Source organism: Lonchura striata, chromosome 1 (assembly GCF_046129695.1).
Source record: "Lonchura striata isolate bLonStr1 chromosome 1, bLonStr1.mat, whole genome shotgun sequence".
In the NCBI taxonomy this organism is placed as follows: domain Eukaryota; kingdom Metazoa; phylum Chordata; class Aves; order Passeriformes; family Estrildidae; genus Lonchura; species Lonchura striata.
This window is the reverse complement of record NC_134603.1, coordinates 140,399,206-140,638,291: the sequence shown is the minus strand read 5'-3', so window position 1 is coordinate 140,638,291 and position 239,086 is coordinate 140,399,206. Positions and strand designations below refer to the sequence as shown.

General features: G+C 39.8%; 4 protein-coding genes across 12 annotated transcripts; 2 read left to right on the top strand and 2 right to left on the bottom strand.

The window, feature by feature from the left end:
- Positions 1–17,784: 17,784 nt before the first annotated feature.
- ABI1 (abl interactor 1) lies at positions 17,785–93,937 on the top strand. 8 transcript variants are annotated; one of them, XM_021543053.3, is made up of 12 exons: positions 17,785–18,017; positions 40,901–41,068; positions 65,855–66,031; positions 75,664–75,678; positions 76,405–76,505; positions 79,494–79,634; positions 81,334–81,434; positions 82,371–82,445; positions 84,045–84,221; positions 87,062–87,148; positions 91,227–91,412; positions 93,051–93,937. In XM_021543053.3, the coding sequence occupies exons 1-12, from the start codon at positions 17,901–17,903 to the stop codon at positions 93,224–93,226; spliced, it is 1,521 nt and encodes a 506-aa protein (XP_021398728.1). In that variant the 5' UTR covers positions 17,785–17,900; the 3' UTR covers positions 93,227–93,937. The 8 variants fall into 8 exon arrangements, with proteins under 8 accessions (XP_021398728.1, XP_021398722.1, XP_021398723.1 ...); XM_021543047.2 differs by lacking the exon at positions 75,664–75,678; XM_021543048.2 differs by lacking the exon at positions 82,371–82,445.
- A 927-nt stretch (positions 93,938–94,864) lies between these two features.
- PDSS1 (decaprenyl diphosphate synthase subunit 1) lies at positions 94,865–117,155 on the bottom strand. Of its 2 annotated transcripts, XM_021533107.2 has the most exons (11): positions 117,051–117,155; positions 115,276–115,340; positions 114,308–114,431; positions 113,814–113,944; positions 107,003–107,144; positions 105,802–105,913; positions 105,604–105,713; positions 99,580–99,660; positions 99,268–99,381; positions 96,066–96,146; positions 94,865–95,327 (listed from the first exon to the last, which is right to left on the bottom strand). In XM_021533107.2, the coding sequence occupies exons 1-11, from the start codon at positions 117,153–117,155 to the stop codon at positions 95,187–95,189; spliced, it is 1,206 nt and encodes a 401-aa protein (XP_021388782.1). In that variant the 3' UTR covers positions 94,865–95,186. The 2 variants fall into 2 exon arrangements, with proteins under 2 accessions (XP_021388782.1, XP_021388783.1); XM_021533108.2 differs by lacking the exons at positions 113,814–113,944; positions 114,308–114,431; positions 115,276–115,340; positions 117,051–117,155 and adding an exon at positions 108,650–109,477.
- Positions 117,156–117,241: 86 nt separating this feature from the next.
- Positions 117,242–141,697, top strand: LOC110471993 (protein nucleotidyltransferase YdiU). Its single transcript, XM_021533145.3, has 19 exons — positions 117,242–117,513; positions 119,388–119,506; positions 119,742–119,870; positions 120,597–120,661; positions 120,765–120,821; positions 120,921–121,019; positions 125,213–125,280; positions 125,956–126,043; positions 126,888–126,957; positions 127,560–127,632; positions 128,177–128,260; positions 130,362–130,491; positions 131,021–131,065; positions 131,154–131,235; positions 131,324–131,416; positions 134,840–134,919; positions 135,786–135,829; positions 139,637–139,716; positions 140,040–141,697. Exons 1-19 carry the CDS (start codon positions 117,339–117,341, stop codon positions 140,160–140,162), a joined length of 1,704 nt encoding a protein of 567 aa, XP_021388820.2. The 5' UTR covers positions 117,242–117,338; the 3' UTR covers positions 140,163–141,697.
- Positions 141,698–145,289: 3,592 nt separating this feature from the next.
- On the bottom strand, positions 145,290–208,276 carry APBB1IP (amyloid beta precursor protein binding family B member 1 interacting protein). The gene is made up of 14 exons (XM_021533110.2): positions 208,192–208,276; positions 193,765–193,836; positions 191,685–191,772; positions 189,594–189,892; positions 184,062–184,139; positions 180,536–180,695; positions 177,824–177,945; positions 170,950–171,024; positions 169,679–169,822; positions 166,127–166,237; positions 153,816–153,914; positions 152,141–152,258; positions 148,283–148,380; positions 145,290–146,317 (listed from the first exon to the last, which is right to left on the bottom strand). Exons 2-14 carry the CDS (start codon positions 193,834–193,836, stop codon positions 145,784–145,786), a joined length of 1,998 nt encoding a protein of 665 aa, XP_021388785.2. The 5' UTR covers positions 208,192–208,276; the 3' UTR covers positions 145,290–145,783.
- Between the last annotated feature and the right edge of the window lie 30,810 nt (positions 208,277–239,086).

Here is a 239,086-nt window from a genome sequence, read left to right as displayed (position 1 = left end):
GTAAGTTCTAAAGCATAATGCAGTGCCATATTGTGTCTTAAGCCTCTCTCTTTTTTTTTTTTTCTCCAAGGCTACTATTCATCTCTTTGATGAAATTTTTAATAAAGTTTTATTTTCCTTACTGCCTGAAGGTATTATTCTTGTAGAACCAGCAGATAGTTATAAGAGAATTGTTCAGATTTTGCATATTCTAGAAAGAACATTCTAAAAATCCCGTTCTCTTACAGAGCTGTAAACTGAGCTTTGAAAAGTATGTAGTTTCATCTTGCAGCAATGACAAACTGTGTCTTATTATAAACATCAGAAGACAGCTTATAATAAATACTTAATCCTTTCCCCTCAGGAAAATACAGAATTTTTGGAGGTCAAATTGTGCTGTCATTTACAGTGATATAAATTTGGAATTACTTGATTTATTTGGGAATATTTATGGTGTTACACATTTTCACAATGTAAATGAGTAAGAATTTGACCCTGAAAAATCAAACTGTGTCTGGTATATTTTTCCTGTTTTGACATGTGTGCTTCTTGTCTTCTCAGCTACTGCTGCTAAGGTTTTAGCAGCCTATCCCTCTGTAATTTGCCTCTTGGGAATAGCAAACAAAATACTGTGACTGTATCATATTAATGTGCTTATGCAATGGCATATTTATAGCCAGACAGCTCTTGTGATATTTTCTTTCTAGTATCTGGAAAGGGGAAAAAAATGAAACACCTATGTTCTTTTAAAATTCTAGCAAAATAATGTTATTATTCTTTCTAGCAAGTCTGAAAAATGACTTCGTGAAAATTTTATGATTTTAATGACATTTTTCATGAAATAAATTTACCAGTATGCAGAGCCTGGAGTATAACTGGCAAACATCTCAAGTACTTTCAGGCCTGTGTTTATCATTGTGGATATTTATCCAGGCAGAAAATATACCACTGTGGTTTTTGTCAATGGCTTTCAACAACCTAATTCAACAGATAGGTGAATTACTGGAGTGAGTCCTCCAACAAGCTCTCAAAAGGATTTAAGACTGAGTTTAATTGTGTGCCTCAACAGAGAACCCTCACTTCATTGCAAGCCCCATAAGTACCCAGCTCTTTTGCTGTACCAGTCATAGTAAAGATCAAACTTTTATAGAAATCAGTGCCAGCTAGTCCCAGTTATGAACCCATAGATTTTTCACTTTCCTATTCAGATCACATTTGCAGAAAGACATTTCTAACAAAATTTATCTGGGAAGCTTTATTGAGAATAAAGTTTGACATTCAGGATCTATTTCAGTTTATACTGTTAGATCATTTCTGCTCAACTGAAATAAATGCATTGTTTTTGCTTCACAGTTTTGGGATGATAAGGCCTGTCCAGTTCACTTAGATGGGGAAAAGTGAGGAAATCAAGTGTCTTTAATGTTTTTTACTTTGCTTTGCACTAAAGTATTCCGATCAGTATAAAATATATTCAGCATGAGAAACTTAATATCAAATCTTCTGTAAATTATAGGTTAATGAGGAAAGATAGTTGTCAGTTTTTTGTTTCCAAAAAACTAGGAAAAAAAATCAAAGAACTTGCTGAATAGATTTCTAAGTAAATTACTGTTGGTTTTTTAAAATAACCCAAGAAATAGAGACAATTTAGCTATACAAAATTAAAATTACGTTTGAATCCACAGAAGTCTTTGAACACACCTAAAGAGAGGTGTTTAAAGGCCTGTTGCAGATAAAGACACAAATGCAGCCATAAAGTATGAGGGGACCTGGGTGACCACATCACTGTGACAACACTTACCTTGGAACCTGTCACACTGAGTTATCTAACAGGGGGCAGAGGGCAGTTTTTGCAGGCATTATAAGTCACCAACCAAAGATGTACCTGTTAAGAGCCCAAGTCTTCAGTGTCATAGAGATTACTTTAACACATCCTAAAATCAAATATTAATACTACATTTTGCCATGCAAAGGAAACAGAACAGTAAAATATGTCCTGCATGGTATTAAAATGCCATACAAAATATTAAAAATATCAGTTTTAAATCCTTATGCAGCCTTGTCTACTAGATTACTAAGATCCCTATTATTCTCCTGAAGGGTTGACAAACAATCCTACAAACCTGTATAAATAGAAATCAAGCAGCTCCTGGATTTATTTTATTTAGAATTGAATTCAACAATGTTTTCACTCCAGTGAATTAATTCTTCTACTGCTATGTCTTTCCAATATTTTAACATCTTTTGTGAATCATTTATAGTACTACTAGGTACTTGTATTAATGTCAGAGGCAATAGAAGACTGAAGTATTGCCTTCTCCAAACTTGGTATTCTCACTCTAACGTCCAGAATTCATTGGTCCTTTTGGATACAGAGGTGGGTGAAGGCCTAAAAGCAGATCTAGATATAAGTTGCAGGGAATAAAATGCATATTGAGGTGAATAACTGACTAATAACTCAATATCTAAAGTGAATGGCTTGAAATCTTTATGAAGGTAGATTCCCGTAAAGAATTCTCACCATACTATCTTGGTACCTCCATAAGGCCCTGAAATTTGCCTTTATGTTGACTTGTGAGCTCTGCGATTTGCAACCTCAGTTTCTAGAAACTGCCTTTCTCTTCAGTTGCTGAGTCACTGCCATGACTCAAGAACGAAGATGGTTACTTGTTAAATTAGAGGTCAATTAACCCCACCAGTAGATGATGCCTATTGTAGGCGAGGACCCCCATTATAAACGTGTACTCTGAAAGCTTTTGTTCGGAGTGGTGGGAACAAGATTGGGTTGCAATCACTTTTGCTGTTTGTGAAGCTAGCTTATCAGATTGTTCTGTCATGACAGTCTGTTCTTTTAATTATTTGTCTCTGTGGGAATTTTATCATCAATGATTTTATTGTTTTCTTAGAGGCTAATCAAAATAAGTTAACCAAAATAAGTTAAGTGCAACAAGGGAAACAAGATCAATATACCTTTTATGACCACTTTTGAAGTCTATCACCCTTCTTTTATTTAATATGCACCATAATGATTTTCTATTAAAATAATTATTAATTTTTTTTAAATTGTAGTTTCTCAAAGTCTTATTAAGTTAGATGTTTTACAGAACATAAATACCTTTCTACAACACATTTATCTATACAGTTTTATTCTCACATCAAAGGATATTGAGTTATCCTGAAAACAGGTATACTTCTCCACACATTCCTATTGATTTGCATTAATTAAATTGTCCTTCTTTAATTTTTTCTTAGTGGAATCTCCTGTTAGTTCTTCTGCCATACGCTTGGGATCAATATTAAGTTGATAGGACTATAATACCTATATGTCTCTTTTCAATATTGGTGGAACCTTTGCTTTCTTTCAGTGCTCTGGAACTTTTCCAGTGTTTGAAAACTGTCTGAGAATGAAAATTAACAGTCCATAACGCTCTTTGCTGGCTCATTTAAAATTCTTGGATGTGATTAAACTGTATGTGTTTATTTAAGAAGATCTAATTTTAGAAGATGCAGATAACTAGATATCTCTTGTTTTTCCCTTTAATGTAAATAAAAATATGGGGTTTAAGCACTGTGATTAAAGCTTTTGATTAGTCATGCTCTCTATTCCAGAGTCTATGTCACGAAAAATGTACTGCAGACACAATTTACTCACTTCCTTTTTCAAAGAGATTTAAAATAGCTAAATATTTGGAGCATATATTTACAGTTTATAATAGAGGGAATGCAATGATGAACTATATATATGTGTATATTTGTACATACATGATGGAGTATAAAGTAGTGATGTTCTATATGAAATGGATGAGTACATTATGAATAATTAGTAAAAGCATAGAATCATAGAATAGTTTGGGTTTTAAGAGACTTTAAATGTCATCTTGTCCAAACCCACTACAATGAGCTGGCACACCTGCAACTAGATCAGGTCGCTCAGAGTCCCTTCCAACCTGATCTTCAATGTTTTCAGGGTTGAGCAGCTACGAGCTCTCAGGGCAACTTGTTCCCATGTTTCACCATTCTCATTGTAAAAAATGTCTTCCAAATCTACCACCTTTTTGTTTAAAAACTACCCCTTGTCCTATTGCAACAGGCCCTGATAAAATGTTTGTCCCTTTTCAGTACTGAAAGGCCACAAGGTCTCCCCAGAGCCTTCTCTTCTCCAGGCTGAACAACCCCAACTCTCTCAGCCTTTCCTCATAGGAGAGTTATTCCCTCTCTCTGATCATCTTCGTGGCCTCCTCCAGACCTGCTCTAATAGGTCCATGTCTTTCCTGTATCAGGACCCCAGAGGATGCAGTACTGCCCCCAGGGTCCCCCCTGAGTTAGGTGACTTGTGATGTAGCTCACACACGGCTGCACAAACCTTCTGACCCCACTCCCACCGCAGCTCCCCCTTCATTCTGCATAAATAAATTCAAAATTGTGAATGAGACAGAGGAAGGAACAAAAGACATTCACAAATCAAAGACTAAACCACTGTAAGCACAGCCCAAATACGTGTCTTTTGAAGATAAAATAGCAGGTGTGTCAACTTATGCACACATTCAAGCTCAATATCCTGAGCTTCCCACTGATTTTGTAATAATAAAATTAAGTCCTATGTACAGCCCTTGGCTGTCAGGAATTCTGGCCCTGTGGTTTATTCTCCTGCCACCTGCCATTCCCCTTATTTCTTGACTCAGAAATTGAGTCTTGATCCTTATTTATTTTCATTCACAGTAGAACTCACAGATGGATATTTTCTAAATGACTGTGAAAGAGCTTCATGGTTGCTGGATGCTGTCATCTGCATGACCAAAGCATCACTGTAATATATTTTATTAAAGGATGTGTGGCCTAACTGGTATAGGAAATCAATGATAACAGAATAAATATTCACAAAAAATATAAAATTATTATATTTTTGACCACAGATATTGAAAATACTAAGCTATCTTACATGTCTTGAAATGGAAAATTTGAGGGTACAAAGAAACAAGTTAAGCCCCCAAATCAATGGTTCTGGGTATTTTACATTATTGAAAAGAGGTGTTGAAAAGTCATTGTGTTACCCTGATTTTTAAAAGTGTTAAGTTTTCTTTAATAGCTATTTCGAAAGTTTTAAAGTTCTCATAAAACTTCTTTAACCTTCTGATCTGTTTACATATTTCTACTGGAGTTCTCATGCACTTTTCATGTAAATAATAACTGTTTTACGTTCTTCTTTGTGGGAAGAGAAAATTGATAGACTGTTAGTTTAACCAGTGTAGTTGGAGAGGTGGTAATTCCATCCTCCAATCCACAGTCACCTCTAGAATTCTATAAATATGAAATGCTCAAATAAAACACTCTCTTCTTTTAGCCTTTGAACTTACCAAGTGTTTGTATACTTCCTTTGTGTCCAATAGCGAAGTGATTGGGAATGACTTGAGAAAACAGATTTTAAATATTTGTAGTAAAAGCAAGTGAAAGCTCATGCTCATCCTAGAAAGCAGCTCTGTGGTGGTGCTTCAGTCATTCCAAATTAACCTTCTTTACTTCCTCAGGTCTGCATCTCTTCCTCATATCCCTCAAATTATGTGCTTTCTGGTGGGGCCCACCATATTCAGAGCAGTTTGTTAACACACTGCAGCTCTTTAGAATGCATACCGCATGTGCACAAAATGTCTTCATTTATCATATTAGCTCACAGATCAGGCACTATTCAAAAGAGAAGGATGGTGCCAGAACAAGGGTGTCAAGTCACCCTGCAGGATAACTGAATTCCCCCTTCAATCCATGGCTGGGAATAAAAACAAATAGAACAAATTACTAATTTTCAAGCTTTACCCCATTTCAACTGACAGAGGCAAATTACATTTTAATAAAGTTTGTAATTTTTAAAACCTCTTTCCACAAATTCAGGGTGCATTCACACATTCCTTGCTAGCTACTTCCAAGAGGCTGAGGTGACCATCTCCTGCACCTACAGCTGCTGATTGCTGCCCCTCTGATCTGCCTCTGAAACTGCTCTCTGTAATGCTCCTCTCCTTCCAGACAGAGTAAAGGAGGTTCAGTCAAACAGTTTAAAGGTGCTGACCAAGGCCCTGTTAAAGATTTGTCCTGGTGGGGTAGTGTAAGGATGGCCAAAATTGGCCACAAAACCATTCCAGCACAAGCCTCTTGAGCAGATACAGATGTCTGAGCAAACCTCCATGGTCACAGCACAGTTGGGATTGTGCCTGGGGTTAGTTGCACTGCCCTGAAGAACCAGGCTCCCACAGCTGAGCTGAAGCACTGGCAATACAGTAACAGGAATTTCTATCCTGGTGGAGCAGGATATTTATGAGGTAGACACATTTATCCATTCACTCCTGCACAAAAGTCAGGTGTGTCCTAAACATCTGTATTAAGTAGATAGACAGGATTAATTCTTTCATCATGTAACATGACCCTCCCTGTATAACAGATGTGGCAGTATGTTTTATAGTATTCAAATTTCTGTCCTTTCTTTTCTACAAGCATGATATTGAGAAATGGTTGAGCAAAACCAAACAGGAGATGTGCTAAATTATTGTGGATTAATTATTGAGTAATATAATCAAATATCAAACCAGAAAATCAAAATGTCAGGAATAGTGAGAAGGAAGAAATTCACAGCTGAAATCAGAGACTTATTGCTTCTGCATCCTGATTTTAGCTTTAAGATTACTGATCCATATGAAAATAAACCCTCTTGTGACTAAGTCTCTTCCTGCTAACCAACAGAAGCATGAGAAATATGAGATATATCAAACAGTGGTATATTGCTTTAATATATAACAATATAAACAGCTGAGGGCAAAACACATCCTATCATTACTTTGACGTTTCTTACTCAAATTCAGGAAACAAATGATAGGAGAAATCTGATTGGCAAGGAGAGGAGTGGGAGGAACCCACAAAATCCAGCCTGCTATTGTGAGATTTCCCACATAAATTAAGGCATTAATTTCAAATTTATATAATAGTTTTGGTATTACTCTGCATATGAATAAAAATTGCTTCAAATCCTAGAATTGTCAAGGTTGCAAAAGACTTCTAATATCATCAAGTCCAACCATTAACCCAGCACTCTTATGTTTCCCACTGAAGTGCCCCATCCACACGTTTTTCCAACACTTCTAATAAGTGATTCCACCAGTTCTCTGGGCAGCCTTTTTCAATGCTTAACCACTTTTTCAGTGAAGACATTTTTTCCTAATATGCAATCTAAACAGCTCTTGGTGCAACTTGAGGCCATTTTTTTCTCATCCTGTCACTTGTGACCTGGGAGAAGAGACCAATCCTCACTTGACTACAATCTCCTTTCAGGTAGTTGTAGAGAGTTGTAAGGTCTCCCCTGAGCCTCCTTTTCTCCAGGCTAAACAACCCAGCTCCCTCAGCCACTCCTTGTAAGACTTGTTCTCCAGCCCTTTCACCAGTTTCATTGACCTCTGGACATTTCCTTTTATTTGATTAAAACCTTTTATACAAAAATGGTTATGCATTAGATAGCATAATTTATACAGTAAATTTTGTGAATAAGCACTAGCAGTGGATTATACATAAATTGTTAGATTGTTGCTGTGACCCTTATTCCTAGGCTTATAAATAAATATATTCTCCTGTGGCTTCACTAAACCTTTGAAAAGTACATTTCTATGCAAATCTGTGAAAAGTTATATGGCAGTGTCACCCTTAGCATTGCACAAGTTGCATAGTGGACTGTGGAACAGCTTCACAGCTGATGGATTGGAAGCTCCAGGCCATTTTCAGTAGGTACATTTACAATTAGAGGGTATAAAAAGCTGGATAAAAAGAATAGAGGACATTTTTGCCATATTCAACAAATGTACTGGATAGCCTCCTCTTAGTATCTTAGTTATACACTGATAACACACAATATTCACATTGTCCTTTGTTAACTCTTACTAACATGGCTTAAGTGGAAAAACAAGTGATCCTCGGATCCAGAAAATGCAGCTGTCTGCCATGCACCAAGGGCATGCCTGGCAGCTGCCAGCCTCCAGCCTGACCCTGCTGTGTGATGGCCAGCACTGGCCCTGCTGGAAGGTGCCAGGGTTGGGACGGGCTCGCTGCTGCTTGAGCCAACACCTCCCGGCTTTCAGCTGAACCGCGGCGACGGAACAGCAGCAGCGACAGGCTTGGGTTACAGGTTCATGAAGTTCATATCCACCACAGAACTGTAATGGGAAATCACTTTAGAGCAATTTTATTGTTCTAATAGACTATTATAGCAGGAGGCTATTGTAAATAATACTTAAAGAGGTAACTGAAATGAGGCTTTTTCAGTTATGAAGACACAATATCTATGAATGAGGCACTGTATGTCAGATTTGCTGCTCTTTTCCTAAAGCAGAACAAGAAAGTATTTGAATACTGAATTCTCTTCCTTGGAATGAGATAAGGAACCTTTAGGCCACACAATAAAAATAATTTAAAATTAGATGTATTAGCCATTTGAGAAAAGATATTCAGCCCAACTATTTTTTATGAAACATTTTTTTTCTTTCACTGGAAACCAAAGGAATTTTCAAAAGAGAACCTGTTTCAACAGGTTTTTTAGGATAAAAAGGACCCTCCCCCTTTATTAGCTTATATGATAATACCCAGCCAAGTATGACATCCATAAGATCCTAAGAGATGATGGCACTCCTTAGGTGATTAACTGGCTGATACGTTGTTTAAACTTGTTAACAGTTTGGTGTGTGGCCAACATAAGTACCGACATCAAGATTTGATTTTTCAGATCTACAGCAAATGAAAGGAGTAATTGGCAATGATTGTAGACTGTAGCCCATAGATCCCTGTGAATTTTTTGGCTATTGTGAGAAAACAAGAGAAAATAGAAAAAGTCCTGAGTCCAAGTCTATATCCCATGTGGGAAGTGTTTGTAGTTTTTTAGTGCTTTCCTCAGCCCACCTGCTCTCTGCTATGCTCAGACACCACATATCTAAACAATCTTCAATCTCATCATAGTTCTTCTTTACCCTTTCTTCCTCTTCTCCCCTTCCACACCTATACATGCCCCTTCTATCTGGCCCTTGCAAGTACCTCCACTATTTCTTCTCCCAGAATTCATCATACTGTTACATTCCAGATGCCAGGGAATACAATCCCTCTATGCCATTATCCATCACAGTGATACTGTATGAAAAACAAAAAAAAGTGCAGAGAAAATCCCTTGGCCCTTGCAGTGCACAGTGGAACACTATCAGCACAGCCCAGTTCCTTAGTGGATAAATCCTAACTCTTACAAATTCTATTGAAAGTATGCAAATATATTAGTTCTAAAATTTAGGGATTCACCAAATGTTGTCTGTTTTTTCAGGAAGAGCAGGAGGTAGGGCCCTGAAACTACCTTCTGCTAACTACCTTCCTCATTCAAAACAGAGAGCTCCTGGGGGTGCAACCTCTTGGCTGAAATACTTGTAATGATGCTACAGAAAGCATTTCTTCTTTTTCCTGTCTCACACATTGCTTGGTGGGGAAAAATATATTCTCAAATATAAATATGTGCTACCTGGGCTAATTTAAGACTGAGAAATGTGCAAGTAAGTAAAAGAAAAGCATTACAAGGAGAAACAACTGCAAATTTCACACACAGTATAGTGAGGGCTCTATAATACATCTTCTATGTAAAACAACATCTTGATCCCTTTTTCAGTGAGAACAGCATGAAGTTTTTTTTCTTAGCATATAAGAAAAGATATCTAGTTGTGAGACATCTTTCAATTGATGTAAAAACCTAGATAGGCTCTACCTTACATATTGAAGAAATTTTGAGAAGTACAAACATGTCAAAATACAGAATGAAGAGTCAGAAATTTAAAGGGAAGTGATGGCACACATAATTATCCATCTCACATTCAGAATTATTTTAAAGAATGTTAGAAATATTTTTAATACTAAGTATGTATTTATTAAATGACACTGTTTAAAAAGTCCCCAACCCTTTAGGAAACACACCGGCCAGAAAGATACTATGGAATTATTATGGTTATGACCAAATAAATTAAAACATTCATAGCTAATGGTGACAGCAAATAGTTGAGCACAGCAGGAAGCTGTCATCAGTATTTTATATATTCACTTCTAATTGTGCCTATGCATCATTAAGTTTGTTCGTATTTGCATTCAGTGTCCTCTGAACCAAGTCATTTTCCAGTGGCATATATTCACTTTCACTGCAGGTAACTTTCATTACTGGTAATTAAAGGACAATTTTTACCGCATTATGCTACAGGAAACAAGAAGTGGTTGCTGAGATTGATTAATATCTAAACTAAGTTTGAGATGTAATCAGTCTCAGAGGCACAAGAGCTTATTCCTGTTATGTAATGAAAAGTAACAGGAACCCCCCTTTTGTTTTGAACATCCAAAGCTTACCCTTTAAATTCTGTTGGAATGCACTAGGTGGCCTGATTTATTTTTAAATGTTCCCAACACAGAATAGCTTCAGTCTATGTGTAATGACTTTTTACCCTCATTTCTGCACAGTCCATGTTTGAGCTCTGACTGGGACAATGCCAAGGAAGATGTCAATGTTATCTTAGCGTGGAAGTGATTTTCTAGTATACAACCACATCTGCAGGTTGCTGTGCATCCAGTGAAATCCCTTTTGCCTTCAGTGCTATTGAAGATGGTCCTTTTCAAACACTGCTCAACCCTACAGACTCAGCATTGCTTTCAGCTGAAGCTTTACTGTTTCACTGGGAGCTGGAACAGACCCAAGAACCGTAATGTGTTTTCACTTGCTGAAAAAAACCTATTATGTTGTCCCTTATTTTGCCATCCAAATACTGTGCTTGGTAATACTATCACTGCAAAATTGCTGTCAAATATTTATTTTTATTGGGGAAATAGTGCTCCTTCTGCAGTAGCATGATGTTATCATTTAATTATTTTTTCTTTTCTGCTTTGTGATGGAAAACTGCAATTCAATGAAGTATATATTTAAATGCAAAAGAGGCACACCAATTAATCAGTACAGAATACGAATGCTTTTAATCTGCATCAAAAAAACAGTGGTGCTTAGAAAAACACCAATCTTTTAAATAGAAAGAATATAAAAGTAATTCCTATCCATGCTCAGATTTCCTCAAATGTAATGAAAAATTGCAATTGTGCAATTAGATTATCTTCACAATAATATATTCTTTTAAAGCTTTGCATTATGCTAAGCACATCTTGATAAGCCTTTAATTTCTTTTTTTTTTAAGAATAAAAATGGACTTAAATAATTTTAATTGTTAAGAAAAAATCCACAGAGATAGCTCAAATGTTGGCTCTGAAACACAGATGTTTACTGTTATCTGGTTTTTGTTCATCCACTGTACCAAACACAGAAACTATGTACTGAGGATAAGAAATAAATTAGTCTGGGTATATATAGGGTAGGTTAGGTATAGCCATGAGTGTGAAGCAATCGATTCTGAGATGTGGATTAGACTAGGCTACAGCATAGTACAATCAGTTCAATTATCTGGGATCATAGGAGACTGGGAACTGATGGAGAAGAGAAAAACACAGGTAGTGGAGCTGCTCCAAGGACCACCAGAGGCACTTCAGTGAAAATGTACTTCAGCAGGAAATGTAGTCCAAAAGAGCTTATTAACTCTGTGTTCAGCACTAGGCAGTGCTCTCAAGGCATTGTTTGGTAGTGTTGCATGAATTTGCAAAGCCATCTTAGGCTCTGCTTCTCAAGGAAGCAGTTACAGTTCTACAAACCATGTCTGAGCCACTGAGTTTCCCAGGAACATTCTTGGTTGTGCTATTCTCATTGCCTTTATCAAACAGTGCAAAACAGAACAGAAATGGTGCTAAGGGTGTTTTCAGACTTCAAAACATTTTCCAAGACCTTAAGCAATGTTTTTCTTCCTGTTAGGGATGCTCACTCCAAAGAGCTGAGCAAGCATGACAATGCTGATATGGGCCATCTACCCTTTTAGTGCCTGCTTTCAATTTAGCGTCACAGGAGATTTGTCTTTGGGTCTGTGATATTCCCTTTCACTGCTAATTATGCAAATATTACTTTTTCCTGGACAAGGTGTCTATTTGCTTTTGACCAGAAACTCCACGTAGGGTGAAAAACCTTTTCCAGGAAAATTTTTATTTTGTATATACATATCAAAGAAATTCTTCCATTTTGAAGGCTTGCAATCCTCCAGCAAACAGCTATTAACTCAGGAAATCCCAACCTACCCTCTAATGAGTATGCCAAAATTGCATGGGTCTATTCAAAAAGCTGACTTTCACTCCATGCCTACCCCTTGCAATAAGATGGCTCTTTTCATATTTAAATTACCTTTCCAAAGCCATAAAATAAAAGAATGAAAAAAAATGCTAATAAAAAGGATTACTGCCAGAAGCCCACCTCCTGCTTTAAGTGGCTGCTCTAAAGTCAGCCCTTCCTCAAAATGTTCTTACAACAAAACAGTTTAGCTCCATTTGTTAGTGGTGTAAGAAGCAAGTCATCTTAGCATTTGTCACACAACAGCCATCTTCTCAGGTAGGTCTAGGAAAAGGAAATGGGCTCTCTGAGGTGGCTGCACCACCAGGGTCTAGATCCCCCATTTTTCCTATGTTTTTAGGGCAGTGGATGCCTTGACAGTATTTTGAGGTGTTAAGAAGATAAGCCTACCTTGTGATGGGCAGTTGGAAGTGACAGCAGCAGAAGGGACCTAGATTGGGAGCTGGGAATGGAAAATGGGAGAGGAATTCCTTGATTCAGTAAAAGTGGAAAGGAAACATCAGGAGACAACCGGATGGCCAAAGGCTGAGCTGAGAAATATGCAAGAATGAAAAGCAAAATTAAAGAGGCCAAAAGAACAAGGGATCCAGTGGAACACAGGAGGAGAACAACTGAGAGGACAGATGGAGAAAAGAGTAGTGGAGGTGACGGAAAAGGAAGATTGCTGACACCAGAGTACTGCTGAGGAATGAAGATAAGCATGCAGGAGGGATGAAGAGGAGAGAGTTTTATGAAAAATGAGGTTGAGACAGAAGGCAAATCCTGCAAGTGAAAATATATTAGAGGAGAAAGGTCATGTCAAAATACAGTGAAACTATTTATTTTTTGCCACTCTTATCTTGTGCATTCTTGAAGCTGCAATTTTCAGTCTTATTACTTCTGTGCTCCCCAGCAGCTCAGGCTGCCTAGCAATGCCTGGCTGTGCTGGCTGTGCTGCACAGAGCTCGTGGCTGCCTAGCAACTGCCAGGGGTCTGTGTTGGGGTCTCTGACCAGCTCAGGGATGCAGTCCTGCCCCAAACACCCCTGCTTCCCTGGCAAGCCAGGAAGCAGCATCTGCAGCTGTTAACAGCTGTGATGAAAACCTTAAAAATATTAATTGGGAAAAAGGGCACACGGAGGTGACCACAAAAGCGCAGAGTGCATGACAAATTGTCTCCAAAATGCAGAAACAACCCCATTCATCTCTGCAATACTCAGACAACCTGTGATGATAACTGAAATATCAATATGGGTAATTATTCTGGTTCTTAAATAAGGCTCTGTGCTAAAGCAAAGGAAAACAACCCAATGCAGCTAAGCACCTTCTTGGGCAGTTATTAAACAGGCGAAGGAAATATCAAAACAGCAAATTTTGGTACCAAGAAAAGAAAACATTGAAGAATATTAAGTATTCATAAAAGCTTGTCCTAGTACAGCCATACTTGTGTAACTATCATTGCAATCAACAAAAATTTTATTACAAGAAAATGAGACTTGGCATTTGGCAGCAGAGCTGATGTGGCTGATCTGAACAGCCCTGTGTCTTCTGTGCCTCCAGCTGCCCTCTCAGATCCCTCATCTCCCTTTCCATTGCACTGTCAGAAGTGCTTGTGCAGCTAAACCACCGAATCAGGAATTAATCCAGCAGAGAAATGGTCCAACAAAAAATAAAGGGTTATTTTCCAATCAACACTACTGAAGCAAGTACTGTTCGTTCCCAAGGGAAAAACAAAGACACATGCCAATCTATGGCCAAGGAAAGGGAACAGACAGTTACAGAGCTACACAAATTACAGTGCAGGAGAAGTTGCTGTGATACTGCTACTTTGCTGCTGTTCTAAACAGCACTTAGAATATAGTCACATTTTTCTTTCCAAGCCAAAAATGGCCTATTGTCCCAGAAAGATAGGATTGCCCCTGGAGATCTCATGCCCCACTGAGGAGGAGAAAATCTCAACGTAAAGTTGAGACATTGAGAGATATATAAGCACATTTTACTCTAGATAGGATCTCATTTGGGTGATTGTTTAGGTGGAGATTGATGGACATAATTACATGTTTTCCTCTGCCAGTCCAGCAGCCCAAGCCAGGAAAATTTTAATTCCCAGCTCTTTTGTACACTTGAAGTATCTTGTAAGTTAGGTAATTTATTTTTCTTATCAGCAGTTTATACCTGGTGCAATGAGAAAATGTCACAGAGTAAAAAAGCCCAAACTCAACAAAATAAACCAAAATGAAAAGAACAACAAAATAAAATATTTTCTGAAAAGAAACCCCAGTGAATGCAGTTTAGATGCACATTACTATCTTCAGCAAATGTCAGCTCAAGCCCAAACTTTATTGATTGTGGCTCAGCACTGGTTCTGCTAGATTTGCACTCTTTTAGGTGCTTTAGAATCACTTGGTGCACACCATGCAGACTCATGGAACCAGCTTCAATCTACTGCACCTGAGTCAATGCACCAACCAAGAGCCTCAGACATGAGGAACACCCTGCAAAGACACTCAAGGGATCCTGCAGAGAGTTATTTAGAAAGAAGGAGGACTAGCATGGGACAAAAGCTAATAAGGCCTGCTGATCTTATCAGTTGGGCATATCCACACCAAAATTCCCAGTGCATCTTACACAGTGTGGCCCTCACAGCAGCACTGCCATGCTTGTATGGCACCCAGATGACAGGTCCTGCAGGAGTGGACCTGGTTTGGTTGTTTATCTACCCAAAGTCTAACCCGCAGGCATGGGGACAATGCCTGGCCGCGCCATGGCAGCTGCAGAAGAGCCTCATAGCTGTCACAAGGTGGCAACATTCGATGTGCTCCTCCGAGGTCTTCTTGAGTTGTGAGAACATTTTGCATTTTTGCTCTGCTGGAGCCGCTGCTCTGCTGTGCCAGGTGGATGCATCCCCGGAGAGCCCGCAGTGCCTGCTCAGTGCCTGTCCTGCCAGGACAAGCTTGCTCACGGGAGTGAAGCACAATACATTTAGCAAAACACGTGCCACTCATTTTGCTCATACTGAAAAAAGTTGATGGGCAAGGCCCCACACATCTGTCATTTCTTTTAGAGGGGCAGCTGTAACATTTTATGAAGAGCCAACAACAATTGTGCTACATTTGAGGATGTTAACAGCTTCCATGAAGTCAGTCTGTGATCTGTAGGCAATTAAAGATTCATTCAAGCCAATGGGTGTTAAGCAATTTGCAGCTAAAGTGAATAGAGAAATTGAATTAGTCTTTATTAATATATACAATAAGTCAATACTGGAAACAAGGAGAAGCCAGTGCCCAAGAGTAGTGATGCCTTGTGAAGGTTCACCTAGAACAGAGACTAACTAGATGGAGTTAAAGAATAAAGTAGGTATTTATTAGAAGACCTCAATGGATACATCTAGGGCAGTACAAGAGCCCAGCAACAGCTACACCCAAGGTGAACCCAAAATGGTCACAAAATGACAGGTCACAGGGTCTCAAACTTTTTTAAGTTCTGGTCCATTAGCATATTGAAGTTAATTGTCCAGTTACAGCTTTAGCTTATGAAGTCCCATCCTTCTTGTTTTTCTCTCTTCAGTCCACATTATTTATGCTCTTGGGCCTGAAGTTTGGATCATTTGTCCTTGGTCCCCAGCTAGAGAAGAAATTGTTTTGTCAACCTACACTGTGAAGAGAGCTTACTATCCCCTAATATGAAGCTCAGAAATGCACACTAAAGCAGCACATAATCTGAAAAATATAAAAGCTAAAACCTGAGGCATCAGGGGTTCTGGTCACACTTGCCCCAGGACACATTTAAAGCTTGCCAATATCTCAATACAAACAAACTGAATTAGCTTACATTAAAAGGAATCCAAAATAAAGTGTTTTATTGGACATACATGCTGCCCAAAAGAGAGCTATTAAAACCCCTTTGGAAACAATTTTGCTAAGCTGCCAAGTAAATTAACCATCAGAAGAGAGCAATGTAGATGCATTTCTATCCCACAGCAAGTGCTGCAAGTGTACCAGCTCCTTCTGCTCCTCAAAGAGCTCTCAAATACTTTTCTTGGTACCTGCCTGTCTGTTCCCAGACAGGAGTGTATTTTGTAACTCCAGTTGCAAAGAGTTTCCCAGTCCTGATGGTCCTTTCCAGGGTCCTTACCTTTCATCCTTGCTTCTACAGTTCTGGGCTGAGATACTGGACTTTGCTGACCACAGAGGTGAAGGGAGAGCTATTTTTTACCCTTGATTTAGAGAGAGCAATAAATACACCAAAGTATCCTGACCAGAACAGTGATTCACACAGGAGACAGACTACAGAGAACATGTAGAATGTCACATGATTTTGCAGAAATGAGGCAGTCTCCTCTTACTATAATGTGAGCTTGAGACTGCATTTTTCTGAAACATGCTGACTTTTTACCACTGTGTGCATTTCTCTAGGACAACCATTAAAAAACACAAGGACTAACTGTGTTTGTGTTTGTGACTGCGGACACACAACACATGGCAAGAACAGTGGAACCTTGGAAATGGCTTTTTCTGGGCCTGTTACTCATTGCAAGAGCAGGCATGGACATCTCAGCAGAGCAGTCACCTGCTGCTACTGGCTTCTCTCCTGGCACGATTGCAGAATCAGGATTTGGCTTACAAAAAAGACATGCAAAAAAGATTGTACTAAGTTATCACTGGACTTTTGTCTTCCATACTTTTGCTGACAGCCAGATGAGGCCTTGAACAATGATTAACAACTGAGGTAAATGAGTGGCAGGAATACTGTATTTATCTCAGCCAAATATTTAAGCTCTTCTTAAGAACCTAAATTCAGGAAATCACTGTTAGTAGTTATACTGGGCAGGCCCTGACTAAAATCTGCGTAACTTGGATTCAGTATTTCTCCCTCCCCCTCAGGGGGTAACTCCCTTGAAAGGACTAGTTGCCCCAAACCATGATCATTCTAACATCTTACCAGTCTTCTGTTATCTTTGGAATGGCCTGTCCAGGGAGGTAGTGGAGTCACTGTCCCTGGAGGTATTTAAGGAAACCCTGGACATTACATTTCGGGCTGTGGTCTAGTTGACATGGTGGTGCTCAGTCATGGGTTGGACTCGATGAACTCAGAGACCTTTTCCAACCTAATTGATTCTGCGATCTTCCATATTTTTAGCCTGCCAGATGGCCAGATAACCAGAGCAGTGCTTCCCTCCCAGACCCTTTCAGCCTCTCCTGCAGAACCGCTGCCTCTGGGCAGCACTGTGGGGCTGGGGCTTTTCTGAGCGAGGCGGGGGATGTACATCACTGTCTCCCCTCGTCTCTGGGGGAGACAGGACAGGAGCCGGGGGAGCAGGGCAGCCCAGCAGCCGGGGGAGCAGGCCAGCCCAGCAGCCAGCCAGGCCGGAGCACTCCGGGCCCCACCATGTCCCTCCGGCCCGCGGGCGGTGCCCACGAGCGGCGGCCGCCCCGCGCATGCGACCGGCCCTGCCTACAACTCCCGGCTGCCTTCGCACAGCGAGGGCGGGCTTTTCCTCTTTTTTCTTGGTTTGGTTTTTTTTTTTTTTTTTCTTTTTTTTTCCCCTCCCCTCGGAGGGGGAAGGATGGGTGGGGAAAGCGAGCGTTCACGAAAGCGAGGCGAGGAGGAATCCCACAATACCAGGCGGGTTGCGAGCCCGGCGCTGTCGCTGTCTCTTTAATGCAAGAGGAAGCGATGCGGAGGGGTGGAAAATGGCAGAGTTGCAGATGTTGCTAGAGGAGGAAATCCCTTCTGGCAAGCGGGCTCTGCTCGAGAGCTACCAGAACCTCACTCGAGTCGCCGACTACTGCGAAAACAACTACATCCAGGTAAGGGCGGCGGGGCAGCGCACCGGGGGCCGGCGGCGGGGCTCGGCTCTCCGTGCGGCGGCGGGGCCGGAGCCGCCCGAGGGGCAGCGGCGCCTGGCTGCCCTCGCCGCGGCTCCCGCCCCGCGGCCGGTCCCTCGGCTTTGCCTTTTCTTTCAACTTTCCCAGCTGAACGGCCAGGCTTCCCTTCCCCCGCTCCAGAGGGGAAGGGAGGGGGTTATTATGTCAGTCCGGCTCCGAGGGTGTGTCTTTTTTTTTTTTTTTCCTTTTTTTTTCCTTCCCCCCCTGTATTTATTTATCATGAGTCACATCCCGGAGACCTCCCAGGGGTGGGGGTGACCGAGGCGCGAGGGCCCCCGAGCCCTTCCGTGCGGCCGGCTCCGACCCGGTATCCCGGGTTTCCCCCCGGCTTCCCGGCGGCGGGGCTCCCTGCGGGGCCCGCGGACGGGCCTCGGGGCGGCGGCGGTGGCCGGGGCGGGTGCGCCGCACGTGGGGCGCGGGTGCCGGGCGGCCCCGCGCCGCGCTCCGCGGGGAGCGGAGGGCCCCGCGCGGGTGACATCACGGGCTCGGGGGTCCGCGCCGGCTCCTCCTGGGCGTGCGGGTCCCGGCGGGGCCGAGGCGGGCGCGGTGCTGCGGGGCCGCAGCGCTGCCGTGAGCGGCGTGCGGGGGCAGGCGGCTGCCCGTGGGCTGGCAGCGCCGTGCGGGCGTGAGGCGGTGTTTCAAAATGGCAATCTGTGCCTCTCGCAGCCCGCCCGGCTCTAGCACCTACAACAGGGATTGCAGACCGAGTCTCTCGTGCGGGAAGAGGCTCCTTTGGTTCCAGCGTTTCTCCACCGGCGGTGGGTTTTTTTTTTCCATCCCATAGATTGCCAATGCTTCTTGGACTTCTTTTAAGTCTGATTTTTCTGAAGCTACTTTAAGCACAATTTCCTATTATTATTTTTTTCAGGATTTACATCACGTGACTCTAAGTCTCAGTCTTTAGTCATACTGATCTGGATGCAGAACCATCCAGAGATGCTGAAACTCAGCTTTTTTTTTCTGTAAAAAATTTGAAGGGGAAAGGCAAATAAACTTTATTAACTAGACAGCTTGTAGAGTGAACTTGTTGAATGTAATACTAGATTACCTGTGATAAGTATTTAATATAGGTTACCAACATCTTTGGTATCCATTATTGCTGGTAAGCTGTCTTACTGTTTTTAGTTACGGAGCAGCAAATATGGAAGCACATCTTTAATAATACAAAGTGATTTTTTAATGAGATCTTTTAATTAAAACTGCTCTAACAAGCCATATTTTCAAGTTTTTTTTTTTTTTGTTTGGGTTTGTGTTTTTTGGTTTTTTTTTTTTTTTGGTATATGAGGTAGTATGAGTTAATGTCTATTTATGCTTCCGAGTTGTTTGCTCCACCCAGAGAAAGCTGCTGATATAAATGCTTCTAAGAGGCGAGGTTCATTTGGTTTTACTCATGGGAAATATGACAAATACATGAGTATGGTAATTGCAGCACAAGTTTTGACGTGTCTCTTGCTCCTGACTTTTCCCTATGTCAGAAAGGTGCAGAGAATCTTCAGCTACATCGTTTTCTTCACAGTCATAAAATTTGTCTTTTCTTACTTTCATCAAGCAAACCAAATAAACACAACACTTGAGCAAATTCCCATCCAGTCATTTGGGGTGGCTTTTCCTTTTCCTCTTTTTTTCTTTTTTTAATTTTTTTTTTTTTAATTTGGTAGCTCATTTTCACCTCAGGTATCAAGGTCAGCTAGATGTGGGATTGATGGGGTCTCTTTTATCTTTGTACAGCTGTGTACAAAGATAAAAGAAGGAAGGAAGCCGGAATTCTAAAAGTCTAACGCAGTCTTGTACAGTAGCTTTGGAAAATGTATATACCCCACTTGTATTTTACATGTATTGTACATTTGCTTAGTAAAAATGTATTGATAAAATTATGTATTTTTTTGTGTTTGATGGAGGTGGGTTTTTTAATCAGCACTTGCTGCAAAACCATCTGCTGTCCAGTTGGACTACTGAACAGATTATACTGCCAGTGCATGTGGTGGATACTGCTGGATTAGGCAGTATGACACAGGGCACTGGGTTATGAGATTTGGGTGTAGGAGTATGGTGGGATGGGAAGGGAGAAAAGGAAAGGAAGAGGCTTAACAAACATATAATACAAAATCTATGTGTTTGTTTAATGTGATTGAGCATTTTATAAAAAAGACAGACCAGAATAAAGAACCTGGCCATGAAGTGAATGTTGAAATACTTCACTAGTAGCTCCATTTCTTATCTGGTTGTATGTAGCTGGTTCAGTTCAGCCACTTTGAATTTGGAGTGGTTTATTTTTTTCTGTGGAAAAAGTGAAGTGCTTCATAGTGGTAAACATTACTGTGTGCTGTTACCCACTCTGAGTTGTGCCACTGAGGTGAAACAGGTTTGTCAGACTGTTCTGAGTGCTGGCACTAACAATTTATTGTGATTGAAATAGGACAATGAATTATGTTCTCTGTGTTATGGTTTATATTCTTTGCTGACTTAAGCAGGAAAGTAATTTCTTGCCACTGATATTGCTATATTCAAGCTATATATATGTATTTATTTGAAAATACAGAAATTTTGTTTTGTCTTTCTTAAGCTGAGAATAATTCTGGTAAAATTTCAGCCGTGCTGATTTCTTAAGGAAAACTTGTATTCAATGTCTCTTGAGATTCCTTAGGGTGGAAAAAAAAAAAAAAAAAAGAGCGACAAATGGGGGAAACACTCACCTGTCTGGAACTTACCTCCCTGATGGTGAATGTAGCTGTGTGGAGAGCAAGTATCCTTTTACTGGAGCATTTAGGAAAGATGACAGCATTTGGGAATCTCAAGTTGAAAATTGCTGTGCTCAGAAAAGCAGGAAGCAGTTTCTTGCTGAGGCACACTGTGACTATATCAGAATGCTGTCTGGTAAAGCAGTTTGCCCTCCAGATCATGTGTATTCTAGTTATCTAGGAAGTTTATTTGTTAGAAAGAGGAAAGAATTCAGGAGAAGCAGAGCAAATAAGCTTCTAAGGAAGACCTGCAGTGCTAAAAAGAAAATACAGTATAGTGGCAGTCTTAAGGGGGATGGGAGAAAAAGGGAGACAGAAAAAATAAAACCAAATATAGAAATAGTAACTGATGAACATTGTGATGTTTTGGTGGTGGTTTTGGCTTTGAATAGAAGGAAAAGGGCATTATAAGTACGTTAGTGTGTTTAATCTCTGACAGTATTTAAAATTTGTGATATTTCTGGCTGGAAGCTTCAATAACAAGCAGGTAGAAATTGAAATTCCTGTTTTAGGTCGGAGGCTTAAACTCCAAAGAGTTTTAAGAGCAGGTTTTGAACCTTAAATTTTTAAGGCATATTTTTGCCTTCTGGAATATTTTTATATATATATAGATCTATTAATTTAGAAAACTATTTTCAAAATAGAAGTTTTCATAGCTGGTGTCTTCCCCAAATCCTTTTGCCTTCAGGTATGTTCTGGACTAGCTCTTTTGGTGTGCTTGTAACCAAAAGGCTATCTGAAAACCTGTAGTACACAGCTGATGATGCTAGTGAGGAGTTTCATCAGTGTCCTAGACAGTATTAACTTGATCAGTACTACTTAATACAGAAATAACTAGGAGTTGAAGCATTTGCAGTTCTAGTTATGATTCTTCAGCTGAAAAATATGAACTTCCATAGAGAGCCACTAGTCATTTTTCTAGCTGTATTGAGTTATTTTGATGTTTTAAGGAACTTATTTACAGTAACTAGCTTGTGAAGCATTAGAATGACACAGGAAATCAGCTTGTGCAGTGTTACTGCACTGATGACTTCCTTTTGAAGAATTTCAGTTGACTGGTGTATCCCAGAGAGGCCTCTCTGTGCTACAAAACACTACTTACAACTCTCCTGTCTAAATCAAGTGTTCCTTATAACCTTGTTTATGCATATGCAGATATAAGTAGTTTTTGTCAGTCTCAAGCTTCTAGACCACTTGTGAAGATCCATTTTTAATTTTTGTTTTTAAGCTCAAATATAATTTTAAAATGACTATGAGAATCTCTAAACAAACAGCTTGCACTCCTTGTATAAATTCTCATCTTGATAGTCTCAAGTGGGTAGATTTAGCAGCTTTAGAAAAATAAATTGAGAGACCTTTTAAGGAAGTAAATGCTGTGTTGCCTAAATGTGTGTTTTTCTGTCATGTTACTTCCTTCTGTAGCTTCTGACTGGTATGTGGAAACTGAACGGTGAATTAAACAAGCTATTTTGGGTAAAACAGACAAAAGCACGGACAGATTTCGGTTTTAACTGCTATTGCAAAAAAATTAAAGTATCTTTCCAGTTGGTGGAAAAGTGAATGTGTGGCATTAAGCAGAAGTGTTGCATACAGAAAGTTTCATAAATATTTGTGTTATCTTCCAAGATGCATAGAGGAGCTATTTTTACTTGATAAGTTGGATGTTCTACACTTCTCTACTGTAGATATTTAATTTCCAACACTAATGAACCTTTTTTTGTGGATTTTCTTTAAACATTGGTAGCTGGTCAGACACTTGATTTCATTGCCTGGCACATGGAAAGTGGCTTAACTTAGTTCAGTACAAAGAAGTTCACTCAGAATGTCTAATTCAGGAAATGAGCTGCTCTAAAAGGATAAACTTCTTAAATTGTCACTAATACAAATCCTTTATGTGCTGTTAGAACTTGTATGCTTTTATGTTCCTAGGTTAATTAGTTTGTATTAAAAGTAAATATAGTAATTTTTTTCTTTTGCGAGTTTTATTGCTAGATTTTGAACATATAACAAAAAAGCAATTAAGTTCACTTTCTGTAACACCAGATATAGTACAAAATTATAGAACAATGAGATAAAATACAAATGTGTAATCTATTATGCTTTGTAGGTTTAAATAATATTATTTAAAAAAAGGTGTTGCATTATACTTTGAAATAATGTTCTTTTTAAGATTGTTTAAGCAGATGTTTGCCAGCAGTGTAAAAGGCACTGGCTATTTTGTGTGTGGTTTGAGGGTTTTTTTAAGAATAATAATATAGGTCCATGCTGGTGGGTTAGGATTATAGCTCTTCTGTGCCCTGTGTAGTTCTTCTATGCCTATGCAAGTGTCTTTGTGTTTTGGAAAATAAAGCTTTAACTTATAGACAGCAATAAGACTGTAGCCCAACTTCACTGAATCAGCAAGTGATTCCACGGAATTTAAAGAAAATGAAACCTAGGGTGTTGTATGTCTAATTTGTGTCCAGAGGGGGTAGATGATAAGAGATGAGCTTTTCCAAATTTGAAATGTTTCAATGAATTTTTGTATATTTGCCTTAAGAAGCCAGCAAGATGTTGTCTCCTATTCCTGCTCCATTCTTCATAAGTGCTACCTTAATCAGGGGCAGTAAAGTGGATTGGGATAAGCTTTTACAGGTGCATATTGTTTCTTCCACAAGGGAAGTGCTCTCCACCCCCTTCTGTTTGTGCATTGTTGGAAGGAAGAAGCTTGCAGGATGTCTGGGGTCAGTGTGTGCTGAGTGTGATCCTTGCTCCCCGTGCTGCTCTTGCTGTGCACAGTCCTCTGGAATTGTTGGAAAGAAGAAAGAAGTATGATTAAATGGGGCAACAATCTAATACTTCCCCATGGTTCTCTGGGAGGTTGTTGCAGTAAGTAGTGCTCCCGGTAGAGAGAAAATAGATGTTGGGAAAGTCTCATAAAGTGGAGGATGAAGGTAAGAGTACAGGAGCAGGCTAAATATGAGTAGGAAGTGTTGTACTTCTGAGGGCAAAGTTCCTGTTGGTATCTAATCTAAGTTTAACAGAAAAAAAAAAACCTGAACTCTGAAACAAAATAACTGATGCAACTTCCTTGATGCAAAGTATATTTGTCTAGCATTTTGAAGTGTCTTCATTTTATAAAAGCGTAAGTGGAGGCATGAAATTTGTAACTTGCTCATGGAAGGTCATATAGGGACATATTGTCAGATTTGGGAACAGAACCTGATTGTGTGGATTTCCAGTGCTGTTCCCCCTGCCACCCCACCCCTTTCCAGACTGCCTCTGTTAAACTGCAACACAGCCAAAAGTGGGTATGCACAGAAACACAGAGGCAGTGTAATGACTCTTTCGGGAAAATATGCACCTGAAACCATCATTGAACTCATTAGCAGAAACTACTTTTTAAGAATTTAACATATTACCTCTCATAAGAACCTTGAGATTCTAATTTTTTACTTTGCCAACCTCAGGAGTTACATAAGGCTCACAGTACTGTTTGTCTGCGTGTTGGTGGGTCTTGGCAGAGGCACGAGAAGATGCCGCTCTATTTCTCATTAGTGAAAGCAGTCTGTGTTTGACATTTTGGGTGACTGAAATCTTGCTTAGTTACAGAATGGTGGGGTGGCAGCTGTGTGGACAAAGTGTCAGTCCTGGCATAGTAAGACAGCCTTGAGGGATAAGGGGATATCTTGCTCTCTCTGCCTGTGTTCAGTCCTTATTTAGTGGCTTTCAGTCTAAAGAAGCGTGTGGTTTTTATTGTTACACAGTAGGAAATTGCTTGTGGGACACCGCTTACTCAGTGTCCAGGCTTGTTCATAATTACCTGAACATTCTTGCTCTCTTTAGCATCTGTGTTCCTTAGAGTGGTCTTCCTTTGATGCTGTTCCTTCCACCCCAATCCCAAATCTAAGCACTGGTGACAGAGGTGGGTGGGCTTGGTCAGAGGGATCCTCACCTCCCTCCACCCCTATGTGAAGGGAAGTGACTGTGGAATTTGAAATGGTAGATACCATGCCTCAGTCTGGTTCCTCCATTTTCCTAACCTTGCTGGTGAGGCAGTGGCCACAGACACGTGATGTCTGCTGTGGTTGCAGAAATATCCCTTTGCACTTCAAAACTTGCAGAGAGCCCTTGAGAGCCAAGACCAGGGTGCTGTGGAGAATAGGTCTCGGTGTACTCCAGAACACAGCTCTGAGCAAGATGGTACTGCATGTGCCTTTCCTCCTGCACCCCCAGCCTGTCAGTGTGTCCTGATGGTGCTGGAGGTAGGCTCGGTCAAGGGTTTCATCAGCTTAGTGCCAGGTATTGAAATAGAAGATGCAGCACTTCTAACAGGTAGGCTCTTTAAAGAATCAGTTTTTTATGCAGCAGAGGAAAACATTCCTCCTGATTTTAGAGGGAGTGTGTTACTTTCCTTAGGTTAATTAATAAGAGTGTAGATGCCACCTTTTCTTGAGACTGTACAAATAGTGTTGCTCATTACTTATGCAAGCCCTTAATGCTGCTAACAGGAGCCATGCATGCTTCCTTTGCAGAACATATATTTGTTACTATGATGCTGATAGGTGAGAAGAAAATGAGGGGTGGGGAATCCTGCGTGAGAATTTCAACTTGGAGTGAAACATGAGTATAGCATTTTCTGGTGCAACTTGTAAAATTCAGCAGTTTTTATTAACGTGAGTTGGAATTGGTAGGTAACCTGCTGACTGAGCAGGTCAGTTTAGCATTGAAAAAGACTGCTTAAAAGGAGACTTTATTTTTAATAATATTCTTGTCAATGGCTCCAGATCAAATATGTTTAGTGTGTGCTGGGGTTGGGCAAACTGAAAAATTATCTGAAAATCAAAACTTCCCTTAGTTTGAGCCTCCCCTATGATAAAGTCTCTTCATAACCTCCACAGATGATGTGTACCATGATGTATCTTCTGACGTTGTGGAATCTTCTGAAAGAACAGTAAAAGGTTGTATCTTCTGCAATGAGATTGCACCTTTCTTGTGTTTCTTATGTTAAGATAGCAGATAAATTTGTGATAGTGTTATCCCTCCATCTCTGAGCCCAAAATAATCAGTTCTGTATAGTCTTTATACAGCAGAAGTTAAAGTGCAAGTACACTGCTGCATGTACAAGAAAGCTGTGATACTGTAGTGATGTGCAGTTAAAGAACTCTGCATCTGTGTCGTAACTTTATTGTAACCTCAAAGACAAATACGAGTAAAATGTGGTACTGTTCCTTCTTTTGTTAAGAGTAGGAAAACCTCTCAGAACTCACACAGAGGAGTCTTACTAAAACAAATGTTGGTTTGGCATCCTTAGAGTTGAAAGTAATGTTCCTACTGGGTGGTCTTAAAGTTATAAATAGTTCCAAGAAAAAAAAAAAGTTTGTTTACCACTCAAAGCATAACAATTCCTGGAAAAGAATTAAAGTGTAGACTCTACTGGCTACTTTCACACAGGTGTTTCACATGATAATACTTTTTATAAGTGATGCCTTATCAGGCAAGTGTGGGGATTTTTGTGGCTTTTTTTTTTTGCCTTGAATAATCTTTTACCAGATGCGTATCTTCACTTTCATTTTCTGATCTTCTTGCACTTTGGGGTCAGCAAATCTGCCAAGTAGTATTTGTCCTTCAGCAATCATTGTCAGCTGTGCATCTTATTTAACTTTGTTGTAGCAGGTGTGCTACAAGTTAATACTTGAGCTGTGGTCCTCATGCAATAGTTCTGCGTTTTCTGGAGCTTATGATAAGAAAACATCAGCATAAAACAAATAGGCAAGAGAAGAACAAGGTATCCAGGCAGGTGCATCAGATTACTGCATGAACATCTAAGTAGCTGCAGAATGCCATGCCATGGCTTGTCTTTTCATGTACCTTGTAATGCTAATTGCTCTTATGTCACTAAATATTACTAGTGATGTTTCTCTCTTTCCATGTGCTTCTCCTAGGCTGCGATCTGAATGTCAATTTGCTGATTTCTCTCTCCCTGCTCAAGTCTTCTGCTTGCTGCAGATTACTTATTAGACCTTTTGTCTCACTTTCATGTTGCTGACTTTGTCTCATTTCAGATCAGAAAACCTATTCTCCCTTGTCTATTTCTTTTAATTAATCTCTAATATTTAACTGCATATTTTATTCCTTTGCAATTTACATTATGCAGGTATTTTTCATTACGCCTTTCCGGCAAACAGTTTCTACTAGCTTAGGTTTGCTAGTAATTTGAAACCTGCAGCTACTGAAGACATACATAGACATTTCTTTTTAAAATTATCTTTGTTGGCACAGAGTTGAGACTAAAGCCTTATCTTTGCAGTAGTCTCTAACTACGTGAGGAAGCCATGAAGACCAGGGTACAGAGGAAATGGAAAGCAGCTGGGAAGACAGTGTGAAATGGGACTGACATGATTCTCAGTATTAATAAAATTCTTATATTTATATGCAGCCAGGCCTTTCCTTTATGAGAAACCTGTCTTCTCCAGGAAACTGGTTCTTTTGTTCCTCTTTTGAGACTAAGGAGTAAAATGGGTATAATAAACCTCCTCTGCTTGGAGGGCTTTGGTTCTCGTAGCAGTGAAGGAAAGTGAAAGTGTCGGGAGGAATGGCGTTCTCTTAACATGCATGTGTCCACAAAGCAGAGCTGGACCTAATCCTTAAAGGGTTTTATAAAATATGGTTATAACCTCCAGGGTTTCCACTGGGAAGCCTCATGGCAGGTGGCTTGGATGGTGCTTCAGTCAAGGTCCAGAGCATATCAGACTAACAAGTAGAGATATGGTAACAAGATACAGGATCAATGCACTTATGTTGGCAAGATCTCTGACACCTGGCTGGGGATTGTTCAGCTTTTGCTTTGCTGTCTGACTTGCAGGATTTTTAAATCTCTGGGAGGAGCTGTTGTTTCCATGATGCAAACTCCGGGCTTTAGCTGTGTTAGATAAAATATGTGTCTGGTTTGGAAGTGCTTGGCTCTACAAGGGCTCTCTTCAAATACCGTGGGTGTGTTTCCTGCTGCAGCACCATATGTTCTTCCAGCACTGAAATGATGTGGTTGCTGCAGTAGTCCTGGGATTTGTCTTAAATGGCAAGAGATTTTTAATCTAATTTCTAAGGTGTCTTTAACTTTGAACGTTAAAGAAATTTTTGCCATAGATGTATTTGAAACTTCGGCTCGTACAATGCAGCTTATTTTTTAAGAAATCTTGCATCTCTTCAGTAGTGGCTGTCATTTCTAAATGTGTGTTTCATTCTTCTTTCTCGGTCTGTCCTTTAACCACTGGAGAATGATAACAGCCAGTGGAAAGCTTTTTAGCACACATTCCCTCTTTGAAAACCTACTGTCCATGAACACAAGCTGTAAAATCAGCTCTTCTCAGTTCTCTGCTGTGAATGAATATTGACTGTTCAGAGACCGAGGGAGGTGTTTTGTAGGGTATTTTGAGGGAGGTATTATGTAATTATGAGAGAAGCTTGTTTACTGGGGATAGAAGCCAAGTATGCAGGGGTATGGTACCTGTTGATTTTTGCTTCTCTGCTGGAGAGAGAAGTTGCTGGTTTTGGTCCTGAATGTCATATGTGTAGAGTATTTAAATGTGTACCTTGGGCATGGAAGGAACTTTAGGAGTAAATAATCTATGTTGAATAACTTTCTGCCTTGCTGATAGAAAACTGGAATGGTTTGAAGGATTACTGAAAAGCAGTTTGAGGGTCTTGAGAAACTGCCAAATTTCTGATGGGAATGAGAGCACAGGAAGAATGGGGAAGAGAGTGTGTAGCTGCCTTCAATGTGTTTAGCCACTCTCTCTTGCTAACTGTGGTGCTGAGAAGGACAATATGAAAAGCAAATATTGTTACTATTTGTTTCCTGCCTGCAGCAGAGAAATAGCTTTACTTTTCCCCCAGATAGCTGTAAGAGCTTACTGCAGCAGCAGTAGGTGTGGGGGAGTATGAACTGGAACAGGTACTTTTGCTGGCTGCATAACATCCCACGAGGCCTGGGGGAATGAATGTGGGGAATACTGTGAGTCATACTTGTCAGTCTCATAAAGCAGGAGGCTTTTTAAAATTGGCCTTGGAGGGGAAGAGGTGTTTAATGGAGCAGTTGTGCAGGAGTTAGGCAAATAGAGAACATAAATAATGAGCAAAGCTCATTTAAGCTTCTTGCCTCTTCAGAAAATGATTAAATGCAAGGAACCATTGTGAAAGTTAAGAAAAATGCATCATCATTTAAGTATAATAGGTGCAAAAATGTGGCCATCCATGATGATAAGAAAATTATTTTTGTGAATAGCAAAATCAATTTATGTAGTTGTTGAACAGAAAACATGCTTATTGTCGGTCTGTTTGGTTTTTTGTTCTATCCAGTTTCCTTTGAAAAATAACAAGGCAGGAAGCCGAAAAGCAGTCCCCTAACCCAAGAGCTGGTGGGGAGGTGGTAAAAAGATCAGTCTCCAGTTCTGCTTTGGACATATTTTTAGTGTTTAGGCTGGTTTTGTATAAAAAGTTTTTTCTTCTCTGTCCCCCTATTCATGCAGGATTTCATTTACATGTAAATACTGTGTATTCTTCAGCAAAACCAAGAGCATGTTTTTAGAGTACAGCTGCTTTTTTTTTTTCATTACTGACACAGACACTTCTTGCTTTTTTAAAATAGAGTTTTGAGCAGAGCTTATGAAATGTAATTGTTTCAGTCCTGGGCTTACTTGCAGATGCTCACATCATAGTGAGAATCTTATCTCTGATAGTAAGTGGACTTAATGGGCATAAAATTTTCTTGGATACTACTTCTGCCTCTTGCAGTGTAGAGAGGCCATCCCAAGCTTTGAAGCATTAGGAAATGACAGCTCCACCATCCCACATGCTGCTCCACTGCTGTTCATGTCCTCCCGTGGCCTCCGCTGTGTTTTAGCCCAGCTTCCTCCAGGGTGTACAGATGCAGAGGTAGTGGCAGTGTGGGTATGGGTGGATACACAACTGTGGTGATGTGTTCCTGTTGTTGGGGGACTGTTTCTCTGAGCACAGCTCCTCTGCAGCTGTAATAAAGCCACTCAAGCTGATTACAGAGGAGATAGCAAGGTGTCCTGATGGCCCAAGTGCTGAAATAGAATAGTTCAGGTTTTGTTTTTGCTGCGGGGGGAGACAGAGAATGATGTGGATATGACTGTTCTTATGCAGCTGGTTGCATGGAAATGCAGCTCTGCTGTCATCTGTATGATGAGAGCACAACTGCTCCATCTGCACCTCCTGCATATGCTTAAATCTGCCCTTTACATTGTACACGAAGAGGAAGCAGTCTTTAAAATAATGTGAAGGTGCATCTTAAAAACATCAGTGCAACTTCAACACTGATTAGAAAACTTCCCTGTAATTGTGTCTGCAAAAGGCATTGCAGCTGTATTTCTAGGGAAAGCTACTCACTTGAGCTACTGCTGTACTAGCCAACAGCACAGCAACTGTCTCACCAAGGACTTTATTTAGAAAAGCCAAGCCATTCCCTCACTTCTGAACTTGATGCTGTATTTCCTATTAAAGATTTTGCTTGCTTTGTTCTGTTGGTTTCTGTAAGTTAATTTTTACCTATTGCTGGATGTGGAGATTACCATATTTATTTAGTTCTGGTTATTTATTCTGTTCACTTTTTGGTGGGGAAAGAAATTACTTGCCAAATTGACTTGCCATTCCTACTCCCTCTCCTCTGTTCTTCTGAGCCATCTGTTTTGCTCTGTTATGTGTGGTTTTTAGAGGAGATAAATTTCTACTTGTTGCAATTTAAATAACCCTGTATGTAAGTGAGCTTCTGTGTGTAAGGCTTTGGAATGTTGTTGCTAACCATAGGATACAATTTTAACATAATATAAATAATTATGCAAACAGAAGCTGGATGTAGTGTGCTTGCAGCCACTATCAAATAAAAATCATACAGTCAGGTGCAGGAGAACATCAAAGTCTGAGCAGTATTTGCTGTTCATGTGATCAGATAGAAACAGAAACTAGGTTGATTTTTATCAATTACATGCAAGTTCTTATGAAAACAATCATTCCTTGTATTGCAGTCCATTACTTTATTGCCATGAGATCACTATATAGCCTGTATGCTCTGTGAGAGTATGCCTTGTGCTGAGAAATAAGCTACTACAAAATTGTGGTAATCCACTAGTTTGTGGTCTAAGTACGCTGCTAAGTATAGTGAGATATATGATGATTTTCTGCTGGACTGAGTATATTCATTTTCAAGACACTAAATAGCAGTGTAGTGATACAAAGCATGAGTAGAGAATTTGATCCTATAATGGCCATTGTTCTCTTTGTTTTAAAAATAATGTGATGTTTGGGAACTGGCTGAACTGTAAAATCTGGGCAGCAGCTGTGTGTCTAAAGTGACTCTCTTAAACATGAGAACTGTTCCTGAATTAGGAACACGTGCAATCCAGAAATTTGTTGATTGTCTGAAGGCCGGTGTAACTCTTGGCTCTACATTTTGTTGCCTTGAGATTCTCCCTGGAGCTGGACAGGCCTGCTAATGACTTTCTGTGCTCTATTTTTCCCATTTCCCTCACTGCTTTGCTGTCCTGCAGCATCTCTGACATGGGAAAGAACCTGTTGCAGTGCAGAGCCTCCTTTGAGCCTCCTTGTTTCTGGACCAATCCATTAGTGGATACTGCTGCTCAGTGTGTTTGTTTTGCACACAGATGTTGAGGTTATGCTGTTGTATGGGTTCAGAGCACTGTTGACATAAAATAGAATACCAGGTTAGAAGGAGACCTTAATAATCATCTGGTCCAACTTTTCTTGGGCAAAAGAAAGCATCATCTAGACAGGATGGCCCAGCACCCTGTCCAGTTGAATAGTAAAGATGTCCAGTGTTGAGGATTCCACCACTTCCCTGACAAGATCATTTCAGTGACTGACTGGTTGTTCTCATTGTGAAAACTTTTCCTGTTGTGTCTAATTGGAATCTCCCCAGGAGTGACTTGTAAAAAGGGAGATTCCATCTTTTTCATAGCCACCCTTAGAATACTGGAACATCTTTTATAATAATCTGTGATACTAGGACATGCTTAGATGAGACTGTAATTTGATCATTTATGCTGAATTTCATTGTTTTAACCTTGCTTGCTCAATGCTATCTAGTATAATTCCAGGCCTGCTTAGAGAGTAAGCATTGGGGAAAAAATAAGGTAGTCTTTGAAGCTTACCTCTGAAGTAATCAAATTTTACCATGTTCCTTGTCTTCAGATAAAGATTTGCTGTATTCCGGGTTTAGACACTCAGTTTGATTTGTCAAAACAGAAATAAAAAACTTCATGTCAGCAGTCACCAGTCCTTGAGAGTAAACTGAAGAGGTAAACAAAATCCATAGGAGGAAATGTTGTTATGAATGTAATTAAACTTTTTCACATGGAGTGAACTGAGAAGCTTTGCCCCAAAGCAGGTCACTCTGAGCTGTCTGGTTTCAAAGGCTTGCATGACATAAAAGTCTATCAAAGTTCTGATTTTCCTCTCCATTTGGAGAAACTTGAGTTGGGTTCTATGTTGCTGCCACTATATCAGAGAGAGGATATTGAAGTAACTAGTAAACACTAAAGTGTTTCCTTCTTATTCTCAGCAACAACAACAAAAAAAAAGAATGTAAAATAAGTCTCTGACTTATCAAGGAGCATGTCTTACTAGATGACTTAATATTTGAGGATGGATGCCATCAGAGAAAGTAAACAGACATTTTAATTTCAAGTTCTATTATAAAATCTATATTTGAGAGACATTCTGTTTTTCTGTAAGTTCTCTAATTCGCTATTCGTCTGCTGTCTGGTGTACCAAAATAATCTCACACTCCAAAGCCTTGTGTAGCTTTGTTAGTGTTGAAGGAAGAAGACTGCTATGGAAGGATTTCTTTCTGCCAAGGATTTCTTTTTCTGACAGTCCAAGGGTGGCATTAGAATCACAGAATCAGAGTTATTTAGATTGGAGAAGGCCTTTAGGGCCATCAAGTCCAGTCATTAACCCAGCATTGCCGAGTCCATTAGTAAACCACATCTGCACATCATTTAAATACTTCTAGAGATGATGAATCAAACACTCTGGAGCTCTGGCTGATATCTCTGATGTCAGAGCCTGCTTTATGTCAGCTCTGAAGAAAATTGTGTTTGATGTCATAAAACAAATCAGACACTGCAAGAAAGTTCAAGGTGTAGTTTTGAAGCAACTGTATGTGCTAATTGGGCAGTGCTTTACAGGAATGAAATATGTGATTTCTGTACTGAAGCTTATACTGTCTAAATCATGTAAAACAGAGAATGTGAGACTTGGACCAAATTTCTTACCCTTGATGTGTGTGCAGCTTTGAAGCCTTACTAATTGAGTGTACAAGGGTTGTGTGAAAATGACACATGGGCATGTCTGCTTCTGTCACTTGAGTTCAGTGTGGCATGCCCTTATGGTTGTATAGACAGACTGTGACAACTGACAGTAACAATGTATTGTGCCAGCATATTTACTGAGGCATCTCTTTGATTTGATTTGGCAGAAGAACTGAAAATTACATTTTCAACAGTATTTTAATATATTGTATATAAATTATATATATATAAGTTTTTAATAAGGGGAGTAGCTTAGCCCAGAGCCAACATGAACCTTGTTTGTTGCATTGGGCAGAAAATGCTTCTAACAGAGCAGCTGGCATGTACCTTCCCAAGCTCCATCTGTCAGAGTCTGCATTGCTTTATAAATCACATTCCTACTGGAGAGATTTATTTATTGCTATAATGTTTGCAGCCTGGATTAAAATGGAATTCCTCTGTTGTTGTTTTTAAAATTTACTTATTGTTTAAGTGTGTATGTGTGTATATATATATATATATGATATATGTATGTCCTTTAAACTTTACATAAGAATTAACTTTTCCCCTTAATAAAGAAGCTTCTCTCTCTCTACCTTCCACAAAAAAGAGGATCATTTTAAAAACTGAGTCTTTTCTATTTACGGTTAATCAACAGAATGCAAACCAACTTTCTTTTCAGGTAAAAGAAAATCAGCAAAGACACAGTGAGATTGACTAAATTTGGTTTCAGCCCATAGAAATGCTAATTTGCTATCAAGGCTATTCAGAACTGGTCAGGGGAATATTATTGATGGAAATGAAGGATTTGCTTCTAGCTGATTGTCTCGTGCATACAGGATTTGGGGGAAGGGCTTGTCTGAAACAGAGTTTGGGAATTACAGGCACTGCTGGTTATGCTGCTGTATGTGTTTGTAAAACAATAATTTGGTGTGTGTCTTGACCCTTGAGATAAAGAAGCTGACTAGTCAACGTTTTTTGTCAAGATAGGGCTTCTAAAAAGAAACAGACTGAAATCTTGTTTGTGGATTGTGGTGTAGTGGTGGTGATGATCATCTCATCTTCTGGCCTTGAATGAATGCCAGCTTTATTGTGCAATGTCTTTACCTGGGGAGAAGAGATATCAAGTTCTTCCAGTTTCTCTGTGTTTTGTTTAGCTGAGTTACTGCATCTTATCTGGAGAAATTCAACAGACATGGTATTATTTCATACCAGTGGGGGTTTTTTTTGTCTTAGACGCTGGAAGGAAATTCCCTGGAGTTGTGGTAGATGCTAGCTTTGTTGTGTTTATTGAGGATTTCTGCCTTAGTAGATGCAAAGAATTACTGTTTACTGAATGAACTTGGAAGAATTTTAACCATGCTGGTTTTAGTTTTGGGGTTTCCATAGTGAGAGGTGTCTTGGGTGTCTTGCTCTTAATGGTTAGGCATCCTTCTGTACCTCTACCTAGATTTCAGATTTTTCCATACTCCTGGAACAATTAGTTACTTAAGGGGTCGAGAGCTTTGATATTTTCATTTGACACTGTATCTCACTAAGAGAGAAGTGTGCTGAATAGTCTGTTCCGTTTCTTGTTGTTCCCACTGTCAGTGAAGGATTGACTGCCAGCCCCCTGGAGAGGCCTTGGACAGGAGGTGGGCATGTTCAGTGACTGCAATATGTTGCTATTAATAGCTTGCAGGCTATGGGGTAATGAAAATCTTGAGCTTTTATTGCACAAATTACACAGATTCAAGAATGGTAGAAAACTACAACAAAATGACAAGTTATGATAAAAATCACTTCAGTAAAACCTTGAACATTTTTGTAATGGATGAACTTTAGTACTGATCTTTGTGATACAGAATTTTAGTTGAGATTTGCCAGTGGTCTGGAATGTCTGTAGCTTTTTGGCTTTAGTACTGCTTCGTATAGAGGCTGGGTTGGTCCTGTCATTTTAACAGGCTGTACTTGGACTAAGTCCCTTCCTGTTCTTTGTCCCCACATAAATGCTTGCTTTTTAAATTTCCCGGAGTTGTTTTTACTGATGATAATAACAATATGAATGGCAGAGCAAGTGATTCCAGTAACAAGAATATGGATAGTGATCTGTTTAAGTTGAAGAAAGGCAGTAGATGAAGTGTACTGGTAACTCTGTACAGCCTTGTCTGTGGTGCTGTGGGAGGGTTCTCCTGTCCTAGTACGTTGGACAAGGGTTGAGTTTGAGCTTCTGAGCTAACTCTTCTGATGGCTTGTTTCACTTTCCTGTGGGGGAATTGGGGTGCTGATCAGTGAAGAACAGTCCAACTTGTAGACAGATGAATTACAGGCCAGATACAACTCTGTGGGTATTTGGATGCACTCAGCACATCCCCTTGAAGTATTGCCTAGTCTAATGTATTGCAGAGAGAATTTCTTCAGTGGAATTACTGAATGGCACAAGTACTGTAAACCTGTTGCAGGAGACAGTTGACACACCTGATTGATACTCTTATTTTTACTTGCATGGCATATGTCATGTAAGCAACCTCTTTCATAAATTTTGAAACCTTAGTTTCCCATGCCACTTTGGAATGTAATATCATATATCCCTTAAGGCTGTATCTGTGGTGATAAAAACCCTGAATGCTCCCTGCTGAGTATCTGCTACTAATAACCACAGTCTGTGTAGATCTTCTTGGATGGCTTCCAGATAGGTAGTTGGCTCCTGAAAGTTCTTTGGAATATAGAAACTTATGGCACTTGCTGCTGTGACTTCCCAGTGTGTCTCTCTTCTTTAATTTATAACCTATACTCTTGATGTAATAGCCATCAGTAACAGCCAAAAAGTCTACCATGATGCAGTGTGTTTGCAAATCAGTCTGACAAGCTCTATGAAAAACAGATAAGGGAGAACCTGTATCTGTGGGGTACCTACTTATTTCAGTATGTAGCTTCTCAGTCTTTTTACAGTGATCTAGGGACATGATATTCAATATAAATGACACTTAGCTCCTGAGCCAAAATCTAATGTAGTGTATATGGCGTATTTATATTTAATATCGCGTATTTGGATGTGAAATACTTGGTCTAAGAACATATATTGGGAGTAGTTTAGAGATGTCCAAGCTTTTTGCAATTAGAAGTAACAAACCCTCAAGACCAGCTATGATTTGTTAAAACCTTACTAGATCAGTGAAGCAGTAACTTCAGACTCATATCTCTGAAGTTCCACATAATGTAACAAGCCCTTGCTTTAGGGAGGTGTGCTCCTGTTTTCTGAGTGTGGAAACCACACTCAGAAATCAATTCCTCTCACTTTGAAGTGTTCCCAGGTATTTCTCAGGCAGGTTAAAGTACTGATGTTTAGGAGTCTTCAAGCCACTTCCAGAATGTACATCTTCACCATTCTGTATTTCCTATTGACTTGAAAAATTAGGTGCTGTAGGTTGTAGTTAACATAAGCCCATAAGATAAAAATTTTGACTGGGTGATTTGATATGAATCTCTGAGCTAAAATGGCAAGACCTTAGTGAAGAAAGCAGGACTTGGAAACATCCTCTGTAGTACTTGTTATCTTTATCAGAAAGCATTCTGTAAATATCAAGACAGATACATGATGAGATGAACAAAAGAGAATACTAATGGATGTATTGATTACTTTGCATAGTTGCATGCTGTGATGCATGATACCGATTGCTGAATTCCTGTGGCAGCTGATTGTGTAATCCTAATTTTATCTTCAATTAACTGATTATAGGTGGAATTCTTTCTCAAAAAGGCCAAAGGGTAAAACTAAACAATTTTCTTGTATTTGCTTGTGAAGCAAATGAAAATGTACTGCAGTGTTGCATTTTAAAGGTGCATAAGTAGTGACAGCAAAGGCAAATAGAACTGAGTGTAAAGCTGTTCCTGTAGTTTGATTGCTGAGAGTGATCAAGCCCAGCAACAGAACTTCAAGCATCTAAACAGCTATTGAGCACTTAATATTTTAGAGCTCTGTTTAACTTACTGATTATTGGGCTGCTTTAGGACAGTTCTCTGTTAGTAGTTTATACTGGATGAGGTTTTCTGTGCTTGAATTTGCACATATTCCAACAGCTTGAAGATGAAAAATGTGGAGCAACCCATGCCACATACTAAGGAGGCATTTTGATTTGCTTTTGCTAGGCCAGCCAGCTTTGGTGTGATCTGATAAGCTGCTTTCTGACCTTTGTCAAATGGAACCAGTTGTTCTCATGGGGAATTTACCTTACAGGGAGTATCAAGTACAGTGAATGTAACTGAAATTAAAAGAGGGAGAAGAGAGATTGGACAGCAGGGGTATGGACTTGTGTGTTTGCAGGGGAAAGTTTGACTTCTGAAGATGATTTGCAGTGTGAGCTGATGAGATTTGTAGAGGGAGCCTGTACATGCAGTTGTGTGCTGTATGAACTGGCACATGGTGGGAATTAGCTGAGAGAGAGAGATGGGAGGGCAGATGGTTTGAACAATGCACACACAGTGTTGTGGGGGTGTGCCTGTGTGGGTGGCAGTTTGGAGAGGGGAAGATGTGACTTGTAAAGATGAGCTGTAGGGTGAATGGACAGGTTCCTCATCATTTGACCTTGACATGTCAAAGAACTGAAGACTCAGTAATTAAGCTTCTACTCTGTTTTTATTGTGTCAATTCCTTGGCTGCAGAACCAGTTTTGACTTTACAATAGTATTTATATAAACTCTTCAAGGAAGCTTTATAATACAAGTTGCATTTGACAGAAATACATGGTATGCATTGTGGAGTGCCATGCAGTTTTAACTCTCTCTTTATGTACACCATTAAATTACATGAAAGGCTTTATTTTAAATTTTTTTTAGTATTAAATCTAGTTATGTGAAAGCAGTTTCAAACAACAATTTTGTCATGGTCACATGGCTGGTAATGGTGAACTGGGGATACAGGTGGGAGCTTACAGGAGGGGAACTTCAAAAGCTATGATGTTCTGTAAAGAATACCCATTTTGCTACTACAGGGGATCAGATTTTTGTTTATATCAAGGACTGCTGGTGAAAAAACAATTTCTTTGAAGCTTTTAATACTAGATTGCAAAGTAATTCTGAACCATTAGAAATAAGTTAGGTGACAATCTTTGTGTTGTGTTGTCTCAAAATTGAGTAGTTAACTAGTGCTTATGTATTACATTGAATGTAAACACGTGTGCTGTGCTGTCTTCTAGTCTGCTTTTAGTTTTTGTCTAAAAAGAGATGTGAAAGTAACAGTTGAAGCACATTGGAACTCTATGCTCCCTCCTGTTTCTGTCACAGTTCTTGCCTTCTCCCTCCTGCCTTTGCTGTCTGTGAAGCTTTTAGTTTATATCTTGTGGATGCCAGCAGTTCACATTAAAATAATGCAAAAGACAGTGAAGGTAGTTCTAATCTAAACTGTTAATCTGCAAACTGAAATTGCCTGAATTATCTGCAAGTCTTGAAAATAAAAATGTTCCTAATCTAGTTCTTACAGGACATGAAATGCATTCCACATCTCAACTATGTTCATTTAATCCTACTGCCAAAGTATTAATTTGAGCAAATAACTAAAACGTTTGGTGCTTAGGCAAACGAGTGCAACACATTTAATCAACAAATCTTTACAGATGAAAAGAAACTTGTTATACACTGAAGTTTTGTTCTTTGACACAACTCAGCAATGGAGTAGTGTGATTTTATCACCTCTTAGTGTTTAGCCTAATAGTATTTAATTGAAACTTTGTAATTAGAAAACTGCTTGAGTAAAGGCTGCAGGTCTCCACTTGAGTTTATATGAAGTTACACTAATGTTGACTGCTGCTTTATTGGTTGTGTCTGGTTCATTAAATCTTTTTTTCAGACACTGCTGATCTGCTACCTGCATTTTTCCCATTTTCCACAGTGGCAGAAGTTCAAGTATGAATTACCAGTTGTTTTCTTTAGGCTATAGTTCAGTAGGACAATATTTTTAAAGTTACTACTAGTTGTGAATTGAAGTTTAAAATGCCTCTTTGTAAAGCCAGCTTTCAGAAGTTTGTTTCTTGAACCTTTAGTAGTTGTTTTGCAGGTTATATTTTCTGAAGAAGCAAAGTGACTTTTATTATTTTTTCCTGACAGCTAGAAGTGTCAATACTTTTTTTAGATGAAAGGGAAATACTAAAATATGGTGTTTTATGTAGTCTGGATTTAGTACATGCAGTATCTGTTATGCCTTTTGGCAGCAGATTACATTGAACCATTCCTGCTGCTTCACATTTTAGAAGACATCTGTATATGAATTCCATTTGAAAGATGGCATTAACCAAGTGTCAGGTGTCACTTAGAAGTGTCAAACATTGCTAGGAATGTTAGTCATGAATATGAACAAAATTCCTGGATTGGGGGGGGGTCTCACGGGTGTTTAAAAAATATATGAGCAAAATGTAACATAGTATAACATGTTGCAGTATTTAGGTAATGATGTAACTTTTATAATGTATATGAACAGCTTGCCTTCTGGTTTTCTTCTTAAAAATAAGAGACAGGATTTAAAAAACAAACTGGAAAACAGGGCTCAGTTGAATGCTAACGGAGTGTCTTTGTTTCTTTGCTTTGTGCTTAATATTGTAACTCTTGCATACAATGCGTGTAGAGTGTTATTCAAAGAAATCAGCAATAAAATTAGAAGGGGCTATTAGTATGGAGTTTTTCTATTGGTTGCTGAGGTCTACTGTTTGTTCCACAAATCCATGAAATTGGGAAGAAACTACCACTGAGTCGCTGTGTACCACAAACTCTTCCTTATGCAGTGCACCTCTCTTGCAAGTGGAAGGAAATTCTGGATAGCTGCAGTTTGCAAGTTGGGTAACAGATAAAATACATGGCCTTCACTGCCATCTCCTAAGGTGTGATACAGGGAGTACTTCAAAAGGGGTTCTGTCTGTGTGTTTTCATGGTAGAGGTGGTGTTGGTATCTCCCATCCTGTCAGAGAGGAGGGACTTCTTGGGCCATGCAAGTCAAGTCATGTAAGCAGTTCCGTATCTTGGGCAGTAACCTGCCTTCTGGCTTGGGAGCCATCCCTAAGGACAGATTGAGGTCTTTACCTTAAGAAGTGTGATTTCAGTGGGAAGGTTACCCTTTCCCTATATTTTTGCCCTTCAGGGGAAAGTGTATATTCCCTTCTAATATCTCAATATGTGTGTCTTCTCAGTCAGTGATGAACTTTCTCAGCTGTCAAGGAAAATTTATTTAGCTTTTGTGTGAGGAGGGATAATTTCACAAGTACTCCTGTACGCAGGAGGCCTCTGTGCCATCCTGATGCTCTACTCACCCTTCTCCTGGTCTGTTGGAGTAGTAGCCAGCATAGCTAGAAGGTGGGCTTTGTAGATGGCATCTGGAATAGGGGGCACTCAACTGTGGGAAAATATTTTTCTGTCTTAATTAGCCCAGGCTGCATGACCTCATAAGAAATGGCAGAAGGAGCATTTCAGTGTTCATTCAGGGGATTTGGAAGCTTTTTGAGAAATGAGGGATTGTACAGGCTTTAGAAAATAAATCATGGTAGTGCTGTTTTTCCTACTGAATGAATTGTTTCTCAGCATCTAAATTTATTATTGTTAAATATTTTTCAAATACTTTCTCGCCTCTGTATGATTGAGATTTTTTTAAAATCTCATGCAGTTCAAGTACTTTGGCTGCTCAGCAGATCTTCTTGATTACAGATTCTTCCAAATACAGGTTGTATTTTTTATTCCTGTTCTTTTTCCCCATCCTCTTCCTGGCCTAAAGCAGATGTCTTGTTGTTTTGCTTTACAGGCTCCAGATAAAAGGAAAGCATTAGAAGAGACCAAAGCCTACACAACTCAGTCTCTAGCCAGTGTTGCTTATCAGATCAATGCACTGGCCAACAATGTATTACAACTGCTGGACATCCAAGCATCCCAGCTACGAAGGATGGAGTCCTCCATCAACCATATCTCCCAGGTAATCTCTTTTCTTTTTTGATAGAGGACTGGCAGTGTTGGAGGAGGCATTATTGTGTCTCTTTATTATTGAGTTGGATAGTTTATGTTGACTTCTTTGTGATAGAAAATGGTAAGGCTTTTTTCTTTCTAATATTTATGAAACATGTTTTGTGATTAAGGTCATGACTAAAATAAAATAGTTCCTGTATCACGAATGCTGGAATTATATTTGATTTACGGTAGGAATTAATTACCAAGATTTCAAGATCTGAAGCTGTGCTTGAGGGAGGGGTAGAGAGAAGGATTCTGTTTCTGAAGGAAATCCAGTTAGAAGTGCCATATGGTATTGAGATGGTATTTTATTTAACACATGCAGTGAGTTCATTTGTTTTCATAGCCTTACAGGATACAATTTCATGTGCTGTGTGGAAGGGGAGAGGGGTTCACATGCTGCCACTACCTGCTCAAGCCAAGCTCCTTCCCAGCCAAGGCAGTTGAATGAGTGAGCTGACCTGACTTGAACTGTGACTGCAGTTGGAGTTTCTGCAGTGAGGACATGGCAATAGATGACAGAAAGTATAGGTCTGTCCGTCTCTGTGGCAGCCTGTATTTCCCTGGCTGAAGCTTCACCTTGGCTGCCTGCTTCTGTGTGGGGGGAAGCATTGCTGCTGCTGCCTGCCTTGTACCTGATCATTGGCCTGATTGTATGCTAACTCAGCCAAAAATGTCTGCTGTCTTTAATCTGGAAGTGGCTTGCTGCATAACCAGGTGTGTGCCATGTTAGTGCCAATGGAGGCAGGGACAGGACTCAGTTATTTCACCCTTACATTGCTGTTCTGACATGGGCTTGAGGGAGTTGTCCAAAGCCCAGTGTCTCTCATACTCTTACTGAAATTCAGTTGGATCTTCACTGGACTTTGTCCTATGTCTCTTTGAGATGTTTTGTAAACAAATAGCTCAAGATGCAACCTAAAAGGTTCTTCAGTGCAGCCAGTTGAATTAAAAACAGTAGTTGGTCAACCAGCATCCTGTTGGTGGTACACCTTAGACCAAATACATGAAAGAAGATGCTTTTTATGGTCTCTGCTGTCTCCCTTCCCAGCCCTGATAACTTTTTTTAGAGTTGTGGTTTCTAAACATCTTTGTGAAATGGCAGCAGAGTGGTTTTATAGAAAGCATGTCAGCAGGGAGAAGATTCCACTGCGTGTGGAAAGGCCCTCCTAGTAACAAACCTGTCAAAAAGGCATGTGAGGTTAAAATGTGCTGAGAACTAAACAATGCTAAAAGCTGTGTGAAGTATTTAAAAAGTACCTGCCACTGAAACAGGAAAGTAGGAGGAAATTAAATTGCTGTAGATAAGCTTTTTCTTCTGGTAAGTATTCAGAGATGCTGGGATTATGACTACCTTTTAAGAAATGGCTGTAAAAAGAACTGATTCTACAGATTTTCTGAAGCATTGGATGCCCTCTTATACTGAGCACATCTTTTTTTAAGTGGTTGAGAGCTGCAGTGTGTGTGAAGCGATTATTGTTAAATTCTCATTGGCCCACTAGTATGGCTAACCATGGAAAAAACCAAAATGTTTGATACTACCATAAAAGGTGTTAACCCACTGTATTATTTGCTGCTTGGATTGAAGGCACTATGCTGAAAGCTATTGAGTCACCTGATACATGAACTGTTTGCTAAAGGCTGTGAACAATCAGTGCTTTATAAAGCTTTTGAGGAGTGTTTAGCAAGGTCACTTGCTTCTAGTTTCTGTCCTGGTTGGTCTTGCCTGAAACTAATCCTTGCTTATAAATGAACCTCTGCACACTAATTTTGTAGAATTAAACTGGATATAGATAATGCACACGTACCAGATGAACTATTTGCTTTGAAGTGTTTCTGCTCAAATGCTTCAACTGCTTCAAATGCTTTAGGATCTCCAGAGTCTCCTTCCCTGTGCCTGTATCAATTGTGAATATTTCCATGTTACTAAAGCATGAGGATGAAGAAATTCTCAAAATAGCATTCTTTTTCATGAAAGAAGTATTGTCTAGAAAACAGAACTGAGGCATTGCCAGGTTTGCAAAAAAGAGCAGCTATCTATGAAATAAGGTACAATTTGATAGTTCTTCTAAGGAAGAAAGTCCTGTGGCTCTTCTGTGCCCAGACAGTTTCTGTTTCCATACTGTTTTTCAGTTCACTATGCATGTTTTCCAGAATGACTCTAAGCTAAATCCTTGGATAGCTAAGCCTGATTAGTAGCCACCCTGTATTTTTCCTAGCTTTGTATCCTCTTCACTGGCAAAAGCACTCATGAGAAGTTAGGTGATGGACTAGTGTGTTATATTGTTACTGGAGCCTAATTTTACGAATGGAAATTGTGCTTGGTTTTATAGGAAAAACTTTATTTGGCTTTGGTTTCTGGTAGTGCACAAACACAGAGGCTTTGCATGAGTAATAGCAGTGTGGTGAGAGAGCACTTTCCTGAGGTGGAGACAGTGAACAGCTCTGGGAATGGCTTTCTCATAGCAGCCAGAGCAAAAACCTGCCCAGCTGCATCTGTGTTTTCTGTAGCTAGAGTTGTCTTTCAAGCTGTAAAGCCTGGGTCTGGAGTGACCTGCCATGTGATTGATTGCTACACCCAGTATAGGGGGCTGTACACATAGAGCTCAGCTCTTTGGTTTAAATCCTTCATGTTGACCTGGAGCGTTGGCAAGCTGACTTCAGCTTTCCAAGCTGCTCTAATATGGCAGAGCAGAGACTTGGTCACTCTTCTGGAGAAGCTTGAAAACCCCTCTGGTACAAGGGATCCTACTTAGCTTGTTAGGCAGGATTTGCAGGGGAAAAAGATAATAAGTGTATACTTTGCACCAACACGAGCATCAAGACTTCACTGATGGAATTAACTTAGCAAATGTGCTAGATACCATCCTGCAAGGGCCGAATCAGGACCCAGGGAACTACAAGCCTGTCAGCCTGACTTCTGTGCCAGGGAAGGTCTTGGAACACATCATCTTGTGTGCTAGCATGTGACACATGAAACCAGGGAATCAGGCCCAGCCAGGCTGCGTTTGTGAAGGCAAGTCCTGCTTGACCAACCTGATCCCCTTCCATGACAAAGGATACCCACTTAGTGGATGAGCGAGAAGCTGTGGGTATGTCTACCTGGACATGAGTAAAGCCTTTGACTCCATCTCCCACAGCATTTCGTGGAGAAACTGGCTGTCCATGGTTTGGATGGGTGGGCTCTTTGCTGGGTAAAAAACAGTTCAGGTGGCCTGGCCCAGTGAGTGTTGGTGAATGGAGCTACATCCAGCTGGTCAGTGGTCACCAGTGGTGCTCCCCAGGGCTTGGTATTGGGGCTGGTCCTGTTTAATCAATGTTCTGGATGAGGGGATTGAGAGCACCCTCTGTCAGTTTGCAGACACAGCAAGAGAGATGGAAGTGTTGATCTGCTGGAGGGCAGGGAGGCTCTGAACAGGGATCTGGACAGGCTGGAAGAGGCTAACGGTCTGAAGTGCAGCAAGACAAAGTGCCAGGCGCTGCAGTTGGACTACAACAGCTCCATGCAGCATTCCAGGCTTGGAGAAGTATCTGGGAAGCTGCCCAGCAGAAAAGGGCTGGGGGGTATTGGTCAACAGAAGCTGAACCTGCTGCAGCATGTGCCCAGGTGGCCAAGACCCCAGTGCCATCCTGGCCTGTGTCAGAAGTAGTGTGGTCAGTAGGACTAGGGAAGTGATCTCTGTACTCAGCACTGTTTCTTGGTTGTCTTGAGAGCTCTTCCTCTTCTCTTCTCAGAAATGAAAGTTGACTTAAAACATGTACTTTAAGATAAATTTTTTGCTGCTTAATTTCCATAAAGTTCAAGAGAAGGAAGATGGGACAGCCAGATTTCTCAGAGGAGAGATGTTGACAGGGGCATCTTTGTTTACTGTGTCAAAACTGAAAAATGTAACAGATCAGCACTCATGTTTATGTCAGAGCTGCAGCACTGGGTATAGCAACTATTCCTTTTTTTTTCCCCTCTACATAAACAATTTTTAAATAGCTCAGTATTTAAATCCAAGCATGAAGGAAGCAATAGTCTCCTTTTAAAGAAATTACAATTTTCACCAGGAAACACTTAAACATTCAGTGTGAAGATTTTCTTTTGCATCTGAAGCTCTCCTGTAATGTGAAATAGGGACTATTGCAAAAAAATGCATTCTGAAAACATCACTCTCAGCAAAAATAATGCACACACATCCTTTGTTACCATTTAAAGTTACAAGCTTTTAGAACTAAAAAAATAATTTAAAAACTTCCCTGAATTAGTTCAGAAGACTCTTGCCTGTTACTGTCCATGTCTAATTAATTGCATGTGTAATTAAAATGCTGTATGCAAGCAGAAAGCCAAGTGCCTTATGTTGCTATGGCATGGTTGTATAGGTAAAGTCAGGGCAACAGTGCAGATACACAGAGGCTGCCTTGTAGGATTTCTGAATCCTACGGCTACAGCTGTGTTGAATCACACATAGACAATCACAAATATTAAGGCCTTTCCATTGGGTTAGCTACCAGTCAGGACTGATGTGGATTAGGTTTCAGAGAAGTCCTGCTGACCATGTTCTGAGGCTGTCAGGGGTGAGCTCCAAAGTAGTAGCAAGTTGGTGTTTGACAGGGAAAAGGAGCACAAGAGCTGTTGCTTTCTCAGCCTGTCTGGTGTTCGAAGAGGCAAAAGGCGGTGCAGGTATAGTGGTGACTCTTTATGATGGAGTGTTTGTGTGAAAGAGCTTTCAGAGTGCGTGTATACTTTGGATTAATGTGATACTGCATTTAGGGATTGTGGTGTATGATCACAACACAGTTTAATTCATGTTTGAAAGCCAAGAAGTAGGAACGGGGTAGAAAATGTGACAAGTCTGCTGATGAATGTGGATGGTCATGCCTAGAAACCAGCAATTACGTGAAGTATTTTAGTACACTTATGGATGGGAGCAAAAGATCTTTCCAGGTCCCCTTAATGGTGACTGTGCTTCCAAAGTACAGCTGTCCAGGTACTTCTATGCTGAAGTTGCCTCATTAAAAATAAGTAAATGCTTAGAGCCCTGACGAACATATGGGCTAGATGGAAGGACTGTTAATTGGAGAGATTAGCCAGAACTAGCAAACGGTTGGCTGCTGCTCACAAGTAGGGTCAGTACTGGAGCCCACAGTGTTCAGAACATTCTTTGGAGACCATTCAGAACATAAAACATATCCTCAACAAATCTGGAACTAACTCTAAGTTAGGAAGGGTGATTCATACACTGAATAGCACAGCTTCAGTACACAGTACTCTTATTGAACCAGCAAAAACCTTGGCAAACTGGGTAAAGTCCAAGGTCCTACACCCTAGGGTAGGGCCCAACGTGCATTTGTATGCGCTGGGAGGTGACTATGTGAGTAGTAATGGGTTGGAAAAGAGCTGGTGTGCTGAAGGGGTGCTGTGCTGGGCATAAGCCAACACCACAAGGCTATCTGAATAAGTGAAGCAGTGTGGTTCAGTGGGGCTGCCTTGGGAAGATTGTGGCTGAAAGGCAGTGATGCAATTTCATCTGGAGTGCTGGGTCTTTTTTTTGGAGGTGTTTTTTTGTTTTTTTTTTTTTTTTTGTCACCTCTGCATTGTTCAAGAATGATTTAGGGAAACCAGAGACAGTCCAGCAGACAGGGATGCAGAGATGGTCAGGGTCGTGGAGCATGCAGCCTGCAAGGAGAGGTTGAAGGAGTTGTGTTAGTTTAGTCAGATAAAGAAAAAGTAAAGCAGTGATGTTATGGTAGCCTAGTAGTACTTAAGTGTGTTTCTGTCTCTGCAGTTAAGTCTTTTACCTGATAGTGACAGTGTAATGTTAAACAGCTAGCCATAAGCTGAAGCTTGGCAGATTAGTACATGGAGCTGGGAAAAGCCTTTTTGTTTTGGAGTGTGATGCAGCACTGGATCTCTGCCATGACTCTTTTTGGTATTACACTACAGCAGCTGGATGTATCAAAAAAGCTGACTTGTATCCTTGAAAGGCATATGATAAGTTATGGGAACTAATCGGTGATGGGGGGGAGATACTGACAAAGTCAGGGGAGAAGCTGCCATCACATATCTACAAGTGTTGTAAGCTCCACTTCCAGCCAGTCTTTCCACACATCCAAAATTGTGTGGAGAGACCAAAAGAATCAACAGGAACTAGTGCATCATCCAATGTTATATATATTAGAAAGATAATGTCTTCTGTCTGGTTCTCTTGGACTGCCTGTGCATGTCAGCAGCCACAAGTACTCTAAATATGGCAAGAAACTTGCACCTTCTGTTTAGATTAAGCTTGCCTTGGGTGACGTTCTCTCTCCTAATAAAGTGCTGACAGTTATCTCTGGCCTTTGCTTCACATCCTGTTCTTCCTGTTTGCTCCCTGATAGAGGCCAAGGCTCCGAGAAGTTGTGCTGTGCTTGCTGTGTTTATCTCTCTGCTTATGAAAATTGTTGTCAGCTTTGTGCATATCAGCTTCTACATGGTATATATGAATTGCTCAGAAAAAGTATAATGTGCAAGAGTTGCCTTGTCAGCCATTCAGATGAGAAATTCCCTTCATGTCCACAAATGAATGCACATAGGATGTCCATAATCCCTGTGCAGTTCAGCTGATGCAGTCAAAAAGAAAACCCCAGCACATTACCAACAAACAAATCAAAGCAGTCCTCCCAAGATACTTAGTTATGAACACCTATGAGAGAGCAACCACAATGTCAGCCTTTCTGTGATGGGGAAGAGCAGTTGCTTTGATGAAGAAGAAACTGAACGAGAAACTTTGGTTGTACGCTTTTTTTTCCCCCTGTGGAATGCAGGGTTTTGAACATATTTTTGGGGAATGAGCAAAGTTGCTTACTTTAATAGCCATTGACTGTCATGAATTCCTTCATATGCTTATTTCCATTTCACTGTTTGTTAGAAGGACAGTAGGAATGCATAGTTTTCAATGTGTTTCAGACCATTAAAACTTTCTTTCTGCTCAGTGGTTATTTTATTGTAAGCTCTAGATGCCTCATTAAATAGTAAATTAAGAAGCCTGATGCAGCCTCTTGTTTTCTGAAATCAAAGCCAAAAATCCAGGATTATGAGCATGACTCTGAAAGGCCTTTTTGACAATTTTGTGTAACAAAGGAGTCATCAGTGTTTGTGCAGTCTTTTTAATGAAAACCTCTCATATCTGGGAGATACACCACACAGATGAAATGTGTCACTAACCTGATATGAAGTCACATATTGGACTTTCCAAGGAGTCTTGTTGTTTTTTTATTTCATATGCATCTGATTAGCTTGCTGCCTGAAACTGATTTTCCTTCTGTTTCAAGTCTTAGTAAACCACCAGTCTTCACATATGAATAGTTCCTGGTTGACATCAAATTAAAGTTTCATCTCTGTCAATGTTTTAATTGCATAAATGCAGTGTATGAGATGATACGAACATTGTGCCTAATAAAAGAGCAGGCTACCAAAGCATTTACTCAGTTGTTGTACCTATGCCATTCAGTGCAGCTATTTGGAATGTTGGTTTTTGTGGTATCTGGGTAGTGGTGTGCTTTACCTGACTCTTTTTGGGGAAATGGAGGGGAAAAGCAAGTACAAGAAGCTTACTGTGAAGAAGATGAGCAGCAGCATTCATTGTACAGCATTGCTGAAGCTGCCAGTCAAGCACAAGAACAAATCCTGCTGGGTGCTTGTGGCTGGAATTCTTGTGCCACTCAGATAGGAATTGCTTAGTGTTTTCTACTGGCTCGTTATAAGTGCTTAGTTAACTTTGATCTGCAGGTGGAAAACCGAGTAATGATTCACATGAGTGTTTATCAGCCAATAATAATAGTGCCATTTTTTATGCTGCTGCTGGTTTGATTTTATTCTCTCTATTAGCAGCCTTTTGGGACCCATTGATATATGTTATGCATGTCTTGTAAAAGCCCCCTTACAGGTCTCATATATATATATATATACACATATATATATAAACAGATACATACATACACACACACACAAATATATATGTGTATATATATATATATATATATACACACACAGAGAACACTTTATTAGTTCATGTGAGTCTTTGAAATTACTTGGTAGCTTCTAAAGCTGGAACAACTTCTATTCGTTTTTTGTAACTTTGAAAAAGTGTGTATGAAGTGTGAAAATCTGTCCAACTATATTAATCTTACAAAACACTTGTTGTATGGCTCTGGAGCCCAAGTGGGAATCCCTTCCCTTCCCCAGCATCATTTCTGCATCTCTGGGGCAGTCACAGACCACAAAGGGAAATTTCCCTTTACAACAAAAAATGTGAAATGGTGTTGGGTGATAGAATTTATGGCTAAAGACCTAAATAGGTTACCCTGAACATTGTTTGGGACAGCTTATTTTGCTGGAGAATATTGTTAATTCTTCCCTGACCCTGCTGCAAGTGCCATCACAGAGAGGGCATTGTGGCCATAATGGAAATATAACTGTAAATTTGTTTATTTAAAAGCTGTACTCTATATAGGGTTTTTTTCTTGACAAACCACAGGATGTGTTTTGAATGAGCACATTTAGAGTGACAATTAGCTAAGGCCATCATTTGCTATTTCAGTCATTCCCATTTGGAATATTTACTATGCACGTAGATGTAACCAGCGTGAAAGTATGAGTGCCTCTTCCTCAATTCCAAAATGTAGATTGCTAAAGCTGTCATTTTGCTCTCTAATATTAAGTTCTGGTACCAAACAATAGTTACATTATTTAATAATTTTGTCTAATATTGTACCTAATTTTATCTTATGGTCATAAAAATGTTGCCACAGAATCACATATTGATTGCAATGGTTTTGTATATTGTTTGCTTTCTCTTTGAAAATCTGCTGAGTACCTGTGACTTCTTAATTATTGTATCCTTGTATAAGTGCTAATGTTTAATACAGCTTTACCTGTTCATGCCTAAAAGCATTTGCTTCTTCTCCTCACATGTTGTCCTAGGATGATTATTTACAATGGATCCAATGATACAGTTCAGCATGGTCTCACCCCAGGACTGAAGCACAGCTTGCTATTTCTTTACTGGCTTCTTTCTCCTTTCTTGCAAGAGAAAAATAATAATCAAACTGATCTTGTCATGCTATCTCAAATTCCTCCATGTGGCAAGACCAGGAGCAGCAAGTGTATGATTAAAAATGCTTCTAAATATAAAGTAAGAACAAGTAGGATGGGGACCATAGAGTTGAGAGGGGTCATGATGAAAATAATAAAGCATATAATTGCTTCAGGAAAAGTCAGTTGGGCCATCATTTGAAAATGTAAAAACAAGGGAATTGAATAATGACTGAAAGACTTGATTTGAATATAGGAATTTCTGCTTGCATGTTGAACTCTGTTTTACAGGATTATTTTTTCCATTTAAAGTTATTTTTGAATGGTATTCAAAACTAGGCTTTATAACATTGCAAGATAAGCCTTCAAACCACAAATCAACCTTTATCAGACTGGAAAGAAGATAAAGGTTGTCTTTGGGAAGCTGATCCTTCTTTGTCCATTTATAGGATTTTCTTACGTGTGTTGTTAAGTCAAGTATTGAGCAAGATGTAGTAATGGCCAGATGCCATTCTACTCCTGCAGTACAGAGTAGAAGAGATGAATTCTACTGTGGAAAAGACTTGTCACCTAAGCTAGGCTGAAAACAGTGCTAAATGAAGTTTTTGAGCAGGGTACACAATTTTTTGCTCTTTAATAGCTCATAGGTAATGTATGATAAGCTAGTAAGGTGCTTGCTGTTGTAGATTAGCAATTTTTGTATTCCTCTGAATAGTTATTGCATTTCTTTTAGTTAAAACTTCAATTAAAAATAAGAAAGAAACTTAACTTGAAATTATGCAGATGACCTGCATATGTATCTTGGCAGATTATGGCTTCTGAGAGTGGAAGAATGGTAGAAATAGTTATTTCAGTACTCCATCTCATGGCACTTTTTGCCTCCTGTGGTGATGAGCGAGATGCTGAAGTAATTGAGGACAATCTCAATTTGTAAAATGGAAGAAGCTCCAAATCATACCAGAAATGTTCTAACCTCACGTAATTGAGTCATTAAAGTTGAGAGAGAAGTCCAGTCAAAAGACCTGAAGCAAATTAACCTTTCTCAGCTATCTAGTCTCTTACCTGTGTCACTGTATTTTGATTTAGTTTCCTCGTGCATTCTAAATCTCATGTTAACAGCCAGCACCGATAGGGTTAACTCACCTATAAGTTGATAGGAGCCAGGTCATCCTTTATTTTATTTGTTCCACTCTTCACACTGAGGATGGCCATCACACCACTTCCATATCCCTGCTTTAGCCTCATCATAACCTGATGTGTAATTAAGCATATCTGGTTTTGTGTTATGGATGATATTCAGACCTGTAGATATGTCTACTAGTGCCTTATTTTGATGGTAGCATGACAGCTGGCCTCAGAAGTGCTGCATCTATTACAGTTTCAAAGCACTCATGATGTAGTGGTTGTGTTTGATGTTACTCTGGAATCTGAATGCTAAAATTGGAGGAGAGAATTTCTGGGGGTGTTCATGGTGCTTTGGTTAAAATAACAAGTTTTTCCCTTTTCTGAGCTCAGGCTGTAGCACATGAATAAATAACAAAAAGCTCAGGAAGTGGGGGATGGTTTCCATAAGCTCTCACTGAGCAAAATTCAAGTTCAATCACTGGGGATTTTGCTGCTTTAAGCAGCAAATTCCTCCTGCAGTGCAGTGTGCCCCTGGGCTGGCAGCAAGAATATCAACCTTCATTCCCAGTTAGCTTGCTTCATGCTTCTAGACCTCCAGACATGGAAGCAAAGGGAGAGTGAGGGGACCACAACTTGAAGTTACTGGCATCTTATTTTCAACTCAGTAACTTTAAGTCGGTATTTCCTTGAGCTGCATTAATGTGTAGTCCTTCAGTCAATGCAAACATTTCTTCAAAGGTGCTCTCTAATAGAGGTGGCTTAAATACTTGGACTAAATATATCTGACATTTAAAAAAATTATTTGGAAAATGTTTAAAATACTGATTTTCATGTGAAACGTTTGCCTAGAATATGTTTAAGAGAATTTTGCTGGATAATGACTTTGAGAATATGAAAAGCATCATCTAATCAGTAGAAACTGATTTAAGAAAATGTGGAATGAATTTTTCCAAATGCATTTTTAGAAAGCAGAGGTTCTGCAAACAATTATGTGACTTAAGCAAACATCCTGGGAAAAGAGATTGTGAGCAGTCTGCAGATCTTATTTGGATGATTTTCCTGTGTACTTTTCCCCTCCTTCCCATTTGCCGAGATTCCTTAGTTGTGGTAGCTCTTAAAACAAATGTGTAGTTGTTGTTTATATTAGCTGTATACTTCTGGGAGTAAATACACTCTGCATTGCTGAATGGATATACACAGTTTAAATCCAAAAAGTACATTGACCTCCCCAGACCCTACCAAAACAGTGGGGGAAGGCAGGCCACAGAAGTTTGCCCAGCTGTCTTTTTTGTAGCCCATTAAAGAGTGTTGTGATGTGCTCCTTCATCTCTTGGGGAGCTCAGCAGCACCTCCCTCCCTGACTCGGAGGTAGTGGTCTATTGATCCCACCACTCTCCTGTGCACTCAGGTTTCTCGCAGGCTTTCAGTGACTCTTCAGTGCGTGTTTAGCTGTCCAGCACTGCCCAGGTCAGTGTCCAGTTGTGTGCATGTCTGTGGTGGTTGTTACTGTGGTGTGGAAGAGCTGCCTCCTAAAACTCTGTGGTGCCTTTCGGAGGCTTACAACCCACCGTGGTGTTTGGAGCATCCTCACCAGGGCACTTCTCTGCCTCTCTCAGTTAGCTGTAAATATTTCAATGGTCAATATTTGTGTAGCATATGTATAACTTCTGCCTAAAGTGACAGCAGGAGATGGCCAGTCTTCTTTTTCCTACCATTCTCTTGTGACAAACAGTGTTTTGTTCCCTGCCCCCTATTTCCTGAACTGTGGGCTCAATTATCCTGAAGACAAGGTCTTGAAAACTGCAGACTTCCAGCTGCTTCTTTGACTGGCTTCAGTCTCTGTCTTCTCCCCAAGTGTTTGCAATCATATTTAATCAATATGCTAATAACTGCACAGTGGAAATTGCTGATTTCTGAGCACATTATCAGTCTAATGAATTGACTGTAGCAATAGTAGGATGATACATTCAGCAGCAGAGACACAGTGGTGTGCCTGCATCCCTGAACCTATACATAAGACTTCTCTTCAAGACTTCTACTGTCTCTTAACCTGCCATCAGGCTGCAGTGTTTGTTTTAGATGCTCTTGCACAGGATGAAGTCAAGATCTCAGTTTTGGGTGTGTACATCTACAAGCCTGAGATATGATCCTGGTGGAGGGGTTGAATTATGGCACAGCTTCTTTGTGGGCCAGGCTCCCTCTGCCAGTAGGCCCTGCCCTCTAAAGTTTTAGTTAGAAAAAGTTTAGGGTGGATAAGGCTGTGTCTCAGTATGGGGTAAGGGCTGCTGGGACTTCTGAAGCTATCTGGATGTTACCAGAGACAGAACTGTAGTATTTCATATCAGTCATGGCCAAGAGTTGGGAGGCTAAGGGAAATCCATTTACAGAAACAATGTGCAACTTCCTGTTTGAGTTGTGTGTGGAAATAAAAATGGCAATGGAGAATTAGAGCAGCTTTAGCAATTCCATCTCTGCCTTCGCCCTTCCTTCCCACCCTGTTAGACTGGTAAACGTCATAGATGCCTGTGATTTGCTTGTCTGTCTTCTGCTTTTACTTAATATATCCCAAATTGCAAGAAGTCTGTATGACTCAGTCCAAAACTCTAGCGCAGTCCTAGGAAACATATGAGGGAATTTTTGCAAACTCTCCTTTTTTGCTTGAGTGTCTTAAGTTTCAGCTGATGGAAGTTCATAATGCTTCTAATCTTGTCCTTTGTTGATGTACCTTCTTGCTGAAGGGGGTTTGAGAAAGGACAGGCAGCATAAGGAAGTTGATATGTTTTGTGCTATATTTGTCTTTGAAAATGAAAGCAAGAAACTTGTTTTGGTATTCAAGGGACATGGAAGAGCTCTTTGCTACAGTAATATGCAGAAGATAGTGGTATGGATAGTAAGTGAACTGTAAAGTAAATTATGTGTACTGAAAACTTTTAGATTGGAATCTATAATGGCTGAGGATTGTTCCTGCCACCTATTTTACTGATGGGCAGGGGGACAAGAGGAAACAAATCTTTGTTGTTGATTTTCACTCCATTGGAGTAGCACTTCGTAGTGCTACAACCAAGTTGTTTGCTGTAGCATCTTGCCTACTTTTTATTAAAAATATCTTTTAAAAGTCCAGAAATTTAGTAGTTATTTTCTGGACAAAGTAGAATATTCAACCCTTGAACATTTAGGAAATGAGAAGTAGACATTTCATGTAGGGTAAACTGTGTTTGTGGCACTAATCCAAGAGGGTTTGTGGTGTAGATAGTGTGGCCTTTAGCCACATGCTGGCTGTTGAATTAATACTCATGAGTTACTCCTGGTGCAGTGTTGAGCCAGCTGAAAACCAGCACATGTTCCACTAGCTTGTATCACTGCCATCAGATGGCATATGATCAAAGAGGGATAGAAGGAACATTGTGGCTTGGGTGATTTGTAATCAAACTATGTCTGCAGGTAGCTAAAGGATACCCATCATCATTCCAACATGTGTTGTCCTTTTTTTATGTGTGGGGGAAACAGCCTCTCTTAGAATTGTCAGTCTTAGACATCTCATAGGCCCTGAATTCATGTAGAGAAGGGAGGTGCTTGGGAGAGGTGTTTTTGTGCATGTGTTTGTGTAGGTCTGTGGTTTTGGTTTTTTTTTTTGGTTTTTTTTTTTTTTTTTTTTTTTTTTTTTTTTTTTTTTTTTTGGTTGGGATCTTCTTGTTTTCAGAAAAGTATGTGTCTAAAAATTAATCCAGACCACTTTGAAGTAAATACATGTGATAAATGAGAATAGATTTTATGTGTGAGTTTTGTTATTTTTTAGCATAATAATTATTTTGAAATATACAATAAATCCACTATCTCATCCACGTAACCTTTATTATTGGAAAATACTTTATTTTTGCTTTTAGAGCTGATTAAGTAAAGCACTGAAGAGGTGATACATTAAGGCTAAGGCAATATTAGCTCACTTTCTCTTGGCGTGTGTTCTTTTCCATGCTCTTTGCAATTTGTCTTGCCAACTTAAAACTAAATGTGAGGTATTGGGCTTTGGGCCTTTTTTTATTTGTTGTTCAGGCATGAACATTCTGACTCATCATTGTTACAGCTTTATCAGCCTCTTACCTCAGACAAACTTTCAGAAAATTCAGACTTGTTATTTTTCATAGGCTTTTTTTAGTTGGTTTCCTTTTCAGCCACCTGCAGTGCTCTTTGCAATTGCACATGTTCATCTCCTATGAAGTTGCTTTTTTTGGCACACAAAATGCTTTTCGTTTGACATACAGTTTTGTTCTACTCCCATGGTGGTTCTTTAGTGAGTCCAAACTACTGAAGAAGCTGTTTAAATTTTCCTTTCTGTTGTGCTTTCCTACAGTCAAAACTATATTTAGGTTTGTATGTTTTGTTTAATTCTAGGCAAGTGCATTGCTTCCAGTAAGGAAAAGAGGGACTTAATCAGCTACTTTAAAATGCTGGAGCTCTTATGTGGAAGCTTGCATAAGCATATTCCTTTTTCTTCTTTTTTTCTTTTGAATTGACTTAGCCTTCAGGAATACCCAGAAAAAAATAATTTGAAGTTACTGATATCTAATTTCACAGACTGAAATACACTTACACATACAACTGGAATTTTGACTTTGCATAATCAAAAGCATTTATCTGCTTTTTTGTGCTTTTTAGGGCTGAATACAAATGTAATGTGACTATACATCCCAAATGTTGTTCTGTCAAAAATCCATCAGATTGTACTGTTGAAGCACTTCTCTTTTGAAGTATCTTCCAATTTAAAGACTGGTTTTAATCAGCAACTGGTGTTAGTTAAGCATTGAAATGTCTGTTCAGTTGACTGTGTAGAGCACTAGAGGAGAGGGGGTGTACCTTGAGAGTTCTCTTATTGGAATCCTGTCTTGGTGAAGGGGACGTGGTGGGCCAGAGGAAGGGCTGAGTAAAAGAACTGACATTCAGAAATATGTTTGTGGCAGTGTAAAACTCAAGTGAATGGTTACCAGTTGTTAATTTGCTATGTGCTGTAGTTTTGATCTAAGGCAGAGCTGGGTCTGTACTTCCTGTTATGCAGCTTCTGAAGTGGTGGGGTGTGGGGTGCAGCCACAGCTGCATCTCCTGCAAATACTGGAAACCATATTCTAGAGGGATCAGGGATTTTGTGTTAGAACAGGGAATATATTACACTGTGGAAGCTATTTCTTTTTCTTCCCCCACTCCTGACATTGCTGAAAAGCCATAGACTTCAGGAGGCAAGTGGAGATAAATGCCTCATCTCCACTTCTGTCTTCCCACAGAGACCTACACTTTAATGATGCATTTTTTTTATCTGTTTATTATACTCAAGCTCTTGAAGAACATATTGAAATAGCAGTTGCATTTGAAAGAAAAGAAAGTTATCTAGAACACAAAAAATTTCTTGTACTCCATATAAACATGTATCACAGGCATTGGAGGGCTAGTATTTTTTAAAATGAATAACGTTCATAATGCATGTATGTACATTTAGTCGCTCAAATGGTTAAAATTGACAGTAGGTTTTGCCAAAGCACAGGAAGTGTTATCTGTAACTCATTTGTGTGCTTTCATTAGCAATTAAAACATCAGTGGAAAGTGTTTAACAGAGAAATCTGGGCTGTCACTGTGTGTCACTGTGGCCAGAGCAGGCAGCTGTGGCAGTGCTGCCTGTACCTGTGCCCTGTCTATTCCTGGTGCAGGTGCACAGCTCCAAACCCAAGCAGCAAAGCTCCTTGCTTGGCATAACACAGGAAGTCTGGCAGAGCCAGGAATAGCATTTCAATCTGCTGTTTTCCAGGCTTTTGCTTTTAGCCACAGACCCATCCCACCTCTTCACTCACTGACATCCTGGCAGACAGCCACCTCCTGCATGCGGGGCCAGCTGCTTCTGCAGCGCTGTCTGACCTCCATACTCCAGATGTTTGAAGTTCCATTTCCCCCATGCTTATGTGAACTTTAGCAAAGTGCTTCTGGCATTTCACCAATGCAGCGGAGAGAAGGGAGGGCTGTTGTCTTAACTGTTTTCTTTCCATAATAAGGGCCTCTCTAGAGCTGCTAAAAATCTCTTCCTCTGTAGGACTTAAACTCTATTTGCCTTCAGTTGCCATCTGCCAGTCTTGCTTCCCGCATCCCTCTCCCTGTTCCCAGAGATACTCTGTGGACCTCCCCTCCTTGTGCTCTGTGTTGACATCATCTTCCTTTCATCTGGGGAAAGTGGGGAGCTGGGGGTGAGGGTGTGATGGGACTTCTTGTGTCTTTCCAAACATGTTTCTCATTCATAGACCCTAATTCTGTGAGGTGGCATTTCACAGGTGGGACCTACTGGCTTCTGTCACATGCCCCATTTTATCTGATCAGCCTCTTGCATGAACATGCCTGAAATAACCATTAAGAAGAGAATAACGTGAGAAGCTTCTTTACTTCAGTGCTGTCTGAGGGTTGAATATGTATCCTCCATAGCAGTCCTTCCATTTGCACTTGGCAACAGGAAAGAAAAACCAGGCATGAACTCAAGTCCCACTCTTGGATGAGTGGGCTGATTTCTTTGCTCTGAATCTTGTCATAGAATGCTGTGTACCCACTCCCAGCCCCTCTGGTTTGTCCTTGTCCTGTGTCCCCTTCCTGCTCAGCCTCTCCAGCGGAATGCATGACTAGATTTGCCAATAGGGTACTCTGAAAAGCATCTATAGAAATAATCCTTCAGCTGAACAGGTCTCTCTCTCACTCTCTCTCTCTCTCTCTCTCTCTCTATCTCTCTAACTATGTATATATATATATATATTTATATTTTATGTATAGAAATGTATTTTGAACATGTACCTTTATGAATGAGTTACTTCTGGAAATGGGACTTTGTATTTCTCTCATTAATTTTCCTTTGATCTCTCTAGTGCCTTTCCCCCTCTGCTGGTGACAAACATTTTATATGGACTGTAAAAGTTGCTGTATATATCTGTGTTGATGGCCTTAGTTCGTTGTGTCAATCTGTAAAAGCTCTTGAATTTGAGCCCTCTGTGCAGGAAAAGGAAGGTGGCATATCAGATTACATGAGATATGGCTTATCTGGCTCCTCTAGCCTTTTACCTTAAGAGGCCTGGATTTACCAGGACTTCAGGAGATAAAGCTTTCTGGAGATCCTGTCCTACTGTTGTCACTTGTCTGTATGCTGAAGAGAATGTGTGAGAAACTTCTGTCTGTAAACTTACCAGAAACATTGCTGCACTTTCAGCTCTGGAAATACAGCTCTTAAATCTGTTTCAGTTGTCTCCTATGTTGCCATCATCTCATACAAAGCAAACACACAAGGTGAAAATCAGATGTCCAAATGCTTCAGAGTGATAGGAAGCATTAATTTCATGGTGCAGGTTCGAAAGGCAGGGCAGGGTATTCTGAGGATTCCTAAATGAATTTAGGTAGTGGTGTTCAGGCAACTATTAGGCTTGGTGAAAGTTGGATTGGAGGATTGTTTATGTGAAATAAAAAGGTCTTGAAACCCTTATATTTTTAAAGGAATTTGGGGAACTGGAAAAAACATCTTCCTTTTTCTTTTCCTCTAGTAACTGTTGCATGTTGCTAGCACTGGGTTTCTTCTGTGGATTGATTGATAAATTGATAAGGCAGTGCTTTAGCAGATTTAATTCTGGTTACTGTCCAAGAGGCTGTTAAAAATGTCTTGAAATAGTCTCTTGAAGAGGGAATGGTAAGAAAGGCCACTCCCCTTTTTATTACGAAAGTGAAAGATAACCAATATAAAGCTTTTAGTATGGTGCCTTCAAATGAAATATGTTCAAGGCTAACTAGGGACTTGAATTTCACATAATTGATAGCTAACTGGGCATGATAGAAGATTGCATCAGTCTTCCACCTTAAGAGACAGGATTGACTCCACCAGTCCCTCATAACAGAGCAGTACTTGAGTCAAAGTTTCTTTCAGTTTTTTTATATGCTTCTCAGTTGTTGGTTAACTTAACCAGGTGTCTGTGCTGAAGATCTGGGACGATGCAAATGCTCACCAAACTAACCAGTTTTGGTCTGTAACTGAGTTGGTATGGTCACAGCTGGGGTATTCAAACAATTTCCAGTCACTGGAATTGAGGGTGACAGTTCCCAATGCCAGTACAGCCTCATACTTTGGGGGAGATGCCCATGGAATAAATGTGTGTGCACAGTGATGAACAGGGGTGACTGATGCAGTTGTGCCCACTCTGCTCTCCATGTCTCCCTTGAGGCCAGGCCTGCTTAGTGCTTGGACTCTCCTGGACAAGAGAGGGAAGTAAACTATTTTATTTCTGTACGTAAATTTCTTGAGTTTCTTGAGCAGTATCTTGGTAGGGATCAGACAATATGTAAGCAATAGTTTCAAGTCAAATACTTGAGTTACTAGCACTTAGATCAAGAGTTAGTGAAATATGTAATTTTTAACTCCCTAAACTGCTCACTTGACCTTTTTCATATCTGATGTGCCTTGAGCCCATATTGTTCTTCTCTATAGAATATTTATTTGCAGTTTAAATATGTTCACATTTATCTGTGTTGAATTTTCTTTACAAAATAATGGCATAAAATGGTGCTCTCAGTGAAGAAGTCAGCTGACTGAGCTCATTAAAGCTGGGGATTTCATTGTTCTTTTGTAGGTCAGACTGACTTCCTTGTAGGTGGCCTGTGCAACGTGCATTGTCCAGGTCTCCTCAGCACCTTTACTCTACCATAATTCATTTATTTAAAAGTCTTACTAAATATGCTTTCTTTCTAGAAGCAGCAGTGGAATAAATTTATATTTCTAAAACAGAGTAAGCTGATGTTCTTATTCTCACCAGTTTATTTTCCTTTCAGGGAAGCTTATTGTATAAACTATATAGGAAGATGATGAAATTGGTACTTTTGAAGAATGATAGTAAGACTTATATTAAAGCTGGGTTTAGGAGCAGATTGCAAAGAGTGAGGGCTTGAATTGTTTTATTTATTAGGTATACTGAAAGCACCTTAGTGTGTTTCTTAAATTGTTTCCTTTGATTAATACACTGTATAGTCTGTGTGTGTGAACTTGTAGTAAAAAATATTTGTTTGTGTTATGAAGTTTTTTACTGTGTATTTTACTGCTATGTATGACCAATTAAATCTGAAGCTGTTACTGATTTTTTGTGGGCAGTAGAATGGATGCTACCTTTCATATTGAAATGTAAAGAAGTAAGCTTGGAGTCCAGACCAGTTGTACCAGAGACTGAGGAAGGAAACTAAACTTTCTCTGCACCACTCACTGTCCCATGCATTGCATAGCTCTGTTGACAAGGTTCAGTCTGAAACCTGTGCCTTTGCAGTATTTTGTGTCACATCAGGCAGAGTTTCTGCTGAAAGATACTGTATTTAATGGATTGCTGTGATGTGATATGTCAAGTCTAGTGTTCCAATTGGCTTGTCTTTGACTAGAGGTCTTTGAAGGTTTTTTTTTCTTACACAATTCTTTTCTCTCATACTGCCAGCAATGCCCTTTGGTTAAGAGAATCTCACTCTTCAGGTATAGAATGGATGAAACACTGTACTCTCCATTAACTTGGAATTCAATGATGCAGTGTTTAGCATACAGTCATTTAAAGTTAGAAGGGACCAATAAGGGTTGTCGAGTCCAAGTCCCTAAAGCTCAACCATATGACTTAGTGTCATCTAGGTGCTCCTTGAACTCTGACAGGCTTGAGACCCTGACCACTTCCCTGGGAAGCCTGTTCCAGTGACCAGCCACCCTCTCAGTGAAGAATATTTTCCTAATGTCCAGTCTGAAATTCCCCTGACATGGCTTCATTCCATTTCCTTACATCCTGTTGCTGCTCACCAGAGCAGATGAGCACCTTCCCTTGAGGCACTGCCCCCCTTGAGGGAGTTGTCAGCTGTGATGAGGGCACCCCTCAGCCTTCCCTTCTCAAGGCTGAAGAAACAGTGACCTCAGCCACCTGTATGGCTTTCCCTTGACACCTTTCACCATCTTGGTCTCCTCTGGACACACTCTGATAGTTTGTCCTTCTTGCATTGAGCTGCTCCAGAGTGCACACAGGACTTCAGGTGTGGAGCAGCTTCCTTTGGGGAAATGCAGCTCCAAGTTTGCTGAGCCTCGGACGTGATTTCAGCGAGTGCAGTAGGAAGATGGGGATGCCAAGTGGTAGCAGGTCATGCTGCTTGCATGGCTGATATGTCTTAGTTTTGTTTGGATAAAGTAATTGTAATCTATTCTGCTGACATATAGGTATATATAGCACTTATGCCCTGTAATCAGGGCTCTACTTGCCTGAAATAAAGTGTTACTAAGAGACCCAACCCTATATTTAACCGAGAGCTGAAAAAGCAATATGGAGAAACAATGTCAAAATTACAGAAAATGTTGCCAATAACAAGTTGCTTAGTCTTCCTTGTCTCCTTGCTTTAGAGAAATTGGCATCTTAAGGAAGTCTGTGGATTGTGATCCTACATTCCTTCTTCTCTGAGTGAGTTTAGGGACAAATTGGAAAGTTACTGGCCTGCAGCTCTCTGTGACACAGGGCAATTTTTGTATGATGTGAAAGTTCTTAAAAGCATTGCATAAAATGGCCTGAAAAGCTGCCATTAAAAGTGGTGGTGTAATCTTAGATTTTTTTTTTTTGGTATTATGTGTTTGAATGTTAGCTTTTTTTATGACCAAGGAAATGTCCTTGAAGTGACTTTTTAGTCTTCTTTAAACTCACAAATTTGAGTTGCAGTGATTCAGGAGTAAAATGACTGTTGAAGTTTCAATTGATTTTCTTTTTTTATTTTTATAACTCCATATGTGTGAGCTTTATTAAAATGTTTAGATACCCTTATATTAGCTTGGTCAGAGACACTTCAGTCTCTATTTACTGTAAATTGTTCTGGGCTACCATGCTCTAGCACCTGGGTAGAGTGGTATCTACAGCATAGGATAATAAAAGAACAGCTCTTTGCTGTATCATTGCTGTGCTTCACTTAGCCTTGAGGCTACTTCTGAGGAATCAAACGGTTAAAATTTAACTCTACATCCTGCTGTTAAACTGTTTTTTGGTTTTGTAAATTTTATATGATTTAAAGAAATAGTGGAGGCAGTTAATAATTAACAGTTAATTTAACCTCCAAGCTTCTGGATTAATTTGACTAGTCCCTGGCACTCAGTTCTCATGGCAGAGGGGTTTGTGTGATGAGTTAATTTAAATTTGCTTCCCAAAGGAAACACATTGTGCTTCTGGAATGACTGTCTTTTCCCTCTTCTCCAAATCAGTATAAAGCTTGCCTTTGTCTCACTGGATTATGTTGTCTAGGAGTGAAAATCCCTGCCCTTTACCCCAAATTTTAAGTTGTGCTATGTATTTGTTTCGGCATAGGTCAAAGGCACCTGAAGCTGGTCTGACTGCTTGCAGGTGCTTGTTAGCCTGTGCTAACCCATGCCAGTTAGCCATACTTTCCTCCTCTCCATCTTTGTTATCTGAAACTAGGTTTTGTGCATAAAATCACAAACCAACTACAGTTTAGCTGTCTTCTTACCATACCAGAACAAACACTCATAGCTGCAGATGTCAAGTGTGACCAGAGCTTTGATAATGGTCTGTTTTAACTGTGGCCTGGTATATGTGGCTTGTCTTACTTGGAAATTTAACTGTTGACTGGCTGGAAAGCTTTGCTGTCCTACTAAAAATTGCTTGTGTGTTGAGTTTTTCCTCTTTTGAAAGTGAAAAATATTGCCTATGACTAAACAATAAACTTCCACATGAACATCAAGCAGATATAAATGAAAATAGAAGAATGACCAATTGTTGTGTGGTTTGCATAGTGTTCACATAAGACTTAATAATATGCAGATCTAAAAAAGCCCAATAATTTCTTTAAGTAAGATGCTGTCTGGTAGCTCTGACGGGCAGCCTATTGCTGTGGGCAGAGCATATGCTGTGAGCCTTTGCTTTGCATAGGGGTAAAATCCTGCCTTGCTTTTCCAGTGCACCAGATGTGGCAGGAGTTGAAATCTCGTTTGCTTTGAGCAGCAGATTAGTCTCTTGCACAGGCATATCTGAATGCCTTTCAGGATTTACATATGTGCCCTGTTGCTGGCCCTGCACTGTGGTACAGATACTCTACTTTTTCTCCCTGAAGTTCATGCCAAGACTTTACAAATCACTGCTCCATACTTAATTTTGCATAAGCTGTCTGATAAAATTAATATATAGTATTTTCCTGTTCCATGAGGTATTTTCATTAACAGCAATTTATTGCAATATTATTTAAGTCAGTTTCTAATGCATGTATGGTACATCTCTTCCTGGAATTTCTTATCCTCTGTTCCAGTAACTTATGGAATTTTCATTGTCCATTGCAGGGAGGAAAAGTCAGTTTCACAGACTACCTGCTAGAAAAAGATGGGGTTTTTTTGTACTGTGAAGGACTTTGTTTTGCCTTTTTTATTTTGCGGTCAGTGTTAAGAGAACTCTTAGTATAAAGATGCATCTTTGTCCATCCACTGAACAAAAAATGAGTTTCTTAGTAACAACAGATTTGGTTTGTGAAGATGAAGTAGAAACATGGATTTATTTCTAGGGACTTAGCTGTATTTTAGAGAAGCCTACTTTGAAACATTGTTGTATGTTTTTAAAATTTATGTTCTCAGCCTCCTAAATTGGTACATTGTTCAGGGGACTTTAAAATTGGTTCTTTTTCTCTCATGTATTACAAAATATGGAAAGTTGCTTATTATTTAAGAGTTTTGTAAGATAGTTTGTGATGTGCTGTTATTGAACAGAAAGGTGCAGGTTGTGCAGAAAAATTGGAAGAGAGATGAACATGTAGCACAGCCCTCTTAATTCTTTCAGCAAGATCAAGAAAACAATGAAAAGGCAGAACTAATATGTATGTTTCAGGCTCTAAAAAGAAAAGAACAAATAATAGCTGCATTGGAAAAAGACCAATCTCATTCTTTAGTCTTCATTCTATCATCTGTAAAATCAGCTGCCAGAGGAAACATGGGTGCAGTGGGTGATATCTGATACTGATGGAGGTAAATACTTGATGAATAGGATTGTCTCATTTGGAAAGGCATTTTTATTCCAAATAAGCTAATGAAGACATGCACACTTAATGTCTTGCATTGCTCTGGAAAATTACACATCTTATTTCTATTAAGATTCTGTGTGCTTTAAAAGTAAAAGATCCTTTTGTAGTGTTTCAAGTAGTCTGTTATTTAGCTTCAAACTGTGAAAACAAGATTGCTTGGTATCACTGTTTTTAGGTGCTCCTCTACCTGTATTCCTGCTTGTAGTCTGCAGTGCTGCCTATCTGAATTGTTAAGGAAGGGTCTTACATGTTTGTGTAGTCAGGAGAATTTAAGATTATTTGAGCATGTGCACCAGTTAATGAAAACAACAGTTCAGCTGAAGACATTTCGCAGTGACCGCTGAATGCTGGCTTTCCTAGAAATGTTAATTTCCTGAATACTAATCTTGCTTTTTTAATCTTGGCTCACATAGGAGTAGAAATAGCAACTAATTTTCTGCTTCATCTTTGACTTTGCTTCACTAAACTAAACCATGTGCTTCACAACAGTAATTTTAGATTAAACCATTTTTAGGTATCTACCTAAATAAGGTCGGATTTAGGATGACAAGGATTTTTCTTTCTTTTTGAACCTTCACTGTTTTTTTCTGTGATAGCCTTTCTAGTAGGAATTGATGCTTATAGACTAAGATTTATTTTCCTCAGTGGATAAGTGGCTTGAGAGGTTTTGCTCAAAGGGGCATTTTTTTGTCAGATACCATCTCCTTCAATGTGAACCTAAGGTTCTAGTAGGTACTTAAGCCAGTACATTCAATCCCTGAATCTTGAAATAGGCTTCCTAGAAATGGGACTTTTATGGCATCCAATCGAGGGTTTAAGCTGTGATTATATTCCATGTAGAAGAATGTGTCTGTTATGTGAAGCTTTGTTTTTTCAAAGACTGCTGGACTGATCTTTGTCTCTCTTTTTTTTTTTTTTTTCTCTGAATAAATGCAGCATATTTTGTATTCCTTTACTTGCAAAGCTTTGTTTTATTCTTTCAGTAAAGCTGCTATAAACAGTATGACTGAAACTAGTCCCAGTGCTGAAATTAGTCCCTACCTGTGCAGTCTCTCACTCTGATATGCTCTGATGGCTTTGCTGAAAGAAATTACTGCACAGACTTCCCAAGCTTAGTCCCCTCTGGGGCTCTGAGCAAATTGCTTAGCTTGTCTGTCCTGGTTTCCCAGCTGTGGAGCTGGAGTAATTTATTTCCAGTGTCAGTCATAAGAACACTGAGGGTTAATCTGCGAGGACTGTATCTGCATAGTGTCTTTAGGATGTTGAAGCAGTAACATATAATCGTAATTTTATTATTAATATTGGTTATTTCATTAAGGTGTAATTTTCTACCAACATTTGTTTAGATTAAACGCATTTCATCAATAAACTGGCATCCTTCCAGCAGCATTAACTTCATTCAGACTCTTTGTCTAACAGTGAAACCTAAACATGCAGCTAGCTCTGTAAAGAAAACAGCAAATGCTTAAAGAAACCCATACTTTCTTGTTTTTAATCTAGACTGTGGACATCCATAAAGAAAAGGTCGCTCGCAGAGAGATAGGCATTTTGACGACCAATAAGAACACATCAAGAACTCACAAAATTATAGCACCAGCGAACATGGAACGTCCTGTAAGGTATATTCGAAAACCTATAGACTACACGGTGCTGGATGATGTTGGCCATGGCGTGAAGGTAAGAACTCCTGGACACTTGAGGACTCCAAGTAACACAGACAGGAGACAGGGTCGGGGCAGGATGTTACTGATACTCAAATGTTTAGTTCTTTGTGATAGGAAGGATTATGGGTGTGATATGCTCCCACATACAAACATTTCAATAACAAAATGGATTGTTTTACAGTGAGGGTTTTTTGACCAATGTTTTCCATACCCTTGTGACTGTCAGTGATAGTCACAGTGTCAGGAAGTAATGGCTCATGATCTTAGGCTAATGACTTGTCAAAAAAGCCATGACTGACTTTTAAAATTGTCACTACTTCCTCCTCTGCATTAAGCTGTCACTGCCACTCAGTTTTTCTCAATAACTAAAGAAATAAAGGAAGTAATTTCTTATGGGGAAGTTGGCTGGTGGGCTGGGGCTTTTTGGTGGGTGAACACAAGAAAGGGGGTCAGCTAGTTTGCATTTAAATCTCATTGGCATTTGATGTCTTACTCCTATTGGACAGCCTAACTTTCCTTTTCTCTAAGTAAAAACTTTAATAAGATAATGTCTACCTCTCTTGAAGTGGTTGTAGTTGGAATGAATTAATATAACACCATTTGCTCCCTGGTCATCTTTTTATAAAAAATGCTTCTGTATCCCTCTAGACCAGGTGTTCAAGGTATATTCAGTTGCAACAATCTTCTCTTGGAAGGCATTTATTCAAAACCTGTGTATCCTCTAAAGGATTGCACATCCTCTTGATGTGCTCTGGTCAGTGAGTGGTGCAGCTGTATCAGCCCATCACATGCCCTTTGAATCGCTGAGCTTGAGAAACAGATCTTTAGAATGACTTGGCACAACAGAGACCAGGCTACCTCCTGCTTTGTAGTAACCCTCCAAATGTCCACAGGAGTCTAATTCCAGCACAAGTTAGAGAGCAGTTCTATACCATGACAGCTGTAGAACTATGAATTAATGTAGAGACTTTAGACTACTTGATTTTTATTTTTTTTAATATAGGTAAACCTGTAACTCAGGATTGTTTTTCAGTAATAAATTAAGCCAGTCTTGATGAATAAGTCTCGTGTAGAAGCCTGACAGACAGACATCTACTGAATTGCTATAAAATAGAAACACTGAAGTCAGAGAAACTGATGATTTTTCAGTATAGCCTGCATTTTAAGAGAATGTTGTACAAATAGAGAGTACAGAAATTCAGTGTCAGGTTATTGGTTTCTGCATTTAACTGCTCCAGGGATCAAGTGCTGTAGAAGACTTTCAAAGTCAAATAATTACTATTCGTCTCTGAAATTGATGCTTTGCTGAACTACTTGTGTTATGCAGACTCAAAACAGGTTGCTTGATCCATAAAGGCTGAGGTTATTAAGGGTTAGCTGTTGCATCTTCCGATATCAGTATTTCCTTTTGGGAGTACTAGTGTCTTCATTCATGTGACCCTCTTTTTTAGTGAGTGCTGTTTACTCATTTCTAAGCAGTTCTTATGGAATGGTTTTGGTGAAGGCTTTTTTTAATGTTAGTGGTTTATTCTATACTAAAAGCTTGGTCTTTTCAGAGGTAGAAAAGCCTCTGGTAATAACCAAATTGCCAACTCAATTACAAGACTGCTGCAAATTATGTCTTGATACTGTTTCATTGAGTGACTTGCCTAAGTCTGTTTTACAGCTGTCAAAGGCATAAAACAGTTGGTATTTTCTATGTAGACTTGTTAAACAATTGAATAAACTGCCAGCCAGACCTCAGGTATGTAGTTCAAGGTGGCTGCCACGTGTTAGAGACACTGTTGAAAAGAGTTTGTGAGTTAATGACACAATTAAATGTTTTAGCCATCTTACTACTTGAGTTCCAAGAGTGTGCCACAGATCAAGGCTCTGATGGAAGTAGCTTATTTAGTCACCTAGATGTAGGTAGTGATGTTACAAGAAAATCAAACCAAAACAACTTAAGAAGCTGGATCAAGTCCTGTTGGAAGTCAGCACAAATGAAAGATAATGCTGAGAATCTGAGTTGCCTCTTGAATCTACAGTTAGGGGAGAGCGTGCAATAAACTGAATTATAAACTTGTGTTTTCCAGAGTAGTTTTAAAAGATACTTCAGTCTCTATTGAGTCTTATTTTCTTGAGCAAAGTTTTCACCTCAAGCTGGACAGCAACATGTCTAACAAGGCCTTAGAAACCCTTTTTTTCCTAGAGAAAAAAGTTTGAAGTCTGGTTAGAACCATTGTCGGTTTGACTAACTTACAGATCCTTGAATATTTTCTGCTGTAGCAACTGTCAGTAAGATACAATGTAACACATATATTGGCATTTACATATTAAGTAAGAGTTATAAAAAACACTTTAAAATCTGTAAATGACAATTTATTGCTCTTAGTGGGACTCTGTCCTGGTGTAGGATTAGATAAAGAAACATAAAGGAAAAACACGAGGAGGAGAAATCAAAGATACAGACTGGATTATACCCTTTTTCTGCTTTTATGTATTTAAATATTCATCCTAGGGAAAATGTTATTTAAATACGCAATATATTTTATGAGGTGACCCTGAATTGTTTATATGAGAGGCATAGATAAAAATAATGTCTCACAGAGTTAAATAATGAAATTAGGGAGGTGTGTAGTCCTCAGGGTAAATGCTGTCTTCACCATACATCTTCCATCTGAGCAAATGCAAAACCACCTTATGTGTATACTCTCAGTTAATTTTCTTTGTCTCTGCTTGTTGTGGCTGTGTAGAAAGGATGCAAAAGCAGATGCATGTGCTTGGGGCATGGAGAAGGGCTCTGCATCCCCCTGTGTCTCACACATAGGCAGCAATTTTTGTGGGGGCAGGTGAGGACAGAGGTGGCAGTGATGGGTAAGCAGCTGCTCTCCATTGCAGGTTTCCTCACTGATGGGAGACACTTTCTTTGGAAAGCAGTGCTATCTCCTCCTCCAGCACAATCTTGGTTGAAAAGATTTTTGTAGAGGATCCTAGGATCACAGAGGTGCTTTCTCTTTTAGCCTGAAACCTCCATGGCAGCCCCAGAGTGCCCCAGCTGTTGCACTCCCTGCCCCTTCCCTTTGCAGGGACAGATACAGACAATGTCTCCAAAAGTTGCTTTTTTTAATATATGTTCTGTGAAGCCAAGGCTGGCATCAGTCCAAATCAGGAGGGCTTTTTAAGTTGGTTTGCTAGCCAGGAGGCTTTCCTTTGCAATACAAATGTGTTGATGGCTCCAAGAAACACAGAGGGAAGCATTTTTGCTGGTCTGTGAAATGGTTGCTCAGCTGTCACCCTCTGGGCATAGGGGAATGTAGCTGAAGTAATTCTTTGTAAACAAGAGTAAGTGTCATTATCTACGTTCCTGTGTAGAGCTTGGTTTAAAATTATTAGACAGAGGCTACTTTAACATTTCCTTCCTCCTCCTTTTTTTTTTTTTTTTTTTTTTTTTTTGTGAAAGGAAAGAAAAAAATACTGTGCCAGCAAATAAATAGGTCAAACACAATTACTCATACAGAAAATCCTTAGTTTAAGAGTGGGGAGAAGGAGGAAGCTTGGAAGCTGCCTTAAAAACCTTAAATTTGCCCTTAAAAGCCAAATTCAAATTGGCCTTTGAATTTATAATAATCTTCTTTTTGAACAGAAAGCAGGTGGAATTGCAGCAATTTGTAAAATGGCAGCTAAGTAGGAAATTGAAGTGATGATGCCTTATGGTTAAGGCAGATAAAATGTTGAATGCATGCCTAATTGAAATGCCTAATAGCTGTAACTGGATCAAGTTTATTTTATGGAACTAATAGTTCTTCAAAACCAAACTTGAATTGTATATGAAGATTGATCGCTTTTCAGTTTTATTTTTAAGGAAAAAAAATTGTACTTTTGTCACCATAAAGAAATCTGCATTTTAGCACATAAAAGCTGTAAGAAGCTTTTGAGCCCTGAAAGTTAAACAGGAGTTAAGCATTCAGAAATCTTTCTAAGCAAATAGAAGTTGGAAGGGCTCTCTTAAAGAAGGGATTGGGCCAGAACTTGACAAACACTAAGTTCAGAGAAGGGAGTCTTGCTCTTACCCTTGTGCTTCTCAGCATGTCCTACATGCAGTCCATATGCTTATATCTGTGTCAGTGCAAAACAAAAATGCAGATAAAATGCTGATGTGAGGGTGAAAGGCTACCTAATTAAGCTCCCTTACCCTTTAGGATAAGGCTTTTTATGTGTAGCTGCTGGAATATTAAATTTTAAATAATTCACCTTAATAAAACCCAAATGAGATAGAGATCCTGAACTGGAGCTGCTGCTGCCTTTGTCCCCTTACCAGCCTCTGTCAGACATTCATGCCTCAAAGGATGTCATGTTGCCAATTTCATTAATGTCACATCATCCCTCTGGGGTCACAGCCAAACAGTAAATATTGCTGTAGGGTAAAGAATGCTTCTCTGGGGGAAAAGGAACTTCCTGTTGCCAGCTCCAATGACTCTGTTGTGTTAACACTGTGTGCTTTCCACAGGGCACCTGATACTGAAAAGTCAGAAGTGTGCCTAGTGTCATCTGACATAATGTAGGTTTCAAGCCTTCCAGCTTGCAAATGAAACTCAAAAGTTTGGGGTCTCTTTATTTTCTAATGTTTTTTCTATGTTAGTCTTACTTTATTGTAGTTAAATTCAATGTCACCAACTCAACTGAAAAATCTTGAACTATTTAAAAGTAGGAATCTAGGTATCTTTCTCTGAACAAGATTAGTGAGTTCTGAGAGAGCAGTGTTAAGTTTGTCTATCATCCAAAACAGGTTTTTGTATGCTAATGCTTTTTAATTGGAAAGTTAAAAAAAATTAAAGGAGAGAAGCAATACTGGCTAATTACATCTGATTACCATTAACAGAACACTAATGACTAGGTTGCAAATATTAGTAGGAGAGGTTAAATTTCCCTGAAGAGATACTTATCTACATATGTTCAATTTTTAAAGAAATACTGATTTGAAGCCTACCTTTCCTGAAAATAGTCTGCTTTACTATAGACTATAAGGAAATCTAGACATTCTGATAAGAAAATTGAGATACAGGCATAATTTCTTTAATACTGCACAAAACTAGTGTGGCAGAAATGTTTTACCCCGAGTGTCTGACAGCCTTATACCATGCCTGCTGAACAACATCTTTGATTACATATTCTACCAAACTCTGTATCTTGATTTCTGGAAGGAAACCATGTTCTAGGCTTGGTGCTTTATCATTTCCTCAGGCAAGCCCTACCTTCACATACAAGCACCTCTCCAGCTTCTGGTTTTTTTGCTCTGTCTCACCACGTCATATTTCAGAACTGCCCCACCAATACAAGAAGAGGCAATCTTGTGCAAAATTGCCTAGGTGCACACACAAAATATCATTTCAAAAGATCTTTTGGCCAGCTACCTTTCTGTAGGGGCATTCTCCCATGACTAATAAAGGAAGTACCTTTTTAAGTAAAAGGGAAGTTGACTAAAGAGTAAAGAGCGACCATGTGGGGTTTTTTTCTGTTGTGGCTGACAACTGTGATTATTGGTCAAAGATAACCTATCTTAGGCTGAATATTGCTTTTACAGACCCCATGAATAAAAGTTTCAAGTTTGCCAGATACTTACTGTTAATGGAGATCAGACTGGCACACTTTAAAAACCCTTGTTTCCATTGAAGAGCATATATATTGGGTGGTCTTTAGTGACTTCTTTCAGTCATCCTAGATATGGCAGGATATAGAGTGAAATTGGCTCTTTAAATTCAGAAGTCAAAGAAATAATAAGTGAATACAGCAGAGGAAGTACAACCTGCCTAGAGATTTGAAATTTTCTGCGCTCCGAAATTGGAGAGTTCATAGCTGAAATGTGGAGGAGAAACTTGCTGAATATCAGTGTGATAAGGATTTTGCTTCTGTGTGCAGGTTGTCTTTTGTGTGCTTACAGATACATTCGCTCACAGAAATGAGTTATTTGCAATAACCCCTACCCCTAGTTTTCTAAGCACAGTTCATAGCTCAAATGATAGATTTATAGTTCCCTGAATCATGACTAATGTTCCCCCATGACTTCTTACGTGGCATGAAAACTATTAAAAACAGCCAGTTGGCTGCCTCCTGAGGCCAGCCAGTGGAGTCCCTTGATGTCTTGACTACTAGTGGGTATTTTGATTTCCTCACACCCTTCCTTTTCATGCCATTCTTGGTTTTGTCCCTTTGACCTCAAGTACAGCAACCTGCAGTACTGCCTTTGGCAGCAGGTGTTTTTGTACTCTTCAGACTACCAGAACTGAGTATGGCTGGAATTGCCAAAAGGATTGCCTTAAGCAAATAAGTCTCTTGGTATTAGCAGTCATTGCTTGTCCTTCCAAACCCACAGCTGAAGTTCTAAAGTCCAGGTGCTTTGAATTTCTGGCATGAGTTACAGGAGCAGCCTGAATTTTGGCTTTGATAAATGCCTTGCATGGCTGTTGCAGACACCTGTTCTACCTGTTGCCTTAATTGCTTTGCTCCTTTGCAGCCCATTGCTGGCTCTCAGTCCTAGGCCAGCCTGCTCTCCCGTGCTGGCCAAACCCTATGGATGTGTCACTGCCCTAGCTGTAACATTTTGGAAATGCAGCAGCACTGACTCTTATTTCTCAAACCTGATAATGTGGTTTCTTTCTTCTAGTTTTGTGACAGCCCTTAAAGCTTTATGCAAGACAGCCACATGATTGCTGGGTTTTCCCTGGAAAGGCAAGATTGTTCTGCTTCTTTAAAACATGATCTGCTATATCATTGCAAGAGACCCCAACCAATGCTGCTGCCTACCATATTTCCTTCCTGGGAACATCCTGGTCTGTCTAGTTCTCACCCTCAGCATCACAAGCATCCCCAGCAAGCCTACAGACTGTTTTTGTTCTGATGTGTGCCATCCAGGATGCTAGTACTGGGTTGAGAACCGTCTCCTGTGTGTGCAGTAATACAAATAGCAGGAGGAGAAGGGAATCATGCTCCTCACAGCTTCTGCTGGAGTTCTCAGAGATGCTCTTCATTTGACTAAGCTTTTTTCATTTTACACCTCCTGTCTCTTATTTTATACCCTCTCAGAACAGTCTCTTCCCTCTTCAAGCTGTGAACCGTATGCATGTTACCACTTCTCCTCCTCATGCCCTGTGTTTCCCTCCTTTCTGGCTCTGACCTTCCTGGTACTGATCAGGCACTTGGTGATGGTCATGTTCTCCCAGCAGGCTGGCTGGCTTAGAGGCTTTTGTAGAGAGATACTTGCATATTCATTAAGCACATGCCTGCCACTCCTTTAGGTTTTCTGCTGCCTTTTCTCACCACCTTCTTCAAATTACAATGAGTCTAGACCCTGCTGCATAAACTGTTCTCGATTCCAGGCAGATTTTTTTTTTTATTGCTTAGAAAGCATCACATTTGGTTTTTAGACCAAGAAATGCAGCAATGTTGACCTCATAAGCTCAGTCAATAAGTAAAAAAAAAAAGTCTCCCCCTAATTAATTAGCTTGTTAACCATGATTAAATAGCCATATGGTTCATCTTGTTTTGGTTTATTTGCTTTCCTCCCTTGCTTAGGTGTTTTGGATCAGGAGTTGCTTTCCCATTTGAATCCCAGTTCCTTTTGTGTTCTGGCCTTCTGTTTTCCTGCCTGTATGACTCTTGTTTATATTGACAACAACATCTACAGACCTTTTTACATATAGAAAGGAGTATGGCAGTAGTTTCTAATTATTCTGAGCAAACAAGTGTGTATCTGTCTGTATATTGTTTAACTAGTAGCAAAAGAGATGAAGCTCACCTGATGTAGTCCTAGAGACAGGAATAAAGGTCAAGAGCTCTTGGACTTCAGATAAATGGTGTACTTAGCAGTAGAAAGGTTTGAAATAAGATTAAGTGAATCATTGCTACATGTTGATACTCATTCTGTCACTGCAGTGGAGGCAGACTGTAACAGGGATTAGGAGTGGGATGGAAGTACTCATAAATGCTGAGTGACACTGCACAAGGGAAGGAAAGGAAGGAAGCTTCTTGGTTTTGTATTTTTGAGGCAGGCAAATTTAGTAGTAGGAGCTAGATACCAGGCCACCCTTCCTTTTAAGCCTTCAAAAAGTTTCTAGCTATGTCTGCTGGGGAAGGAAAGAACCAAGAGTTTCATTTTTTTGGCCTTTAACAAATTCCTTGTATTATGCCATTGCTGTTGGCAGCTGGTGAAGTGAGGGGAAGGGTCACAGAAGAGAAGAGAAAGCAAATTTCATTACTAAAGGCCTGTTTTAAAAATACACTACTTGGGAGAATACTCTGGCATCTTGGGAACTGAATCTGCATGTTTATCCATGAAATAAGTATGTGGGAACAGAGGTGGTTTAAATGCCTGTCAGCTCTGCTGATGAACTTCTGCCCAGGCTGGGAGTAAATGGGTTGACCTTCAAATTTACTTACCAGTGCTAAACTTTTTAATCTGAATTTTAAAACAGGATTTATGTTCCTGTTGTAATATGAATAACTTAAGTGCAGTGGCTTTCAACCTCATTTGATTGGTAAACCAAACTTTTTCAACTGTAAACCAGTTGTTTTTCATTGGTTTTGCAGACCCTGTCAGAAGTCTCAAATGCATGTTTGCTGTATTGCATATTCTAATTACTTTTTTTTACTGAGTTCATGGATGCCTTTAAACTAATCTGTGTTTCCTGGAGGAGGAGGAGAAGATGCAAACTCACAGTTTGAAATGCTCTGCCTTGGAAGGCTTGTTCTGGAAGTAACATTTTAATTCCAAACAACCTCAAAAACAAAATGCATTGGGATTGTTCTGGTTTGGGCATTTGTATTTGATGGTTTTTTTTTTTAATTGGTGAAATTAACCCTTTTGAAAATATGAGTGCCTGTCCCACTCTCCTGTGACAGCCTTGATTTCCCCAAAAAAAGAGAACTTGTCTTGAGTTTATTTAAAATACTACATTTTCTTCATGAGGCTGAGTTTTGATATTTTTTTCCTCTGCAGTCATGAAGGCTGTTAAAATGATACAGTGGAATCATATAATAACTTGATTCTAAGAGCTAAAATTTCAGAATAAGAATCATTATATCCCTGCCAAAACAGTTTTGTGCAGCCAGCGTTGTGCTGGCTTGAATCAGATTTCAATCAATAAACCAGAGGTGAAAGCTGCTGCGGCTCATCCTGTTTAAAAATTCCCTTTTCTTTCTTTTCCATTCAATGCAGCAGCTAGGATTTATTGAAAACATACAAAGGTTAAGTGTAAAAGCAACAGGCCTGTCAATTCTCTGCATATTGCTGAAACTGTGGTTTTGTGAATGAATTCTTAAGTGCATATTGCCATTGAAATACCATTGATTTGGTTTTGGACTTGAATGGTCAGCAGAGGGCTTTTCAACCCTTTACTGCCCATGAGGAACCTGGCAGACATACCTGGTAAAGCTTAGTTAAACTTAATTTTAGCACAAGTGCTGTTCCTGTGGTCACTTCATCAGGCACCGAATTTTCAATAACTGACACAGCAGAATCTCTCTTAGTGTACTGGGATGAGCTAATTATCAGTAGACACAAATGATATATTTAAAATGTGATTATATTTAGTTTAACCTGTCATATCAGTTGTGATGGATCTGCCATTAATTTCTACCTTTTTCCCCTCTTTTTTTGCCAACGTTAAGTGGCTAAAAGCCAAGGTAAGAAGTGTTATTTCTCCTTTGACCCACAGTGCCTCATGTGACTGATAGTAGAGGCTGCAGAGCCATTAAAACTGAAAACTAGCGCTCTCTTACACTCTCTTCTGCTTTTCATAGGATATGTAGATTAAACATGCTATACATTTTTTTTCATTTACAGCATTTAGCGTGTCAATATATCTGTGATACATTGACATCTGCATTTATACATAGATACATTAATTTCTCTAACACATAGTGCTTTGCTCTGAATTCAGTAGATGCCTTGATTCCCTTCACTTACATTTTTTGCAGGAGACTTCCCAGACAACCTGAATGACTCTGCTAGTCAGATAGCAGGGGCAGATTGAGAAATTCTGGGCCATGCTGGCTGTATTTTGCAGTCAGTGTTAAAGTTTGATTTAAAATATTAACATCCAAATGGCAATGAATACAAATGTGAATTCCCTTTAAGAAAAAAAAAAAAAAGATAGAAGACATTTGTGCATGAACTTGTCAATTGCCTACCTTTCTGATGTCTGCTGTTAATTAATAGTGAAAATAACATTAAGCTTGTGTTTAGGCTCTTTGTATTTACTGGCGTCTGTCTCGTGTGTAGCTGAAAACTTGCTGTTTGACAGCTGTCTGGGAATTCTCACTTCATATTCTTACACTTAAAAAAAAAAAAAGCTGTCAGTAATAGACTGCTCTGTTATAAAAATAAAATCATGTTTTCCCTTATTTCAGCATGGAAATAACCAGCCTGCAAGAACTGGCACCTTGTCAAGAACAAATCCGCCTACACAAAAACCACCAAGTCCTCCCATGTCAGGCCGGGGAACTCTGGGGTAAGAATGGACTGACTGGTCCTTCCTGTGTAAAAGAAATTTTTAATTGTGCCATTGTTGGTGTTTCCTAAATTAATGGATAGATGGCAATTCTGGTTGCCTTTAATAAAAAAAAAAAAATTCAATATCCTTTTCTGTATGAACCCCTTCAGCTGCATTGACTCTTCAGGATGACTGAAAGAATTTTTTTTCCCAGGGAAGGATTTAATATAGATATGGGTAAATGGGGAGGCTACTGTTATTCCTGACTTCTGGGAAGAAACCCTTAGTTACAGAAACAAATGTTAAAGTTTTAAGTTCAGTGGGAGAAGGACTTTACGAGTAAAGTTCTAGTCTACTCATATTAGAAGAGCTACGAAGTGGCTGTTTGTGCTGTAGTTCTGTAGTTGTTGCATTATCTAAGCAAAATTGATTGCATTGTGAATGTATTTTGCATTTTCATTTTTATACTTAAATGAGGAGGATTTTCCTCAAGTCCCACTGCAAGCAGAGTTCCCTGCATCTGTTTTGCTGCTGTGGACCTGTGGGGAGTGAAATCTGCTTATCTTGGTGTGCCAGCAAGTAGTTGTTGCTAGAGACCGAAACATTAATACTTGAGAAGCTCAGTGCATGTGCAATATGGTTTTGTCTGTGCAACATCTTCCAAAAGGCATCCTAAATGACCTTCTACTTTGTTTATCACACTCAGCCTTCTCCTTATACTGTGGGGGACTGAGGCACTATAAATCTGGCTGGCATGGTTGTAGTGGCTTCAGGTATGTTGTCTCAGAGAGGCAGGAAGCTGGAAAAATGAGGAGTACTGACATGGAGCAGGGTGGAGATCAGGAGCAATGGTCAAGGAAAATTAGAAGCAGCAACTCCTTTTGTTGAGGACTTAGTGATTTATTTAATCCCTATTTGATGCTCTGGTGGTAGCATTTGCTGCATATTCCACAGAGAAATTAACCTAGAGGTTTCCTCAGCATGTTTTCTGAAAATTCCCGTTGCTCAAGGGCATGAAATCAGTATTCCAATTGTGTCTCTTATCCCAGCTGAGAGAATTGTTTATCAGCCCTGGGAACCTGGGTAGCACTTTCATGTCCTCTTGGACGCTTGCTAGTGAAACAGAAGCATTGATGTACTGGTGAGCTGTCTCTCTCAGTACTCCCCCCTGAACAAGCCAGAGCTGTTTGGTTGCCTTGGCTGATGCCTGATAAGGATTAATCAGCTGAATGTCATTTCCAGATGAGCTTGACAAGTGGCAGCAGTTGGCTGAGGGGGAGGAATAATGTGGGTTTGTAAGAGAGATTTCTATCTGCCCTTCTTGTTCAGGAAGTTCTTGAGCAGCCATACTGCCAAAGCATGAAATATCACAGGCATGATTTACCCTAATTTATGCAGAAAAAATCGCTAGAAACCACAAGGATGCTACTCTTCTCCCTTTGATCCAGAAAACAGAGTAGAAGTATGTAAAACCAGAATAAGCTTAGTGTGTAACATGGGCCTTTAAGTAGGTGCTGCCTGTTGTGCAGCTTGTCCCTCCAGGGCAGGACTATCTAAAGGGAGTCCTGCATGGAAATCAGCAGAGTGAAAAGTGAAAGGGGCTGAAGTAAGCAGAGGTCTCTTCCAAGGACCAGAGAGACATTGTGGAAATCATTGGGTGCTCTGATTTGAAGTACCATGGAAGAATAAGTGAATTGCTGGAACTGGATGTGGTGGGAGTAGTTGAAGTCATTCCTTGAGGGTCCTGGAGCAAAGCAAGGCTCTGAGCTCCCTGTAGCTCTCCCTGGTGGCAAGGGCTCCCAGCATCACTCTTACACACTGGGGGACAGTGAGCTGGGGAGCTCTGAGCAATCATCCATCTATAGTAATTCTTTGTCTTCCATCTATAACGATGTATTATTAAAACCTCTTAAAGAAAAAAGCCTAAATACTGTAACTGTTTCCAGATACTGTGGTGTTTTTAAATTAGCTTGTCTGTATGAAGAACTCTAGATAATTTTAATATGCAGGGTGTCGCCACCTATAGATCTGCCAAAAGAGATCAGTTGTTGAAAAAAGAAGAAATTTTGTATTTTGGTTGTAAGCAATAGAGATCTAAAGACTACAAAATAAAAGTGATAAGCAGGGAAGACTGTTAATGTTCTTCCAACTGAAATAACCTTGAAAAGTAAGTTTAGTACTGTTGCTATTCATACTGTAGAGAGAAAGTCAATAAGTTTCTTAAAATACCTGGAAGCTGTATAACTTGGTTATAGCCAGTAGTTGAACAAATTATTAAGAGCCAGTAGTTCAATATTTTTGGGTTTGCTTAGCTCTGGTGCATTGTAAAATTCTGTGTTTTGCAATGGATCTGTCAGTTGCTGCTGAGAACTGAAGAGCTCTGCTATGCACTGTTCTTATGGCAGTAATGGGTCTGGTAAATACATCTCAAAAGATCTGTGTTATATTTCTGACTTGATGCAGCCTGCTCATTTGGAGTTCTCTGGGCTTCACTTTCTTGGGCCACAAAATGGAGACAATGAAGCTCATCTATGAGGCACTTTCAGATCTGCTTATGTGAGATGAGGTTGCTTGATTACTGTGTGAAGCAGTGCTCCTAAGAGAAGCAGTGATGATTGCAAATGTCACTTGTTCTGTGAATCTTGATTCAGCCTTGCTGATGTCTTAATGAGATGAATACTTTTAGCCAGGAATACTTTTGGAAAGGATTCTGATGGGAAGGGAAGGAGGGGAGGGAAGAAGAGATAGGTACAACGGAAATTTGTCATGTGCTGACAGGTAAGCCAACTTGTATGGAGCTGTCTATGTAAGAGTTCTTAGGGCTGTTGACTGCGACCTGTCTACCTTGCCCGCTGGAAATTTAATATTTAATTTAATATACTGGGTCACTGCAGTGATCTTTCATGAAAAATTTAGAAAACAAATGGATTTAAAACTTCACTTATTTATCCTTTAATCTTCTGTTTCTTTATCTTTCTGTCTTCAAATCTTTTTTTCCTTGACCAGACGAAATACTCCTTACAAAACCCTGGAGCCAGTCAAACCGCCAACAGTCCCCAATGATTACATGACCAGCCCTGCCAGGCTGGGCAGTCAACACAGTCCAGGCAGGACAGCCTCCTTGAACCAGAGGCCACGAACACACAGGTAGGCTGTTTTCCCACAGTAACTCTCTCCTGCTTACTAAAGTCACAGAAAAGCCTTGAAGCTTTGTACCTCTAGGCTTTTTGTTGAAAGGCAAAAAGGCCAGTTATTCTACCACTGCATCAACAGAGCTTTACTGCATTGCTGACTTTCCTAACATAAAAAAGTGCATTCATATTCAATATTCTGACTGTAACTTTTTAAAACTGTTATTTCCTTCTTGAATTGCAAGGCTAAGTGTTTCTCCGAGTCTCTTGTGTGAATTCATTTTTTTCCAATTTGATTTTTATCACAGGCTTCAAATTGCAGGGAAAAACAGATTAAGGAATTCAGTGTAGTTAAGTTAGCTTGTATTTTAGAGACCTTCTTTCTTAATATTTTTCTTATTTTAAAACATCCCAGTAGGCAGTTAAACCTGATAGGTCACTAACAGGGACTGAAGGAGTGTTTTAGACACAGTTGGTGATATGAAATACTGTCAGACTTAAATAACTTCTAAATGTCGCTGCATGAGGATCTCGTTAGTCTGTTTAGCTGGCTACTGTGAATGCTCCTTACTCTTATCTCACAAGATCTTCTTTTATGTAGGCTGCAGTTAGAAATTCAGCTGCAACCATGGTGACAAGATCAAGGTCTTCAGCAGACAGAACACTAATTTTGAAGGAATTATCATGGCTTCCATTTCAGATCACTGATTCTCTTTTTTTATAATATTATTTTCTAAAGAGATGCATTTGAATGATTTGCACTTGACTCTTGACTGATTTATAGCTATCCAGGAGTGGTAAATAAACTAGAACTTAACTTAGTACTCTTAATTAACATGGATGAACCAAAGTGACGTTTTGGCTTCAAAATGTCTTATGTGCCTAGTTTCCTTTACATTATTGCTTTAATGCATATAAATTCAAGAATTAAACTTAGGAGTGCTCTTATATAAGAATAAGGATAGATTCTACCTCAATTTTTATTATTTTTCATTTCCCTCTAAGAAAATAAATGTTGCAGTCTCTGAAGGCATGTCTAGAAATGTTATCCAATAGTTTACTATGTTTTGTATTGCTGGCCTCTGATTTGCATATCATATTACATTTGTTAGACAAATTTTGAGCTGACTGTACTGTTAGCTTTCTGATCATCTTAGAAACAAACTTACATATAAAAGGTGTGTGCATGGGTAATGGGGAGTGTTAGATACACAGAAAATTAAGCACACTATACCCCACACACTACCCCAGGTGGTTTATCATGTCCATTCTCAGTTGAAAATCTAAATTACTGCTCTGAGTAGAGAAAATGTTCCTTCAGCTGACAGCATAATTAATCCTAAATAATTATTTAGAGTTTAGCCATGAAGTCTTTCAGCCCCAGCATACTAGTTCCAGTTATTACAACGCCCCTGAACTACTCCTGCAGTTGTTACTCCATTGCCTAGAACTTGCATGGTTGATTACCTTTTTATTTCTTGAAGAGTTTAATTGCACGTTTTATTCATAGTGATGTTTATCAGCTTAACTAATTCTATTTATTAGGAACGTAATGCATCCAGACTTGATTATCTGTATGCAATTGTAGGTAAAGACAGAGGCATTTAACAGGGAGTTTTTCAACAGTCTGTAATTGAGTTAGGCTAGAAGAGCACACACAAGAAGTGTGACTATTGATATGTTTTTGTGCTAACACTTGTGTTTTTCTTCTGCAGTGGCAGTAGTGGGGGGAGTGGCAGCCGAGAGAACAGTGGCAGCAGCAGTATTGGCATTCCCATTGCCGTGCCTACGCCTTCCCCGCCAACCATCGGGCCAGGTATGTGGGACTCCTCCCTGCTGCCTTCAGGCTGCTCGCTACTTCCTGTTTGCAGAGGGACTTTGACTAAACATGATGGGGTAGAAACTGTCCTGAAGTACAGTCCTACTCAGGAAATCCCTTACGAGTGCTGAGTGATATCTAAAGTTTTAATTCTTTACCAAAAGTAGTTACAGGACAGTCAGTAACTGAATAACAGATGGTTAAAATACCTTTGCTGGTCCATGTTTTTACAAGACAATCAAGGGTCTTGTACAAGGGGAATAAAAGCCGAATGTATCCTTTTAAAGTCAAACTGTAATTTAAAATGTGTCTACAATTTGGCATTTCTGGATGCCCTGAGAGCAGCAGCAGCTATGTATATGTTTAATGGGAAATATTGGCTTCTGAAATACTCTGCTAACTTTGCCATCTGTGGGGAAAGAACCATGAGGGTTCTCGCAGTGTTGGAGGCACACTCCCTTCTGTTTAAGAATGGTAAATGGTGAGATTGAGAAGGGTCCTTCTTTACTATTATCATCTTAGTAATAAACCAGCCCAGTCACTTACTTTGTGTTTTGCAAGCCCGTAAGACATAAGAAAATAGTGGAGTTTTGGTGTAGTGTAATTTTGCTATTGCAGAGATTTCTCTGTTTCTTGGATGACATGTCTTCACTTCCTTATATACATGTAGGCTTTCCTTTTCCTGGACCTTTTCTGGTCTTGCAGCGGTACAAATAGGCATGAAATCTTACTATCATCTGGCATCCCATAAAAGACAATGAGAATAAAGATTGGCATGTACAGAACCCTGGATAGGATCAGGGTCTGAATTTGTATTAGTTAACTGAAGTTGAATTTTCATATTTATTTGGGAAGCCTATCAAGTGCCTGTACTTTCTTTTTTTTTAACTTTTAATAATATGGCCTAATTAGGAATATAAACTATTTTATTAGCACACATTTCTGTTCCTTCTGGAGCCCCGCCAGCACCACCACTGCCTCCACCTCTCCCGATGGGCAGTCTGATAGGTGAGACTTGTCAATGCTGAAGTGATTGCAGACATCCTGCATAATCAATAATCATCTCTTCCTAATGAACTCAGTGAGGGTGTTTTTTCTCCTGTAGTGGGACCTATGTGATTTTTTTACAAAAATCAGTTCTGGGATTTTTTTGGGTTTTTTTTTCAACAAATCTAATCTCCACTAATTTCCTGTGGTTAAAGCCTCTGAAGCTAAATGCACTAGGTATGGAAAAAAGGCTGCTAGTTGCTTGAAATTTGCTCCCAACTGAGCTAAGATCCAATTAATTTGATCTATAAGATCTCAGAATCCGCTTGAACCTTGGTATTAGGCTGTGTAACTCCTGCAGCAGAAGCTAAGTCACAGCAGTTGCACTCTAGCTTAGAAATGGTAGTTTATGTGTAGAGTGATGTGTGTGTTCTCTTCTGTGGGCCTAAAGTGACTGGAAAGCACAAGTGTCTGTCACTGTAGCTTGGCTTTGATTCCATAATGCTGCAGGCAGGTGTCAGACTGGAAGACTTGAGGATATGAGCTAGCAGTTCTTGAGAAATTGCTTCAAGCATTACATACGGCAGTTAGGGTGGGATCTAAAAGTAGTACTTTTCAAAATAGGAAACGTACCCCACCCTTTCCTGTCACAGGCTGATGACAAGAATAATTGATTGAGTTATGAAACTAGCTTTGGAGGCTTTGACCCACATAACCCTTTGCACTCTCCCTTACTGAAATGTTAAGTGAAAGTGACTTTGGATAGCATTACAGGACTGCAAACTTCTGTCTGCTTGCTGTTTGTGTCTTATACGATTATATGATATATGTATATAAAAGCAAAAAACATTTTATTGCAAACTAGTTTTTGCATTTAAGAACTGCGCTAATTCCTGTGACTACAATATGTGAGATTCATTAGTTTGCAAGGTGTGATCTTCTGTCTGTCAGAGGTTAATCTGAAAGAATTTAAACTGTTTTGTTAACCTTGGAATTTGTGCAGCCAGTAGGTGGAAGGTAAATACGGGTGTTTATCATGAAGAATGAATGACATCTTTGTCAGCTGGAATTGGTGATTCTGATTTGTTAGTATAAATTCCATCAATATAAAGGCACAACCAGCAAATATGATTGATAAACGTGCCAAGTGTCTGAAGCTCACGACATTTGTTTCACTGTTTTGTTAGAGTGTTGTTTTATATTAGATTGGAGGCATGTTCAGCTTTGCAATTGAAATAATTTGTTTTGAGCAGAATGTGGAATTTTTTTTTCTGTGTGCTTTTTAATAAAGGGTATTGTTGCATGTAGTATAATTGAGATACACTTAAGAGTTGGAAGAGTTGGATTCAATTTTCCAGTCCAATCCAGTCTCTCAAAGTACTCTCAGCATTTCTCAATGCCCTTTATATGAGTGTTGGTTTATGTTCTGTGTGTTTTTTCTCATTATTGATTGTAATGGGGGTGTTTGTTTTTTCTGTTAATCTGTTACTGATCTTAAGTAATTGGAGAACTGTAATCAAGTATTTTCCACATTCTGGACTTTTTCTGTTTTCTGCATTCTCTCCAAAGTAATGCTCTGCTTAAGTCTTTTCCTTGGTTCCTCTGGCTAATGCTTTTCAGCTGCTCCTGGTTCAGCTCCTGGTTCCCAGTATGGCACAATGACCAGGCAAATCTCACGACACAACTCTACCACTTCTTCAGCATCTTCTGGTGGATACAGACGGAATCCTTCTGTGACTGCCCCATTCTCTGCTCAACCTCATGTTAATGGCGGGCCTCTTTATTCTCAAAATTCAAGTAAGCTGCTGAGCTCTGAAATCACAAACTGTTTTGAGCAAAATGATTGTAAAAGCATGCATGGCATTTTAATTCATTTATGAAAAGTATCAATGAGATTACTACTTTCTTTCCTGAAATAGAAGGAAAAACAAACAAGAACTATATTGAAATTGCACAGTGATTGCACTGTATGCAATTATACTGTTTTCCCCCCCGACTTGTTTGCTGTTACTCATGACAAGAAATTATTAGAATTGTCTGTCTAATTACAGGCACATCATACTTGGCATTTCAGGTGTGCTTGGAGAACATGAACTAAACCCAGGTTTTTTTGTGGGAGATCTAATGTGATTGTAGTACACCCCCCACTATTTGGATAGTGGCAAAAGAATACTATCTGAGCAAAATGCTCATGTTTCTGTCACACAGTTCCTCCCTGCCTCTGTGTCTTCTTTAAATCCTTTCCTGATTCCAAATTTGTCCTTTGTTCTTGTCTTTAAGCTTGACTGTTAAGAGCTCAGTCTCTCTCTTCTAGCAGACAACTTCCCTGTGCTTCCACACTAGTAGGAGTACAGAAGAAGATAAATGAGGGAAGGGATGGATGCCATGGGCACATGAGCAGGTTTTAGTCAGTAGCCTCCTGCCTTCCTACCCCAGAAGGGCAAACAAGGTTCACTGCAGAAAGATCTGCAAAATAAGGATCATGCCTGCTGGTAGGAAGCTCTGTCAGGAAACATCTTCCTTGCCATTTCCATAAATTTTGATCAAGTACACAACGAGGAATGGTAGTTGTATCTTTTTTTTTTTTCTTGGTAGTGTTCAGAATGCCAAGTCTTTAAAACTTCAGAGGAATATTTCTTCTGAAAAGAGATGTTGATATTTGGGTTCAAGATCTCTTTAGACCAGTGTTTGCTGTTGTGTACTTCTCTTAAGAAAAGAATGCTTTTAAAATACTTGAGACACTGAAGTGAAGAGTTTTCTGAGTAGTTTAGAAGTATTAGATTTGTCAGAAAGCATTTTTATATGCAGACACAGGATCTATCTTTTCCTTTTTTCCAAACCTGATTTTCCTCCTACTCTTGATCACCCATACTAGCATTTCACTTTCCTCCACATTCTTATTCCTCCAAATTAATTCACCATAACAACAGAAACTCCCTCCTGCTTGAACAGTTGTGTTCCTTTAAATAAACAGGATTTTACTTCTGGGAATAGTTCAGTTGTCTTAAATGCTGTGCACACCACTGTTTCTGAATGTTTACATTTGTCCAAAGCAATTTTTTGCTCAAATGCAGGTGCTGTTTCTTAATCTAGCCTCTCTGGTGTTTTCAAAATACTGATGGTCAGCATTTTTTAAACAGTATTTTGATGGGTGTGTTTTGCTACTTAAAACTGTTTTCCTCTGTTTCTGTAACTGGTGATTATGTTTTTAGTGCTACTGTCTTGACATTAAACCCAGGTCCCATGTTTCCTTAAGATTTTACTTTTCATGCTAACCAATGCTCTGGTTTTTCTTAGATGTTTACTTCAATTTTGTGAGACACTGTTTGTTCTCCCACTTTTATTGATCATTTATTCCATACAGTTTATTTGATTATTGGTTTTGTAATGAACTAAATGCTTCATGTTAATTCATCAAACATTAATCTTAGTTAAAGCTTTATTTAAAACTGTTGCTTACTTGGAAGAACAGAACCTCTTTCAAATTTGGTTCCAACTGGATTATTACCCTGCTGAATTCCCACTTTCACAGGAATTTTGCTGCTTCAGTGCAAGATAAATTCCACTGAGAAGGGACACTGTATAAACAAATGAGTTGATGTTTTGTTGAGTTTCTGGGTGGGGTTTTGCTTTATGCTTTTCATTCCCTGCACTTAAGGGAGATGTCCTACCAGAGCTGATAGTTTGAGTGGCTTGCCCTTCTGCTCCCATTCCTCTTCCCTACCTGTGCAGGGAAGAGTTGAACGTGGGGCTGTCAGGCCAGTGTCTCTGAGCATGGTGTGCTCACATGTCTCATTACTCTCCAGACAGGCACATACCTCACAGAAGATGATCTTGCAAGGGCTTCCTGAGGAGCCCTGCACGCTGCTGTAGCCGCTCGGAGCTGTTGAAGCCTTCACCAACCTTTTAGGTTGCTGGGTGCCCTCTCACCACAGAAGGCTTAGTAAAGCTCCACTCTGCTCGAGAGCTATCTATTTTTCTCTACCAGCAAGCAACAAGGTCCCTTTTTTTGAGAAAAATAAAAATGCAGTAAGCTAGCTAGCTGTCCCTGTCCCAGCAGAGCACAGTGGTGGGAGGTGCTCTCTGTGTCAATGTGAAATATTGATGCTGAAACATAGTGCCCCTTGCAGAAGTTGTCTTTGCTCTGTGTCAGTGCTGCTTTGCTGCACTTGATGCAGTGCTCCGCTTTGATATTAGAGAGGGAGTCCAGAATCCTGCGAAACATCACCTCTACTTCTAGTAGCTCACTTTGGAAAGATAACTGCTAAATTGAGTAATCCTTATTTAGCAGCAAAACAAAAGCTCAATTTTATGTGCTCCCCAGGTGAGGCACACAAAATGTGTGACAGAGCAAGAGCTTTCACACGCACCCTGTGAGCTTCCAGACACACAGCCTGCGCTCGGCTGTTACCTGGCTGAACACGGGCATGCTTTGCTTTTGATCCTCCATTGGCTAACCACGAATTCAGCCTTGTTGGAAACACAAGCTTGAAGAAGGTTCTTGTGTGCGTGTGTTCTTGTTGTTCTATACATACTTTGTTTTGTGGTCCTTGTTACTGACGGCTGCTTTTGTTTGTTCCCTTTTTTTTTCCTTTGTCCATTTGACTTTCCCGATATGGTGTGTGTGTTGCTACCAGTTTCTATTGCTCCACCCCCTCCCCCTATGCCTCAGTTGACTCCACAGATACCTCTCACAGGCTTCGTGGCCAGGGTGCAGGAAAACAGTAAGTTTGGACAAGCTGAGCTGTTAAAGGGTAGAGCCTACTCTCTTCTAGCATGCATGGCTGGCAAGTCAGACTCTATTTTATTTCCTTTTCCAGAAGCTAATACCATCTTGCATTCTAGTGTCAATATGCTATTGGAGCTGAAGGGCACACTCTTCAATATTTTATAACACGTGCATGATTATTACTGACCCGTTTAAGTTTTAAACTGCAAATTTATTACAGAAGTACAGTGTGAAATGTAGCATATGTTTGGTGTGAATATAAAATTGTATTCTAATTGAAAATACTAATTTCATGTTGAATCACCCTGCCTTTTTCACTAGGGATAATTGATTAGTTTTTATTAGAAAGGCTTATGTAGACTGTTAGAACGTGCAGTGTGTAACCAATGATTCCAATACTGTAGCATTTTTCAGCAAGCTGTACAGTCAATTGAAAATGTGTAGCCTTAAGATCTAATGCATTACAAAGGTGCTTGTAAAGCATCTCTCCTCTCGGCAGCCTTTCATTCTCCATTTCTTTGTGTTCTCCTATTTCCCTGCTGAGCTTCTTGCAGCACAGCTCTGCTTGTTAGGTTTGTGAGAGGTGCTCTCTACCTGTGCTGTGTTTATACTGGTAACTCTGCTTTTACCATTACTGTTTGATTCCTTTCAGGTGAGTGTTGCTGTCTTAAGTGCTAGTGCAGATGTAAAGTCATGTTCCTGATGTGGAGATATCCTTTTCAGTTGGAGTTTGTTGCAGTTCTGTAAATGACTGACTAAATGCGAGGTAGATAGAGTATGAAGTAAATAAAAAATGTTTTTAAAGTGTTTGGGAACCATTTTGAGATTTGCTAGGATCTCAGGGGCTACTACTACACAGTTGGCTATATAGCTGCAGCATCCATTTAGGGACCCCAGGTCTGAGTAGTGCTACTGTTGTTTCCCATTAGAGCTTTTAAGTAGTCATGTTCTGAGTATTCCCTGTGAGATCAGAGACATCTTTCTGGTTCTCTTTCAAAAATAATATATTTTGGTGCTGTGCTAGGTAAACAGTAAGAATCATGTTGATGTAGAATAGTGTGCCACAAAATTGTGTCGAAAACCTTTCCAAAATACTAAATGTAGAGGTAAACCTGCTAAAGATGAAAGTTACAGAAGGTCTTTACTTGCAGATAAACTTGAGAAAATTGACACCTGCTTCTGAATTGTTCTCAGTATTGTCCTCCTGGAGATAGCAGGGCCCTTGGGAGAGCGCAGGTGAAAGGGACGGACTGACTTGTGTGTGCAACAGCAGAATGCAAGCTGACTTGTGGATGAGATTGAAGCAAAACAGCTGAAGCTTGAAATCGGTTCACAGGAATTGTTCTTTGTTTTGTTTCTTTTAATAGTCCCTTGGGTTGGAAAAATATATAAGGAGTATGGCTTGGAGCTGCTGCTGCTGCCTCATTCCAGAGGCAGGGGTGTGTGTGGCAGCCTGTGCCTATGCTCAGCAAAACTGGCTGTAGAGGCTGTTGTTGAGTTTTGGCATTGTGTGCTAGACTTTCATTGGCCTAGTTTTCTCAAGAAGTTTCTGGTGTTAGGGAGACGTGGGTAGACTTGTCTTTTCCTTGTCACAGAGATCTGCGGGTTTGGAAAGCAGCATCCTCTGCTTGTGGGCTTCTTTCAGAGGACAAGGACATAGAGGGCTTAGAAACTATGCAATGCTGCTTTGTTTTTTCCTGTGTCCAAACTGTGAGCATATCCTCCAGAGAGGTTTTCCAGTGTGTCTGGTGCTCAGGGACAGCTGATTTAAGTTGCTGTACTCTCACACCCAGTCCTTTAACAAGGAGTCTGCTGGTCCCCATTTAAAGAGCAAGGATGGGAATGCATACAAGAGAAGTCTCAGTTTGGAGCTATATAAATACTCATCCCTTTACCCCTTCTCATTTAGAGTGCTTTTTGCATGCTTTATTTCCCTCCCCTAGGAGAAGTGATGCTGTCCTAGAGTCTGGCTCAGTTTAGAACCAGGAAAAGTTTAGGTTAAAGTGCAAGAGGCAAGGGGATACTTCAATGGAGTGGCACTTGTCTAATTTTCTGTTCCATTCTCTCCCTTTCTTTAAATGCAAAGTTGAATTGTTTTAAATGTTTCCCATAAAGCTTGCAGTTCCTGCACTGCATCTCAGAGTATGTCATGGTGCTTTGACACTTGCATTTCCTGCTCTCTCTCCTTCTTTTCAAATATGCAGCTTCATTGTTGAATAAATGTAACTTTTTTTTTTGCATTTTAAAATTTAAAAAAAAAATTTCTAAGGTAAGGATTTCTCAAGATCTCAAATGATTGTTGTATCAACTCTGTTTTTTTTTTCCACTGGCTGCAGACAGAAACTAAGGGGAGAAATACATTTATTGAAGATGTGCTAAACTGCAGCACAAAACCAGTCCATTCATAAACGGTGTTGTCATGTGTCTGTGGTGGATTAATGAAGCCTGCCTGTGAGTGCTATTCACTAACAGGCAGGACGTAGCATTCACTCCGCCAAAGACTTTGTTAGTCTGTCTCCAAGTGACATAAATGGGCTTCTGTGTGGGAGAGGAATCACTAATACAGTGGCAGCCAGTCTTATTGATGGAGAGAGCTGTGGGGTGTTCAGCTCAGCTGGTCAAGCTGAAGAGAAGCTGGTCTTGCAGGTGGAGAATTGGCCCTTCAAGGGAAGGGAGTGGGCTGGATGCCTGGGCTGAGGCAGCCCCTGCCCCAGCAGCTCCTGCCCCCTTTCGCCCCTGGCAGCCAGTGCCTGTCCCAGTGCAGCCAGTCTGACCCAGACAGGACATGGGGCTGAAGAGCAAAGTCACCACTAGAGTAGTGACCAGCCAAAAGTGAAAAGTGTTCAAGTGAACAAAAACCCTATTTCTAATCTCCAGTGCCATTGTAACTATCAGCAGTTCAAACTTCATTCAGTGCAGTGTTGTTTCTCTGTTGCTTGGCTTTCTTTTCAGAATTTGTGTGCTGGAGCTGCACATTCTGGGGCCTGATGCCTTGTTCCATCAAACCCTGCCTAGAGCAGTGGTTTTCAGCCTATATTTTCAGTGTGCAGAATCCCAGATCTCTTGAAAATGAATCTGTGTTGCTATGTAACCAAACTGATGTCCGTAACAGTAGCTTCCTTTCAGTAACTTGTGGCTTCGTCCATGTGTAGTGGACTACATCTCGCTAGGAGTAGGACGAAGTGACTTGATGTCCTGCATCTGAGTATGCCATCTCTCTATTTCACTGCCAGCTGCTGTCAGCATTACTGGAAACTAATTTAATGAACTGATTTTAAAAGTGATTTGTACCATAATGCCTTTCTGTTTTTCCCAAAGCAAATTTTAAGTGTGCTGATTGGAGAATCTCAAGGCAGGGATTTGACATTTTGGATTATACATTTAATTCCTTGAGCACTTTTTCTCTAAGAGCAGCAGCTGCCTGTTGTAGTCTTCCATTTATTAATTGACTCCTGAATGTGTGCACATACACGCTAGTCTGCAAGATAAGGATCTGTACAAAGCTTTTCTTCTGCTGAAGGATTACTTGGCTTCCTCTTACCTGATTAAATCTTAAAAAAGGGAAGAGACTAGTATTTATGATCCACACCAGATCTTTTTGTTCCCTAATGCTAGCTCTGAGAGAGGAGGAATCCAAGGAAGCAGTGTTCAGAAGCAAATTGAAGGGACTGTTAGGAAGGATTTGTTAAAAACCAATCAAGCTGCTGGCCCCGTCAGAGGCCTGTTGCTGCCTGGCTCAGAGGGTGCCTCTCGGAGTCCTCCATAGCTAACGCTGCAGCGCATGGACATTGGAGCAGGAAGCTTTCCTCTCTGCTGATGTTCAGCTTATGCCCCGCAGCATGTGCTTTGACTCTAGTAGCATTTACACATAGATTGGACCACTAATAACAAATATAGTTGTGTGTTGTAGTTGTTAATACAAAGCCTCTGTTTCTAATCAGTGCATGGTATTATAGTGCATGCTGTGTGTGTTGTCTCCCCCAGCTCTTATTTACAGTATACAGCCTCAGGTTTGTTTGCATCTCCACACTGTCTTGATTTAAGAAAAAACAATAATCTCCAAATGTTTCTAGTTGCTGATAGCCCAACTCCTCCCCCGCCGCCGCCTCCCGATGAGATGCCGATGTTTGATGATTCTCCTCCTCCTCCACCCCCACCACCTGTGGATTATGAGGATGAGGAGGCTGCTGTTGTGCAGTACAGCGATCCCTATGCAGATGGAGATCCTGCTTGGGCACCTAAAAACTACATAGAGAAAGGTAAGAAGCATTGCAGCTGTGTTAGTGCAGTATCAGGGGATTAATGGTGTCTGAAGGGAAAGAAGGACTTAGGGTGGGTCTGATGAAAACAGTCATTGTCCCTCCTAAGTCAGAACTCAAACCATAGTTTGTGTCTACACCTAATGTGGTAAAATATAATCCTTCTGGACAAATTATAAAATACCTTCAGGCATTTTAGAATGGGTGAAAAAGCAAGTTTCTTCAAAGAAGCAGGTGTAAATTGGATGGCTTTCATCTTTGATGAGCTGAGCTGTATGTACCTACCTCAGGATTGCTGGGCAATCATCTACAGGCTGCTGCAAAATAGACAGAAATTCCAAGCTGTATTTATCTTCCAAGCTGTATTAATCTAGAAAACTAGATTACTAGAGTGGATTATTAGACTTTGAACTATAAAATGTGTTGAGGCCTCCTTGGAGATTTATCAGTGACTCTAAATCAGCAAACTGTGAACTGTGCTTAGGTATGAAGTCACATAGTAAACATCTCTTTCCATAAATAATGGACAAGCAGATTACCCGCCTGTGGAGTTGTCTGTGTTGCAGCACTAACCATTTTGTCAGCAGCAGTGCTGCCAGTTGTTTGATGAGCTGACTGGAGCTGCAGTGAGCACAAAATGGGGCCAGGTACTTGTGATATTTGTGGCAGAGCTCCTGTGTTCCCTCTTCACTTGAGCTGGACTGTGTGCAGGACATACCCATGGGATAAGAATAACTGATGCAGTACAGCATTGTTAGGCATAAAGACATCAGATAGCTGAGAATGTGTCGGTGTAAAATAGTGGATTCTTGAAATTGATAAAGCTGATTAATCACATAAATCCATATTAACTTTTGAAGGAAAAGGCTGTGATGTCTGAAGTCTCAATATTCACAGTGGTAGTTTTTAACTCCAGTATTGGTGGTGGCAACATTCTTTTCTTGCAAAAATCTCTGCTTTGTTAATGGCACATAGCAAGGTTAGTAAGGAGGTTAGTAAGCGTAAGGTAGTACCAAGCAGGTACTGAAAATAGCAGATGTTTCTTCTACACTCTTCTTCAGCAACTTTCCTATTTGCACTCAGTGCAGCTCCTTGAAAAGTAATGCGAGAACTCCTTACGACAATAAAAGCTGTGTAGGAATGCCCATTAATTTGTGTGCAAAGGCTTTAGCAGCAATGTGTGCAAAGGCACACTGATGTGCCAGCAGGGGCCTCAGTGGAATTATTTTTGTACAATCCTTTTAGGCATGTTCTAATCTAGAGATTCATATAAAGAGATCTACATGCTTTTGAGGTTATCTGGTCAGAAATGGGTACCACACAAGTCATATTCCCTAACTCAGCTTTTAAGTGTCCGTAAGCTCCACTTTACTGTGTCCCAATTGGATGGATGTACTTCTCTGTCAGCAGTTTAACTGAAGTGTTCAATGTAGCCAGCACCCACTTAGTGTTAGCTAATGTTGCAAGGAAAGTGAAATTCCATTTTCTGGGCTTAGTGTTCAACAGGAAAAGCATGTGAATTCATTACTGAAAATCCCACGATAGTGAACTGATCTTTTAATATTTTCTGAAGTACAATTGTTTTTTAATACTGTTGTTATTAATAAAATGCTAAATGTGTTCCTGTTTATTCCACAGTTGTTGCTATATATGACTATACAAAGGACAAAGATGATGAGCTGTCGTTTATGGAGGGTGCAATCATTTATGTGATAAAGAAGAACGATGACGGCTGGTATGAAGGAGTTTGCAATCGAGTAACTGGCTTGTTTCCTGGGAATTATGTTGAATCAATCATGCACTATGCCGATTAAAATCCTTTGCTTTTCAAAGTTTGGTCTTGTATTCAAGTCATACCATGATTATTTACAAGGGGTAACTAAAAGCTAACAGAATTGTCTTAATATACTTTCAAAAATTTGTGCCCGTTTCTTCAGGCCATACTGTTTTAATGGTATGATTGAATGTCCATCTCTGAGTCTCTGGGGACAGTATGTCTTACCTGATGGCAATTTGTAAAACAAGCAGCTGTCTATAACTGGTTATACTTATTTACTTATGCATTGTTAATTTTATGACCAGCCTAATTATTATGGGGAAGTAGGGTATAATATTTAATGAACCATGATCAGATTGTGCCATTACATTTTTCAGTACAGCATGGTAACTAACACTACGTTAGACTAACATATTAAAACCTGGATGAGAAGTTTAATGTTAGTGCTGGTCATATTACTTTTTGTTTAGACTCTTTGCTCATTCTTGAATTATATTTGTTTAAAGCATGCATACAGACTTATGTATTGAAATATACTTTTTTAAAAATCCAAGATGCTTCCAATTGTTGTAATCTTTACCTGGAGTATTCTCACTAAAGTCTATTACAATGAGTTGTTTGGGTCTAAGGTGTCCATGTGATTCAAAAAATGGGTGGTCTTATGTATGTGTAATTTGTACCCAAGTTTTTTTAATGAGTAAATTTACATTATGACTTTTTCCATTCATAAATATATAAGTGAACCAAAGGTCTTGTCCATTACTTTGTTGGTTGGCTTGGCAAAGAAGTTTGGAATGCTAACGTAGCAAAATCACGGCTGTGTTGTCCCAGGCAATGTACTAAAAAGCAAATGTTTGTAACATGACTTTATCACTGACAGAGGGAAAATAAATTAGATCTGAAACCTGAATTACACACTTATACATACTCTTAAAAGTTCTTTTCTGCCCAGTTAGTTTCAGTGAGGGTTCTTGATTGAATCTAGTTACCTGTATGCAGTAAGTTAGACACCACCTGCAGCTGACAGTTCTGCATGGGAACTCTCTCTGTGTGCCCCACGGAGCAGAGGGAGCAGGAGCAGGCTGTCCTCCAGACAGCACCCAGGGGAACACAGTGACAGGAACTTGGTCATTGTTAAGGGATCACAGGCACAGATAGCCAGAGAGGGTGTGCTTCCCTGCTCTACAGATTCTGTGGCTGAAATAACCTGAGAAGGAATGTGGTAGTACTGGGTAATTACTGAGAGAGGAATGTGTCTGGGACTTCAAAGGCAGCTTCTAGGGTGCTACAGAATATATTCTATAAATGAGTGATGAAAGTGATGGAGCTGCAGGTTTGACTGGCTGGTGAATCATTCATTTTTAGTTTGAGTTAGAAATACTGAGCCTTTCATTTTCTGAACAGAAACATTCATTTGGTAACAATCTCATATTCTGCATCATGTTAACTGTTAGCAAGTAGCCACCAACAGCATGAATTGAACTCATTGATGAATAACCAATTAAAATCCACATGTAGTCTTTTACATGTCTGTCTATATATATACAATTCCAGGTGCTTCTGTTAAGTAGCCAGGGAAACATTCAAACCCTCTCTCTTCAGAGGAGTTTACCAGCTCCTGTACATGCATGTTCTATTTATTAGTGTAAACAAGTGAAATTTGGAACAGCTTCAGTTTGCATACACTGATTTACATTTATTCTCATTGTGGCCTTTGTGCATCAACATGTAAACATCTTCCCCATCCCTCACAATCAATAGCCCCCACTAAAACAATTGTACAGCACAGTTTGATTTGCTCTGAATTGCATGGCTTCCTGCAGTAAAACACTTTAAACTTTTGTTTAAAAAAAAAAAAGTACAACTTAAAAAAAAAAAAAGGAGGTTATTTTTAAAAAAATAATTTTTGGTAGCTTGTGTTGGAAGCAAATAACTTTTGAAATAAATTTAGGCACAGTCTGGTAAAGTAGCTGCCAGAATGAGTGGAAGGTGGTCTCTCACTTGTCTCGCATGAGAACCATTTCTGTCAGGTGCACCAGGGCCTCTCTCTCGGGGGACGGCCGCAGCTTGCGGATCTCGCGCGTGGCGGCGTGGCAGTAGCGCTGGGCGAGGTAGGTCGTTTGCTGCACACCATCACTCTGAGGGAAGGAGACGGAGAGAAAATGAATGATCAGCCTCCTCCTGCCTTCTGCCTCTTCCAGTCACAGGAGGAAGTTTTAATGACAGTAAGTACCCTAATACATTATAGTCCAACAGGGAAAGGAAGAGGATTCATTGTGTAATCAGGAAAGGCCACCTACCTGCCCCAAACTGTCAAAGTACTGAAACTCATCCAGGCTAAAACAGCAACTCCTCCATTACAAAACAGCACTGGTATTAATAACAAAGTAGAAACTAATGGTTTATCCCTTCCCCTCCTGCCCTAAATAGAGATGTACAAAACCCCCATGCTATTCTGAAAAATAGGTAATAATTTTGCACAGACCAGTATTCAGTCTTTTTAGACCAGAGTAATTTAAAACTGGTATAGGGTGTGCACTGCAGTTACAAGACTGACTGGAAATTACATGCCACTTATACCAGCTGCTGAATACAGCTGTATCTCAGCTGGAGGAACTGAGTTCATGCATGAGCTTTTTACTTATTATGTGGATTTTATGCTGTTGGAGGGGGAAAAAAAAAATTAAGTTCTTCAATACCTAGCATTTCTGCTAAAACACTGTGCCAGTAGGAGAGCTGAGGAGTTCTGACTTGGCATTGTACGTTGCATGCTACTCAGCAGGTATTTACCAATGCAGCCCTGCTATTTTACTTGGGAGGCAATGAATTTCAGACCGAGCAGCAGGGACAGCAGAAATATTTGGTATCAGTCTTACCTGCAACACGTATTTCCATGCACGTTCAACATCTCCTGGCTTACTGAATCTCCTCATTATCATAGCATTCATTTCTGGAAACTAAGCACAAAGGGAGAAGGGTTTGTACTTGCTTTTGAGTTGTTTTCCATGTAGGTGCCTGCTGTGCTAAGGTCAGAACACCACCAAAGTGCAGCCTTCTTCCCCTGTCACTGTTGTTGTTACAGGTATAGCTTTAGGCTTGTACTTGCAGTCTGCACAGGACTACAGTATAGCAGAGCCCTAGCATTTAAAATTTAACCTGGCTCTGCTAGCTGTAGCCAGTTGGTAGCAGAAGTCAGCACCTGCCATTTTATCACGTTAAGCAGATGTTCCAGTGTGGTAACTTCTGATGTGGCTACTGCCTGGTGTATAACCTGCATCAGATATTCTGGCACAGATGATGGTTAATGTTGGCACTCCTAAATGAAGCACCTCTGCCCCCACACGTACAGAGGAACTCAGAATGTTTGTTATTGCGATATGGTACAGTTCAACTTGTAAAATCCCCTCGTGGTAACACTGGCTGTTGCATTCTCTTGCATTTTCCATTGTGCTAGTATTTTATATATACACAGATTTTTTTTTAAATAAGAGAAGAATGGTGACTATAAAGTATTTTGTTTTAGAGTCAAACAAAGATGATTTTATTGCCATATACTTGTAAACAATGTTCTGCTTTCCTTGAACACCTTTCCTGCAACTGTAGCTTTATAAGCACGTTCAGGTACAAACATGTAGCACCCATCAGTGCTGTGGTATTGTCCTATTACTCATAGGCCTTAAGAGATGCATTCAGAAGCTCAGTGATGACTCATACTTTATCTAAAAGAAGAAAGTAATGGTGTTTTCTAGATCCTAGCTTCCTTCCCAGGTAATGACAATTTAATTGTAGTGTTCATACAATCAGTTTTCACATTATTCATATTTACAGTTATATAGGATGCATATGGGATCACTTTTTATATTTAAGCACTAAAGGACATGAAAATGCCCAATCTTGTAAGGCAGAGCTGTTATTAGCAATTTTGCATATTTAGTGGGCAGCACATCACTATTTAATAGGAATGCTTTTAATAAAAATAAACCTTAATTCTTCAGCTGTACTCGTTTAAGAGGCACTTTAGAACTAACATACACTAGTGTATTTCCTTAAAAAATAAATGGGGTGTTGTTTTTTTTTACTGAGAGAGCTAACTTTAAACACTGAATAAATAGGTACTATAGCAAGGTAAACATTTTTTTCTTCTTAATATTCTAATGCACAAAGGTGTATTTCAGAGGGAGGGGAAAGGATAGAAGAAAAGGCATCTGTCACTGAAGATCCAGAGCACATTAAAAACTTAACAAATGTTTGTCAGGAAGACAATTCCAGGAGTACCAGCTACATGAAAGGATAGCAGCAATACTAATCTGAAAAGACAGCCTATGATTAATAATTACACTTTGGACTGTCTTCAAGTCCTGGGTCGTGCATTTTTTTCTCAGACACAAATATATGAAATGTCTTTTATTAGCATCAGAAGTGTCTGTAGGAGCTCCACATTTTTAGCACTCATGCTTTGTTTATGTATCAGTTAAGTCTGTAGTGCTGTTCTTCCAGTGTCTTGAAAACAGCAGGACATTTACAGCAAAGAAGCCTTCTGGTTAATGCAGAAAACTTTATAAGATGGTCATTATCTCTCAAGGCAAAAATGTACACTTCCCATCTATCAAAGATATAAATGAGGAAAAGCATTTAAAAGTGGCCTACAAAGAACAAGATTTTAAAATAGGACTTACAGATATTTTATTTCTATATTATGAACTAATTTATCTTGTAAAGCTAATTAAAAGATGGATGAAGTTCAAAGTCAGAGAGACAACCCAAACAAATTAGTAATTAATAGTTTTAATTTAAAAATTGGAATATTCAACACCCACAAGACAATCAATGTCACCCATTCTCTGCCAAAACCTGGGTATTTGCAACCTGCCTTGTTTCCTTCTACACATGGCTTTATCACACACAAAAACAGTTTTACAGCTCCATCCTCCATCTCTACCTGAGTGCCTCACTGTTCTTTGGACAGCTCCAATTGCTGATGACACAATTCTGAAATTATGATTCGAGAACATGTTTGTGAATCCCCCAGATGAGTATGGGGAGACACTGAGGACACAGAGAAGGTTGTTCTCAATATGCATTCATCTACTTTGTCAGGTGGCTGGTACTCTGTGCTCCTGTCCTTTCTGAGATACAGATCCTTGTGAATGCCCAAAGGATAAGGAAGCAAACAGATGTGTATGCTCCACCTCCCCCCACAACAGGATCTTTTAGAAAGGGAAGTAAATGTCAAAATGGTTGGGTTTTTTAAAAATTATTTAAACCTTTTCCCATGTCAAGCTCTAAGCAATTCCATCGAGAGCTCATAGACGAGAGCTCTGCTGGAACTAATTGTGCCAGTTTTTGTATCACACTGTGAAGCCTGGTAGGAAGGACTGCTTTTTAAGTCCCAAATCTGCTTGCCTCTGGTGAACAAGACACTGGAGCAAGGAATTAAAATAGTTTCTTTCCTGTTTATGGATTAGCATCAATTTTAATGTTTTTTCCATGCTATTCACACTTTTGTTTTCATTTTGCTCCTCCAAATAATTTTTAAGGTACTGAAAATCTTGACTAATTTTAAGCTTGTTTTATTTATGACACTCCCTTTTATCCAACCTTCAGACAGGAAACCTGCTCATGTTTGTAAATGGATAAGACTTGAGGACAAAGAGATGAAAAGATCAAATCTAATAAATAAAGGTACCCACCTAAAGGCAAGGCAGAGGTTTCAATTCTTGGCCCCAGATGGATAGAAAGCCCAAAACAAGACAAAAAAGCCTACATGCACAGTCAAGCCTGGGAAGAAGATGTCTCAGGAGAAAACACAAGCAAGAAGCTACTTAGGAATAACCTACACAAAATGTGCTAAAGCTCTCTGAATACCTACAAGAGCCTAACAGTAAGTAGAGTTGTGCAGGAAGGTGTTTCTCATAACTTGTGTGTGCACAGAATCCATCTGATATTGAACACACTGATTTGTCACATGTGCCCAGGCCACTCTCATCACTGACACTGGAGATTTGATGTGTTTCAGCTGGTGCTGTGAGGAGTAGCTTACACTTTTTATTTTGAGCAAACAGCTTCCTGCTGGCTTACCTGTCGACAAGCAAATAGGACAGGGCCTGTGGCTAATCCAAGCTTGAGATCTGCTGCTGTTGGTTTCCCCAGATGGTCAGCACACGATGTAAAATCCAGCACATCATCTATCAACTAATAAAATAGTAGACATACAGATAATTTAAAATTTCTTTTTTAAGTATTAGAGCTAAATCAGAATAATCAGCTAAAACAGAATAATCCTTGTTAAAGACAAGATTTCTAGGAAGGATTAAGACAGACACTTTGATTTCTAAAGCACTTTGGAGAAGTTTAGATTTTAGATTCCATTTAGTTCAACAAAAACACTACCTGAAAAGCTATGCCAACGTTTTTTCCATACTGGTATGCAATCTCATGAACTTTTGGATCAGGGCAGCCTAAAATTGAAACCTGAAAAGATAAAAACCCCAAGTAAATAGAAAGCTTTAGTTAGCATCCACTTTTAGTCCCTGACCATAGGTGTGACAGAGCCAGCACAGGCTGGAGGGATCTGGGAAAGGCAAAAAAAAAGCAGACTCAGGCACATTCTGGCTTATCTCAGTTCATGGAGACACACAATTAGCCAACCTTACTAGAAAACAAGGCTGAACAGCAGTGCAGTATTAAAACTACATTCACATCTGCAAAGAGATTAGCTTCATTAAATATTTATCAGGCTTAGAAATAGCCATGCAAGGATAAAGAGAGAAGAAATGTGGATGCACCTCACATGCAGGGTGGTAGTCATATGCAGTCCAGTGATGGGGAAATTAAACTAATTACATACATAAAGCAGCCAGGGGATAATTGGAGGTCAGACAACAGATAAATTGACATTAAATGTCTCATGAAAGATCACAAAGCTGGATATGTAGAACCATAGGGGCAGTTGACATAAGGATGATTATTTTTAAGGTGATGTTAACTGTATCTGACTTGCTCAGGAAGATGACTTGATTAGCTTGCAGGCAAAGGTACTGAGGGATAATTAGTGGCAAAGAAAAGACAGCAAATGAAGAAAGCACACCCAAGCTCACAAAAGTATCACTAAACTGAGATAAACAAAACATTTTACTACTTGGGAGACAGAAATTTTGCTGAATAAACTCCACAAAACTAAAATACAGGATATTCACTAAGGTTTGAAAATTAATATCTTGCCTCAAAGTAAGGGCATTTTTGCATTTATGTACTGATTATACATTTTGCAAAATGAGGTTGGTTAAATACTCAAATTTATTTCAACCTTCAATAAACCAATTAGAACAGTGGACAAAAATCCACCCTGGTTTATTGCAGGCATTCCAAATCTGTTGTGACCAATGCAAGGTGTGAAGATACATTTTATTTAAGACTAAAAATATATTCTAGGAAAACACAATATAAAAACAAGTATGTGTGTGTGTCTGTTTGTGTACATATGTATATGCATTCCTCTTTAAGATTGTGTAAGCTAGGATCGTAAAAAAACCCCTCCAACCCCAAAACCGACCCCAAACTAAAAGCAAGTCCAGCAGTAGCTTTGAAAGTGAACATGAAGATGGAAATAAGAAACAACATTATATCCTAATAAATGTGATGAAACTTGCATAAAATGAGAGATGATTTCATGCAGCAGTGCACTTCCTATCTGAGCATCAGAATACTTCCCAGTCATAACCTGCATCTGTAGATAATAACTAAACCCCACAGGAATCTGGATAACTGAGAAATTTGCAGCATCATGCATTCTCCACATTTATTTAAAAGAGGAAGACAGTATAGCAGGAAAATAATCTCCAATAATCCTACAGAGTCTGAAGGCTATTGAACAGAGTGAACTGCAAATACGAGATATTTAAATAGATGTTGCTAGGGACTATAAAAGTACAACATTTTGCCTTTTTATCCTCCTTTTGATGTTTGTTTCTTAAATAGCAGTATTTGTCCAAAGACCTAATATCTATTGCTGTACCATGCAAACTTTTGGTTGCTTCTGTAATATAAATCACATAACACCAGCACGGCAGGGGGACTGCATCCACCCTGTTCTAATGAAATCCTTACCTACCTCCACATTTTATTCCATGTGGAGGATTAAAACACAGAATTCAGTGGCAAAATCCTGGTTAATGGCAAAGGGAGTAGCTGGCAGAGGGTGGGAGGAAGTGCTGTATAAAGAAAAGAGCTTCCTCATTTAACCTGAAAGGTCAGTTCTTGTTCACAGACAAAAACAAAATTAAAAATTCAGGAGATTTGTTTTGCCAGTCATCCTCAAGTGAGCAACCCTCTGACCACGACCACATAATAAACCTGCGATTGTGCTGTGTCTATCAGGGAGTTCCTTCAGGATGCAATTTCTCAAACTGCTCTTGTAGATTGTTGCCCCCAGCTGGACGCTGGCCGGGCTGCAGCCAGGCAGCCTGTCACTCCCATATGGAGTTTAACTGGAGCTGTGCTGACATAATGTTCTGGGATAATACCCACATTTGCAAATACAAGTCAGGATAACCAAGTCAATACAGTGATGTGTATTTAAATTATAAAACTCCCCCTCTGAAAACAGCCTAAAGCTCCCCAAATAGGTATGACTGGTTCATGACAAATTTAATCCTGCAAGAATTCAGGCCTGTCCTCCACTAAATCAAGATGAAAAATCCTTCCTAATACCAAATGGAACAAATTCTTTTGCAAAAGTTCTTTGAATCCAGCAAAGCAGGACAATCTCCTTGGTGTTATTTCAAACACACTTTTTGCAATAAAAAAGTTGTTTCTGTTGTGTTTCTGAGAGACTATAAACCAATTTTGCCTCTTTACTGGATTTCCCATCCATAAAATACATTATCAGCTCTGGTAGATAGATCCTGCTCTGATATTTAATATGTGGCAATATAGCAGCTGGAGTTGAAAGCATTTGCACATCTCTACCAGTGCTCTGTAGGTCAAAGAGGAAAACCCACTGCTGGGCCAGAATATTGTTGAATAAACATTACAAGAGATGTTTGTTCTTGTAGTCCTAGATTTGTGGACTCCATGGAAAGAAAAAGGCTGTAAAATCTCCCCCTTTTCCAGCCATTCTCCTCCACGCCCATCTCCAGAAGTAAGGCTACTGCCTTCTCATTCCTGGCTCACCCACCACTGTTTTTCTAGACAGAAGTGTTCCTCTTTCCAGGAGAATCATAGAATAGTTTAAGTTGGAAGGAAACTCTGAAAGTCATCTGCTCAAAGGAGAGCTTACTTCACAGTTCAATCAGGTTTCTCAGAGCTGCATCCAGTTGATTTCTGAGTATCTCCAAGGATGTAAAATCTCAAACTCTGTCTCAGCTACTTGTTGCAATGTTTGACCAACCTCATAGAGAAATTTTTCCTCAAACCTAATTGAACTTTTCCACAGTACAACTGGTCCTTTCACTACACATTTCTCCATCCTCTCTATGCCCTCCAATTACAAGGTGGAGACAGCAGGAAGATTCCCCCTTTGTCTTCCCTACTCCAGACTCAAACCAGCTCTTGGCACATCATTTGCTCCAACCTCTGCCCTCAAGGTGGCCCTTCACTGAACTGCCTGCAGAGTGCCCATGGGTGTCCTGTATGTGGTCTCACAGCCACTGCCCTGGATGTGCTGCTGCACTGGCAGTGATGCCCCCTCCCCATGCTTGTCCTCCACTGCTGCCAGGAGTGCCACCGACTTCTCCAGGCTCCTCAAACCCTCCTGGGAACTACTCTTGAGGAAGGGGTGATGGAGGGAGATGTCTTGACTCAAGACAAGGCAGACAACTATCTTGTCCTGAGTCTACATTTTCATGCATTTGACCTTTCTCATGTGATTAATATTTTAACAGGTTAATCAAGTACTTATATATGTAGACTTGTACTTTTCAGTAGCAAAGATTATCTCCCTGAATATACGTGATAAATCTTTTTCACAGCACAAGAAATACCCCCAAAGGATTTACTGTATTTTAAATAGTAAGTAAGGAGATTTAGTAGCTGACCATAATATCTGATAGTGCTGTGCTATTGCCCTACATCTGCCATTGGACATTACTGCAGCCTGCAGGTCTAGTTGGTTTAGGGGGATTCAGTTCTGCTGGTGGGGGTCAGAGGTCTTACTCTCCCAGGCACCAGTTCCACATGCTGGTAGGGTTTTCTGATGGAGCCCTGTGCACACACCAAACTAGGAACTGGCTAGAGCAGGAGCTCACAGGAAGCTCTTCAGACTACTGGCTTCTTCAGTCCCTTCCACAGCCCTGCCTTACACAAGGAGGCACAAGCTTCCTCTCAATATGGAAATCAAGAACCTCTAGTGCACCCTTACACTCAAAGCAAGCACAGTTTAATCCCTCATCTGAAAGTATACTATGCAAAATATAAACAGCTTTATGAGGCTCAGGAATTCACATTACAGCAGGGTTTAAAAAAGAGAGAAAACCTGCTCAGGTTATTTTGCTATCTCCAGCTGGCCTCCAGCTGATGACTAAACAGAAATTCCACTTGAGCTTTATTGTTTCTGAATTCTTGAACTGAAGTCACCTCATGTTTCTCTGAAAAATGCCTTGCAGTAACTAAGGCTTCAATGACTCTGGGCCATCTGCCACTGCTTCCTTTTAAATACACTTTGATTAAAACTTTGGTAACATTCCCCCATGCAGAACTATTGTAGAAAAACTGGAGACTTGGATGGCTCTTAACATCTCGAAGAGACTGTTCTCTCCCTAAGTCCTAACTTAAAGAATTTTGATTTAAATGCAGTAATGCTTTGGTGCTACAGAATATATCGATTACAGTGTATGTCTTGTTTAGAGGAGTATTGTATTCCTTTTTGCAAGAATACTCTTCCATGTCTAAAGCATGGCACTGTGAAATAAGGTGCCACCTCAACTTGTCTACTATCTTCTTTCCAGTTAATACTTGTATTTTATTCAACCACAGCAACAAATCAGGTTTTCCTATCATTAACAGGAACAGAACTGCTTCTAAAACCCAGAGTCTCTCCTCTTAGTTTTGTCCCTGAAAACTAAATATGAATATTCTTGATTCCCTAACTGAATTTCCTTTCAAGACAGAACTGATGATCCTGCTTACCATTTTTGCTACAGAAAACAGAACTCCCTTCTGATTTCATTTCTTAGTAGCCAAAGCAATCAAAATGAAAATATCTCAACACCCACATGCAACCAAAAATACCCTCCAAATCCCCCCCCCCCAAAAAAAAAAAGAAAAAAAATCCCCTTTAACTGCTATCAATAGAGCTCTCCTAATCCATGCAGAAAGAAACTGAACGAAATATACATATTCAACTCACTGGTACTATGTGCAGCAATAAGGATTTGCCATGAAGAGAGATCTTCTCTCTTGATTTTCCTTTCTAACACAAATTTTACAGCATATAAAATTCCAGCAATTCAGCAATGGAACAACTCAGACCAGCCACTAGAAGAAAAGCAGCCAAACGCCCCCTTGACCAGGATCATAGCCTCAGTCTTGAGGGAAGTGCTTAAATCCTTAATTCTTGCAAGTCATGAAAAGGAAAAAGCTTAAATTAGCACATTTGCAGGGAGAATCTACCCAGTGCGAATGTGAGTTCTTCCTTCTGCAAAGATTCCTCTAGGCAGACTGTCAAAATGAATATTAAAACTTGGGTATGTTTTTTCTGAGGTAGCAGAATAATGTGATGCTCTTTACTAGTCCAGATGCCTACTGATATAAAACAAGATTTGCAAAAGAAAATTGTCAGGGTCATACTGCCATTAATATGAGTGATAATGCAGCAGACTTAATTTTTTTCCTCCAACTAGAATAAAAGGTATTTTCCTTCCCCTGAAATCCATGTGTCTCATTCTATGTAATCATTTTGATAAAAGCAATTTTCAACTGCTGTCTGTTGCACGAATGCACCAGTTCCCTGAAAACAAAGGAAGATGATTAACACTAGCACTAACACTTGTTTCCTCCCACTGTTACTACTTAAGGTCTCACTCAGCACCAAGAGTAGGGCCACACGTCAAAGAAGATTTAAAATCAAATTATAGGCTCAAAGTGATCAACCAAGTTTAAAACCACTGTCTCAAAGTTCCAGAATTTCATCAATTGATGATTGCCACTGTTATTGTTGTTTGAACCTTATTTTGATTCTATTGAGAATAACAATAAATCTGTGTATAAATAAAAAACTGAAAGAAAAAGTGAAAACCAATATTGGAGGCTACACAGCTGAACTGTGATAAAATTCACAGACTTAAACCCATTCTCATTCTGGCAGAATACCATTTCAAGGTTTTGCTTTGGAGGGTCTCCAGAGCATACAGCAACACTAGTTGAGCTGTGAAGCTTACAGTATGGTATGTTAACTTCAGAAGAGACAGACGTACATACTGCTTTACAACTGTTTGCTATCAGACTCGCTGTCTTCTTAAAAGTCTTCTCGAGGTAGTGAGCAAATCTCTCATTCTCGTTTTCCTTGGAACCCAGCTGGAGGAATTCACCTAAAAAGTTGCACAGATGGGAGGTTTTATTTGTGTGTTTACAGCTTAGGCAAGCAAATGGGAAGATAAAAATAGGAAAAAACCTTACCACGCACCAGATCTTCAATCACCTGAGTTAGAACAGAGACGATAGTGGTATTTCCAATTCGTGCTAAAGCTACAGAAGCAGCTGAGAGGATGAAGTCGCCAGCTAGAACAGCCTAACAACAACAACAACAACAAAAAGGTGATCCCCAAAGTCTTTTCCTGTGTTACTACAGACTATACAATTCCCTTTATTTGTCAGATCTACACATATTACATAACTTTCCTACATAAAGCACAAATATCTCATTTTAAGAACAAAAACAACACATAACCAAATATTGAAATCTGAGTAATTTTTGAATCCCTATCATATAGTACTGGTTATATTTTTCTGTATAAGCACTGTCTCCCCTGTATGCAATATGTGTTTGTTCATGAAGTTTTTTTGAACATTAGTTTTCTATTTGAACATTAGTTCTCTATTAGTTCTCTCTCTTGTGACTGTTACACAATGTGAACTCTGAATTGCTCCAAGTTCCTTCCTTGCATTTTCTGGTGAAGACCTTTCTTGTAATGTTCTGTGAAGAAAACACCAATTAAAAAAAATTTCCCACAGACTGAAAACATTTTTGTGTTCACCACTGAATCAGCATTCAGGCACAGGTTTAAAGTACTTCAACAGCACTGCAAGAGTTCTCTGCTGTTGTGCAGAGAATAGCACAGGGAATGCAAAATCAGTAATAATCACAGAATGGGCCAGGTTGGAAGGGGCCACAGTCATCTGGTCCCACCTCCCTGCTCAAGCAGGGCCATCCCAGAGCACATGGCACAGGATTGTATAAATATGATTCTTGAATCTCTCCAGTGAGGGAGACACCAAAGCTTCTCTGGGCAATCTGTTCACATTCAGATGAAACTTCTGTGCATCAGTTTTTGTCCTCTGCCTCGTGTCCTATTACTTGAGAAGAGCCTGGATCCATCTTCCTGACACTGCTTTCAGACACTTATGATGAAGGCCCCTCTCAGTTGTCTCTTCTGGAGGCTGAACAGGCCCAACACTAACACACTTCAACCATTCATTATCTAATGCTTCCAACACTTCAGTAAAGGAAAACACATTTGTCTCACCCACAAAGTGAGCACACCTCTTCATATGTTTTCTGACATATTCCAAAACCTAGCTATAATAACGTTACAAACCTCTAAGTATTTGTGCTCTACTGAAATTCAAAGGCAAGTCTTGCACGTATTAGCAAACTCACTTTCCTCTCTCCCCAGATTTGATTAAGTGTCCTTTTTCCTCTGCGAGAATTTGCATCATCAATAACATCATCATGAACTAGACTGGCTGTATGGATCATCTCAGCAATTATGGCCACAGAGCGCTGGCTTGCCTGCACCTCCCTAAAATGAAAAAAACAAGAACTGTCAAATAATTAAATCAATTACATATCCTGCAATACACTACAAAATCTCTATCAAAAAACAAATAAAAAATGATCCTCTAAAAACAGCTGTCACAGCTTTTTCCTGGTCTGACCCCTTCTTTCAAACCTGGAATTAGGAAGACAAGATGAAGTAAGATCATATTAGTACAGTAAGTGCAAAGGGATGAGTCTGTTCTCATTAGGCCTATTTCTACATTGCTGGATAAGCAGTACTGCAAAACTCCTGTATTATTGACTTTACTCCCTCTAAATCCAGGCTGCAATAAATAGCAACAGCACCAAGGATGCTTGGCTCCAAGACTGAAGTCTGGAAAACAGCAGAGAAAAGAATGCCAGGTAGCTTTGTAGTTGAGTTTTAAGTTTTCCTTATCTCTGTTGCTCTACCTATAATAAACTTGTTTGTGGCATCGAAAACTCTCTACAGCTGGATGACTCTACTCCAGTGAGCTGGAGAGATCAGAAGAAACATAAACCTGCATTCTACATTTGAAAGACATAATTCATAGATCTTATCTTTATCTTACCTGATTACCTTAAAACCCCAGAGGTTCTTCAGAAACATGAGGAATTAACTAGAATTCTACTGCAACTGCTTTAGGACTGTAAACACCAACTATCTAACATTTATTGGAACTCAGCCTTTGGGAAGATCTAACACTGATGATTCAACTCTCAGTAGGTCACACTACATTTTTTTAAAAAAACTAGGTGAAAAGAAAGTAAAGTAAGAACACAGAAGCAATTATCTAGAGAAAAAAACTGTCAAAAAACACATAAAAGAGCCAACCTAGCTCACACAAAGGACCCTTAAGTATCCAGCTTCCACTGTCATCTCCTGGTATTTTTCTGTTTTCATCATGGGTTACATGCAGGATCCCAGAAATGGCTATCCCAGTCAGCCTTGCCTCATAGGTGTAACAAGTCTACATGAACATTTAAAATACCCCACACACAAAACAGTAACACAAAAAACCCAAAACCCACAACACAAAAAAGAAACTACTTCTGATATATAAATACTGTACTTCTGGTATACAGACAACAGAGAAAATCATACTATTTTACAGAAATATAGAAAAAGAAACAGAAGATAATTTCAGCTCAGCTAAGGGAATTTAAAACTTTCCTGCACTGCCTATGTCCTTTAAAATGTAGTGACTAATCATAAAATGAAAGAACATATTGCAGTCTGCTGACATAACACTGCATTCTGACACCTACCTCAATACAGAATTCTGCACTGCTGTCAGTGGGAGTTCTACATCCTGAACAATAGCAGGATGAATGGGTAGCACATAGGCTGTGAAAATATGGCTTTTACACAACAGAAAATAAGAGCTGGAAACCTTCATGGTTGTTTGGAGGCAAGTCTTAATGTGGACTAGTGATTTAATCAAATGCTAGTTCAGTGTAAATAGTTTTCCACAACAAACTACTCTTACTAAGTAGGAGAAAACTTACCTTCAAAAAACTGTAAAGATCTCCAGCCTCTTTCATGCACTGTTCTCCTTTTGGGGATTCCCTTTTTCATTAATTATGTCAGCAGACTGGACTTCCTGCTCAGAAGCAGCAGTAAATGTCAACACTCACTAACACACTGAAATATTTCAGTAGTATGAAGACAGAATAAAACCAGTTACTTCAAAAGCTGGTTCATAAGAGTTCTGCATTATACTCTATCTTATCTCTGACAATGACTAAAAATGGCATAGGAATGTTCATGGTTCATGCTTTCCAGACTGTTGTATCAAATGTGACAATTTAATCTGAAGGAGTTTTTAAACTATTATTTCCACAAAGTCTCAAGCAAGGTTCCTCCCACTGCTGGCAAAAAAAAGTTCTGCAGTAGTTTCATACATGCATCTTGTGAGACTAATTCTAGATCAGAGCATGCCTACTTTTAGGGGAAAAGACAAAAAGCCCAGGATCCTTCTCATCCCCTGCAATTTTTCATTCAGCTTCTCCTGCAAAACAAAAGTAAAAAGTGGCAGTAACTCAATAGATAACAGATCCCTGCAAATCCAGTGAGTGGAAAGATGCCATTTTTAGGTCATTCCCAAAGTAAAGATGCCCTGAGATTATGTATATTTACAGATACTTTATACAACTAATCATGCTCTGTTTTTCAGTAGGACCCCCTGCTTGATTCAGTGATAAGGTTTTATAGATGTTTTCCATTACAGAACTTGTTTAATGAACACTGAACAAGCCAAGGCAGACCATACAGGTTAAGAAACCCCAAATACCTCCCTCCAAATATCCCTGTCCAAAACCAAAACAAACAAAAAACAAACAACCAAAACCACCCAACAGCAGTGAGGGGAGAACTCAAAACCACACAAACCAGTATTTACACTCTCCAACAAAAAGCTTGGAGGCAACGTGTTTGCCAGTAAGTAAATATTGCCAGTTTAAGGAGAGAAAATGAGCATAAGAACTTGCAAAATTTTTGTGCTATGGCCAAAGTTCTTCAAGCATCTTTCTCCTGCTAAAGCCCTGTCACTGAAAGAAGCAATCATCTCAGAAACAGTCTATGACACAGAAGGGCACTGCAAACTAGGGAAAGCACAGAGAAAGTATGTGCTAACACCAGAGAAAACTGCAGAGCAGCTGACACCCCGGGCTTTTGAGAAGGACAGTTTGGAGGAGCGAAACAAAAGGGAACTAAGGTTGTTGGCAGGTTCTATCTTTAGAAAATAGTCCATCGAGTTTAGCCATGCCATTTTATTTGTTTCTCACCCTGATAAATATATTTCCCTTCCCTCACCTCCCACCCCAAACTTTTGTGCTCACTGATTTACCTATTATTTTTGTACTTCTTTGGCCCTCTCTTATTTGCCTCTCTGTTTTTAGTTGTAGAAAAAGAAATAAAATCTCTCATTTGCAAACACCTTTGGAGAATACAGGAACAGTAGCTCCTGTCAGGCTAAGTGCTAATTCTGTGAAGTTCTTCACACAGGTATGTGAAGAAGTAGCAGTGGATGTGTGAAATTGAGGGTTTGCATGACCCCGGGTTAACATATTTACAATTCTTACTCTCACACAAAGCAAAGTTGCTATCAATAAGCAAAAAGCCACTGCACAAGGGTCTTAAAGACTCAGAGGGTAGGACTCAGGACACTTGGAACTTCAACAGAAAAGAAACAACACACTTCAATCACTTATCTTTTAGGTAGCAATTCAGATAATTTTTTTTTACAACTGTCATTTTCTTTATTATGACCACAATAAAGTGACCTCACTCTAGAAAAACAGTTAACCTCCTGAGGGTATAGTAAATACCTCACCTAATTCAAATCTAAACATAAATGATCAATGTCACCTAACCTGCAGGCAGAGCCACCTGGCCATTCCATTCTCCTGAGAAATCTCAGCTATTCTGGAGGGATTCTGTAAAGAGAAGGAGCTCTCTTGGGACTGCCTTGTAAGATCAGGACCTGTAGCCTTCCTAAACTGCTATTTTAACAACCAAATAAGGAAAAGTACTACCTTTTATACAAAAATTGCACATAAGAAGAAAAGAAAATGAAAAAACAAGCAAAATCATGCTGGGTCCAGCAAGTTATATTACAGTTGAGAATAGCAGCAAGATGGTGCAGAAACTGAACATCAGCAATACAAACCCCAGAGGGAAAAGTAAATAAAAATGCTAGGGATGAACAGTACAGGATACTGGCTCACCCTACAAACCTACAGATACTGAGGTCAGTTTCTTCAATTACGCATGTGGGAACCAAAGCCTCAACAAAGGAAAACAAGCCTGAGATAAGAATCAGTATTAACTGAGGAAAAGAATGATAAAATGCTTCAAGGGAAATGACAAATTGAAAGTGGAAAAACGTTTTAAAAAAACTGGGAGAAGCAGAAGGTAAGGTAAGTATTTTTCCCCTCAGGTTTGTAGAAGAGCAGCAGAGTTAAAAATATGCAGTCTTACTTCTCTACATACACAATTTTCTTCACAAACATAAAGAAATTGGAGTTGGAAGAACAATTTGCCACCTGGAGACAATGTTTCTTTAAGAAAGAACAATAATGAATCCATCACAGTATCAATGTGAACTAAAGTATATGTATACCCAGAGCAAGGAAGACAGTCTGCTTCAAGCAGCTTAAAGGCAAAAGAAGAAAATGCCCATAAAACTTTATCAACTCACAGGAACTGGGTAGCCAGAGTACAAATGTAAATTCCTTTTGCATGGCCATGCCAACCCTCAAAAGCATTGGTCACCATGCACAAACCAACAAGCAGCACAATGAAGACTTGTATCAACATACGGGATATTTCATTACAATCACAGGCTTGGAAAAATTGGCACAGAGCACGTAACAGGAAGGTAAATACCCTGAGATTTCATTCCATTCCTTTGCTGAAACACTCCTGTTCTTGCCACTCAGAATTTCATTCCAAAAGCACCATGACAAAGATGGTGACTCAGCCTGGATTGTACTAGAACATTCAGACTATTGAGGAGGCTTTTTAAACACTGAACATATTTTGGAGGTGCTGATTAGAACCACAACAGATGTACAAACACTGCCAAATGACACAGGCATCTAGAAATCAGAGTACTTATGCTGAGGGCTGGCTACTGCAAAGCAAACATTTGCCCCAGGCATATGTGGCACTTTCTTACTGGCACAGGGCAGGTATCAAAACTGGTTGTGACAGTTTTGAGACAGCAAAACATGTGGACAAGAATATGTCCACGAGCATATACATATGCCAAAACAAAGCAAATATGCTTTGAGCATACAGGCAAATTCAGTATTTCTACTGCTACCTCTCTTTGATTCACTGCTCAACTCCCACACTGTCTGACATCAGTTCCAGCCTTCTCAGTACTGCACACATGATTTTGTTCATAAGCTGTCATGCTACACACTAGAATGAGATAAAACTATTTTTACCATCATTTTGATTCCAAAGATTCTCCAAAAACTCACTGTCCCTGTTAAACATCTCCTCCTAAATCTCCATTCTCTTAGAAACATAATGCTTTATCTTAAGCATCTCTTTCACCCTGTTCCTGATAAATTTGTAGACCACAAGTCTTCAATCTTCATTATTATCTTTGCAATCCATCCCTGAAGCCAGCTGGACTTAACTTATTCCGAGCACAAGGATCAGACAAGCTGATGATTTCAGGAAGTGTGATATACACTCCCATAGCTGAACTGGATGGCTGATGCAAGCTAGGATATCTTTGAGGTTTTTCATAACAAAAATGGTTGCAAACCACACTGGGGTTATGCCCTAATGGGACACCTAAGACCCTACAAGCTCAAGCAGAAAGTTTTGGTTTACTGTGCTTCCTTACATTTCACCATAGATGGATGATCATCAAGAAGGATTCTGCCATGAAAAAGTGCCATCCTCACGCTCCTGTTTTTCATGTCAAGATCATTCATGAAAATATTAAGCCAGTCAGTGGCAAAAGGCATCCCCGAGGATTTTCACAATCAATATTGTTCCTTTTGCTATCTCAGAGTCAATGACAAGAAGCAGTCCTGAACTGACAACAGAATCTGGCTGAAGCAAAGGTCAGTAATCCTGGATGGTTTTTCCTAAAACAAGGGAAACTGGCATACACAGGAAAGGATGGTGCCAGCTCAGTATTTTTCCTGCAAAATTGTATTCACATAGCAGGGGGTACAGGGTGGAGGGTGCTATCCACGCAACAAAATACATGCCATGCTCTGAGGGAGTAATCAAGTCCAGCAAGGAATTAAACTAATCCTACAGAGAGAAAACAGTGCAAGAGCTCAGAGAAATCTTTTAAGACCGACAAATTAGTCTAGAAACACTTCTGGAAAGAGACCAAAGATTATCTCCTTGAAATTCCATACAAGGCAAGACTGGAAGCATAGCTGGAAGGCAGAGAACATTCCAGCCAACATCTTTCCTCGAAATGCAAACACAGCAGTTGACAGGAACGTGTGGAGTGAAGCATTTGCAACGAGCCAGACTCAGGAGTGATACAGAATACAGGCCAAGCATGATCTTCTCTCAGTTAAAACTGCTTTCAAGTGACTTGGAGATCATAAGGATTACACCAGACTAACTAGCTTAGAACCTTACATAAAGTGTAGAAACTTGCCACTAGAGGGTGGGGAAAAAAACTCTTTGTTTTCAAAATCTCACAGCTTTGAATATAATCATACCACTTCTTTAATAGCTTTTCTGCATAATTACTAAAAAAAAAAAAAAATGTATGAAGGCCTCTTCTCACAGCAAACTTCTTACCTAGAATTTAATAGGAACAGCAGTGGTTACAAATGAAAATTACTTAATGATATTTATATAGTTTCAAAGAGTATTAAAGGTTCAAATAAAGCATTTATGCAAGAAGGTAGAATTGACTAAAAGCCTTACAAATATCATAATTCAGCAACATTATTTATCCACCCTGATTACACGCACAGTATAGTCCATGATTTAACACATGGAAATAGGTAATAAACCCAGAAGTTCCTTTTGTACTGACAATGACAAAAATACAGCTTCAAGATGGAACTTACATTCAGGTTTTACTGAGGAGCATTTTATTTTCATAAAGTATTTTTCAGAAACACAAGAATGATAACTTTCGAGCATGATGTGTGCATCTGAAAGTGACCAACTCACTTGGAATTATTATGGTGAATGTTGCAAGCCCGAGCCATTAGCACCACAATCATTGGTCGAAAGGCCTTTCCCTTCCCATCAAAGTAATAATCACACATTTCCTTAAGTTCTGCTGCAGAGACCAGCAATTCCTATAAAAAGGACAAGAGCATTTTAGCATAGAAGTCACAAAGTCAGCCCATTTGGTGTAGGTAAAACAGTATGCATGTATAACTTTATTGTTTGCATTCATTCCACCCAGTGTAAGCTCAAGTTGTTTTTAAAATTACTATGAGTAAAATGAAGTGTAAATTATGCATTCCAGCACTGCAAATCAGGAGAAAAAATTGCATTCTGGTTCTATAAAGTATGAGAAATGTTCCATTTACCTTCAGTTTAATTTTCAGCTGTTCATAAACATACATAACATCATTTAAATAAATATTCTCCAAACTGATGGCTGCTATTAAAAACAATCATCATGACATTCCAGCATAGCCACCAAAATCCCTTACCTTTTTAATATCTTCATAGAGATTCTTCAAGTCTTTCCTACCAAGTTGAAAAGGGTCTTGGTATTTTTCATCACTAATTGTCTTACTGCAGCTGCACCAGTGGGATATACTTGTATGCTGAAACCTGGTGACAGTGTTTTTCAAGAGAGTAGTCTTGTTAGAGGTCAAGTTCCCCTGATTCCCCATACAGAAACATCTGAAAGGATTTCTTTCTCTTCCTCTCCCCTCACACCACATTTAACCAAACGGCTAAAATATATTAAGACACCAAACCACTCTTTTTCAGACAGACAGTAAGGTGCAAGGACAGAAAAGCTGTGTATTGATGATAATAAACCTTTGGAACCTGGCAAAGTGCATTTGGCAAACACACACACACGCTGCCCTTAACAGATCCCAGACCTGAGACACAGAACACTACCTTGCTCTTGATCTATTCCTTTTGAATACACTATGGATACTGTAGCCTACATTTGGAGATAATGCCTACAGGTCTGGCAACCCAACTATTCTGTTTCTTCCCTCTCATGTAAACTCCTGAAAAAAATCTTCCTGATTTAGATTTGGTATTTTTCCTTTGCATACCCAGCTACATAATAAATTAAATCAATACTTCCAGGTAGGGTGATGATACTAGGAAAGTTCATCAGGAAAGGGTAAAAGCTCCACCTGGATGCAGTAAGATGCATCTAGTTTAGAAGATTTGTTTGTTTGTTTCCTGGATTCCAAGTTTCTTTTTCTTCTAATGTTTCCTTTACCAAAATGAACAGTATGTATTTTCTTGCAACATTCTTGCTTTGCCCATTACTCTCCAGGATAGACGACTGAGATTCCGACTGAGCACTACAGCAGCTTACACTGGAGTAAATGACCTTATTTTCAAAGTTTACAGCTCAGAAGTGTAACTACCCAGTTCACCCAATAACTATGTCCTTACCACAACACAACAATGTGAATCTCCAACTTACCGCCAAAATATACTACATATTTTTGGAAACGAGAAAGTTGAACTTCTTTGGGTAATGTGACATATCTGCACAAAATAAAACCAGGGAAAGTTTATTAGAACTTTAAACTGACAGAAAACATTTGAGTACAAAAAAAAAATGTATCCATCACCATTGGTCTATTTCTCCATTTTAACAACCCAGCAGCAAAGGGAGTCTCATAACCACTTCCACACCACGAGAGACATGAGTGCACACTTCATTAGATGCACTGAACTGACTCTTCTACTCTGGAGCATTGGACTTTCTCCCCTTGCAGGCCCAGCCCAGGAGGCTTATCAATTAAATTAACAAAGCTGCTCCAATAAAACCTTGCTTTTGCACTTGAGCAAGGTACAATTTTCAAATATTTCCTGCCTGGCAGATAAATCTGGACTGCACCAGTCAAGGCACAGAGAAAAAGACGACCTGCTTCAGTAAACTAATAGAAAATCATATCCTTGTTTTCCCCTGAAGCAATTTCAATTCAGCCTGCTGTTAATAATTTACACCTGCCCATCTTCCCTGCTAGATGTCCAGAATTTAACTTCCAAATCTAGCAATCTCTCCAATGATCCCTCCCTGCAGACAGAGCCCAGGAGCTTGGGGGAAGGAAGGCGCAGTCCCAGGTCCATGATTCCAGCAGACACAGGCTGAGGAAGGAAGCACAGCTTTTACGCTGCTCCTGGGAGTGCTGCCAGGAAGTACCGAGCCCTGCCCAATGCTGGGCTGAGCCAACCCAAAATCACTGCAATCCACGTGTTCGCCGAACTGCCTCTGGAAAAACTCACTGAAACGTTCAAGGAGACCTGCTGCTCGTGCCTCCGCGTCTCCTCATCCGCGGATTAAAGTAAAGTCTCTCTCTCCTTGGACAGTGGGAGACAAACAAAAGCACTGTAATGGCTCAAGGGCACTCTTCCATCCTCCCTGCCTACACAGGGCCATGCAAGGATACAAAGGAAGGTGAGGCGCCCAAACTTATCACAGATCTACAATCCATTGCTGTCTGACTTCAGTGTCCAGCCCTATGGCTGAGACATTCCCAAGTCGCTCTCTCGGACCTCTCACCGCGTTCTGTTGCTAAAAATAGCTGATGTCTCCCTGCTCTTCCAACAGAGCGGGCACGCACGGACTCCCTCCTTCACATGCAGCCTGAGCCTCGAACAGCGGCTGCTGCGGGATGCTGGACGCGTTCGCCAGAGCACCTTCCCTGTCCCGGGCCAGGACAGCCAGAGCACCTCAGCCAGGCTCACAGCCGCAGCCCGGCCTTGTGAAGAAGCTCCAAACTGCCCCCATTACCACTCACAGCGCTATCACACAAACGCCTTCAAAATCTCACACCGAGAACCACTTCCCCTGCTCCCACCTAGGGCCGGCTCCGAGAGCCTCACACACTGACAGCGCTGAAAACCCCTAATCCGGAATTTAACCTCGCACCGAGCGCGCTCCTGCCCGCAGCAGGACCCCCCGGCACGGAGCTACTCCCGGCGGGGGCTCGGACCGCCGGGGCTCGGACCGCCGGGGGCTCGGACCGCCGGGGGCTCGGACCGCCGGGGGCTCGGACCGCCGGGGCTCGGACCGCCGGGGGCTCGGACCGCCGGGGCTCGGACCGCCGGGGGCTCGGACCGCCGGGGCTCGGCACGCCGGGGGCTCGGCACGCCGGGGCTCGGACCGCCGGGGCTCGGCGGCCGCGGTGCCCGCCCGGCCCGGCGCCGCCGCCCCATTCATTGCACGCCCGCCCGCGCCGCCGCACTCACCGCGCTGGGGGCCGGCGGGGCGCGGGGGCCGGGGCTCGGCACGGAGCCCAGCGGCGGCGCCCGGCGGCACCAGGCGCCGCTCCGCCACCACCACCGCAAGGCCATGGTGTCCCCCAGCCCCGCCGCGCCGGCACCGCCTCCCGGCACCGCCGCGACCCGGACGCGGAAGCCCCGCGCCGCCGCCGCCGCCCTCCGGCCCGGTGCCGGGCGGGCAGCCCGACGCCCTCTTGGAGGGCGGGAGAGCTCAGGGCGGGTTCGTGGGTGGCTCTGAAGCCGAGGTCTGGGGACATGTGGCGGCGCCCCTGGCTGCCCGCCTGCCTGGCCTGGGGCTGCGTGGCCGCGCTGTGCGGCTCCCGCGGGCTCTGCCCGGCCCCGAACGCCTCCAGCCCCGCGCCGGGCCAGTGCCCGCGGCGCCGGGCGGCGGAGCTCTGCGCCTGGGCCCTGTCCTCCGACAGCCTCCTAGGTACGGCCTGCCCGGGCCCGGGCTCTGTACTGCTGTCCTGCCCTGTCCCGGGGCTCTGTATTCCTGTTCTGCCCTGGCCCGGGGCTCTGTACTGCTATTCTGCCCTGGCCCGGGCTCTGTACTGCTGTCCTGCCCGGGCCCGGGCTCTGTACTGCTGTCCTGCCCGGGCCCGGGCTCTGTAAACCTGTCCTGCCCTGTCCCGGGCTCTGTATTCCTGTTCTGCCCTATCCCGGGGCTCTGTACTGCTGTCCTGCCCTGGCCCGGGCTCTGTAAACCTGTCCTGCCCTGGCCCGGTCTCAGTACTGCTGTTCTGCCCTATCCCGGGGCCCAGTAAACCTGTCCTGCTCTGTCCCAGGCTCTGTACACCTGTCCTGTCCCAGGCTCTGTACTCCTGTCCTGCCCTGGCCCGGGCTCTGTACTGCTGTTCTGCCCTATCCCGGGGCTCTGTACTCCTGTCCTGCCCTATCCCAGGGTCTGTACTCCTGTCCTGCCCTGTCCCAGGCTCTGTAAACCTGTCCTGCCCTGTCCCAGGCTCTGTAAACCTGTCCTGCCCTGTCCCAGGCTCTGTATTCCTGTCCTGCCCTGTCCCAGGCTCTGTACACCTGTCCTGTCCCAGGCTCTGTATTCCTGTCCTGTCCCGGTGCTTTTGTTTGTTGGTTTGTGGCAGCTCCTAAAGCAGTAACTAAGCAAAACCTGGTACACACAGTCAAATAGAGCTTTAAAATGAAAACTAGATTGGTCAAAAGGAGGGGGTTTTTTGGTGTGGTTTTTTTTTTGTTTGTTGGTTTGGTTTTTTTTTGTTTGTTTGTTTGTTTGTTTGGTTGGTTTTTTTTGTTTTTGTTTTTTTTCCCCGAGTCCCAGTGTTAGTGCAGAGTCAATAACCTGACACATCTCTGGAAGTACACAAAACATTCTATCTCTCCTAGCTCTCGGGTATACAAAACTGCTTGTAATCATAGTGCTAATTGATATGATAACATTACAGAACTAATTTCATCAGGTGATAATATTGCTTGTGAGCATTAAGAAATAATACTGATAAATCTTGTGGCAGCTGGCTAGAACAGGATCTGCCATTAGAGGTAGTGAGAAACATGGCTAGCAGCAAGGCTCCAGAGATGCTAACTTAAAATATTTACAAAACTGACTATGAGTTACTGGGATTTTATAATTAACGTGGAATTGTACGATTCTTGCAAGCAAAAGTCCATAAAGATGGTAAAACACACCATTTTAAAACAATATTTGTCCTCTGTTACCATGGGAAAGGGCACAGAGTAGGTGTGAAGGAAGAATGAAGCGCAACTTCTGAGTACACATGTATGCTACAGCAAGAGCTACATCTTCTAACCCATTCATTCACTGTTTACATTACTCAGAAAAGACTTCATCTGTTCTCTTGGGTTGTGTGGTGATCATTGCTGCATATGGACTGTACACAGCAGTTACTGGTGCACAGTGACTTAAATTTGTTGCACTACATTGTTCAGCTGTGGGAAAAGCTGAACTTCTCTGTCTCCTGAAGATATCTTTTATGGTGTATATAATTGAGTGCAACATCAAACTGCCCTGAGACTGTTCCAGTCACAGTCTATTCAATCTATTGTTAAATATGATTTAGATTTTAAAACTAGAAAGCTGTGGTAGATTCTTTAACTGCGGAATTAAGAAATTTTCAGAAATTCCAAACAATAAAATACTAAATTTATTTGGGCTTGCTTTTCATGAAGGCTTAATATACATTGGTAAAATTGTAATATTACAAGTTTTAATTGTTTTTAAAACATTTTGGCTGGATTTAGGAGGAAACATATTAAGACTAATATGATTCATTGTTTTTTATATGGCATATCTTGTCTGTTTCATGTTTACAGATCCTTTTCCAGTTGATGTGATCCAAGAAAATTATGTCCGTAACGTGAGAAACTGCATTTTTTCGGTTGTCTACCCTACACCTTTTAAATCTAGAGTTCATCTTGTAGCTGTTTCAAAGGTTGGTTATTGTTTTTTATTCCTCTCTAATTAGTTGAAATTATTAATACATATACTGAAGTATATTTTAATATTCATATGCTATTTATCATGAAACATCTTCTCAAAAAATACTTTAAACAAACAGAGCATTTAAAACATATTTTGAGATGTCTTTTAATGATGGAATCTGTAGAGAAAACATGTGCATTACCACTGAAAATTTGATCATGTTCAAGTATTACTTTTTTCTCCAGGAAGTTCTTGAAAATATTTTGGATCTTGATATATCTGTCAAAGGATCATCTGATTTTCTGGAGTTCGTCAGTGGTGGGAAAGTGATATTTGGGTCTGTTCCACTGGCCCATAGGTATGGGGGTCACCAGGTAAGTATGGCACTCATTCTTCCAGGTGAAATTGTGTAGGTCTTTCCTTGTGAATTACACCTGGATAATACCTGTAAGTACATATGTCTGTGAGTACATGAATGCTTACTAACAGTTTGTTTGCAGACTTGTTCTTCATAACGGGCTGCAGGTGGAAAAGAACTATAATATCCTTCCACAGTACCCTGTTTACATGTTCTGCTTTTGTTTATGCCTGAAGCAAATTATGTTTTTAACTTTCATTAGCTGCTGAGTCTGCTTAGCACCCAGCAGCCTGGCCAATTATTAGTATCTAATACTAATAGCTCAGAGGAGTGGAGAAGGACAGAGCCTCACTGCAACACCATGATTACTAAGGTTCAGGTTTCATTGAAATGGATATGATTATTCATGGAGAAGAATGCTAGAATTTTATTTGTAATTTCCAATTTAAAAAACCAAAACAAGCCATGTGGGTTTAAAGGCTCATTATACAAAAAAGACAGGTCTGTAGCTGTATGTCATAGCTGGAAGGTAAAAAAAAAAAAAAAGATAATTACTGGTGTTAGTCTTTTCCTGTGGTTTTCTGATTCATTATTGGAGTGAATGTGGAAATACAGCTTTAGGGTTCAACATTTTAATGTGAGCAAATGTGTCTTTTGTGAGGACCTAGATTTAATCTGTATTGTTTCAAGTATAACTTCTATAAATGATAGAGGACAATAACTTGATTTTAATTTTTGTCAGTTTGGTAGCTGGGCAGGTCAGCTGGGAGATGGAAGAGCCCATTTGATCGGAGTATATACAAACAGGTGTGACTTTTTTTTAAGTATCTGATTGAACTCTGTGTTCAGTTTAGCAGATTCATGGTTAACCTGAGGTCTGTCATTACAAATGCCAATGGTATTTTTGCAGGCATGGTGAGAGGTGGGAGCTGCAGTTAAAAGGGTCAGGAAAGACTCCATACTCCAGGTAAGTTGCAGTTACTCTACGTACTCTAAAGCAGAATGTTTTCTATTTGAAATTTGCTTTGATTTTATGACCAATTCCTTATTTCTCTGTTCTCCATAGGAATGGTGATGGGAGAGCTGTGCTTCGCTCTTCTGTTCGAGAGTTTCTATGTAGTGAGGCCATGCACTATCTTGGAATTCCTACAAGCAGAGCTGCTAGGTATTTTTTTAAACTTTGTTCACAGTATACTTATTTACAGGTAATTCTGTGACTGAGTTTCACTGAACATCAATAAAGTAGGGCAGTTAGTTTCCAAGATGAAAGATCTATTAATATGTATGAAATCAGAACAAAATATATTCTCCACAGATTTTTGGATCAAACTTTCCAATAATAAACTCCAACAGTTAATTGCATCACATAGTTTGCTGGAATCTAGAAATACAACTTAACTTTAGTGTAGTAAAGACTCATTTCTGTAAAGTGAATTCAAATCCTAGAATCTAGACAACTAGGAAAATGTCAAAAGTGGCTATTTTTTTACTGAAATTTTTTAAGATTGTTGGGAAAAATTGTCATTCATATAAATAAACATTAATCTTGGAGGTAGAACTGAAGTAGGCAATCACTCTCCATTCTTTATCTATGCAAACACCTCTTGAGCAGAGAGAGAAAGAGTTCATAAAAAAAATTTGAAACTAATTCTGTGTGAAGCAAAGGAGACTAACACATTCATTTGGATGATTTTCTCAGAATCAAGTAATTGAATATTTTCAAATGATCATGTTTAAAATGCCAAGTTCATTTTGTGTTGTTCCAAGTAGTCTCAAGTCTATACTGCAGTGTTTCAGGCTTTAAAGAAAGCAAATGTTCTTCAGAAAAGGCCTGTACTCAGCTGCCACATGGCTAGGTGTCTGTATTTGCAAAGTGTCTGCAAATCTCTTTAGCATTAGTTCTAACTCATTTGCTCTGTTGAAGTGCAGTGTTTGTAAATGACATTTTTGATGGTTTATTCACTGACTTCATCTTGAGACTCTTTGCTGTTGGCTGTTAATGCAGAACTTTAAATCTGTCTGAATATCAGCAGGAAATCATTTGGCAGGTTAGAGCCTCTCTTTGCCGTCGTCTCAACAAATTGTTCATTGCAAAACAGTATGAAATTACCCCTTTACTGTGCACAAAATTCTACTGAGCACACAGTGTGCTTTAGCTCTCTGCTGGCAGATTGGTTAAATGCCTGGCTCTCTTAACTGTTGTACGAGGTCTGCAGAGTGTTCACAAGACTTAATTTGGAAAAACCCCAGCTGACAGCCATATTCTTCCCGATGGGGAGCTGTTGCACTGAGGCTGGTGGGATGCACTTAACAGAGGTCTTGTCAAGTCTTGTCAGAAGTGGGAGGAAAAACCGTATGGCTTATCCCAGAACACCCAGCAGGTTGGTTTGCTCTATTAATTTTAAGTACTGTGTTCCCAACGGGGTGTTACAGTTTATGACTGTACTGTCAGATACAGAACACTTCATACAGTACCATTTTACTCACATACTGAGGCTACCAGTGAGCAGTGTTACACATGAAGTCAAAAGAGTGAGCCAATATGCATAGTTTTCTGAGTGGCTTTACTTGCATAGCGTTTATTGTTCATGCAGAACAGCAGGCAGAGCACTGGAAGTGTAAAGTCAAGCTCTTTAAGTGAGAGCCAGGTAGGGAGGGATATCATCCATCCATCCATCCATCCATCCATCCATCCATCCATCCATCCATCCACCCACCCACCCACCCACCCACCCATCCATCCATCCATCCATCCATCCATCCATCCATCCATCCATCCATCCATCCATCCATCCACCCACCCACCCACCCACCCATCCATCCATCCATCCATCCATCCATCCATCCATCCATCCATCCATCCTTCTGTGAGTGCTGTTCCAGCTTCTTTGGTGTGGGTGCAATTTTGGTGCTCTGTTTCCTATATTCTGTGTACAGCTGGTCTGCTGCTGCCTTTTCTCCAGTAATGGCACTTACCAACTACAGGGACCATTGGAGAGGTACTTTTCTAGTGGGAATGTGTGTTTATGTGGCTGCTCAGCTACCTGGCCAGCCCTCAAATGTTGCATATCCATACTAACTAAATGTCAATGCCTCCATGGATTTTTTTATCTGCAATAGAAGTGTTGATATTCTGTAGGAATTTTGCAGAGAGCCTGCTAAGAGTTACACAGTAAAAAGGAAACACCCTTTCTTGCAGCGGTCTGTACAAAAGTAAAGTTCAGTTGCACAACTTTTGTGCCTTCTGTCCCTAGTGTTCTGCTGCACACACTATTTTGTAGGTGTCTGAGGTTCCATCTCTGTTTCTAATTTTTTTTTGTTTTCTCTTGAAGGATTAAGATTTTCTTCTTCCATCTCATTTACATCAGAGCTTTTTGTACTTAATCCTACAGACATACCAACTGGTTTCAAATGAGTATTTAAGAAAAAAACCCACCCTAATTCTACTTGTATCAGTACATCTACAATAAAAGGAGCAGATTGATTTCTGTATATTTTTCCTCTCTTGGAACAAGTCACTGCCTGTTCTTTGCAGTTAACCGAACATTCAGTTTGAATAGCTACTAGGTATCTTCAAAAATACTGAATACAATAATAATAATTTAGTTTCAAACCCACAGTTACTGTTGCAAGCAACTGCACTAGGTAAGACTTAATGCTATTTCTTTTCATAACCTTTTTGTACATATTTATGTTTATATGGATTTCCCACATTTTTGGTTCAACTGCATTCTTTCTAAGATCTCAATGCTCAAGTATGTAAAACCAGAATCTATTGTACTTCCAAAATTAAACTCTTGAGAATTAACACTGTGACTGTCTTCAGTCATATTTATGAATGGAACAATAGGTTTGTCTCTTGTTCTTTGCTGTGTATCTCAAAGAAAAATCTGGGTCTGTCTTCTCTGCTGTTTTCAACCACCTAGTAGCAGATATAAATAACTGCATTAAATATCAAATAGCATGCCACCCAACTATATTTTGCATCATGAAATCGTAATTTGGGTTGGAAGAGACTTTTACTGGTCTAGTCAAATTCCCCCCTCAATGAGCAAGGACATCACTAGATGAGGTTGTTCAAAGCGCCCTCCAACCTGACCCTGAATATTTCCATGGATGGAGCATCTACTGCCTTTCTGGGGCAACCTGATCAGTGTCTCACCACCCTCTGAGTAAAAAACTTCTTCCTAATACCTGAGCTAAATCTGCCCTCTTTCAGTTTACAGCCATTCCTCCTTGTCCTATTGCTAGAGGCCCTGGTGAAGGGTACCTGTCCAGCTGTCTTTGGGGACTGGAAGGTGCTGTAAGGTCTCCCCTTATTCCCCACAAACAGCCCCAGCTCTCAGTCATAGGAGAGGTGCTCCAGCTCTCTGGTAATTTCTGGACCCACTCCAATAGGTCTATGTCTCTCCTGAGTAGAAGAATATTTTCCAATTATCAACAAGCAAAGATAAAGAAGAATTGCACAAAATGAGCTAAATTAGCTTCCTGCTGGAGTCTTGAATAAGGAATCTTCTGTGCCTATTAAGGGGATAAGATCTCTTTCAGAATATGGCACGAAGCTGGATTGTCAGTGTAATCCCCATTGCTTTGGAGAGAAAACTTCCTACTTGTTAACCTTAGAGGAACATGATGCCCTTGTTTGTGAGGATTGATTTTTCCTGATACAACAGAAAATACAAGGAAATTACATATTTTATTTAAACAAATTAATGCAAGTTGTGAAATATTTTAAAGCAAGTTGTACTGAACTCTCACAAACCTCAATATGTGGATAAACATGAACATTTATAGGATGTATAGAATTTTAAGGCAAATGAAAGGAAGAGATTGGTTTTAAAAATCCAAGTACCAGTAGCAGTGATTGCTAAGGACCAAAGAGCTATCCCTGAAGTTTCTGACATATAAAGAGATGAAGTTTCTGACATGTAAAGGGAAGCCTGCATCTGATGCAACAATTTGGTTTCTAATTTCTCTCTCCTCAAAATTTCCATGTTGTCCCCAGGGAAACTGGGACTTAGTTGATGTTACAATCACACTAATCTGTCACTGAGGTTCCAAGTGAATGCACTGCTCTTTTTGAGAGCAGACATCTCCCCAAGAACAGTGAGGATAATGAAATTGGACAACACTATATTAAATACAAAATAAATGCATTTTGGTCATGAACCTTGTTAAGCCTCAGCATCTTCTTTGCCTGTGTCATTTGTAAATACAATCATTTGTAAAAATAGTCATTTGTAAAAACAATCTTTCTTCTTATGAATAAGATGAATTTATATAAAATATCACTTTGATCTTCATTATTAATTACTTTTGCTGAGGTAACTTTTAACATTCATTTCTTGTTTGCTACAGCTTAGTTGTAAGTGATGATGATGTGTGGAGAGATCAGTTTTACAATGGAAATATTAAGAAAGAAAGAGGTAATTAACATATTTTAAAATGTTACAATGTAACTTAATTCACCATGAAAAAATGTGTAATAAAAAGTAATAAATTGGCTTAATTTAATTTATTAAGATATGAAACCTCCCCTGAGAAAATCAATCTGAAACATATCTTGCTTGAAGAAATGAAGCCCTCTGAATAGGTCTTCTATAATTGTAGCATACATATTGAAAGAATATTATTTTGATTTTCATTTCCCATTACAAAAATGCTATTGAAAACTAGGGAACTTTTCTATTGTTTTGGTATCAATACCAGGATGGGTAGAATGCAACTGTGGCCATGTCATTGTAACATCATCTACACCTGCTCTGAAAAAGAGAGATGGCACAGAATGGGGAAAAATCTGTTTGTGCTCTTTCTTTGAGGCTGGCATTTCTGGAGTGATTCTAGTATTAATGCACTAACAGAATTTTGCCTGTGGTTGCTAGTATAGCAAATCAAGCTTTATCATTAAAATGCATGTGTAGTAAAATAATGTTATACATATTCATCTCTTATGTGTTAGGCATACTTACAAAAATACCATTTTAACTGTGCCTATATAACTCTGTGTCTATAGAAACAACACATGGTGGCTTTTCCTATGGAACTGTTTTATTTTGCTGGTTCTCTATTTACATTTAAACACACTTCTCTTTATATTTAAGGTGCAATAGTGCTACGACTTGCCAAATCATGGTTTCGTATAGGATCCTTGGAAATCTTAGCTCACTCTGGGGAACTGGACTTACTGAGGTTTGAATTGCATCTTCACAGTAACTGAAACAGTTTCCTCAACCATCACATTACATTAGAATTCATGTATACAGTTGGAATTTAGACATAAATTATTTAGCAAATAAGATTACATAATTTAGAAAGGTAACTTGCTATTTTTATACAAGCATACCAAAGATCTTACCTCACAAGGGTAAAGCCCTTGAGATGTTTCTAAAGGCCTAGATCTTACAAAATGAGGAAAGTTTTATACCTAAGTAGTTCTGGTAACTAAGCACTAGGGAGGAGTTGTTTGTTTTGGAAAGATTTGTAAGTTGAAATTCTAAGTTCCTACATTTCTCAGTTTTCTGTGACAGGTCCTGCAAATTTTAATGCATGTATCCCATTTCCCTAAGCCTGTCTCGTAGGAATGTGGGGAACTGTTTTGGGAATGGCCAGTTACTGTAGAAGTAACCTTACTCCATAAGAATTCAGTTATAACATTTTCTTTGTGAGAATTCTGATGTAGAGTGGTTATTCCCTGTAATCTTATACTGTTTTTTGGAAATACAAACTCTTTTTTTCCATAAAAAATGGATATTGCTGCATGCAGAGCCATGTCCTGGTGTGCTCTGGAGATTTAATGTGGAGATAATTTTAACTCTTTGTGGCAGTCTCCAGTCATATTTATGACTACAACCTTAGGTTTTATCTCTAAACATTTTGGAAGAGCTTACTCTAATATTCATTGGAATAAATAGGCTGAGTTTTTTAATAACTATTTGTGGCAAGCTGTAGATCAGCATTTTGCAGTTTGAAAACAAGAATGTTTAATTATCTCCATAAGTACCAGTTTAAAATAATTCGGTTTCTGCTGTTACAGAAAATTGCTAGACTTTATCATCCAGGAACATTTTCCATCAATAGCTGTGAATGATTCAAATAGATACCTGGTAAGTCTTTCTGAAGAGTAATTTTTATTTTCCATAAGTATGTGAACAAAAATTTGAAGTAAGCTTCCAGGTTTTATTAGCAGAAGTTTGTTAATTCTCTGCAGTAAAAATCTGCTTCTTGATTTTTTTTGTGTCTTCTCAAAGTCAAATATGAACATTTTTTACCAGTTTCCATTTTGGAAGTGTTTATCATGAAGCTTCCATTTTCTGTTGTATTTTGTTCCTTTACTGCTTAGGTTGTCAGTGAGCAGTGGTCATGTTGTGATGAAGTGTGCTTTTGCAGTATATGTATGTAGTATATATAGTATATTCTAGTATACTGCCTAGTATATGTAGTGCCTTTGTTTTTTGTTTGTTTTTTTAAATTTTACTTCTTAATTTCTTTAAGGGCATCTCTGTATACTTATTTAACAATAGTGTTTGCTGGGATAAGGTTATTATGCATTCACATAATGTAGAATGGGAATAACAAGGCCTGACAGACACGTACCTAAATTTGAAAAATAGAATGTATTACACATTTCTATAGTGAATAAAATGCTTAATGTATTTCAATATTTTTTATAGAGAGAACTTGAAGTAAAAGATGTTTTTGATTTTAGGAATTTTTCTCTACTGTCGTGTCAGAGACTGCAAATCTCATTTCCTTGTGGATGTCTGTGGGGTTTGCACATGGTAAGGTGCCAGATGGCACTGGCTTTAGGGGAGGGACACTTTACAGTAATGTACTTAAAAATGGCTTTTATTTGTCACCTTGGTGTTTCATTCTGCTGATGTCTTCAGCTACAGATTTATCTGTTATACAAGGGGCTTTTGTAACAGAGTTACACTGTGTGATCTCTCAGAGCACCACTGCGACAGGATGAGAATAGGGCAGCAAGAGTTCTCAGAGCTGCTGCAGCAGTGCAGTGTACAAAGTCAGGGTACTGATGCCATGTGTAAGTTTAACTGCTCTGAATTTGATCCATCCACATAAAGCCCTGGCCTGTTACAGTGCACAGGACATGGAGCTGTCCAGCTGTGCTGCAGATTTGTGGGATTAACCCCAAAACAGCATTGGGAGCCTGGGTGTGCTGCGGGACATGGGCTGGGTGTGTTTTCCAAAGTCTGATTCTTGAGAGCTCTCTAAATTCAGTGGACCTGTTCCACAGCAAATTGCCTAGAGCCTGGGATTCAGGTGGAGTTTTAACTTTTGTTTCTCCTTTCTGTTTAACTGTAGGTGTGTGCAATACAGATAACTTCAGTTTATTGTCCATAACAATAGATTATGGTCCATTTGGATTTATGGACTCCTATGACCCAGGTGAGTGTAGCATCTGTTTGGTAGTGGTGGTTTTTTTTTTTTTTTTTTTTTTTTTTTTTTTTTTTTGTTTTGTTTTGTTTTGTTTTGTTTTGTTTTACTTAAAATAATCTTTTTCTATTAAATTATATAGTTTCCATTGCATGAAAACTCCTTTCATTATTAACAGAAAAACCCTAAGTATGTGTATTGTTTGAAGAGCTTTAGGGAAAAAAAACTGCATTAGTGATGAGTTTTATGATACTACTATATAGGTTGCATTCAAGGACTAAAAGTCTTGTTAGTGAAATATTACTATTAAACCCATTTCCATGAGAATGTTTCCACTTGAATACCATCAATTCAATAGATACTACTACAGAAGCCTCGAAAATTAAAAATTGTGTATTGCTGGAAGCAGCCAAAAGCAGAAGTGGAATAGAGTAACCTTGAATGCATGAAAGCTCCAGTTTTATATTCATAGCAGCTAATTATATGTTGGAAGAGAAGAAATCAAACCTACACAATCATGGTAACTTTTGTTGGAAAATCTTAACTCAGTCAGTCTGGGATTGATAAATAGAGGTTCAGTATGTACATAAATGTGTATTCTTAAGACTATTGTTTATAGGTTGCAACTAAATAAACTTCAGAATCAGCAGAGGTTATCTTGCTATGTGTTTTCATGCCTGCAGCATCAAATTATGGAAAACTCAAGAGAATAAACGTCAAACAAAATGGGGCTTTTTTGCTCTTAGATCTTTCTTTATAGGGTGGGTTGACCCCAGCTGGCAATTAAGGATCCAGAAGCCACTTGTTCACTCCTCCCTGCTGTAGGCTGAGGGACGCAATTGGAAAAGCAAGGTTAAGGAAAAGCTTATGGGTCACGATAAAGACATTTGTGTAAATCAAGGGGAAAAAAATGGCAGGGGTGACCAGCAAGTGATGCAAAGACAATCACTCACCATATGTCACCACCAGACTGATGCCGAGTGAGTGCCCAACCAAGAACTGCCTTGGAAAAACTACCCCCAGATTTTATTGCTGATCATGATGTTATAGGTGTGGAATATCCCAGCTGAGCTCAGCTGTCCCAGCTGCATCCCCTCCTAGCCCACCCCAGCCTCATTTTCTGGGGTTACAGAATGAGAATTGAGCCCTTGATGCTGGGCCAGCCCTGCTGAACAATGTGTAGAACGTTGCTGTTCTGTCAGCACTGTTTTGGTCACAAGGCCAACACACGGTGCCAGACAGGCTGCTGTGAAGAGAGCTGAGTCTGTCCCAGCCAGCCAGTGCATCCTAGAGCCAGATGAGAGGTGTTAGAGTAGAAATTCAGACTGGAACCACTCACCAGATCTGACAGATGAGTTAGGAGTTTCCTCCTTAAAGCTCCATTTGCTGTCAGTGTCCTGTGAGGGCTGGGGTGATGCTGTGTGCATGGATCAGCTTATCTGGGTTTGATCTGAGTGAGGGGTTCCCACTGATCCCCTCAGAGACTGCTGCTCTAGACTTTTACTTCTGGATACTTGTAACTTGCATGACAGGTATTTGGTATCTCCCAGATAATGGATTTGAATACTGGAAAACATTAGGCCTAATTTTTATTTGAAGCTTGCTTGTCCAATTGAAACAAATTTGCTTAATTTGCCTATTGAATACATGTTTACTGTACATGTAAATGCATGTTTACTATATATGTGACTTTCCCATAAATACTTAAATTGTGAATCTAGTTGGACATTTGTTTGCTTAATCTATGTGCAAAATAGTAGCACTAGATGTAGTAAAAATACTGGGTTCAAGTGTAAAAGACTGTTTTTAATGGTTTTTTTCTCTGTAACCAACTGAATTTACCTTGTATCTTCAGGTAGGAAAATGTCACTTGTAACACATGGGAACTTTTGTGTGAAGGATGTATTCCTTAGATTTTGCAAATAATAGATCTTGAGTTAACTCACTTTAAATAAGTATTCTTGTGATCTGATTTTAAATATTTAGTAGGTTTAGGTTTATAGGTCTATAAGTTTGCTGTGTAAGTATAAAAATGAATGTATTTCAATATTTTAACATTGATTGTTTATTTTAATTACTCTGTTATGGAAAAGTAATTTTTTGTTTGAAACAGATTTTGTTCCAAACACATCTGATGATGAAAGGAGGTATAAAATAGGAAATCAGGCAAGTGTTGGGCTGTTTAATCTGAGCAAGCTGTTACAAGCTCTAAAACCTTTATTGGATCCCAGGCAAAAGCAGCTGTAAGTAATCCTTAAAATATCATAATGGGAGCTAGTGAGATGGGAGACACTGTAATCACCATATGCTTAGGAAAGAAAGGGATTTGCTTTTAAAATATTCCATTTTTTTTTTAAATGGACATTGATTCTGGATTAATTATTGACCAGAATAAGATTGGAGGATGGGGAGAAAAGTTTTCTTTGGTCAGAAATAGTATTAAAATAGGACCGCAGGGAGGTATTAGATGTTGTGTCATCCTTTCTCCTTTCATTAAGGTAGGACCTTTGCCCATAGTTTTCTGTTCTAAGTTTGCCTAGCTTGTTTTGTAAGACACATACTTAGGAAGACCATGAATCCTCCTGAAGTAATGAAGTAGTATTTTAATAGCCTCTTGTAAGGTTTCTTACATGAAGAATAGATCCCAGATGATTCAGAATATCAATGTTTCTGAGAAAGCAGGCAGAAGTTTTTGTTGTTTAGTGTACAGCAGTATTATACTTGCAACAGCATTTTAGTTCCTTAGAACTTGACATTTCTTCTGTTTTGCAGAGCTTCCCAAATTTTGGAGGGGTATGGTGAGCACTATCACAGTCGGTATGCACTTTCAGAACTGAAACCTTCTAGTCACAATACTATAAAATATGTAATGTTCACAACTTCCATACTTTCTTATTATTTTCAGTTTCACAGAACTATTCAAAAGAAAATTGGGTCTTCTTGGGGAGAATGAGAATGATAACTATTTGATTGCTTTCCTCTTAAAAGTGAGTTTACTTTGCTAATTTTCTTGGTAGATATCTGAACTGGTACTCCTCATTGAAAAGCACTCAAAGAAGTATCTTTATTCACTAGATTATGGAAGATACAAAGGCTGATTTTACAATGACATTCCGAGAGCTGAGTGAAATTACTGCAGACCAGTTAAAGGAACTCCATATTCCTGAGGTATAAATACAAGCATTCAATCCTAGGAATACTTAATATAAAAAGAGTAAATCAAGTTGGACATAACTCTGATATAGTAGAGGCTATCTTAAGCTATGATTCATCTGGGAAATATGTTCTTGTGTTGTTATTAAGGGACAGAGGGACTAATACACCTGTGTCAGGCTACCACCCCTTGTTAAGCTTTTTTCTGGTAATGATGGATATGTTAATGAAAAGTGCTAATGAAAGGTGCATTCATGAAAAATGCTGAAGTCAGATTTTCAGCCTTTGGTACAGGTCCAATAGGAGTAGTCGTAAATACTCATACACAGCTAGGAATGTGATTTTTGTCACATTTAACAGGGGTCTGCTACAAAGAATTTTCTTCCCCTTCATCTCCCTGTTATTTGTTGCTTTGTTTAAGAATACCTTTTCTCCAACAAGTGAAGTTGCACAGGGCTCATGAGGAAAATTTCAGCCTCAGGTCAACCAGACTGCTCCTGACCTGGGCTTACCAGATGGCCTAAACCTCTGCTCTCAGGCATATCTGCTTATCTTGGTATCTAATGATAAGTGAGATTCCATCTCAACATAAACTCCTGCTCGAACGCTTTGCCCAGAGTGGCCTCTTCTCTTCCTTGAGCAAGAGATTGGTTTTAAATGAAACTTAATGAAACTTATGAATACATTTTGCTATTGTGTCCTGCTCAGCCTGCTGTCTTATCCTGTGTTGCTGCTAACTTAGCCTAAATTTACTCTTCAGGACCAAGTATAACCATATATAAAACACATGAAAGTATTTAATTTTTTTACCTGGATGTAGTGCAATCTTTGAAAGTGGAAATATAGTTGAAATATTTGAACAGGACTGAGATGCTAGGCAAGTCATAATTGAATAAAAAAGCAAAAGGGAAATTCTGAAAAGGAAGCTTGTAATCTGCTTCTGAAAAGGAATCAAATCTGGAAAAAAATAACCATTTTGAGAGAGCCAAAATGATTTTTTTTCCTTTTATTCTTGAATACAGTGCCTTTTTGTTCATTTTTCCTGGGAAACTTCATTGCCTTCCCCAAACACCTGATTTATGTCTGATTTTGAAGCCAATTTAAATGAGAGCAGGTGGACTTAGGAGGGTGTGTTGAGGCAGCAGGATGACAATGTAAAGCACAGAATGAAAATGAGGAGTTGATGGTTCTTTTTCCAAGTATAATTAAGTGGTTTTGAGCAAATTTTCTGGTTTTCCTTGTTTTCTTGTGTTAAGCAAGAGGTCTTTTTCTATGACTTTTCCATAAACTTGAAGGCATTAAGAATTTAAAAGTTTAGATGCTCTAGAGGTAAGCAACAAAAAACCCAGGAGTTGTGGCCTTGGAATTTATTGTTTGCACAGGAGGGTGATAAAAGGATGGGTATATTTGTAAGAGAAGGTATTTTTGTCATAGAACCCAAGGCATTTTTCCATTTATGTCAACTCCATCTTCCCATCTTTGAAGGTGTTGGCTGAGGAACCAGCAGTTGTGGTGTAACTGTGATCCTGCTGCTACACCAAGGGTCATTTCCAGCCTTCACTTGGTAGCAACCTGATCTTTTTTTTGCCCACATAATGCAATTATTGAGCCCACAAATTCTGAGTTCCAAAACTGATGTGGAAAAACAAGTACAATTTTATGCTGGTAAAAAGTTTTCAGTGTTTTAAAGAATTTCAATTTTAAAGTAATTTCACCTCTGTTTATTTGCACACCAATACTTTTATGCGTAAGTTTCCTTATTGATTTGTACATCATATAAGATTTTTTCTGCTGCATACCAAAAATGACCTAAAAATGCCAGAATCCTTTGGGAACAATGCAGGAGTCCTTATATTTAGTATTAACTGAAAACATTCTGAAATTCCTCCTAAAGCAGCCTAACTCTATACATCTTTGAACAAATGCATGATTCTCATACTCACCTGTTATCCACCTCCCTGATTCCCAGCTCTTAGTTATTTCTGTGCTCATTTTTAGGATCAAATATAGTTTTCATATATTTTTTACTCTTATTCCTCAAAAAAACCCCAAAAACCAAAACAACAACAACAAAAAAAAACAACAAAAAAAACCACACACACAAAAAAAACCCCAACGAAACAGATGGGATCAAAACATTTTCTTCTTGCTTTAATTTCCCTTACCTTTTTTTTCTCAAATATGTGCTGTTTACCTCCTTTTATCTATGTCCATTTCTTCCTAATCTGTTCTTTCTCTGAAGTTCATTTTTTTGTCTGTGAGCATTGGCTGCTTTCAGCTGAGGAATATGAAGCAGCTGTTAGCTCAGTGTATTCAGCCAGGGAAGCCTGGTTTGTGTTTGCTGTCCATCACTGGAAGCAGTAGCCCCAAGCTCTGATTTCTTGCTGTCAGCATTTTCCAAGTTCTGTCTCCTCTCCTGCTGTCTCTATTCTCCTCAGTTTTCAGCTATCTCTGTAGACTTTAGTTTCCCTTTTCTTCACCTTTTCTTTATTTATATCTTTTGCTTATTGCACCATTTTTGATGAAAAAAGCCTCTGAATATATCTGATCCATGTACAAGTCTCAGTAGAGAGTGAAACCTGTAATTATGTGGCTTAAAAATCCTATATGTAAGACAATAAGCCAAGGAAAAACAGGGGTGAAGTGCTAGAGGTGTTTAGGTAAAATTTTTGAAAACAGAGATGGATTCATGTGGCTGTATCATGCTAGCAAAAACAAATAATTTTAATACAGAGGAAAAGATACCAGTAGAATGTTTAGGGAGAAGATTCTTTGGAGGGTTATCATACATTTGCCTTTTAAATTTTTTTATTGTTCATTGTCCTGGTTTCATCTGGGATAGAATTAATTTTCTTCCTAGTAGCTGGTACAGTGCCATGTTTTGGATTTAGGTTGTGAATAATGCTGAAAAGACACTGAAGGTTTAGTTGTTGCTGAGCAGGGCTTACACTAACTCAAGGACTTTTCAGCTTCTCATGGTGCCCTGCCAGCAAGGAGGCTGGGGGTAGACAAGAAGCTGGGAGGGGACAGAGCCAGGACAGCTGACCCAAAGTGCCAGAGGGATATCCCACAGCACTTGGTGCCATGCTCAGCAAATAAACTAGGGGAGAGCTCCGGGGGATAATACCCTGCTTGGAAACTGCCTGGGCATAGTTTGGTGAGCACTTGGGGTTTTATTTCTCTCTCCTTTTGATATTTTCCTTTTCACTGCTATTATTATTTTTATTATTAAATTATTTCAATTATTAAACTGATCTTAACTCATGAGTTTTCTTACTTTTAACCTTATTTTAAACCCCAGTTGAGGAGGAGCATGAGCAAGTGATTATGTGAGGCTTAGTTGCCAGCTGGGGTTAAAATGCAGTATTTGTTGCTTACTTTGGTTTTTGCTTAACAGCTTAAAACATTATCTGTCAATAATTGTTTCTTTCTCTTTAGGAATTCTGGGCTCTCCAGGATCTGGGTAAACACAAATTATTTTCAGAATGGGTTACTATGTACCTCCTTAGATTAAACAGGTAAATCTGATTACAGTTTAAAGTGTGCATTTGCCAGAACCAGGAAACTTTAGTCTGCAGTGATTTTGCATAGTCTTTAATGGGTCTAATAAACTGGCCCAAGCATGGTTTCATATGACTTTTTTGTTTTCTTGGTTCTTCATTGTGCTGGATTCAACAATAATTGCTGTTGTAGTTCTGTTTTGACACTCAGGTACACAAAAATGACATGGTAGCTAGGAGTAATTTCTATTCTTCATCTTTCATTGAGCATCTGATCCATTTTCTTTGGTTAACAGTTTTTCTTAAAATACCAATCCTACAGATTCAGTCCAAGAATCACACACAGGCTTTGCAAGTATATAGGAATGAATAGTGTTTGATTACTGATATTTATTTATTTATTTATTTATTTATTTATTTATTATATAATAACATTGCTTTATGGTGTCAGGGGATGGAAGCTGAACAGTTGCAAATTCACAGATTGTGTTTGGAAACCATTGTGTTTGCATAGATAGGAATGCACGGGATTCTTTTGTGTTAAATCAATAAAGAATCTAACATTTTTTTCTTTGTTATATATGTATGCATGGCTAATAGTACTAAAAATAAATACATATCAGATACTTGGAAATTTTATTCAGTAAATAAAATTCTTAAGGGAAAAAAGCAATACAAGGCACAAAACCTACAAGAAAGTGTGCAGTTTTTTCCAAGTCTAATCATTCATAGAGATTCACACCAGCTTCTGCCAAACACAAAAGCAGAGCACTTAAAGATTTTAATGGAAGTCAAATAAGATATTTCTAAAAATATATCAGCTTAATCCTCACTAGCTAAAGTGCTTTCTGTTTTTCTTCTTTTTGTTTATTTTTCATGTGTAGTTACAATGGTGACTCAGATGCCAAAAGAAGAATAAGAATGGCAAGTGAGTAAAACAATCCAAAGGAATCATATGCTTGCAGATGGCAAATATCTATTTACATACCTTTCTTTAGTGTTAGATATTTTTCTTTTTGGGTAGAACTAAAGTACAGTATTTTTCTGAAGAGGAGAAGCTCCCATTATGCTGCTGCAAATCTTGTCACACTATACATTCATTCAGTCTGTCTCTGCCCTTTCTACATTCTACAAAGAATTCATATTTCTGATAGAGACACACTTTTTCTTTCTGTCATCCAGAGGAAAAACTTGTGAAAAGACTATCTGGTAATAGAAAGCAAAGGAAGGTGCTTTGATTCTCCAAGTTTTTCTAAACACAAAATGGCAAAGGTACTGCTGTTAGGTATCACAGCAGAAACAATGGATATGAAACTCCAGTAATTGTTCAGCAGGAGATATTTTTGATCTGCAGTAAGCTGTGGTAAATTCGTGAAATTTGCTTATAAGAAAAAATGAGCAACTGAAAATCAATGACCAAAAGGGAATAAAGAAACCACAAGATCTAATCAAACTCTGCACATGAGGCTTCACTGTTACACTGCCTTACAGGGTGCTTCCTGCAAAGCAGGATGGAAATGGCTGCACTGTTCTGTTAGATATTGATTGGCCACTTTCTTCTAAAGCTCCAATCAATTTAGGAAAATGGCAGGAGCTGGCACTGACTTTCAGTAATGAGGCAGTAAAACTACAGAGGGCACAGTTTATGGTTCCAGGTTTGCATCCCCATTTTTAACAAAGTCTCTATCCTTTTTAAAGAACACTTCTTAAAATTCTATATGCATTTTAGAAAGTTAATATGAAAAGAGCTACCAAGAAGAAATATTTGTTTTTTGATAGGGTTAAGAAACTTCATCTGTGAGTTTCTGAGGCACTTCGCTCAATTATTGTTTTTAAGTTTCAAGCTTCTGTTTTCCTCAGCTAAAATTGAATGCTGAAAACTCTCTAAACACAGTTCTTATGCTTTTGTATCTTTTAAATCTGCTTTTAGAGAAAATCCTGACATCCTGAGGTTTTATTCGAAATCAGAAAGGATCCTAATTTGTCAATGGTTTTCTGCAAACCATCATTATTTTTTTCTTGATGCACCTCAGAGGACCTCATAAGTACACGAGACAGATGAAACATGGAAAAGGTTTTGCCTCCAAAATCACAGTTGTGCTAGTGGTCTTAGTTTTGGTAGCAGTCAAAGCTTGATCTGCAAAGGTTCACAGTTCAGTTAGTTTTCTTCCATATAATCAACCATCACTCTCTAATTATACTGCAGAGCTGCAAAAATTTATAATAGGCTACTGATGTTAGTTTGTTCTTGTTTTATTTAAAATCAACAACCTTTGTTGGACCTTTGCTAGCTGCTCCATATTACAGGATGACAGAATTTTCTTACAGAGGTTTTGGGATTTCTTTTGTTCTTTTTTGTATTTTTATGTCCATGGATTTAAATAGATTGCTTAGATGCCCCTGTGGTCTCTTTAAAAATTATTTCAGTTTTTGTTTTGTTTTTTTGTTTGAGCATTTGCTTGTAACGGTTGTCCTTGTCAGCACAACTTCAGAAGAAATCTGGTTCAATTCAGTCAACTCTGCATTTTTACCCAGCATTTCACGTTGAAGACAAATCTGTCCTGGCTCCTCAGATTCTCAGCTGGGTTTGGAAGTTCCAGTAAATTGTGTATTGCTGTCTTTGACTGACCTTGAATATATTGGCAGTAACACCTCATTATTCATCACCCTTCCCTAATTGTTAATAAGTGTCATAAAAAAATCTAATTTCTTGAAGTATGTTAACTTGAATCATTTGAAGTCATCACTTATTCATTTTTTTTTTATCCCTTTATTGAATTTTCAGTTCTTAGTAGTGTTTCATCTTGCACTACCTAAACTTAGTTCTTCTGGAGTTTATCAAAAAGTTTTGACAGACCAAGTCTAAAATTGTATTTCTTTACAAAAGCAGCATGTAAAAAAAGTCAACCAGATCATGCTTATAAGGGCACAAAAATTCTTTTGCTTTATCCTTTTCTTACCTGGCTTGTGTTACTCTTTAATAATTATCTTGTCACTTGTGTTAAATACTGATATTTTTAAAACCACTGTGAAACTTGTCAAATTGCAATTGTTAAGAATTTATTTCTGGGACAAATATTCTCCTGCTAAAATGACTCACAGCTCTAACGTGAATTACCATTTTTTGAATGAGTCATATATTAACTTTTTCACCTTTTGAAATGTTTTTTAAATAGTTATCATGCTTTACTATTGATAACTCATTTATTGGATTAAATCAAATACTTGGCTAGAGCAAATTGTTTTGCCAAGTGGAAATGCACTGGTTTTTAGCAGTTAGGGCAGAGTGTTGTTATGCCTGTGTTGAGGTTATCAGGATTCCCAGTAGACAGTTGTATTTGTTGGCTTTTTTAATACATGTAAGTACATACTGGACAGTGGAGATGTGAAAAAGAAGAATGTCTGTGGCCCCGTCTAATACATTATTTGTAAATAAAATAATAAATAATTGACTAAAGGAATTGAGTAGAGGGAAGTTTGAGATGGTAATTTTGATGATTCCTCTGTTTTTTTCAATACCCTCTTTCAAATATGCTGTAAGAGTGTTTATAAGAATATTTTATAAAGGTCTAAGGATTTTTAAAAATAAATATATAAACCTAACATTTATGAATATAAAACTTGCTGGGACATCAGTGGGAAGGGAAGGAGATTAAGTTTGTGTATGTCCATAAATCACAGACTTTTGGTTTCAAGTGCATGAGTGAAACACCTTTGGTATCTCTAATACCTTAATGTAATAAATGCTAACTGAATTGGGGAAAACAAATTAAAACTTCAAAGCAGGCTTGAAGTGTTACAGTCATTCTGTAACATTGTTTTGATCATTAGGAAAAACTTACTGAAGTAGAATTCTATGCCTTTAATTGCAGAACAAAACTAAGAATTTAATTTATATAATCTGCTAAAAAATTGATAATTAGAGCCATGTGTGCTGATATGAATTGTTCCTGGCATACAGTTTGACAAAACTCCTTTTTGAAGTTGTTAGTGGCTCTGCTGTAGGATATATACTGGTTTACTAATTCAGCAGTTTTCATTTTCCAGTGTTGCTACATTCTCTCTTCTGCTCATTAGATAAAAGCAGCCTGAAAGAAGGCAGGAAACAGTGCAGTTGTCATAATGTTTCCAAAAGGATACAACAAACAGTTGTAGAAAAAACTGAGGAACCACTGCCTACCCCCAGCCAGGAGATTAAATTTTAAAAAGCAGTTTCTAAAAAATACACCTGAAATATAACATAAAAGGCTTTTATGGCTAAACTTTTGTTACATGACATAGAAGGAGTATCTATATACATATACTTTAAAGGATATAATAGTAATTACTTTTTAAATTAAATAATACAATATTCATTTTTGTGATCTCCAGGAAGGTATTGACAACAGTGAAATGTTTTCCATAAACACAGCAGGAATCTAGGCCATGGTAAACTCATAGCACTTGAAAAGCCTGCTGGTGTTCCTGACAGGAAATCCTTCCTCTATCAATGTCGTGTTCTGTGCTACTCTAATTTCTGTTTGTCACTTTGGCACTAGTGATAGTGTAAGTTTAAAAAATCCTTTAGCAACTCATAGAATTAAGTAGATTGATTAATTCATTTTCCTTTTTATGCATTTTTTCTTGATCTGCAAATTTAAATCTTCTTGAAGATTTCAGTGACATGTTTCAGTGACTGTTTTCCTTTTGTTGAATATGTCTAACTAAATTTAACATGATTTGCTCTTGGTTTCAGCTGTTAATCCTAGATACATACTTAGGAATTGGATGGCAGAATCAGCAGTGCAAAAAGCTAATTTGAATGATTTCTCAGAGGTAAAATGAGCTTTTTTTTCTTGACAGATTTAATAATAACTGGCATAACAGCTAATGAAACAATTTTTACATGTACACTTGAACTGTACTACTTTTTGACCGAAATTGTACTATATAACACAAACTGCTATTTAAAATACTAACAAAATTATTAATAGTACTAATTATAAATAGTAGTGACTGTATTAATAGTAGTATTAATAATAGTAAGCAATTCATGTGATAGTTTCTGGAGCCAGGAGGGTGCATAAAGTGGAAAAAACTTTCCTTGTTTACGAGAAAACATTTGGTATAAAAGCTTACCCACTTTTAATTGCTTCCAGGTTGAGCTCCTAGAGCAGGTTTTACAGCACCCCTTTGAGAGGCAGGAGGCTGCAGAGAGAGCAGGGTACTCCCTGCGCCCCCCGGCCTGGGCCAGGCATCTCAGAGTCAGCTGCTCATCCTGAGCGAAATTCAAACAAGCAAGCAGAATGATCGAGGTCAAAGTTCAAGCCTTCAAATTGGGCTCATGGATCAAACCACAGGAACTTCTCTCCCTTAGACTTTGTGGACTGGAATCTGCTACTGTTCTTGACAAATTTATGAAGTCTCAAGATTAAAGTGCATCACTAGGTATGGGTGCATCAGCAGATTATACTGCCATTGACAACTCTGCCTCTCACATTCAACTGTGCGTTACTTTGAGTCCCAGTATTTAAGTTCTGCCAGACTGTAACATTTAACCTCTCAAAATTAATGGCTGATCAGGTGGGTTTTAATAGCTTTTAGTGACTGATCAATTTAAAATCCATGTAAGCTAGTTTTAATAATGCTGTATTTTGATGATTTTTCCTCTTGCTGTTACACTTTTCAAATATAGGTGTGTTCTCCAGACATAAATGTTCTTAAATCTTGCAGACCTGGCACAAAGCATCATCTCAGACCTTGACACCTTTTCTCATTCTGATTATGTTTTGTCCCATTAAACTGACAAAAGGTTTAAAGGAAATTCAGTTAAATAGTTAGCAAAGATATCTGTCTTGGGAAAGATAAAAGATGTCTGTCTTACTCCAGGGTAAGTTTTGGTGTCTTTGCTGGTGTCAGGTACCTATCCAGAGGACCACTGCTCCTTCAAAGTAGTAGAAAGATTATTGGTTCATAGATGTGAAGTCTCAGGAAAAATTAACTGGAAAAGGACGGTGTTGGAAGCATCTCAGCTGAAACTGCTTCCATTTCAGGTATGGAGGAAGGTTGAAAAGGACATGCTGCAATTTCAGGTATTTTCATGCTAAAATACTGTAAGGTCTAGTGATGTATAGACCATTTAGAAGGCAATAGTTTGGTAGAGGTAGGATTAATTTCTTTTTACAAACGCTTTGAATTATTGCATTGGTGTGGGAACTCAAAATGTCTCTCAGACATTTTTAGAGGTTCCAGGCCTTGGTCAGAAGCATTCTAGACCCTGGCAGACAACTGAAAAACAGCTGTGATTTTGAGTTTGAGCCATGGAATGAATTACCAATTTTGGAGGTGGAACAAGCAATCACAAAAGGTTAGATAGTATAGTAAAAGTAGTTACAAAGTAGAGGGGAATTTTTTTTAGTATTGTACAGGGGGGGTTTTAACACATGTACAGGGGGGTTTTCACTTTGTACATGGGGGTCAGAAGTTCTAAGATGGAGGAAAGTGGGCTGATCCTGTTCTTCCTCCTTCTTCCTTGCCTCCATGTTCTTGGTGATGTTGGCACTCACAGATTGGTTTAGAGTAGAAAAACACTTGGCAACGTAGGTAGTAGGTATTGGGGAATAATTGTAAACATGTTATATGTAATATATCATATAAAAGATAGCAGCAGCCCTGGGCGGGGAGAGAGACGAAGAAGACAGCAGATAGAGAGGATGTCAGGGTGTGTGTGTGCCTCTACCCAGGCCACTGATCAAATAGCTGCAGTCCAAGAACATAATCTGTTAGATAACGAGCAATAAACTGCCTTGAGACCGAACAGCAAGAGCCTGTGGAGTTTTTCTTTGGAAGCACGGGTTGGAGGAGGAATTTCACCACCACATGAGATCCCAGAGCAAGGCCGGGGTTCTCACACATTGGAACATCTTTTTGTATTTTACAGCATATTTTGGTGCCAGATCAAGCCAGATAATTGTGTATCAACAAGAGACAGCTTTTTTCTTTGAATGGAGTTTAAATGCTGCATTTTAAAAATTCCATGGGACATGTACCTACACAAAATAGTTGATAGAGGTCTAATCATCACAGCATTTTACTTGATTTGTGGAGTTTTCTGTAGGCTTTGATTTTTTTTGTTTTGAAGAAAGTTCAAATTCTTTTGTGTAAGATTAAGTGCATGAATTATGATCGACTGCAGATGTAAAATGTATTAAAATTGATTTTTTTTGTGTTGTAACAAAAGAGAAGGGAGGAAATAGGATGGGAGGCTGAGCATTCTGGTGAGAAGAGTGAATGCTAGAAAAGCCATTCTAAAAGTTTCAGTGTTTTGTGACCTTACTGTGCAACATTTTTCCAAGGACATGTTCTGCTTTATTTTGATGCTGGATGTATATTTCATAAAATTAATTTGATTTAAAAATAGTTGACTTGCAGACAGCTTTTGACACCTAAGTATGACAAATATGTGCACTCTTAATACCTAGTCAGAAAATGACACCTAGCTCTTCAATGATTCTGCATAATGCTTCCTTCAGTTATATATGGAAAGGGATTGGGAAACAGTAATCCTTCCCTCATTTAAATTTTTTTTTAGCTCCTATTTTTAACCCTCTTAGGTTGTTGGTATTTTTCCCCCTCCACATTGAACTGAAGCTTGCACTGGTCTTGAGGCATTTTTCAGTTTGGCAGTTTGAAGGTGCTTAGATACCTTTTGAATGTCCCAGCATGTCAATTCAAGACTTCCAGGTGACACTTTTGTTAGTGGTGGGCATAGTTCTCTTGGTGAGAGCTTTTTGCTCAGTTCAGCTGAAAGCAAGAAGTTGGCATAGCATTGTGGGCAGTAATTAGAGAGGATGATCTTTCCTTCTGTAAGATATATAACTCAATCCAAGAAGTTATTTCCAAATTATCACAAGCAATGGGGAAAACTTGTATTGAAATAATAAGGGAACTTTGGGCAAGGTACATTTAGGAGATGGGATAGAGGGGTGAACCTGGGCACCACTCTTTCAGGGGAAAGAAAACAGTGGAGCTCTGGTCTGGGTTTCCAGCTCCACTCCCTTCGAAGGGGAACCCCCCCACAGCAAAGAGGAAAGCTCTCTTACAAAGGGAGGTCCTCCAACGGAGGGGCCCCTCCAGCAATCCCTCCCATCAGAGGGGGGGGGGGGCCAGAAGAAGGACTGAGGGATTAATCCAACCTCTCCTCCCCCCCAATAGGGTCTGGCTCACTGCAGGATGGTGCAGGGCCATTGGGGGAGGGGTGAGGCTGGCAGGAAAACTTGGGGTGAAAGAGAAGGATCAAGGTGGGAAAAGGGGATCCCTGTAGTGTGGCCAGCGCCATCTTGGGAGGGGGGGCTGGGTGCACTGCATCTCGCCCAAGGAGGCACGGCCAATGCCGCCCCTAAGGGAGGATAACAGTGTCCGGCAGGGCGCTTGGGGTGGCTTGGCTGCTGCCATCCCCAAGGGAGAAGGTTTGGGGAAGTCCGTGGGGAAAAGGGAAGGGGGTCTTAGCAGAAGCCGAGGGGGAAATATACAGGAGAGGAGCCTGACGCAGCTGGAAGCCAACAAAATGTGTGGATGTGAAGGGCCTCTCTCAGGATGTTAACAATTCTCCCATAGCTGATGTGTCGCCATTTACAATTCTGTCCCACTGGTGTCCTTTCAACCCCCCTTGCTCCCATAGCCCAGAATAGGGAGGAGAGGGTAGAAAAGGCAGCTTTCCGAGAAAGAGCTTTCCAGTATGAGTTACCCCAAAAAGACCGAGCGAGGTTGCGTCCTCCTCGGAAAAGAAAAAGCCTCCCAGCTGCCAGGGACATGCAAGCCTACAGCCCCCGTCTGGGCACGGATGGTGATTAAAACTCAAAAAAGAAAAAAAGGTAGCCCAACCGCCCGCGAGGGTCCCACACCCTGCTCTGACCCAACTTACCCTCCGGGCTCGGGCAGTGAAATCTCTATCTCTCTCCTTGGTGGTGGAAAATCGCGCTAAACTGAGGACGTATTCTTTCACAGTTTGGCTCTCCCAGAGACCTGGGTGTTCCTGTTAACCGGAGCTCGTCCCTGAAACTCTGGATTCGGCCACTGTCAGCCTCTGGTCTCCATTCAAGTGCTGTCCCCAGACAGGCCACTGCTTGAGCTCAGTCCATTGAGCCACTGCCAAACTCTCCTCTTTGTCCTCGGTTAAGTCTACCTGGCTCCCGGCCCCTGCAGTCCGGCTGTCCCCGCAGCGTGGCCACTCCCAGGCGGGTTAGAGAGCACGCAGCGAGGATGGAAGAGGTTCCGGAGCTTTGGGTTTGTTTTCCGCCCAGCACGTCACTGCTCTTAGCGTCTGCAGAGCTCTTGTGGGGGCAGAGTTCCTTTCTCTCTCCCCGCTTTCGCAAATCGATGGAAATAGCCATCTTCTGCTACCATTTGTTCCTGTGCAAGACTGGCTCTGGGCAGACGCCTGCAGGAGCACGGCAGGAGAGGGGGAGAGGCGGCCGCTTTTCCCCTTCGGCTCTGCGAGGCTCAGTTCTAGCGCGGGAACAGACGAAATGGTGACACGGGGCTCGGGTGCAGACACGTGTTTATTGTGGGAGACCCCGGGCACCGACCGAGGGTCGGTTATACCCCGTGCTGGGGGCAGGGGGGAACCTGAGCCGTGGCCAAGGGGGATAGGATGGGAGGCAGGGGCAGGGAAACCCCGGAGACCCCGGGGAGGCAGGAGCGGCGATGGGAAAGGCGGGGGGGGATGCAGGGACCGGACCGCGTGGCGAGGGGGAGTGATAAGGGAACAAAGGATCAGGACAAGGGACCATGGCGGGAGGGGGAATGGGGGGGGAAGAAGAGAAAATTACAAATCCCGCAGACCAGAATAAATAAAAACCAAGTCTAGAAGGTATAGGGAAAAATTCTTAAAAATAGCTGAAGTTTCAGTTGCCAGTAAAATGGCTGTTCATTAACTGTGACACTTCGTGCAGATATAAAATAGAAGCTATTTTTATTTTTGTTATATTTTGATTTAAGAACTAACAACGAATGCTTCCTAAATGAATAGTGGAGAATTAAATGGGAAGAATAAATGAAAAAAAATGTAGGAGGAGACATCCCTATCAGATACAAGATAATTACAAAATCTTTAACGAGACATATCATTTCTAGGTACAGTTTGAAGACAAATGTTAACCAAGAGAAAAAAAATTCCTGCTTAGCATGGAAGCATATATGATTTCAAAATAAAATTTTTTTCTTTATCTAAGGTAACCAAATAAATGAGATTTCAAAGCTTCAGCTGTGAATGGTGACAGGTACAACTGAGTTGCATATAGAAACAGGAGTTTATAATATTTGGGGTGACACTGTCTGAAAATGGTCCTGGCCCTAACTTGCATCTCACAATAATCTAGCTGAGATTTTAATTTTTAAGGCACACTATTTAAAAAAAAAATAAAAATCATCTTTGTATTGGAAGAAACCCCCCCATAGTTAAGTTTTCTGATAAAGAATTTTTAAGGGCAATTCTGTAAAAAAGTATGTTCCTTCCCACTTCTCAAAATTTGTATGAGGACATTGTATTTTTCCTTTAACTCCAATTCATTAAAAGCAGCCAGAGTAGATCATTTCACTTTCTGAAATGGCTTGCTCCAGAGTGCTGCTCCACCAACCCAGGCTCTTCTTGTGGAGGCAAGCAAGACTCTACAGCTAATTCTTACCTTTGTGCTGGAATGGGAGTTAAGAGCAGGGGATGGTGGGGTGCAGAGGCAAAGGAGCAGATTGCAGGGACAAATTGGGGGACAAAGGGTGCCCCACCTTCTTGAAACCCACCAAAAGGAACTCTGAAGGAGAATTCCTCCTGGAGAAGCCTGAAGCATGACCTTCTGTGATGCCTCACAAAGCCAGCTATGTCTTAAAGTCTACCCACTCCCAGAGTTCAGGAGGTGTTACCTCTTTTCTTCTCAAGAGCTTTCATTAGGTCAGACATGAAATCTGCTTGCTTGCCTCCCCCTGCAATCAGAGGTAGCCCCGCTGACTGTGGCTCTCCACCTTGTCCTGTGTTTTCCAGCCTTTTTGGAGGAAGTGGCACAGGTTTCTTCACTGGAAGGGGTGGCGGCTGACTGGAGACAGGTGGAGGTGGAGGGGGTAATGGCACATCTCCATTACTGCTGCTGGAGATTGGTGGTGGTGGAGGTATAAAATCAGGAGGTGGTTCACAGAAATCAGGTGGTGGTGGTGGAGGAAAATCAATCTTCATTGAAGGTGGTGGTGCTGGAAAGCTCTCTGGATCTGTTAGGAAAATGCCACTGTCTCGTTTCACTTTGGAAGGTAGAACTGGTGAAGCAGAAATAACAGATGAACGCCTTTCAGGTGGAGGAGGAGGCAGCAGTGAGGTCCTCTTACTCTGGACTTTCTGTGGCCTCAGCAATGGTTGTGCCAGGCCAGGTGCACTGGCATTATTTCTTTCAGCCTTTAATAAGCAAAAAAATAAAAGGACAGATACAGTCAGTAAAAGTGTAAACTAAAGCCACTGCCTAAGAACATAAGAAGATGTAAAAATACATGAGTGTAGTAGACAGGGAAATCAGGTAGAGTACATTTCACCTGAAACATGAAAAGAGGATTTTGTTTTCTTTCTGGAGCTACCCATAGAGGTTTCACAGTGGAAACCTCTCTGTTGACAGGTTTTGTAGTGCTTTGAATGTTGTCCACAGAAGATGAGTGCTTTTAAAATTTTAAGTAATTGCAGTTAGTAAGACTAACATCAAGGAAGTATCTTTGGGATTCATTGTCCTTGAGCCTGGAAGAAATGATCCTTGAATACTGACCACCTCTCTTGGACCCCTCTTCCCTCCAGGGTCTTCTCCCATGGGATTCCTCCAGGAAGTTCCCTAAAGATACTAAAATTAGCTCTCCTGGAGTCCTTGTTTGAAATCTTGCTCTCTGTCCTGCTACCTTTTCCTTCAATACTGAACTCTACAGTCTTGTGGTCACTGCAGCCATGCTGCCCCAACCATCACATGTCCAACAAGGCCTTCCCTGTTTGTTAGTATAAGGTCGGGCAGCCCAGCATTCCTTGTGGGATCCTTCACTACCTGTGACAGAAGTTGTCATCAGTGCTTTCCAGAAACCTCCTGCACTGCTTGTGCTTTGCTGTTTTGCTTCTCCAGCAGATGTCAGGGTAGTTAAAGCCCCCCAAGACCCAGGGCCTGTGACTGTGGGGCTGTTTCCAGCTGCCTGTAGAAGCCTCATCCACTCCCTCCTTCTGATCAGGTGGCCTGTAGCAAACACCCACAGTGATGTCACTCTTACTAGTTCATCCTTTTATCCTCACCAGGGCAGAGCTCGGCACTCTCCAAGTGTTGCTTCACATCGAGGACAACTCCACCACTGCACCTTCCTGGTCTGTCTCTCCTAAACAGCCCATGGCCCTTCATGATAACATTCCAGTCATGGGAGCTATCCCACCATGTCCATAATTGCAATGAGATGGAAGCCCAGTGGCTGCATGGAGATCTCTAGTTCCTCCTGTTTGCTGCTTCTAGAGAAAAGTGCTCTGCATCCCTGCAGCAGCATTAATTCTACCATGAGCTAATTATAACATGTACGCCTCCTCTTCCTCACTCCTTGCCTACAAACATAGAAGTAAATGAGACACAGGAGGAGGGAACCAGTGGCTGAGTTCTCAGAATGTGATCTGGTCCAGAGGAAGTAAGGTTCAGAACAGAGAAACAGGAGGAACTCAAAGACAGAAACAAGAAGTGTAGAACACATAATGCTGGTGACAGGAAAATCCTAGTAATTTAATTTCATTTGTCCTGTGCACTTCATACATGATGAAGAGATTGAATAGTGAACTGCAAACAAATGCGTGCCTTCTTTTCTGTACAATGTTCTTGAGGTTCTTTTACTGTATGCTTTGATACTTTTACAGCAAGATTTGGTGCAAATATATGAAATTTGGAGCTTAACAAAAAATGCATTTAGAATCTAAGGAAAACATGTAAGGTTTTCCCTTAGTTCTTCACAGTTTCTCCTTTTTTACACACTCATCTTCAGCTGTGCAGTGTTCCCTACTGAAAACACTATGTCTTGTGTTTCTAAGGCAAGACCTTTTTTTTTGGCAGAGACAGAACATGGTACCAAGGTTCTTGCAGCACACTTTGAGACTATCCCAGCAGGAACATTCCTATTCCTGCTACATGAACTCATGGCTGCTAGTTCTGAAGAACTGAAGCTGTGCCTTCACCTCCCATCGGAGGCTCCTGGTTCTGCACAGCACACACACCGTTTGCAGTGTGCAAAGCATGAGGAGGGGCAGCTGCCTTTCTCAGGAGCCAAATCCTCATTGGCACTTTGAGAGGGAAGACAGTAGGTGAAAGAAAAACTTGGAAAACTTGTTCATAGATGACATTCAGCTGTAATAACTGCTCACTTGTGCCTCAGATGTATCAACTTTCTTCTGAGAGTCTGGAAGTTCTGTACTGGAATGTTGAACACTTTGGGGAATCTGTCCATTTGACTGAACAGTGCCTGTGACAAAGAGAGGAACCAGAGGGAAGAGATTGTTATGTTTTTGTGATATTAACCAGATCAGGGAATACCCAACTAAGAAATAAAAATTTCTTTACAACTTCCTCAAGGAACACTTGTTAAAGGGTTTTTATACTCAGTAAAATCTGTTTTCTACTTCAAGCTCATTTTGTGACTTCTCATATTCAGTTCATTGCTTAAGAAAATAAACAAAGTACCTTACATTAAAATACCTGTGTTTCCCAACAGCATTTTGAAGTTTGCAGTGTGATGCATTATTACTTTTTATGCTTTTTTTTTTTTGTTTAATTTAGGCTAAAAACTAAAAGCACCATAGTTTCATATCAATCAGTCATTGGAGTGGAAAGTCTGAAATCCTACAGAGGGGCTGATCCACTTTCTTTAGTAAACAAGCTAAAACATGTCCCCAGCTCTGAAATATTTGTCCCATTTGGAATCACAAAGAACTGTGAATTTCACTGTATTCTCAGATTAGTGCAGATCTGAAAGCTGGCTGAGTTAAAGCTCTGCAAAACATCTGCCCACCATTTCTGCTTGTGCAAGGGATATGCATAAATAACCCAGTACTGTCAAATGGAGTAAGTGAATGTGAGACCAAAGAACAAATTTACAAGTTTAATTATAAAAAATCCCCTGCCCCTATGTAGTCTGATGAGGATTAAATACTCTTCAGTTTAGCATAGCATTTGAAAGCTGTAAGTGTCAAGGTAGTAGACAGTGTTTGGTTCCTAGAGACTTACATTTGCAAACCTTAATGACTGCCTTAGCTCTATTATAATTTACAGTTCTGAGATTCAGCTCTCAGATGTTTGTGAACCCTTAGCTGTCTACAGTGTAGTCTAAGCACAACAATGGCTTTCATCTTGACATGTACTTTACTGATCAGCAAAGAGGTTCCAGGAATATGATAAGAGATAGAATAAAGTATTTTTACTGCCATACCTGCAAATCCCATGACTGGCAAAGAAGTAAGACAAACTCTGCAGTGTGCCTAATTTACTAAGGCTATTTAAGCTTCAAGGGATGACAGAAGGTGGTCTAACATCCTTAGGTTTTATACCTGTGCCTGCATGTTGTTCAGTATATTTAATCCAAAGTACCATTTGGATCATTCAAACTACAATCTTCTGTTTGTTGAAGGACTCACATGGAAGTCAACAAAGAGATAAAACCAATCTTGTGGCTCTCCTTCCTCATTGAAAGGAGATGTAAATCCCTGGGTTCTGTGACCAAGAGAGGTTATGTTCCCTAAAGTGAAGCAAGTCTTTTGTCTGCTTTTCGTAGCAGAGCAGGAGTTTGGTTTTCACACTGCTCAAAGATGTTGCTGCCCTCAGTCATACTGAGATTTAACTAAATGAAGGAGAGCAGAGAAAGATCCACTCTATCTAGTGCAAGTATGGTGTTCTACTTGGCAAAAATGATGTTTCAGAAGGGTGGGACACGCTAATCTGTTCTTCTGTTAATAGATTTCAAATACTATGCAGGACTTGAAAGCAACACTTGCTACATCATCTCCTGTCAGCCAGCTAGTGAACCCCCAGAAATATAGAATGGAGCCCATGCATTCTATTCTCAAAATTTATTTTTAATATAAATGTTATTGTATTCTTTACAAGTTAACTTCTTCAAAATTTTATAGTGAATTAGTATTTGTTTTAAGTAAAAAAAAGGTAGTCGAAATAATGCAAAATATACATACCCAAATGCAAAATATTTATCTTTGTAGTGATAAGGAACATCTGCATAAAGTGACATCTTCCAGCTTTCAAACATTATGATATTGTGCAGGACCACTACATACATTGATTTTTTTTGTGTGTGTTCAAAAGCACACAGTAAGGCAGAGAGGGAAACAACATATTTTGACTGAGGTGCACCTGGGATGCTTCAGAGCCACAGACTACACAGGTGGGGTATATGTGAGCACACCAATGCTGGTTACAGCACTGTGTCCAGGGAATAATGGCAACATGGTAAGTGAGAACCAAAGTTTCACCTGCCTTCCGTGGCTGCCACTGAAGTTAACAGAGTACAGGCCCTGCCCAGCTCACACAGGACTATAGTTCTCTATAGCAGATTTTAGCCTATACTGAAGTCAGCCCATACAAAAGGCATGGAGCCATCTGAAAACAGAGGTGAGCGTCCTTTGTTCCTTTTCCAAAACACAAACCAACAAATCACAGTTAGGCAGTTCTATTAGCATAGTCAGGCCCCAGGCTTTATATAGGACAGCTATGACAAGTGTAAGATATCCAGAATCACAGTGACTTGCCTCAATTACAACACTAATATTCCTTCAGAGGTAATTCCATAGACTCAGTATACATGACTAAAACCTTTCCAGCCTACTTAACTATTTAATGCAATCTATTAGATAAAATTAGCAGTATATTCAATTGAACACATGCAGTGTACCTGGATTCTAGTCAGGAGCTGAAATCACAGAGATGTATATACAGCCTTTATAGGGCCTCAGTCCTGCCCATATCCAGGACAGATGGCAGCACCAGCATGGAGCCCCCCTGGCCAGCCATCTCTCTGCTGCTGTCAGCACCTGAACACAAATGTTCCACGACTGTCAAACCCACCCTCACTCAGGTAAACTTCTTCCTGTCAAGGGTTGACAATGCTCAGATGCTAGGCACCCACAAAAGAAGCTGCTTGCTCACTCCTCTCTGCAGTTAGACAGAGGAGAGAAATGTAACAAACAATTCGTGGGCTCAGATAAATACTGGGAAAGATCACTCACCAAATACCATCAAGGGCAAAACAAGCACAACTTAAGAGATATAAAGTGAATTTATTGCTAACAAAATCAGAGCAGGATAACAAGCCCTTAAAAACGCCTTTCCCCATAAGAAACTTCCTTGATCTCAAAAGTCTGTTACAGGGTCTCCCCACACTAAACATGATGTGACTCCAAGGAATAGTAGGAAAACCACCTTCTATCTCCCATGTATTCAAAAAAGATGAAGTGAAGCCCTAGAAAGGTATTTGCGTTGTTGACATGAGAAGTCAGAGTATTAACTTCCAACAGTAATTTCGACTTTGCCTGCCTTATGATAGTGAGTACTTGGCCAGCATGCCCTTCCTAATAAAGCATTTCTTAAGCATGTAAACTAAAAATAGTCATGCAAGTTACAGCTACTATCATGCACTGTTGTACTGGTCCCATGATCAGATAAGTAATAGCAGTATGATGGAGGTACTGGAAAAGTAAGAAAATAATGTAATCCTTTCTTACTCGTGTCCTAACACCCACATTGTTACCATGCGAAAGAGTGAAAGGCTAGGACAGAAAGTGACTCACCCTTTCTATAATAATTTCTAGTATTTTCTAATCTTTCTATAATGATCAGTCTCAGAATATCCCACTCACCCCTTTTACTAATTGCAAAAAAAACCCCTCCAATACAGCCAGTGTAGAGATGGGCAAACAGAAAGTTTTGAGATATGGACCATCAGTATGCAATATGCAGATGGAAGATAAAGGATTCAGATGCCAACAGAAAAATGCCTTATTAAGTGATGTAGATTTAAACTGACCTTCAGTGAGCTGTCTTTGTATTCTCCAAGTTCTAACTGTAAAGTGAGAGCTTTGCTGCTACACTGGCCTGTCTATAGAAAGACATCTTGTTGAATCTGTGGGATAGTTTTTTGAACAACTGCTCTATGCAACACTGATGATAATAGAAGGAGACAATAAATGTGACTTCAACTGTCATGGCAGTGTCAGTACCTGCTGATGAGGATCCTGCAGGGGCAGCTGGCTCCACCACTTTTTGATTTGCCCATCGAGAGGACAAGCCAGCTTTCTTCACTGCACATTTGTAATTGTCATAGAGCGTCTTGCCATACTGCAAAAGAAGTAAAACAATAATGTGAGCTTGACATAGGCCAAGCATTCATTTTGCTCTTGGACAACTTTTCTGACCTTGTTTCTTCCTACCTAGTTTTGTTAAAAGGTGCCTTTCTAGAAGTAGTGTGTTTTTTCTGTGTAGGGCCAGGTAATTCTTACATTTCATGTTTGTTTCAGTTTCTGTAAACTTCTTGAAATCTGGCTTTAAAATCAACTGTTCTAAGTATCTTTTACCAAGTATTACATTTTCAAACTGGAGACTTGAGACACCGAATCCCAGGCTCTAGAGCAAACAGTGATGTCAGTGTAAGACACAACAAAATTTTATGCTCACCCCGCTGTGGTAGTCTGTTATTTTACAGTTGGTTCTTCTGCAGTATGTTTTAATATTCCTTGTTACAAGTTTGTAATGGTTCAGTCTCTGTACCCCATTTGGCTTCCCCAATGGTTCAGTCCTGAGTTGTTTACCATAGTTTTCCCTGCCAAAATGTATGTCAAGCCACATGTCAATCCACCTGTATACCTCCCTTGTTCCCATGTCTTACCTCTGTCTGTCAGAGACAGCACACCCCTTTGGTTCTGGAGAGTTCCCTGTCTCTCATCACTTCCTCAAAGCAGAATTGGGTTGTGAGGTTTGCTCCCTTCCCATTTTGGCTTCTATTGGGGAGCCCTCACCCCGCACCCCTCCCTTAATGCCCTCCTATTGCTCAAAGGTTGTGTCCTCTCCGTGCTCCCCCATCCCTTAAAGGCAGCCCCTTCAGGTTCAGATTGGTTCACTTGTCCTGCCCCACTTTCACCATTAAAGATTTGGAGACTCAGCCAAGTGTCCTTGCCTCACTCCCGTGCCTCGGTTTCCCCGTGCTCTGTCCGTGCTGCGCTCCCCGCCCGCAGCGCTCCCCGCGCCCGCCCCGGGCTGGCGCAGCCTCGGCGCGGCCGCTGCGTGTGGCCGAGCGGGGAGCGGGACAGCCGGGGAGCCTCCGGCCCGAGCCCAGAGCCAGGCACGCCCCACACCCTTGTGATGTGCCACCGTGCAGCAGGGCTGTCTGGAAAAAGCCCAAACTAGCAGATAGGAGGAGTAGGTCTACATGGGAGAATACAGCCAATACCAAGGCTATGTATAAATCCATCTACCTTAATGCTTTGTACAAGGAAAAATGGGCTGTCAATTAGGATCTTTTTGAATAGAGTGAGGCAGAAAATTTGGGTAGGACTGTCTGAAAAATGTCACAACTGGACTGACCAGAGCTTCCATATTTTAGACACAACGTATTATTATTAAGCCAGATAATTGTGCAGTAAGTTTTATGAGTACATGAGTTTCATAGCTACTGAACTCACTCCTGGGTTAATAAGAAAAACATACTGATGGCTAAGGTACAGGGACATTCAGCAAATCCATCCTCATCATGCATGTCTGATCTTTGTTTCTGTGGTAAAATTAGCATAAATGTCCATTCTTGTCACAGCATTTCCAGTTGAGGTGATGACAGTCAGCAACCTCAGGAAGACCTGCTTTTACAGAAAATATACTAAAGTAATTTGCTTTTAATCTCACCTTGGCAATTCTTATTCCTGTTACCCACTGATGCAGGGTCGCTTTATCATCACAGCACAAGTACTTGATATATTGTGACTCCTTTTGAATCTGGGGGTGCTGAAAGATATCAATTTATTAATAAATTATTTATTAATAATTTATTAATTTATAGAATAAGACAAACACGGAAATTAAATCACTATATGAAAGTCTTAAGGAACAACACAATAACCCTGTGAAAACACATCATGAAGATGATTTGAAAAAAAAGGTGATTATGAACAGTACAGTTACGAACACAACAGTACATGAACAGTTGTGACTGGCAGCTTTTGCTTGAAATCATTGTAATGTGAATTCAAGGGTTTCAGAAATGTAACAGTGCTCTAGAGTTCAATGAAATCTATAATTGCTCTGGTTCAAGGTCTAACACTCAATGTACAAACATTAGAAGGAAGTCTGTTTCTCATTTTGTGGTTTGTCATACGTGAGGCACTTAGACTGAACAGTGAACATAATTAGTTTTCAAAGACTATGTTAAATTTGTTTAAGCATAAAATTTCAGCTCAAACAGATTTTTCCTCCTAACTGACTGCTTTTCTTTGGGCTCAATTCTAGCTTTCTTATATATTTTTATTTTTCTTTACTCTTGCTGTTTTTGCAAAAATTATATATAAAACTGTTATATGTTCTTGTTAGAGGATCATTCAAAATCCAGCACCATCAGAAGTATTCTTGTTTATTTGTTTGTTCCAGAAACCTCTACAATTTTAAAACCTTTTTTTATTTTTATTATTTTGGACAAAATTTAGGATCTCTTTCCTTTACTGATCAAGGTAGTATTGATATGTGTTGACATATCTTTGCAACTTAAAGACCATCAAAATGCCAGACTTCCTACTTGCCTAGGACTGAACATTCTCTCTAAGACTCTGAAGGAATTTGGTTTCCCTGCTAAAGCAGAGAAAGATGTAAGTCTTTAGTAACTTGGATGGAATAACATACTGCCATCTCTTGATATGCAAAGGAAAGAATTGACCCAAAAGGAAAAACACTTCATTATCCCTTATTTATGTGTTCATTTCTATCTATAGTCTTAAAAAATATTAAGTGCACAGTTAGTGAAATACTGTGAGCGCACAAAGAGTAGCTAAATATGCTCCAAGGATTCACTCTTTTCAGCCTGTGCAGTTAAAAATTCAAAGCACACCTCCACCTAGCAAGGACACTGGGTTTATAGGTGTCATTAAGCTCCCAAAACAGAGCAATGCTGCGCATGGGGAACTCAGCAAGGTCCCTCCCAGCACAGAGCACTGCCAGCCTCTGGCTCACGTTTGTGCCACCTCCTCAAAAGTATCTGCTGCTGGCTGGGATGTCCTGCTGCAGAGGCCAAACCTGCCCACAGCTGGGTGACCCAAAAGCAGAGCCAAACACACTGAGTGGACTTGTTCCTCAGCCATGTGTCCTTTGCTCCCAGCTCAGCACTGCAGACACCAGGCTTCCCTTGCTTGTGCTGACCCAGCAGCTCAGGAGGACACATTCTGATTTAAAAAAAAACAAAAATGGAACTGGTCTGGGTTAAATATAACCCATTTCATCATGTTGTAGTTTTGGTTTGTATATTTTTAAACCCAGCAGTCCACAGCATGCCCTCACATAGGGTGAGGGAATAAAGAACACTGTGGGTTGGGGAGAGAATGAGTAGCAAGGGATGGATGAGAGGATAGGACTGCACAAGCCACTATTGCTGCTAAAGCCCTGTATCATCAAATTATGGAGTGAGAGGGAACATACCATGGAGATGACTGTGAGGAAGAGAAAAACAAAGGGATATTACCTTTCAGAGGTCTCACAGGGACAGATGCATCCCAAGGCTGTGGGTACCCATGTTACAAGTCCCTGCATGTTTGCACTCACCTGCTCACACAGGTCTCAGTCTTTCTGCAAACACACAGTTGGCCATCTCCCCTGGACAATGAATACACTGGGTCTGCTTCCACCTCTGGAAGTGCCCATGGCTGCCTTATTCCATCACCTTGCATTGGGGTACTCCCAGGCTGAGGGCAAAGGAGAACTCACACTGCAAGCCCAGAGATGCCTGCTCACTGTCACCACGTGCCTTAACTACAGAGCAGGGGCCATGCCCACCTCATGGACCTCACTCACCTGGTACACCTACACATCACCCTTCACACAGCTCAATGTACAGGGCTGTATCTTGTTTTTCTACACCTCTGCCACACATCAAACTGAGGCAGTAACCAGGCCTCTGGACAAACAGTCTGCTCCAGCTTCCACCATCTGTCCTTGTCTCCCACAGCCTCAGAGAGCCTGAATGCTGCTAAGAGTAGTCTCTGCTAGCACAAGAGGTGGCTATGACACAATGCCCAAAAATCCTTGTTTTATTCAACTAATTCTCCATTAGGTGACCAAAGACAGTGAAAATCAGATAATTCAGATGGAATGGTACCTGTAAAAGGGAACTGTAAGCAGGTACTTTGTATGACAAAGTTCATCCCATATACCTGGGTTACGTTATCATCAGTGGAGACAAAAGAACCAGGAGGTGCAAAGACACTGCAACCCTTGGTAAATTCAGTTCTTCAGGCACTTTTCAACCAGCAACTAACATTTTTGCTCCAGTGTGTAAGGTCCTAGTGAACCCAGCAGATGGCACCCAAACCTTTAAAAAGGAAAAAAGGGCGCTTCTCCTTCCTTCTTTTTCATGGCAAGAAGTCCATTGCATCTACTATTCCCCTCCATTTTTAAATACCACATCTACCAGTATTTTTGCTTGTAATAAAAACACACAATTTAACAAATGGTTCATGCAAACATGTGGAAGAATGTCCACACTGCATAACAAGGCAGAGGAGGTCAAGGCATAAGCAAGCTAGGTGTCAGTGCTGCACATACACACAGCTCTGCCACGGGGATCTGCTTCTGGGGTGCTCAAGAGAGGCTGCCGCAGACCTCTGCTCTGGGGCACCCTATGGAAATTCCAGTTTCACAAGAACACCTGTACTGTTTCAGATCAAAGATCCCTGAATCCAGTACCTGGACTCTGAGAGTGGCTCGAAATGTGGGAAGAGGAAGTACAAGATAAGCAAATATGATACTTCCTTCTCTGTATGCCCTCTGTCTACAATGATTTTTGACAGTTTTCTGAGACTAGTGGGGTTTTTCCATAAATAGGTTGTCTTCCAGGTCTTTCTTCTGTTTTTATTGAGCACAGAGAGTTCTGGCATCCACAACACCTTTTAGCAACACCTTTCCAAAGTCTGTCACACACTCTATAAAGAACCACCTCCTTCTCTGAACCTGACTGCCACAAGCTTTGTGTAACATTCTTGTTTTGGAAGAGATGCTGAATGCCTGACCCCTAGCCAGACCTTTCCATGCCACTCCTGAGCCTAGAGGTCCTCATCAGACTCATGGCAAGCTGTCTCTCCTTTTTAGCCTACAGGCTTCTAGTCTCTTCTTCAGTCATTCTTCAAGTCAAAGTAATTTGTTACCTTTGCTTATCCTTGTTGCTTCTGCTTGCTACTTCTACAAGTATATTATATATTCTCTTCGACATGAGAGGACCAGAACTGCACAGGTGAACAGAAATCATGAACTTTTGCCATGGTAAGGCAACATTTGCTGTTTTATCATCTATGTCTTTCCTAATAATTCCAAATTCTTGATTTATGTATCTGACAACTACTGAGCACTGAACCTCAGCCTCACAATGGCCTTCCAGAATTCCTCAGTCTGCCCTTTCCTCAATGATCTGAATAATATAATATCACCAGCAAATTTCCTCACCTCACTCCTTACTCTGCCTATGAATACTTTCAGACTGTGTGTGTGTGGGGGGGGGGCGGTCTCACAATCCTGAGAAGTTGAGGGGGAATTGTCAGTGAACAAGGTGACAGTGTCCCTTGCTGGATAGCATGTGAGTTACTTACTGGCTACCCTTTACCCTGCCATTTGCTGGCTATTGTCTCCACCAGGCAATCCATCTTAACTACTGATATTCACCAGTGGGACCTATTCCAAATTGCCCCAATCAGTTCCTTGATTAAATTACTCCAATCAGCAACTGTGATTAAGTGCACAGTCACAAATATGTGCTGTCAATTAGGGACCAGACCAGCAGGCTGCTGAACTCCCAGCTCTGAGAAGGAAGATCAGAAGAATGGTATTATCTCTCATTTTCCAAGAAGCAGCAGCAGCACTGGCTCTTTTGACATGTAACTTTATGAATGACACATAAAGCTTAACTCATTACTGGATCCACAGCCCACTGAGGTCGACTGGAAATATCCCCCACACCTCACAAGAGCTTTGGATCAGGCCTAAGGAGGACTGTTCCAGGCTGCCAGTACAGAGGCTGCCTACAGCAGCTGTTTGCAAGGCCAGACCACAGGAACAAACACCAGCAGCAGCACCAAGCTTAGCCATCAAGGTTTCTACCCATACAATATTATTAGTAACTGCCTCAGATGGAGACATTTGGCTTCCTGTGGTTTTTAGATGCATGAAGCATGCTACTTTAGGTAGGAAGGTAAAATGTTTCAGCCAAGAATTGACACAGCCTACTCACCCCACCATTTGCTCACTTGGAGGAACTGTATCATAGTGGAATTGCTTCAGCAATACAAATGGCAGAAGTCTCAGCTCTCTATGCTGATTTTTACAAGCTCAATTTTCCACTTAAAACTTCACACAAAATCTACTACATAGTGCATTAAAATGGTGAGTCAGAATAAGCAATTTGAAGAAGAACCTAAGCAGCTGGAAGTGCCTGGAAAGGCTGATTTGGTATGAAGATCCCTAAACAATTCTCTGGTTCTGTGTGGAGCAATTTACTCCTTTCACAACTCCTGTGTCTCAGGACAGTGTTTAGTCCAGCACACAGACATAAGCAGCTGTAGTCACTATGCAAGTCTGGTTTTACTAAACTAGATTCAGAGTCTGTAATAACTTGTCTGTGAGACTAACAGAGGTCAACAACATCAATCACAACAGCCTTGGAGAAATACTGTACTTTAAGGCAAAATAACACTAACCTCAGTATGCCACACCTCATACATAGACAGATAAATTATTTTGCTATAGGGTGCATACCATGTCTTGAAAAGATCATTAAAATCATCTGACAGCAAAGTGAAAACATCTGCTTTGGAAAGGTTTAGCACCTTTGCCTCTGAAATATGCAGCACCAAAATGAATTATGAAAGACAACTGCTTAAACAGTAATAACTCTAGAAGTCATAGTTTAAAAGAAAAGTGGAAATATGCAAGTAGGAAAGCTGTCCAGAATTTATCTCAAATTAAAAAAATTGAATAGTGCTTTGAAGTAATATGGACTACAGTGAACTTTCATCTATCGATGTCAAAACTCTTAATAATGATGAATTAGTCACATCATTGAGCCTGATTTTGGAGGTACTAAGATCTGAGCATCTCAAGCATGAGGCTGCAAAAGGATGTGCCATATTTCACCTAAAAAAGCACTGAAGAGGCTTAAATAGAACCTAGTATTCTTCCCTGACCCACTGTCTCCTCTGTAAGTATCGGCTGTCTAGAGATAAAGAAAGCAGAAGTGCTTGAATATAAAGAGTTTGTTTTCTGGAGAGGTTCAAAAAAATATTTGTCCACAGATAGCATTTTCAGATATAAAATAAACTCATTGCCTAAGGAAAAAAGATAAAACACATTGAAAACCTGAAGAAATGGGAACTGAATGATGTGGTTTCTATGGTGTCTGCCAAAACAAATGACTGAAGGCCATGTGTGCATGAAATTGGAGATTATCCCAATAAAATATTCTTTTGCGTTGCCTTCTTCCAACGCTGAAAATTAAAAGTAAACTGAAGTTATTCAGGCATCTCATTGCATTCTTTGCCCCAAAATATATGGATCATTGCTCAATCTCTGAGGCAGAAACAACAGCCAGAAGCATAACGAGTGACTAACTCTGGATCACAAGTTTTGGCTTTTGGCTGAATTTTCACAAAATGCTCAATTCTTTTGGATACCTTAACTACTACCAATGAACTTGTGCTGTGTTGAACTAGCTTTTCTGAAAAGCTGAGACTCTCCCTGGCTCCTATGTCTGGAAGTACAATAAATAGTCATTACCTTCCAAAAGTCACATTGAAACGGTTCAGATTTGTAATCTACTATTCATGGTCAAATTCAGATGCTATGCAGCCCTTGCATGAAGATGATTGTACTTAACTGATCTCTTAAGATGTGTCAACTCTATGTATAAAAGAGTAATTGCCCTATTATTAAAGAAATGAAATTATTATTTTGACCTACATTTCTCTAATGACCTCAGGCAAAAATTTTAGGTTATTAAAAAAAAATATATAATAGCCATTGTAACCAAAGAGGTCTGTTTTATGCAGGAAGTAATATTTTCCAAAACTATCATATTCAAATTCTCCCTGTCCATTCTCTGTCCTTATTCTCCCTGCTGTTTATACATTAATCTAGCAAAACTGTGCATGTACATGACTGTAATCCCACATACCTGAAAGCATTCTGCAATAAAAAGTATTTCTACTTCTGCTTTCTCAGTTAATCTAGCAATGAATTTACTCTGAAACACTTATATGAAGCACTCATACTAAAACAATTTCCAAATCTTTCACATTAAAAAAAAAAAAGAAACTCTTGCTTTCTGTCTTTGTTTCCTGCACTAGCCATTTGTTGTACATAATTGCTATTCATAGTGTTTTCTATCTCAAGCACTGCTAATTCTCATCGCCTACCTTTTTCACTGTCTTTGTGCTGAATGCATTACATACATGACTCAGCCTGCATAGAGCACACAGGGTGTGAGGGAGGAGAGACTCAGGAGAGAAGCAGCTAAATACCAAATCACCTGCTAGAATGATGCTGCTATTGCAAACAAGCTATTATTTTTGAAAATTTACTTCCAAAATTCTTTGGATAATTAGAATTTTTTTTTTTTAATAATGGTGCCAAATGATGCCAAGAAAACTTAACTGCTTTGACTGCACAGGAAAATGTACCCAGCTGTAGAAAGAGATGATGATTTGCCTTTTTCTCAGTTTATCCCCAGGAAACCCATTCTTTTCATCGTAGATTAATTCAGCATTATGCACCATTACCTCCAGAGTACTCAAGCATAACCAGCACCAATAAACTATAATTAAATCCACTCTTTGTCACAGGCACATCAGACTGACTAAACCAGCAAATTTGCATATAGATTACCTTGCTATTTGTCTGCTTTGAAAGATTTTTCAACATGGTGTGACAAAATCAGCTCCTGGACGAGTGCGCATGCACAGAGACAATGCACAAAATAAACATTACGATCACTATTTCTGTTCAGTGCAATAGATGCTGTTGCTAGTATGATGGACAGATCCTTTCTGGTGAAAAACCTTATTCTTGTGGGCTTTCAGTTTCAGAATATAAAATAAATCATTAAAGGTCTCATTTACTTCCACAGCATTTCTCTTATAACATGAAATGGGAATGAGAAAATTTGCAAGGAATCTAGATATAAAACCACACATTTGTAAATGCAAAAGTGGCTCTGAGGAACTAAACCATTCCTACTTGCTGTGTGCAGTGTGTGAATACATCTTCGCTGGAAAGCAGAGAGAATTTTGTTCCCTCACCACTGCTTTCCCATGAGTGGCCAGCGCTCTGTGCAGGGTGGCACAGGCTGAGTACAAATTAGGGAGAATCTGCATATTTACAAGAGCAGATGTCCAAAAAATATTTCTTATACTCAGAGGCTCTGTTTTTAATATTCTGAGAGTTCTTTGTGCTGTTCCTGGGTTTTGAAATGTGGGACTTTTAGAGAGGAAGGTTTGTTTAGCAGTGATATAGAACAGGTGAACTGAAGTTTAAAGCTCAGCACAGACCAAATATCCACTGGGAAATAAAACACAGTTCAAGTTTTTAGTTGCCCCAAAGCCTAAGGATTCCTGAAAGCCAGCTCCATTGGAGGCTCTGTGCCAGGCTGCAATCTTTTCCTCAGGACCCAGCCACATCAGTCCTGGTCTGCTGCACATGTACAGCTAAAGGTGACCCTGCTCTCACACCAACCAGCCAGCTGTGCGCTTTCTGGTTGGTCACAGCTGGGCTTTCTGCTGCCTGATATGAGGAAGTAGCTGCTTTGTTCTGTTACTGCAATTGTCTCCTGAATCATCCTGAAAGGAAACTTCTGAATAAGCTCAGCAAAATACTCCCACTTTTGCTTAACACTCTGATGTTTAATTGCTTCTGGCACCCCACCCTTTTGCCCCCTCTGTCTTGATTAGTAACAAATAAGCAAAGCACATCCCATTTTTGTGCTGAGGTACAGCATATGCAGTGGGGTGCTGACATAATGGGAACAAATTATATACAGGGAACACTCACAACACATCGTGCTTCTCTAGCTGTGAGAGTAATATCCTACAGCATGGATCTGCAGATAAACCATGACAGAATACTTATATTTGAGCTAGTTTAGGTGCAGCTCAAATATCCCAGGCTGCAAAAACCACCACAGCTTCAGGCTAAGTATCAAAGCAACTTGCCCATGATGTGCATGATCTTGTTGGTACACTAATACCAGCACCCAAGCCAGCACTACCTACATAACCCAGGTATGATCATTGAAGTTGAAATGAAACACCTAGATTATATAAGAAACAGGACAGAGGGAGCAGCTCCTGGTGACTGGATGCATGTTAGCTGGGACAGGCACTATGACCAAAAGCTCACTGTCTCTGCAAGCCCCATGCCTGACTATAGCCAAGGAGAAGAAACTGGAGAAAACTTACATCCCATTTAGAGAGATCAAAGTGAAGCAACAGTCGAAGAAATGTCATGAAGACTTTGAGGCAACACCCATATTATTCAGGGCTGTGTCAGACAAACTGAAAAATCTTGTTGTTCTGGCTAAAACCAGGTCACCAGGACTGTGGTTAACATTAGTTACAGTGTTTACATTCTCTTTACATTCTTGGCAATGCCTGGAACATAGATGTAAAAATGGCAAGAATGCTCTGCTCATTCTTAAAATTTTTTCCTGAGTGCTCTTCCCTCCATAAAGACACAGCATAAAGATGAACAAGACTGGGTGGTAGTGGGGTGGGGCAAAAGGAAATGTTTTCTCTTTTCTCCCTGCTAATGTGAGACAAGACTTTCAAAGCAGGAACAAATATACATAAATATATATATATTTGTTTAGAAGGCTTATACAACTGGGGACTGGAGGAAAAGAAAGAAAACTTCCTTCCAGTATTAGGCCAAATTCAACTCCAAACCAGCCTACCTTACTGGCCATTTGCTGCCATTTGAATGAACAAAGAACACATCCCTATTTTTGAAGTAAAGATGCCAATATCTTACCATTGAGAAATGAATATGATATTTTTTCAACTCAGTTCTCAAAGCCGGGAAAATATAGTTCTGAATTCAGCAGGATTTTCCACCTAGCACAGAAGCAAAGTACTGCTGAAGCTGTTACACCCTTGCATTTATCCTGTACTATAAGGTATAAACTCTTGCATCGGAGCTGGGCAGGTTCTTTTGTTGTTTGAAACATAGCAGAGCAAGTAACTTGGCTGATGACTGCTCACTGATTTGACATAGCAGCTCCTAAGGGGGTCCTCAGAAAGAAATTTAAAAAATTCTTAAAATTTTAAAATTTTGTAAAAAATGTAGTGGCATGCTATTCAGAAACTTTCCAAGTGGCATTACAGCTTGCTGGAGCTAATAAGGGCTTCCAGACAAACCTTTTTCCCCCAGATACTTCCTTTGCTTTACAGCCACTACAGTGAACAGCTAGCATGGTCTGTGGCTGCTACTCTTTCAGTTACCTTCCCCCATTTGTTTTAAGACAGATAATCTTATCTTGTCCTCTGTGGCAAGGCACACACAGGGCATTGTAAGGAAGAACTGTGAGGACACAGCAGAGACTTGGCTGTGGATAAATTTCCAACTGGCTTGGACTGAACTGGGCATCCAAATTCCTTCAAAATTACTAGGCTTCCTGTATCATAAAAACAAATGTTTACCTATTAAATCCATTGCCTTTTTCTCACTGCACCTGTCTGTGAGAGTACTGTTATTTCTTCTTGAGGACTTCATTTGCAAAATATGGCAGGATGAGAAATATCTCAAGAATGATGGTTTGTTTTCCTTTGACATGTCAGGACAAGTGTCTCCCAGCAAGAGAGATATCTTCTTCTAGGAGACTTACAGATCAAACCATATAGAACAAAAAAATGTGACTGTGATAAATGGCTCAGTGTTACCGTTCACACACTTTTGTGTCACCAAGGATCCAATCAGAGAGACTGACATTTAACTTTGTTCTTTCCATTAGCCCACAAATCTCAAGATGTATTACATCCTCAGCTCAAACCTCCAAAAGTAAGCCATGAGAGATAGTAAGCCATAAGGATATGGCAGAACTAATTTTAGCAGCATGGCTTTAAAAAGTAAAGTTAATACTCTATTTATATATTAATGTACAGAAACTATAATAAGTATTAAACTCTCCACCACCCTCAGAAAGCCACCCTAAGTGGGAGACTTTCACTTCTGAAACAACAGAACAGAAAAACAGAACAGAAATATGAAGATATCAGTATTTGCCTGTACTTCTTGACTAACTCCACCCCCTGCAAATCAGCCATTAAAGGAAGCCAAGTCAAACTGAGTGGGTAAAGAATCTACCAAATGATGATTTGTAGTAATTAGAAGGAAGAACAAGCACTGTAACATAATCTATTCATCACTAAGTTACATTGTTCAGAAATAATTATTGATACAATATTTTCTCTAGTATACATTTTAGAAGCATCAGAGCAAACATGATTTGCTAAGTAGGTTTCATACATTTCTAAGCCTATTATACATAAAGCTTTCCTGTGTAAGCTTTTGTTCTTTTTCTTCCAATTTCACGTTGAGGGTACAGCACTAACATCACACATGAAATAAAGCAAGAATTTTGGTCGAGGTGTGACTTTTTGCTAGTGTAAATAGCCCTCTTTTCAGAAAAGATGGCAGTAAATCCAGAAAGTTTACCTAACTATTATGAACAGTTCAAAATACATACATTCAAAAATCATGCTTTTATTTTCATCTGAACAGAATGTGAATAATTGTTATTAAATTAGTCAGATAGTTCTTAGACCAGTAATCTGTTTAGAAAATCAATTTCCCCTTGTTTTTTACATCAGCTCCCTTTTTCCTTTTTTTTCATTAAAGGTGGTACTTTTCAGAAGCAATGCTTACCTATTAACTTCTGAAAGCTCACCTGTGTTTCTTGTAGAGTGTTTTGTGGAGGTCTGTAGTATTAAAACTGCTCATCTTTGTTAATTAGATACACCTGTTTTAGAAAATAAATCTGTGTTTATAAACCACTTCTGCTTGGCCATATGTAAATTAGGCTAGCGGACATTTTGGAACTTAATAAAAAAGTGCTTTAAGTGTGCAACTACAGCCAGAAATGTGGTATTGTAAGTGACCTTTGATGTGAATGTTTCCTGTACTTTTTTTTCTGAGATGGCAAGATACTGTGTTTTCTGACACTTTGTTCACATTGCACACCTATAAAAAGAAAAGCAGCAACAAGGTTATCTTCTGTCTTGTACACAGTGATATAACAGATAGCAAGCAAGGCCAAATTACTACAACCTCAAACTTCATTTCTGCTGTCTAAACTAGGTGAAAATCATGGGTCTCTTTTCCTTTCCTGAGAAGAATGCAGAATTCCCAGCCTATTTGCAGTGCTATTGCCTGGAGAGGCAGCAATGAGATACTTATTCAAGAACAAGCATTGATTTTCATGAGTGGATGAGCAATGTATTTTGCCTTCCTGCCAGAAACAGCAGTGCAATAAAATATGACAAATGAGATGCTTATTCCTGCAAAATTTTTGCATCTCAGTTCAACAAACCCCTCAACAGGTATGACTACACCACAAATAAAGTAGACAGGCTTTTTAGTCCATAGTGCTCGTAACATCAAAATCAGAGATTGCCAGACTTCTCATCATACATCTGCCCTGGGTGTCATCTGCCCAAACATGTCCAGTCACCTGAACAGTCAGCATATTTAATCCTGTTTTGAAGAAAACTTTAGGATGCAGTGTAGACATGTATCACAGGACTATAAGTAATAAAATTAAGATTCTACATGTATGTTGCTGATAACAATGAAGCAAAGAAGAAATGACACGATTTTTCAGGAGTTATTCTATCTTATCGGGATCCTTGGAGATTCAGACTTAAACATGTTTGCATATAAAGGAAACTGTGTGACATTTGAAGAACTTTTTTTTGGTACATTACCTTTAAGACAAAACAGTGATCTGTAGGTGCCTTATATTTCACTTTATGTTGATAACCATAATACACGTTCACGTTCTCAAACTGAAGGAAGCATGCCAGATCCCGTGATGTCTACAAATGAAAACCAAGCCCATCATGGTTAGAGCAAATTAAATTTTGATGTGAAACTCATTAATAGGACCTTTATCAAATGCATGAATGCCAATGAAGCTGACTGAAAAAACAAGGCTTAATTTTAAGTGTCTGTTTTCTTAAAAATTGGAAGAGCGTCAGTACATATTATGAATAACCTATAACACAGTTCAACATTTAGCTCTTGTTCTGGTTATGCTGTGCTTCATTGCTTTATGTGGAGATTTTAGCTTAAGACTAATATGACAAAAGAGAACACCACAGTAATAAACTACACCCTTAAAATTCTGAGTGGAGAAAGAAGGTTTGAGGTTCTAAAGTGCTTTGGGAGCTTATTTTTCTTTTGTTCATGTAACAAACAAACCCTCATCAGGAAATAATGACACATTTAATCTGTTTTGCTTTGCATTTTCTCAGAATTCTGGGCATCATTCCATTTCTGTTTATCATAACATTTCCTTGTTCACAAAATAATTCTAAATTAACGTTTCTGTTGCTGGCATGTTTCTCAGTGATGAATTCTGCATACAGTAACTTCTACAATCCTTTGTGTGGAAATGCAAAAATAGCCATTTCACATGGTCACTTTTGGCTAAACTGAGAAATCAGGAAACTGTGGGGGAAAAAAGAAAAATAAAATAACAAACCACAAGCTCCCTCTACCCCTAAAAATGGGGTATGATATGGGGATATGTTATAATATGCATATGATGGTTCTTGTCTGCTGTTCTCATTTTTAATTATATTTTCATTACAATATGCCCTTGATTTTGCTTTATTTACAAATTGAGTTTTCAAGTAAGATATGTGGCTAATACTTCCTACTAGATGTACACAGGACTTCTCTCTTTCTCCTGTCTTGCTGCAGCTGATGATGCCAGAGATTTTGTCAGTGAGTGTGTGGACCTGGGTTTTTCAAACATCTTAGAAGTTCCTAAATGTGCTCAAATTCATCCCGTATAATGTGTTCCTTTCCTTTAGGAACCAGACAATAGTGATTAGGACCAATATGAATGCAGTTGTTATCTTCTAAGGAACAGATTTTTATGCAAGGGACAAAGGCACTTAATGTGAGTATTTGTGCAATGTTAACACACACAGCAACGTTAACATGACAAAAGCAACACAATTAACAGAAATAGATTTTTTAATTATCTGTAATTATAATGATTTTGTTTTGTGACCCTGTCCATTAACAGCATGTTTTTGAATGGGATATAAGTAGAGCAATGCTGAAGAAAGAAATTAAGACAACGGGGCTGGTTTGTTAACAAATATCCCTGAAACAAAAACCACCACAAGCATGAGTATAAAATTATCTGAATGTGCCCCTGTATTTTCACTTTTGCCATGTATTTTACAGCTAGTACAAAGTGCCAAAGGTATGCCAGATGACTTTGTTTTTTTGTAAATACTGAAAATGGGAATATATATGATGAATTTTAAAACAGCTGCAGCAGCTGAAGATACTGTTGTCTGCCAACTGTTCATTTATATACCTCAAAAGACTGCTCTGCCCACAACTGAATGATGTGCAAGGTGCACGTGCACTTTTCATGCTACCCTGTCAAAGGATGAACTCTCATAATTTAGGGGCTTTGACTGAAGAGCTCTACTGAATTCTACTGCAGTGCTTTAAGATGTTTAACACCGCAGCATCCTGCTCATGTCCCAGAGATTAGATCTCCACAACAGACATGTGTACCTCATCCTCAGCTGTTCCAATACAGAGTGCAGTAAACACCTAGATCACCATTATGCACTCAGCTTTCTCTGGAATGGCTAAGACATGCCACAGCTTCAGTCTTTTGCTGAAGGCTGTTACAGATGCAGGAGCAAACAGCTACCATTTTAAAGAGCTGTGACTATCTCCTAAAGAGCTAGACTGGTGGTGGTAATATAGTGACTTTAAAGCACACAATTTCTCAAACTGCTCAGTTATAGGCAGGGTGGTACACAGGCTGTAATGATGAACAGGCCATAAAGTGTTAAACAGCTGTTACGAGGGACTGTGCGGCTCCATCTGAGCCTATGTTTACAGCCTATCACCTGAAAAAAGAAATCACTTCCCTCATTTGCACTGTGATGGAAAGTCACTGGAACAGGCATCACTGGATGATGAAAAAAGGCTGAGTAACTCTCAGGACATGCTTGCCTTGCTTTGGCACTGTACTACTGGCCATTGTTGGAGGCATGCTACAAGGAATGTCCAAGATGGACTTTGCATTTGACTACTCTTACACTTTTCCCACCTTAAGTGCCTTCTAAATAGCATTCTAGATCCTAATTGATAGGATGTTGTGTGTACAACCTGATTTGAGGTGTGAAAGCCATTACTCATGGTCAGGTAAAGTCAAAATAAATTGCTGTGAAAGCAGTAAGGTGATCTGTTTCACTGTGGTTAGGTTATAAACAAGTCACTGGAGCAAGAGCACAACATCCCTTTACAAGATAATTTTTTTTTTCCTTTGTGCTTTAGTCAGGAAATAGCAGAAGAGTTAAATTTCAAAGCACAAATGCTAACAGTAAAGCTTCACCAGCAGCAGCATTTCTAAATATAAAGCATTAGCAGAACTGTAAGTGGTAACAGAAGTGGTTTTCAGAACACACACAAAAAAACCCCAAAACAACAACAAAAAAAAACCCAAACAAATGAACAAAAAACCAAAAAACCCCAGAAAAACAACAACAACAAAACCCCAAAATGAACAACAAAAAAAACACACAAAAAACCCCCCAGCAGTCCCAGAATTCACTGTTCTACCTCATCACTGCAGAAATGAAAAGCCAGCTGCCCTTATGTGCAATACATCCAGGGCTGGCAATTCAGACTCTTTAGAATTTGTAATACTCAATGTAAGTGAATTTGATTCAGCTGAATAGATGCTTCTGACTCACTTCTTTCTACAAAAAGGGCAGTCTTAAAAAGCCATAAAAGACAACACATTCTCTAGGTACAGATCACTGTATTGGAAAAACATCATTTCATGTGCTGGTTACTGGTGCAGAAAGTCAGTATCAAGCAAAGTAAAAGTCTACCTTTTTTGTGATAAGAAATTAGTTTATTTGACAACTTTTTAAGATTTCTTTCATAGAAAACCCATATAACAGTGAAGCATTTTGGCAGCTCACCACCAGCTGACGGGAGCTATGCTGTTTTTCTTTCCCCATCTGCCTTCTGGAGGAGCACTGTTTTATTAATGCTTTTATCTATCCCTTGAAATCAAAAGGAGAGAAACGTGACAGGATTCAGTGGCTGCATTCTAGTATCTGCACAAGTGGTGTAGTCAAAGTTGACCCATAGTAATCTCAGCCCTCTCAGATGCACCAGACAGTGCTCTTCAAATGTCACCTTGGGAATTCTACACGTGCACCTCCACAAATTGTTTTATTGCTAAAAGGATTATTTGGCTTCCCGACCTTGGTTTTTCCTCTGGGTACATAATAAATTCCAGAAGCTCGTAGAAGAAAATAACGCCTCTTCCAGGACTTTTTTCCATCTTCTTTTAAATAAAGGGCCCCTTCAAGCTCTGGCACAATGACAGATGTCCCACAGAAGCTTTCCTGTGAAACAAGAATAATAATGCACAAAATAAGTCCATTTAAGCACAATCCTATCAATATATAGCAGAAAAATGCTCCTTTGAAAAATAAAGACATTTCTTGTGACAGTGAACATATGAACATGGGGAGTGCAGTTACTAGGGAAATGAATACCTTACACAGGCAAAGGAAACTTTTCCAAGATAATGCTGGGTGCTCACACACTGATAAAGAAGGCTTGCAAAACCTCCAGTCCTTAGGGTCAAGCAAAAACCTACAAAGGCTTTTAACTAGACATAGATGTGCTCAGCGAAGGCCATAGAACAGAGTGGCTGATACTGTTGGGTTTTTTTTCTTTACTGCAGTGTTTATAGGTTCTGTAGAGAAATACTTTGGTATTTGGTAGAGAGATTCTTTACAGACTGCTTATAGCTCTAAAAACAGCTCAATCTCTGCCTTCACTTTTGAAATACATGCTAGCATTTAAAACACTGTTTAATCAGATATACTAATTGTTTGCTTGAATACTTACTGTTGGGTAATTTTTAATGCCCTTATCACTTATCACTTAATGTTTTCATTTAGAATTCACCAGGACTTCTGCTGGTTAACATCTGGTGCCTTCATGAGATGCACTAATTTTGAAATGTGAGTCCTTAGTCACCTGAGCAAAGCATTTCCTTTGTGAGCTTTTACGAAACTGCTTGTCTGAAGAAATGTGGTAATCTTTTCTTTCAAATAACTCTGCATTTTTCTCTTTCAAGCATACCTCTGAAATAAAACTTCAGCAGGAAAGGCAAGAATTTAAACAGACTTTCTAGAAAAGTGAATATGTCTTTTTTTGTTGTAGCACAGCTAGTAAGTTGAGATGTAAAGCCACTTCTAACCTAAAGATAATTGTTCGGTACTGATCAACCTTACTAACAATGAAAAGTTCCAAGGACTGGCCTAAGAGTGAACAATCTGCATTTTTAATGAGGAACAGCCAATGCACAGGAAAGTCAACATATTAAACCTGAGATACAAAGACACCAAGGATCACAGAACTTCCTGTTGTTACACTATTTCCCACAAAGAACTACATGCTGTTACTGCAGAGCAGATGCAAATGGTGGCATTTGCATCAGCAGCCTAATAATTTGGCTTACCTCCAGCAAAGCCTCTTTGTTTTTATCATTCATTTCTTTGCTTTCTTTCTTCCCTTTGTTTGCCAGGTAGAAATTCTGATGAAGACACAAAAGAAGTTAATGTTCATTATAAAGCCAGCAATACAAGTAACTAGATTTCTACAAACTCACTCAATAGTTACTGAGTCTTTCAATATTGAGTACCCAATCAGCAGCTGCAAGAGACACATGCTTATGGACTCTTCTTACAAATAAGTTTTATCACATCTGCCTCCTCATGAATTTTAAATTTTTATTCTGAATATAATTCAAAAGTAATACAAGATCGTTTTTGCCCATGTAAACATGGCCTCCAAAAATGAAAACCAGTGGCTTATGTTTTTAGCTGTTTTTCTGGATCAATGGGTTTGCGTTTTAGCATTCCAATTTTCACTGCTTTCTGTATTATTACAGGTTGTAGAGAGCCTAACATTTGATTGCATGCTGATATACAATGAATACAATGCAGTATCAAAAAGCTAGAAAGCATTTTCCCTACAACCTAATCTGCTAGTTTGCATGCTTTGTATTTTGCACTCTGGATATAACTCAGTTCTCAATTTTTAGTTAAAGTGTTTATATGCCAAAGCCTTTATCCAAAGTTACTGCTTTCTACTTTAGTACCCCTACTCATGCTCTTAAAAGTACTTTTATGCAGTGAAGAAACTGTTCAAAAATCTAGAAGAAATCTGAAGAAGTGATCACCATATCTTGGCACATGTGCTCCAGCCTACTGAAAATAAAGCCTGCACTCTGTTTCTGACACTGTAGCTGCCATCAGAGGATCACAGTACAAACAAGGAACCACAGTGCCTCAAGGACATCCTCACCCACAAAAACAAACTCACCCACTGTTAAATAGCAATAACCAGCCTGCATCTATCTGCATTGTACAGATGGGCAAAAGGACAGCACTTGGATTTATGTGCAAATTCTGACAAATGTTCCCACTTGTCTAGGATGCTAGGACTTGTGTGCTGGAGAATGTGCAGTGGCTTTGCTCCACAACAAGCAGGGCCAGACAAGCAGAGCTGGCTGTCTGCAGACTGTAAGGCAATGAAGGAAACAGGGAGATCAAGGATGGAAGTAGCGGCCTAGAGGCCAGAATGGTTACACTTGTGCTTTACAGTTTTTCAGTTTATCTGACTTTTCATCTCTATTTTTTCATGTCTCAAGACTATGAGGAAGTAACAATGTATTTACATGCCTAGAATTCTCCTCAACACCTGAACTGCAACATAAATGCAAACATTACCAAAATACAAGTGAGAAGTGTGTAAATAAAGGAACAGGCTGTTGCCATAGTATAAGAAAGAAACAAACAAGCAGCAAATCTGCCCTGCCAGTGGGACACATTTACAGCAATGCAATTTATCTGAAGTGAAACCCTGCTCTTCCACACAACCACATCTTCTTTTCCAAGTAGTGCTGTGAACAGATGTGTGCCAGAATGCAAGCCTCAGAACAGACCATTTTTGGAGGGGCACCAGGAGAGGAAGCAGAAGAGGTCTGGATCTCAAAACCAGTTCTTTAAAAACTGTTTTCTTAGAAGTTCACATTAAGTCAGGGGAGCTCAAAAACACAGACATGTGCAATGTGGCCTGTGCTGATGCTATGCCTATGGCGTGAGAAACTTTAACATTCAATACAATCAGCAGTTATCCTAGGAAATGCAGCTGGCTTCAGACTGGACTGAACATAATTTTAGTCCAAAGCTGTAGGTAAAGCAAACACTAAGGACCACAGCTTTGCAGTTATATCTAAAGATATTCCACATTCAGAGTGGAAAAAACCCAGAATCAGCTCAAAACAAAACCTACTTAAAAGTTTTGGGCAGCTGGAGCCCGGTGACCTGAGCATGTGCACCAGCTCTCCTTGACAGGCAGCACTATTGCAGCCCTGAAGCCTCAGAGGGCACTGTTAGGATGAACCTTCAGACCTTGGGATGGATTTGAAAAGTCCAGGGACATGGAAGCTTCTTCTTTAAATCATTATAAAGACATAGCACAACCACTAAAATACACAACGAAGATTTATCAAGGTAAGTATGTTTTGTCTCAACAAGGCTTGGCTCATCAACTTTACTACTAGTGGGGAGAGCATCCATCTGTCTTAGTCAACCTTCTATGGATTGATAATACAAAAACAAAGCTCCTCTGACTACAACTGATTCACATTCAGGCATCTGGCACTTATTTAGCAGAAGCCCAGACAACCCTGTGCTGAAATAATCAATTGTAAAGAGAGAAAGTTTGTAAGGACATCCATGCAGGATCTCTAATGCCACAGCTTTTTCATTAGGGAAACGGGGCTCTGTCACCTAACCCAGTGTTACACAGATGTACACTGTTGTCTTTCACCTGTCAACACACACTTCTTTTATTACTGATTACCTCCTTTATGTCTCTTTCCTGAAATCTGGAGTACATAGTACTTATAATTTGTCAGTGGCTAAAAAACTGGGGAGCAGACCAAACACTGTGCTTGTTTCATTACTGTGTGGTCTTCTATTTTTGATCAGAAGCATTCATCCTAGAGGCAAATCACATGTGTCCAGAAGAGGTCATTTCAAGTCCAGTAGTCAAAGGTCATGATAAAAAGCAAGCTCTTTCCTGTGTGAGGATACCACTGGGAAATGCATGTTTGGTTTGGGATGTCAGGTCATTAGTGGGACAAATTGTAGCTGCAGGGCAGCTTTCTACATATTTCTGCAGACTTGAGAATTAACTATTTCTTACATTCAAAAGACAAATCTACACATACAACCTTTCCACTTAGGGACACAGCCTTCTCCTTCTGTCTGGAAAGACAGGTAAAAAAACAATCAATGTGTATCTCTCTGCACTGTATAGTGCCCAAACAATGGAAGAAAGAAAGTGTTTTCAGTAGTGTCCAAGACCATCTGTGTTGGCATGTAAGCAAAGCAAACATGGATCATGATAGAAACAGTACTTAACTACTGCACCATCAAATTCTCTGATCAGTGTTTATGTCTCTATACTCAAAAAATTAATTTCCTAAATGAAATAGCACCTCTCTCACACCTTTCACTTTTTTCACTCATAGACCCATCCAAGTAGGAATGCAGCAGCAACTACTTTCTGCATGGCAAAAACCAGGTGCTCCAAGACAGCATGCTCCCCCCTGCCTCCTCTTACACTTAGGTTGTATTTTTGCTTTCAAGCTCTTGAGACTAATTTTCCAGAAGATCTGAAAAATCCACAACAGCATAGATCAAGCAGTGTGAATAAAACAAGGCAGCTGCCTCATAGTCATGAGTAGCTTCTTTGAGCAATGGACTGCCAGCTTATGCTCATGCAACCTGCACCCAATATGAGGCAAGAACTGGCCAGCTCAGTGAAGCATGGTTTGTGCAGAAAACATAAAACAGAACAAGGTCTTATCTGCAACTCAAACCATGGTGTGTCCCCTAGGAACTTGCACATTAAAACTATTACAAAATGCCTATAATTGCTCTGAAGATCATAAAAGTAAAAAAAAAAAAAAATACAAATACATGAACCTAAAGCTAAAGCTCTTTTGAAATCCCAAAAAGAGAAAACAATGGGAGCACAGTGAAAAACATCTCCCTTTTCTCACTTCTATGTCTTTGCACTTTTGCAAGCATACTCAATAACCAAGTTCCCTAACACCCTTTTATGTTTCCATCACTGAGTAGCAGTGGAGACAAAAGGAATACCTTGATTCATAAATGTGGCCAAGCTGGTGAAAAACAAAAGTACCACCTGGTGGATAGCAGAGAAATATTCAACCATGAAACTCGCTATGGCTGCCTTGTAATGAAAATACTACAAATTCTTACTCCACCTCCTTCTGAATGCTGTTGAGAACTCTTGCTCTTCAGAAGAAATAAAATACCAATTCAGTGTATGGGCTCTCCATTGGAAGGTGTAGATCTAGCTTTTGGCTTACATATGAGGGAGCAAAAGCATAACGTATTCACTGTACAGACTTCCAATAGTTTTCATAAATACTGTCCAATAATAAGAAAACAAACAAACAAAAGCACATATAGGTGGCATTGCCTGCACTGTTTGATTTTATCAAAAGAAAAACACAGGAAATTGAAGTTCATGTGAACAGAAGTAAGATAGTGTTCAAAGAGCATGACAAGCATTTACAGCAAGGAGTTTAGATTCAGCTACACCTCAAAAACAACTATTTTCCTTCATTTTTCTTCCTTTTATAGTATCTGAGAATACTGAGATATTAGCTGAGAATTATTCTTTGAGTTTTTTGAAGAGAAGTGTTGAGATCTGACAAGCTTTCCTTTCAAGAGAAAACCAGCATCACTCAACCATATGACAAAGCATCACCTTTCCAATGTTGTAAAGGTTCTCTTTATTTGCCCACGTACCAGCATGTATTTTTGTTTCACTCTTTAGTCACAGACTTGTGATGCTCCCTCTCTGCAGATGAGTCACTGATGGCATTCATGGAACAGTCTTTTACTGCTAGTTCCCTACAGGGGACTTGCAGTACAGGCTCTATTATGTCACAGTGAGCAGAGGGCAAAAGTGTGCCTGTCTTCTTTGCAAGGGGGACACCTGAGAATTTTATAGAAGGTTTTTCTAAAAGGTATTCCAAACACTTAAAAAATATTTCAGAAACAAAGCTGCAGAAAAATTACCAAGTGCTGCATGACAAGAATGACAATCTTCAAAAAAAGCCATGGGCATGAACTGAGCAATATATTGCAGCATATAGAGAATAAATCTTGCATTTCAGAACCTCAATTCCCCCTCAGAAAATGAAACTTTTAATTAAGTGTTATTAAATAGGTCTATAACTACTTCACAGAAAGAAACAATAAATATTGGCACAGGTCACAGACCTTCTTCAGAGGTCTACTTGGTTTAGGAAGGCATCTGCACATCTTTAAAAGATTTTCTTAAAGCACTAATTGTGTCAAATCTTTGTGATGAAAATTTTGTATCACTAATTTGTTTAAGAATAAACTGGCACCTGGCCACCTTTAGAATTTGCCTCTTTTTTTACCCAGAAAAAGATCTACAAGTTAAAAAAAGGTGAGATCTCCACAAAACCCAAAAGAATGAGCACGAAATAAACCAAGAATTCAGCTGCTGCAGCATTAGCACCACAGGGTGTGTCAAAAAAAGCACTCTGCAATTTGTGTACTCCCAAAATGAGTTTTACGTGGCAGGCTTGACTGAGCCAAAAGGAGGCTGAATATACTGAGGACACAGTCCCAGAGCACAAGATTTCAGTTTCCCAATGGTTACACCATAATTTCCGTACGTAGCTTGCTGGGTAATCAAGCACCCTACCGCCCACAGCTCAGCATTTCCGCTTGGTTTGCCTTTTCAGGGACTCACTGCAGATATGCATTTTACCATGTTTCAGTATTTAGTGTGAGCTCTGTACAGTACTGATTTCTTTTGGCCACAAAGTGCTGATATGACTGTACTATTTTCCCCATTCACAATGTTTGAGTTTACCATGCCTGACAGATGGTCAGACTTTATTACTGCCAAAATCTTTCAACAGTGTGATAGCCACAACTGATCCAGTTTCCTTAGACTGTTCACTTTAGAGCTTATCATGAAGGGGCTAAAGCTCTGTGACTGCGACTGGTCCAGATCCAGCTGAGACACGAGGACAGACCTACACTTCTGTTTGGTTTTGCTTTAGGTCACATTTATTTCTAAATTTCATTGCCACCAAAATGCAATATCCATCACAGCAGAATATTCATCTAAGTTTTACTTCCTGTTTGAAGTTCAGAGCCTTACTCTAAACCATTTAGCCGAATAACACTACAGTGTATGAATCAAATGTGGAGTTGAACCTCTGCTGCTGGGTAGGTTTATATGCTCTAGAAAGGAGGACACTTGGAGCCACCATATTGTATTTCTAAACTTGGATTTGCTGTTTCATATTAAAAATCAATATTAATCCATGTACACTGCAGGATAAGTTTTCTTTCCCTGACTGTGGATACTTATATCAATGAAGGAAACTTCTTTTCTGTAGGTTTTATTTGAAACATAGGCTCATTCTATTAAAAAAAACAATTTCCTAATGAGCAGCTTGGTGAGATTTGCTGCCAAATTACATATTTGACTTTTTTTTTTTTTTTTTTGGCAATGCTGAATTGCTCATTCTTTTCTTGCTGCCCTTAGGAACAAACCACATGCTCAGTGAGCTAACAGTCAGCCGACATGGGGAAAAGTTCCTGTGCCCCAGAATGTAGCAACTGTATGTTCCAGGATGTTTGTACATACAGCTTTGACCACATAACACAAGAAATAAAACAATTTGTGTATACACTTATCTGAATAATTTGATGCAATTCAGTGTATAGACCCTCCTTTACAAAGTTAATGTGCACAAGTTACTGATAACCCAATTCTTCCCAATATAAACAAAATCCAGTAAATCCTCTATAGCATTCAGTATACCCTTTATGAAGTTTCATGTACAACTGGCAAATACTGGGCCTTCAAGGAAATGTTTATATTCATCAGCAGAAATAGTGTAGAAGCTGTAGTAAAAACAAAGGCCAGGTTTTTACAGCTGTGCCATCTCACACAGTTCTAAGAGCTGTACCCAAGCAGTGGCTTGTACTGGAGGTGAACTACATGCTTCAATTTTTACCTCTACAGACAGGACTCTAAAACAGTATCAGAAAAAAAGCAGAAAACTCTAATTTTTAAATCCTGTGTTCAACATCCTGGCAGGTTTTTTTTGTTGAAAATACAAGTTTTGCTTTCTCTGAACTGACAGAGCTGAAAGCAAATTATTCATGTAATAGGCAGCATGCAGACTAAATGACCTTAGTTTAGACTCTTATCCAAATATCATGTTAGCTTACCTGGGGATTTTTAAATAAAGCATATTTTTGACTTTTTTCCAAAAACAGAACCTTATTCTCAGTATCTCGAGTCCAGTCTGATAACACTTCAACAACATTTTCATGGTCTTCAAAAAACCTTTCTGGAGAGACAGAGAAGATAATGTAAGACATTCAAACTGTTTCTGCCCTCTCCTGAGGCTGCAGAAATTCCTGTGTAAGAATGTAATCATTATCTGATGCTCCCTCACTCAGGGCTGGAGAGTCCAGCACTCTTTTCCACTGCACAGACGGGTGCAGAACCCATCACACATCACATGAAATTGTGTCACATGGAAGGGCAACGCAGCTACAGAAGGCACCTTATGTAGCTATGCCATGCTCTTGGATTCCTCCTGAATCTCTGTACTGTTGTTTGAAGACTGCAAGGGATGGAAACAGTGACTCACCAGGAGCAGACAGTTACACCCATGTATTTCATGATTTCTGCTTTTGATTGATTTTGATCTTTTTAAGGTTTGCAGTATTGCAGACTGAGGGGTGGAAGAAGGGAGAATTCTATGCACTGAAAATAAAATATGTTTGTTTTAAGCAACTGTACTTAAACCCACAAATAGCAAAGTAGAGAAAATAGAAAATATAGACTGAGAACTGATGTCAAGATATACTGGTTCACCCAGCATCTCTGTAGTTAACCTTACCAGGGATGTGAGAGACCTAATGTCAGCTCTGTCCCCTCCTCATCTACTCTGAACCTCACTCCTCCACCCAGGAAAGCCACAGGATGTGCTGAGATTAGGTAACTGAAATTGCTTCAGTTTTATTTATATAAGATTGCTCAATATAAAACGCCTTTTAAAAGAAAAGGAATTCAGCATAACTTGACAGGTCATTTTGAAGAGTCCCAACCTGCACTTTTCTCCAAATTCAGTACTGGGATAGGGAATTCACCCAGCTCAAATTTTCAGTAGAATTTTGGCAGCTTCCTGGGAACAGCTGTACTCCCATTCCTATAGTCTCTGCTGATCACATCTTCCAATGGCCTAGACTGGCCTAGCATCAGAGGAAGCAACAAAGCCTACAGAATATATGCTTTCTTTAACACTTGTTACTTTTGACAAGGGTTTAGTACATCCCATCCAACCTCTATCTTGTGAATTAATTAAATTCACAGAATGAGATTAGCTTCAAGACCCATTTGCATGTACCTGGTAGCTTTTAACACCAACAATATAAACTCTTCATTTAGCAACTGGTACTTCTGCAATGCACTGGAAATAGAAAGCACTATATAAAACTCCGTTAATGGTTTGAAGAACGAACTGTACCTTACAGTTTAAGAAATGCATGAAACAATTCTCAGACAGTAACACTAATTTTTGCCATATATATTTGTGTTTGTTCACTTGTTGCACCAGGATTTTCTTGAATGTATGAAAAATGTGATTTTATCATCCTCAGGAAGGTCTTTCTAATAATTAATTTACCTAAAAAAAGTCAAATTTGGATGCCTTTTATAATATTATAATAGTCTTTATTGCAAAATGGATGCTGGTAGGTACAGTACAGTGTTACATTACCATCTCCCTACTGAGATTATTTGTGATATTTAACATGTATTTAATTTTAAATGGTAGTTTATTTTATTTACAGTGATAGTCTATCAAAATAACCACATATGCAAGACAACCTGTCAAGGATCTTGTGATACAAAAATAGCTTGGACCTTCAGTTCAGCAAGAATTATTTGCTGCTCAGATTTGCTTCTTAAAGTAAACACAATTTTATTCTGTTTAATACTAATGTGGAGAGCAGACAGAAAGATGAAGTGCAGAAAAGTTCTGTCTTTGTGTTGATAGTAATAAAGCTCTACAGCAGCCAAGAAGTATATGGTGAAAATCAATAATGGTTCACATTGTTCTGATTTTGAACAAAATTAACTGCATGTTGCAGTTAACTGGAAGCAGAAGAAAGCAGAAGAAGCAGAAGAAAGAACATGTATCATTCCATTCATATTGAAACTGCCTTCTGCAAACAAAAAGGCTCCACCCTCAGCAGACCTGGACCTCGTAATAGATCACTCCATCAGGAGTTAATAATTTTTTCCTTTTATCTTGAACCAGATACAAGTTTATTTCCTTTGATACTTTTCTTCTGTCCTGGCTTTAAAAATAATTTCTATTCATTACGAGAGTAATTCCTTACCATAGCAATACCCTAACACTAACCAAAATCACCTAGGATTACCTGGGACTAAAGTAGCACAAGTAATTTTTACAAAAAAAAAATCCAACCATTTACCCCTCACGGAGTCTTGTTTAATAACATTTGTTTGGCCAGTATGTAATATAAGCCTTCTGACAGCACTCCAGCACTGCATCCTCTCTTCAAAAAGTGGATTTAAGTACTGGTGTGTTTGAGTTTGTCATTACTTGAAATTCACATGGCTCCTTAATTTTGTGTAAAATAAAATAATGGAAATGGTGAAAAGCAAGAAGTCTTCTGCAGGTCACAGCACAACTGAATGAACTCATTTCTACACCCAAACATATTCCTGCAGCATCCCTCAGCTTAGAGTCTGTGATGTTCCAATGTCAGGGAACATGCCACATGTCTCCTGCTTCCATGGGCAGGAGAAATAAAATCTTTTCAAGATTACCAACACTTACCTGATCTTTCTAGATTACCAGCCCTCTGTCTATTTGCTATGTGCTGTGTCACTGCACCACTCACCAATCTGCAGCTCCGGGTACATCTCATACAGACACCAGTCGACGTTGCAGTCACAATGGGTTTTCTCAAAGAGATTGTCCAAAACATCCCGTGCCACCTGACGCTCATCCACCATTAGGGACTTTGTGCTGTTATCATTCATGTGCACCTTGATAACAAGCTGAGAACAAAGTCACAGAACAGTCAGTTAATTTCAGAAGCAACAAAAGGACTAGTCTGAATCTGCTAACACAGATAAGAAAGATAAAGGTTGAAGGTTATTACTGATTCAAAGGCATCCTGTCCCACAGCAAGCTGAGAGAATAAAACAGCTCAGAAATTCTCTCATTATACCAAAATAAAGATTTTTTTTCTCTAAAAATAAAATTAAGCCTTGTCCTATGCATGACTTCAGGAAAGGTGAAATTGCTATGAAGAAAAGGCAGAAGTTAATATCTTTTCTAAATCTACTACATGTGCAATTAAGGAAAATGCCTGATAGGGAAACCAAGTGCAAAAGGACAGAGCATCCTTAATGCAAGCTACAAATGTGGAAAATTTAGTTTTAAATAGAAAAAGAATGGAAGAATCTTGCCATGCCAACAAAATATCCTGAAATTGGATTGTACTAAGATGGGCCATAGTTCAGCTGTCATGAATAAGAAAACAGATGAGTTCACAGAATATGCTGAGTTGGAAGGGACCCATCAGGATCACCGAGTCCAGCTCCTGGCCCGGCATAGGACAACCTCAAGAGCATTGCTCCATGTGCCCAGGGGCATTGTCCAAATGTTTATTGAACACTTTCAGGCTTGGTGCTGTGACCACTTTCCTGAAGAGTCTGTTCCAGACCATTCCCTTGGGTTCTGTCACTGGCCACCACAGAGAAAAGATCAGTGATGTCCCTCCTATTCCCCTCATGAATTACTAACATTGACCAAATCAACCTAAGACACTCATTACTTCTTTATATGGTGAAGTATTTGTTAAACAAGAAACAGAGTGAACTTTCTTCACAGAGAAACAATGCAGAAAATGCTGACGTACATAAAATGCGATAAAGAACTGGAAGTACATTAAAAGAAAGTACTTAAAATGCTCCATTAGTACTGAAAACAGTATAGAATAATTCTCAACAAGGTCTGTACATTGCTGATGAGTTGGGAGAACTTTCCATATAGTGTTGTTTAAATAGCTATTTTAAAATGTATCCATAAGAAGCTTTGGTTCTGTAGAGACAATCTGTGTATATGGTCACGGAGAAGCAGAGTTATGATCCCCAAGAGAAAATCTACACTGTCTCTGAAAAGCAAAAACAGATGTAACAAAAGCAATGAACTTGTTTTGATTCCAATCCTTGTACAAAGAATCTTCTGTAAAATACGCATCTGAGCCATAGCACAGATTATACAGAAAAGAAGTGTTGTACATGCATAATCTTAACACGTTTAAGGCAAAAGCAGATTTTTGTCTGGTTATAACTGACTGCTCAAAAACATGCATGCAGCTTCCATCTTCACAGAATCATAAAACAGCTGAGATTGGAAGGCACCTCGAGTGGTCATCCAGTCCAGTTGCCCAGGCAAGCAGGACCACCTGTAGACCGACAGCCAGGACCCTGTCTGGATGGTTTGCTATCATCTCCAGGGAGAGAGATTCCACAACCTGCCTGGGAAACCTGTGACAGGCTCACCCACTCCCACAGAAGAAGTGTTTCCTGGTGTTCAGAGCCTCCTGTGTTTCAGTTTGTGCCCATTGGCTCTGGCCCCATCACTGGGAAGCACTGGACAGAGCCCAGCTCCATTCTCTTTGCACCCTCTTTGAGGTTTTTCTAGAGATAGAAAAGCACCACACAGACCCTTCTCTTCCCCAAGAAATCTCAGCCTCTCCTCACAGGAGATATTCCTGATCATCTTCACAATACTTTTTGATCATCTTCCATTGGGATGAAACTCTCCTGAGGAGGTGTTCCTTAAATATTAGCTTTCTTGATCCCTTCTTCCCATCAGGAAGTTCCACATGGGACTCTTCCAAGAAGATCTTTGAAGAAGCCAAACTCTGCTCTCCTGAAGCCCAAGGCTGTGAGCTTGCATTTCACCATTATGCCTACCCTCTGCTTTTAGTAAAAGAGAGAAAAGCAGTTTTCTTGACAATATTTAGTCAATTTAGAATTCAAGAATGACACAGTAATTTCATTATAGAGACACAGTCACAAGATTGAACCTTACTTCTATTGTATAGTTCTAAATATTTGGGGGCAGGGGGAAAAGTTGGGGGGGAAAAAGTCTCCCAAAGGAGAATTGCTAACATTACAAGGAAAAGAGGGTGACCAGTGAACAGTCATAACTTTAGTTACAGAGCTTTACAAAGTCAACACTGGTGAAATCCTCCCAAGACATTCTCTCAGGAGGTGCATCTGTACATGAACATAAAGTGTTCTGTGGGAACTGTCTCAAGACTGGACATTCCCAAATTTATTGGAATCTTCCATTCTTCCTAGAAGCTCTGCAGGCTCCAAGATTTCCCATCTTATTTGAGCAAGACTGAAAGGTCATGACTGTTTTTAGTTCACATCCATTTTTCAGAGTTACTGAACACCTGCTGCCTCTGCTGAGTTCAGATGGAACACTAGTTTAGGATGAGTGGGCATAATTACTGGTACACTGCAGAACAGTGCAGACATTGGCTGGAAGCTTTCTAACTTGTTGGTCTAAAATAATTTCTATTATGCTTGTACATTACTACAACTGCTGTGAAAAGATTTAGCAAGAAGACCCTCATTAATTATTTTTCACTCCTGTGAAAAGATTTACAAGACCCTCATTAATTTAATAGGGATTAGCTAAATCCACAGCCACTGTAAAGAGAAGTTTAATATTCCTGGAATCAGCACAGCGTAAGTAAGCAACATTTTCATGTACACTCTTCTTTCTCTAAAGCAACTTAGCAGAACACTGGGTTTTGCCCCAACACTGAAAAAAAGAAAAAGAGGCAGCACTTTCCAAGTCCTCTAAAAACAAGCCCCTTTATTGCTATTGGACACGAAATGAGTACACAAAAGCTTGGTGAGTTCAAGAGAGAAAAAGACTCAATTTTATTTCTGACTTTGCAATATATAGAATTCTAAAAGTGACAGTGGATTGGAGGATGAAATTGCTACTTCTCTAACTACACTGGTCCAAATAATAGTCTATCAATTCTCTCTTCCCACAAAGAAGAATGTAAAACAATCATTATTTACATTAACAGTAGAAATATGTAAAAATTATTAGAAAGATAAAGAAGTTTTATGAGAACTTCAAAACTTTCAAAAGAACTATAAAAGAAAACTTAACACTTTTAAAAATCAGGGCAATATCCCTTGGAGGTAGCATTCACCCGGAGACCTCTCGAGGTAGATAACAAGAGCTCCACAGAGTATATTTATCTTTGCAGATAAAATATGGAAAATCCTAATCATTTTAGTAAGAAATTTATTTTTAAGATGAATGTTAACAGATATTTAGGTGGTAGCTCTTATGGTAGCATTTGCTATTTTATGGCTTACCTTTTTAACTTTGGCTTCCTTCAATTTCTCCAATGCAAGTTTAATCTTGTCAGCTTTAGCCTTTGCCTCTAGTTCTTCCTGAAAAGACACAGGATACTTGGTATATTTCTTGTTAAGTAATCTCAGCAATTTACATTTACTTGAAAATGGCTGTTTCTTGATACTTATATCATGAAGATAAAGCTTGTCACAGCAAACTTCATACACACAGATAGCCTTCCTTGACCTAAAATGTTTCAGCCAAAGCTTTGATTTATAAGTCCAATGCTCCCTGTTGTTGCTCAGACATATAGTTCTTATACAATCTGTTCCTCAAATGCTACAAGAATGCCTGAAAACTGGACTCCCCTATGTTTCTGTACATACAGCTGATACAAAAGAGAAGGTGGAGGAAGATCTAGACTTAGTGAAAAAGCTTTGTGGATGCAGCTGCTTGGAAGAAAACTCTCTTCTCATTAGGGTAAGATAACTAGAATTTGTAGGATTTTACTGAAATTTTGGCTTGCAATTACACTTATAATTTTATACTCTGTGTTCAGTACATTAATTTACTTGAATTCTTTGACTTGCCACATATGATCTCTTACTGCACAGACACTTACTGAGAGGAACACCTCAATTAATTGGATTATATAATGGCTTTTATTCTATGAATTGACCTATTCATATTAACACAGACACAATTAGATAGAACACACAAGTTCATTCCACAGTAAGAATACCAAAAATCTTAGTATCACCCAGCTCTCCTTTTACAAAGCAGCTCAATCAATATCATGCCTCTCTCTTGACATTTTTGACATTTCTGATCCAATAAGACTGGATTCTCAGGTGCTAGCAATTTTAGCTACATGTACCAAATGTAGGTGCCTAGTGTTGCCTCTGTGACTGCTGTACAGATTGGGACTGTTCCTTTATGCCATCTCTTCCAGAAGTCTCCTCCAGTCACATTCAGAGTTGGAAAAGCACATTTTGGACAGTGAGTGACTGTGGTTTCTGGGGCTGCCTTGGTTCATTTTCTTTCCAACTTAACATCCCTTTTGCCTCTACTGAAGACTGTTTTGCACTTGTGCTTTTTTGCCTCTCTGCTGATTTTTGCTGTCCCTGTTGCTCCTACTTTCAGCTTCCTTTGTTTAAAAGGGGCAGGCTACCAACTACTCACAGGCTACCAGCTTCCAGTCAAGGACTGTGGGACAAAGTTCCTGTTCTGCTTCCACACAAGATTTCTGTTACCTTCAGCCTCCATTTGATACCCTAAAGTAATAATTTTAGTGGTCTTTGCACCAAGAGAACTGGCTGCAACTCATGGAAGATGTACTTGCAAGAAACAGCCTAACTAAGCATTGCCATCACTTCCCTGTTACTGACATATCAAACTATCAAACAATCATAGCAAAAAAAGAGAGAGTTATCTTATTCATCCCAAGTTTTGGGGTATGTTCAACAGTAGCTAAAGTACTCCTGACTGACATCTCTCCTGCTGAACTAAACATCTTTTGTTTTATCACTACTTCAAGCATGTTTCCTGTTATCAAATTCTCCACTATAAATACCATGCAATCAGTTAAAAATATCTCCTTCTTTTCTCTGCAGGTGTGGAAATTTGCATTGCTATAGTTCAGCAGTGCTTAACTTAGAGAATCCAGAAAAAGCCTCTGTAGTTGAACACCAGCAGTTGCACAAAGGTGGCTGCTGCAGTGAGGCTGACAGTTGTTCAGAGGGAAAAGCACTCAGCTTCTCATGCTGTGGCCCTCCCCTTACCACCTCTATGCAGCAAGCAGGAAAAGCATCTTAACCAAAGCGGTTGAGTGTGGTGTGGGTAGGCTTTCTGATGAAAATTTTAGGCAGGTATAATTCAGGCTTCATCTGCATGTGACCTTTGTTGCACAGAGCTCTCACATTGTATAAATCTGTGCAACAGAGCTCTCACCTGACAGCCTTCATGGTTTCATAAGCTTTGACTTAATGCAGAAAAAGGAAATAAGCTATCAGATGCAAAATTTTAGCAGTGTTAGAGAAATGATTTGACAAGCTACAGGATTTGTTTTCCTGCTACAGGATCATCATCACCTTTTCTGGATCTTTAAACAGAAGCATATAAAGAAAGTTATCACATCAATAGCTAATGAAAAAGCCTTATTTAGCTTAAGGGCAGTTTTAAAAAGAAATGTCAGAGTTGATGGAAACCTATGCTCTATGCTACCCAGAAAGGTTGTACTTCTTATTTTGGCACACCTAAAGCTTAGAAAATAGGGTCTTAATATCGCGGCTGAATTGGGAATTACTAACATTGTTCTTATTTGACTGTGGATAACCAGAAGTGTTAAATACAACTCCAGCCTTGATTGGCTCAAGAATCACCTATCAAGAATCCTGGGTAAGAGGAACATGGGTTTTGATGACACAAAACACATTCCACTTACAGCTGAATTTCATTTTACTGAGCAGAAATGTCATGTCAAAACAAATACTAATCAAGACAATGAATACTAATTTGAAATTGATTCTTTCCATATTAATTCTATATGGTTATTACCTCCATCATTCACACTGCAACCTGTGTAATAGCCCTGTGGGCAATTTTGTGGACAGTAAGCCACAGTGGGTATACCATTAGTATTTGAATACAACCTATATCATAAAATGAGGCAAAGGCTGCAGGAAAAAGCCAAACCAATGCCTTAAGGAGAAAATCGTGTTGCCACTATATTCCCTAGAAATGCTTCTACAACCTGTTCCTATCCTTCTCTGACACGCCCCAAATCTGGAAAGAGATGAGAATATAGTTAGAGATCAGTCTCAGAGGAACTGTTCAACTGAGGGACAAGTGACTTTTGGCTACATTTTTTCATATAGAATTCCAGTTGTGTTTAGCAAGTATCTTGTTTGACCCTCAGGTAATGTACAATGTCAGTAAATAAAGAATTAGCTCAGTACAACGCTCAATGGAAAGAAATTCATCATGGTTGATTTCAGTGAGCCTTAGATCCCAGCATCAATAAAAATGCTGCCTGGAAGAGAGGCCTGAGGGTCCACAGTCAGGCTCCTGCCTAAAGCAGGATGGCCACCAACATTAGATCAGGTCAGTCGTGATTTTGCCTAGCAAAGCTTGGAAAAGCTTCAAAGAAAGGGAATCTAGGATCTCTCTTGATCACCTGTTCCAGTGCTACACCACTACCTGAAGTGGAAAAAATGTTTTCTAAAGTCCTCTTTGAAACTACAAAGCTACAACATGTAGCTGTTGCCTTTTCCACATTAGGAACCTAACACTACCATGGAAGATTTTGGCTCCACCAGCTTTGCATCTATCCTTCAGGTATATTTAGGCTATCATCAGATCACTTCCCAGCCTCCTCTGTCAGACTAGACAAGCACAGCTCCCCTCAGCCTGTCCTGCCTGGCCCGTTATCACTGCTTGCCATTCCATCAGCTCTCTGCTGGACACTCTCCAGTATCTCCACATCTAGAATGGAGTGCAGTATTCCAGCAGTGGGACCAGCAGTGCCAAGAGAAAGGAACAATAACTCCTTAGTTTGCTGGCCATACTCCTCCCAATGGAGGCCAGTCTCCTCTACTGAGATGATCTTTCACTCAAGGCTCTTATTCACTGTGGTATCCAGCAGGTCTCCTTTTCAGCAGGGCTGCTGCTCAGCCTGTCCTTTCCCAAATTGTACAAATGGTTATTACACCCCAGGTGCAGGACCTTGTACCTTGCTGGGTTTCTGAGAGTTTTGCTGGCCTAGTCCTCATGTTTTAAGTCCCTCTGCATTGAAGGTCTGCCAGTGATCCTGACAATCAGTGCACTTAATAAAAAGCATCTTCATTACATTTGCAGGTGGCTTTTTATGTCATCACTCAGGTCACAGAAGAAAATACTAAACAATATAAACTCCAGTGCTGATACCACTTGCTACCAGCCAGCAAACCACTGACTTACTAGTCCTTGAGTCTGGCCAGCCTCAGCCCACCCAAGTTGCTGCCCTTCCAGACTATACTTGTCAGCTGATAAACCAGACTACTTAGAAGTTTGGTACTTCCTTAAAGATCATGAGTCTAAATCAAAATGGGGAAATTTTTGAATGAAATGGATAGAACTCATCTTGATAGCATCTCTTCTATATCGGTCATACTAGTTACATAAAATACTTCAGCTTTTGAAGCTGTTTAGCTGGTATTTTGCAAATGTTGATACTCCTTTAAGACAAGAAGTTAACTATTACCTTTGAGATGTAGAAAAATGGCAAAGCTTCTCCAATATATTTATGAGTTTCATTCTTCAAACAGTATAGAAAGGTCCTATGCATCAAATGAAGCTTTATCTACTGAATCACTTTTTTATGTCATCAGACATATCCAATTTTCCTATCCAATTTTCTGTTCCTTTTGCTGAATATGTCTGCTGTATGATTCCAAACACAGGGGCAGCAGTGATGTTGAGGTGATTCATATTCAGTTCACGTGGGCTTTTAAGCAGCAATGAATTGACCATGGTTTTAAGCAAAACTGACTGACACTTCCCTAAAATATTTCTGTTCCCTAAATGTAAACATTTTCTCTCAATCATAATTACTGTGAACATGAATACTGAAAGAAATATATTTGTGTATTTCATTATTTCAGATTAATTTTTGGGGTGCTGCATCACTCTTTTAATGCCTTCTCACGGTGCTGTGACAGGGCAGAATTATCTATACCTCCCTGTAACGTCACGTCAAAAAAATACTACAAATATCACATTTTATTTCAGTTGTTAAAATAGCACTGCAAGAAACACTAACATGGAGAAGGTTGTGACAAGTTTGAAATTTTAGATACAAGTAAGCCAGTTGCTCATAAATAGTTATAAATAGCGACCTACTGATAACTTTGGCACCTCCTAAGAGCATTTGTCCCCTATTGCAGATAGTCTTCATTAGCTCCTTTCAAAGGCAAGACCAAGAAGAGCAGTAATTCTGTGTTAGGACCAGGAAAGGTACTTTTTGTGCTTGTCCCTGGACCTGGTCACCTAGCAAATGTTGAGTTTTCCACACATGAACTGCTTTTCCTACTTCAAGAAATCACTTAGGCCAGGGATGGAGCCAGGAAACATCTACAGAATTTTCTCATTAGTACAAATAGCACAGACTGCAATGAACACACATAGTGACACAAGTGCAGATCATTGTCTAAGCTTTGCACTGATGCCAAAACCAAGCTCTCAATAAGAACATATTAACAGATCAGTGCTTCTTAAAAGAATTCAGTGATACATTTTCTGTCACAATAAATCATTTGCAATGATTATGCCTGTACTGGGCTATCAAAATGATTATTAGAAAGATGAAGGAATGGGCAATAGGTCAAGGAACAGGCAGAAACTGCTGAGGCCACAGCAGTAGAAATTTCACTCCAGACTTCATGCACATTTCATCATTGCAGAATCTTCACAAGATGCATCTACCTGGGAGATCCACCGGTGTTCCAGTGCCAAATACCCCTTGCAAAATGACAAGAACTAGTGAATGTTTAAAATAAGGTTCAACCCAGACTTACCTGAGTAAGTGGTTCAGGAGGAGGTGGTGGTGGTGGTGGTGGAAGTTCTGGTTCAGGGTCTGGAGGTGGAGGTGGAGGGGGCAAATCATCCCCAGACTGTCCAATAATGGTAACACAGGGACTTACTTTAGAATAAATGTCATCATTCAAGCCTATTGAAGGTTGAGTGACTGTACTTTGCTGATTGCAAGAAGACATTTTCTGGGCTTGTAAAGTTTTCTGTTCAACATCATTAAGGTCTGCTACAAGATCAGCCATTAAAGCATCCAGGTCTTTGTCCTCTAGGGCATTTAGCGATTCTGTAAAGAAAACCACAAAATGCACCAGAGAGTGAGTGCAATGCAAAGCACTGTTTCCAGTTCAGCAGAGAATAAAATGCAGAAGGCATGGTTACAGAGTTATGGGAAAGGAAACAACATTTTACATGGGTTCAAGAAACAAATGTGCTCTCGAAACAGCCATTAATCTGGTCATACTGAAGTTCAGAGTACAAGGAACTCTACGAATGCAAACTAAACAGAACAGGAAGCTTCAGTTCCAGTGACAGTCTCAGGCCTTTATGATGTTACAAACATGGCCCTGATCCAGCAAGGTTACTGGGTACATGCTTAGTGATATGAATGCAAGAAATTCCACAAGCTTCCATTAGGCTGTAAGCACAAACATAAATGCTTAGCAAGTTCTGGAACAGCACACAACAAACCACGTAACTGAGGCCTAGATCAAGAATATCTCCATATATTATTACTATTCTACAACTCTAAAATTAAAATGAAGCAGTATCAAAGACTATCAAGAGACAAGAAACTGCATGGTATCATCTGTAGCACAGCAGTTAATTGTGTGATCTGCAACATACCACATGGGTGGTACATCACACATGCTTTTGAGGCTCCTCTAAGTAAGGAACAAACAAAAAAGTCTCTGTTAAAAGCATCTTATAAACCAGATAGAAACATTTTAACTTATTATTTCTGGTTTCTGCTCTGACAGAATAGTTCTATACCAGAACTTCACACATAATTTGTGGTTGTTTGAACTAGCCATGGTGCAAAGATATACTGTGGAGTAAACCCTGTAGGATGGTTTAGCTTTCTAGAAGAGCAGGGTTCTTTAAGATCGAACAGAATGAGTGGTTTAAATCTCTTTAGAGTCCAGTTAAGAAATAAATAACTAACTAACTGGGAAAACCTTTAAGTGAGATTTTGAGAGGGATGGAGAACACTGAATTAGATACTAAAAAATGCTAATATAGTTCAGTATAGTCACTCATGAGAATAAGTGTGAACATGTCACTAGGCCATCTCAGCTTACTCTGCTCTCCTTGTTATGTTAATATAGTATTTAGTAAGTTTTTCTTTACAGTGGGAAAGTTGGCTTATGATCCTCTCTATTTACATAGTTCTACCCACTTTACTGATAGAGTCTTTAGGAAGCCCAACAGGGAACTGATCCTGGGACAAAACCAGAGGTTTACACCAACTCAGGTTAATGCAAACAACCAGTCCTCAGTCAAAAAAACCCCAAAAAAAAACCCCCAAAAAACCCAAAACCCAATCACAAACAAAATCAAAGGAAGGGTTTTTATTTCAAACTCAGATAAATCCCCTCATTTGGTTTGCCATACAGCCTCAGCAATCAGCTGTACATGCAAAAGTGTCAGTGCAAACCAAAATGAGAATAAGCACTGAAAAGTGGAAGCAGCTGAAGCTCATACTTCCACTGGACAGAAATGCTTATGCAGCTCTGACATCACACTGAGGAACTTTGTCTTTCACCAAGTTAAATCCTTACACTAAAAAGGTTACATTTCAGAAAGTTATTTGGGAGAATTCTCAAGTTTGTTTTCCTCTACACTCAGGCATTTTAAAAAGTCTGACTTCTATTTAAACTGATAATGGCCCAAAAAATTGTTCCCTTTTAAGTTTCCTAAATTGAGACACTAAAATATACCTCCCCTCCAGCAAAACAGGGTTCTTTTGTTTGGTTTGAGGTTTTTGATCAAGGGTATGGAAAGATTTTCTTCTCCTTTGTTGCTGTGAGGTATTTTAAGCAAGCATAAAAGGCATGAAAATCCATTCAGCTACTTACCATTTAAATCTTTAAAACCAACTGTAAAGCTAAATTCATTGTCGGACACTTTGGGGCATGGAGGTGGTACAGTCTCCACTCCTAAACTCTGTTAAGGTAGAAGCAAAACAAGTATCTGATGATATAATTACTATTACATACATTAACATTTGAAAATCAATTTCCTGAATATATCTAATGAAATAAATTCTTCTATAAGAACAGAATGACACACACTGGTTTCTGAAATTATGTTGGACAATGGACAAACACTCTCTCACAATCATAGCAAGGGTTTTGCATGCTTCTCAGTCCAATGTTGATGGCAGGAGCTCCTGTCAGGCAACACCTGGGCTTGGTGTGGGGAACAGCAGAGAACTGGACTGTTTCTAATTGAGACAGTGGGCAAAGACAGACTGACTTTCAGATTCCTTGGGTTTTTTTGAAGGGGAGTGTGGAAAGAGTTTAGCTGTGTACAGTGTCATTTTCTTTCCAGAGTGCTCTATTTACCAATATGAATGAAACCTAGCTGTTGTTTTCTGCTATTGTTTGGAAAAAAACCAAACCCAAATACAACAAACAAAACCCCATGCTATTGCAATGTGAACTGCAAACCTGTGAAAATAGAGAATTCCTAGTTTGCAGCAGAAAAGGCCAATTCTGAATTTTCATTTCTTTTTCAGCCCTGTTATGCCATGTAAAGGTATCTCTGTGTGCTTCTATAATTTACGCTTACTTTAGGAACTGGTGAAAAAGTGTGAAAAACTATCTACAGTCTTGTTTTGAAAATTAAGAGTCTGAAGGAATTAACAGATCCAGTTCATTTAACTGAAAGTCTTCAGGCTTTCAGATACCCCTGCCTCCTTCTCCCACACCATGCTGATGTGAGATGTGATGCCAGAACTTTAGAGAGGAGGAGAAGCCTGTCTCAATTTCAGGAACACTCCATGCCACACAGTACTGCACCAGGGAGCATAGAAACAAGAGACTCACTCTCTTACACTCTTTGCACTACCTGCACTTGTAACATCCAGTCTGAGGAGGTAAAATTTATTGCAAGCAGTATTTGTTCTTTAGAAGGCATAATAATGAATTGAGATTACCATAAATCTCTCCATATATATATATATATATGTATGAAAAAAATAAATATGCACATTTACAAAAAGCCCTAAAGAGCAGAAAGGCTACTGAGGGACAAGGTATTGTAATTTGAAAGTTAGCAACACCATGTGAAATCTTGGCTTTCAGTTTAAGCACAATTTCAACTCTGTGCCTCAGAATTATTGGTATTTATTTTGTCAAGCACTGGCTTTATTCACTTAGAAGAAAGACCCCCTCAAAACAGAGGCTGTAATCAAACTCACATATCTAAGATGACAAATGTTTTCAATCATTCAATTTATTAAATTGCAACAATTGATTCCCTTTGTAGAATTTTTTTCTAGAAATAAAAATTCTCCTTTCATCACCTTTTGCAGGAAGTATTTCATGATTAGAGCTTTAGGAAAAGGCTCACGCTGTTTTACACTCTCAAGAGTGTATTCTGCATTGGGAACAAAATCTCCATGAAATCTTGAATGCCAACCTCACTGCAGCTTAATATTTTGCCATATCTAAAGAATCCTTTAAACATATATTCAAAATGTTGCTTTCATTTCCAGCATTCACATTTGACACTCAGGCTACATCCCATTTACCCACATATGCTAAGCTTTCATACCTGAAAATTCAGACTCAAAGTCTTCCTGTTTTCATAGAATCCTTTAATTTCTTTGGATCAAGTCCAGAGGAATTTAAATTACTGGCCTGGTTTGTTTTTTCAGTTTTTTTTTTTGTTTTGTTTTTTTTTTTTTTTCCAGAAAATGTCTTTCACAAGCAGTTAGGTCTCTTTAACAACCTACTCTGCACTGATATTGCCTTATTCTTTGGGCCACTTGTTTTAACTGCCAAGCAGAGAAATTTAGCTGAAGGTTTCCTACAGTAATGTAACGGTATTTATTCAGAGTAGAAGTGTATGAAAAATGTAAAATAGTTCCCTTTTATCTCTAATACATAGCACCTATTTTTTCTAATCCTGATGGGAAAAAAAATTATTTACCTGAGTCAGCATGTCCATCTCCCCAAGTAAATTGCTGAACATTTCATCTATATCATCACAGGTCTGCTCCATCTGAAAGAAAAGGAACCACAAACAAGAAGTTCATTTCAGTTCATTTCAAAGCCAGCAATGGTCGAAACCAGAAGATACACAATGCTCTTTTATATTATGCTCACAAATAACTTTTAAAAAATTGCTCATGACTTGCAAAAACTTGAATCTATACCTTAGAAGTAACTACTAACAGTTCAGAACCCTTATTCTGTATATGCTAAAATACACACTTCAGATGGATGCTCATCAGAAGTTCCAACTACCTCCTTTTATCATTGCATCATACAAAGTCACCTGCTAATAAACCATGGTTGTATCCTGAACATAAAAAAATGCACCTGTGAGAGAGAGAGGGAAGCAAAGTTTGATGTTGAGAAGTTCCTTAATGTTTCATCCTGAAAGCCTTCTTTCTTCAGCTTAGAAAACTAGTACTACAGGAATTTCTTGAGTGTTATCTAGTGCAAAATCAGGTTATGGTTAGGTACATGACCAACTTTTTGGCTCAATATTTCTCCATTTTTCTTTCAATTATTACTGCACTGAGAGAACTTCAGTCTTGCCAAACCTCAATAGATCTGAGGAAGCACAGTGAGACAAGGAAAATGGGTACATGCTGCATGACCGTCAATGGCAGCACTCGCAAGAGGGCAGTGTGAGGACAGGATCCCACACCAGTGGTGCTCAGCTAGGAGGAAGACACAGCTTCTGCAACAATCCTCTTCCTCATCAATCTGTTCCTTTGCATGGAAAGAAGCAGTGTAAAAGGGTGTCTGCCATGGAATGCTACCAAAGACAAGAACTAGAAACATTAAGAGGCCAAGCCTGCAAAGGATTGAGAACTGTGGTACCAAACACATAAAACCAGGGTTCAAACCAGAGCCAAACTTTAAACATGCAAGTAGTCCTATCAGTTCTCTGGGGGTGTGTGCACCTGGATTGGATTTTGTGACAAGGTTTGGGGAGTAGCGGGGCATGGCTACAGTGGTGACTTCTGTGAGAAGGAAGTTCTCTCCATGCCAGAGAGGGACAGGAGCTCAAGCTGGCTCTAAGATGGGCCAAAGCTGAGACCAAAGCTGAGGTGGCACCTCTGTGACAACACACTTAGGAAAGGGTAACAAATGCTGCAGAGCAGCTGTGAAAGAGCAGTGGGAAAATATAAGCAATATAACCCTGCAGACTCCAAGGCCAGTACTGAAGGAGGGACAAATGTTCCAGATGCTGGAGCAGAGATTCCCCTGCAGGCCATGGTGAAGCAGGTTGTTCCTCTGCAGCCCATGAAGGACCATGCCAGAGCAGATATCCATACTGCAGCCTGTGGAGGTCCTTCTGCCACAGCATGGACATGCCCTGAATGAAGATGAGGGCCACAGTGTGCCACACTGAAGCAGGCTCCTGGTGGGAACTGCAGCTCGTGGATAGGAGCCCACATGGCACAGGTTTTCTGGTAGAACCTGTGACCCCATGGAGGACCCACACCGGAGCAGGCCATTCCTCTAAGACTCTACCTTTTGGGAAGGATCCAGGCTGGAACCATTTTTGAAGAACTGCATCTGGGTGAAGGTCTTAGGTTGAGGAAGTTTGTGAAGGACTGTCTCCCTTGGGAGGGTCCCCATGCTGGAGAAGTGTGAAGAGGAAGGAGCAGCAGAGATAAACATTATAACCTGAACACAAACCCCACTCCCCATCCCCCTGTGTCACTTCAGTGGGAAGAGGTAGAAGAGTTGGGAGTGAAGCTGAATCTGGGAAGAAGGGAAGGGTGAAGATTTTATTAGTTTTCTTCTTATTTAGTATTATCCTACCATCTTATTAACTGGCAATATATTAATTTCCCTATGTTGAGCATGTTTTGCTCAAAGGTAGCTGGCAAGTGATCTCCCTCTTCTTAGCTCAGTCCATGAGCTTTACATTGCAATTTCTCTCCCTGTTCTGCTGAGAGGAAGTGATAAAGCAGCTTAGTAAGCACCTGGTAGCCAGCCAAAGGCAACCAACCACAATACCTTACAAGATGAGGACCAGGCTGATGCAAGAAAGCAATCAATCAACTGAGCTCTGGAACAATTCTAACGACTATAAAGACTGGTATGAAAAGAAAACCAGCAAGTATCCTGTTCTTCAGTCTTAATGCCTTTCCTTCAATAGAGCATCTTGAGTCACATAACTGTTCCATGGATAAATTATAAAGGTCACTGAACCCTAAAATCAGTATCTGTTGTTTGAGAATTGTGATGTAATAAACAAGGCACAGGCAACCAAGAACTGAACTTTCAACTTTCACATTTCTCTCATATCCCAGAAACCAAAGACTTAAAGATTTGGGAAGTGGATACTCTTAAAGACATTTTAATAGGATGTGTTTGACAGAGCTGAGGGCAACGGTAGCCCAGCCCAGATTGCACAGCTCTGCCCAAGGAACAGATGACACAGGACTGAGTGAGTGGAGAGCTAAAGCCATCTTATCTGCTTCCTTTCCAGCTGACAATCCACACCGGATGGCTCACTCACTCTCTCTGTCTCTACCACGCTTCTCATACAGAGCCTTGTACACAACATTCTGTTTTTGTAGACACAGCTGTATGCTGGGTGGCTTATGATTACTGAATCTTAATTCATTTATTTAGATCAACAGCTGTGTAGCTTCCTATACACCTGGCACTTGGAGAATCAGTTTTCATAGAAAGGCTAGATAAAATGACACTTATTTGATCAGGCAGAGTGAAGATACATTTGTTATGTGACAAAAAATGGAGCAGCAGTTCATACAGACAAGTATCTAATCAGTGTTTAAATAATGCTGAAAAGTTTTATGTTTTCCTGTTTTCTGATTTAGGAGATCAAAATATCTCCTAAGGAAATCTTATCAGCTCCACTTATTTTTATGGTTTTGGTAGATTTTTTAAGCAATAGCTATATCAACTTTCAGGAAAAGATCCTCACACAAGTTTTTCTGACAAACCAAAATCCTCCTTTACTATATTTTTACAGAATAGAAATATAAAAATGGCCAAAAAAATTACTTGAGTTGTAACCAGTTATGAATTCTTATCACTGTCTAAAAAGGAAAACATCAAACCTAAGGACCCTCCTCAGAAATTAACAACAACAAAAAATTGCTAAAGTAATGTTGTCATCAAGCCACTGCCTGTAATGGTATTTTATTTTCTCTTGATTTTTTTACTGATTTGGTTCAGGAAGACAAAATTGTTATCATAATCAACAAATATGCTGAAATTTTTTTAATGTTAAAACACACTGAATGATCTCTTAAATTGGTATAAGAGCTCTACATATTCATCAAAGATCTTGCCAAGAGCTAGAAAAACTTAAGACAGTTAATACGAGTCCCCATAACATGGAATTGCAGAAGACTGTCCATCCACTCTTCTTCTCTTTGACTTCTCTCCACTTATATCTATTTCTTTTATTTGAGTGCCACAATAGAAATAAACAGATTAAAAAACTTGCAGATTTGGACATTATCCTGTTGGATGTCGCTGCATTTTGTATCAGCAAATTTTTCTGAATTTTACAGATAGCCTTGAACTCATTCAAACCAGAAATTCAAGGTGAAATGTGTAGCTGTATGAACTATTATTAACAAAGCAAAGGAAAAGATTTAGTGAAGTGCCCAGAAGAATACTGAGTTTCATCAAACTTTTCCATCAGATTTTTCTCTATTTTGTACTAATACTAGGAACTATTAAAATCACTACTGACAACAATAAACCAAGCAGAAAAAAAACCCCAAACCAAACAGAATAGTACTTTAACAATAAGTTTCCCAGACTATGCATAAGATTTTAAACAGAGAAAAAAAGAGAGTTACAGAGCCATGTCATGTAGTAAGAAAGAGGAAAGAGAAGGAAGAGGAAAAAAAAAATCAGAATTGAAATAAAATGAGGAAATTGCAGTTGTCACAAATAAACAAGCTGAGAAGGGCTTGTGGGAAGCCATGTATATGAAATGTAACGTATTTTTAAAGTGACTGATTTTCAAATTGATGCCTTCTGGACAGTAGCACAGTTAAAAGTACTCCTTGGTTTTTATTTCCCCCCCCTTTTCACATTCTCAAATCTCAACTAAGCTCTCATAAAAAATCTTTTTTAAAAATTATTTTATTTAATACTCCTACCTTTTTTATACTGCATATCTAAGAGATTGGGACATTTTCTCTTCAACTTCCTCTTCCAACCACCAATGAGTCTCACTTTTAGTTTATGTAATACATAAATATTGACTCATTAGTTCACCCCACTATTTAACAGAAGTCCTGCAGGACCATTGGATCTATTAATTTTTTTACCTTTCCAATTTAGATAGGAAAATGAATTGTTTGACAGAATCTTTAATAGTCCACAGGAAGAGAAAAAGAGTGGTACAAAATTCAACATACTTAAAAAAAAAAAAAGAACCTATTTAAAAAGACAATGAAATCTGAAAAAGTGACCATACAATGTACATAAAAACCTCCAGATAAGGTATTATACCAAGCAGAGTTTGAACTGTTAGAATCTGATAGTTCTGAGAAATACTCAAAGCTAGGCCCAGTTCACAGGAAGAGTGGTCTAAATTACATAGTAAATAGGCTTCTGCAGTGGAGAAGTTAGAAAACAAACTCAAAGCCCTTGTGAAACACTGAACAGGAAACACCAACAGTATTATCATCTCTGCAACTCAGTCTCAGTAGAGTTGCTGCAGTTTAACCAAAGGGCTGCAACAAAAAAGGGATGAGGAACAACATGATATCAGAAGATAAAGACTTACAGTGGATTCATGCTATGAACAGTATCAGGAACCAGCCCACTTAGTGATCAGGCTAACAGTTACAGACACGTTCATTACAGTCAAAGTATTGTTGCTATTCTTAAACTGCTACATACATAAATAGCAGAGATAAAAATACATGAAGTATATTTTGAAAAGTCACACAGCAACATCAAAAGCACACCTTCAGGTCCTAGTCTCTGCACTACACTGTGTAAGTGTCAGAGTACCAGGACCACCAAAATGAACTCTGACTACCCAGGTGACCACTAACAGTACTGCAACCTCCTTCTATTGCTTAATGCTTAAATCCTTTCTGGAGTGGAATGAAGAAATTTTTAATATTTTAGAGAGACACAGCAGTAGCCTGAGGAGTAAATCACTCAAATCAGAGATTTACCCTTGTGTACTGCAGACTACACAAAGTAGAACATCCCACAGCAAAGATAGAAGATGGAAGAAAACTAGGGAAGAATGATGAAAGTGAGAGTCCCACCACAAAGTGAAAAGCTGGGAAGAGAGCAATGACTGTCACAGAAAACAGACGTGAAACTAGTGTGATTTTAAAAATGCACCAAAACCTAGGAGAAAGTTACTGAGGCACCATTTCATCCTGACTTACAACATAAATTCAACGGGATAGTAAATGAAAGTCTAAATAACTCTTCCAGGGAAACATGCATGGTGTAACTGTGAAACTCATCATCAAAACTGGGAAGGAAGCAAGTTGAGGAGTTGGTTTTCTCTACATGCAGTTGTAGCTAGAAGTGCTAGTGTAGCAGAGAGCTTCAGACAAGGATGATGAACCTCATGTTTTAAGACCTAAAATAAAGACTCCATCTATTTGGAACCAGAGTAAAGTTTTCACGATAGACAGGTTACACCACACCTTCCAGTACAAGATTTCTTGCCTCTTTCTGAAGTACATGATACTAGCCACTGCTGGGGATAACCTTCTGGCCAGATAGACTGCAGGTCTGAAATAGATCTAACTAGGCTCCTCACAGTGATTTTACAGTTAGATGCCAAGGAAAATTTCATACTACACATGTATCTCATATACCTAAGTGAGGCAGAATGAAAGCTCCTTAACCAGCTATTTCATTACATCTAGTAAAAAATCCTTAACAGACATTTAGGCCCACTTTTATGAAGTAAAGTACAAAAGAACAGCTGTCTCTGAAGACTTCAGTTGAGAGGAATGTAATCCAATTAGTTACTAATTCTAGTAGATACTAAGAATGGAAATTGAAGTTTTGGACTTATATGACAGAAATGGTAGCTGAACCCAAGGTTTCAAAATTACAATCAAATTTGGTAATTAGCATGTTGACTTTCCTCTTTCTTTCCTACATGACATGGCTCTATAACTCTCTTCTGATTTAAAACTAGCTCATATTTTGAAATGAATGGATCAAAAGCAATTATACTGCTTCCAGCACTATATTTACCTAGAATTGATAAGCACGGTATTTTCCAATAAAAAGCTTGCACATGCTGATAACTCTGAAAGCAGTTTTTTACTAATATTCACTATTTTTCTGGGAAATGTGGTGTGCCAATAACTGTAGGCTTATCTGCAGCTGAAGTTATACTGCATATTTATCTCAGGGATTATGTGACATGCTGTAACTTCATTCATGAAGGAATAGAAGTGACACACTAAAACAGCAGTAGCTTCAGGAAGACTGTACAACTGCAAAGTATCCTTACTAGTTAATAAACAAATTATATCTGGCTTTGGATTAAAATTAAAGTGGCAGATAAATACAATCAAGAGAGAATCCTACTCTAATGTTAACATGGAGTACTAGAGCTCATTTTCTACTCATTCCAGAGTCACCCACCCAGAAGTAAACACAAACATTGTCATATAAAAGCACCCCAAACTCCCAGATCCTACTCATGCTTCACATAAATTTTAACTATGCCATTTATGCAATTAAACTTGTTGAAAGCTTGTTCACTTTTTTGCCATTTTGGAAATACACAGTTATGTCACATGTTTTACAGGAACAAAGCTGCAGTGAGGACTGATTTTGGAAAAAGTCTTTATTAGTCCAAAAGTTCCTGATTTTACAGACCTGAAAACTACAATGTTTCACTTTTTCACTTAAATGATGACAGAAGTTGTATTTGACACTTGTTTTGCCAAGAGGATAATAGTAATTTAAACACTACAGGAACTCCTATGCCATCTTTTTCAGTGATATTTGAGTACTCCATTTTCAGAGAGAGTAACAGAGGGGGTGAGGAGTGTGGGGAGGGACAGACAAGACGGACATTTAATAGATTTGTAAAGCACCACAGGCTGCTGAGTGTGAGGCCATCCTCCAGATGCTGCTGCCTCAGCATCCATCACCTCTGTGAGGGATCCACCACCACCTCCAGCCTTCCCCTCTCCCCCCCATGCACTGCCCTAAACACATATTTTTTCTTTAATACCCTTGCCAATAGTGGTGTCTGCAAGAAGCAGCTGTGGGTCCTGTTGTGAGGGTGAGGCAGGATGGCAAGATTACTGAATGGTCACTGAGGCTCATTTAAGTGAAGCTGAAAGGAACAAGGGACTACCTAAAAGCTTACTCACAGTCAGGAAGAAGTTACTCAAGGCCAGAGGAGGGGTTAGCAAAGGGCTCTTGTTCTGCAAGAGAACAGGAAGAAATTTAACCTATGGCTGAGGTAAGGGCATGTAGGGGGATATGGCAGGAATATGCAGGTTGTGTGTGAGACTCCTTACTAAGATCCTCTCCCCAGTAACTTTCAGACACACACACACAGTCTGGATCTTGGGCTCCAGTAAATGTAATCCAAATATACTTGAGCAGTTGGGGGACTGTGAGTTAAAAGCACCTTATGAAAGGTGGGGGAAAAAAACAACCCAGTGTAAAGCACATATGCAAGGAGGAGAAAGCTTGGGAGCAATCTATGTACCAGAACTGCACTTTGTACCTTCCTGTCAGCTCCCAAAGGGGATTGTTTCTATGGAAATCAAAACAGTGACACTTCTGTTAATTTTTATACAGTATCCTCACATCAGTCAATGTGCTTCAGTCTGGCTTGTGGGAAAAGAACATTATAGAAATACAGCTACAGTTTCAGTCATCTTCTTTTTCTTCCATAACAAAATTATTTACTGCAGAATGGTCCAGTCTGGAGACCTTGTCCTCATGAGCCATACAAGCAGAGGAAACTGCACAGAATAAAATGGTTGAAGGCATATTTCCAGCTCTATGCCTTCACACAGACTGGTAAAAGAAACAATTCCCTATTTCTGTGCCAGGTTGCTGGCACACAGGAACAATATTTTCATTCTGCCAACATATCTTCTCCTGGAAAAGGCAAGAAGCTGGGTGGAAGTGGTTCCCTGAGCTCATGAACCACCAGCTGACCCGGGCTCATGCATTTTGAGTAGATAATGTGTCTACTTCAGCTCTGCTCAGGTATAAACAACTGGAGACATACAAGTTATCAGAACTCAGTATCAGAACCACAGTTTAGGTTCCCCATTCCCTCCCATGATGGCAGTGCAGAATAGCAAAAGAGTAATGTAACCCCGAGTAACAGAAATTTATAGTTTCCCCATTCCTTCCCATAATCTGTAGTTTGTTGATGTTGGTGCAATATTTTCCTTCCGTTTTTTTTTTTTTTTCCTGTTACCCAACACTGCTGTCCAGAATTTAGATGACAACAAGAGACTGTCTTGTACTTTAAACAATAGCCAGCAAAGTAAAATAATTAAATTTTGATGTTTAGCTTCACAGTCTATGAAGTAGGCTGATCCCACATTAACAGATTGTCTAACAAGCAGAAAAGAGTAAACAAGGAAGCCCACAGATGAGAGTGGAAGGTATACAGGGGTGTAAAATGAGGGGAAAATCCTTCCCCTCCTCAATTACCTGTAGAATCAAGAGATGTTAAAAGTGTGGAATAGTGAAAATAATAGCATAAACTTAGGAAGAGGAAAAAAGGAAAGAAAAGTTATGGTACCAAATTTGAGTGCAGGAGCTGCTACATTGGATAGTCAACAGCTCAGCTTTTCCAACACCCACTTCCTCCCACAGTGAGCCCCTAGGTAAGTACAAGATATGCTTCAAAGGCCCATGACACAACTGTCTCTCCATACAAATAACTTATTCCTATGACCTATCATTGGCAAAAGCTCTAAGTCACTATCTTCTTACATTTTCCTACTACTGCCAGAAATGCTTAAGGGATGACACACACGATGTGGGAAAGGAACACTGAAAAAGGAAAAAAACACTAATATAAAATGCTCTCACAGTAAGAGTAAAGCAAATGGATTAACCTGTAAAAATTTTATCGGATCCATCTCTTTGTTTCATACACAGTTCATATATTAAAATCAAATAAAGGAAGTAATGCTTTAATACGGATGTATAGATATTTCACCAAAGTACCATGCTCAGTAACATAGTGAGTCGTAGAAAAATTAAATGAAGATTTTTTTACAAATCTCAGTTTTACTACTGACTGAAGTATCAGGTACAATTCCAAGGCCCACTGTCAACTTTTCACCTAGCAAATTTGCTTCTTTCAGCCTTTACAATGCAGTGATTACATGCAGCTCTAAGCAGTAGGTTTCAGATGAAGATCTGTAAGGAAAAGTGGAAGCTTGGAGTCACCACAGAGAGGATGTTGTATTGGTATGGCGGCCTTGCGACATTTCCATTCTCCCATTTCTCTAAGGTTTTCCATGAGAAGGAAATGTCACTGCCTCCCTCTCTTTTTTCCCTCAGAAGTAGAGGAGGGATGGAACAATACTGATCTGGTCACAGCAACTCCATCATGACACAGGGGAGATAAAAGAGCCCAATCTAATGAGAGATATGAAAGGCTTTGATGGATCTCATCTCCATGGATAGAACTGCAGTTAATTTTATGATGGATTCCTTCCTAGAACTGGCATCCAAAACCACTGGCTCATTAGTATTTGCTCTCTCAAACATTAGGTCTGTCACCTTCCCCTGAGTTATGAGCATATGGTAACCAAAGTACAAAACTAAGCTGTAACCATAAGTGTTCATGCATGTTATCTGTATTCATGTTTTTGGCACATATTCTTGCTCAGTCAAGGCTATCTCAGGTACTTATATCCTCCAAGGCACATGTACAGCAGATATTTCAAATACACTATTTCATCAAAAAGCAGAGAGAACAGTAATGTATATTTTACTCAGGGAGTATTTTTGTGTGTGTTTTGGGGTTTTTTTTTGTTTTTTTTTTAATTTGCAATCAGACAGAAAAACCACATCACCTTTCAAAAATATTTTTTGGGCTGATAATACTTCTTATTTATGTGCTTCAGTGAAATCCTCATAGTAAGTGAGGGAATGGGGCCTTCCAGTACTGTTAGAAAATACTAGAAAAACCTTCAAAAGTACATCAAAATCTTGCTCTGATGCAGAAGTAAAGTAATCATGTGTCTGCAGTCTGGATTACCTGAAGATGCAGTGAGAGTACCAAAATGGATTAACTAAGGCCACCAAGAAGCAACCAAAGAGCACGTTTTCATTGCTGCCAACATGGATTTCATGCCAGTTTAAATGACCATTCTGCTGAGCTTCTTAACTTTCCTGGTGAGTTTCCTTTGAGGCAGACACATCATTTTGCCTAAAACTGAGGACTCAAATGGTTATTTGCCATTTTTATCAGCAAAAGTATCCAGTGAGTGCCTGTATGATTGATTTTGGCTCCTAGTGATTCCCTCTATGCTTGATGGACCAGCAATGCTGCTAAAGGCAGATTTCCTCCCCTTCTATCCTCACTCTCGCTGACAAGTATAGGTACAATGACAAGATTTTCACCAAAATATTTGCTTTATCAGTTGGATTGTCTGAGGACTTTCCGTTGGTAGTGACATCAACCATGCAGAGTCTGCTCATCACTGATAGCAGACCCAGAGAGTGTTATCCTTTAATGCTGATGTCACACAGAACACTTTTACATCCGCTGCTTTAGATGACAAGCAAATACAGAGTGAAAGTAAAAATGGAAATGCATCTGAGATATATCCAGTGCAAAACTTCTATCAGATGTGATTTTGTTTGCATTTCTTAACAGCACCAGAGAAAAACACACTAAACATTGTTCTTCTTCTAGGATTCATAATGTATCTACTCCCTAAAATACTCCTAGTACTTCTAATAACTTTAGCCCTCATTTATTTGAGCCTAAATTCATAGCATGCTGAATCAATGTTCAACAAGAAGAAACAGAGCTGTGTGCAGGCTGCAGTAGCTCCTGACAGCAAAAAAATATGAGAGCAATTAGCCAGCCACAAATCTAAAAGGTCACTTTGTTGGAAGAAAGTCTTTGAAACTAATGACAGGCCTAAAATTTTTGAACTATCATTACCAAACTAGTTTGTGAATTCCCACAGTGAAATTTTAAGTCAGATTAAAGTCATCTGTGCTTCATTTTTCTTCAAAACCCAGAAGCAATACAATAAATTGAAACTGAGGGGTGTGAGGAACACAGCCTCACATATATGCTGCTGTAGTTGCTCAAAAGTCTCCTACAGAAACTTAAGAACACAGCACCCAGTTTATTCACAGTACAGCATGCATCTTCTACACTGGTAGCTCTACTGGTAATATCTAGGGTAGCTATGGATCAATAAGGAAATGCCCCAAATAGTTGTTTTTCCAAGAGCCATGGAACACTCCTAATCATGGAAAGACATATGGTAGCATTTCTATGATATCTGCATCTGATGTGGTTGTCCCAAGCTCTTTTTAGACAATGAAGGGAAAGGAAAAGAAATTTATAGAGCATGATTTGTGGCTGCTGCCTAAAACTGGGCCACAAAGCAAGGTTTAGCAGTATCTATCTCTCTGTGTAAGAAACTATAAAGGTGACACAGAACCTCATGTGACTCAAATGCTCATGTCTACAGCTGGATGAGGAGAGTCCTGCCTCTAAAGCCTAAGAAGTGCTTTGGAAGGTTTGCATGGAGGCACATTACCATTGTCACTAGAGACCTTCCAAAAGCAAGTTAAAGCTTCCATAGTGCTTCAGGCAAATAAGAGATCTTGTTTTCACTTCAACCCCAGATCAGCACCTGATCAAGGGAAGCCATCATCAGAACAGGTCAGACTGACCTACAACAAAACAATCAAGATATACTACAACCAAAGATGGAAAAAATATTCTGTGAGAAAGAAAAACCCATGCAGTTTGCAAAGAGAGCAGATAAGAATAAGGGCCTTGATATCTTAATGATATACAGGAAAACGAAATTCAGCTATACATTCCTGTAAAGCATCCTCTGAAAAAGAAGAATGCTTTTAAGAAAATCCATGTTCCCAGATCATCTTATCAATGGTCAGATGTTCATGAATTTGCAAGAAAGACAGATTCTCCCTTCTCTCATCTGTAGCAGTACTGCAGACTGGTAGTTTTCTCACACATTTTGCAGGGCTAAGGAGATGCAATAGCTGATCCCTGCACCCACAGGCTGCCCAAGTCCTAGCTCTCTCTTCAGTACTTAGGGCAGAGTAAGAGAAGGAAAGCTTTCTGCCTCTTCTCCCTCTTACTGCCTTAAGACATTTCTTCTACCAGGAAAGGCAAAACACAGCAAAAGCAAAATCTTAGTGGGTTGGATAAATCTTTCTACCTGTAAGAAATCTTGGGGCTCAGCACTGAGTTAAATAGTTGCGATATCCAACAGGCCCATCTGCTCATACTGTTGCCTCTTTTGTGCAAATTGTTACCCTACCAAATGTGTTAGTCTCTTAATAAATTACAAAAAATATCAAGGTTACACCTAATTTACATGTACATGAGTTATGATGTGTGATCTACTAGACACTGCACAAATATAGTGACTTTTGATTTGTAAAAAAATCAAACTTTGCTGTAATAAACACACTTGATAATGAAATAAACCAGCACTTCAAAAGCATCATACCCTGCTTGAAGATACTACACACTGATAATCACATATTCTAGCATGAACAATAAAACCACAATTTACTCAATTACATTGAACCATCAGCCATGATGCCTCCAAACACCAGAGCAGTCTGTAATACCCACAAGAAGTATTTTTTTAAAAAAAAGAAGACACAGGGAATGTCTCCTTTCAGAGATAGTGCATTTTTCCAGTTGTGTTCCCAGATGGATCAGAATTTTCTGAGAATAAAACAAGGACCACTCAGTTATTTGTAATACTCCATTGATTTAACCTCCCAAAGACATTTATATGACATATTTCAAACCAAATTATCTCCATTTTTAAGCAATGCTTGCACAATGCATTGAGTACAATTAAATGTAACAGTCTCCTTAGAAACCTCACAGGGGTTAACAGAACCAAAGAGGTTCAGCATAAGCTAAACACTCTGTTTTAGACATCAAGTTTTAACCGAAATTCATACTCTTTACAAAGTTACCAGAAAAAAAAAAATTTGTAGATTTAGTAGAGACAAATTATTAGGAGAGTACACAGGCAGAGCAGGTCACTAGTACAGCTCCCTGGAGCACCGGGGCTCACCTATTTGTCTCTAAGAACACAGATGGACTACATCCAGCCCAACTACATTTACATCACTGTTGTGCAGCAGCAGGGTAATTGACTAACGATAAAATCAACACATTTCATGCATGAAGTAGATGGATGCAGGTTTGGAAGAGATGAGAAAACACAAGTGTCATGTAATTCATAAAGAGGAATTAGAACCAAAGAGGAAAAATTACTGCCAAAGTTTTGTGAACCAGAGTTCTGAGAGGGAGAGACAAACTGGAGCCAAATTATTCACAGAATCAGAGTGATCTCGGGCAGGAAGTGAAAAGTTAAAAAGTCAAATGTTAAGCTGCTAGTCTGGTGGAACCCTGCTTATTTTGCTTGAAGGCTGTATTCCTGTAACAAATTTTTAATGACAGATAAGACCGGCTGGATCATATGCCGCCTAAAAGACACTATAGGATACCTCTTCCCAGTGTGATAATGAATGGGGTTCATAATTTCTCTTTCTGGTGCACGAGGGATTGAAAAACCACCCCGAACGTGTGGAGATTGCATTTCAGTTACTCCTCCGCGGTATTCAGCTGAGGGTATCATGCGGAACGGATGTTCTCTCAATCTTGGGAGTTTTTCCTACACCACGAGGCCACAGACCACCAGCAGAGATGTAAACTGTGTTTCTTAGAAGTCTGTACTGGCTGTTTGGCCGCAACCCCACCACCTTCTACATGCTTAGTTTAAGGCTGATTAGCGCGTTCACACGCTGTATTCTCTGTCCGCTTGGTCCGCAGCTTTCTCCCGCCTGCCTTCCCTTCCCTAACGCTGACCCTGAGCCCGGGCACTGCGCGTCCCTGGGGAGCCCCGCCGGCCGATCAACCCCCTGCTCACTTCCCTCAGGAAGGGGGCACAGGCAAGGTCTGACCCAGCTTAACCCGCCGAGGGGAACAACCGGCCCCGGGACGCAGCTCCGCAGCGCCGAACCGAGCCACGCGTGCCGCCGGCGGGCCCCGTCCTGAGGGAGCGGGGCCGCGTCCCCTGCGGCTCCCACGGCGGGGCTCGCCGCACCTCCCTCCGCGCTGGCGCCGGGAGCCTCGGCGGTCCGGCTACTCCCTCCCTGCCCGTGTTACCTTGGCACGCTGCGAGGAGGCGCGGGACGGCTCTGAGGGACCCGGCTCGGCTCGGCTCGGCGGGGCCGAGGGAAGTGGGGCCGCCCCGCCGTGCTCGCAGCGCCGCCCTCCGCCCCCGGGCCGCACGGAGGCGGCGGCCGCTGCCCTGCCCGCGTCCCCCGGGGAAAGCCCGGCCGGACCGAGCAGCACGGCCCGGCCCTGCCCAGCCCAGCCCGGCCCAGCCCATCCCAACCCATCCCATCCCATCCCATCCCATCCCATCCCATCCCATCCCAACCCATCCCAACCCATCCCAACCCATCCCATCCCATCCCATCCCATCCCATCCCATCCCGGCCCTGCCCTGCCCCGCGCTCCCCTGCCGGGGCTGCTCCTGGCCACCCCACCCGGGCGCTCTCGGCTGGACAGCGCTGTCAGGCGCTCTCAGGTTCTCAGACAGAATTGTCTTTCTTTCCCCGCTCTCTTTAGTGACTCTGCATCATCTATAACGTGCAAGGTAGCGAACTACTTTCATGGCACTTTTTTTGTCACATCGTGCCTTTGGAAAAGGCTTACTTAAAGGGTACTTAGATTTTATTGGCGGAGCAGGAATTAATTTATAACCCGTTATATTCCATAAAAAGTTGGTGAGGAAAATAATAATCCAGACGTTTCCATCTGAAGTTAAAAAAGCAAGTGTCCAAAAATTCAGTATGGCCTTGGAAGCGTTGATGTCACCAAGTTTAAGAGATATTTTGAGTACTGTAAGCCATGTGAAACTAGAACTCTCTCTTGATTTAAAATCCTACTTTTGGTACCTATAACTTTGCCAAAACAATGCTTTTAGTAGATTTATTTTTCTTCTATATCTAAAGCACTGACAGAAATGTGTAATGAAAAAAGGTAAAGATGTCACCGCTGCCTCCTTCTGTTACTTCAGTTTAGAGAAGTCACCAGGTAGTTCAGCTTAGTCTTGTGTTTATTGGCAATTCGTATTAAAATTTTGCTCCAAAGCAGCCAAGAAATTCTGTGTTTTGTTTCTCCAACACTGCTGGAGATAAAATAATTATAGCAGAAGGATGGTAGCATTTTAAACTGCCACCATGTTTTGCACAGCAAATATGTTTCAATGCTTTAAGGGGTAATTGCTTTGAAAAATTCCAGCTGAGACAGCTCAGCCATATTTAGGAATGCATTTAGGAAATAGTGCATTGTTCTGCTCATGTTATTTAAAAAACCTAAATTATTTCACTGACAAGCTGGCTAAAATTTACCTCTTTAGTGAGGTCAGAGCTTCATTTTTGGCCAGGTACATGAAAATACATCTAAATTTGGCAAACAGCATTTGTAAAATCATGGACATAGTTATTAAACAGTTATTAGTTGAGGAACTTGGGAGTCTGAGATTCCATGGATACTGCATATTGTCTTTGCTGACTTTATTTGCAGTTTCTCCTCTTGATTTTTCGTATCATTATGGTGCCAAGGAAAGATGTAATTTCAAAATATTCATTGGCAATAATTTTTTAAAATTTATCCCAAAGTAAAATTTTAAATCAGCACTTAGCACAATACACTTTGCATATATTAAGGAGTAATATTGGATGGTGCATTTTGTTGTCAGAAAGTATTTTATTTCTGTATGTGACCTAACATTAACATGGTCACACCCTGATGGTTTCACACTTACTTTGCTTTTGTTAAATACATAACCAGAATAGTTGTTTAGATAATGTAGGAAACATCTATTCTGCTTGTACAAAGTAGCCTTTGTTTGCTCTGTCTCTAAATTTGTTCCTGTCCTCTCTAAGTATCCTGAAAAAGGCTGAGAGCTGAATGGCAGTATTTTGCAGCTCTCCAAAGCTCACCTGGTATTGCCTATAAGAGGAACAGTGGAGAAAAGAACAGCATGCCTCTATAAAGCAAAGGAAAATAACAGAAATCCCAGAAAATCTTGAGTGCCATCTATGAAGTTTTTGGTCTGTGTTCAGGAGCATGACGATGTGCTTCAGTGGGATGGGTGGGGGCCATCACATATTCATAAGGAAGAAATGTGGTGAGATAAATGCTAAAGAAGATACAGACTTGATTAACAGTGTATGTTTTCATGTTAGAGAAAAACAAATTTTGTGGGAAGAGGAGGTGGAAATAAGTAAAACTTCCTAATTTGTTTTCTGTCAGACGAAATGAATGTGCAGCAGAATCATTCCCCAAAATTCCACCCCTACATTCTGCCTGCTTTCCTCCAGAAGCTTTAAATTTTCTAATGGGAAGAGGAGACATGCACTCCACCCAGGTTACAGTTGGGCGTTTCTCGGCAGTTTCATGACTCAAGACCTAATGAGTGCAGTTAGAAATCGTTCTTTTCCTTTTCTTATCTAGGGTGAGTAGATCTCTGTGGTAGATGTACTGCCATTGTACACCCGTTGCTGAGATAAAAGGAAGAGAGCTAACCTCCCCAGTCCTCTTGGATTGCATGTCCTAGTAATGTTTCTATAAAGCAGCAGATAATTTAGAATTAACGCAGAAAATCTGTTTTTGAAAGGGAACAAATAGATACATTTCTAGTGCCAGGAAACCAGCAATTAGTTGGAAAAAAAAATTACTATAAATGTGTTCCCTTAAATTGTATTGAGATCACTTTATACACTGATAATAATCACCTGCCTTTGTAGAGACTGACTTTAATTTTCTTTACAGGCTAAATAAGACACTATGCTAAGATCTGACCTGCCCAGAGTAATGCAGGATCAGCCCATAGCCCTCAGCGTTATGAATGGAGAGGGTGCAGATATGTTAAATATTGCCAAGCCATTGTGTCCCTGGCCAGGATCAAAAAAGAGAAAAATAAATCAGTGCAATTAATTAGAACTTTTGTCATAGCAAAGCACAGAGAATGCAATTGAAAGAGTTGTTTGTTTCGTGGTTATTCAAACAAAATAAGGTGGAAGAAGGGAAGTTTTGATCATAGAGGACAAAGGCATAGATTCAAGCTACAAAACAAGATTAAAAATATGTGTTTAAGGCAAGTGATACCTAAAGGCTGGAACACTCTTTTCAAGTAGTACCATGCAGATACTGCAAATCTTTGGTACAATGACTGGATGATCCTTTAGGGTACATCAGTTAAGTTCTTTCCTCAAGACACTGTTTTTCAGAAAGCTTTAAGAGATTGCAATTAGTGAGAAGTGACTCACATCACCACAGCAGACTGTAATGTCAGGGCATTCTGGAAAAATGTTTGGCATCTTCTTGTAAGGCCAAATGCTAAAAGTATGTGTATAAGGAACTAGCAATGACAGGTTTTATGTTCTTCCAATAAGTATTATTTCTATTTAAGGTTTTTTTTTTTTTAATTCATTTGTGATTTTGCAATACAACAGAAGACCTGTAAACCCTAAAACTTCCTTACAAGAAAGATGGGAAGCTCTCATTTAAGAGCTTATATCAAAGAAATTATCAAAAGCAATATTTAAAAAGTCACAGTAAATCAAATTGAAGTATGACTGCATTGTATACAGAGGCTAGTTAACAAGAATATAATATAAAGTTCTTTAAAATTATAGCAAATTAAGAAGCTGAAACTCAGTGTGCTAAAGAGTACCATGACCCTTCTGCCCATCTTATCTTCCATCCTTTTGAAGACATCTTTCAGCAAATCAGAACTGAAAATATAATTATTGCTCCATTATTCTTAAGAGTAAAGCATTGGTTGTTACAGTGGAAAACCAAAAGCAAAACAAATCAGTATCTTAACCTGGATGAAAAGCTGAAGAAGATGTTCCAGTCTGAAAATGTTAGCAGTGAAGCTGGCAAACTCACACTTTTATCTGCTTTTCAGAAGTACTTCTGAAAAGACTATGATCAAAGCTTAGTTACTAGAATTCTATGCACCATCATAATTTTAAGATGTATTTCCATTTTTCTTTTTCTTCTGTGTATGATAGGGCCTTGAGTTAGCCAATGGCTTCCATTTTTGCACTTAGAATATATTTAGGAAACTATTTAAGTATCCAGGATTAACACTGTTAAAATTTCTTTGAGGTCTTGATTAATAAGTCAGAGATGCCTGAGAGAGACTTTTTCACTGGACTCAATGAGTTTTAGAGTTAAGTTTTCCTGCTCTCACATATAAATATCATTGTGTATATCCATATTTCTTCTGTTTGTACATAGCAGATATCTATGCTATACATGTATATATATGTATATATATATCCCTTTCTGTTTCTTGTAAACATCAGTTCAAGTCAGCCCCCTTCTTCACTGTGAGAGCCGAGCATCTAATATAAAATGCAGCTGAGGCAGGAAAAGCCTGACTAACACATCTTTTTATTATCTTTATTAATCTTACGATAAATGAAATCAGCTGCACCCTTAAAAGGAAACCTGTATATGTCGTGACATGGAATATTGAAATCTCATCTAACTTATTCTGAATGATACTTGTTATTAACTAGAAAATTGTAACCCGAGGCTCTTAATTTGAAAAGTCAGCATTTATTATTGACACAATTTCTTTAGCTGTACAAAATAAGTTTTTTGATATTGCTCAGAGCAATGTGTGCAAAAATTAGCTTAAGCAGAAGTGTAATTTTAAACTGAGAATTTGATTTTATGAATGCTGTATGTTAGATTTCACATGTATGACAAACTAAGCATGAAATGAGTAGGGTTTTGAAGCTTCTTACTGAAGTAAATATAAGAGGTACTTGAAGACAAAAGAAGAGAGAATTACTTTATTAATGGAAATAAATTCTCTATTTTAATAATTTAAAACTATTCAACCATTTTCTTACTCACTCCTTTCCTCTGGGATTTATTTCCCTATGTACTTTTCTTTCCTGATTGTTAAAATATTATAGGCACAGTTTATACAAGTAGAATATTCTTTTGAAATTTCATCAATTCAATTCTCAATTGCTTGTGTGAGAGCAAGTAGAGATATTGGTCCTCTGGTCATACAAGTTTAAACTTTCACCTTTTTAAAATAAAGTTTAAGTGTTCTCCATTACCTGCTACCCATTGACTGTTTCACTACATTCACATGAATATTAAAACTTCCCCCGTTTCCTGGAGGCCCAGGGAAAGCCTTTGGAACACTTAATAATCTTATTTTGAAACACAATAGTAGTTGCAAACAGCTTCATAACTTTATTTTGAGATTTTGTTTTTCTGTTTTTCAGGGTTCAAAATAAATTTGTTCCACCCCCCGCCCACTTCCCAGCCATTATTTTCACAGTGATTACAGAACTCTTTAAGGAGATAATTGTCAGCAATTTTTTGCTTTCAGAAAGTATCTTCAAAATCTCAGTATGTATTTATTCTTCTTTCCCCCTCAGCAGGTATTTTTTTAAGTACAAATGCCAGGTTGTATCTTTTTGCACATTTTCTGTAGCTGCATGTCAGTATTAGGCTGCAAAGTTTTCTGCTGTGTGTCTCCACTTAGAGTATATGTGCAGTGTATAACATTTGTCCAGGTATAATATGCATATAGGGTGAGAGATAGTATGAGGAAAGCAGCACTATAAACCACCTATATGGCATTTTCTGGTGTGCAGAAGTGCAAAGTAGAGTTTTTGCTTAATCACTTGTTTCCCATCCATGTAAACTCTGTCTGCAAGAAACAGATGTAAACCTTCAGAAACAGTCATCAGAACTGTTTTACCAGCCACATTCCTGATAGCTCCTGCAAAATACATTTTAAGTGTGTGCCACTTGCTGGTCATGAGGGGGGAAACTAGAAAGCAGAACTTGCTTTCAGACTATGTACTAAATATGGAACCAACTGTGGGAAACTATTTTTAAGAGTTTCATCTTCTAGCCCCATCTCAAAGGGAGGTGCATATGAAATTAGCAGCTGGAATTTAGCTACACAGAATCCTTCCTGGCAGGTCCCAGTGAGCCAGACCAAGTGGTGCCATAGAAGTACAAGCTGAGTCTAAAGAAAAAGTAATGCAAAAATTTAAGGCTAAGAGTTTTGTCATACCATTACAGCTTTGACCTGTCTTGGCCAACTCGGATTATGTTAGATTTGTGTGAGATACAATTTTTAACCAAATAAATATTCTTTAGTTTCCACCCTACCACAATTTCGTATGACAAATCCTGAGAGAAAAGCTACATGCTTGAACTGAACATACTGCAGCAGTGGTCTCAGCTTTACATGGCTCCTGATAAATAAGACAGCAAGAAGCAAGAGAACTTGTTTATTTCCATATTGTTCATAAAAAATCACCTCCATAAAATCATCAATTTTCTGAAGGGTAGTATTTACCTTGTTCAGGTAATGTACAGCTGAACTCTGAATATTACTATTAAGAATTTGGAGACCTTGAGCTTTCTATCTTTTCTTCAGCTTTCCATGGTCTATAGCTGGTGCTGGTCTGAAACCAAATGTCAATGAGTCAAGCAAGAGTCAAGGTGAGACTCTCCTTCAACTGCGCAAAGAAATTACAATAAACCAGCTGTGGCCAATTGTATCACTTTTACTCAAGAAGCATCTCACTTGATTTACATGAGCAAAAGAAAATGAACGGTTTACTGGGATAGAACTAGTAATCTGTGTTTTCCAGATGAAGTTGGCAATATAGTTTTTCCATAGAATACAAGTTGAATATGAGCTCCCTTTAAATTAAATAGAATCAATAATGTTTAAAAGAGGAACTTGACAATAGCATTAAGCTTCCTCTGGTAGCTTTTATTTTTTTTTTTTTTAACTTTAGGAGAAGGCAGTGAATTCTCACTTCTTCTTTAATTGAATAACTCATGTTTCTACACTGCACTATTGCAATATACAGCTGTATTATTTTTAGACTATGGTTATAGCTAATATATCAAATGCTGTCATATTTCCTTCATATATCAACTTGTGTGATGATTTGTCAAGAAAAAATAGTACTCTTGCACAACAATACAGCCATCTGCTGACCACAAGAGAGCTTTCTGTGAGAATAAGGAAAAAGGAGCTTTAACCCAGCAACAGAAGTTAAAATCATTAAACAGCTTAGGTATTCCATCCAGAATCACATTTCACTGGTCTTTCATGTTCCTGAGGATAAGGATTCCTGTGTACTAGCTATGTCCATGGTGTCAATTTGAATAGTTTGTTTCAGGACACTTTAAGGCAGGATGTGGCTTTGGGGTAAAATTTTTGAAGAACGTATTTCAAATAATGTATCCTGAGCTTGAAAAAACTGTTCCTTCTGCTCTAAAAATACAATAAGCATGAAAGATCTTTGGCTGATAATATTTCTCTGAAAGTAAGGAGATTACTTTCTCAAACAGACTGAACAAATAACATCAAGATCTTAAACAGTTTTGGACAAGGGGTAGTTTATGGCTGTACTTCAGCAAAGCAGCTGAGGAAGTGCTTGTCCCCTACTCATGGTCACTCCACCATGACTGGTGTTTATGCACTGTGCTTATTATTCATGTTGTGGTTTCTGATTCTGCTCCATTTTTGCCTCAGTAACATTAGTCTTCATCTCTCGTATTACATCCAAACAATGCAGATTGTGTACTCTTCACATTTCACTCTTCAATAGTATTTTTACTCATTTTCAAATTAAAATCCTTTGCAGTAACATTTAGATTATCCCCAGCTGGCAGTTTTTCTCTTTTCTAAGAATTTTCCTAAGACCAGGTAGCTGTAGTAGAATGACAAGTATGTGTACTACATTTTCTTGGATTTAAAAAACCTTTTGCAGAGACTTTTTACAAGTTTCAGATGTGGGAAAAAAAAAAAAAAAAGCAAAGTCTGTCCTAAATTTTAATAAATGGGCAAAGAAGAGATGAGGGCTTATGAGTCTACAATGAAAGAGAGGTGGTGTGGAACATGGAAGAACTTGAAAAAAATCAGTAGTTTGTATCTGTGGGAATGGGAAGCCAGTGCCAGCTAAGGAATGTAGAGAAAAAATGATACAATAAAAGTATTGGGCCTAGAAAATAGTTTTCAGAGCAAGAAAGAATAAATGAGAAGGGAAATACCACATCAGGAAACCATGGACAAGGATATGAAATGAAAGCCTTGCTTCAAGCTTTGGCATATGGAAAGAGAGCACCTATTTTAGAGGTGCTGCAAGAAAATAATCAGCAATCTCTAGACACAGCTGGCAAGGGAAGATCTGAGTTGAGGACGATGCCCAGTTTACAGCAGAGAAGGAAAGCATGTGGAAGTAGGTATTTTTTTGAATCTTCTTAGGCTCAAGTTGAGCTTGAATTTACAGCTGGATAAAGAGAAAAGTTGAAAAACATATATTTCAAGTGATCCTGGAACATATAAGTGTGCATTCCAAGTAAATTCAGCAACTGGCATACACTGGTTTTTTTGAAGCAGTCAGTATTGTCACATACACGATATGCACTTGATTTGTTTCTTTTGAAGACTGTAATGCAAACTTTGCCTTGGTGGCAAACTGTTGTAAAAGTAATAAGACTTTCAGAGATCAATGCATCATCTTTAATCACAATTTTCTTCTGTATTCAGGTTTTCCTTTTCCATGCAGAAAGAATTCCATGCCTTTTGATGCATGCATACAAAAGGAACATCCCATTTATGTGAACATACTCCAGAAAAAAGTCTTCAACGTTGATAACTTTGCAAATATGTTCTTGTATCATGAAGTTGAAGATAGTCTTGCTTGACAACACTATATACCACTTTTCCTCTGCAAGGATCATATGAAATTAAAAATATAATCCTCTTCAACTAAAAAGGAAAATTTACATAAGTTTAATATTTCTTATGAGCTTTTTTTCCTCTAGTAACTGTGGGTCTCACATTTTTTCCTTCTAAAGGAAGCTTGTTCTTTCCCTCAAAGCATATAAACTGATAATAATGCAAGAAAAATGAAAGTGAAGGACCTAAACAAGGGTGTGGAAGACCTGCGCTTGAGGTTTTTCATGTCTGCCCCTGGATATTTGTAACCATGTTACTAGTAGCATTAAATATTACCTAAAAATGTCAAAAGAGCTAATTGTTGCCTCAGATTGTAAAAAAACATTTGGGTCCCATTAGCTCTATGACTGTGCCTGAATGCCTGGAAGTCTGTACCTTAACTGTCTAGGAATCAAATCATTATGGATGAATAATGGAGAGAGAACACTTCTTTAAGTCTCAGATGTGTTCTCAGCATACCTGCATTGGACTGTGATCCTCTCACAAACTCTGGCCAGGTAAGTACCTCAGAGATCTAGACAGGTGATTTAACCACAGCCCTGAAACGCTAATGCAGCTCCTGAAAATACAAACACACGATGTAAGTGAAACTAAATTAGTACACGAGAAGAAAGACACAGATATTTAGCCTGCTCAACAGCCTTTTTCTTTATGGAAACAACTTTTTTTGCCAGGTTAATATTATTTCTAGAAACAGAGGCCAAAACAAACACTCTTCTTGGACTATCTAATGAAAATCTATCTTGAGTAGAATAAACTCAGCTGGGTCTCGATCAATCAGTGTTTGAAACATCTCCAGTTTGACTGTTAATGTGATTTTTTTGCCAAAATCTTAGGCTTTAAATTTATTTTAGAACTACATTGTTGAGGAAAAGTCTTTGTAATTGATCCTAGCCTATTTTTGAGATTACCAAAATAAGGTCTTGATGGTGGGCAAATAGCCATACTGAATAAAGGTCCCAAAACAGTTTGGAGCAAAGATCAACATAAACTGTTTACAAAGGGTATTTGAGAGACCATCAGACACTGTAGCACTATTGAGAAGAGCCTGGTGTGTTACTGTGCACATTTCTGCCTTTGGAACCACAGAAGCAAATTTGCTAGTCTTATACAGCAAGAGTGCGCTTCCTTTCTCAAGGAGAAAAGTGAATCCTTATTTATAGAAAGGCACAAAGAGAAGCTCATATAGGATGTTTGTTTCAAGAGCTTTTATAATTGCTAGGAAAACACAGAGAACCTGATTTATATTTGCAGTAGAGCTCCTTCACGTGAGGTAAATGAGGATCAAGTCTACAGTATTTAGTAGCTTAAACAGTCATAATTTGCTCATTTTTGCAAGAATAATTCCCCTGTTCTTAAAACTTCAAGGCTGCATATGGAGATGCACAGATCTAAATTGATAATGCTGCCTGCAGAAATTATTCACAGCTATGCCCATTCCTTTGCGTATGTCTGAAAAACTTTTCCTCTACATGAAAAACCTCAGCTGTTCTTGGATGGATGAAGATAAAGCACTGGAAACCTGTAAGAACTCCATGGTATCACTCCTGTGCTGTTTCTCCCATTGTTGGTCTGGAGAATCAGATATTGTCATAAAATAAAAGAAAGAAAGGAAAAAACTTGTCTCAGTAATTATTACAACCAAAGTTTTCTTCCCATTTTCAACCTGAAGGCAAAAGGTACCAAGATGCATTCCTATCTTTCTTGTAGCCCTGCAGTCTGGCTTTTTAAAAAATCACACTGTTATAAGTTGTGAATAAAGATTATCTACCTGTTTTCTTATTTGTTCTCTTTGGCAGCCTGAAGACTGACTGGTGATATTTTTCAGCATTAGTGAAATATAGACAACACTCAAGATTTTGTAATTTTCAATTCCAGGTTCAAGTCCTCATTTTTAACATTTTATACATTTAGTGACCATATGTTTGCCTAAAAAACAAACAGAAAGATTATCAGATTCACATCTAGTGTGCCACTGGTCTGAAATGTCCACTGCAAGATTTCACATAGGTTACATTTCATTTCTTCATTTTTGGCCAGTGCTTGACATAATAATTGTTTCTAACTGTTAGACATAAATCGATTAGAAGGAACATTGCCCAAAACTTTTCAAAGATAATAAGTATATAATTCCAAACACAGTTGGTTTTGGTTTGGGCTTTTTTTTTTAAAAGTTTCAAGAAAATTAATCTTAACAGAATCTGTCAACCAAAGTAAAATATAAACAGGACCATCTTGTCCTTCTTCCATACTGACGAGATGTGTACAGAAGTTTTGGAAGTGAATGTTAGATTTCTTAGTATATAGTTCTTTATAATATAAGACAAAATCATTTACACATACAGTCTGCACTAAGCCAAATATTCTTTCTTTAGAAAAACTTTGTTTTGTGATTTGAAGATTTTCAAAGATAATTAATCTGGTGTTGCACTCAGCCAGCTTCTGATTTTCCAGGGTTTGGGGATTTTTTCTGCTTTGATTTTCTGTATGACACCATTTATAGCTGTGTTGTTTTACCATTCACTCTAGTGAATCCAGGACCTTTTCCTCATTTTTCACTCGTATTAGCTTTTAAAAATATTTTCTTTAACCACCATTTTCCATTTGGGCTCTTTGATGTTCCAAGAGTAGTTGGTACATTTTAGTCTGACCTACACCAAAATTACAAATGTTTACTTTTGCAGGGGCCATAGAGTTTTGATAGGGGGTAACCTGCCCACAATTTATTTTATACCAAATATTTAACATATAAGTATGTACAAAACCAAAGCTTTTTTTAAGGCTGTAAAATAAAACTTTCACGACTCAGGCATGCAGGAATTAAGGCTGCTGATTTAAATTAATTTCTGTTACATTTTTTGCAAACATCTGAGTATGTATTGATGCAAACAGTTAAAAACTGGCCAAAGTCTAAAAAAAGTCAAACTAGATTTTATAATGGGAAAATCTGAGAGAGTATTACTAGCTAATGATAGTTTCTGCTACTCCTGTAGTGAAAAAGAGAAACAACATGTTAGATTTGAGGTTGTCCTCTGGCCACTAGAAACAGTATATGGAAGAAAATATAGCAGCTAAAGTGGATAAGTTAGATATTACTTGCACTTGCTGACCTTGATTTAAAACACATTATTTTTGTCCAGCCAGGGACCCTGCCCTGCAATTCTTGGTGGCCTGAATGTACACTGGTGTGATATACCTCAAGCAGACCTTCTCTTAGCAGATCATCTGTATGAAGGCGTGGCAACACAATAAAGTCTTCCAAAACTTAGCACTGCAGCTACACAAGAGAAATCTTCCCTCATCATTTGCATGCTTTTCCCATTGCTATGATATAGGGACCCTGAGGAAAAAGACAAGGTTAAGGTGCTTTGATCAGGAGAATTTCTCTGCAGCCTGGTGATCTGTACTTAACTACAAGACTTCAAAACAGAATGCAAAAATATCTGTCCAGGAGATTCTCTCTAACCAAGCATGAAACTATTAGCAAGGATTCTGTGCTGTGCTTCTAATGCTCATGTGGCATTACAGAAGGAGTGCAGTCAGCAATTTGGGGAACAGAAGGTGACCCAAAGATTATTATTACTTCAAGAGGCTGAGACTTGTAGCACTGAACTAATGCTGACCAGCTAGTCCAGCCAAGTCTGAGATATTTTTATCATTGTGTCATCCAGCTATGAATGCATCTCTTGGAAACACCATTCTGTTGGCATGTTTTCTGTCAAAAGTTGCTGGTTCACTGAAAGTGAAACATTTCATGAAGGCTTATCTATAGAGCCTTATAATGGAATACAGATAACTTTTGATAGTCCTCTGCAAGGCAGGTCAGCTGCCAGTTTTCCATTCAGTCAGATCTACTCCTGTGTGATGGCCTCTTCCTTGTCTCAGGGATCCAGGAATACAAGGACCTCCTGGTATTCAGGGCTCCACTGCTCTTGGAAAAAATGGTTGCCTTTTGGAAATCCTTGTCTCCCAAATAACATTGTTAGTGGAATGCCCATTTCCTAGGAAACATTTTAACAATTTTCTTTCTAAATTGGAAGAAATTAAAATTTCAAACAGGCAAGATTTCTCAGAAAATGAAAAGTATGAGCCCCGATGAATTCAAAGTATTCATAGTACACTCCAGCTGTAAAATGCTAGATTATGTGAAGTCTGAGAGCCTGAAGGCTTATCCACAGGGCAGATACAGCTCACTTGGAGGAAGCAGTTGCAGCACAGAGCAGGTCTGCAGAGCTGTGTGCAGCCCTGCGAGTCAGTGTGGAGCACATTGACACACTGATATGAGGCAGCAGAATGTTTCACAGAGGAACTACATTGGGCTGTGGAAACAATGAAATACTATTAGTTTCAAGCTGTGGTGTATGCATTCTCCTGCTCAGTTTAAGAACTACATTGTGAAAAGGATCGAGTTTTCTCTCAGCAACTGGAGAAGAATATTTTTATTTCCTGTATTTGTACTATTTTGACCATAGATGTATAAGCCACAAAATACTAAACTTGTACTACCAGACTAATTTTATCTGCTTCTTTTTATGAACGTTCACAAAAAATTATTTCAGGTGATTCCTTAAAATTTGTTGGATAACAGGTCATTCCCAAACTTACTTAGAAAAGCAGATTCTTCATTTGTTTGTAGCAACACTGCAGAACTGTTGCTGCTGCTTCTGTGCAGGTAGCGATTGACAATATGTGTTATCTGAGATCTTCGGCATTGATCTTCTCACAGAGAACAGCTCTTCTTTTTTTCCAGCTTTCAGTATCCATATGACAAGGTAACAGCTTCTTCTTGGGTGTAACTTAACAGTAAAGTATGTCCCTTGAACTATACTTTTTCCCTTTTCTATTGTTTTTATGAAACCCTGAAATCTTGTGGCGGGGGGGGGGGGGGGGGGTGTTATTTTAGTTTTGTCATTATTCAGCAGAGTTTCTACATCTCCTTTTGGACAGCTGTGAGTTTCCATTTCTTCCCCATGCCAACTAGATGGTAAACTGTTACCTGTAAAGGGATGACAGTCTAGACATCTAAGGGAGGCTGCTATCTTGTAGGATTTGATGCTAGTTCTTGATGGAGGACATAGCAGACAGAAGTACTTCAGTGACATGGCTCTCTGCTCTGTTCATCTAGTTGTTCAGTCATCTAAGGCATAGTTATAGGCAAATTAGTCATCACATATCACTGCATGCCATTTTGCATGACATAAAATCATTAAAGGAAAAAAGGAATAGAAGTTTGAGGTCTATCCATTTTGTATTGCAAACTGTTTGTAATGGCTATTTTAATCAAAACTTGTCAATCCTTTAGCATGCACTATTACCAGTTCAACTATTATTAGTTCATCTATACTTGGATTATGAACCTATTTACAATGTATAGAATTAATTCTTTGAAATCCAACCTAGAAATAGGGGGCTGAAGATTTGTGGACATTTAAAAGAATTTTAAAACAGGAAACTCAGCAGTTCTGAAAATACTGAAAACACCTTGGGATTTAAATTTGGTAATGTTCTGAAAACCAGTGAAGGATACAAGGCATTGAGCAAAATCAGAGTGTTTCAAAAGCTTCCTGATAGCAAGTTAGATACATTCTGGCAGGATTTGTTTCTCCTTAGTTTCTTTTTCTTTCTTAGCTAATGTTTGTGCAAAAATCCCATTAGCTTTAAAGGCAAAACTCAAAACTATTCCCATGTTTTTCATCTGGCATAAATATTTATTTAACTAATAATCTTCTTTGGGAATCAACATTTACTAAAAATGACAGCAATACTTGGAATTTTAGCCTAAAAAAATGTATTGTAAAAAATCAATAATTGAAAACAACCAGACAAAAAAATATTTATTTTGTTCTGGTTTGGGTTTTGATTAGAGAAAAATGCGTATCTGGAAAGGTATGCACTGTAAGCAGTGCTGGTGGATGTAGTATTAATTCTAATTGCTAAGTTAAGCATGTGCGTAAGGCCTGCAGGATTAAATAATTGTTCAACATTGCTATTGTAAAAGATTGTGAAAAGTGGGAAAATAATGTGGGGTCTAGATTTTGGTACCTGTCAGGGATTTTTTTTCCAAAAATTCTGCATAGTTTAACTAGAAATTTAAGTAAATCACGTTGAGCAAATGTGTCATGTATGATTGCTTTGGATGTTCTTTGTCATCCATATTGCAAAATATCATCCAACTCCAAAAGTTATTCAAAAATGCTTAATGAAAAAAAAAACAAAAAAACTGCCTCATGCACAGACCGCACGAGAAAGAACTTTTTACTTCATTCAGCTGCCTCAACAAAGAAACAAGCAGAGCAAATGCCGCGGAGGTTTGGTCAAAGCCAATGGCTTTTAAGGATGCGGTGCATCCTCCCGGGGTCTCCCCTCGAGAAGCGCCGGAGGGAGCGAACCCGAACGGGAGCGGCGGGGCAGTGCGAGCGGGGCGAGCTCCCCACGGCACGGGGGCGGCCGGGCCGGGATGGGGACGGCGACAGGGTCGGGGCAGGATGGGGACAGGATGGGGCCAGGATGGGGCCAGGATGGGGCCAGGATGGGGCCAGGGCCAGCCCGCGGGGCCCTGCCGCCCTCTGCCGCCCCGCGCCGGCAGCGCCCCGCGGGCTCCGCGGCTGCGGCGTGCGGGGGCTGCTCAAGGGTCTCGCTGGCCTCGGTCAGATGCACTTCGAAACGGCCAGAGCCCACCTCCCGCTGCACGGGCAGCGCCAGAGCTCTGCGCCTACCTGAAGATGGGGCTAAGTAAATGTTTTGGGCTCTTTCTGGGTTTGTGTGCTGGTTCAGAGCAGCAGGGCTGTTTTGCAGCAATTACCCCGGTCTTTCTTGCCTATCACATTCAGTTTTAGCACTTGCAGAGGGTGCTTTCTGGGGGAAATCTAACAGGATATGTGCTTTTCTGGGCAGACATCAAACAGGTACCAGTGCCTGACCAGGTCTGTACAAACCAGTTCTGTATGAATTTTAATTATTACCAGGTCTGAAGAACACTCCCCAAACTGCAAATAGTGTATATGTAAAAGCCCCTTCCTTACTTCTTTGATCTGAGTAGCTCCTTTTGTGCCAGCAAACAGGCAATCTGAAAAACGCCATGAAAAACAAAAGCATTGTTCCAAACCATCTTTCAAACTCGTGAAGCAGGGACTCTCCCTCCTTATACAGTGCCCACGCAGGGAAGGAAAGCTAGAGTACAGCAGGTACAGCTTTATGTGTGTTTGCAAACAAGTCACTGACTTCAGTTTGGATGCTCAGCAGATTTGCTGGGTGATTCTGGTACCTATGCAACTGTAGACAGTACCTACAAATAGTGTCATATAGCTGCACCCTGTACTAGACATCAGCAGAACACACTTTTTACATGGGTCACCCCCTCCATTTAATTGATGCACAGCTTTTCAATCATAAGGGATGGCATCCACATGTTTATGCTACTTGTCAAGCCAATGGCAGCATTTCTCACTGCTGTATACTGTGTTACACACACTTCCAAAGTCAAATGTGTGAATCAATACTCTTGTTGGTATTATTACTGATATAATATTTGCCTATCTAAAAACTTTTTTTTTTTTCCAGAAAAAAAACTGTTATTAAGGCTCAGGTTTGAAGGTAAATTCTATTCTTATTTTTCACATTGGTATATAAAGAGCTCAAATTCAGGAGAGTTGCTCTTGATCTTTGTAGTGTCTGAGAGCATCATGTCTCATGTCATTTAATGAATTATTAGCCTGATGTTGTAGCCACTCTGGGAATCATCCCCAACTCTATAGCCTTTCTTATGGCATTTCTGAAGATGATCCAAAGATGAGTTTGTATCTTATGTAGCTTTATATGCACTGGCACATATCCCTAAAATAATACAGCTGTGGTAGCGATGTACTGGCTGGAAAACCTATCAAGGAACTAGAGAAAACACACAGGTATTCATTTAGAAGAAAAAAATTAGCTCATGCAGAGCTCCATACTACCACAGCTGGGCTGTAGATTCCCCAGAGGGACAAACTGTGGAGGTTTATCTCCATTTATTCTATGCCTTTTTATAGAGCTACTGGAAGCCATAAGAAAACACAGGCTCTCTCAGGAGCACTTGACCCTGGAATTCTACTTCTGTTGAAGGTCAAGGCAAAGAGTCAAGGAGCTGTTAGGCATTTCATGTAGGAGCTGGTCTGGCAGAGCTGACAGGTATTCCTGTCCCAGGCAGGTGTTCTGGAACCTGGCAGGTCACCAGCCCTGCAGAATTCAGCAGGGGCTACAACCCCTGTGTGTTGGAGCCTTTACTACTGGTGCTGCATAGGGCATTTCAGTTTTGACAAGCCAGTGTTTTCAAAATAAGTAATGCTTGGTCAAAAATGGCAAGCCAGTTTGCAAGCGATTTATTTGGTATGCTTTTACAGTAGCAAGGCAAACAGTAAATAAATCCACCTGAATTAAAACAAACAAACAAACAAACCCAAAACAAAAAACCAAACCAAACCAAACAAACAAAAAGCCCAAAACACAGCAACAAAGGAGATTCCCAAGACGTTTCAAACAGTACTTGAAGCAGTATTTGTAAGGGGAAAAAAACCCGAAACAAATCAACCAACCAACAAAACAATGCTGTTTCTTCTCTTTCCTGCATAAGTGATAGCAAAGGCACCGTGTGAGAGCATTGCAAAGATACTCTGAAGAGGTTTTACATGTGTGTGAAGCCGTGGATGGAAGGAAGCTGAAGCTAATGAATCAATAAATAGAATTTTCTGTAATTCTTCTGTTCATAGCTATTGTATCTGTGCCGGCCGACTTCCCAAAGCGGCGTCGCAGTTAGTGCTGAACTGGACACATACTGGGTGTCGCTTTCCCGCGGTAGCATGTGGAAGAGATTAGATAAAGGAGGTGGCTCCTGCTGCGGGGAGTTATTCACGCCTGGGAGCACTTGAAAGGTATGCTGATGCTCACACCTCGGTGTGAGCGCTGCCAGAAACGGTCCGGGGAAGCTGCTTTATCAGAAAGCAAACGCACACGGACACAGCCACATGGCCTCTGCTCAGAATTGGTCCTTCGCTTCCGTTCTGCTGCGGCCCTCGGTAGCCTTCGAGAAAACGGCAGCTGCGGTCGTGGTTATGTGGGAAACAAGACATCCAAACTAACCATAACTTTTTCAGCCGCGTGAAATTTTCTTTATTGAAAACCGTCGCGCGTGTACTTTACTCCTGTTGGGTTTGAGGTTTTGGTTGCTTGGCTTTTGGGGTTTTATTCCTATGTTTTTTTGTTTTTCCTGTGGCTCAGTAAAACCTCTCGAAACAAAAGCCAGCCTCTTAAGACATGTACATATCCCTGTCTGGGCGTCGCGGGATAACACAGCCAAGAAAGGCCGGCGGGAAAGCCGGAGCCGCGGGAGCCGCGGGGCAGCACCCGCCTCCGTCCCACCGCCGCCCCGGGCAGCCGGCTGGGGTTGGAGCAGCGAAGGAGTTAAAGGGAGGCGCTTGGGAAATCTGATGCTAACGAAGCCCCAGGAATGTTGCACATTTCCATTCCCCTCCAGCTTTAGGAGGAGGTTGGTCCCCCGCTCCGAGGAGCACAGCCCCGAGGCCGCACTTGCTTCGGGCGCCGCCCCGCACCTTCCCGCAGGTTACGCCGGGAGACTCCGGGGAGGGACGGGACGGGGGCGAAAAGTTTTTTCTGGATTTGGGATGATGTGACGGTGCCTGCACAAAAGGGAGAGAGGGGTGGGGGGCCGGGGTTCCGCGGAGGGAGAGGGGCATCTGCCCTGACCCGCCGCGGCCTCTCTTCTCTTGCAGGCGCGGCCAGAGATGCCGGGGAGGCGGCTGTGGTGGGCGCGCTGCTGGCTCGGCGTCTGCCTCTCGCTGCTGAGCGCGGGCGGCAGCGCGGCCGAGCCCTGCCGCGGAGCCCCGTGCGAGGGCGGCTCCGCGCCGCCGCCGCCCTGCCGCGGAGCCCGCTGCGGCGGCCGGGCCGGGCGCCCGGCGCGCTCCTTCCTGCACAGCGCCGCGCCGCTGCGGCCGCCGCAGGGCAAGGCAGCGCCCGCCTGCCCCGGCGGGGACTGCGCCGCCAACGCCACCCACCGCGACTGCCAGGGCCTGGAGTGCCGCCTGCTGCCGCCCCGCCTGCGCCCGCGGCCCCGCGGCCCGGGCTGCGCCGCCCCCGCCGAGGGCTGCCCCGAGCCCGCCCTGCTGCGCGCCGCCGACAGAGCCGCGCAGTTCGCGGGGGACGACTTCGCCCACGGCGCTCCCGAGCGAGGCGGCGGCGCCCCGGGGGTGCAGCTCACCTGCGACGTCAAGCCAGGTGCGGGGCGGCTGAGGGACCCGGGGGCGGGAGGGCACACCGCGCACCCACACCGCCCTTCGTGGCACGTAGGGTTCGGCGGCCCGCGGAGGCTCACCGTGGTCACGGAGAGCCGCAGGGTGCTGGGCAGGTGTCTGCCGGGCCAAGGGGTTTCAGCACCTCTGAGACCCCGGAAGCTGGGGCACCTGAGTGACTGCACCAGAGCTCCTTGGTTTGGGAGTGGTAGGAAGAAAATGCAGCACTGGTCTTCACACCATGTAAGGGAATTGCTGCCGTGGCTCATCTCTCTGCTCCCCTTCATCTTCATCCCCTTCATCAGGCTCCTTACACATTTGCACCTATGAGACCTAGAACTGAGTAAGCGTGTCAGAATCTTTTTTTCGTGCAGTTTTTAAACACGTTTAAGTCTCTTCTCAGTCTGGTACTTCTGGTATTCTTAATTTATAGCAATATCATAAAAGGCTTCCGTGGGGTGGGTTCCATACCCAGACTGGTGCCATCGGTAAGAAACCTGCTATTGGTGCCAAACTGTCTTGCTGTAATAGCCAGGAGGAAAAAATGGTAAGGTGTCTCTTGCAGTGCATTGTTCAGAGCACTTGCCTGTCCATTGACAAGCACAGCTCTGGTGAATTCGGTATCCCTGTAGGAAGCCAGGTACATCTATGGTTATACTCATAGGTCAGCAGAAGGTGTCTCTAATGGTCAGGGATTTCTGGATCTACTGACATGAAGAACACCAACAGGTCTTTAATAACCACAAAACAGTTTAGATTCTGGTTTAATGCCTTGTCTGAAAAATAGCAAATACTGATTTATTTCCCATTGATGTTAAAAGCAAATGAAAAGCATGAAGAAGGTAATTTAAACTTTGTCACATTTGCATGGCAAATGGGTTCCGTGGCTGCTTCAGACACCAGAGCATGTGCTAAGCCTACACGTTACCAAGGTCTACCTAGTGAAGTGACATCTCCTCCAAAGGAGACTTCTGCACTTGATGATTCCAGCCCCAGGACTGACATTTAAGCTCCCCTGTGCATAATGTAGTGGCACTGTCTACCCTCATCTTGCCTGAAACTGTTCCCAGATGTCTTGCAGAACCTCTGTATGCTCAGTGACCAAAGGTGGACAGAAAACAAGTCAGTGTGGTTAACTTCCCTTTTCTCTGCTTCTGTGCATACTCTTCTTCATACCGTCATCATAAATGCCGTGCCTCTGTTTTTCCAAAGAACCTGGGATATTTGCATTTTCTTTGTCCGTACCCAAGTCCTTCTCTGTGTTACACAAGCCTTGGCAAATAGCAAGAGCATTCTGCTTGTACAGAAAAGAGAAATACTTTTGAATGGTGCTGACAGATATGTTGGATCTCCATTCAAGTCTTACAAAGAGCATCCAGCGTAACCTCTTTATCCAAATGTTATCTTATTCTTCGGCTGTCTCTGGTCAGTCTGTGCTGCCCAGTTTCTAATACCATCAGCAGTTACAGCTAACATGTAGTGAGTTACATGTTCCTCTCATCTCTGGGGTCTTAGGTTTAGGTCCTTTGTTCCCTCTGATGTGGGTCAGAGGAATTAAAGCCAAAGGGTCCGAGGGTGAAGATGTTTGGAGACTCAGAGTTCGCTCTTTCAATTTTATGCTCTTTGCAGGCCTGATGCTGGGTGAAGTCTTGGAGGAGGAGAAGTATGGTTAGAAGTTGCCCTTAACAAAATCCTTGAGTGCATCAAGAATGGCTTATGGGCAGTGGTGATCATGGATTTGTGCATTCATCTTGTGGCAGAGAGAGTGTCCTATATATTGGAGAGAAAGCAGTGTACAACACTGCCCAGTAAACCATGGAAAGCATTGTCAACACGGAACACACAGCAAGCAAACCTCTGATAACACACAAGCTTCTATGTGAGTTTTTAGATGAGGACCACTGCACCCTCAGAAATTCTCTTGTACTGCTATTGCCTTGTGCCCACTGCTGCAGTTGGTATGAATGAATCTTGCTGTAGACATGCTTGTGTCCAGACTGGACAGAGGACATGTATACATTTTGCCTGTTCCAAAGACAGGACCCAACCCAGACCTTCATAGGCATCTTTCTCTCCTAGGAGTGGAAGAATACTGCATAGAATTCAGCATACTGAATTCATCAACATCTAGCAGAAATTCCCTATATTTGGTATCAGAAACAAAAAATAAGGCACGCTGATTGTCTTTGGTTTACTTCAAGTGAGTGTATAGGCAAGCATCCAGCATTCTGCTCTGCTTGCAGCCTCTAACATGCTTTGTATTTCCCTGAGACCTTCTTTTGAACATGGGCCAGTGGGTTTCCTACAGTAGTGCAGAGGAATCCCCATTGGCAGCTGGAGTCAAATCTTGCAAATTAGCATGGTTTGTATAGCAATTCCAGCATGGCTTGTCTACTGAAACAAACAGAGCAAATAATGTGATAATCAGATCTCTAATTGGGAGAAATGCATGGACAGTTGTCTGGGGAGAGCTGCAACTCAAACAGGTGTAATGTCCATGACAATGTCCATGTTAATGCCTTCCAACTTAAAAGAGAGTAGATGCAGATAAGATATTAGGAAGCAATTCTTTACTGTGTGGGTGGTGAGGCACCGAACAGGTCCAGAGAATTCGTGATGCCCCACTCCTGGAAGTGTTCAGGGCCAGATTGGATGGTTCTCTGAGCAACCTGGTCTAGTACAGGGTGTCCCTGCCCATGGCAGGGGCACTGGAACTGGATGAACTCTGTAAGTCCATCAATCATTGGAAGATGAACTCTTCCAACGCAAGCCATTATTCAGTGAGGTCAGTGACTGTTCCTGTCTTTTCTGTGTTTTTAGAGGAACATTTCTGCCAAGGTACCATTTCAGCACATCACTAATACCAGCTGAATGGGATGTTCCTTTGCCATTGACCTCTCCTCAGACAGCAGGGGAGCTGGAATATACTGCCTAGGTGACCAAAAGGCCATTTTTCTACCTGCATTAATTCACTGTGCACAGGTGGAGACCGGGTGGCCAACCCCAGTCTATGTCTGTCAGCTTTGTGACAGTGCCTGAGTAGGTCTTCAGTGATTCTTTAGTAATTAAACTGTCCCTGCTCTACTTAACCTGCTGGAAAAAACTGTTTTGGTGAACCAAACAGTCTGTCTTTCAGCCTGTTAAAAAGCCCCATTCATGTGAGGTGCAGTTTACTCAGATGCTTGCTGAAGGCCAGCCTGATGCCAGCCCTCCAAGGTACAGGCCATTACCAGGGACTCAAGCTGATTCCCAGCGTGGTATCCGTGCTTGCAGGCTCATGTGTGTGAGGCAGCTGCTTGTCACAGCCAGCACAGCCCGTCTGCAGGGGTTACACAAACCTTCTGTCTGGAAGACTACTGCCAGGTGTAGCTGAACCACCACTTATTTTGGCCAGGTGAAGATGCCGGAGTGCAGGCTTGTAGTCCCATTTCACATCAGATGAGCCCATTGTCCCTTCTATTTCTCAGCAGCACCATGAGTGCACCCTACTTCAGATGAAAGACTGGCATCCCAAAAGAAGGAATGCACAGAAACTGGGTTTTGTTGTTTCATCCTGGTCTTTGTTTTCTCAAATCCAGTATACTGCAAACTACCTAATATTTAAGTTAATGCTGAAAAATAGAAATTAATGTGTGCGTTATGCTGTGAGTAAAACTAACCAAGCAGAAAAATATTTTGGGAACTGTAAACAAGAACTGGATATGGTATTTGTTCATTGTGCCATCCTTCATGTTCTGTGTTTGTAAGAATAAAAATCAGTTTTTCTTAAGAACAGATGAGTGATTATATGTATTGAGGGTTCTCTCTGGCAGTGTCCAGAAGCAGATACTGTAGAAAGTATGACACAATATTTTCATAGATCATTTTCCCAGCTCCAACAGTTTGTTGCTTAGATTTCCTGAATCTGATCGATACCTATCTTTAAGTCCTAAACTGATTTTATTTTTGAATTTTTAGTGTGGGACTGCTGCCTTCATTTAATGTCCTTTAATTCTTGTATTGGAAGAAAGATGGAAGAGTCTTTCTACATTTACTTCCTCTAGGATACCTGTAATATAACACAGTTGTTTGTTTGTTTTTTATCCCTGATCCTGAAAAGTCTTACCTACTTGCTCATATTGCAGCAGTATCATATATTAGATTTTCCTTGCTGCCCTTTTTGTGAACTTCTGAGTTCTGTACTCCTTCTTGAGGTGGGGAACCAGGACTGCATTCTGTATTCAGATGGTCTATTGATTAATGTAATGTCATAATGATATATTATCTTCTGTTTTATCTTCTTCTAAATAGTCCTAGCATTTTATTTGCCTTTCTGAACTCTGTTGGGCACTGAACTGAGGATTACATGGCTCTGGAGCCCAACATCAATATCTAGATATATTATTTCAACACCATTTTCAAGGTGTAATAATAATCTACAAGTATGACATTTGATCTAAAAAAACTTGGATTCTTTTTTCTCAGTGGAAACCACAATTCACCTTTATCTCCTCTGAATTACTTTTTTGTCATTTTATTGCTGCTGCTCAGTATCATAGACTCCTTTTGCTGCTCTTTGCAATTGACCCTTACTTTTACTACTCTTAATAGCTTAGTATTTGCAGCAAGTTTTATCACTTCATTTTATCACTTCTACAGTGAAAATTGGCCATTTACTCTTTACTATGTTTGAACATGTACATAGGAATGATTAATCTGTTATTGATGTAGCAATTAATTTATACTGTGAAGCAGGGGCAAATGATGATTTCATAAGCTGCTTATGAAATGGAAAACCTTGTGGTTCCATAAAAGGGCTACAAAGACAGTACAGGAATTGACCTTATAATTATGACATGAATTTAATGAGACTTTTCATTAATTTGCTAAAATTTGCATGCTTTTAAAGAGATAATACAGCAAGCTTGGACAATAATGGATGATTTGTATTTCAGGAGAAAATGAAGTTCCATCTGAAGATGCCCTAATACTACAACTGCACCTTGCGAAAGGGCATGAGAAATTCACTGAAATGCTAAAAAGCCAACAGCAGGTCATTGTTGATTTGCAACAAAAACTTGCTGAACAGCAGCATGTGTTGGTTAGCCAGCAACGGGAGATTCTTGAACAGCAAAGAAAAATGTATGAGCAAATGGATCTGATCAAAGTTCAGTATGGCATGCTTTTTGATACAGTGAAACAAATGTCATTTCAGAGTTTGCAAGAAGATATTCAAAATTATTTTGAAAGTCATCTTCATGAACTTCAGAACCAGGTCAGAAATCATCTCCAGAAGTCATACTCTGTGCACAAAGTAGAAGTGGATGCAAAAGTGATTAATGTTGGGGAGTCTTTGCTGGACTGTGGCCTTTGTGAAAGTGATGAATTTTGCAATTTCCAAAAGACACCTTCACAATGTGAAAAGTGCACATTGTGTCCTGCTGGTTTTTTCCAAATGGCCGAGTGTTCTGCAAACTCTGATCGGATTTGCCAGGTGAAACATATTTCTGTGTCTTTCAGTTATTGCTTATGAGGCATTGTGTTGGACATACTGGGATAACATTCTGGAAATAACTACTTGGAGAGCTAGAGAAATCCAGTTTGAATCATGTGTTTTATCGAATGAGTCTGTGCCAGAAGGTTTTTTTGTGTGTTTCTCTTTAGCATTTAGTGTTCTAAATGGGGCACTGGTTTGTGCCTCTTGAGTGTGACACTTTCCCAAACCTGACAACAGGCAGGACTTTGATTTTTTTCATCATAGTAGGAAAAGACATGCTAAAACATTTGGACTTATGCATGCAAAATTTGTTTATTTAATTCTATTACAGCCTACAGGAACTTCTAGACATCTCTGAAAAGCACAGGAAAGCTTTATTAAGCATAAGTCAGATATTTCTTTCAAAGTTTGGAAACAGAAATTGTCAGATAAAACAAATGTAAGAGCTAGTTCCATCTTAAACATAACATACAAATACACAAATATAGAACGTGAATGCTTGTTAAATACATTTTATTATAAAATGCATTTTATCATACAACACAAAACTAACATGCAAGCAAAATAAGATGGTTCTTTGTTTGCTTTCTGTCATTTAGAAGTCCTAAGATATATGGGCAACTTGATATTTAAAGCAGTATATTGTTTGCTAATTGTTGCTTAGCATGAGCCTGACCGGCTGGATGAGATACTGAGAACCTGAATGTGTCTGTCCAGTTCCCTCTCTGCTAGCCTCAATTTTCTTCAATGCTAGCATTTAAATGCAAATGTAGGCCGTTTTTCTTTCCCCTCTGCCTGCTGTAGGGTGAAAGGAGGACATGTTGACAGGGAATATTGCTTTCTAATTTACTTTTCATGCATGTTTTGATTAGCAGCTTCCTCCCAGATGAAATGTCCTTAAAAGCCTTTCCTAACATGTCTTGATTGTTACAATGCCCTTAAGAACAATTGATTGACGCACCACTCTTGGGGATGTGCATCATAACAAGTGTTACATGTGCAGCCCTCTGTTCAGCTCATCTGCACACTGCTTGCTTTCTGTGGCATCACACAGTGGTTTTGGATACCTGGTTAAAACAGGCAACAAATCAAAATGAAAATCATCCTGCTCTAACATGCCAATGGGATCAACATATTCTCTATCCCTACATACACCTGTTATGGACAGATGGACGTCACGGAGCCTGAAATACCTGTTTCAAATTTAAGTTGTCATGTTAAACTGTTTCAGTATGATTCTTGTAATTTACAGGACAGAGATGAGTGCACTGAATCTCCAAGCATTTGTGGTGAGAGGATAAAATGCCTCAATACTCCAGGTAAGTAATATTCTCTGATAATTAAAGAATGAGGATAATTAGATCTTCAGGAGCAGGCCAAAGAAATAGATAAGGACTCAGGCTTGTATGTTGGTGATTCTGGCACAGCTTGCCAGAATCAAAGGGGTTAAAAAACACTAATCTGTAAGTTGATAGCAGTTCTTGTGGACAGTAGGCTATTTAGGGCATTAATAGCCCTTAGAGGCATTGGATGGTTCCTTTTGCCTTATTTTTGTGGGGGTTTATATGCTTTGTTTTTAATTTTCTCTTATGACCAGACTTTTTTCTTGTTTATGCTGGTGCAAATAGGGCCCAAATCAAATATATTATTCCTATTGAAGAAAAATAGTTGTCATTTTTCTTCTGGTGCACTGGGGTAGATACCTGATTTGATCCAATGAAGACTCTAATAAGACCTCCCTCCATTCATCTTCTTCTCCTTAGCAACAGTATTGTCTGAGGAAAGATTAACAGTTTCCATCATTTGGGAACACTTCAGGGGAGTTTTTCAGACATTTAAGAATAAATCTGTCTGGTGTTTTGCACTGCAGACTTCATTATTTCATTACATTGTCATGGCAGTCACGCAAAGCGCAAAATTAACAGACATACTGAGCAAATTTCATCCAGGTACTAAGTTTCTTTATATTGGTTTAATTTTTGGTCATCCAAAAAACCTTGAAAGAAACTCTGTGATCAAACAGAGCATTTTTCCAATTGTGACCTGTACCTGTATCTCACAATCAAATAAGCCAGGAAGAGCTTCATTAGATGCTATTTTTTTCCTCCTCTAGGCTTCTAGACTTGTAAGAAAAGGGTGGCCTCTTTGAGGGGCAAGGGCTGTTTTCAGCTGATTGTGAGTGATTTTTGTGCCTTTTTTACCCAGTTACTGGTGGAAAAAAATGTAGGAGCCTAGGAAAGGATTAAAATAGGGTGTGAATTTTCTTACTTTGGCCTTACTTCCTGTGGACAGGAACTTTGGCCTTACTTCCTGTGGACAGGAACTTGTTGATGTTGGTTTGGTTGGTGTTACTACGAACACTGCAGCAAACTGGAAATGACTGGAGGAAGAGAGCACTTGTTGCCTTGTGTGGTAAATGCTGCACATGAGGTACTGTCAGTCTTACAAAAGAAGAGGGAAGACATTTTTGGAGAGTCTTAGAGGTGGACAGTTGGAGGCAAGACAGTTTAAAGCACAAAATTTGAGTGAGAGCATCGGAAAGGTGTAAGACTTTGTCTTGTCTTTAATGAGACATTGTGTTTGCTCCCGTGTGTGTTTTGTTGGTTGGAAGCCCACAAGGCCTCAGCCCTAGGAAAGGAGAGCCACCAATGTGGTAGTAATTTGCTGTGGCTCTAGTCTGTGGCTTGGAAGAAGGAAGGCTGTAATGAATTTGTTCAGTGGGTTCCATGGAGGGGAACCAGACCAAAAAAGGGTCTGTACCACAAAAGTGAGGGCAGAACACTGCCAAGAAACAGATGGCTAGTGATGGTGTGTCAGACCACAGAAAGGCAGTAGCAATGTATTTGCAAGGAAAGGAATCTTCCTTCTCTTCCTCTTCTTCCAGTTTTAATGGTGGTGTGTGGATATGTGAAAGAAAGTTATTACCCATCACCTGGACAGGAGTCAATGTCCTGTCAATGTTGTTCCCATCTGTCATGGAAGGGATTATTTTTTATTTTTCTTATTATTTTTTGTTAGAGGTGACTTTTCAGCCTGTCTGTTCATGGTAGGTCATTATCTTACACAAGTGCAATTAACGTGTCAAAAGCAAGGCTGAAATGGAATGTCTGTTTTGGGTAGAGAAGGGAAGAAGGGGATGTGATGTGACATATGAGTTCCAGATGTTGCGTGCGGTTTCTCAAGCTGCACGCAAAGGTTGTTGCATCTATAGCAACTCTTGTTCAATGTGCAGTGTGAGGGGAGACAGAGTAAATAACAGTAAAGAATCATGTAACTAGGAGCCTCTCTTTCTTCACTCTTCCACTTTCCTCTATATCATGCCTTCTTCCCTTGCTGCTTTTTCTCACTTCTATGCGGGATGAGAATTGTTGATTTATTTGATTAAAGGTTAGTCATTAAGCCTCTTTTGGAAATCTTTACCATCTCCTGATATTCCTCCCCTCACAGCCTTGGATCTCTGGGCTAGCCTGATATTCAGGGGGTGGTATGAGGGGGGGGACATCAGTCATTGGTCATTCAGGAATAGTTAGGGGTATGTAATTAATGAAAATAGAGTTTGGTGCATCATTTCCTTTTTAGACAACCATGAGAGAGTAGTCAGATTGTTTATCCAACAAATAGAATCAACCAAAGGCACTCTCCCTGGAATGCTCTGCAAAATAAAGAGGACCTACTGTAGAACTTACTGTGGGATGCAGAAGGAAGAGGAATGAAAACCTTGACAGATAGTCCTGATTTGTAATTAACCATATTGGTATGTGATAATCCAAATTTGACATAGAGGATTTAAAAAGAAAAGGATTCAAAGACTTAGTCTGCCCAAATGTAATCTTTGCATCAGGCAGTTGTGAGTAGAAGCAGCAGCACGCATAGCTGCATAGCTTACTGTAATTGCCTTGCCATTACCTGGCCTCTGTGAGTGGCAAGGGCTGGGGAATGTGCTGCAGAAATACTCAATTTCACAAATCCAGGTGGAGTACAGCTGGACTGCTCACTGTGAAACCAGGTGCAGCAGTGCTCAGAGCAAGGAGCGAGGAAGAGGTGGCAGAGGTTGTAAAGTGATAAAGAGCAGTAGGAAGCAGTCCCAGTATACTGCTGTGCTGCTTTTCTGATGTTTGGCTGTCATTTGCTGCTGGACCTCTTCTGGGCAAAGGGTAGGTGGTCACAGCAAGGAGCACTCTGTGTGCTGCTTGCTTTGAAGTCACCTATTTGAAGTACACACAGGGGAAAACACCTGCTGCAGATCTAACCTAAGTAATAAAAGATAAGACAGCAAATTCGTGCAAATAGCCATCACAGGTATTTGTGAAACATGATATTAGTAAATGCCCAAATATACACTAAAATATTTGCAAGAAACAAATAGCATAAAAGTGTTCCTAGGCACTACTGAAATTTTTCTCTGCTGTGTGAACCAGCTGTATGTGTGTACTTAGTTCATCCAGTATTTCTCAGTGATGGAGCTACTGATATGAGAAGCTGAAGTGGTTAAGAAATGTCATGTGGGCAAATACATCATGGTTAAAACTGATTTCAAAGGGAAAGATTGTCTGGGACTTTTTTCTGTATTCCCTCTGGAATGTTTATAGTTGAAAAAATGTAATCTTATTTATTTGGCTTTTGTTTCTCATAAGAAAATGAGACATTTCAGAGAGGAACAAAGTGTTAAGTTTCTCTTGACTTTTTTTTAGATGGAAAAAATCATACTGTTCTGCAGTGAACTCTTGATAAAATGGTACCTGATATTAGAAGGAATATTCTCACATAAATTGTGCAGTCCTACATACCGGTGTTAGTGGAGAATCATCACTTAAGTGAATGAAGTGTAAATAGACAAAGTGATATGAAGGTGAACATATGAAGCCTGTGTACATTAACACAGTGTCTGGTGTTCTCTGCTGAATAATGTAGTATCAGAAGTGAATTCTAGTCAACATTCTGATCTCCCTTATAGGCCAGGTTTGTGTGTATTTGCAGTTTGCACCAAATGTGGTGAGCTTTTGTGTCTACATCAGCAGATGGCCTAGCCAGCCCCACCCTGGGCTTGCAATGGAGAATCCATTGTTGGAATCCATGCAAATGCTTGTAGTCCCAGCCTTAGAGCAAATCCCAGCCAAGGTACAGGAGTTTCCACCTAAACAGTAATGCAAGTGTATGACATAGGATCTAGGTACTAAAGGATATTTAAGAAGATATATTGGAAAGATGATTCTTGAGTTTTGATCATGATGGTAAAAAAAGTATAAATGACTGCATTAGTGATTAAGTTTTGAGGCACAAACTGCAGGTGGTTATTCTTTAGGATGCCTCAGATCTTGTGGGTTGATTCAGATCGTGAAATCTCCATGTACAAAGGTTTTGGGTTCTGGTTGCTCCGGGTGGAAACACTGGCAGCTGCTGGTGCTCTTTGAAAATTACCACAGAAAATTACAGGCTGTTTTTAAAACCTGTTTTTTTTTGGTATGCATTCTTTGATCCACTGAAGTCATGGTGTACCATTTAACAGCACACTTTAGCTTGATCACAACCACTAGTATACTGTGTCTTAGGGCAGTGGTTTTCCACTTTTTAAATGCATAGGATACTGCATAATGATTTTAACCCTGCTGTTTACAGTTTTGGTTTTCCTATTTGTCTCTTGCAGGTTTTTTAAAAATTGTATACAGAGTGAATGCCAGGGGTCCTTGTCACTTGAGCTGCAAAGCACTGCTTTAGCAATCACAGTGACAGCAGGGCTACCCTGCAGCATGGCTGGGCAGGCAGTGCATATTTCCACCTGTGTAGGGGAACTCTCTGTTAGTTGAAAGGAGCTTCTCGGTGTACCTTGTCACCGTGCTTTTACATCAGAGAAGGAAGAGACTGTCTTTGAAGCAATATCATTGTATCTGATACATTACAGGTTTTGGTTAGAATTGTCCCTATGTAGCTTCTTTTTCACTCCAAACCATTGTGCCTGGCTTGGACAAGGTGAGTTATACCTAGTATTTCTTCTGTAATCTATCAAGATTCTTCTAATAACATAAAGTGATCTAACATCATAACTGTCTTCTGTTTTCTCACTTATTATTAGATATATATCAAAGATACTTGATATGTGGAGCTGTAGAATTCTTATTTTTAGTATTTTAAAGGTATGACAATAAAAATAGTCCATTTCCTGTGAACAGGTGGTTTCCGATGCCTTGGAATTGCTGAGAAAGATGCAGCTTTGGGAATGTGTGGCGAGGAGTATTTCTTTAATAAGGAAATGCAAGAATGCCAAGCATGTTTAAAGTGTGAAGATGGAATGGAGGCCGTGCCTTGTTCTGCTGTCAGTGACACGGTTTGTTCAGCAGCCAGTGAAAACAAGCTCTCAGAGTCTTGTGCTGCAAACATTGTTCTACCCCCTGTAAGGTCTGACATCTCTCAGGTCTACTCTGGCTTGAACTTGAAGATAAAAGGAAAGCTTCCCTGTGATATCCTGTCCACTGAAGAGAGCAG

Bases quoted from the DNA above. Each gene is read 5' to 3' on its own strand.
- ABI1 (XM_021543053.3), top strand. From the start codon at position 17,901: ATGGCAGAGTTGCAGATGTTGCTAGAGGAGGAAATCCCTTCTGGCAAG. The intron at 79,635-81,333 runs GTAGGCTGTTTT...TTTCTTCTGCAG, and splicing joins CAGAGGCCACGAACACACAG to TGGCAGTAGTGGGGGGAGTG. The intron at 81,435-82,370 runs GTATGTGGGACT...CTATTTTATTAG, and splicing joins CCCGCCAACCATCGGGCCAG to CACACATTTCTGTTCCTTCT.
- PDSS1 (XM_021533107.2), bottom strand. From the start codon at position 117,155: ATGGCCTTGCGGTGGTGGTGGCGGAGCGGCGCCTGGTGCCGCCGGGCG. The intron at 114,432-115,275 runs GTAAGTTGGAGA...CACTGTCACCAG, and splicing joins ATATGTAGTATATTTTGGCG to GTTTCAGCATACAAGTATAT. The intron at 99,661-105,603 runs GTATGTACGTCT...TTATCTTTTCAG, and splicing joins TAGCAAACAGTTGTAAAGCA to GTTTCAATTTTAGGCTGCCC.
- LOC110471993 (XM_021533145.3), top strand. From the start codon at position 117,339: ATGTGGCGGCGCCCCTGGCTGCCCGCCTGCCTGGCCTGGGGCTGCGTG. The intron at 120,822-120,920 runs GTAAGTTGCAGT...TGTTCTCCATAG, and splicing joins GGAAAGACTCCATACTCCAG to GAATGGTGATGGGAGAGCTG. The intron at 131,236-131,323 runs GTGAGTTTACTT...TTTATTCACTAG, and splicing joins TGATTGCTTTCCTCTTAAAA to ATTATGGAAGATACAAAGGC.
- APBB1IP (XM_021533110.2), bottom strand. From the start codon at position 193,836: ATGGAGCAGACCTGTGATGATATAGATGAAATGTTCAGCAATTTACTT. The intron at 189,893-191,684 runs GTAAGTAGCTGA...TTTTCTTTACAG, and splicing joins TGGTTTTAAAGATTTAAATG to AATCGCTAAATGCCCTAGAG. The intron at 184,140-189,593 runs GTAAGTCTGGGT...GTGTCTTTTCAG, and splicing joins CTCCTGAACCACTTACTCAG to GAAGAACTAGAGGCAAAGGC.